Genomic DNA, 243,793 nt, shown 5'->3' with positions numbered 1-243,793 from the left:
TTCACTGGGTGGGGGTGGAGGGTTCTCCTGAGGTCTGGCCCTGAGTGTCCCACTCTCTAAAGCATCTTGACTACAAGACTCTTGGGAAAACACTTCACTTCACTGGAAACCATCCCTTTTCTCCCTCCAGACAGCTCCTCAATCATACTGGGAACTCAGCAGGACTCCCAGCCACGCTTAGACAACCACATCCTGCAGACCTGGCAGAGGCAGGAGGAGTTGGGGAGGGGCTCTGGCTCCCCAGGGCCTGTGGCTGGGGATGGGTGTGGGTCATCTGTGTCCGATTATCTTTTTCTAGTCCCTTCAATGGGAGCTGCAGCAGACACAACTGTGTCAGTAACTTTGGAACATGTTAGATCAGATGCAATAATATCTCCCAACGTAGTCATTAATTAAAGAGGGAACTTCACTAATGGGCGCTTCACCTTTGCCCTGCAGTCCCTGGGTTCCATTTTACTGCCCAGTAGGGTTTAGTCTCTTTCTCATTTTCCCTATCAGAACAATGGACAGTTATTCTTTTTTAAAATAACAGTTTTGTTGAGATATGATTAATGAATGGCACAGTTTGTCCATTTAAAGTGTGCAATTCAATGGTATTTAGTATACTCAGAATTGCGCAACCATCACCACAATCAATTTTAGGACATCTGTATCACCTCACAATGAAACCCCACACCTATTAGCCCCTCCTCATTTCTCCCCAATGCCCCAGCCTTAGGCAGCCACTAATCTACTTCATTTCTCTATGGAGTTGCCTTTTATAGACATTTCATGTCAACGGAATCACACAATATGTGGTATTTTGTGACAGGCTTCTCTCTCTTAGCGGAATGTTTTCAAGGTTAATCCATGTTATAGTATGTGTCAGTACTTCATTGCTTTTTATGACTGAATAATATTCCATTGTGTAAATATACCACATTTTATTTATCCACTTATCAGTTTATGAAGCCTTGGGTTATTTCCACTTCTTGGCTATTAAGAATAATGCTGCTATAAATATCCATGCACAAATCTTTTGTGCACATGTTTTTTCATTTCTCTTGGGTATATACCTAGGAGTGGAATTGCTGGGTCATATGATAGCTCTATGTTTAATCTTTTGAAGAACTGCCAAAATGTTTTCTCAAGTGGCTGCACTATTATACAGCCCCACGAGCAGTGTATAAAGGTTTAATTTCTCCACATCCTTGCCAACGTTTTTATCTGTCGTTTGTATTACAGCCATCTTAATAGGTATGAAGTGATACCTCATGTGGTTTTGATTTGCATTTCTCTGATGGCTCAAAGGTGGTGAGCATATTTTCTAGTGCTTATTGGCCATTTGTATATCTTTGGAGAAATGTCTATTCAGGTCTTTTGCCCTTTTTAAAAAAAAATAATATATCTTTATTGATTTCAGAGAAAGGAAGGGAGAGGGAGGGATAGAAACATCAATGATGAGAGAGTCATTGATTGGCCGCCTCCTGCACTCCCCTGCTGGGGATCGAGCCCGCAACCTGGGCATGCACCCCAACTGGGAATCGAACCTCCATCTCCTGGATCCTAGGTTGATGCTCAATGGCTGAGCCACGCCCGGCTGGGCCTTTGCCCATTTTTTAATCGGGTTGTTTGTTCTGCTGTTGAGTTGGGAGAGTTCTTTATATAGTCTAGATACAAATCTCTTATCAGATATATGACTTGCAAATATTTTCTTCCATTCTGTGAGTTGTCTTTTCACTTTATCGATGGTACCCTTTGAAACACAGACATTTAAAAACTTTTTGATGAAGTCCAATTTTTCTGTTTTTGTTCTTAATTGTTTTGCTTTATTGTCATATCTGTGAAATCATCGCCTAGTCCAAGGTCATGGAGATTTAATCCTTTTTTTATTCTAGGCATTTTAGAGTTTTAGCTCTTGCTTTTAGATCTTTGACCCATGTTTAGTTAATGTTTATATGTGGTGTGAATTAGAGGTCCAACTTCATTCATTTGCATGTGGATATCCAGTTGTCCCAGAACCATTTGTTGAAAGGACTATTCTTTCCCCATAGAATTATCTTGACACCCTTGTTGACAGTCAATTTACTGTAAGCGTGAAGGCTTCTTTTTTGGACTCTCAAATCTATTCCATCGCTCTATATGTTCGTCTTTGTGCCAGTACCAGTAGTTATCTTTTAATCCTGGTTGCTCTCTTCCTTCCTCCTGGAGGAGCCCCTGGTTGGCTGATCACTTGTTAACAACTTAGTCTTGGAAAGAGGATATGGCCAGAGAAAGAAGGGAAGGAAGCCAGTTCTTCACTATGTCTCTCTTGTGTTGCTCTCACTTCTCCAAGAGTGGGATCCGCAGCGTGGAGGTGTTGTCAGCGATGCCTTCGTTCATTTATTGCAACACATTGTGTGGTTTATGTGTACCTAATGAACTGGTTCTATAGATTATGTTACCTAGAGTCAAATAAACTAAATTTGCTGAGCCTTTCTGTGAAGGCCAGAAGCTGTCGGTGATACTCTAAATATTAAAACACACATGCACACGATAAAGATGTTATCTGACCATGATTGAGAGTGTAACTAATGCCCTTCCTATAGAAACATGCTATGGAGGGGGCATTTTGGAAACAGATCTTTAAATATTTCATAGTTACGTGGTTTGTTGCCAAAAAACGTAAGTGTGCACCTACAAAAAACTCTGATAGCTGCACACTTTCAAAACTCGGAAATCAAAATTTCTAACCCATTTAGCGTTAGAAGAAAATGTTTCAGGGGATTTTTGAACCCATCTGTTAGTTTAGAAAAACAACTGGTTGAGCTCAGGAAAAAAATGGATATGCACTAACTGCATTGCAAAAACAGCAGCACCCTTGCAGAATTACCAACTAAGGCTGAAAAAGTAATTCCATTACATTATACAGCAAAAGGACACTATCAATTGCCAACGTGGAGCTAGAGCGGATAGCATTTCTCAAGCTCATCTGGCCATGGACCATTTGGAGGGGTGAGTGTTCCAAAGAAACCTTCTCTGAACATTGCTGTATGATGACTGAGAGCACAAACCTGCTGTCACACAGAGCTGCGTTTAACTGCCAGCCTCGTCACACCCTAGGAGGGCATTACTAAATCTTTTTAAGCTTCTACTTCCTTACCTGTAAAATAGAGCTAGCGCTGTCCACCTCAAATGCTCCTATGAACTTTAAATATGATATTGTATGTAAGTGTATAGCATAGTGCCTGACTTCTCCGAAGCACTTCTTGAAAGGAAGCTTCTAGTGTTGTCACCTATGGCAGTTGTTTAGAGACCTGTCTTATCTTTCGTATCTACACTTCTCCAGGGCAAGGACTGAAACTTCTGTAAGTCCCATCTAACACTTAGCTGCAATTCATGAGTGGATAATAAAATTAATGACAGAAGCAGGATTCTCTGAAGCTAAGGAGGGGGAGATTTAGCCCTGGCCAGGTAGCTCAGTTGGTTAGAGTGTTGTCCTGATAGGCCAAGGTTGTGGGTTCGATCCAGGTCAGGAAACATATAAGAATCAGCCAATGAATGCATAAATAAGTGGAACAACAAATTGATGTTTTTCTCTCTCTCTCTAAAAAAAGTATCAATTAAAAAAAAAAAGAGTGGGAGATTAAATATATCACTTAAGACAGAAGGGAAAACGTTAATTTCTCAGCTGTTTGCAAATCACCTTTTAATGACTAGACCAGAACATTCACATAGGATGAGTCCTCACAGCAGCTTTCGTTACCTAGGCGGTTGATAACAATTAGCCAGTAATTAATTGTTTCCAGCTGCTCCTCTTGGATTAATCGTTCAAAACAAATAGGCAAGATGACGATGCGTGTCTTAAAGGCCGGGGAAGCAGGGACTGGAGCGGCCAGGGCAAGTTCAGCCCCGAGAGAATAAGCTAGGCTTCCTCCCACCCCAGCTTTGACACATACTTGACAAATAAAATTGTAACATATTTGAGTGATTTGATATACATATACATTGTGAAATGATTGCCACAACCAAGTGAATGAACAAATCCATCACCTCAGTTACTTTTATTTGGTGAGAATGCTTAAGATCTACTCTCTTAGCAAATTTCAAGTATATAATACAATATTATTAACTGCAGTCACGGTGCTGCACATTAGATCCTCCCAACTCACTCATTTTGCAACTGAAAATTTGTAAGAGTGCCCGGCCAGGCGTGGCTCAGCGGTTGAGCGTTGACCTAGGATCCAGGAGATCGGGGTTCGATTCCCGGTCAGGGCACACGCCCGGGTTGCGGGCTGGGCAGCCGATCAGTGACTCTCTCATCACTGATGTCTCTATCTCTCTCTCTCCCTCTCCTTTCCTCTCTCTGAAATCAATAAAGATATATTAAAAAAAAAAAAATTTGTAAGAGTTTGACCAACATCTCCCCACCCCACCCCTCGCCCCTGGCAGCTACCATTCTACTCTGTGTTTCTATGAGTTCAACTTTTAAGATTTCATATATCAGTGATGGATATTGTACTTGACTTTTTCTGGCTAAGGTGGGCTTTAAAGGATTAACAGAAGACAAATTACTGTATTTCAGGCCCAGGTGAAGAGAGCGAAGGCACGATAGAGCCCATTTCTATCTTCCGTTTTTCTTTGTGCCCCTTCCCCTGGTTCCTATTGCAGCGTTTTGTTATAACAGTCCTAACGATACTGCTCCTACTCATGATGACATATTTAGCAGTAACTAACCGGGTCTCACATGCCCAGTTCTGGGGTCGTATTGTATCGCGAGAAAGAACACAGCAGCCCGAAATGAAGGTGTCTCCTATGTACGCTGTTCCCTTTACAACCCACAGGAACACTTTGGAAAGTCACCTCCCCTCCATTCCTCCAGGTCTCCCTCCAGCAGCTGCTTAAACCCCTCTCTCTTTCCACTTCTGACTCTCCGCTGCAACAGGCAGGGCTGCAGTCAGCTGCGTATAACCGAGGCCTGTATGCATGTGCCTAACCAAATGGAGGTTTCATTTTCTTTTTTGCAGCCAGAACTCTGGAGATAGGCATTTCGGGGCAGGTATCCTTGCTCAGGGAAGTGTCAGGAGCCCAGCCTTTCTCTGCTTTCCATCTTTTGCCAAATGGCTCCTTCCCCTCGAGGCTTTGAATCTGTCTCCTGGGTGGGAGGCAGAAGGAAAAGCAATGACTTCAGGTTTGTGCGTGCCAGCTGAGTGTTTTTGTTTTTGTTGAATCAGGAATTTAATAGTTTTTTGGAAACTCCACCCATTAGAGGTCTGTTTATATCTCCTTGGCAGAATTGGGTCAGTTGGCCATCTTTAGCAGATAGAGAATCTGGGAGGGTAAGGATTTCTGTTTGTTTATTTATTTATTTTTTAAGTAGGAAAGGAAAGACTGCTGGCTAGACAACTGGCAGCACGTGCTGTGTTTCTCTCCACCAAAGGGCTCCTTGAACTTCCTCTATCGCGTGTAAACTCCCCTCTCCTCTTGCCTTCTCTTTCGAACCCTGCTATTTTTTTTTTCTTTCAAGGTCAAACTGGATCTTTTCTCTTTCCAGCTTTCTGGGTGTTTCTTTCCCCACCAAAGAAACACCAAGCACTGTGCCAAGTCCCTTATAAATATTATTTATTAAACTCTCTGACAGCCTATAAAGCAGGTACTTTTATTATCGACCCACTTATGGATGTGGAAAGTGAGGTTTAGAGTGGGGAGTTACCTTGCCAAGGTCACATCACTAGGAAGAAGTCATGCTGTCATTTGAACCCAGATGTCTTAGGTGGAAACTGACTCTGAGATGGAGCTTGGTTGACAGGAAGGTCACTGTGAGCTGCCTTCAGGATTAACACCTGTAGGGGAGCACAAACGCAGGACTGGCCAGAGGGAGAAGTTAACTAAGACATAGTTGCAAGAAAGGCTTCAGACAATCACACAGGGAGGTTTGGAGCTGAGAAGTCCCTTCAGAGGAGTCCCACCTTGAGACAAAGGGGCCGGGCCTTTAAGCCCTTGCAGAAGTGGGGGTTCTCTAGACTGGAAGGGGGCTCTCACGAAGAGGGGGCATGACCTTGAGTAATGCGGTTCTCTTTATCTGATGGCAGTTTCTGAGGAGGGTCTCTCAGACCGTGAGCTGCTCACACTCCTGTCCAACACTTATACTGCTTAGATCCACTTTCTTCATATAATAAATGCTGGGAACAGTTCCTACAAGATTCTGGTTGGTCTCTCCTGGGGAAACTTACAAGAGTAAAATTAGTAGGGTGAATTATAGTACTTGCCACTATCATTGGTCTTAAGACCACAATTGTTCACCTCCCTTCTTGACCCTTTCTAGAATCCCCTGACCTAAGTTAACATCTCTGCTGGTCTCAGTGGCTTTCACGGTAGGCTGACCCAAACCTACATACCTTAGAGGGTTTGAGCCCTCAGTCACCATGTCCTTTGTATTTTTATTTTTATTTTTTTTAAATATGTTTTTATTGACCTTGGAGAGAGGAATGGAGAGGGAGAGATGGAAACATCAATGATGAGAGAGTCATTGATCGGCTGCCTCCTGCACACCCCACACTGGGGGTCGAGCTTACAACTTGAGCATGTGCCCTGACTGGGAATCAAACTGAGATCTCTTGATTCCTGGGTAGATGCTCAACCACTGAGCCATGCTGGCCGGGCTAGATACTTCATTTTTTAAGCAAGGCACGTTGGGGCACTTGAACAAACCCAGAGTGTTCTGGGTGATGCGGAGTTTTAAGGCTTTTACATGCATCAGCCCAGATGCCTCATCCAAAGTGTCAGAATCCCATTTCCTTTAACTGCAGCCCTGACCTTGGCATAGCAGACTTGCCAGAGCTGAGAATTCAACCTTTTTGGAGTTCTACTACTCTTACAATTAAGTCCTGGGCCTGATCCTCAGTTTTTTCTGTCCCCACTTACATATGCTGCTAAGGAGGCGCTCTAAGCATTCTTCTTTAGCCTTTAATTGGTGAGCCATCACCCTCAACTTTTCATTGTCTTGCTTCAAAGCGTAGATTTACTCCATCAATAGCTACCCAATCCCATAGTTCTTAAGTTGCTATTTTCCCCATTTAAAAAAAATTGGCAGATAGATTGCATCTCTCAGTGCATTCTTGCACCAGTATTCCGTCCCATCCAGCCATCCATCACTGCTGCTGAAAGTTGGAACAGTTGTGCTGCTCCAGCATGCCAGAGCCTATCAGAGCTTCACCTTCGGGTCTCGCTGCCAGCTGGCCAGCAGGTGACTCAGCTCCATTGGATCAGACCACACTCCTGGGACTAATTGGTCTAATTCAGATTCTCTGGAAAAGCAACTCTGAGATGGAGATTTGCAAGCACGAAAATTTATTAGGTAACACCCTTGGGATTAACTATGTGTGGGAGAGAAAGGAATAGGACTGAGCAGAAGGAGAAGTTGAACTAAATGCAGTCACAGCAAAGGCCTCAGCTATCCCCTAGGGAGCTGATCCCTTAAGGAAGAGCCCTTTAGGGAGGCCCACCTTGAGGCTTGCATCTACCAGTCATTTGTGCATGCTCTCCTGGTGTGTGTTGTGACCTGGCTCAAGGGGAGTTGGGTAGTGGGTAGAATAAATTGCTAGAGATTATTGTGTGACCAAAACATAGAGGATGAATGAAGGAGATGCACTTAAAACTACATCAACCACTAGTAGTTCCCCTGAATGCTCCTGTGTTGGACAGTGCAGAATGGGGGAAGCTAAGATACAAATCCAGTTCTATTCTACTCTGCAGCCTGTGTCTTTCCACTAGACCAGAGGTGGTCAAACTGGTGCCCCATGGGCTAAATTCAGATGGCAAACACATTTTGTTTGGCTGCACAGTGTTTTTAAAAATGGTGAATGTGCTGCCACTATGTAAAAATTGGAAGAGTTTATATATAAATTCAGATCTCCAGTTTCTCTTCAGTAACTGGTAAGATGTAGCAACGCTGTGTCAATATTTCTGCAAGACAGTTACTGACTGGAGTTGAGTAACAGTTGCCCCTTTAAATGGAAGGATGTGCTCCTTAGTTCACCAGGGCCTCTATGCATTACCTTCTTTGGCATTTTTGGTTAGAATTCCTGCCATACTCTGCACTGCCTAATACAGTGCATGATACATGTAACAGGTGTTTGGGCACCAAATATTGGTTCAGTGGAATTGAATGAATTTAACTGAAGTTGGAATGAGGTCTAGACCTCCAAGGGTAATGAAAGGCTTGGCACTCAGGGGAGGCAAGAGGACAGCAAGTGCAGATTAGGATGAATTAAAGATGTGCTGGCTGGAGCCTGAGTAAAGCAAGAAGAGCAGAGGGCTGAGGCCTGAAGTTGGGATTTCTTACCCTAAAGTTAAGCAGAATGGGGAATCACGGGAGAAACCAGAGAGGAAGAAAGAGAAGCACGGAAGGACCTCAGCCGTGAGACACCACCGGAGTCACAAGAGCCGAGGGTTTAGGCAGCTGCATGCAGTCTAGTGAAGACGACAAAGGGAATGGACAGGCAGAAAGCCATGGGAGCAGGAGAGCAATGAGGGACTTTCAGAGGAGGGATGAGAAAAAGAAACGGCGATTGGGGATCTGGAAGTTTAGCAGGGAGAAGAGGCATTGGGATGCTCTCTGGGGGTACGAAAGAGCTTTTTCAGGGGGCCCAGTTGGGGAAGGCATAGATGAACATTCACTTAATAATATTCTTCCTTTTCTTCAGCATTGTCATAATTTCTGACATCATCTAAAAGAAATGAGCATTCATGTTGCATTTTTTAAAATATATCTTTATTGATTTCAGAGAGAGGGAGAAAGAGAGAGATAGAAATATCAATGATGAGAGAGTCGTCATTGATTGGCTGCCTCCCACCCATGACTGCAGATCAAACCCGCGACCCCAGATTGTGCCCTGACCGGGAATCAAACCTCAATGACCTGGATCCTAGGTCAATGATCAGCCGCTGAGCCATGCCTGGCTGGGCTCCTCTTGCATTTTTATTTTTTTTAAGAAATTTCATTTTCTTTTTTTTTTTCTTTTTAAAAAATATATCTTTATTGATTTCAGAGAAAGGAAAGGAGAGGGAGAGAGATAGAAACATCAATGATGAGAGAATCATCAATCGGCTGCAGCCCACAACCCGGGCATGTGCCCTGACCAGGAATCGAACCCCGATTGCGTGGATTCTAGGTCAACGCTCAACCGCTGAGCCACACTCGGCCGGGCTCCTGTTGCATTTTTAAAGAATGGCCAAAAAACTGTCCAGACCCTGTCCTCTTGTTCTAGTGCAGCAATTTTCAACTGGTGTGCCGTAAGAATTTTTAAAACATGCGGCACCTGACTGTTTAGTCAGGGGCACTGACCTCTTTTCCCTTAGATTGTCAAATAAAAAAAATGACAACAGCCATAGCCATCTGGTGTGAATGAATCAAAATCATACCTATTTTTTGTCAGACCAGAAAAAAAATATTTTTTTGGTGTGCTGCAGAATTTCAGTAATTAGTTTATGAGTGCCATGAGATGAAAAAGGTTGAAAATCGCTGAACTAGTGGAATGAAATATTACTTAATTTAATATGTATTTTGGACAATTACCAGCCAGCAGAGATTGGACACTTCTCCCCAATGGACATATCTCTGTGCACATGGGCTGTTGGCTTTGTAGATTTTTCTGCAAATTAAAACTAATTCTACTTTTACTTTGCCTTTTCACTCAGTATCCTTCTACGTGGCCTAACTGGCTACTAATTAGCGTGTGCTCAGAATGTGCAAGCTCATTTTAACATTAGCCTAAGGGTATAGAGGAAGATAAGCTTAAAAATAACTCATTCCAAAGTTCACGTGGAATACAGATAGGCCATCCATTGTCTTGGATGGAATCCTTTTCCTGGAAAACCATTGTGACCAATTCCACCTGGAATCATTTCAATTCTGGAATTAGGGGCATAGGGAACACCTTTGTTTCAGGGGAGCCACAGTCTGTTTCTATTGTCTTTGGAGTCAAACCACCTGGGTTTGCATCCTTACTCTGCCACCTACCAACTTGGTGACTTCTGGCAAATCAGGGGACCTCTTGTGGCCTAGGTGAGGTTGGTACCTGTCGGAAAGGCTCAGTGAAAGATTCAAATGACACGATGAGTGTGTCGAATGCACGTATGTTGCAGCTTTCTGAGGGCGGTGAAACTCGAATCTTTCCAGTATCAACTATGCAAAAGCGTTACTCACTTGGGTGCCTATCAGCCCAACAGAGGGAGTTTGCATTTGCACACCGCAGTCTGAGTACTTTGCCATTGGGTCTAGCATGCAAAGGTAAAAATCTCCCATCCTCTCCGGGCCTTCCTTGCTCCATACTGTTTCTCACAGTAGCTACGAAGGACCTGGAAGCCTGAGGTTGCGTGTCTTGTATTTCTGTGGGAGCGTAAAGCAGAGAGAGGTTCAGCACAGCCTCCCCAGACCAGCAGCAGAGGTCTGCACACGGGGAGAAACGTTAGCCTCAGGGCGCCCTAACTTCCAACGCGGGGAGCAATCCAAACCCGGAGGCCGGCGGGGGAGGGGGAGCCTGGTGCGGCGTCGGGGATGGAAGCGGACGCTCCGGGGTCAGCTCGGACTTGCGCCCGCGGAACCCGGAGCCGGAGTCTAGGTGAGCCCCGCGGCGCTGAGGGACGCGCGCCTCCGGGCCGGGAGGAGTTAGGTGACGTCACCTCCAGGAGGACTCGCTTTTTCATTAATGAAACCCGCCGGCGCGGGCGCATGCGCGGCAGGCCCCCCTCCCTCCCTCCCTCCGCTTCCCCCTCCCCTTTCCCAGCCGCGCTCTCAATCTCGAGCTCGCAGCTTCTCCCTCTCCCCGGGCTGTGGAAAGGATCCCACTTCCGGTGGGGTGTCATGGCGGCGTCTGGGGCTGTGATGGCTGAGGGGAGACGGCGCTAGTGGGGAGAGCGACCAAGAGGCCCCCTCCCCTCCCCGGGTCCCCCTCCCCCGCCCCCCTTCCCCCAGCCTCCTCGCCAACGCCCCCTTCCCCTCTCCCCCTCCCGGCTCGGCGCAGGCCCCCCATCCCCACCCCCGTGGGAACGTTCGGAGCCCGCTCTCCTCAGCCCCTCTCCTCGCCGCTCCCCTCACCTCAGCCCCCGCTCCCCGCCCGCTCCCCGGCCCCGGGCGCCGGCCGCCCCGTCCCTCCGCCGCCCCCCGGCCGCGGGGAGGACATGGCCGCGCACAGGCCGGTGGAATGGGTCCAGGCCGTAGTCAGCCGCTTCGACGAGCAGGTAACGGGCCCGGGCGGGCGGGCGGGCGGTGGGAGCGGGGTGGGGGTGGGGACGGCGTGGGGGAGGGGAGGACGGAGCCGCCGCCTCCCCGCCGCTGCCCTGCTCGGGGGGAAAGGAAGGGGGATAAGAAGGGGTGGCCTAGGGGGAAGTGCGGGGACTGAGGGGCACCGCCGGTAGCCGGGCTCTCCTTCCCTCCCGCCCTCCCTCCAAGTCGGGGCGTGGGGCCTGTCCCCTGGGCGCCCCTCGGACCCTCCATCCCTGTTACCCCAGCCCACCCGCTCGCTAACGAGGATGAGTGACCTGGGGGCGCTTTGTGGGGCTCTCCATCTGGATTTCATCATTCCCCCCTTACTTTTTTTTTTTTTTTTTGAACGGAGGTGGGTAACATTGAGGGGTTTCCTCTTCCCTCAGGGGACCTCCTCACTGGGGGTGAACAACTGAAGGCACCCCAAGGCCCGGCTTGTGTACCCCCAATGGAACGATAACACCCCGCCCCTCCCCCAGTTTCTTCAGCTTCCTCTCTTGGAGGGGGAAGAGTGGAAGAAAGCAGGGAAAGCACAGGTTTTCTTACTTTCTGCTCCATCCGCCTGCCCCTGGAGCTCCAAGTGCACACACACTGCACGGTTTTTGATGCCCACGCGGGCGTCCCCCCCATGTCCTCCCGAGACGAGCCTGGCTTTTTACATTGCTGCTTGCACTGGAAACCATGGCTGGCTCTCGATCCCTCCTGCTTCTGAAATATTTTTCCCGTTTTTACCCCTTCCTGGATAATTGCAGTTTCTCCCTTTATTTTTTGCCAGCGGTCCGAGGATGTGAATATTGCTTTCTTGAGTGAGCTTCTTGGGGAGTAAGGGGGGAAGGCTGAAAGGAAAGTGGGAGACTGCCGCTGAGCCACTCACTCACTGACAACAGAGAGCAAAGGCAGCTGGGATGTGGTCCTAGAGCCCATAATTCTGCTAGTGTTTTGTTATTGTGTTTAACTCTCACCTCTTGGTTGACAAGAGAACTTTCATTGAGAATATGTGTGATGGGGAAAAAAAAGTTTCATAGCTTGAGGAGGTGCCTTTTTATATCCTGAGCTTCACACAGTAAACCCTAGGGCTGATCAGAATGAATGCACACGCAGCCTTTTGTCAATGGGAATTAGTTTAACTTTGTGTTGCTGGAGGTAGTTGGGGTTGGTTTTAAAGGGATGCATTTTTTGCAGCTGCAGTTCTGCCACAGGCTTTCTGTGATGAGGGAGCTGTTTAAGATTGAGTCAGTCTGTTTTGTCATAAAACTGATTATGGAAGCTGAATGGAGAGGGGGGGAAAGTGGGCTCCACTTTTATTTGATCCATAAACATTTCCTTATAGGACTATAGTGTTTCTAACCTACCTAAAAGATATTTGGGGATAGGCAGAGGAATTGAGGAGAAATTTGAGAAGAAACTACATAGATAAAGTAGAATTACAAAGCTGTCAATGACTTGAAGGAATTGTTTCACCCATCCTCCTGCTTCCATACCAAGAAGCATCTAAACCAACTGTACTACTAATCTATCTGAGAAAGTAAAGTGTTACTGCATATATTGGATTATATTATTGACAGAGCATTAGGTTAGAAAGGACTTTCTCTGTGTAACTTTTTATCATTATTATTATTATTTTTAATATATCTTTATTGACTTCAGAGAGAGGAAGGGAGAGGGAGGGAGAGAGAGAGAGAGAAACATCAATGATAAGAGAGTCATTGATCGGCTGCCTCCTGCAGGCCCCCAGCTGGGGATCGAGCCCGCAACCCCTGCACGTGCCCTGACCGGGAATCAAACCACTATCTCCTGGATCCTGGGCCGACTTTCAACCCCTGAGCCATGCCTGGCCGGGCTCTGTAACTTTTAAAAAGGCATACAGACGAACCCCAAAGCTGAATCTTGTAGACAGCATAATCTGGATGCGAGAATTTGAAAGATTCACACCACAATTGTTCCCAATTTTTAAAAATTAAAATTTTTTTCCAATTTGTAAAGTGTATTCCTTTACCTCTTACCTGTTGATCTCTAGGCCTATGTGTCACATATGAAAAATATAATTTTCTAAATTTTAAAAGAGGAATGATTTTGATTATATGGTCAGTAATGCAATAAAATGTTTTCTTTTTTGTCCCCAGTGTTAAAAGACCTTAGGCTTTGTTGTTTGCTTTGTTATGAGTATTGTGGAATCAAACTCGCCATCATCTGTTAAAAATTAAGGACATAACAGTTTTAACCAGAAGCATTTTTTAAAAATATATTCCTTATGTTGTAATTAAGAGAAAGATACATAGGAAAGATACAGCTTTATTTCTCATATTTTTTCTTACAAGGTTAAAGCCACAGTAACTTTGAGATGCAAAAGTACAAGGGTTTTCAGTGTTCAACATAAGATACATATATGCATTAATTTATTATAGAAGTAATAAATACTTAATTCAAATTAGAGTTTACCTTGAGATGGGAAAGTGAGAAAACTCAGGCACAGAGAGGTTAAGTGACTTCCCAAGGTCACGTAGTCACATAGCTGACCTAATAACAAAAGCCTCAAAATGAAAAGTATTGAATGCTGGACAATCAGGGATATTTATAAGCATCTCCTAGGGTTAAAAATAGTAATAATCCATTAAGTATAGTTGGGAGAGAAAAGTTTACGTTTTTACTGAGGGCGAGGAAAATGCTCTGCATATAGTGAGAGTTATTTGTGTAAGAGTCTTAAATGTTTCAAGTATTTCTAAAAGCTTTACATTTTGATATATTGTATATACTTTGTTTCCTTGGGGGGGGGCAGTCAAGCTGCTTCCTTTTATTACAGGGAAGACACAGAGTATATGTTGAGCCAGTGAGCATGTGCATGTCTGTAGATGGCAATTCTGTTTATGTTTGAATTGATGTTTTGGTTGGACTTGGAATATTTGTGGTGATTAAAGCAGAAATGTACTAGCCACTGTATTATTGTATTCTGATGGGCATTGCTCAGCAACTTGGTACACTAGACCCAGTTAAAAGAAGTGGTAGTATTATTCTATCTTGACATTTTGAGCTCAAGTCCTTGCTTCCAGGTGTGTAAAATAAAATTCCTGTAACCTGCTGGAATTTAAACCTAGTATTTATGGCCTAAGTTGAACGATTTTTAACCTGTTTTAATAGCGATTACCTCCTTGATTAGGGAAATTGCAGTTGCAAAGCTGGACAGCCAGAAAGCTAAATGTATCAATTATATCAGTTATATACTTAACTTGTCTTTATGTTGTTCAATAGTAAGTTTCTAAGTTGAAATTGGCAAATTTTATGTGTGTATGTCTAAATTTTGGCTCATTAGCTGGGGTACTTAACAATTTAGAACCTTCTTAGATGCCCCACCTACTTATGCCTACCAGTCTCTATGGAGCTTTGATTCTGAAAGGGAGTAAAGGAAAACTGGTTATATGAGGGGTTATTTTTCTTTTTAAGAAATTGAAAAAAGATACCCCTGAATGATGTGTTATAAAAAGCCCCCAAAACATACAGAGAATAAACTGATTTTTTATTTGTTACAGTAGCATATTAGTTATTGTAAATTGAATGCTAATGGGAATATTCTTTGAATATGTGGTGTAAAATTCACAGTATAAAATGATTGGCAAGTGTCTTTTGAAGTTACAAGCCACATGTTAATTGGCCAAATAGATAGATTTGTAAAACTTTGAAGCTGTTTTGGATTTTTAAAAAAATCTCCTAGCCTTGTTTTTAAAGCCTGGTCTGCAGTTTATTTAAGGCCTTATAAAGTAGCTGAAAATGAATAGTCTTTTGGCAAAGGGTATTATATGGGGAATGAGAAAAAAATGCCAATTCTTTTTCTGGAACTCATCTTTTTTTAAAAAAGTTCTTCCTACTGGTCCTCAATTAGTTCTCTGTGTCCCCTCACTCCCCCACCCCCACCTTATCTAGTGTTTAATTTAGTCTTCCGCTGTGTGATCTCCTTTCTCTTCGCCTTCGAACTTACTAAGATTTCTTTTGTCTTAAACATTTGATTGGTCCTGTACCTTTCTCTCTATGGCTCAATCTTTTCCTTCCTTTTGTTGCCAGATACCTGCTGCCTCTACTGTTTATCCACCCATTTCCTTTATAACTCTCTGAAAACTAGCTTCTGCCTCTGCTTTTCTTCTGGATTGCTGTTTTTTTGAGTGATTTCTTCTGGTTTTTGCTCAAGTGTAATGCCACTGTGCTGTTCCATTACCCCTGGAAACCAGTTTCCTCTAATTCTCAAGACAATACTGTCTTGTATGTATGTTTGCAGATCTTCATATATGGATGCTCTCATTGATTCTTGGGCAGATGTGCTTTCTCTGTCATACTTTGTTGCCTGTCATTGAACTGGGGTTCCTAAATGGGGGTCTGAGTTTTGCTCTGCTTTTTCCCCGCTTCTGTCTTTCTGCTCGCCATTAACTCTCTGCGGATCCTAGATTTCCTCATCTGAGGGAAAAGAATTGTCTGGAAAATCTCTAAGGTTCTCTTTCTAGTTTAAATATTCAATGATTTTAATATTTTAACAGCGTTGCCCTGAGCTGCATCAGTCTGTTGGGAGCTGACCCCACTTAATTTACCAAGCTATTTCTTGTTATGCCTCAGCATGCACCTATGCTGTGCAGGTTGGCTCAGTCTCTTCTTCTTGTTTCTGCTTCTCAGCCTTCATTTTTACTGGCCCCTTAATGCTTTCATTGCTCCTTTGTGCTTTTCTAATAATTCCCGTCCATCCTTCGGTGTGCAGTTCAAGCTTCATTTTTTCCATGAAGTCTGCCTGGACTAAACTCACTACAATCTCACTTCTTGGTGTGCTTGTCACCTGGGGTTGTGTGGATCCACCCGGTAAGGTTTCTCCCCTCTGGAGAGCTGGTTGAACACAGCTTAGCATTGTTTTCTTTTTTCTTATCTTTTTATCAAATAGAGTGTAAACTTTCTGGAAAGCAAGAAGCCTCTGTTAGAATTCTCTTATAGTCACCCCAGTTCCCAGCATACATAGGAGCATACAGTGTGTCATTGATGGGATGTTTTTGATGCGATTCCTGGATGAAAGGTAGACTGGCTAAAATAAGTGGTAATTTTGGCTTTGTTATATTTATTAAATAACCACATTTTAATTTAGTTTTTAAAATAGCCTAAGTCTTGTAAGTTAAGTGATTTTAACTATAAGGAGGAACTTATACATATTTATATGCCCTCCCTCAGAGCTCACATGTTTTTTGAATGAAGTTTCAGATCTGATTAACTACCTTTGTGATCTTGGATTTGTCACTTAGTTTTAGTGACAAGTCTCTACATAAGGACATTTTTTACAATGGTCTGATAGTGTAATGAAAAACTTTGAAAAGTTTTAAATTATTCAAATGAGGGAGATTGACTACTCTCTGAATATTCCCCTGGTTTGTACCTTGGCAGATATGTACCTTACTTTAGCATTCACTGACAAATGCTTAGGTAACATATCATGGTAACAAGTCCTTATGTAGCATACCATGGATGTCTGTAATCTGTCTGTTTTCTTGCTTTATCATCTAATTTGTGGCATATGTGTTATAATGTAGACCTTTAAGTTTGGGAAGTGTAGTAGAAAAATGTCATAAGGTGTTCTGTGAATTGGGCCAGCATTTATTGTTATACTAGATTTTAAATATTCCTACTTAAATATTCCTTCTTTTTATTTGACTTTTTGACCAGTAGGAAATTAGATTCTAAAATCTGCTCCATTATCATTATTATTATTATTATTATATTTAGCATGGAGAATTTTGTCCTTAAAGGAAAGGTTAGTGATATAATAAGTAATCATGCCTTATTTTTGCATCTTTGTTCTTTAATTTACTCAGACTGCTAATGGGGCATTTTTGTTTTCGCCTTTCAAGTTTGGTGTCATGAAGTTCTGTATAGACTATATTGTTGCATTATAACAACATGCTTTTAAGGGTGAGCAGTGTATTAATTAAAAACCTGTTTTGCACATATGTTCTTTAGGCCTCAGCCTGTTCTTTGGGGTCTTTGAGTGTGTGTGTGTGTATATAAGATAAAAGACAAGAGGTGTAGGAAGGCTCCTTTTTTAAAGGAAGTTTAAGGAGGAGAGTTGTATAGAAGAAGTAGAAGGGGAGGTTTGTGGTCAGCTTAAACTGTTCAAAGGGTTAGAATCAATACTGAAGTAGGATATGGGCATCTTAAGCTCTTTCTTTGCAGAGGATTGACTTATATTTATAAAAGCATTGGCTGTTTCATCTGACGTTTTTTAGAATACCCCATTTTCTTGGAGGTGGAGAAAGATGAGACAAAGTTTGTTTTGACCTTGAAGAATAGAAAAGTTAAGGTGTTTTACATTGTTGTGACTGTGAATTAAGTTTAAGCTTTCAGTAATGTGTATGTTTCTGTGTCATACTATATGGTGGAACCTTCAGTAAACAGAGCACTCTCAGGTTGTGCTAAAGAAAACTTTTGACATTATGGAATATAAATAACTGGAATTGATGGTGCCCTCATTAAAGTTTCTTTAGTTGAATGCATATGTGACCACTTCAAGTGTCATATACCTGTGATATATAGTCCTGTTCTTTGGTTCTCTGAGTGTGGCTTTTGAGAGCTTCTGTTGAGACAAGAAAGCCCCAAGCTAATATGGAATCCCATCCAATTATAATGAAGAATTGGAATTATCCTCTAAAACTTTACATATTTTTACTATAAATGGTACTAATTACTTTGCAGTAGCAGTAACTTGAGGTGCAGATTTCCAGATTGCATATTTTCTTTAAACCACAGCCTGGCACTCTTTCGGGTTTGGCTTAGGGCTGTCACTACAGCCTACAAGCTGCTGCCTGCCCTTACGCATATTTTATAGCTTTGAGTGTCTTACCCCATTGAATTTCAGAGAACTTACTTAACTTTTCTTAATGAAAACCTTCCCCACTCTACTTCACATCCCCAAAACAGGGTGTTGTATCTAGTGCAAGAGGCATGAAGTTAATACATAGAGGGACTTTTAGAAATTTACTTAAAGGACTTTTATTTAACTTATCATTAATCATATTTTATACCCAGATAATGACCTTGTGGGTCATTATGGCTCATAACAGTCTCAAGTGACCCTTTTCTGTGTAATTGTTGACAGCTTTCCTTGGGTAGACTTCACAGGAGTTTGAGCATGACAAAACAGCTGTTACCACCTCAGGTTTGTAATGGCAGTATATGTCTAGTAAGAGAAAGAGCTTTTGACTCTGCAGTGTCCAAGTGTGGCCTTGGGTAAGTGAATTAACCTCTTTGAACTTTAGTTTTCTATGTCTTCATCTGTAAAATGGGGATAATTTCTGCCCTACTCACATCATGGGCTTGTTTAGTGTCTTAAGTATGAATCTTTTACGTGAAAGAAAGCTGTCAAGTTAGTCATAAAAATTTATTACCATGATTATCATCCTGTGCAGTATTTTTTCTGTTGATTATTATTATTTCTACTCTGCATGAGAAAAAATAAAACTAAAGAGGCATAATAACTTGTTCATAATCATATGACATAATTGAGTTTAAACTAGAATGTGGGTGTCATAATCCTTATGGCAGTAACTTTTCAATAAATAGAGCTTTACAAAAAAACCTAAATTTCCTGAACAGACAACACAAATATGCAAATTGAAGAATGTATTATTGATTCTTCATTTTAAAGATGAGATGAGAGTATCTGGAAATCTTTTTTGATTCGTCATGTGTTAGAAACAGAAAGGAGTTTTGAACATTATATCCTTGATTTTATTATTTATCATTCTTTTCACCTTATCAAAGCTTCTTGGGTTGTCGGAGGAAGTTGTAACATTGTCCCCCTTTTATTTAATTTTATGACGTTACATTATACTCACTGCAGATTTTTAGGTGAGGGGAGTTGAATCCTGAAGGTGAGAGAATAAAATTTGTGAGAACACCAGTAGGAGTGTACAATTATAAATATGAAATTATGTATTTATTTCATTACTTTATCTTGGCATTTCACAGTCCAGTTTTGTAAAGTTGGTTTTCATACTCTAAGCACATTCCACTTAGGATTTGATTAAATTTGAGGCAACTTATAAATTTTGGTAGTATTTGAATGCCTTATCCTGTTGGATTCCTGGGTATTTGTTTTCCGTTTCCTCTCAAATCGTTCATCTTGTCTTTTGGAATATCTTTCCAGCTCTCCCATCTTTACCCCAGTGCCTTTTATTTCTGTCTCAGATCAGGCCTGGGAAATGTTTTGTCTTTATGCTCCAGGCAGGTCTTCTTCCTTTTGGACTGAGGGGGAAAAAAGAAGCATTTGTATTTCCTGTTATGTTTCAGTTTTGGGCCTCTAATAACTAAATTTTCAGTTGGGAATGGGAGAGAGAGATTTTGTTTTGGTCAGCTGTTAGCAACAAAGATCAATGAAGACTTGTGCTGTGGTTTCTGCCCTGACACGAACTGCCTTTGCAATGTTATGTAAATTTCTTAAATTTTGAGCTGTTTCCTTATCTATAAAACAGGGAAAATAGAATCTGACAGTCCAAAACTGTTACAATTCTTAAAATGGATTGATTTTTGTTTTATTTTCTGATTGAAAAAATTAATTCCAGTCACTAATTGATTAATCAGAGACCCTTAGTTAGAAGGAATCTGAGATTATTTAAATCCACTCTGCAATAGTCCTGGTAGATTATTGTCCAACCTCTACTTGAATATTTATTTTAAAATACAGTGGCAGTTCACGTTTATTATAGAAATATGGAAATACAGCAAAATGACAAAAATAAGTAAAAGTCGTCTATAATACCATAGCTCAGATAGAACCATAGTTAAAATTTTGGTGTATGTAATTATATGTGCTCATTCTGAAATCAGACTAACTGGGTTTGAATTTTTGGGCTCAGGTTATGCCACTGCTTACTAACTCCTGGTCAAGACAACCTCTTCAAGCTTCAGTTTTTTCTCTTGAAAAATAAAGTCAGTAATAATATCTACACAGAGGTAATTGTGAGATTAAAATTAGGAAATATATGTAAAGCATGTGGCACAGTTTCTGGCACACAGAAGGAACTCAGTAAATGTTAGCTACTGTTATTAGTGTTAGGTTGTAATGAGTGGGACACATTGTTTTATAAGCTGCTCTTTTAGCATAACAGTATAATCTGAACATTTGCCCATATGATTAATTTTCTTTTATATTTAAAAAAAACTAAGGGATTCTATGTAATTTTATTTTTCCTTAATATTTTAAAAATAAATTTTGAATTGTTTTTACTGATCATCTTATTTTGCCCTCAGGGTGACTAGGGACACTACATCTCAAGGTAATCCATTCCATTAGTAGAATTGTAATTGTTAGAAACTCTTACCTTAAATTGAGCCCCATCTGTCTTATTAGATCAGTAAACATTTAAGTGTCTACTAGCTGTGGCAGATGCCAAGCATTGTGGTAAATGTTGGAGAAATAAAGACAAGACATGGTTCTTGGTCTCTAGGAGCCTAAAGTCTAGTAAGGGAGAAATTTACCAAATAAGAAAATTATGGTAAGTACAGATATATAGAGTACAATGGGGGTATGTAAGAGGAGCACTTAATTTAGACTGGGCAGTTAGAGGGAGAGAGCTTGTCAGAAAACTGAAGTCTGGGTTGAGTTGTAAATCTTGTAGGGTCTTGAATGCCATACTAAAATGTTTAAACTATCCTTTGAAGGCTTTGGGAAAATATAATTTCACTTAATGGCTTATCCTTTAGTGGGAGGGATTGAAAAATATAATAAAGGGAAATGATGGTATGAGGTACCATAGGAGGTAGAAGATAGGGATCTAAATTCAGGTGGGGGAATTAGGGACTGAGATGGTAGAGAAGGAAAGAATGGGCTTGATTCATAATAGCTGTTGGGGTAAATGAGGAAGAGTGGGCAGTTTAAGGACACTGAGCAATATTGGGCAATATTAAGGACACATCTGAATTTTTTTTTTTTTTTTTAAATATATCTTTATTGACTTCAGGGAGAGGAAAAGAGAGGGAGAGAGAGAGATAGAAACATCAATGATGAGAGAGTCATTGATTGGCTGTAGCCCACAACCCGGGCATGTGCCCTGACCGGGAATCGAACCCCAATCGCCAGGATCCTAGGTCGAAGCTCAACCGCTGAGCCATGCCCGGCCGGGCCACATCTGAATTTGAAGACCATATCTTTGTTATGGTCTTAGTCACTGGAATTTAGGAGATCAAGGAAGGTTGAGGACCAGAGGTTGGATGGGTGCTCTGACCTTGGAGTCACCTAGGTTAGGTTTGCCAGATTTAGCAAATAGAAATATAGGATTCCCTGTTAAATGTGAATTTTAGATAAACAATGAATAAATATTTAGTATGAGTATTTCCCAAATATTGCATGGGATATACTTACATTAAAAAAATTACTCATGTTTATTTGAATTCAAACTTAATTGGGAGTTCTGTATTTTATCAAGTAACACTAACCTAGATGATAACCAGATGGTGGTGGATATGAGGTAGAGGGGAAACTGAGCCAAAAGCCAAACTGTTTTGATGATGGGGGGAATATCTAGAAAGTTGGTAGGTGATTGTGACAAGGTTTGTTAGTAGCACATGAGTCATGAACCTAAGGAAGAGTGGGAAGACTAGAGAAGTGGGATTTGCCTCCTCGAGTCTTCTATTCATTGTTCCTAATTCTGTTCTCTATAACTCTTCAGAATAAGTTTGTCCTTTTACTTTAAAAATATTTAAAGACAAATCTTAAGTACTCCCTAGGTTTATTTTATTTTTTTTATTTCCTCCCCCCCCAGAAAAATATCATACATTCAACCGTTTTTTACGGGACATAATTTCAGGTCATCTCATCATTTTGGTTGTCTGCCTCCTGGTGCAGTGGTGGTCAGTACTTGGGCATACCAACCATTTTTCATTCTTTCTCTTGTTATTCTTGTTTTTGAGGGCATTATGTGAGACTTGGAAAAAAAGGCTTAAAAATGCTGAGCTTCAGGTGTACTATATTTTTGGTGTTCATCTGATTACCAGCACAGTAAAACTATCAAAGAATGTGAATTGGCATGTGTGTGCATGTTGGTTTGTTAACTTTTATTATGAAAAAATTCAAACATATACAGAAGTAGAGAGATGATTGTAAATGAATCCCCATGTACCCATTACCCGACTTCTACTCAGTTTTATTTCATCCATACTCCTACCCATTTCCTGCCCAGCACCTCTCGGTTATTATGAGGCAGTCCCAGTTACAATTTCATTTCAGCATGATTTCTTTTTTTCTTGCTCATTTTCTTTTTCTTTTTCTTTTTAAATTTCTTTTTCTTTAATTTTCCAATTACAGTTTATATTCAGCATTATTCTGTATTAGTTTCAGTTGTACAGCAAAGTGGTTAGAAAATCATGTACTTTCCAGAGTGGCCCCCCTGCTGCTTCAAGTACCCACCTGGCCCCATACATAGTTATCAGGTATTGTGACTATATTCCCTGTGCTATCATCTATGTCTCTGTGACTGTTCTGTAACTACCAATTTGTACTGCTTAATTCTTTCACCTTTTTCACCCAGCCCTCCAACCCCCCTCCCCTGATAACTGTCAGTTTGTTCTCTGTATCTGTGATTGTTTTTATTTTGTTTGTGCAATAGATTCCACATATAAGTGAAATTATATGGTGCTTGTCTTCTTTCTCTGTCTGACTTATTTCACTTAGCGTAATATCCTCTTGGTCCATCCACAGCATGACTTATTCTTAACCCATGCTGACTTTATGAGAACTGGACCCAATTAGGAATCAGAAGACTTGAGCTTGAGTCTTAATTTTCTGAAAGAAGGAGGAGGAGGAGTTAACCTGGGCAAGTCCAGCTCCCTGAGCCCTAGATTCTGAATATTTTGAAGAGTTTGTGTGTGGATTGGGAGGGGACAGAATGCTACCTGCTTTTTTTCACAGGTCCCTGTGTGAATCAAATACATGAGGTAGTATATATGAAGGCACTTTGTAAACTCTAAACTTAAAGCGAAATTTCATCATTGTTAGTAGATTCTCCTTCTATAAATGGCTGAAGGTCTTGTGCATAATATGTTGACATTAAATTAAGTCCATAGTCCTGAAATCACCTTTCCCCTTGACCTAACCCTGTGTTTTGACAATTGGGGCAATAGTTTATCATGCCCAGTGTGGCACCTTTCTATTTTTCATGACTTCAGAGTTCACTGACAGCATTTCTCTTATCAACATGTCTAAATTTTCATCTGTTCCCTTGGAGTAGTTCATGTGGACTTGAATTTAGATAAAGCAGGTAGGGGCTTTAAGCTTTATCTGAGAGTCCTGATGGCTCTCAGCAGTGTTCTTTTGAAATTTGAAGATCATTTTGTTTTCTGCTAGAACAATTAGAAGTAAAATTGAATCGAGTAGTTCTGCTTTTAATCTCCTGTTGGTATTATACCATGTGTGAACTAGTGGTTTGTATCCTTCCTCCTCGTCTTGATCTTAAAATAGTTTTAAAAGCCTTTAAATATTTTTTAACATATTATCTTTAAAGTTTTAAAGTTTTGAGTTATTCTGAACTTTTAACTATTTTTATACCCTTCTATCAATTTGCCCATTGTATGTAGTGTATGTTTTTTCTCAAATGTCCTTATAAATAATGATCTCTGGGGGAGGGGAGAGGAGGAACAACTGGTACAGGCACATTAGTTTCTTTAGATATGCCAGCTTTACTAGATCGCTTTAAGACTTTTGTTAAAAGTACAGATTTCCTGGCCCCACTGAACATCTATATATTCTAGAGATATGGATAATGGGTTGTACTTTAAAAAATCTCCCCAGGTCATTTTGATATAAAGTTGGGTTTGTGAATCATTGCTGGGATACTTTAGTTTCTGAGTAGTATTTAGTAGATCACAGCACAGTCATCTATACTAGTGTGATAAGTAGGAAAAAAACTGGATGAAATTTTAAAACCATCTTTTAAAAACTAGTGGAGGGCTGTAGAAATGATGAGGACTAGATGAATTAAAATTCCAGAGATAGAAGAGCCCCTTGTTAGGTGAGAAGCAGATTGCTGACATTTGTTGATTCTGGACACAGACTAAAGAAAAAGGATGAACCAGAGATAAACTGAGTCTTACTAAAACTGCAGTATAGCTTTCACATAGTTCAATTCCTGAATGGATTGAAATAATCAGCCTCTCTCATCTCCTTTGCCTAATACAGTAAAGGGAGAGCTCTCACTGGGAAGACATATTCTGGTTTCTGAGGTTCTTTATATCACCTAGCGTACAGTGAACAATTTCCAAAAATTTGAAAAAGTGGAAAACTGTGACCCATAATCAAGAAGAGACATAAACTGTAGAAGTAGACCCACAGGTAATTGAAATTAGTAGACAAGGACATTAATATGTTAAAGGAAATATAGGAAACGATGGACAAAATGGATGAAAAATTGGAGAATATCTCTATAGAATTGGAATCTATAGAAAGGAATAAAAAACGTAACCTTGATTGCTTAAGATCTTTCATTTATATGTTAATTAGAAAAATTTGGTGTAGGACTCTAGGACCTCATTCCACCTTTTGCACTATTCTTCAGTATTCTAAAAAAAAGGTGGAAAACAGGTCAATTGAATGCATACTATTTAAATTCCATGAGAGCAAGGATTATGTGTGTCTTGTTCACTGCTTTACTCCCAGGGCTCAGTACAGTACCAGGCACATTAAAAACAAAAAATCCACAACAATAAAAATCCACAGTGTCTGAGATTAATTATTCATTGGATGGATTTAATAGCAGATTATACAGGACGGAAGTCAAGATTAAAGAATTTGTAGACAAGTCAATAGAAAATATCCAATTTGCAGCACAGGAAGGAAAAAGAATGGAAAGGGTGCAATAAAACCTAAGAGATATGTAGAACACTAAAAAGTCAAATAATGTGTAATTGGAGATGCAGAAGTACAGGAGAGAGATTAGTGTGGAAGCAGATTTTGGAGTAATAGTGTTAAAACATTTTCCAAAACTGATGAAAGACATTAACCCACAGGTTCAAGTAGTTTAGCAAAGCCCAAGTAGGATAAATACAAAGAAAAGTACACTTACACATATGCTAATTTCACTTTTGAAATTAGAGACAAAGAGAAACTGTTAAAAATCTACCAGAAGGGGAAAAAAAATAGATGTGTTACTTTCTAAGTAACAGTAACATAACTGATGACTGACTTTTGAGCACAATGGTGGAAACTGGGAAATAATGGAGATACATTTTTAAAGTGTCGAAAGGAAAAAACTGCCAAGTTAAAATTCTATTCCCAGCAGTAATATCCTTCAGAAATAAAGACATTTTTAGATAAAAGCTGAAAGACTTAATTACCAGCAGACCTGCCCTAAGAATTACCAAAGAAAGTTCTTCAGATAGAAGGGAAATGTCTCAAGGGGAAGGGCAAAACTAAAGGCAAAAATGAAGAGCACCTAATTGGGTATGAATAAATATACACTCAATATGAATAATTATACAAAAACATTTCCCTCTCCCCCCACCGCTCTTAGGAACTTTGTTGGAACTTTTTAGGAACTTTATTTTAGGAATTTCATTTTTTATTCTAGAATAATATAATTTCTACAGCTTTGTTAAGGTAACTTGCCATACAATAAACTGCACACATTTAATATGTACAGTTTGATGAGTTTTGGTATACATCACCACAATCAAGATAATGAAAGTACATCACCCCAAAAAGTTTCCTCCAGCCCCCATAATCCATTCTTACCTTCATGCCATCCCTACGAACTGTTTTGCTCAGTCTATATATCACAGTTTGTTTTTTCATTCACCTGTTGATAGATACTTGGGTTGCTCCAAGTTTTTAGCTATTACAAATAAAGCTGTTGTGAAGATTCATGTACATAACTTTGTGTGAACATATACTTTCTCTGGAGTAAGTACTATTGAAGGAGTAGAATGGCTCAGCCGTCCTATGGTGGGTATATGTTTAACTTTTTAAAAATTGGAGCTTAGGTGCATTTATTCCTTCCTGTACAAATCATTACAAAACCAAGTCTGGGGTAGTTGTTGATCCCCACCCTCTACCCCAATGTGTAATGGCTTGCTGACCTCCTCCTCTACCTGACCCCTCTCATGCCACAGCTTTTTCCAGGAAGCCTTTTAATCTTCTGTACAGGCTCTGAAAGAGCAGGGGGTAAACTCAGCTCACTAAAACCCAACAAAAGAGTGCCTGATGTGGAGTGAGGGGACAGAACCCAAGTGATACAGCTCCAAGCCCCCTAAAATTTTCTCAGGCCCAGCTGGGGGGAGATCCTTGGATGACTCCAGCAGCTGCAGACACAGGGGATGTATGAAACTCCAAATTGGGTGGGATCTCCCTTTCTAAGCCCCAGAGTCTCCTCTGACAGATGGAAAGCCTTACTGCTGGATGGCACAAAAGGGGCCTTGGCTCTTTAAGAGCCAGGCTATTGGCAGCTGGTTGGATTGGCTAAGAAAACAACTAAAAATTTGTCTTGTTGCTATCAGAGTCCCCCAAACTCTGGAAAATTTGTGCAAAAATAGCCCTCAAGTTTCCAGGAGGAGGTGGGAAAGTGAATGCTAGACCCCCAGGGAGCTCAGTCCCCCAGTGAGGAATGGTGGCTGGAGGGGTCCGGTCTTAGGGAGGACAAACCCAAGGTGGTCAGGGGAAGGTGGGGGAGAGTCTCAGACTCCACATTAGAACCTGACACAGGCAGAAGGGTGCCCAGAGAGGGGGCAAGGGCTTTGTCCAAGGCCACTCAGGGCAGAGCTAAGACCGGATTCTGTCTGCCACCTCTAGGACACCTCCCTCCCCCAACCCCACAAATGGCCCCCAATACAACCTCTCTTTCTGGCTTTGGGAAGTGAAGGAGCAACACAAAGTTCACAGCTCCTGAGGACAAGACCCCATTGTCCCAGCCAATAGGGAGTGATTTTGGGGTCCATCCTGGGGATCTGAATCAAGTCCTCATTTCCCCGGGGGAGCCAAGAACCTAGGTCTGTGCTCCTTATGCCTCCCAAGTTCTTGCAGAGGCCCCTTGTTTAACTTTTTAAGAAGCTGCCAATCATTGTTTTCCAAGTGATTATACCATTTTACAGTAGTATGTGAGAGTTCCAGTTGCTCCACATCTTTGCCAACAGTTTTTCTTTAAAAAATTTTTTATTATAGTCATCCTAGTGGGTGTGAAGTGATATATCATTATGGTTTCAATTTGCATTTCCCTAATGACTAATAATATTGAGTGTCTTTCCATGTGCTTATTTACCATCTTGAGTATTTTCTTTGGTGAAGTGTATATTCAAGTCTTTTGATCATGTTTTAAAATTGGATGTTTTTTTTTTTAACTGTTAAGTTTTGAGAATTTGTAATATATGCTGAATACTAGTCTTTTATGAGATGTGACTTGCAGATATTTTCTCCCAGTTTCTGGCTTGTCTTTTTTTCTTCTCAAAGTCTTTTGAAAGCAAATGATCTTAATTTTGCTGAAGCCCAACTTATCATTTTTTCTTTAAAAAAGGATAATGTTATTGATAGTATATCTAAAAAATCTTTATCACAAAGATTTTTCTCACGTTTTCTTCTAGAAATTTTATTTCAGGTTTTACAACTTAAATCAATCTATGACTCATTTTTAGTTAATTTTTGTACTTGGTGAGATTCCATATGTCTATTGTTTTTGCTAGTTCACAAGTCGTGATTATTATAGTTTTATAGTAAAATCTGAAATCGGGTATTATAAATTCTCCAACTTTGTTGTTCTTTCCTAAGATTGCTTTAACTAGTGTAGATCTCTTGCATATCTATGTACAGTTTAGGATTAGTTTATCAATTTCTTTAAAGCCTAGTTTGAGAGGGATTGTGGTGAACTATAGATTAGTTTTGGGAGGATTACCACTTGAACAGATATTATTTTTTAATTTCTGTTTCTGATTATTGCTAATATATAGAAATACATTGATTTTTGTTTATCGATCTTGTTTTTAGTGAGGCCATAGATTTTTTGTTGTTTGTTTTTAAGGACAATTTTGATTGTGTCTCACAGAAGTCAGCTAAACATATTTGACAGTCTAGTTCTCTGCTTGACTTCTAGAAACTAGAGTACATGCAAGAGGTCTTTCTGTTATTAGATTGTAAAAAAAAATTCAGCAGGGGTGATGCTGATTGGAACAAGAAGCAAACGGGAAGAATCAAGTCCTTTGTTGCTTCTCCAGTCTTACAGGACCTCCAGTCTTACAGGACCTGCTGCCTTACAACACCTCCAGTGTTACAGGACCTCCAGTCTTACAGTACCTTGGCAGAGCCTTAACACAGAGCCAGCTGGCTAAGGAGAAGTGTAGTTTGCACGGTAGCTCCACCACCAGAAAATGAAGTACAAAGGGATAGGTGTAGAGATGAGAGATGGTAATTTAGCAGTTGACACAGTCCACCCCTTTGGCGCTACTCAGCAGCCATACATGTCTTTATACAGATATTTGATCTACTGTACAGAAGGCAAAAACACTCTATGCTTTTGCCTAAGAAATGGAAGTCTTCTTTGTAAAAATGAAGATGTCCTTAGCCTCTTCCCAAAATGAGCCAAGGTCCAGTATTCATTGTATCCATTGCTGAGTGACATTCACATGATCCATTTCTAGGCTATGTTAATTATGCCTCAAATTCACAGTCCCATCTGAATATCCTGCTACTTAAAGACTTAGTAGTAAAGTTAGTCTTTACTAGTAAAACTTGTATGACATATTGAGAAGAGAGAAGAAATTGTTCTGTACACTCATATGAAATCTATAGTAAGCAAAGAAGAAAATATGTATAACTGCTGTAGACCTTGCTTTGGTTAACTAGTTGAGAGATTGTGGTTCATCTTTATAACTACTTTCTTCTGTTCATTCCATATTCCCTTTACTTTTACTCAGGACCTCAGCTGGTGGGGTAACCCAAACCGTCATTAGTGAAGAATATGAATCCTCAGTGGTCTTGCTTTGTTTGTTTTTTTCCATTAAATTTTACTATTACGCATGTGTAGGAGATATTTCAGATAATCCTCAGGGTACCAGACAGCACTAGTCCAGTATCTCTTAGGTAACCCATATAAATTATATCAGCTAGTCTAATGGCTTCCTTCTTTGCCCATCCATTTAGTGCAGTGGTTTTCAGCTGAGGGTAGTTTTGCCTCCCAGGGGACGGGGCAATGCCCAGAGGTATTTTTAATTTACATGACTTTGGGTAGAGGGCAACGTCCTGCAATGCACAGAACAGTCCCCAACAGCAAAGAATTATCCAGTTCAAAATATCGATAGTGCAGAAGTTGAAAATCTTGATTTAATGGCACAGAGCCAGTGTGATCGTGAAACAGTTTCAACTTCTAATTCAGTGACTGTGGTGAAATCATTCTTTCCTTGGGAACCAAGACCTTAAAACCAGCAGATATCAAAGCTGTAGGTACTGGAAGCAAAAATTATGCTAATGGGGTCCTTAGGAGTAATAAGAAGAGAAACCACTTGTATTTACACCACTTGATTCTCAGACACATGTATTCTGGCTACAGAGAAAACAATAATGTATGTTAGTCCTTGAGTCAAAGGATTTATTTGAGGATTTGGTCTCCAATGGTGCTATTACTGAGTCTTCAGCAGGCCATTCTATTATTCTATTAGACCAACTGCTTCCAGGTGATAGGGTATGTGATAAGGTCAGTGAATTCCAAGGTCCATAGCCCATTCCCGCACTTATTTTGCTGTGAAATGAGTTTTTAAACTTTGCTTGCAGGGGGACTATTGGCTTAAATATCTAATTTTATCTTATTTATGTTCTTAAATTGTCTACTTATGGACTAAAGAGCATATCCACCTCTATAATTTCATTTGCATATTAGTTTTCAGATAAATTGAAGATTAATGTATTATGTAAAGTCTATATTTTATAATATCAACTGATTTTATTTATTTATTTTTTAATATATCTTTATTGATTTCAGAGAGAGGAAAGGAGAGAGAGAGAGATAGAAACATCAATGATGAGAGAGTCATTGATCAAGCCTTGCAACCCGGGCATGTGCTCTGACCGGGAATCGAACCCCGATCGCCTGGATCCTAGGTCGACGCTCAACCACTGAGCCACTCCCAGCCGGGCTGATTTTTTTTTTTTTTTTCCTGATTGACTATAATGGAGTCATTTTGGCATAGGGAGGAAATGGTTAAAAGTAGACTATAGTATAGTGGGTCATCTCAATATGAAGTCTGCAGGACTCAAGCCTGGAAACTAAATTTCTGTTGGCTTTATCCTTTTGTGATGATTCCAAGTTTAGTTTGATTGTATTTTTCTTTTTTTAATGAATGAAATTCTTTCATTCAGTCTCATAGTAACAAATGGCCGTTAGTACATAACTAAATGGCTTGAACTAAGTTAAGTTGCAAACTAAGCACAATGACAGGTGCTTGGACTGTGTTATATGAAAAGCCTCTTCCTTCCCTGTGATGAGTTTAGGATTGTTTTAAATGTCATGCTACAATTAGCACAGAGAATCTTTGCCATTCACAAACTCTTTTCTCAGCCTCAGGAAAGAGGTAAAGCCTGGATTGGAATCTTCACTGACTGCTGACTGCTGCAGTTTTTAATTTATTAAAATTTACAAATTGTGCTAGAATATTTAATTGTTAATATGTTCTTAAAAATTTGAATCCCAGAGGTAAGCCGCGTAGACATTTAGCTGTGCCCATTTGGATTCCACTATTTGGATATCTATTTTCATTTTTAACATCAACTGTGTTATTTTCTCATAACTAGAAAAGGATGATTCAGAAATTTGATTGACGGCTTTTTAAAGAATTGTGTTAGGAAAATAATTTTCACAATTGAATGTAATTTAAATATTAGCTAAAATGATGACCTAAGGGCAAATTGTTTTGGTAGGTAAACACTGCCTTGGAGTTCTGGGGCTGCCAGTGTTACTTATGTACTTTTAAAGTTTTGAATAATTTGAAACTTACAGAAAAGTTGCAACAATAGTATAAAAGCCCTTTATATTCTTTTTTTATCCTCTCCTGAGGATATGTTTATTGATTTTAGAGGAAGAGGGAGGGAGAGAGGGAGGGAAGGAGAGAGCGTGGGGGAGAGAACCCACAACCTGGGTATGTGCCCTGGCTGGTAATTGAACCCAAAACCTTTTGGTGTATGGACGACGCTCCAACCGAGTCACCTGGCAAGGGCAGCCCCTTATATTCTTCATCCAGATTCACTAGTTATTTATATTTTGTTCCATTTGTTTTATGTTTTATTATTTGCCCTGCCTCCCTCCCTCCCTCGACAGCAAGTTGTAGGCATCATGTTCCTTTAGTCCTAAATACTTCATTGTACCTTAGAATAAGGAAGGACCTCCCTTACTTAACTACAGTACAATTATTGAAGCCAGGACATTTAATATTGATACCAGTACTGTTCTCTTTAATACATGGTCAATATTCAAAGTTCATCAATAGCACTGCCCAAATAATTCACATACTTTAAAAATCTATTTTGTTTTCTACCACCTTCCTGTGTTTTATTTCAGTAGTGATTTTTGAAGTGGCACTTTTTTTTTCTTCTTTCTCCTTTGGGTTTCCTATGTGGAAATTATCAATATTGAGCATTGTATACTCTAAGTAAATTACATACCGTGTTTCTCATGCTTAGATGTGTGTAACTTAAGTCTGAGTTGGTGTGCTAGGCTCTAGCACTTAAGCATATTTTGAGCAGACTTTTTGGAACATAATTTTATTTAAAATTTTTTTAGAAAAATATTTTTTAAATTTAAACAAATATGGCTGTATTATGTAATAGAATGCAACATTTGCATCTCTTTTTAAGATAAAACATGAGACCAAAGAAATCATTTATCTGCCAATAATTGAGAGTCAGAATCAGGCCAAATTTCCTTAAGGTAGGGAAGTATCTCTTAGATTAGGCTGGTGTAGTCTAGTCATTTGGCTGTTTAAAAAAAAAAAAAAAAAAAAGTATGAAGTTCTTGGATTAACAGTTTTAAGGAAAATCATCACAATTTAAAAATAAAGCATAGCAATTATGTTCATATGGGTGAGAGGAATGATACTATATGCAATATTTCATCAAAGTATCTCTGTCCAGCTCAATAATGGATACCTTCAGTTTAGTGTAGATCAATTTCTTTAGCTAGGTTTTTATTTCTTTTTATTTCTATTAAATTAGAAAACCATAACTTGTGATTATTGGTTGTCAAGAGTAGCAGCAAGTGTTTGGCTCTGTTTAATAGCTTTGGATATTTGTATTGAATGTAAACTAAAATATTATGGAGATATTTTTCACTGACAGCCACTTTTAATGCATTGTTAGATGCTAAATTGATGTACATTTTAAAAGCAAGAGCTGGAAGATTCAATGTACCAGCTTGAGAGAGAGTGGCAAGCAGCAAGTGACAAGATTCTTCTTTTCTCTTCCATGATTTGTTTCTCTCTCTCTATGCATATGTGTATGTTTGTATGTATATGTTAGGGAGGGAAGGAGGAAAAATATTTCGATATTTTTCTTTAGGGAGAGGATATATATATATTTTTAATTAAAAATCTAATTTGCAAAAGACTGCAGTTATAGTTGAAGCTCTCTTTGCACTCTTCCCTGATCCAGATCTCTCCTTCCTAGTGTTTACTACTATTCTGAAGTTGATTTGTACTCTTTCTGCCCTGTTTTTTATTTTTATTATATATGTATGTGTCTGTAAAATAATTACAGTTTACTCTTTTACATAAAAAGTATACTGTAAATATTCTCTACAATTGCTTTTTTAAACCTATTACATTTCTAGATTTGATCCTTGTATACATGCTCATTAGTTGATTCAGTTTAACTGCATGTATAATATTTCATTGTATAAATGTCAGTTTATCTATTTCTGCTATAGAGGAACACTTAGTTTGTTTCCAGGTGGTTATTTTTCACAGTGCTTCAGGAAGCATATATTTGCATGTATTCTCTAGTAGTTTTTATCTATGACTTACAGTGTGTTTAAAACTTAGACATGCAAAAATACATAAAACATGTTTGTACAGTTTATAGTTTAAAAATAATACTATGAACACTTGTCAATCCAAATTCAGATTAAGAAGTAAAATGTTACCAGCTACTTGGAAACCCCTGTATGGTCCAGATCACATTCCTTTTCTCCCCCCCCCCCCACCACATTTCTTTTTTTCTTTTTTTTTTAAATATATCTTTATTGATTTCAGAGAGAGGAAAGGAGAGGGAGAGAGAGAGATAGACACATCAATGATGAGAGAGTCATTGATCAAGCCCGCAACCCGGGCATGTGCCCTGACCGGGAATCAAACCCCGATCGCCTGGATCCTAGGTTGACGCTCAACCGCTGAGCCACGCCCGGCCGGGCCCCCCACCACATTTCTTATTATTCCCCTACCACTATCCTGAATTGTATTAAAGAATTATCTTGCTTTTCTTCACAGTATCTCTCCCTAAAAATGTTTTGTTTGCCTGTTTTTGATCTTTACATAATGGAATTATACTGTAAATATTTTTCTGATTTATTCTGTAAGCATTGGTTTTTTTTGGTGTCATTCAGTGTTGTATGTAGTTTATTCAAATTTACTGTTATAGAGTATTTCATTATATAAATATACTACAGTTTTATTTATCCATGCTATCAATGATGGACAGTTGGACTATTTCTAGTTTTTTGCTATTATTAATAATGCTGCTTGTGAACATTGTTATACGTGTCTCTTGTGCATGTGCAGGACTTTAGAGTATATATCCTGGAGAAGGCGGTGGCTATGGGCTTTTTCAGCTTTATTAGGTAATGCCAGGTTGTTTTGTTTTTTAAAGTGATCGTACCAGTTGACAGTCCCACCAGCAATGTATGTATACGTGTTTCTATTGCTCTTTGTCCTTGCCAATGTTTGGTATTGTCTGTTTTTTTAATTTTTAGCTACCTGATGGGTAAGAAATGGTATATCATTGTAATCTGAATCTGTATTTCCTTGGCTACCAATGAGGTTCAGCTTTTTTTCAGATATTCATGAACTGTTTCTGATTCTGTGAAATATCTATATATATATATATATATCTACATATTTCTCTCTCTCTCTCTCTCTATGTATTTGCTCATTTTTCTGTTTGGCTTGTTTGAATTTTCCTGATTGATTCATAATTTTGATATGGTTTATGTTAGTTGTTGATATTTGCATGTGTTGCAAATGTTCTTTCCAGTTTGGATAGGATTTTTTTACTTATGTATGTTTTAGTGACTGAAGTTCTTAATTTTAATGTTGCTGAATTTATCAAAATTTTATGATTTGGGGGTTTTTATTTTTATTTTTGGTGTGTGTCATTTCCTTCCTTGATGTCATTAAGCTATTTCCCTATTCTAAAAGTATTTTTTTAAGCTTTCACTTTTACACTGAAGTCTTTAATGCACATGGACTTTCTTTTGTGTAAGGATCCACTTTTATTTTTGTCCATGTGATAACAAGTAACTGATTGTCCCAGCCTGTTCATTGAGTAGCCCATTCTTCTCCCTGTGACCTGCAGTGCTTGCTCAGTTGAAAATTAAGTTTCTTTATATTCATGGGATTAGTTTCTGGGCTCTATATTTTGCTATCTGTCCTGGTCTCAGTAACCCACTGGATTATTTATCCTAATTATTATAGCTTTTAGTAAGTCATAATATCAAGTATGGTAAATCCCCCAACCTTTTTTTCAAGAAAAGTCATAGTAGTACTTTTTCATCTTGGTTTTAGAGTCAGCTTTTGATTTTCATGAAAAATGGTGGTGGGATTTTGAATGGTATTGCATTGAGTCTTTGGATCAAGTTGGGGAGAACGGATATCATTTTGATACTGAGGCTTCCTGTTTCAAAATAAAATAAAGCTTTCTATTTTAACTTTTAAAAGTTCATTTCAATTACATTTTATAATTTTCTCATTATATAAATTATCCATAAAATGTCAGATTTTTTCTTAGAATTCTTTGTTGTTCTTCGTACTTGGTATTTTTTAAATTGCATTTTCTGATTGTTTTTGTATAGAAATGTAACTTTTGTTTTTGTATCCAGCAGCTCATCACTTTTCTGACGTATCTCTAGATTCTTTTGGATTTTCTGTATTGCTCTTCTATCATCTGTAAATAGTTGCAGTTTCATTTCTTAATTTTCCATCTCTATAGCTTTTTTCTTTTTCTCTATGAACCCACTGAGGTTTTTCAGTATTGAATAGGAGTAGTGGTGGTGGCCATCTGTGTTTTGTTTTTTATCTTAAAAGGAAAGATTTTATTATTTCACTATTAAATATGGTATTGTAAATATTTAAAAATAAATATTCTTATTAAATTAAGGAAGCTTACTTCTAGATGGCTAATTTTAAAAATTCTTAAATGGATGTTGAGTGTTATTAAATGTTTACTCAGCTTCCTTTGAGGTGATTGTATAATTTTTCTTTCTTTGGTCTGTTTATACTGTTTATCATTGTTTTCTGATTTCTAGTAATGAAATTAACCTTTTATTCCTGGGGCTGTTCTTGGTTGGAATGTATATTTATTTATTTAAATTGAATTTATTGGGGTTACATTGGTTAATAAAATTATTAGGTTTAATGTGTGCGATTCTATAATACATTATCTGTATATTGGATTGTGTGTTCACCACCCCAAGTCATGTCTCTTTCCATCACCATTTATCCCTCCTTTACTCTCTTCTGTATCCCCCCACCTCTCCCCTTTCCTCTGGTAATCACCCTACTGTTGTCTATCTCTCTGAGGTTATTATTTATTTTGCTTAATCCCTTTACCTTTTCACCCATACCTCCAACCCCCTTCTTTCTACCAGCTGTCAGTCTGTTTTCTGTACCTATGAGTTTCTGGGAAATTTCTTATATTAATTCTTTGGTATTTCCTTTTTCTTTAATTTCTTTTTTTCTCCTTTTTCACATATTGGAATTGATTGATCATGTAATTTTAGAAACTTTTTTCTCTCATAGTGTTTTCTTTTGTTTTTTTCCTGGAGAGGGTCTTGACTTTATCTTACAACTCTTTAATGTTTTATTTCATCTGTCTGTGGAGAGTTAACATTGCAGGCCTGAGACTGTTACCCTCAGAAAGTTCTGCTTGCAAGGTTGTCTCTTGGCTGGTGTCTGGGAGCTTGGATTTTGGAAGGGTTCTTAGCATACCTTGATAAGAATGGTTCTCTGTGCTTAAATTGTGCCAATATGATTTATGCTGAACACCTGATTTCCATCTGGGTGCCTGGAACTTTGGTATGTGTTAGACAGAGGGCACCCCCAATAAAAACCCTGAGCACCGAGTCTCCAGTGAACTTACCTGGTAGACAATATTTCACATGCGTTGTCATAACTCATTGCTGGAGGAATTTAGCATGTCCAGTCTTACTTTACTGGGAGAAGGCTCTTGGAAGCTTGTATCTTGTTTCCTCTGGAACTTGCACCTTTTCCTTTTGCTGATTTTGCTTTGTATCCTTTTGTTGTAGTAACGCATAGCTATGAATGTGACTATATGTTGGGTCCTGTGGGTCCTTCTAGCAAACCACTGAACCTGGGAGTGGTCTTGGGGAGTCTGACACACTGTCATATTTAACTTTCTGTATGTTCTTTACTGTTCTTTATTCTCACTTGCTCTCTCTTTTTAAAATAGCATTCTTTAAAATTTTTCCTAATGTCTTTCAGGATGTATATAATTATGTGAGTGTGAAGTTTTGTCCCCGTTGATGCCTGCATTGTCTTTTTTTTTCTTTCTCAAAATTCATGTGTGTATGTATTTCCTTGGTTCCCTTTCTTTCATGTTGACAAGCCTTCCTTATGCCTGGTGATTCTGGGCTGTCTGATCTCACTTGAAATATTTTCTCTTAAGTGTGAGAGAATTGGAAGCTTATGTACATGAACTTTACTGTAGGGGAGTTTGTGATGAGGCAGTTTTATTGTTGAAAGCCCTTCAAATGCAGGTCTGGTCTTTGGGCATTGTTTCAAGTTTGTAAGATACAGATGAAGAAAGTAGTTGCTTGATTTTTCCTCTGAAATCACCAAACTATCTATAGACCATGTTGATAGACTAGCAGAAACCACACTGCATTAGATAATAAAGATGTTGTTATTAAAGGAGATAGAGTCAGTGTAACACACTGCAGTCATGCACCACATGGCGACATTTTGTTCAGCATCAAACCACATATACAACAGTGGTCCTGTAATATAATGGAACAAGATGTCATGTAAGAAATAGAAGAATATATGGCTCAGGAGAAATTTTTTTCCCCTCTAATGGGAGCAGTGTCTGTGAGGCTTGGCAATAGATTCTCACCGCACCTCAATTTTGAGTGCACAGAATAGTGACTTGTTTCAGCACAGAGGGTTCTAACCACCCCCACCCCAATCTAGCTTGATGGTCTTCAGAGTATATTACTGTAAATTCTTTGTTGAGAACCTAAGTTCCTGTACAAGGACACAGCTCCACAAGAGCTACCTTAACAAGTATTAAGTGCCACTGCCACTTGAGTAAAAGCTTTCTGTGGTAATGTGGACCCAGCCTGTCCCTGTACTTTGGAAGTATTTTCAGGTTGTAATGATGTAAGGCATAGATAAAGATAAGTGTTATTTCTTCCATCAAATCAATGCTAGAGAGAACCCTTTTTGCCAGATAGTGTCAGTGGAACCAAAAACAAAATTCCAAAGTCAAAATACTGAACTCCAACAGATCCATAGATACAGAGAACAAGCTGATGGTTACCAGCGGGCGGTTGGGGGGGGGAGGGGAGGGTGGTTAGGGGAAAATATTTGCATTAAAATAGCAGGAAATGTGACAATATCCATAATAGTTTTAAAAAGGTATTGAGTCCTCAGTTCTATACCCTCTCCATGTTAAACACCCTCTTTTTTTTTTTTAAATGAATACCACAAAGTTCCTTAATCTGACCACTGCGCCAGCATACAGCAGCCAAAACCACAGTGCCATGAGAATCCCCTATGTTCCTTTATCTTTCCATCTTGGTTTCTTATTCCTACTGATCCTCAGGCCACCTTTTACTCCCTCCTGACAGTCACAATGATGCTTATTTATGCCTTGCCTAGCCAGCTTCTCCTCAATATTTCCAATCAGTGCAGTCCGGATCCCTGTTCGTGGAGCAGCACTGACAGCTTCGATGTTATAGACAGGAAGCAGGGGGAGAACTTGTGGGACAGTGTTTATAAAGTCAACAGTAGTGAACAGTAATGCCCTAGACCTTCACATTCACTCACTACTAACTCACTGACTCACCCAGAGCAACTTCCAGTTCTGTAAGCTCCATTCATAGTAAGTGCCCTGTATAGGTCTACCATTTTTATCTTTTATACTGTATTTTTCCTGTATCTTTTCTATGTTTAGTTATGTTTAGATACACAAATACTAACCATTGTGTTACCAAGACCTACAGTATTTAGTACAGTAACTGGCTGCACAGGTTTGTAGCCTAGGAGCAATACCATATAGCCTAGGTGTGTGGTAGGCCATGCCATCTAGGTTTGTGCAAGTGCACTCTACGATGTTCGCACAACGATGAAATTGCCTAATGATGCATTTCTCAGAAGGTAGCCCTGTTGTTAAGTGATACAAGACTGTAGTTCATTCTTTTGTTTAGCAAGCACTTATTAATTGCCTTTTAAGACTTAACCACAGGGGATAAAACAGGTTACAAGAAAGATACCTTCTCTACTCCCATGGAACTTGCATTCTTGCATGAGTGATGAATATTAAACTTATCATCTGGTTATTTAATTACAGTTCTTTTAAGGACCATATAGTAGAAATCAAGGAGGTTCACAGGGCATGTATGGGATACCTGTTCTAGGGTTCAAGAATGGCATCTCTGAAAATAGAATCAGAGAATGAGAATCGCACCTCAATACATGAATTAGAGTGGAAGAATGAGAGGAGAGTGGCAGAGAAGGAGGCCGAGATTAATCCGAATAATCATAATTGAAAGATTAAATGAGGTGTAGCATGTGGTTAGTGCCTGGTACTTGTGCTCAATAAGTGTTAACTAGTAGTTTATTTACAGGAATGTTGTATTGGATGATCAGATGGAGTACCTCTAGGATTTAATTTGTAAAAATAAAAGTTTTGGGTCAACTGTACGCTGAAAAATATATCTGTAGAATCATTTATCACCAAAAAAAATTCCTTGTAGTATAGAAATTTTGGTGTTTGAAAAGTATTGCTAGGGCAGAGATCATTCTTCTTCACAGTTACATCTGCAGCACCCAGCATAGTGCCTAACACAGAGAATGTTCTCAGTCTTTAAACAAAACAAAACAAAACAAAACTGGAAATGGTACTAGAATTTCTGGGTAGCATAAAGGCTAGGAAGGATATGTGATTTCAGATACATGAAATACTTTTCTTTTTTTTCTTCTAAGGCACTTGTTTGGTGGTGTTTTTTTCACTAGAATTATAAATGGTCTTCTGATTAGATTTAAATATTATCTTTTATGCAACCTGTAGCCAGCAGGGATCTGTTGGGACAAAGTCTTATTTTTCTTGTGGGGGGGTCTGTGATTGGTGTCCTCTAGCCTTTCAGCCCTTCAGCTCACACTGTACTAGTTATCTATTGCAGCAAAACAAATTACCTCAAAAATTAGCAGTTTAAACAACTGACATTTATTATCTCACAGTTTCTGTGGGTCAGGAAATGTGAGAGTGGCTTAGCTGGGTACCTCTGGTTCAGGGTTCTCTCTTGAGGTTACAGTCAAACTGTTGGCTGGGGTTGTAGGCCTCTGAAAGCTCGACTGGAGGAAGGATGCGCTTGTAAGTTCACTTGCCTGATTGTTGGCATGAGGCCTTAGTTCCTTGCCATGTGGACCTCTCCAAAGGCCACCTGAGTATCCTTAAAACATGGTTCTTGGCTTTCTCTAGAGCAGATGATGGGGGGGGGGGGAGAGAAAGAGAGAGAGAGAGAGAGAGATTGAGATTGGAGGAGGGGCCCAGCCAGGTGTGGCTCAGCGGTTGAGTGTTGACCTGGGATCCAGGAGATCGAGGTTCGATTCCCGGTCAGGGCACATGCCCGGTTACAGGCTTGATCAATGACTCTCTCATCATTGATGTTTCTATCTCTCTCTCCCTCTCCTTTCCTCTTTCTGAAATCAATAAAGATATATTTAAAAAAAAAAAAAAGAGAGATTGGAGGAGGGGGTGGAGAGGAGACTAGGCAGTCGAACATGAAAGCCTCCGCCTTTGATAACCTAATCTTGGAAGAGATACGTCATCACTTCTGTGGTGTTCTACTAGTTAGAGTACCAACCCTGTTAAAATATGGGAAGTGTGAATATCAGGTGCTGTGCTCTTTTCATTTTATCCTGTCAGGTTGCACAGTTTAGATTGTCCCATTACCAGTGATCCTAACTTTGATCACTTAATTAAGATGGTGAGACAAGCTTCTCCATTGTGAAGTTACTCCCTTTCCCTTGTACACACACACACTCTGTATGGGGGTTCTTAGACACTAAGTATTCCATTCTTATCAGGCTTTCAGTTTATTTATTAATTTCTGTGAGTACAGACTAAAGGCTTTCTTTATTTATTGAATATTTTATCATTTGTTTTCAGGTTCAGATTATTCTAGATTTAGCCAGTGAGAGCCCCTTCAGCCTGGCTTCTGTATCCTTTTTATGTCTTTACCATTCTTTGAGTATTTCCCTTCTTCCTGGATGAACAAAATATTCCAGGCTTTGCACAACTTTCCTTGTGTCAGGGCTGGAATTAGCTATTTTTCTAAAGAGGCCTGGTTCTTTTTATTGGAGAATGGTATTTAGAAACCAAGATCTGGGGGCTAGGTGCACTCATTAATACTGAGTTGTCTTTGTTTCTAAGTCCTCTTAGTGGACAGAACTAAAGAATGTGTGTATTCATATTCATCTGTTTGTGTGTACATATTTATATCAATATTTAGTTTTATATGTCTACATTGAAAACTGTATGTTTATGCCATCTCTAATTTTAGTTCAACACCAGAGGGGTCTTTGTAATTTTCCCCCTTCTTTATTTGTAACATCTTTCCTTAGCAGTAGGAAACCTGGCTCTTGTTATTCTTAATATATTTACTTATTTGATCAGTCCCCTTTTATGTAACCAACCTGTCATCACATGTTGTTTCCCTATCACCACCTACTCCTAAGCACAGATGCCCTACTCACTCTGCTTGAGCTCCAGCAACCCTTGCTGTCCCTCAGCCCCCACCCCCAACCCTACTGGTTGTCCTTACCTTGCTCAGACTCATATACCTTCCCCTGTGCTGTCTCCCTCTGTGAACATCCTCCTCACCCTGCTCAGACTCTGTGCTAGAACATCCCCCTTCCCACCATGCAGAAGCCCAACACAGTCCAGCACCCCTTGCTGGGTCCCACTCTTGTCTTTTCGTCCCACTTTTACTTTGACACCTTCCCTATCCCATTTGGGCTCTGACATCCTATGTGGCCTGCTCTCCCATGCAGATGCCTTTCTCACCTGCTTGGATTCTAATATCCTGTGCCTGACTTTGCTCTCTATGGGAGTCTCTCCTTACCCCGTTCATGTTCTGACATTCTTTGCTGGGCTCCCTTCCACATGCAGGTTCCCTCTTCACCTTCCTCATGCTCCATTTCATCCAGGTGAATGCCTTACTCACCCTGCTCATATCCTACATCCCATTTCTATCCCACTCCCCACCCCCCCCAAATGTCTACGTTGCTCTGCCCCTCCTAATGGCTTTTGTATTGAATTATTACACTGAAGGGAAGGGAGGTAAGGGGAAAAGGAAGAGCCAGCCTTTTTTATGGATCCAAGTTCATGTTTGACGGAAACACATCTTCCTCTTCCTTGGAGAATCTGGCAAGGACATATGGGAATCTGCTTTTGGAGCTTTGTTAGTGGTTGGGACTACTTGGTATAAAAAGGTTCTTTATTTTTGAGTCAGGGGCTTCTATGTATGAAAAAACTTGAGTAATCTATAAGTTCAGAATAATAAGATGGGAAGAAACTAAGGCAGGAAGTGTTTAGGAAGGATGATATTGGAATTTACTTATTGGCAAAACTGGTTTGGCTCCATGTTAATCTCCTTGTCCCCAAATACCTTTAAAGCATTTATATTAAAAACCCAGTTATTTAACATCTGTTTTTTGAGCTCAGTATTAAATTTCAGAGTGTTACCACACTGTTTTCCTAACTCAAGTCATTCATGTATCAGTTTAGCCATATCCTGTATCGTTTACTTAGCTTTAACAACTTTAAGTTCTTTTGCCTTTTTCACTTAGGCTTATCAAAGGAATAATATCTTTGTAATCATAGGTTTGATATGCTAATTTTATTTTTTAAATCACATGTTAAAATGAATGTAAAACTTAAAATTTTTGAAGTCTATTAGATGTTGTATAAAGTCATAATACATACCAGTGTTGCAGTGTTCACCTTGGGAAATGTGTTAATATAACTAGTATAAATATTTGATACCTTCTCCTGATTTATGTTTTTATTTGGTGTCTACAGCTGATGTGTCTTTTTTTCCTAGTTTGATTTTTCCCCCCTAGGTGCTTTTCCCTGCAGGTATGATTTTTTTCTTAGCTTTCTCTCTCATTAGCTGGAAATTTATATTAAGAGAATTTAATGTCATCCCCACCCCCATCATGGTCTGAAGGACCTTTTAGAAACTGGTTAAAATGTACACAGAGAAAAGATTTTAGCCTGTGACCTTTTGAAGAATTTTCTGAGTGCAACTAGAAACAAATTATCCATTGTTCACAGTGCTTTGCTTAATGTTATGCCTTCTCTTGCTAAATCCTCCTATTTGTTGAAATCTTGTATCTTAAGTAGCTAACAGCTTGTTAATACAGATCTTCATTAAAAGGTGATTTTTTTTTTTTAATGTAGTTTCGATCCTCTACATTTCTGCCATAATATCCAAAGATTTATGTATGGTAGCATGAAATGTTTAAAAAAGAGCTTAATTTACTTTCCCTCTCATTTGGGAGAGTAGTGCATGCCAATTGAAAATAAGAGGAATGCATAAAAGTAAAGAAAAAGAAAAAATACCTCAGGCTTCTCAAATACAATTACCCTATTTTTTAAAAATTATTTTGTCCCTTTTATTATTTTATTCTTTTTAAAAAATACCCACTCTAGACTTAGTCATTTCCTTATGTGTTATGTTTTCTAATAGTACTTAATTTTATTTTGGAAAAATGTAGTTACAAAAATGGTCTAATTTTATTTTGTATTTTTAAAATTATTAGTAAAATGAGCATATTTTCATGTATTTACTGACCACGCTCATCTTCTGTGAATTGCTCTATATTTCTTCAACAGTTTTTCCATTGAATAGTATGATTAATATATAATACAACTTTATGTATTAGTTATGTAAACCTTTTGGCTGCTAGTTTTTGCACATTCTTTTTTTAAAGGTTTTTTTGTTTTGTTTTTTAATTGACTTTTAGAGAGGAAGGTGGGGCGGAGAGAGAGAGACATCAGTCGGCTGCCTCCTGTGTACCCAAGGATCAAGCCTGCAACGTGGGCATGTGCCCTGACTGGAAATCAAATCCAAGACCTTTCAGTGCACAGGATGGCACTCAGCCAACTGAGCCTCACCTGTCAGGGCTGTGCATTCTTTTATTTTCTGTTACTTGTCTTTTTCTTTGTCAGTGCTGTAAGTGTCCTCCCGCCTCCTTTTTTAAAGAATTTAAACATTTTTATGTAGGCAAATAATATCTGTTTTTTTTCTTTATGGTTCTGCATTTTATCTTGTTAGGAAAACCTGCCTTACCTTGGTATTATAGTATTTTTCCTAATAGTTTTGTGGCTTTGTTTTTTTCACAGTAGCTTCCCTCCCCCCCCCCCCCCACGCACATACATTTTAAAATTTGGTATAAGTTGTTTTTCCAGATGGATAGCCAGTTCATCTGGTAATGTTTTATTGACATATCCATTCATTTACCACTGATTTGAAATACTGCCTTTATTACATTAATGTCTATGTACATACTAATAACTGCTTTATGTCTTTAATTAGTTTTTGCTTATTATGTACTGGTTTTGTTATAAGAGTTCAGTAGAATGTTTCAGTACCTGATAATGCAAATCTTCTCTTGTTCTTGTTTTTCAAAAATTTCTTGGGCATTCTCACAGACTTATTTTTAGTGAACTTCAAAATCAGCTTGCCATTTTAAATAGTCCCCTCCCCATCTTCCAAATCTATTATAACATCTCACAATTTCTCCTCTACTCCTACTAGCCTAACTTAAGCTACCATTTTCTTTTGCCTAAACTATCTTCTAATATACAGCAGCAAGAAAGCTCTTGTTAAAAACATAAGTCAGTTCTTGTTACTTCTTATTTACATCCCTTCAGTATTTTCTTCTCTCTCTCTTTTTTAAAAAAAATATATCTTTATTGATTTCAGAGAGAGGAAGGGAGAGGGAGGGAGAGAGAGAGATAGAAACATCAATGATTAGAGAGAGTCATTGATCGACTTCTTCCTGCACTCCCTTGACTGGGGATCAAGCCCACAACCCGGGAATCGAACCATGATCTCCTGGATCCTAGGTCTATACTCAATTGCTGAACCACCCCAGCCAGGCTCTTTTCTTCTCTTTTGTTTATCTATTACTGCATAACAAACTACTCCAAAGCTTAAAACAACCTGTTTGTTTTGCTTTCAATTTTGCAAGTCAGAACTTCACGACAAGTTCAGCTGGGTAAGTTACATGCTGTTGGGTGGGATGACTGGGCTGGAGAATCCCTCCCTTCCAATGACTCCTTCAGTCACATGTCTGATACCTCAGTGCCTTTTGCCTTTTTCTGTACATGGCATGTCATTCTTCAGAATCTCTGTGTGGACTGGGCTTTTCACAGCATGGTCTCAAAGTAATCACACTTTTTACACAGTAGCTGGCTTCCAGGAGGAGGGAAAGAAAAACGGCCAAACCAATTAAGGGCTGTTCCTGCCACAGTGTCTCTTCTGCCTTATTTTATTGGTCAGAAAACAGTCACAGACCTGCCTAGATGCAGACAAACAAACAAAAAAACTTATTGCAGGAGAGCATGTGGGATGACAGATACTGTGACCACATTTGGAAAATATAACCTGCCACATCGTCAGACTCGGAGTATATTCAAAGCTCTTAAAATGGCCCATCAGGCTTTCCATGATCTCACTCACCTCTGCTTTTCACTCTGACCTTATTGCCTATGTTTTCTTCTTTTGTTACCTTTGCTTTAGCCACAGTGGCCTTTTTGCTGGGCTTTGAATATGCCACACTCCTTCCAACATCAGATCTATTTTACCCTGCCACGTCTGCCATGAGTGCTTGCTCTTCTGCAGATCGTTGCATGGGTCTTCCCATTCTCTTACTTGATTTAGGTCTCTGCTCAAACATCACGTCTCCAGAAAGCTTTTCCTGACCACCTTCTCTGATAAAGTCTTGGTCACTTACTACCTACTCTCTGCATAGATTTTTGTGCTGCTTATGGGAGCCTGGGGGCCCTAAATACATGCCTGGCTTCTGAACAAGTTGAGAAATAAAAGAGTGACAACAGACGGAGGCCAAAACATATATAAAATAAATAAATAAAAATTTTACTGATCATTGTGGTGTTGGAGACCCAAATAAGCCTATTAACTGCATCTCAGAATTAGGCAGACTTACCCATCCAATCCCAGCTAGTGTTGCTCACTCTCCTCTGCAGTGGTAGGCCAACTCTTGGCATGTTGACATAGAGGAAAATTCTTGTACTCTGTAGCAAGCCTCTTCCCAAGTAAAGAAGGGTAGAGCAGAGTTGTGCATGCTCAGTTATTTGTCTCATTTTTTATCTGTCTGACTGACTAAAGTGGGATAAAAGGAAGGGAATAAAGGAAGTGAAAAACAGGATGGATGGCAGCACTATTTACTAAAAGAGAAAACATGGTAGGAAGATTATAAATTAAATTTTAGGAACACACTGAGTTTGAAGTGCTTATAAGATACCCATGTGGAGATACCAAATAGGCATTTGGATAACACATTTGAAGATACAGATTTGGTAGTTGTTTTAGTTTCCTAACTGTTATAAACATAGTGGCTTAAAAAAACCCACCAAATTATCATCTCACAGTTTTTGTGAGTTAAGCAAGGATCTGGGCATTGGTTAGCTGGGTTCTCTACTCAGGCTCTTACCAACCTGAACTCCGGGTGTTGGTTGGGGCTGTGAGTTTATCTGAAGCTTGAGGTCCACCCAAGCTCACTGGTTGGTAGAATTTAGATTCTTACAGTTGCAGAACTAAGGCCCTCAGCTTAGAGAGGCCACTTGCTGTTTCCTGCCATGTGGCCTTCCCCACAGTAAGATAGTTTGCTTCTTCAAGACCAACAGAAAACATTTTTGCTGCTTTAAATATCTTTTATGATTCAGCTGGTTTGGACAGGCTCATCCAAGATAATCTTCCATTTGATTAACTCAGATTCAACTGATTAGGGACCTTAACTGCGTCTATGAAGTCCCTTTTGCCATAAAATAGGGCGTGTGTGTGTGTGTGTGTGTGTGTGTGTGTGTGTGTATGTATGGGGAGAGAGAGAGGGAGGAAGATTGATTGATTCATTGATTATAAGGACTTGAGTTACGTTATGGAGGCTGAGAAATCCCATTATCTGGCATCTGCAAGCTGTAGGCCCAGGAAGGTCAGTGATGTAATTCAGTTTAAGAACTTGGGGAGCTGATAGTGTAGATTCCAATCTGGGTCTGAAGACCTGAGAACCTGGATTGTCCAGGGCAGAAGGTCAGTGTCCCAGCTCAGCCAGGTGGAAGGGGCTATTTCTTACTTCCTCTGCCTTTTTGTTGTATTCAGGTCCTCAATGGATTGGATGATGCCCACCCACAGTGGGGGGTGGCAAACTGCCTTACCAGGTGCATCTATTCAAATGCTAATATAATCCAGAAACACCCTCATAGACACCCTTGGAAATAATGAACAACGTTTAGCCAAAAATACCTGTGAACTTTGTGATCCAATCAAATTTACACATAAAATTAACCATCACAGAGGGATTTGGGGAGATTTACAAGCTACATTATAGCCACTGCTGACTTCTAAAATCCCCCCTTTTTGATCTTTCAGATTTTTCCTCCTTCATAACCTTTATAATTAACATTATGTAATTCTGTAGTGTTTGTTCAGCCCCCCTTAAATGCTTCCCCTCTTTTCTTTAGTATATCTTTACTATCAAATTAGTCACCTATTATTAACTGACCAAGCAGACTTGGGTATGCTACTCAGTCTTTTTTTACCTTTAGTTGCACCATTTAGAAATAAAGTTGGACTGAGTTTTGTTTTTTCACAGAGGAACCTCAGTGTTCTCGATTAGCATTAGCAGGATCTAATAAACAGTAAATATGTTCATGGAGCTTTCAATACAGAATGCTACTCTTCAACAGAGTAGACCTGAACTTCTTGGTAATGCAACGTAACTCATTCTTAGGTGAATGTAAATGCGGTCCCCTTAAAGGATATACTTTTTCTTGAGATTTATCTGTTTGTTGTGCCTTTACTCCCTCAACTGTGAACCTGAGAGTGGTTATCTTATCTGAGTCAGCCTTACTCTGTTTATTCCAGGTTATACAGTTTGTTCTCATTTTTTAACAATCTGCAGTTGTTTGCCATTGTTGACTAGAGGTATGGGGCATAGATTATTTTTTGTCTCATTCTGTTAATGCTTGAATTCAGTATATAAGGGAAAGAATTGTGTGCATTTTATTGCATACATTTTCTGAAATAATTTTTAAGCTACAAGGAAATAGCTCTATTTCTGTAAGTCATCATTCTTTCTTATATAGAGCTGGGTAAGGATTTAATTTTGTAGATAGAGATTTATGATTTCCAGAAAGAGAGCTGCAAAAATTGAAATCTCCAAAGAATTTTAGATTTACTATAATTGCTATTATATATAGAAAATTGGAGCTTGAGATACTAATGTAGGTAACTGGTTGATAAAATTTTCCTAAAATCTCGTGATTTTCATTGAGGAATAGAGTTCTTTTCAGTCATTTTCAAGTGTAAGCTAACATGTATTTTCTTTTTTTTCTCTTTTTTTTAGCTTCCAATAAAAACAGGACAGCAGAACACGCATACCAAAGTCAGTACCGAACACAACAAGGAATGTCTTATCAATATTTCCAAATACAAGTTTTCTTTGGTTATAAGCGGCCTCACTACTATCTTAAAGAATGTTAACAATATGGTGAGTAATTGGATTACTTTTCCTTTGGGGAGTTTACTTTGGTTTGTTTTTGATTTAAAAATTTGGAGGAGCATATTTTGAAGTATGGAAAGCCATTTTTTTGTAAACATTTTATTTTGTGGATAAGCACAAGTAACCTTTTAATTTTCATTTTAGTTTTTGATTCTTTGTCTTAGATACTTCTCTTATCTGTGACTTTCCTTTCCATTATTTTTCTGGAATTAGGCTTTCATGTAGATTTTACGTCATATGTGAATTGACCATAGTAATCTATTTTAATATTCTCCTCATCTTCTTACTTGAATATTTACATATCAAAATGTCCCAGTCCTAAGTAGATGACAAATAAAATTTGACCTTATAGTCCTAAAATGTGAGATTGCTTTTATGAAAATATTGTTTTATTTCCTTTACCCTGTAGCTTGTGACAGATTCTACAGTAGTTAGAGCACCCGTTTTTGAAGTGTCCTCAAATACCACTTTTCTGAAGCTACTCCATTGTCAAAAGCTTATAATTGCTGCTTTCCCCTCCATTTTATAAAATCTGTTTACATTTCCTAAACTTCAAGGTACTCCAGCTGTTTTCTTTCTGTACCTTTGAACGTATTTTTCCTGTGTCTCAGGTGATTCCTTCCACTCTGTCAATTCCTATGTAAAATTTCCTTCATATTCAATTCAGATCAGCTGATCTGGATATTTCTTGACTAAATTAAAATTGCTCTGATTGTCTTTAGTACTTATAACCACAATTTGTACTGTTTGTTTTGAACTATGAAACTGACTTCTGGTTGTAGATTGTGAAAATCACTCATATTTTTATAGTCACATCATCTTTGGTGTGCGTGGATTTGTTTGTTTTTAAAAAAGCTAATTAGACAATACTTGAAACTTACAAAATTGATAAAATGGAGGTGTGAAAAATCATTTACCTTACCAAAAAATTTTCTCTTTATGGAAGAAAAGATTTTCTGAAAAACTGGGAGCTTTTAATAAATATGTAAAGTGATTTACAAAAATACATTTAAGATTTTGTGGAGCTCTTCTGTTGCAGTGTGTGGGGCACAGTGATAGAATTTTACTTATATAATAAGTGGCCATGCTCCCATTTAGATTGAAAATATTTTAATATTTGGAACCTTCTTTTCAAAACAACTGCAAAACAGTATTATGATATTGACATTCATTTAGTTCTTATTGAGTAAATTGAATTGTGGAAACCATAGTCTCTTGTTGGTGAATAGTGTATGGTAAATAGTGTAGTATTCAATTTAAGAATAGTGAATGCTTAAAATTCTCTGTAATTGGTATTATAATATTTTTTTGCTGTAAGAATTTAGACCTTAATTATTTTGTGGCATCAGAGTGTGGTTAAATGCTCCATTCAAGATTCTTGTATCAAAATCCTACATATTTTTAAAATATATAAACCAATGTATCTTCTTTTACTGTTACAAGGCTAATGGCAGACTGTAATGAATGCCAGCAGTTTTGTTTGCTTGATCATTTATTTTGTGTGAGCATTAGGCTAAAATTAGAAATAATAGATTTAAATATAGTATAATCTGGGTGATAAAATGGAAGATTATTGATTTTCTTGATCCTTAGCCTCTCACTTTTCAGATGTGTGCTGATTTGTAGTGGGGAGTAATAACCAACTTTTAGTGTTCTGAATATCTTTTCTCTTAGAGAATATTTGGAGAAGCTGCTGAAAAAAATTTATATCTCTCTCAGTTGATTATATTGGATACACTGGAAAAATGTCTTGCTGGGGTAAGTCAATTTGTTCTTCAGTAGGCAAGTTTTGTGAATTTAATTTTGAGTTGATGTGATGTACCTTTAAAGTATAGGTGTGGACAAGAACAGTCATATGGACTTATTGTCTAAGACACACATATGAATTAAAATATATCTATATTTTTTTATTGATTTCAGAGACGGGGGGGGGAGAGAGAGAGAGAGAGGGAGAGAGAGAGAGGGAGAGAGAAACATCAATGATGAGTCATTGACCGGCTGCCTCCTGCACGCCCCCTGCTGGGGATTGAGCCTGTATCCCAGGCACGTGCCCTGACCCTGGAATCTAATCTCGATGTCCTGGATCATAGGTCGATGCTCAACCACTGAGCCATGCCAGCTGGGCATGCATATGAATTTTCAAAACAGCAGACTGGGTGGCATAAACAAGTTTTCAAGAGAAAATTACTTTCTCATCTTTTGTAAATTAAATAGATAGTAAGCTTACTTATAAAGTGTTCCACTTGAACCACATGTATCTCAGGTTTTTTAGAAAAGATTTTATGAAAAAAGGTCACTATTTGATTTAATTAATTTTTCAGATATTGTTAGGTCTGTGGCATTGTTTAGTTTTGAAAGAATGTGGTATGAAAGACCGAGAGTGGTCTTGTTTCCCCCGTATGAATCTGATTTTAAGATTTTACTTTTCAAATCTATATAAAAGAGAGCTTAAATATTAAAACTATTACTGATAGATCCTACCTGAAGAACACTTGTTATTTATAAATATGAACATATAAAATATCTAGATATGTAGAGGATTAGTTGAGTACAAAACAGTTCTTTCTCAGGTTTTCTCTAAATAGTTGTCTCAGTGTATTTCAACCATGACTTAATTGGAATTTTTTCAAGACTATTTCTGTTGTATAAAGCAAAGAGTTTCTATACTTCAGTAGCCTTAATTCTTCCTGGAACATGGTAGGAGTTCATACAAATAAATAAATTTACTCATTTTAAAGATCTGTCTATTCAGTATATATTAGAATTAACTTATTTCTTATATTCTGTATTCCTTTGGCACATCATTTGCTTTTATTCAGAATTACTTTTCTTCCACATATGTCACAGTTGTTGTCTACAGTAATCTTAGATGGAAGGGACTTGGCTATGAGAGAACTGATTGTGTGGTTGAGAAGAGTGGGAATGGTCAGAAGTGTTTGCGGAAGGGATAGAGTACGGAGTTGGAAAACATAATTACATTCACGTACTATGTATCCTTAGGGAAGAGAAGTATTTAAGATTATAGGCCACAAAACCTAAGCATTTTGTTTTTTGTTTTTTTCTTAAATATATCTTTATTGATTTCAGAGAGAAGAAGGGAGAGGGGGAGAGAGAGAGAGAAACATCAATGATGAGAGAGTCGTCATTGATCAGCTGCCTCCTGCACTCCCTCGACTGGGGATCGAGCCCACAACCCCTAAGCATAATGTTTTAAAACTCTTATATTGACCCATGACCATATTCCAAAATTGTGAGACAGTGTTTTTAAGTTTTTTACTTAAATTGAGGGTGAACTAGTTGTGTTTTAGCTTGGTGCTTTCTGTTAATTTGTGATATACTGCTGTTCATTTGTAAAATGGAGTAAAAGAGCAAAAGGTCTGTTAAATAGGATGGTGGCATTGTGAAGGTAGACAGTTTTTAAACTCAATCAACTCTTTGTAGTGGTCTTATTGCTTTGATTGTAAATAGCAGTGTATCAGCCACTCCCATGTTTGAATGGGGTAGGGTGGTTTATTGTCTCTTTTAGTTCTACAGCTTTTCTCTATTAATGTTTGTAATTGAGAGTTAATGGTAAATGTGTTTGGAGAGTGATATTACTGGCCCCCTAATTTGATACTCTCTGGAGATACCGTAATTGAAACACTAATAACTGTGCATGGTAAAACTTACATAATGCATAAAATATATCTTTCCTTGTTCTGCTCTACAATTGAAAATGTGTAAGATTTTTTAATTAGATTTATAATTTACAAAATAATACAGTTCACATTATTGAACAGTTGTATTTTGTTAGATTGCTATCAATGATTTTATGGTTATCTCTTGATTTTCGTTTTTAAATCAAAGTAAGTTGAAGAAGTTTGAGATGAACTGAGCCTACAAGTACATATTTACCACATAAGTAGTTGAAACAGCTAATGAAAGTGAACAAATACTTACCAATATCTTATTATGAGTAAAATTTTATAGAATTTGAGGAATCGTAAATATTTTTGTTCCTGTATCTATGACCATTATTCAAAAGATTGAAGACTTACACAATTTTCATTTGTTTATAATTGGAGTTATTTTCAACATCTGTATTGTTTGATTAGCCTGTAAATGAGAAATAGGCATTGTAACTCAAATTTTGTATTTTTTGTGATACCTGTTTATTTACTATCCATATATTTCAGTGTATTTGAATCTGAAAGCACTTGGATTGTAATTACAGAATTGAGCATAGCACATAGTTATACAAGTTTTGTTCTGTCATCATGCTTGGTATTATCAAAATTGTTATTGATATATGGATACTAAGCTATTTGGTGAAATACAGATGTGGAACAGTATATCTGCAGGATAATTTATCCATTGATTGATTTGTTAGTTGTAAAGTAGAGATTTATTTTACAAAGTAGAGATTTCGGTGTTAACAACAAAGTTATTAAAATTTGGTGTCACTTACACTGGAATCACCTGGCATTATGTACAGTATGTGATGTAATATGAACTGTACTGAATACCTAAAGTGTTTAACCTGAATGTAATCAGCCCTAGATTTAGGCTCCACCTCGTGAAAATACAGTAACTAGAATAACAAGTTGTTACACCACTAAAAAATAATCGAATCAATAATATGAACATTTTGTAAGGCAGCTGGACCATTTTTTAAAAAAGTCAGTGTTATAGAAGTAAAGATGATGTATATGGAGGGGGAGATAGATTTAGAATAAGGAGACTAAAGGAACATAACAATCATGCTGCAATCTATGGACCTTTTTTGAAGCAATGGAAGACATTTTGGGGATAGTTAGGGAAATTTGAGTACAAATTGGGTATTAGATGATACAAGGGAATTGTTTATTTTTCCTTGGCATGATGATTGATTGAAGTTATGTTGGAGAATGTCCTTATTTTTAAGAGATGCTGAAGTATGTAGGGCTGAAGCATTCTGTTTGTAACTTACTTTGAAATGGATCAACGAAAACAATGCTATTTGTAATAAGTAATATTTATCAATTTTGGTCAATCTACTTAAAGGCAGGTGTGATTGCCCATCCAGGAAGTTATTTGGATGTTGAGACAGATAACACAATGCACTCACTAAAGAATATAAGTAATGTTTATTTAGAACTCAAAATAAACTGGGAATTCCCCAGAGGGGAGGGCTTATGTAGGGATTCAGTGAACAGGCAGGAGCGGGTATGGGGGCCTAAGGAAAATGGATGGGGGACTGGACTTTTATTGTGATTAAGAGGCCAAGGATGGAACCATCCTCTTTATTAGACTAGCTGTAGATACAGCAAGCATGACAAAATATTAACAGTTACTGAATCTAGGTAGTGAGTGTATATATGGGTGCTCATTATTCGATTTCAACTCTTACATGTATTTGAAAATTTTCATAATAGAAAATGTTTACTTGTAAATTTAAGGAAGTTTTAGAATTATGTGATTATTTCTATTTTAGCAACCAAAGGACACAATGAGATTAGATGAAACAATGCTGGTCAAACAGTTGCTGCCAGAAATCTGCCATTTTCTTCACACCTGTCGTGAAGGAAACCAACATGCAGCTGAACTGCGGAATTCTGCCTCTGGGGTTTTATTTTCTCTCAGCTGCAATAACTTCAATGCAGTCTTTAGTCGCATTTCTACCAGGTTAGTGTGTAAATCTACATAGGACTGTTGTAAGTAATATACCTTTTAGAAGTTTTTCTTTAGTCTACACAAAAATTAAAAATGGACAGAAATGAGTTTGACCTGGGTTTTTGTAGAAATTTTATGCATTGATGTCTTTGAAATTTTTATTATTGTGATAGTGGTATATACAATTAAATGAGTTCTATTATAAAATCGAAAGTCTGAATTTTAGGAAATATCACCCATGACCAGATTTTTTTGTTTTAAACACTAGGTATGAATTTTTGGCTTTTAAACATATTATTTCTTTAAATGAATTTAACCAACTATGTAGAATAATTGATAAGAGCAGTCAGAATTCTAATGATCTCACAGCTCTGCTCTTTATCACAAGATCCTCAGCTATAAAACAAACCCCAAAAACAAAAAATCCCAGAAATATGGAAGCACAAGGAAGTGAATAATTGCCAAGCAGAAATCTCCAGAAAGTGGACTGTGTTTTAAGTATACAAACTGCAAAAACTCCCTATTTGTTGAGCATTTACAGTATATGCTGCGTTGTTCTATCCTCAGTATCTTTGAAATGTGCGTGATACTTCCCCCATTTTACAGGTAAGCACACTAATACTTGAAGTTATCAAGGCCATTTGCCAAAATGGAAGACCCAAAATTTCTAAGACAGACTGGCTTCAGAGTCTGTTAGTTTTATTATACCAGGTTTGCTGCTTCCCTCTACTTCTGTTTTAGCCACATTTTGATGACATTTCTTTTGTAATATGTACTGCTGTGCTTTAAAATTGTATGATAAGTATAATTTAAGCTTTTATTGATGATTAAAAGTCGTCATGTGATCACCAGTTGTGATATCCTGCAAATAGAGGAATTGGTATAGATGGTGCTAAATGGAATAGAATTGCAACTGACAGTAGCCAATAACTTGCTTTCAGGCATATGATTTGCCTTTTTCATGCAAGGGGCGTCAAATGGACCCTTAATTATGACCCAGTAGGAAGTGTAGCATGAATCACTTAGTGATTCAGTGAGTCAAAGAATAATACTGAATAGAGAAAATAATCCTCTTTGCTGTTGGTACCTGTGTCTTTAGACTTGCCTGTGTTGTATGAACAGTGGACTTCTATCATCCAGATTTGTTTATTCTCCTGTAGTTTTTCAATAGGTGTGAATGAGAACATGCATCATAATTTGAGAATTTGTGCTGTGGTATTTTGGGGGAATTGGCTAACTTCAAAAATATGCAGTGAAAAATATGCAGAAATGAAAAAATGGCATTTCTATCATCATGACGCTAGGCATTAATATTCTTTAACTGCTCATCAGAATTCCTGGTGCAAAGAAAATTAAAATTGTATTTAATGGTGCAATATGATTGATAATGTTTGGTAATGTTTGTACAGTATACAGTGTCTTTATAAAGTCCTTTGAGTGATAGCATTTCATATTCTGAGGAATGATACACTGGTTGAAGCAGCAAGGTAATAAACACCGAGGGAGTAGGAAGGCAAAAATTATAAAAAACAAAAAACAAAACAAAACCCCTTCTTTGTTTAGGTGGCTACTAGACCTACCTTACTATTCGAAATCATCTTACATTGAAGGTAGAAAATGATCAAAAGGATACAATGTTTTTTAGTCTGTCCAAACGTGAGCTGTTAATAAAACAGCAAAAATACAGGTCTTTTGCACTGATGTAAAAATTCACTTAAACCTAAATAAAAGAGGTTAATGTTTTCTTCCTTTTTGCACTAACAACCACAGATGTCAGTTTTTCAAAAGATGGTATTGCTAATCTATTGAATTGTGCTTTCTAATGAGGCATACTCATTATTTTAATTAATATAAAAATGTAAGCAGTAGGATGGAATTACTAGTTTTTATATCTGCAGAGAGAGATATGGTGAAAAGCACAAATACTGCATGATCTTATTTATAATATTAAATTGTAACCATTTTAGTTTAAAACTGACATTAATCATCACATTAAACCTTCAGTTGCTAAAAACGAAATCAATCCTATTTCTTCTTTTTCAAGTTCTTTCATTCGCGTTAGCCTACAGATGCATAGCTAATGTTAACATTACGCACTTACATGAAAGCTTTTCATATCATCCTGGCATCAGCTTAGCAGTTCATCACACTGGAAAGGAGAAGGTCCTCAATACTGAGTAACATGCTAAAAATTCCACAGCTGATGCAAAGAGCCCAGAGGTATGGAATGTGACTCCTCAGGAAACACAAATAAATTTGAAAAGCTGATTCTTGTGGTTGTCAAAAATGGAAGAAGAGTTTAACTCCTTTTATAATCAGTTATTTCTATAAGGAAGGGGGTGTTTTGTGAAGTTTAAACATCATTTCTGAAGCAGAGAAGTCAAGTAAAGAGTAGTTTGAGCAGAAGAAATGAAGTGGAAACCCCATCACTAAGACATCTAGAAAGACCAGGTGAACTGAGCAGCAGAAAGATATTTAAAATGTATAGTACTAAAGCAAAGGACAGAAATATCAAAAGCTAGCTAATGTTAATCCTAAAAGAGAAACGTCAGTTCACAGGTAGAACAGTCAAATACAACACATTTTCATAATGTTGATTCATCTATTGTATATAAGATACAAAATCAATCTTCAGAAAAAACTGCCATTCTAGATACTTGCATATTTTAAGTCACCTAATGCTATGACAGGAATGACATAAGATAACTCCGTTTTAATTAAACCATCATAATATTTTAGGTGAGTGGTCATCAGTTTCTATTTCTGGCACAAGCTAAATGAAATAGCAAATGCAGTTGTCTGAAACACATTTTTTCATAGATCCCATTACTGAGCATTCTGTCCCCTGAAAGCTAAAGATACTGGCTTATTCTGGAGATACTTCTATTCTGGAAACAGTGAACTAGATTCAGGAAATACACAAAAGTTGTCTATTTTTACATTTGCCAATGCAGCAAAATCCTATAAAACAAAGCCTTTGGTGACTAGAAAATTTCTAGAGTTTTCAAAGATGGCACAAAGCAGACGGGACAGAGCACATGGCATGAGATTTCATTATGCTTCACAGAACATCATGCAATTTAAAACTTATGAATTGTTTATTTCTGGAATTTTCATTTAATATTTTTGGACTTGGATAACTGAAACCCCAGAAAGTGAAACCGCTGATAAGGGGGGATTTACTATACCACTCATGTTTCTGAAGTCTGTCTAGTTTATGCAAATAGATGTTAATATTTATGTTTATTTTACTTATAATTTGAAGTTTCAATTTAAAAAACTTTTTATTATAGAACAAAATTTAAAATACACATAGCAGAGAGAAGAGTATTTTAAACACCCATGTATCTCTCACGGTGTTTCAGTAGTTACCAGCATTTTGTGATTTAAAAAAAATTTTGTATACAACATAGTGATTTGATAAACATAATGGAGTTTACTGGATTATCATCATTTCTTTTATCATATCCCCTAAATTACCTTTCTTTAGATTTTCATAAGAAATATTTATTCTCATTTTTTGGGGTGACAGAAATCTGTTGAATTCAGAATTTTTCACTATTCCTAAGATTTACATTGATAATTACTTTTGGTTTTTACTTTCCAGGTTACAGGAATTGACCGTTTGTTCAGAGGACAATGTTGATGTTCATGATATAGAATTGTTACAGTATATCAATGTGGATTGTGCAAAACTAAAACGACTCCTGAAGGGTAAGTGTAAATGTATGATATATTTGAAATTAATCACTGTGGGTGAAAAACCAGTATTTTGAATGTACTAGTTGTGTTGAGCTAGAAAATCAAAGTGAATTTTATAATGCAAATGTCCCTGCAAAATGGACAATAATTGTTGAACTTACAGTTAAATAATTTTTGAACGTTTGAAAACCATACAATTCTTTTTTTCCTAGATACAGATCTTGATAGTGAACCTATTGATGATAGGTGTATAGGTGGTTTGTCCCGGAACTCATGAAGATAATTATATTGCTTTATGGTCTGTATTGCTCCAGATCCTCTTAGGTCACTCAGGCTCTCTGTGGCTTGCTGTGATAATACTGTCAGACAGATATAGTAGGAGACAAGCAGATGGCTACAAGACAGGATCTCCTAACTCCTCCATAACAGTGTATTAAGGCTTTTCAGTTATTCTTAAGGCAGATTGCAAGCTCCTCCATTATTTCACAGCAGCTGGCCATGAAGTCCCTCCATCTGGGATTGGATGATGATGAGTGATAATGCCATGCTGCTGGTAGAGGTCCAAAAGGTTTGGGACTCTATATTGTGACAGTTCCCTTCTGGTGCAGAAAACGATATGGCTGGAATACTGTAGCTCTTTAGTTCTTCTGTTATCTTTTTGGATATTTCTTCTAATATCTTTAAATTTACAAACCTGGAAGAGCACATAAACCAAGAAACTGAGAACAATTCACTCGTGACAGGGTAGCAATGATATCTGAATTGGAGTCTGTTCCTCTTCAATAGACTCTTCCTCTGATGAGTCAAACTCACTTGTTTGCAGTGAACTAGGCGGCTTCATTGCTGGCCACTCCACATCGTGGCCGGCCATGTATACTTTGTGTTGAGGTTTGTTTTTAGTGGACATAGCCAGTGAGTTTTTGGTTTATATTAATTATCTTTGTCTTTACATTCCTTCCAAATAATAGTGGAACAAAAGGTTTTGTTTGTTTTGTTTTTTACTAGTAGCTCTGAACTGTATTTGTTTTAACTAATTAATCTAGAGTTAATTAAAAAATTTTTTCCTCCCCAGAAACAGCATTTAAATTTAAAGCCCTAAAGAAGATTGCACAGTTAGCAGTTATAAATAGCCTGGAAAAAGTAAGTCATAACCTCTTTGGCATTAACATTTTGTTAAGTTTTAGCTATAAATGTTGCTGAGTTTATGATTTTGAATAAAAAAGTCACGGCTTAAATAATAATTTTACATTAAATTTTAGGAAGATGCATTGTAATATTTTAATGAAGGAAATTAGAAGTTTGTGACATAATTGGAGCTGTGTGACATTTTATTTACTATGTTGAGAAAATATCCCTGCTTTCATATAAAAGCATATGTTTTATTATTTGTAGGCGTTTTGGAACTGGGTAGAAAATTATCCAGATGAATTTACAAAGCTGTACCAGATTCCACAGACTGATATGGCTGGTAAGGATAAGATTGGGTTTTTTGTCTTTTAAACTCTTACTTATGAGGTAAAAACCTATCACTTTTCTAGTTATTTTTTTGTTATTAAGGTGCTTTTACATCTCGTCAACTGATCAAATAGGAAATACTATTTTTCTCTTATATTTCTAAATTACCTTCAACCCTTTTCCTTTTCCTTGAGCAAATAGATAAATACATTTGAAATGAAGCTCTAATTTTTAATTAGAGTTGTGAATGGGATATTCGATGGCACTTTATTGTAGAAAAATACTTTATTGTGCTCGAGACTTTATTTTGTATTTAGAGAGATGTGTATAAAGTAGAGGTATCCTTACCTAGAATTCTCCAGACGCAGCTGGTAGGCAGAGAATACAGGTTCCTGAAGCTGTCCAGCCTTTGTTTCTTGGGTACATCAGACTTCACTTCAGACCTTGCACATTGAGACAACACAAGTTTGGCCATTCTAAACTGTGGATTTTTCTAGAATGGATCAAGATAGCTCTTCTAATACGTAGACATTATAACATTGCTTGTCTGCTTACCTGAATGAATTTGTTTAATTATTTAAGTGAACTTCCAAGTTTATATTGTAAAAATGTGGCCTTTGGACTTTTGGATAACGCCAGTTTTTAATTTAATGCCAGAGATTTTCTTCTCATTTAATAAAATCATTTGATATTTATATCTTTCACATAGAGTGTGCAGAAAAACTGTTTGACTTGGTGGATGGTTTTGCTGAAAGCACCAAACGTAAAGCAGCAGTTTGGCCACTACAAATCATTCTTCTTATCTTGTGTCCAGAAATAATCCAGGATATATCCAGGGAAGTGGTTGATGAAAACAACATGAATAAGGTGAGGGGGGCAAAATTATTTCCGTATGTCCACATGTGAAGCAGTATATTTTACTCAAGGTGTGTATTACTGCAGGCTTAGCATTTTGTAAGCACAGTATTTCAGGGGACCATTTCTAATTGTAATCATTTTAGGTCTCTGTGTTCACTGGCCTTAGCAGAGACATACCTGTACATAAATTTATTTGGAGGGAAAATAAGTGATACCACTCATTAACTAAAGATTTAAAATAATCCCTAGTTTCATTCTTTTACCAGGGACTAAATGATACTTCTCTCAGTGGTAAGCATAGTTTCTCTTGTAGTCACTGCAAGGGTTGCCCTACCAGGACTAGTCACTTTTGTAGTATATTTGCATATACTTAGGTATGTATTTACTTGGTGCTAATGAAATCATCTAGTAACTCACTTTAGGTACTTTAAAATAGTTTTCACAGCATTTTATTAGGAAGGCAGGATACCACATATGCCATCTATAGTGAAATTGGCACTGTAACAACTGGTAATTCTAAGGGTCACTATAATCTTTAAAGAATAAGACATGGGTATTAATCTTATTGTTTTATTTGAATTTATGCAGTTTGTTTTGCTAATACGTTTTTTTTTTTCTTTTTCCATTTTGGGAGAAATACTCTTAGCTGACTAAACGTGAAATAGGCTCCTGCATGACTTGTCTTAGGTGATGTTCAGAATCAGCTGAATGATTCAGTACTTTATAGAAATATTGGACAGAGAATTTATACATTGTTGGGTAAATAAATGAGCTTTATAACCCTTGAGTATCTGTGATGCTGTGGTACTCCATTTAAGTCTATATCCCAACTTTCCCGTTGTGAGGACACCATTTTTCATGTTAGATTGTTTCGGAGCCCTTCAAAATAGTAAAATTTTTTTGTTTGTTTATTGGGAAAATAGGCATAGGTAAAGCTAATATACATTTAGTAGTACTTAAGTGAAATTATATTTTAATAATTACAACTATATTTTTCCAAATGCTTATTGGTCATTTGCGTTGTTTTCTATGAATTTCTCATTTTCCATTGAATTGTTTGTCTTCTGTTGATTTGTAGGGTGTGCATGTACAATTTTTACTTGGTTTCTTTTTGTAAACTTTGTGGGTTTTTGTTTTGTTTTTGCTATTTAAATATTTAAAATGTGTATGTAGTCAACTCAATCTTGCACTTTTTCTTTTTTTTGGTCTCCTAGCTTTTTTGGTCAGACTTCTCCTGAAGATTTTATTTATTCGTTTTATTGAGATACAATTTACATCCCATAAAATTTACCCTTTTAAATTGGACAAGTCAGTGATTTTTAGCATAGTCACAAAGTCATGCAACGATCACCATATCTAATTTCAGAACATTTTCGTCACCCCAAAGGGAAACCTCCTACCCACTAGCAAGTTACTCTGTAGTCCTACTTCACCCCAGCCTCTGGCAACCACGGATCTAGGTTCTTTCTCTATGGATTTGCCTGTTCTGGCCATTTTATGTAAATAGAATCATATAATATGTAACCTTCCCCAGATTTTTGGAATAGACTTTTATATTTTTTTCTAGTACTTTTCTAGGTTACAAAGTTTAGATTTTTAAGTCTTTCTGGATTTTAAACAGTATTATTTATTTTTTATGTATTCTCACTCTTCTGTGGTTGCATTCCTTATGAGCTAACCAGTGTTAATGGTTGATATGTATTCTTCCATTCATATCTACTTGTTTATACGAACATTCATATAAAAATGTACATACATATATAGAGTGGTGGTTGATATCTCCCTCCTATTTTCTATTCCCTCTTTTATTTATCTTTGCTCTTAATCTGTATTATTTTCTTCCTTTTGCTAGCTTTGGTTTTCTTTTGCTCTTTTTCTAGTTCTTTAAGGTATATAGCTAAGTTATTGATTTGAGAGCTTTCGTCCTGTTAAATGTGAGAGTTTCCAACTATAAATTCTTAGCACTGCTATCTTTGTATCCCGTAAGTTTTATAGTATATTGTGTTTTCACTTTGATTTGTCTTAAGCTATTTTCTAATTTCCTTTGTGATTTTTTCCCCTTTAACTAATGGTGTTTAATTTTCAGTCATTTATGAATTTTCTAGTTTTCTTTCTGCTGTTGGGATTTCTAGTTTCATTTCATTGTGATCAAAAAAGATATTAAGATATTTTGTATGATTTCAGTCTTTTAAAATTTATTAAGACTTGTTTTGTTGCCTAACATATGGCCTGTCCTGGAGGTTGTTCCACGTGTACTTGAGAAGAAAGTATATTCTGTTGTTTAATGAGCTTAGCTCCTGACATGTTATATTTGAGAACACATGTAAGTGGAGATATGCAGTTTCATTTAGGAGAAAAGCAAAAGGGAGAAATTTGTTAGTGCAAAGAGGGCTAGAGATCACAAGAAGGGATAACTTCTTTTGAGGAGCAGAATTTAGAGCAGTAAGTCAGCCTTAGGTATATTCTTAGTTAGAAGACTCAAGGTTGAATGTAGCCTGGAGTTGTAGGTAAGGATGAACAGTTTGACATAGACCATAACCAAGACAATATAACATTTAAAAATTAAAGATACTATAAAAAAAGAGAACATGATCAGCTGAATTCAGGATTGAGACGTCAACTACCTTGTTTTGGAAGGACTGTTTCTTATGTTTCTTTAATAATTCAACAAAGAACGTGAAGAACAGATTCTGTGTTTTTGGCCTTGAGGAATATTTAAAAGACAACTCCTTTAATTAAGATATCAAATTATGAATTTTTAGAAGACAGTTTTTAGAGGCTGATAATTTGCTACTGTATTAGATAAATCTGAAATCGGAGAAACTTCATATATTTTTGCTGCATTTGAATTCTGTAGAAGTTGTTTCTGGACAGTCTACGAAAAGCACTTGCGGGCCACGGAGGAAGCAGGCAGCTGACTGAAAGTGCCGCAGTTGCCTGTGTCAAGCTGTGTAAAGCAAGTACCTACATCAATTGGGAAGATAACTCTGTCATTTTCCTACTAGTTCAGTCCATGGTGGTTGATCTTAAGGTAACATGCTTATTATTTCTTTTAAAAAAATTAAATGGGAAGTAAACTTCAAGTATAAGTATTAAACTAAATCAGTGTCAGAGATCATTGCTAACACTAAAGTTCTGAGTCTTCTTTGATAATGAGTTTATATGACCTGCTGTTGTTGTTACTTGTTCCGCAGACTAAATAAAGTGGTGTAGAATATGAAAAAAAACACACAATCAGATTTCTTAAATTAGCATAAGTATTCTTACTTGGTTTTAAAATAATATATAAATTAGGACCTGAAAGAAATTGTATATGATGTTGTAAGAATTTTATCAGACTGATGAACCACGATGTTAGTGCTTTGTGCTGCTTCTGGCAACTGAATGCTACTGCCATTTATGTGGGTGATGTGTTGATATTACTAAATATTAGTAAGAGGAATACTGCATGACTGTTTAAAGGCTTTTGTTTTCTATTGGGATTTTCATAGAACCTGCTCTTTAATCCAAGTAAACCATTCTCAAGAGGCAGCCAGCCTGCAGATGTGGATCTGATGATTGACTGCCTTGTTTCTTGCTTTCGTATAAGCCCTCACAACAACCAACACTTTAAGGTGAGAGCATTGGTTTTTATCCAGTTATATTTACTGATGCTGTTGATCCTTTATAAATGTGAAAAGACTAGAAAGATGAATAGATTATACTTCTATTGGTATTGCTCAATATTATATATCAGTGTTAACTTCAAGACCCTAAAACTTTATTCTGTTTTTTAAAACTTTCTTTTCGTTTTTCCTTTTGTCCTCATTTATGTTACTGAATATTTTTCTCACGGAAATAAGCTCCTGTTTTGTTCTCCTCTGTAGATCTGCCTGGCTCAGAATTCCCCTTCTACATTTCACTATGTGCTGGTAAATTCACTCCATCGAATCATCACCAATGTAAGTCCAAAAGGTATTGCTAAATTACTTAAAATTTTTTTTTTTCTTTTTTAAAAAATTTCTTTTTAAGAAAGATACTCTTCATTTACAGAAGGTTCTGAATTTATATGTATGATATAGAAAGGTTTCTCACAGGTGGTTATTTATAGCTAGTAACTTATATACAATTGTATTTTTCATATTCAGTCTTGACCTGAGGGCCCTTATTGAGGAAGGTGGAGTTAATAGGATCCTTTGGAAAGATTGAAACTAAAACATTTTATTTGGATCCGAAGTCCTTGAGAATAGTTCCACTGAAAAATATATAACTTAACATTTTCATCCCAAAACTTGTCACATACTATTTTAATATTTTTAGTTTTCCCCCAGCATGTGATATGTTCTCACTTGTCACCTTACCATTTAAGTTAAAAGTAGTAGTTAATTTATGTTGTAGCCCAGTACGGCACATTTAAAAGATGGTGAGACCATATTTGATTGTACTTGTAGTCTTCCTTAAACAAAGGAGATATTAACATACTTAAATAGAGTTGTTCACATGTTACAAAACCATATCAGACAAAATAAGCAAACTCATTAAAAAGTACTTATAAAACCTTCAACTATGATATGAGAACATTCAATAGAAAGATATTGAAACCTTATCAGATTTGAACCATTGATTTAAAAAATTCTGTTCTGATTATGAACAGTCATCTTTCGAAGGTTCTCAAGTGTTACTTACCATAGCTCTACTTTTACCCCATTTATAGATCCTCACACTTACATAAGTTGGTTAACTTTTCCCATTTTCCTCCCTTAAAAAAGACTTTAATCATTAATGATTTAGGTGTATTTGTTCTCTTTATTATCAAATTCCATTTTAAGAGTGTGTCTTTGGTGAGTTAAAAACACCTCCCCATCTTCATTTACCTTGGATGTGTTGAATTAAAAGTCTACCCATATCATCTTTTATCCATTTCTGCAGGAGAAAAATAACTGTTAATAAAGCTTTTTAGTGACACATTAAATTTTTCTCAGTAGCATGCTGGTAGCATTTTGGGCAGGATAGTTCTTTGTGGTGCAGGACTGGTTTGTGTGTTGCAGGATGTTTAGCATCCCTTCCGTTTGTGCCACTTCCCTCTCCCCACACCCAGACATTATGAACAACTAAAATTGCCTGAGGCAGTGATTCCTCCCTCAGTTGAGTATCAGTGAGTTAAATTATAAGTAGAAGTAACATCAAATACAGTTTGTTCCAAAAGGAAAAGCTTAACGAATCTGATTGCAGATAAGGTATGTTTGTATTAAAAACTTAAAATTTTTTGCTTTTATCAATGTAATGAGGTAGTACATTGTACCCTCAAGGTTTACTTTCAAGGCCATTAAAAAAAATGATCTCACCCCTCAAGTTTATGTGTAATTCAAAAATAAAATATTATTTCCTTTTCCCCCCTTAGGCTTATAATACTAAAAACATTCCATTTACTAGAGTGGATGGCTTTACATAAATGCTTAAAACTTGTATTTAATAAACCCAAGTATATACTTTTTTGATACTTTGTGGCTAGTTACTTTAATTGTAAAATATTTTTGTCTACAATTGACTATATAGAGCACTTTCAAGCATGGACTTGGCACTGCTGTAAGTGGCTGAGCTGCTCCGTTGTGGGTTTACAGCATGCCTGGAGTGTACTTCCTGCATGCCTCAGTGTATACGGTCAAGTGGTTGTGCATCCCCCTCTCCTCTGACGAGTGCTGCATGTGTGAAGGTGGAGTGTGTCTGTATCAGAAGTCACATCAATATGAAATCTATTTTTATAAAGAAAAATCTGTATTGACTAAGTTTTAAAATACTAAGCATCAGTAACCTTGAGGTGAATAGCTTGAAAGGAGTATAAATTTGAGTCTTTAAAATATCTTTTAGAGTTATACCTTTGATAAGGATACTTTATAGATTGATAAATTATTTCTTGTTGAGGTTTCCCCCCTCTTTGGTGTGAGGCTAATAGATACTGAGTCTTAAGTACTTTCTGACTGAAAAGGACTGTTTATTAAGTAAATAGGTACATTTATGGAATTGATTATTACAGAATCTCATTGAAGACAGGTATTATAAAAATACTTTGTCTTGACATCACATGAAATTTTTCTTAAGACATTTGGACTCCTAATCTTAAATTCATTTTAGTGTAAGATTTCCTTTTAAATGATTGATGGTTCAATACACTTCATAAGTTTTCTTCTTCACACATGGTTCTTTAGCCAATTTATAGATTTTTAAAAAAAAATTACCACTTTCTCAAATAAAATAAAAGTTTTGCTTATGTGTTTTTGAGAGTTTATTTAGAAGTAGTAATGGTATGTGCAGTTTTGTTTTTGCTTCCGTGAAACATGTTCATACTCAGTTCATAAGTACAGTGTTTAGGTCTGAAATATTCCACTGTTTCTTCTTAAGAAATCTGAAAGTCTATTCACTATTTGAATTTTATTATAATGTAAGCTTTCATCAGTTTCAAAAATGGTACTCATCGTACTTTCACCTTTTTTATTATGGCATGTCATAAGAGATGAATTGTAGTTTCAAAATCTATGTTAAGTTCTTACTGTTTTTAGGCTTTTGTAGGCAAAAATTGGATATGTTATTATAACTGGGAAATTAAAGACATAATATGCGTATATATGAACCAGACGTCTTAGTCATCAGTGAAATATGCTATAGCTGGTGTAGTACCTAGTATTCTGATTTTTTATGTGTGGCAATTTATTATAGTTTACTATGGATAGTTCACATATTGAGAATGAGATGGTCTCTTTCAACTAAGAGGTTTTGGTTGAAGAAATTATTTTCAAGACATTAGAAAATTTATTTAAATTATCTCTTGGGGAATTGCCACATAGTTTAATCAGATTGTGAAAGTAATGCCATTTGTTTGGCAATAAACTTAGTGTTTTCAAAGAAAAAAAAGAATGTCAACATACTTAGTAACTGCTCAAAACACAAAAATTTTTTACCAACTACATGATATCTAGTTTTTAGTGCCTATTTTATTTGAAAGTGAATCTTTAACTTTTACTTTAAAATGAATTTATAATATGAAAAGTAGCAATTATGAAAATCACCAAATCTTTAAGTTAAAATCAAGTTGTTTTTATAGGGTGTGCCTGGTAGTACAGTACAATTTCAGCAGCTACCAAATGACACTAATTGGGAAGAATAGATGCAGCCCTATGTTCACTGCAGTGTTATTTACAATAGCCAAGATCGGAAACAGCCCAAGTGCCCATCAGTAGATAAGTGGATAAAAAAGCTTTGGTACATTTACATAATGGAATACTGCTTGACCATAAAAAAGAAGGAAATCTTACCTTTTTCGACAGCAAGCGTGGACCTGGAGAATATTATGCAAAGTGAAATAAGCCAGTCAGAGAAAGACAAATACCATATGATCTCACATGTGGACTCTAATAAACAGACTAATTAATAAAATAGAACATAAGCATAGATACATGGAACAGACTGACAGCAGTCATGGGGGGAGTGTTGAGGGCTGGGTGAAAAAGTAAAGGGATTAAGGAAAAAAAATATATATATATATATATCACACACATAGACACAGACAATTTAGATAGCCAGAGGGAAAGGGGACCTAGGCGGGGAGGTGGGAGAGGGCAAAGGGGGATAAATGGAGACAAAGAGACTGCACTTTGGGCTTGGGTGCACGTTGCAGTATGCAGATGATGTTTTGGTGAATAGTATACTTGCAACCTGTATGGTTTTGTTAATGTCACCCCGATAAACTCAATTTTTAAATAAGATGTAATAATTAAGTAGGATGTTACAAGAGATGCATATCTCTTTAATCAGTTTCTGACAAGATATTATGGTATCAGTCAAGTGAGGAGGACCCTTATCTCAATGCATTTTGTGATTATTCAGCCTTTTTTATTTTAAGCTGATTAATACAAGCCTTGTTATTAGTAAATATATGGAAATCATGCTGTACTGATTGTGTGGACAAGTCAGATGATCACGTTGACCAAAGTTTAAAGAATTCTTTATATAACCAAACTAAAAGTCACTTGTTAGAAATCAGCTTAAATATACTAAGAGTTGAAGGAAAAGCAGAAACAACCATATTATTCCCCAAAGTATTTCTTCCCTCACAGCTTTTGAGTCCCTTCCCTTCCTCACTGCAGTTCAGCATTCAGGTTCTGTACTGTAAATTGGTTGTGTAATTTACTATCTAGTAAACAGAGGTTGTAATTCAGAGTTTTGGGTTAAAGTAATATAGCTTGATGCTACTGAAAATATTCTGAGAATTATGGATGAAGAAATTAAACGTTGAAAGTTTAACTAGCTTAGCTTTGAATAAGAAGGAACCTGTAAATAGGATGTGAAGCCATTAAATCCCCATTACCTACTACTTCAATTGTTCTTTCAGGTGTTTTCTATAGCAGGGATATTATAAATTGGAAGCATTCACACACACACACACACACACACACACACACACACATATATTCTATATATATAATATTTTTAATCTTTGCCTGAGGATATGCTTATTGATTTTAGAGAGAGGAAATGGGGGAAGGAGAGGGAGGGAGGGAGGGAGAGAGAGAGAGAAACATCGATACAAGAGAGAACATCGATTGGTTGCCTTCTGTGTGCACCCTGACCGGAAATCGAACCTGCAACCTTTCGGTGTATGGGACAGTGCTCCAACCAACTGAGCCACAATGGCGAGGGCAGAAGCCTTATTTTAAGTCATCCCATTCCTTGCATATTCTCTATATGTTGTGAAAATTCATCCAGTCATTTTTGTGTTAATTGATACACAAACTTTATAGTTTTAGTGATTTTCATAACTTTAATTTTTCATAATATAGCAATTAATTAATTTTAACATAAAACTTAGATACACTTGCAAATACAATAGGCATTAAAAACGAGAATCAAAGCTAAATGGGTTAAACTGAAATATAAACATATTTACATAAAATAATGGCCTTTTAAAATACTTAGTTATGATCAGTTTGTCTTTGTGGTGATCATTAGTCTTTTCATGTATTGTGCCATCGTTTCATATCAGTTTAAGATTATGGGTTTACTAAAAGCTTTATCTCATTTACTAATTTTATGTTGTAATTATCGTTGTTTGTAGGCATATAAGTGATTGTTTTCCACATATTTCTTCAACATTGTGTTGAACCACTAATCTCTTTTAAAGCTTTGATAATCACATTCTTACCTGAGAAAATACTTTATATGCATTTGTTTCTGAAATGTGTAAAACATTAAATTTATAGAAGAAGATTGGGTGCAGATTTAGCTCTCTAAGACTCTGTTTTTCAAATTCACTAACTTATCAGTAAGAAGAGATAGTCTATATACTCATGCTCATAAGGCAGACAATTTGTCTCATTTTTATTATCATATTTTAAAATAGATGTATGGTTCACATTAAATATATTATTAGAAGATATTGGAAATCCTGCTGTGTGTTTGCATGGTCTTAGAAAGTTTCTCGCAAAAGGATAAAACATAAACTACAATAATAACGAGAACATATAACTCATGCAAATTTGTACTTTTCCTTTCTTTTGTCCAGTCTGCATTGGATTGGTGGCCTAAGATTGATGCCGTATATTGTCACTCAGTTGAACTTCGAAATATGTTTGGTGAAACACTTCATAAAGCAGTGCAGGGCTGCGGAGCACACCCAGCAATACGAATGGCACCTGTAAGATTAATCATGACTTTTGAATCCCACCTTCTTCCTATTGCATTTTCAATGTCTTTATCCCATTCCTGCTGTTTTGATTATTTTAGAAAATCAAATGTGTCCCTCCTTTTCTGTAAGTATTGTGGTATGTCTTATACTGTAATATTGTTGCAATACTAGTTTATGAGTTGGCTTCCCACTATTTCAGTGAGTTGAACTTATTTTTCGTGGAGAAACTTTTTCACAAAATACTGTTAATGTCACTTTTTTAAAAAAATTATCTTTATAGTTGACAGTATTACAGATTTCCCCCCTTTTTTGCCATTGATCCCTGCCACCCTGCCTCCCCCCCTCCCCCCCGGCCTTCATCACACTGTTTGTGTCCATGGGTTATACATATATGCATATAAGTTCTTTGATTAATCTCTCCTCACCCACTCCCCCACCCCCACCTTCCCACTGAGATTCCTCAGTCTGTTCCATGCTTCTGTGTCTCTGGACCTGTTTTGTTCCTTAGTCTATTTTGTTTGTTAGATTCCACATATGAGTGAGATCATGTAAAACTGAATCAGGAGGAATCAGAAAACCCGAATAGGCCAATAACAACTGATGAAATCAAAGCAGCAATAAAAAAAACTCCAATTTAACTTTTTAACTTTTTCCATTAACTTTTCCTTATGAATCAAGATATTTTGATTAGCTCATCTTTTGGGGATGAGTAGGAAAAGCTGACTTCTGGGTTAGAGTGAATGTTCCTACTAATGCACAGTTTACCATTGGATGCTGAATATTACACATAGAAAATAAGAAATAAAATTTAAAAATTTTATTTAAAATAAAAAGAATCCAGCAAACATGCTTTGAGCATTTAAAAAACAATAGGCACTTTGATACTGAAGTTTGTGCTTAAACTTAATAAAACTGACTTTTCAAATTAGGTATTCTAACAAATTGGTACTCTTGATAAGGAATTTTAAAACTCATGTGGAACCCATTTAAACAGACAATTAATTATAGGATCATAGAAGTCATATATTGCTATTTATGTATAGCAAGAGTATTATACATGGCAACTCTTGACATTGATTGGTGGTGCTTTGTCTTCTGCTTCTTATTTTCTGTTCTTATTGGCTGCTGTCGCTCACATGATCAGATGCCAACCAGTCACTGTTTTGCATGGCAGTGGGCTTCTGTGGCTGTAAGTATGACCCATTGTAACTACCTCAGAAAAGTCCTTGGTTTCCTTGACTTTTCTGTGCTTAGTTACCGTCATAGTCACATCATGTCATTTCAAATGAAAATGTAGCATGTTTTTACCTACTGGTTTTATCTGGTAAATTATCCGCTCCACACTTAGAAGATAATTTAAACAGCTTCCTCTCTGGCATGCTTCTCTTTTTCCAAGTTCCCTTCGTAAAATATGTAGTTGTAGTTCACTCTCATCCAGTTGTCAGTAATTGTTGCAGAGGATTTTTAATCTTAGATGTTCAAATAGAGAAGTTTGCTATGCCATATGTTTTAGAAATATTGAGCCAAAAAAATTATAACCAAAAGAGCATGATAGTAATGTGTGTGCTTATTTTTTAATCCTCACCTAAGGATATGTTTCTGTTGATTTTTAGAGAGAGAGGAAGGGGGAGAGAGAGAAACATTGATGCGAGAGAGAGAGAGAGAAAGAGAGAAACAGACAATAGATTGCCTCCATTATGCTCCCTGACCAGGAATTGAACTCGTAACCCAGGTATGTACCCTGACCAGAATCAAACCTTTCGGTGTATGGGACAATGCTCTAACCAACTGAGCCACCCGGCCAGGGCCACAATGATGTTTTATTAAATAAGATGCAAATTTATTTTTAGTTCACTTTTTGTAATACCAAGTACTTAATTTTTAAAGAAATTGATATTTTAATCCAAGCATAAGGTAAACATCAATAATGGCTACTTAAATATTATTTAACTAGACATCATTTAAAAAATTTTTAGAAAATGATTTGCAATTTTAAAAAATTATTTACTGACCTACTTATTCATTTTGGATATATTCTGGGAAGTTATAACTTTATTTAACTTTTTGTTTTAAGTTTTCTATCTATTCTGGTAGAAAACTAATGGCCTCCAATACTAGAAATTGGTGAAAAGTTAATATTCACTCCCAGTTTAACTTTAATACCCAGTTTATCAGCTGTCTGTGATTTAATATTTTGTGCATGAAGACTGAAAGAAAATGAAGATAAATTATTCTTTTGAACAAAGACAGCATTTTATTGATAGCCTGAAAATGTTTCCTACATTTAGAAGTTATTTTACTTTTTAACCCTAGTTACTAGCTGATTCTAGGAACTACATACTACAGTGTTTATAATTATTTCTTAAATCCATAGTAGATCTCTTTTGGTCCAAGGACACCCATGATAAGAATTTAGTTTTTACTTCTAATTAGTCTCTGAAATTATCAGTATACATTTGATTTTCAAAATCATTCTTAAGTTGTTTATATTCATGTATTTATATATGTATGAAATTTTGTATGTATATATATTTGTACATTATGGCTAAAAGACAGTTTTCTGGATGATATTTTTACCAGCAAAAATAATTAGCAAATTTGATATGAAATAATTTTTTAGAATAAAAACAGTTTAGAATTTGGATGACCTTTAAGGTGTATCTTACTTCTCTTAAACCTGCTAAGAACAGTCAGACAACAGATACGGAAGTAGTGAGCTCCCAGTAGCTTCCAGGCACAGTGTTAATTCTAGGGAAGCATGATGAACTAAACTGACAAAGCAATTGTCCTCACAGTGATGCCAGTCTTGTAGCTTTTGCTTGAAAACTTAAAATGAAGAGCTCACTACAGGTGTTAAAGTCTGGAAGCAGGTGAATATACACAATAAATGGTTTAGAGATAATACGTTACACCAGGATTTCTTAACCTCAACACAATTGATGTTTTGGAATGGATAACTGTGTCGTAGGGGACTGTCCTGTGCGATATTGGTGCTAACAGCACCTCCACCCCTCACCCCACCAGTCATGAAAACCAAAAATGTCTCCAGACATTTCCAGATATTCTCGGGGGGACAAAATCACTCCAGTTGAAAACCACTGTATTACATGGTATGTTCAGTGGGTTGTCCTCATTTACATTGCCTCAGGCTTTGATAAACCTGAGCGCCTTCAGCTTGCTGTAGAAGTAGTGGTCGAGGAGTTCAGTTTGTGAAAAGGTAAAATACCTGTGTTTCTAGGCTTTATAACCACCTGTGTATTGGAGATAGATACATTTCTTGTTGGAAAGAACTATTTGAAAGTTTTTCTTCAACCAACATAGACTTATGTCCCTGTCACTCTCAGCCATTACTGATCCCCCCTCTCTCTTATTGGAGCTCTGTAGAACTGATTCCTGTACTCCTAAGGGTGGTTTTTATTTTTATATCATTTTAGCATTGGAAGGGATTTTATTATTTCAGCTTTCTTTAAAAGAATGCACATGTGTGTGTGTTTTGTTTGATCTGGTTTTACAGCTACGGAAACTGAGGCACAAATATTATTAAATGAATGACAAATAGTCATATGGTTAGTCAACATTCAGTTGAATAGTCAACATTCAGTCCAGTGTCTATCTGGTTGTCCAGCTGTCTTTCCTCATAGTGTGTTAGCTTGATGAAGCAGGAGTTTTATTTGGCTTGTTCAGCACTGGGTTCCTGGCCCCTTAGACAGTATCTGGCACATAGTAGGCATTTAGTACGTGTTTGTTGAATGAGTGAATGAATTTATCTGACCTGTTTTCAAAACCTTTCTCCATCTGGTTTTCTTCTCTTCTGGAAATAATTCAACCTAATCCTTTTTATTTTTCAATTAAAATGGCATGTTAAGATCTGATTTTATTGTTCCAGATGTGGTGTAATAATTGATGAAATCTGTTCACCTGCTGTATCTCATACCATGTTTCTACTAAACAGTCTAAATTTGCATTATCTTAGGTTGAACTTTCAATCATTTATACTCTTTAGCCTTTTTCCTATGTATATTGAGCCACAGCTTCTCCATTTTGTACTTTTTGTAGTACTTGTTAAAATTTGAAATACTTGTCTTAGCACTAATCATTTACTGTTTTAAAACTAAGATAGTCTGTTAATAATAGGTGTATGAATTTTCACAAATATGTATAATTTCTGCACATTTTGCTTCTTAAAGAAGATCTTGGTTCAGCAAATGCTTATTACATTCCTGTAGTTTAGTCATGGTCTTAAGTAAGTTAACAAATGGTTTGGGTTCTTACTAGACACCTGAATACTTTGATTCATGATTTTTTCCCGGGCATGACTGCGTCTCTTTTTTGGCCAAAATGCACACACTAACTTGGATTCCTACTAATATCTGCAGTGTGGAAGATCAATTAAAAAATTAATGAATGGGTTATTTTTCTTACATTCCTATATAAGAAATATATTTCTTCTTTAGCAAGTTGTTCCTTGCTATATAATCCGTGAATGGTCATTAATTAAAAGATGCTGGATATTCCATTTATTTGTGTATGTGCTCATGTAAAGGCATACATGTCAAAACAGATTATTTTTGTACCCTTTTAAAGTTAAAGGGGAAATGTTTGATAAGAACAGAGAGAAAGGTAGTATTGGATCCAGAATATAATTGTTGGATTTTTGGTTGAATAACATCTATAATTACAGTACCAGCCCAGGATCCACTGTAGTATCTCTGTAATTGAAAGACACTTTCCATGAATTAATCTTTCTCAAAGAGTTCTTTCTCTGTTTTATCATTGTTCTTCCTGTAAAATACACATATTTTGTAATTTGAGAGGGATGGGATGCCATTGAAGGAAAAAGCAAACTTATAATTAAACTATTAAATACAGCGGTTGTCTGTAGAGCATATCTTATCAATTCTAGGAAGCACTTTTTTTGAGTTTTTAACATCTTTGAAATTGAGAGTGCATCTTATTTGTTTGGTGTCTGACGGTTTTTTATTCCTTGTACATACAATAATGATGCATCTTACAGTTGATAATGTCATAGATTCTATGACATATTTGTGTTTATCTGTGTAGGATAAATGTTTGTTAAATGCACTGCTCAATGTATTTTGAGAGTTATATAGACTCGATATTTTATCCCCAATGTTTTCACATTTTGGAAATTGTTTTTTACATAGGAGTCAAACTGATATTAAAGCTTTTAGTACCTTAATATATTTTCTCTTAAATTTTATTACATAGATTATGTAAGAATAATTAAAATGGTACGAAAATTATAGTCACTTGGGTTTTTAAGCTGAATAACATTAACCTTATACTTACTATTGAATGTTTCTACTAATACCACAATTTGGTGGTATAAAATCATCTTAATTTTTTCAAAGGTTTTTTAATAATTTATTTTTAAAAGTTGGATAGTTATTATCATGAACAATGCCTGATTCTTACAAGATGATGTCATGTTTTTGCTTTTAGAGTCTTACATTTAAAGAAAAAGTAACAAGCCTTAAATTTAAAGAAAAACCTACAGACCTGGAGACACGAAGCTATAAGTATCTTCTCTTGTCCATGGTGAAACTAATTCATGCAGATCCAAAGCTCTTGCTTTGTGTAAGTATTTTTATGAAACACCTTGTAATTGTTACACTAACTTAGTTTGGTTTAACTGAAATGCCAAGACCTTGTATATTATTGTTAGTTAAAGATCACTTATAGCCAAGCTGGTATGGCATAGTGATTGAGTCTTGACCCAGGCACCAAGAGGTCACCGGTTTGATTCCTGGTCAGGGCACTTGCCCAGGTTGTGAGCTCGATCCCCAGCAGGGGGTGTGCAGGAGGCAGCAGATTGATGTTGATGTTTCTCTCTCATCAATGTTCTCTCCCTCTCCTTCTCCCTTCCTCTCTCTAATAAAAACATTAAAAAACACACCACAAGATCACTTACTGATCCTTTCTGATCATGCTTGAAGACATCACTAAGGAAACTAACTTATAGAGAATATTAATATAATTAGATCAGATTTTTTTTCTTTATTTTGCTTATAATTAATCTGCTTAGGTAAGCTCTTCTGTCCTTACCCGGTTACCAGGGTGTATCTTATTCAGGCTTTACCCTGGGGGGGTGAAGGTTGTGAAGCAGATGGTAAATCAGAATGCTTCTACATCTGTGTGCTGGTTTCTTAAAGCCTCCAGTTGCTGTTGCCAAACCATTTAGCTGTTCTGTCCTCCTCTCTTTCTGTCGTCAGCCTTTTGTCATCACTCACTTTGCCTACAAATTCTGTGTTGGAAGGAAGAGATGAAAATGGGTGTGGTTAGCACTCAATTATTGTCATAATTCTGCTCTTACAGCCTCAGATGGTGTTAGATTCTAGAGAGCATCAGTCTGGTACACAAAATAATGAGGAACTAACAGATGTAAATGAATGATAGTTATATGAAGTGATTAAAAGCATGGACTCTGGAGACAGACTGATTTGGGTGACTTAACCTCTCTCTGTGCTTTAGTTTTCTCATATGAAATGTTATAGATTGAGATTGAACATGTTACGTTTTTTGAAACAATGTATAATAAATGCATAATAAGCACAAATAAATGTTAGCTATTATTACTATTAATAGAATATTTAACATTAACATTAATATTATTAATGCCCCAACTGTAACAGTAATATATTGTGAAGTTCATAGGATAACATGTTTAACTTTGTGGAGTTTCTCCAGTCTCTGAAGAGCAGCATCCAGAAAGATTTCTTATTGCCTTGTTCAGCAGTAGGCCTTATAAGTGCTAAGGTACATTCAATTTTGATGGCATATTTTTCAAATTATTGTACTATAGGAGTTTATAACTTGATATCCATAGTTTCAAGAGTTCTATGAACTCCCTGAATTTAAAAAAAGGGTATATTGAGTATTTTTTCCTGGAGAGAATCAAGAAAAGAGAGGGAGACAGAATTCCTCAGAGGCTTAGTGACCCCCAAAGAAGGCTTGTGATATTCTGAACTCTTTGAAAAGTCCATCCAAATTTGGAAGTGTAGAAGAATAAATTGTTAGAACTTTGGCATAGAAAAATTTCATAAGAACTATCAGCAAGACTAAAACTAATGAAGCACCCTTTATTTTTTTATGTACCACAAGTTATTTTATCATGCATATAATATATTAGCACCATTCTGTCTGTATGGCTGTAATTCAGGATCAAAGAAGGCACCAAAGTCACTGGTGCCTTATGTGTTAAATATTTTATTGTTGAAGGAACAAGAATTTAAACAAAAATTGCAGTTTTCCAAATTTGGAATTTAGCAAGCACAAAAGGGCCATTTAGAATTGAAACTATTTTCTTTGCTGCCATCTAGTGGTTAAACAACTTTTCTCAGCGTAACCAAAGGTAAATTAAAATAGTGATTCATTGATTATTTTATATTTTACATATAAAAATTCTAAACAGGAGAAATGTATAAATAACTATTAAATGATATTAATCATGGTATTTTTAAAGTAATGCAGTTTTATTGTCTTCCATCTCTACCATCTCTATTCTAATCCATATTAATCTCATTTTTTTCATGCCTCCTAATTGCCCACCTTGCATCATCTCCTACTTCCCTCTAATCATTTTTCTGCACAAAAGTTATGGTGATCTCTTTAAAAAGCAAATCTTATAAGGCCCCTACCCAGCTTAAAATCTTTTACTTTGAAATTGCTCTTTGGATAACGATCAAACTCTAAGTAGACTTACAAGGTCATTGCAAAATCTGACTCCCACCTACCACTTCTAGCATTATATTTTTCTTTATCTTTACTCTAGTCATGAGGACCTGTTTTTCCCTCCATTTTACCACATTCCTTCATATCTGCCCTTCCACTTGCTGTCCCCTCTGCCTACTCTATGCTTCTCTCTCCTCTTCACATAGTAATTCCTGCTAATTCTGAGCTATTATCACTGCCCTACGGAAGCCAAGCCTCCGTGACTATGCCACATTTCCCTGTTACAGGTACTCATAGCCGTGTGTATCTTCGTAGTTCTTATGTCATTTGCAGTATAACACTTGTTGATCTGATTATTTTATTGATGTTTTTCTTTCTTACCAGACTACATGTTCCAGGAGGGTAGGAAACACATCTTCTTTTTTACTTGTCATGTCTTTGGTATCAGGTTATTAATGAATGAATATACATGTTATTGGGTTATTAATGACTGAATATAATGTTAGAAAATAGGCTAACAGTTTTGAATTATAGATATACTAGAGTGAGGGCTTACCTTAATCATTATGATGGGAAAGAATCTGTAGTTAGCAAAATGCAAATATGGGCACAAGTTTCACTGGCCTCGCTTAAATGAATCATATGTTCTTTTTTTTTTTTTTTAAATGGTGGTTATTTGATTTTGTGTGTGTGTGTGTGTGTTTGTTGTGTGTTTTTTATTTCAGAAGGAGGGAGGAGAGAGAGATAGAAACATCAATGATGAGAGAGTCATTGATCAGCTGCCTCCTGCACGCCCCCTACTGGGGATGGATCCCACAACCCAGATATGTGCCTTGACCAGGGATCGAATCACGATCTCCTGGGTCATAGGTCAATGCTCAACCGCTGAGCCACACTGGCTGGGCAAACACATGTTCTTGAAGTGTAACTAGATGCTTCCAAGTTTCAGGAAACTTTTTAGTCTCTTTAGGTAGGCATTCACATTTATAAATGCCGCCAGTTTGCTTTTTGTATTACACAGTGTTTTTCCACAATGAAAAAGACTGAGATATGGGTATCTGGAGGTGTGGAGTCTAGCCCTGCATGGATTTGGGTAGGTGCATTGTACTGGACAGGAGGGCTTCCCAGGATGATTGTGCAGCCCTCATCTAAGATGCGTGTTCTTTGCCTTGGATCACAATCATTTATAAGATCAAAACCAGCAAGTTCCAAACCAGATGTATATTATTTAGTCATTGTAGTGTTGCTAAAAAAAAAAATTATATTAGTGATATGATTTCTTATGAAAAGCTAATACCTCCTTTTTTCTTTTAATTAGGATTTTTTGCTGGACATTATTTACATTAATGAATAAGTATAGATGTAGGTAGACTAAGAGGTTCCTAACAAAAGCAGTTTTGATTTATTTAAAACTCCACAATTACTATTTTTATAGAGATATAATTAATTCATATATCACAAAATTTGCCATTTAAAAGTGTACAATTCACTGTTTTTTAAACAATGTATACAAGGCTGTGTAGCTATCACCACTATGTAACTCTAAAACATTTTCATCACCCCCAGAGGAAGCCTGGTGCCCATTAGCAGTCACTCTATATTCCTTCCTCCCTTAAGCTCCTGTCAAATGATTTTTTTTTTTAATCGAGGACTGTTTTTGCAGAATCCAAGGAAACAGGGGCCTGAAACCCAAGGCAGTACAGCGGAATTAATTACAGGACTTGTCCAACTGGTCCCTCAGTCACACATGCCAGAGATTGCTCAGGAAGCGATGGAGGTAAGGGAGAAATGATTTCTAGGCTCTTGATGGAAAGGCTGTAACTATGTACATTCCTGATGTTTCTTTGGTATATGGTTTCTGTGAGTGATAGATGTAATTTGGACATCTGCCAGAGATATGTCATTTCTGGAAATGGTATGTTTTTGTCTATGCACCGTTTTATGAACTCCATGGAGAAAGAAGGGGTTTACTTACTTTGTATCACACACAGCAATACATGCACACTCTTATGCTTAATACAAAACTCAGAATTTTCTAATTGTAGTTGACTTTTTGAATTTTAAAATATGTATTGACTTTTAAATCCAGATACAATTCATGTACCATAAGGTTTACTATTTTAAAGTGTGCAATTCAGTGGGTTTTAGTATGTTCACAATGTTGTGCAACCATCTCCACTATCTAATCTTTATTCCCCTGTCACTCTAGCCACTGGCAACCCCCAATCTATATTCTGCCTTTTATAGATTTGCTCATTCTAGATATTTCACATAAGTAGGATCATACCGTACATGGCCTTTTGTGTCTGACTTTTCAAGGTTCATCCATATTTTAGCATGAATCACTGCTTCATTATTCTTTATTGCCAGAGATTTTATTGTATGAATATATCACATTTTTTTCCATCTATTCTTCAGTTGGTGGATATTTGGGATTGTTTCTACTTTTTGGCTATTATGAATAATGCTGCTATGAAAATAGGTGTAAAAGTTGTTGTGTGGATACATCTCTTAAATGTATAGCTAGGAGTGGAATTGCTGGGTCATATGGTAAGTGTTTAACTTTTTAGTAACTGCCAAAATATTTTTTAAAGTGACTGCATCCTTTTATATTCCCACCAGCAATGTAGGAGAGTTCTAGTATCTCCTTGCCAATACTTGTTACTGTCGTCTTTATTATAGCCATCCTAGTGGGTGTGAATACAACTGACTTTAAAAAAATTTTTTTATATTGATTACTTGATAAATATGGTTTTATTTAATCAATTTTATTGATGTATGATTTACATAAAATAAAATCATAAGATTCAGAATATTTCACCCGAGAAAGTTCCCCTTGTCTTTTGTAGTCAGGGCCCCCACTCCCTGTCCCAGAGACCACTGGTCTGATTTCTATCACTATAGATTAGTTTTGTCAGTTCTAGAAGTTCATGTGAATGGAATCTTAGACTATACATTCCCTTTTGCATGGCTTCTTTCACTCAACAAGTTCTTGAGATTTATTCATTTTGTTGCATGTGTTCCTTTTTTTTAAATTATTGATAAGCATTCCACTGATGATTATACCAGTTTCCTCACTTGTTAATGGCCACTTAGGTGAATATATCCATCACTACTGAAAGTTATCTTGTGCTCCTTTTTGTTCCCTCAGGTGCCTCCTGCTTGCTCCTCCTGTAACCATTGATCTTTCTGTTATTATAGATTAGTTTGCATTTTATATATATGGAATTATAAAGAACACACTTTTTTCCCCTAGTCTTTTTTAACTCAGCAAGATTATCATGACATTCATCTATGTGGCATGTATCACTAGTTCATTCCTTTTTTTAAAATGTCATTCCTTTTTATTGCTGTGTAGTGTTCCATCGTGTGATTGCACCACAGTTTGTTTATCCATGCTGATGGACATTTGTGTTGTTTCTAGTTTTTGGCTATTACAGATAAAGATTCTAGGACCATGTATGTACAAATCTATGTGTGTACATGTAATTTCATTTCTCTTGGGTAAATACCTAAGAGTGTGAAAATCTTACTGTGTGGTCTTTGTAAGAGACACAGCTTAAATATAAGGACACTGGAAGGCAGACAGTACAAGGATAGAAAAATATGCTATACACACTAATCCAAGAAAACTGGAGTAATATGTAGATACAGAGTTTAAAGCAAGAAGCATTACTGGAGATAAAGAGGGACATCTCATCATTACAGAGGGGTCTAATCCATCTCAAAGTAAAACTCTATATGAACCTGTTACCAAAGCTTCAAAATATATAGAGTAAATGGAGAGGGAGAGAAATCTAGTTATAGTGGGATACCTGAGAGTACTTTTCACAATATCTGATAGAATAAACAGGCAAAACAATGAGAAGGGATAGAAGATTTGAACAACACAATTATCATATATGACCTGTTCGACATGTATAGAGCAATACACTCAACAAATACACTTTCTTTTTAAGTACACATGGAACATTCAGTATATTCTGAGCATGAAGTCTCAGCAAATTCTAAAGGATTGAAATAATTCAGAATTATTTTTGTGACTACTATAAAATTAATCTAGAAATCAATAAAAAGTTTTACCTAATATCAAATGACTACTGTGTTTTCATTCATACTCTGTACTAATGTACTCTGCAAATTAGTACAACCATCATTAAAAATTGCTTTGCAATATCTACAAAAGCTAAACATAGGACCTAACAATTTCACTCAACAGGTATCCAACAGAAATGCATATCATGTATCAACAGTAGAATAGATTAATAATTTTGGTTATATTCATTCTATCAATTACAACAGTGAAGAAAGAAGGAGCTACTGCTAAGTACAAATAATGGATGAATCTCACAGACATAATGTTCAGAGAAAACAGCCAAACACAAAAGAGATCATGCTGTACAATTCCCTTTAAATAAATAAGAAACAGGCAAAAGTAATCTATGGTGATAGAAGTAAGAAAGTAGCTACCTTTGTCAAGGGCTAATGACTGGAAGGGAATGTGAAAAAGGCTTCTGGGCATTGATAATGTTGATCTAGGTACTGGTTACATGAATATATACATTTGTGAAAATTTATTGTACTGTATACTTAAGATTTGCTACTTTATTGTTCATACTGTACACTTCATTTTACCAAAAGTGTTTCAGCACTCATTGCTTATATTTGTGTACATTACTATTGGTCCTATAAATTAGTATATTCCTTGCATTCTTTATTGAAGGTTATTTGACAGTATTTGGCAGGAGCTGTACAAATACCCTTTGTGTGTGTGTGTGTGTGTGTGTGTGTGTGTGTGTGTGTGTGCGCAAATAATTCCATTCCTGTATTTTTTAAATCCCATGAATACAATTCAGAATGAAAAAGCTATACACATATACTTACTACTCTTGTTTATAATAGGAGGCTATTAGGAGAATTTTAAATATTCACTGTGGAAAGAATGGGTTAATATTTAATGACAAGAGAATGAAATTTCAACTTGGTAAACTGTTAAACATCCATTAAAACATATTGCAGATCACCCAGCAATATGGAAAAATAGTTATGAAATGTCAAATGAGTATACTGTGTTTACAGCTTTGTTAAAATATATGTAGGAAACTAAAAAATAGAAGGGAACATGAAAAGAAAACAATTATTAAGTCAGGGAAAAGGCTGACACATTCTCTTTCAATGTTAAAAAAATATTTTGTCAAACAGTATAAGTAGAGAATTTGCCACTTAAATGTCAGTTAATTATAGTAAGTTTTTGCACAGTAGTGACAGAATCAAATGTTAATTCGTGCTGCTTTTCCTTGATATGAGTTATGTCATTTTTGAAGTCTCACAATGAATAGCAGTTTTCAGTAAATATCTAAAAGTAATTATAATAAAAGTGTTTGAGATAATACTGGTCTGGTCTTTAATCATTTATAACTTTTGGAGTTATAAAGCCAAGGTTGGACATTTACATATCTTTTCCTAATTTGAGGCAGGTTTTCAGTGCAGCTATTTGTAGTTTATGTACTTGATCTGGTCTTAAGAGAAGAAATCAGTTTTTGTTATTTGTTCCAAAGTGTTTCATTGGAATTTTAATAAAAGGGTTTAGAGTGGAGTAAAGAATTGCCAAATATGCTGACTAAGGATTGAGAGGAATGTGCAGAGCTCAACAGTGGGTCTCTGGGGGAGGCACTGTGGAATTGGAGTTAGGGTAGGGCCAGTCTGAAGGCAGAGTCTGGTTTTACTCTTTATACCTTTTTGATGGCTTTATTTCATAATAGTGTTTTTGTATGTTAGTTGTGTATTTTAAATTAATTATTTAATTCCTGTTAATGTTCCGTGAGCCAAATTCCAATTTCAATTTTGTCATTTGAAGTATTTTAGGATGAATAATCTGCTGTGAAATGCAAAGTCTATTTTGCTCTGTTCCAAAAGAATTCGTGGCAAGATAACTTTTACTTCATCCTTTGGCCTGGAAGTAAAATATTGCTGTGTGTATTAATCTTGGCAAGCTCTCCTTACTTGGGGATTAATTTTATGTTCCATAGAGTTCTTTGATACTTATTGAAATTGTTTGTACCTTAAAGCAATTTTTACATGTCTATATCGGTATTCTCATTTCAGAATGATATAAGTAAAGTGATTTATTTACATATATGTATTATTCCCTAGAGATCTGGGTTCTCAGAGTTTTTCTCTTTTGCCTTATACTGTATGTTGAGGCTACAATTAAATAGTTCGATTTAGAGTAAGTCTTCTCTCTCTTTTTGAAAATGTAGGCTCTGCTGGTTCTTCATCAGTTAGATAGCATTGACCTGTGGAACCCTGATGCTCCTGTAGAAACATTTTGGGAAATTAGGTATATGGACTTTTATTTTTTAATTCAATTTAAAATTTTACTTTGTATTTATTTTTTGTCTTTAAATATGAACTCTATAGTACTTGGTTTATTGTAAAACTTTATTCACTTATACCTTCAGAAGTTTTATGATTTTGTTTTTTATTTGACTTGAAATTATTAATTAAATTATTTCTTATTTTAACTGTGGGAACAATGTGACAGCAATGTAGAAAATACATTTTTAAAAATTGTGCTAAATTTTATTACCTTACTGTAAGTACTGTCATTTGGTGTATTCTCTTTTATTTCAGATTTCTATGTAGTTACAACTGTGTTTTAAATTGACTTTGTGCAGTTACAAGCGTAGAGTTTTAAATTTTTGTAATGTTAATAGTTTCTTTTTATAACCTATGGTCTTTCATAAGTTTTTAATAATACCAGTGTTTTTGATGAATGAATTAATAATGAACATTTGCTTAGAAGGCAGTAACATACAGAATTTTATAATTTGTTTCATAGGTTATATAAATTATTACATTTTAATGAGCACAAAGGCAATACATTTAGGTAAATTTAGCCTAGGCTTTGTCATATCTGATTGTAGAATTGGGTGCACAAAGTCACTTGGCCGCTGACTTAACCCTCCACCTAGGGCAGTGCTCTTCCGTACAGCGCAATGGGAGCCACACATGGGCTTTAAAATCTTCTAGTTGCCATATTAAAAAAGTAAAAAGAAGAAGGTAAAATTAATTTTAATATATTTTTAACCTAGTATATAACTCTAGAATGTTATTTTAACACATAATCAATATAAAGGTTATTAATGAGATATTTCACATTCTTTTTTTTCATAAAGTCTTCAAAATCTGGGGTGTCTTTCACACTTATAGCACATCTCAGTTTGGACAAGCCACATTTCAAATGCTCCAGTAGCCACATGTGGTGGCTGGCTAGTGGCTGCCATGTTGAACAGTACAGCTTCAGACTAGGGATCAGCAAACTTTTTCTCTATAGGGCTAGGTAGTAAATATGTTGGGTTTTGTGGGCTAGATAGTCTCTGTCGTTACTATTTTTCCACTGTTGGAGAGCAGCCACAGATTGCATGTAAATGAATGGGTATAGCAATGTTCCTCTAAAATTTTATTTGCAAAAGCAATTGATGGGCCGGATTTGGCCTGTAGGCAGTTATTTGTAGTATACCCAGTGCTCTAGAACTAGTCTGTGCTGTGCACGTGGTCTGTCATTTCTTCTTGAGTCCTCCGCAGGGATTAGATGCATGGATGAAATAATTAGGAGTGTTGAGAACAGGAGGTTTAGAAGTACTTGATTTTTAAAAAACACACAATCTGTAGACTTATTCCCTTTGATTATCACACTATTAACATATTGATAACAATTTCTCTAAAACAAACAAATGAAGGGAAAATAAGCTTCTCTAAACTTGTATCCGTTATGAAAGAATGTCATTTTTTCTCTACTGATTATATATGTATTAGGTTACCTATTGACAATACTGGTAACAATGAATTTTATGTTATTGCAGTTCACAAATGCTTTTTTACATCTGCAAGAAATTAACTAGCCATCAAATGCTTAGTAGCACAGAAATTCTCAAATGGTTGCGGGAAATTTTGATCTGCAGGAATAAATTTCTTCTTAAAAATAAGGTAAGCAAAACGGCATCTTTAAAAAAGGAAGACTATTTGGAATTGTAATGGGAAAAAATTAAGGAAGTGTTTGTTAGCTAGATTAGTTCTATTTCTCCTCCCTCCTTCACAAAGTTTTCAAGGGAAGTAATGGCTAACAAATCAACATTTGAAAAATTATTCTGAGGCCCTGGCTGGTGTGGATCAGTTGTTTGGAGTGTTGGCCCGTGCACCAGCAGGTCTCGGGTTCTATTCCCTGTCAGGGCACATGGCTGGTGTGTGTGGGAGGCAATGGGCCAGTGTTTCTCTCACACATCGATGTTTCTCTCCTCTCTCTCTCTCTAAAATAAGAATTATTCGGAGGCTTTGGTCTTAGAGTTGCAATCCTGATGAATTGTATTTGAGTTAAGCAGGTCTCTATGGGGCAGGCCTAAGGGGGATGGGGGCTGGTATAACCAAAGTAGGTTGAGGAGCATATTCTATCTGAGCTCTCCAGTTTATACCTAAGATTTGGATCTATGGCTGTACTAGATCAGAGAATGTTACCTGTCAAGAAGCTGAAGGGAACAGGTTGAGGGTCCTCAATCTAGGTTTATTTATTTTCCTGCCATCAAGGTTTCACCTCTTGAAAATGTCCGGAGTCTTTCCACGAGGGTCGAGTGAAGTTTGATTCTGAACTTTTGAAGCATGGTGACAAGGTTTTGAGAAGAGCATTAACTTTCTTTTAATACAAAGTTTCTATAATTAGTTAAAAATTCTGTGATGCATAGTTTTAGGAGTACCTGATTCAGTGACTTCTTATCCTCCTCTAGAGTCACAGCTATGAGAAATCCGAGACGTAACAGACTCACATGCTTTTCAGTTTACCCTGCAGCTTGTTAAATTTTCTTTGTTTAGAAATGGACTGATGGTGAATTGGGTTTATTCACGTCTGGCTTACCTTAGTGTGTTAATTCAGTAGAATCTGGCATTATTCCTAAGGTAAGGAAGAATGTTAGATTTCAGAGTTCACGCCCTTGCTTGTGGTAGAATTCTTAAGCGCGCAAGCGTTAGTAATCTAGAAATAAGTCTGTGCTACTCTGGTCAGTAAAGTCACTCTTGTGACATACTTGGCATATATACCAGTGTTGATTACTGGTCCGGGCGAACTTAGTCTCAAGAGTCAACTTCTAATTATCCTGCTGGGGCAGAGGGTAAAATGCTGTGGGAGAAAATCTTTATGTCATTTTTAGTTGACTGAGAAGTACGTATTGCTGATGTTTTACTTGTGTCTGTGTTAGATCGAGAAATGCTAACTTACATTCTAGAATCTGCTGTTTCTGATGATTTGAAGGTTGTGGAAAACAGAGGCATTTCAGAGACATTGAGTGAACGTATTTGTACTACTGGGTTTCTAGTGAATGTTCCTCAAAGTGAGAGGTGTTGTGAGGAGAGGTTTTCCAGGGTAGTCTCAAACAGGAAGACAACTCATATTAAGTGTTTATTTCTTTTGGTTATCAGTGCTTCAGAAAGGCTTACTCATTTCTTCTTTCTAGCAGGCAGATAGAAGTTCCTGTCACTTTCTATTCCTCTATGGGGTAGGATGTGATGTTCCTTCAAGTGGAAATACCAGTCAGATGTCCATGGATCATGAAGAGTTACTCCGTACCTGTACTCCTGGAGCCTCTCTCCGGAAGGGAAAGGGAAACTCATCCATGGTTAGCAGCAGCTTTTGTAGTTTTCCATATCACCATCTGTGCTCTGTTTTTTTTTTCTGAATGACCTTGAGTAAATTTCAGCTTGGTAATAGCATGGTAGAGAACTACTTAGATTCTAGTTCCATCACAGCTGTTTGTGGAGGCAAGTTCCTAACCTCTGTGACTCAGTTCCTTGGTTTTAAAATAGGGATTTACAATTCCTGCCCTGGAATTGTAAGGATTAAATGGGATCATATGTGAAACTACTTGATCGAGTATTTGACGCTTAAAAGCTATAACTGACAGCTGTAATTAAAACACTCCACAAGAAAGACCATTTAAACCCTAGAAATTTAAAAGTTGTACTAACCTTAAAAAGTACAAATTTACTGGGAGAAAAAGCATTTTGCTTCGTTATAGATAAATGTTTCTATGATTTTTGTTTGTGTGTGTGTGTGATTCCTTTTAAAAATAAATCATAGTATAAGCAAAAAATCAAGTCATTACAGAAGAGTTTCTTTTTCAGACTAAAGCTTTTTTAATCCCTGATTTTTAGTATAACAATATAACAACTAAATGATGTGGTGTTTACAATTGTCTACTTTACCTGCAGAATTTGCATTTGTTTTCTAAATGACAATGTGTCTATTTCATGCTTTGGGGACATGTAATCCAGAATCAAGTATGTCCTCCTACAGTGATATTTAGTTCTTGTTTGCACCCTCATTTCAGCCAGTACTGAATTTGCTTATTTTATGTCTTTCCTCTAGGAGGTAGGTAGAATTTCCTGTGACTTCCTCCTCCTTTGTCATTTATAATTGACTGGGAAGTGGCTTACATTTTTATGTAGGTTTATGTTGTGGGTGTTTTACTTGTGCCCATGTTAGACTTAATCTACATTTCTGGAATCTAGAATAGGATAATACTTAATTTGAAATTGGACAGATAGTAGTATTATGTTGGTCTAAGTTTCATTTCTCATTCACACAAGATATATGGGGCTTGAAAATTCCTATCATGATGAAAGGCAAAAGCTTTTGTGAGATGTTGTGTATATGTCTACATGTCTATATTTATGGTACATGGTTTGTTGCATTGTTGGGTTTTATAAATAAAATCACCTACATTGAAAATACATACCTTCCACCCCTGACTCCCAGGATAGTGCAGCAGGGTGCAGTGGAACCCCACCCATATGCCGGCAAGCCCAGACCAAACTGGAAGTGGCCCTTTACATGTTTCTGTGGAGCCCTGACACTGAAGCTGTTCTGGTTGCCATGTCCTGTTTCCGCCACCTCTGTGAGGAAGCGGATATCCGGTGTGGGGTGGATGAAGTATCTGTGCACAACTTCCTGCCCAACTATAACACATTCATGGAATTTGCCTCTGTCAGCAATATGATGTCAACAGGTAAGTATGGATAATGTTTTTTTCATTCAGTCTGCCTTGAATCACGTAATATCTGATTATGCTAGGAATTTAAGGATGTACTTACTGTATTTAAGATGACTCCTTTGCAAGTTTACAGGGCTAATTAAAAAAGCTTACCTGAAGTTCTTTTCTGTGCAGGTAAGGTGAAAATAAATATCATTTGAAATAAATTGTTAACGTCTCACTGAATTTTTAATGTGATCTACATTTGTTTAAAAACTGGCAGTATAAATTGCTGGCAGTTATAGATTATGTAATTTACTTGACCTGGATTATACACATGGTGGAGCAAAAGTAGGGTTACAGCTGTAAGTATGTGAAACACATTTTATTTTTGTATTATTATTTATTATTGTATTATTTTCCATACGGACCACCGTTAACCTATTTTTACCCCACCCTGTATAATGAACATTTAAACACATTGGCACATGTTTTGAGTAAATATAGGTGGGAATAGCTATTTTAGACTGTGGACATTTGTGGAGTCCAAGTGAAATACCTTTCCTGTGAGGGAGTTAAAGGAAGCGTTCAGCTTTATTGTTTGAAGCGTTCATTCTACTTCTCTTGCTCTGCCTTTTGGGTTGGACTTGCCAGGTTCTCCACTGGCAAGTGGGGCTCTGAGAGTGATAAGTTGATTTCCTATTGTCTTTGTTTAGGAAGAGCAGCACTTCAGAAAAGAGTGATGGCACTACTAAGGCGCATTGAGCATCCCACTGCAGGAAACACTGAGGTATGCCCTTAGCAACAGAAGCATCCCTCCCAGGGCCCCACCCTTAAAAGCCTAATGTTATGTGTATGTGACCAGGAATAGCTTTTGAAGCAAATCTAAGATATGTCCATATTACTAGTAGGATATTATATTTATGACATACACCAAGTTTGAGACCTGTTACTGATTGATTTTTAGCTCTAGGTTTAAAGTTGCTTTCAAGTGGTAATTGCCTTCATTTTAGGCTTGGGAAGATACACATGCAAAATGGGAACAAGCTACAAAACTAATCCTCAACTATCCAAAGGCCAAAATGGAAGATGGCCAGGTGAGTTTGTAAAGTTGATTTTTGTCTATTAATCAATCTGCTAAACATATAAACTTTCCTTCAGTAATCTTTCATGGGTTACTCTTAGTATAATAAGTATATAGTTGTCTTAAGACTGCTACTTAGTTGTGGTTCATTAATTCTGCTCTGTCTAGTGTGGTAGCCACTAGCTACATGTGGCTATTTAAATTTAATTAATTAAAATTAAGTACAATTAAAATTCAGTTTCTCAGTCACACAGTAGCCACATTTCAAGGGCTCAATAGCCCAGATATAAAACGTTTCCATCATTGCAGAAATATTGGACAGCACTGAGCGAGAGATGATTTGTGGTAGAGATTATTTCTTTACCCTCTTTCTTCCTGTTTCTCCATTAAGGTATTTCACAGAATTTTCAGGAAAGAGGCAACAAAGATAGATAAAAATAAATTAAAATTGAAGCAATACATTTTACTATTTTATTAAGTATTCTAATTAAGAAATCTGGTGGGCAGATGACTTGAACCCATAGGTTAAGTGAAGTTTTAAAACTTGGACATTTAATTCATCAGCTATTATCATCTGTTACCCTGGAAATTAACAGTTAACTGGTATTTGTACATATTTTGGTTATAATGGCCGTATTGCTCTCATTATTAGGTGTTTTAGAAAACCTGGTTAGTCTCCTATTGCTTTTTTCTTACCATGCTTAATTAGAACCAGAAAAAAAAGTTATGTTTTTGTGAAGCAAAATGTGTACCTAATATTATTTGGAGATGACACGTGGCTTCAGAATAAAAGCTTTTTTTCTCCCTTTGGTAACTTTTATTGAGATATAGGTCATATATTATATAATTCACCCATTTAAAATGTACAATTCAATAATTTTTAGTATAGTCACAGAGTTGTGTAACCATCACCATATTTTTTTTTTTTTTTTAATAAACCTCAAAACCTTAGCTATTATTCCCTCATTTCCCTCTTTTCTCCTTTCCTCCATGCCCCCTTTGGTTTCCCCCCGCATCCCAACCAGGCAACCATTAATCTACTCTCTGTCTCTGTAGATTTGCCTGTTCTGGACATTTCACATAAATGGAATCATACAGTATCTTTTACTTGGCATAGTGTTTGCAAAGTACATTCATGTGAATCAAAGCTTTTAAAAATAAATTGGATATTCTGGGTTGATAATATTAGTTTCTGACAAAAATATATCAGTGGCTCTTTAAAAATGTATATGGTAATATTAAGTTTGGATTTTTTTTTAACTTTATTTTTTTCATCTTTTATATAGTTTTTTCCTTTTATTTAAACATAACAAAAATCATCTATAAATCTTAAGTGACAATTCAAAATATTAGGTGGTGAACATACCTGTGCAGCCAGCACCTGCATCAAGAAATAAATTATTGCCAGCATACCAAAGCCTTCATTGTGCCTCATTCTACGTATTAACAACCCAAAGTAACCATAATCCTGACTATTATTATTTGACTGCTTTAAACTTTATATAAATGGAGTAATAGAGGTATATTCTCTTATATCTGGCTTCTTTCACTCAACATTGTGTTTGTGAGATTCATCCGCACTATTCCTTGCAGTTGTAGTAAATTCATTGTTATTGCTATATATTATTTCATTCAACAAACACTCAAAAAAAATTTTTTTGACTTTTTTTGGCATTGGATAGCTATACAAAAAATATTTAGTTATTTTGAATAGTGCTGTTACGAACATTCTTGAATGTGTCTTTAGGTGACCATCTGGATGTATTTCTGTAAGGTACATAGCAGTGGAATTGCTGGGTCATGGAGTATGCAGATGAACATATGGGGAATATAAATTGTTATAGCCACTTAAAAAAACAACTGTTCATTGGTTTCACAATTGACTTTTAAAAGACAATATTTTAAAATTAACTGCTATAATATCTATGTAAATAATGAAGTATCTAGCCATTAAAAGCTTTCTTTTTAAAGAATATGTGCCAGATGAGGCAGTTGATCCACTAACAGAGGTCTATTAGTGGTCTCCTCTACCTGCATGAACAAGCAATTTTTCTATTGTGATTGTTCAAATTACAGCCCTTTAAAGACCAAAAGTAGAAAATAAAATGTTGTGCATACTTTTTCTAATTCAATTAGGTAAAAAAATACATATTTTCAAGCACTTAAATATTCAACAAAATTAGATTGTATCAGGCCTGGGCAGAGGTAAGCTGAAAATATTAACATATAATATGATATGATATATAATACATAATATATAGTATATTCATTTAATAACTGAATTCGCTACATCAGAGAATGGAGCAACATTATCAAACAGTATAAAACAAGGGAAACCTGAAATTGTACCAGTGGAGCAACTGAAAATCAAGAAACTTGTGGTAATCCCTTGAGCCCCAATAAGAAGTATATAAATATACTTAACAACCCAAAAGTAACCATAATCCTGACTGTTCACACTAAAGAAAAAACACAAACCTAATTCTTTATGCACCACAGAAGTCTTAGACATAAAAGATCCGCCCAGATTGAAGAACAATGGCATTATCAAAATTTTTATATTTTAGCTTAAGTTTAACTTCACTTAGCTTATTTAGCTTCCTTTATATATGTAATGACAGTTCAAGAATATTTAACTGTAATTTGAAAACAGAGCAATCACCACTATGTATCCCTTGTGCACTGTTGGTGGGAATGCAAATTGGTGCAGCCACTGTATAAAGCAGTATAGAGTTACCTTAAAAAATTAAAAATGGCGCCTGGCCGGGCATGGCTTAGCAGCTGAGCATCGAGCTAGGATCCAGGCGATCTGGGTTCGATTCCGGGTCAGGGCACATGCCCAGTTGCGGGCTTGATCAATGACTCTCTCATCATTGATGTTTCTCTCTCTCCCTCTCCTTTCCTCTCTCTGAAATCAATAAAGATATATTTTTTAAAAATAAATAAATAAAAATGTCCATCAGTAGATGAGTGGATAAAAAAAGCTGTGGGACGTTTACACCGTGGAATACTACGCAGCTGTAAAGAAGAAGAATTTCGTACCCTTTGGGACAGTATGGATGGACCTGGAGAATATTATGCTAAGTGAAATAAGCCAGGCAGTGAAAGACAAATATCACATGATCTCACTTATACGTGGAATCTAAAGAACTTAATAAACTGATGAACAGAATAGATTCAATGACATGGAAGCATAGATGAGACTGATGAATGTCAGAGGGATGGAGGAGGGCGGGTGGGTGGAGGGGGAGAGAGTAACCAAAGAATTTATGTGCATATATGCACAACCCAAGGACATGGACAATGATGGGGAGAGGGACTGGGGAGGGGGAAGGAACAGGGTAGAACAGGTCATTGGGGAGAAAAAGGGACATCTGTAATATTTTAAACAATAATAAAATTAAAAATAAATAAATAATTAAAATTGAAAAAAAAATTAGAAATGGAACTGCCTTATGACCCAGGGATTCCACTTTTGGGAATCTATCTGAAGAAACCTGAAACACTAATTCAAAAGAATATATGCACCCCTATGTTTATTGTGACATTATTTACAATAGCTAAGATCTGGAAGCAGTCCAAGTGACCATCAGTAGATGAGTGGATAAAAAAGCTGTGGTACATTTACACAATGGAATACTGTGTGGCTGTAAAAAAGAAAATCTTACCCTTTGCGACTGCATGGATGGACCTGGAGATCATGATAAGTGAAATAAACCAGTCAGAGAAAGACAAGTACCATATGATTTCACTCTTGTGGAATCTGATGAACAAAATGAACTAGCAAAATAGAGATAGACTCATAGAGAACAGACTGACAGATTGGCTCTGGGTGAGGGAGTGGAGGGATTGAGCAAAAAAGAAAAAAAAACACCTCATGGACATGGACAACAGTGTGGTGATTGCTGAGGGGAGCGGTGTAGGGGGGAGGTAGAGAAGGGTAAAGGGGGGATATATGGTGATGAATGGAGACTTGACTTAGGGTGGTGAACACACAATAACAGTGTACAGATGATGTGTTGTAGAATCGTGCACCTGAAACCTGTATAATTTTGTTAACCAGTGTCACCCCAATAAATTCAATAAAAAGGAATAAGAATGATTATTCCTTTGGTTCTGTTGGAGGGGATCTAATCAAGAGTTCTAAAAAGTGCTGAAAAAAGCAAGACTGTGTGATAAAATATGAACCCTATGAGGGAAAAGGCTTTAAACCTAATGTGAAAACCACAATTACTAAAAAAATAGGTTGGTAATAGTATATTAAATGCTATGAATCTACCACACCTAGTCAATAAGAGTACACAAAATGAACTTTGACTAATGCATCAAAATTTTTAAAATTCCTATTGTTTCCTAAATTTTTAAAGGAACTTCCAATGAATCTCGTTCGAATCTCTCTATAAACCAACATACTAAGGAACAGAGAAGTTTCTCTGCTTCATTTATCAAGCCTTCAGAAAGATTAATTGTGTCATCATCTAGGACTATATCCCACAACAAAGAGTTTCCTTTCTTGCAAACATTATCCAGATTAATGTCTGTCACAAAGCATTACTGTTGAATTGATATTTATGAACTGTGAGCCCTTGACTAAGATGTTCATGGTAAATAGATACTAAATTGGGAAAATATTTTTGGAGATGAATTCATCTGAACCAGTTCCTTTTCCCACCCAGATTCTTCACCATCAAAGTCAGCCATATTCCCCCCCCCCTCAATTTTGCACTGACCTGGGAGCTGCTGCAACTGACATCATTATCACTTAGCATGTGATCATATTTGCCCACTGTGGTGGTGGAGGTAGTGATGCTATGGACCAATAAACTGCTGACAATTAAATCTATTCCCAATAGTCTCCCGAGAAATCCCCAGTGCATGTAATACAAGATTCCTGAGTTAATTGTGCTATATGAGCAGCAATCATTTCCCCTGAAATATGATGTTCTGGGTCTTCAGAGTGTGAACATTTGTATTCAATTATCTACCAATAGCATTGACTCAGTGTTAAAAACCAGGTCCTTTCCTGTTCTATTGCTTGTCCCATTTCTTTCTGATGGGCCATGGGAATTCCCTAAACAAATATTTGCTTGACTTTCTAACTTTCTGTTATGAATATCTGTATCACAACTACTTTTAGGAGGATTATGACCATGATCATCATCTGCAATTTCTTCTTTAAGGTCTCAGTGTCTTCAATGTCTTCTGACTGTACTTCACTGCCGGGGCTCCCTGCTGACTGGCTTGCATGGTTAGAATTCACCTCATTGCTAGATCCATCACTATGTCACAACCTACTGCTACCAGGACCACTATTTCCATCTTCACACAGTTGTCAGTTTCTTCAGAACTTCCTTGCAATGGATTCCAGTGTCTGAGAGTTGCTGTTGTATATGTTTGGTTCTATTAATAAGTTGCTCATCCATTTTAGTGTCACTGCCTCCACTTCTATGGTTTTCACTAAAATATCACTGCTTTGAGGATGGCTACAGGTAACCAAGGCAATGGAACTGCTCTTCTGAGCTCTTCCTCTTTCTTATTTCCAATCAGAAGATTAGCATTTAATAAAGATACAAAAGAACTCTAGATAGCTGAGCCCTAACTGCCAGTGCTGTATTCCATAATGCCTTAATTAATATCGATATCTGTTCAGTTTGAACACTTGGCTCAAGAGCTGAGACTGGATTAAGGAGGTGTCTAAATACTGGATTCAAATTCTTGATGAGTGAAGGAAATAAGTCTTGTGTGTACCAATGACAATGTTTCAACTGTGCTGCAGCCCAAATGCAGTCAGTATGCTGAGTACTCAGTTCCCTTACACTGCCAAAAATGCAGAACCACTTGTCACTGTTTGATAATCTCAGTATGTAAATTTGGTCTAAATATGTGCATTGTTGCTGCTAAGCCAATCTGTAAGTTCTTTTGCAATGGACGTTTCTGTGTCTGATACCAGTGATTAATTATTACACACATCATTGAAAGTGTGAAGTTGATTTGTTACCTGATTTAGTCCAGCCAACCTCATAGTAAAAGTAGGTGACATAAAGTACTTAGCTGCAAGATCTAGGCTTTCTTTATCAAAGCATAATGTTGTATCCAGTGGTTCTTTCACTGTGTTTCACCCTAAGTCAGCCATATTGCAAGCCACACTCTGTCTTAAGTCCTGATCAGAGAGCTTGCTGGAACACCTGATCACATAGGTCCTGAAAGGGATGGTGTGCTGCACCAAAGCAGGGATATATAGCCATATTCTAATAATAGATACAATTGTATTAAATGCATGTGCTATAAGAAATGGCAGAGTTTTTCAGGAGTTCCATATTTAAAGCAATTCTTCATAAGAGAAATGCCATTTTCCTCACAAAACAAACATATGTAAGAAAACAATGTAATGGTCCTTCTCCATCATTTATATCACAGAATACCTCAAATATATTGCTTTCTTGGGTTAATATATTCACCATAGTAGGATGAGTATTATGCTTATAAGCAACATATAAGGTAAATTGATTTGAAAAAATATTGCCATGCATAGTAAGAGTTTTTCCTTCTCATCTGTACTCCATAAATTAAAAGGATCAGAACTCTGGAGATTTCTCTTCGGTCAGATTTCGCCTCAGTGATTTTTTTCCTGTTGTTTTTTGTCTTTCTGTAAGTACAATGTCTTTCTGCATTCAGTGGTTCTACTTGAACCACTTATCTTGATACTCTTATCTTGCCATGCGGAATTACAGTGTTTCAAAGCTGGCTACAGAGCACTTGAACTTGGGCATTCACTGTTAAGTGCTCACACTACTTGGTTAAAAATCTCCAAATGCTATATTCTTTGAAGCAGCATAGGCATTGCTTGTGTGTCCAGGAATTGATATAAGCAAATACTTTGAGAATATGTTCCTTTCTGAGCTGCAGTCCATCACATAGGCTTCTGTATCTGATACTGCATCTCTGTACCACTGCCCTCAATTCCATAAGGCTCATCTTCCCTCAAGAAGTAAGACATCTTGATGTGACTAGAAATGGTGGAGTAAAAAGTTGGATTTTTAAATATAAAAATGTTCTTTTGTCATGGAAGAATTGTTGGATAAATAGTAATTTGTCAAGTCTGTCAGTCAATTTAGGATGAATTTACGTTTCCCATAAAAATTTTGTGTTTAGGCTGCCGAAAGCCTTCACAAGACCATTGTTAAGAGGCGAATGTCTCATGTGAGTGGAGGAGGATCCATAGATTTGTCTGACACCGACTCCCTACAGGAATGGATCAACATGACTGGCTTTCTCTGTGCCCTTGGCGGAGTGTGCCTGCAGCAAAGAAGCAATTCTGGCCTGGCAACCTATAGCCCACCCATGGGCCCAGTCAGTGAACGTAAGGGTTCCATGATTTCAGTGATGTCCTCAGAAGGAAATGCAGATACACCTGTCAGCAAATTTATGGATCGACTGCTGTCCTTAATGGTGTGTAACCATGAGAAAGTGGGACTTCAGATTCGGACCAATGTGAAGGATCTGGTGGGTCTAGAATTGAGTCCTGCTCTTTATCCAATGCTATTTAACAAATTGAAGAACACCATCAGCAAATTCTTTGACTCACAAGGACAGGTAAAGTGTGCCTGCTTCATTTTTTACCTTTCCCTATGAGTGCTTTGTTTGAAATAATGAAGCCTTTTTAGATTATTTAGTAAGATACTGGCATGAACATTCACTCACAGTTTTAAAAGAAATAGCCAAAAATTTCAGAAAAAGTTATCTAATGTGGACCAGTTTGCTTTTTAGGAACTCGCGTGTGTGTGGGGGTGTGTGCCTGGGGTTATGAACATCTTGGGTATGGGTATGAGTCGCTGCATGTATCTGTGTGCCTGTTTGGATATATGCCTGTGGGTGCATTTCTGCATTTATGTGGCATGTAGATCAGGCACCTTCATCTCTCTGTGGTCTGTCTACTGTGCATTGATTCCAGCTGTATTTTGTTCTTCCTATAGGTTTTATTGACTGACACCAATACTCAATTTGTAGAGCAAACCATAGCTATAATGAAGAACTTACTGGATAATCACACTGAAGGCAGCTCTGAACACTTGGGGCAAGCTAGCATTGAAACAATGATGTTAAATTTGGTCAGGTAAGCATTCTGCTGAAATGTAGCAGAAACACATTGGTATTAGTAGTTATTAGTGAAGTAATTTGCCAGCCTTTTCTTTATTGCTCCCAAATTAGGGTGTGACAATAAGGTAACCAGAAGTTATGTGTGTTCTTTTATAAATAAGATGAAAAACCTTGCAGCTTTTATAGGTTTAGTAATCTTACTTAGAGATTAAAGCATTTAGGAAATCTCTTTTGTTTGTATCTGATCATCTCTTTGAATGCTTTTATGTCTAAATAGATATGTTCGTGTGCTTGGGAATATGGTCCATGCGATTCAGATAAAAACGAAACTGTGTCAGTTAGTCGAGGTAATGATGGCAAGGAGGGATGACCTCTCATTTTGTCAGGAGATGAAATTTAGGTGAGTTCTTAAAACATCGACGTAGGGTCTTCTGAATCTTACTATGTTAAATGAAGTACAGAAAAATAGTAGGTACCTGGTTATTATGGGAAGGGGGGTGGGTAGGAGTGGAAAAGAACCATTTTAAGTGTTTTTTTTTCCTGCATGTCTTTTTAAATTTCCCAAAGCTTTGTGCCCATGGCAGCTCTCCCTTTTTCTAAAATTGTACTATCCTTGAGCTAAGAATTTGGTTCTCTTTCCAAACTGATACATAGCTAAGGGCTAACATGGAGGATCAGTATCCAAGTTACCTGTGTTTGGTCCCTTCCGTTAGATTTGTGAGAGTAATATCTCTTAGAAATTTGTCATGTTGCCTGGGTGATTTGGTACATTGTGTGCACTACTAAAAAAGGTGTATGTGTGACTTTTAAAAAATTGTTTGCTATTTTCCTTTTCTCTACCATTCTGTAGGAATAAGATGGTAGAGTACTTGACAGACTGGGTTATGGGAACCTCAAACCAAGCGGCAGATGACGACGTAAAATGTCTCACAAGGTAAAAAAGAGATTGACCTCAAGTATCAGCAGGTTTACTCTAGGCATTAGTACTACTGCTTCGCTATAGCTATTAGACATATATTTTATGTGTATTGAAATTATTTTTCTGGATATCAAGTTTTTGCATTTGAATTGTATGTATATAGTTTTTAACTGAAAGACTAAAAAAAATGTGAGAGTGTTATGTTTGGAAAGTTAGTGCTGTCTATTTAGGAAGGATAGTGTAACAGTTATTGGAAAATAAAATATATAAAGCTTTATATTATATTTATTTTATGATTAGATACATAAGTGTATTATTTGAAGAACTTAATTGTTTTGAGTCCTTTTAAAAACTAATTGATTAAGTTTGCTCTAATGATAAATACTTATTGCCACATATCAGAAAATAATTAAGCACCCATGAACTGTATAATAATGATTTACATGTATTTCTTTGGCCAGGGTTGGTTTTGTAGTGCATTCTTTTGATTTAAGGTAGTCATTTTGCCAAGATTTCTTTGTAGAAAGTTATTATCACCCTCTCCTAAACTTGAAATGTTTTTGCATTCTGGGGTCTGCATATTAACTCAAATTATTTAGGTTATCCTAATAATTTGTTTAACGAAATAGGTAGTTCCTAAAGTTTGTACCTGTTAAGAAGTTTATTTGAGGGGACCGTGGAGTGGAGGAACCTGAAAGACTTACAGTCTTTAAATATCTTTTTCTGTAGAGATTTGGACCAGGCAAGCATGGAAGCAGTAGTTTCACTCCTGGCTGGTCTTCCGCTGCAGCCTGAGGAAGGAGATGGTGTGGAATTAATGGAAGCCAAATCACAGTTATTTCTTAAGTAAATTTCAGTTATCAAAAACACAAAGCCACAAAGTCCCACACAACCAAACAAAGAAAGTGTAATCAAAATGATAAATGATTATATTTAGAACATGGCCATCATTGCTTTGGTGTTATGGTCATGGACGGCTGTCTCATAAAATACAACACATGCATGAAGCAATATGCCCTGTGACAGGAGCGGGGTAGGAAAACAACTGTGTTTTGTGGTTTTTAAAGAAAATTATCTACTCAGTGAATTTTTTTGTTGGCAATGTAACTCAGATCTCCTGTTTGGACCACTAATTTTATATACTAAATATTAAAAGTGATACACTTACATTGCATATTTTTGGTGTTTGTGCTGTGAACTATGTACTGTGCTTTGTCAGGGTAAAATCATATTCAACAGAACACACTTCATAATGAGCCACACTGGCTGATTACCCTCAACACTGGAGAGACAGAGATACTCAAGACTCACTCATGCAATACTCATGTGATTTCAGAATGCTTAGTTTTCTGGTTGATGTGGCTTTCTCTGTATAAGAGTCAGTCTTTTTATTTCTCAGGTATTTCACATTGTTTATGAACCTTTTGAATGACTGTAGTGAAGTTGAAGATGAAAATGCACAAACAGGTGGCAGGAAACGTGGCATGTCTCGGAGGCTGGCATCACTGAGGCATTGTACAGTCCTTGCAATGTCAAACTTACTCAATGCTAATGTGGACAGTGGCCTCATGCACTCCATAGGTGAGATAAATGAGAGCTTCATTTAGAAATTTAAAACTTAGAGAATTGGGATATAAGGCCAGTAAAATTATTTCAACAAGGTGATGTTAGTAAATTTGCATCTATCTGTCCATATCAGGTTTGGGTTATCACAAAGATCTCCAGACAAGAGCTACATTTATGGAAGTGCTGACAAAAATCCTCCAACAAGGCACCGAATTTGACACCCTTGCAGAAACAGTGTTGGCAGATCGGTTTGAGAGACTCGTGGAGCTGGTCACGATGATGGGTGATCAGGGAGAGCTCCCTATAGCTATGGCTCTGGCCAATGTGGTTCCTTGTTCTCAGTGGGTAAGTTCATTAAAAGTGGGAAAGAAAAGTGCCTGCTACATAGCAGATGGTTTAGAATTCATTTGTTCAGTGAATGTTAATTGAATGAATGGCTGAAACTTTAGAGCTGGAAGAGACTTCAGATACTATTTGAGTGGTTTTGAGCTGTGGAGAAGTGGTTGGAGCTTCTATTCCTCACGAGCATTCTTACCTTAAGTATGAGGATGTTGTTCCTCACACTTAAAGTAAAATTCAAACTCCTGACTTGTCCCACTGAGAAATTCCATTTAAACACTGATGAAAAGAAAATTAAAACCACCGATCTGGTCTGGTGTCTTTGTATACTAAATGGGATAATTAGTGTTAAATCTCATATTTAGTTGTAAGTAATGCAAGAACTAGGATTCAAGGCTTGTGCCTATTTACTATCTCAAATTACAACTTTTTTATAATGCATTGTACAATTTTTTAAAATTTAAGCACTCTTACTTGCATTTGAAATTCTGATGTTATGCGTTTTAAACACTGAATACATAATATGACTTTTTGACCTCTTAGTAAAAATTTTCCTAAAACCATACCACTCTTAATAATATATGCTAAAAATTTGGGAATGGATTTTGCTTTCCATGTTAAAAAGCTGTTTAGTTTATATTGTACCAAAAATGATTTCAGTTTAGTAGATTATAACTAATTAGGTAATCTGTCATTTCCTGTAGATTTATTTCTGCTTAAAAGCTGTAGGATCTTACTCCTCATACTTAAAAAGTAAAACTCAAACTCAAACTCTGACCTACAAGGCCGTACCCAGCCTGGGCCCTACTCATCTCTGACATCATCATATGGCATTTCCCTTCCTGTTCACCAAGCTTAAACCACGCTGACTATGAAGCGTGTTAGGGCTATTTGCACGCTCCAGCACTCTTGCTGCTGCCGCCCCCGCTGTCCGGAAGGCTGCTTCCCTGATCTCGTAAATGGCCAACTTCGTGTTCTTCAAGTCTCAGTTCAGGTGCACTTTCTTAGGTGTTTTCTGACCATTCAACCAAAACCACACCCATAGTCATTGTATCACATTACCTTGTTATATTTTCTTTGCAGCATTTATTCCCTATGTGACGTTAATATGTTTGTTCGAGTACTTATTCTAATTCTGCCAGAATGTGAGCTCCATGAGAGCAGAGACCTTGTCCCCTGTTCTCTCTAAATCTCGTCACAGAATGTGTGGTTAAACAGTGATTTATTATCACATCATTTTCCTTGAGTGTACCCAAAAATACTTGACCATGGGGAATCATAAGGGTTATCAACTAGGAATTAGCCGCCCACCCTCACTTTGTACATAAATCTTGCTAATCTCTTGGTTCTGGATGCACCAGGTCTATTTCCTGACTTCTTGCAAACTCTGTAGTCTTTTCATTTTTGTTGTTTCCCTGACTGGCCCATGTTCAGATTTCACTAGTTTCTCTGACCATATGAGAAGAGAGTAGAGTTCTTGTGGTCACCAAAGTCTTATTCTTGCTCACTTGTTTTCTGAGAAAATCATCTGTGTATATCAAACTAAACTCTTTGCCATCATCTTCTGTTTACTCTTTCATTTTGTCACACAGTTTAAGCAGAATCTGGATTTTTTTCCATCTTCTGTTAAAGGTTAGGCATCTCCTGTCTTTCATCAATTAGTCCTTAGAATTAACAGCTAGGTATATAGGAATATTCATCTATTATAGACATTTGTACACAAATAAATGCCAGGGAAAAAGTAATCAGTCACCATTTACCTCAGTTTAGCTTGTGGGTGTCAATTTTGGATTTGCCTTTCGGTTTCCTGGGTAAGAAAAAATGGGATTGTTCACACTAACACAATTTTGTTTTGTTCTCAGGATGAACTAGCTCGTGTTTTAGTGACTCTATTTGATTCTCGACATTTACTCTACCAACTGCTCTGGAACATGTTTTCTAAGGAAGTAGAATTGGCAGACTCCATGCAGACTCTTTTCCGAGGAAACAGCTTAGCTAGTAAAATAATGACCTTCTGTTTCAAGGTTTGTATCCATTCATCTGTTTTTGTGCAGAGGTATGCCAGACAATGATTATGTACAGAATGTACAGAGCAGAACGTCATCTTTAATGCAACGTACTTGGATCACACATAATAAATTCCTGCTTGTGTATTTCTTTAGGTATATGGTGCTACCTACCTGCAAAAACTCCTGGATCCTTTATTACGAATTGTGATCACATCATCTGATTGGCAACATGTTAGCTTTGAAGTGGATCCTACCAGGTGTGTCATTCTTTCATCTCCAGGTGCTCTTCATTTTTTCACTACCACTACAATGGTAGAGCCTTGCCCTCACAATTTCTCCTTTGATTCTTAAAATTAGTCTTTAATTATGAAAGTTACATGCAAATACATTTTTCTTAAAAACAATTACAGTTATCATTAAAGGTGTCTTTGACTAGCACTTAGAGAGATTTAGCGCTGTTACTGCTTTAACCTATTCTGTCCCTTTTCAGTGCACTTGCATATATATGTAGTTATAGAAACTATATATTGTAATGTGAGTGCTTAGTATAAATGGTTACACACTGATACATGGTTTTGCAACTTAATCTTTTTAACTGCAGGACTCTGGAGTGATGACTTGAGTGTCCCAAGCATTTATGTAATATGTAAACTAGTATATAAGTAAAAATTACTAGTTAAGAGATTGAAAACAAGTATTTATTCAGTACTTGCTTGGTAACTATACTAGTTTTTGAGGGCAGAAAGATGAGAACTTTCTTCAAGGAGTTTACAGCTATGTATAACAAGCAGTTATAAGTAGTGAGTTTCATAGGGGATGTGTTTTGAGAGTTCAGATTACGCCATTTGGGGAACTTGAGTAAAACTTTGTGGATTTGATAGCCATTGGGTGAAATTTAAACCCCATAAATAGGCAGGATTATTGTTCCTGTGTTATTGATGAAAAAAATAGAGGCCCAGAGAAGTTAAGTGTCTTGACCAAGGCCATAGTGATCAATCAGTAGTGGTAGAGCTGAAATTTAAACCTAGTAAGTCTGTCCTCTGAATTTCTGCCTTTACTCACAACACCAAGACTTCAGGGGTCATATTGAATTAGCAACACTGATTGAATGGGGGGAGTAATGGAGTACAGCAGGCAAAGGTGACATCACAGGCCACCAGATGACTTGATTGAGACAGTGATGGTGCCATTGACAACATGGGGAACACAGGGTAAGACAGAAGAGTAGGAGGACAAATCACTTAACTTTGGGCAAACTGAATTTTAGGTACTGGTGGGAGGGACACCTAGCAGTTGGAAATATCAGACTGGAGCCCGGCCTGGCATGGCTCAGCGGTTGAGTGTCGACCTAGGATCCAGGTGATCGGGGTTCGATTCCTGGTCAGGGCACTTGCCTGGGTTGCGGGCTAGGCAGCCGATCAATGACTCTCTCTCATCATTGATGTTTCTGTCTCTCTCTCTCCCTCTCCTTTCCTGTCTCTGTAATCATTAAAGATATATTTTAAATATATATATATATATCAGACTGGATGTGAAAGGCAGTTCAAAATAGGGGAAACATGAAAGGCCACAAAATATATGAAAGCATGTCTAACTTTACCAGAAGTCATGGAAATAAAAGTTAAAAACATGAGATGCCCTTTCCTACCTCTACTGTAGTGAATTTATAAGAATATAAGAATTTTTATACACAATTTTCAAAATTTCTTTCTTTATAGTTGGCTTGTTCAAGTCAAGGTGCCAGCAAAGCCCAAACATTGTGTTTAGCTGACTCTCTCTCATTCTTCTTCTAAACTTATCCTCACCCAGGGGATTTTTCCATTGCTTTACAGAAAGTGGGGTGGGGTGGGGTGGGGAGACAGAGACAGAGAGAGAGAGAGATCTGTGTGAGAGAGACTCATCGATCGGTTGCCTCCTCATGAGCCCCGATCGGGGCCACCAGAACAGGGGATTGAGCCTGCAACAGAGGTACATGCCCTTGTCTGGAATCGAACCCAGGACCCTTCAGTCCGCTAGCTGACACTCTAACCACTGATCAAAACTGTCTAGAGCTAGTTGACTATCTCTTAAGGAGTCTTTTTTAAGGAGTTTTTTGTTTGTTTTTAATTTACTTTATCCTTTTGTGTGATTGTATAGGTTAGAACAGTCGGAGATCCTTGAGGAAAACCAGCGTAAACTCCTTCAGATGACTGAAAAGTTCTTCCATGCCATCATCAGTTCCTCTTCAGAATTCCCCCCTCAGCTTCGAAGTGTGTGCCACTGTTTATACCAGGTATGCTTAAGGTTTAGAGATGACCATTATTAGTCCAAAGCTCAATAAAAAGAATGCTTCACCAAAGAGGAATTTAGGTTCTGATTGTGGATCATTGATAATAACTGAGTCAATTTGGATGAGTAATACATTAAAAATGGTTGGAATAGGATTTGAAAAAAATTAAATATTAGGAGACTGTTTGAAATATTTTAAGGAGGTTTTAAAATAATAAATTTTTCTTGTATTGAGAGCAAGTTTAAAATGCACCTGATCTGTTGGGTATAATGAATGTGGTTGAAATGAGATACATTATGCAATTTTGTTTGTTATCTTTTGCCTAAATTACTCGTAGGGTCTTTAAGGTATGAAGCAGATCTACTCCCTGCTTTTTGCATTGTGAAGCTTGATCTATAATTTTGATTTCTTCATTAATATATAACGTGTTTGTGTCAGGTTTTCCCAGGAAGTACTGATCTGTTCATTTTATGTGAAATGCTACTTATAAAATACATTGCACCATCATTTAGATCAAATTATTAGATTTTTTTAAACACTAGCACTGCAAATAATGCCTCTGCCTTCAGATGTCCATAGTCATCTCTACTTGTTGAGGAAATTAGTTCTGTGTTCTTTTGTGGCTTCCACTGTGTTTTTGAGTTGCATATGCATTCATTCCAAAGGGTAGTAATGCAGTTCCACTAAGCCTGTTTAAACTGCAATTCTGGAAGAAACATTAGTGGGTCTGGAGTTTGGAACAGGGGTGGGTATAGGGGAAAGGAATTACTCATTTACCAAAATCCATGCCTTTGTGTCTCTTTCTTTGCAGAGTCATCCCCAGCCATTTGTGCTTTATTTGGGGGCAGGGGTGTTGTTGTTTGTTTGTTTTTTAGCACAGGGTTTCAGTTGCTTAGAGACATTAGCAAGATCAGTGAAGTTACCATTTTTAAAAGCTGTTTCAGGCTGCTGTGTGTGAGCATTTCCCCCATTCCTATTTATAATGATGTATCTGTGGTATCTATAAAAAAAACTTGTCACCATGTACATAGATGGTAAAGCATACTTAGCATTAAAACTCTCAATTTATTATGACTTTTTCTGCCTTTTCAAAATAGTTCAAGGAAGCTTAGGAGAATCCCACATAATTTTTTTCAGATAGTTAAATCTCAAAATAGAGGGTAGTTTAGGTATAACATGAAATTTAATACAGTGCATAATACCTTCTCAAGTTTGGTCATTATTCAGGTTTCTCTTTAAATCTAATTCAGTAAATTTGTTTAAAAAACAAACAAGAAATGGTGAGCACATATTAAAAATAGTCTGAGTCAACTTCTTGGTAGTAACACTTTTCAGAGAGCAAATGGATTTCTAAAGTGGCAGTGGCTTTGACTTTCGCTGATTAAGAGTAAATAGGGTACTGACTACTGATTACACGGTCTAGCAGATTTCAGTAGATATTCTTCATGTAGTTGTCACCCTAAAAGAAAAAATGTTTTTTGTATCATCAGCAAACTTGGAGTTCAGTTTAAGACCATGTTTCTGATAAGGTGAAAGGAACAGGGCTTGGCACTTAGTAAGTACTTAGGTAATATTTAATGAAGGAATAAATTCCCCCATTCCTCCCACACAAGAAAACAGGATTCTTGGTAGCTTTCATAGTTAGGAAGGGAGGGAAATAGTGAAAATAATTCAGAATATAGAGCCAGGTGATAATTGATGGCTTATTAAACACTGTGTGTTGTGCTTTTTAAAGCAGTCCATAATAAAATATTGTGTATTATAATAAGCCTGAATTATCATATTAAAATTTCACATAAAGTTATTCTCTTTAAGAATACTATTTAAATGCTGTGTCAGTGAATTGTTTTGAAGTATAGGGTAAACTTATTGGAATGTAGAGTGCTATGGAGCCAAAGGTATACTATGTTATTTGTAAATAAGTTTTTTTAATAAGTGACTAATGACAGAATTTACATTTACTAGATAAAAGTAAAGATAGGAATAAAAGGTACTCTCTCACTGAATCTCCTTCCAAATGAAGTTTTCCCCTTAGCTTGCTCTTTTATTTTTATTCATCTTCCCTCTTCTGGCTTTTTCCTGTCCTTTGACTTTGGCAGTAACATAATGGTACCTTTGTACTTTTATGTTCTCCTGCGAGGAATAGTAGTCAATTGTTTTTTGTTGTTTTTTTCTTTTTCTAATAAACGTGGTTCCTGCTTTGGGACCTACTGGGAAAATTTTTAGAGCTAAGCGAGAATTGTTACTGGCTAATAAACTTCTCTGAGTTTTAGCTCTTTTTACTTGGGTTCATAGTTTTGACCAGTAAGCCTTTTCCAAATCATGCTTTAACCAGATCTCTTATTTTATGTGCTTTCTTGCTTAGTGGAGTGGGTTAAGGTTACATAAGAAGAGCCAGACAACTGTGAACAGTGTAGATTTATAATTAAGACATTTTCTTGTGTATTTCTACTTTTCTTCCTGATAGTTTTGGAATAATGAGAAAATAATTCCCAGCATAGATATTCTTAAGTTATGGTGATAGAATTCTGAGAAAGAGCTAAATATTATGATTCTGAATAGATACTATCTTTTCCCAGTAAATCGGCTTCTCCAAAGAGAAGTAGTTTACACAGATTTTTAAGGTAATAAATGATAGTTACATACCATAATTGAAAAACGTATATAAAAGTGCATTTTTGTAATATCTTTAGTTACTAGTGCTTTATTAGATAGTCTAAAGTTTGTGCCAAAGCTCCATAAGAAAAGGACGGTGTCTTCTTGTTTTACTGCTGCCTCCCGGGCCTGGAGGGTACTAGCAGGTAGATGCACAGTAACTGTTTGGGTGGATGGGTACACAGATGGGTGAGCAAATGTCAAACTGATTTTAAGCCCAGGTTGTTATGGGTTATGGTGTCGGATGTACAGAATTCTTAGGATAAAATGTCATGTATAGTGGATTAAATAATTCTTATTTGTTTTTTAAAATATTTTTAAAGTAATTGTGTGCCTAGTCTAGTTCAAGCAGGAGCCTTTTAATTTTAAAATAACTCTTTGACCTAGAAGCAACTCTGAGAGATGAAACCAATATGTCTCTGTGGGTTTTGGTATGTGTTTTTTTTCCCCCTGTGGTGGTTTTTTAAAAGACATTCTGATAAATGGTCAATTATGTAAAAAATTTGAAGTAGGCTTACAATTTTATCCTATAATTTTCTTTGCGGTTTCTTTACTTTAATATATATTAATGCTTATTTCTAGTTGAGCTGATAACATCCTTCTCCCAAATGTTGCAGAGCTTTTAACCTCCTCTGATTAGAACTATTTCAGGAAGTAGCCTGGAACAGAAAAACATGAAAAATTAAGAGTAATCTTTCTAAAAGAGAGAGGTAGATTGTTAATTCAGAATCTCTAAAGTGAATTTTTCCATTATGTTTAGTCAGATGTTTATTTTTTAATCAGTAGACTTTAAATTAAATTCCAGCTATTGAAAAAAGAACTTTAAGTCAATTGAAGGATACACAGAGAAGTATTTATATATCAAGAAAAAAATCATGTGGACACATAGAAGTGTTTTTATTGTGTGACCTATTTGTAATCAACATTTTATATAAAATTTATCAAAAGCTAGGAATTAACTGAAATGTAAATATTAAATATCCTCAAATCCACTTGGGGAGAGCTCTTCTGTGATTTATAGCCAGAAATAGTAGATATGATTATTTCAACATTTCTTGCTGTTTACTTAGTGCTTTGGCTTAAAAATGTATTAAAAATTGAAATCCAGAAATAAAATTTGTCCCTCTAAATTCAGTTGATTTCTAATTTTTTGTTGATTCCATTTGTGTTACATTGATCATGTAATTTTATGTACAAGCCAACATTGTTTTTGTTGCTGTATGTAGTTGGTGCTGTGACTTGTTTGTGCTCATCTCTGTTCTGTAGGCAACTTGCCACTCCCTACTGAATAAAGCTACAGTAAAAGAAAAAAAGGAAAACAAAAAATCAGTAAGTTTGGAGAACTTTTTATTAGCTGTTTCTTTCAAAGCAAAACAAAAATCTTTTGCTGTTTGTTAAGAACATCTTCACTTCAGCCTATTTGACCTTCACTGTAAAATCATTCTACTAATTCTGGCACAAAATAGCTTTCATTTCAATTAACCCTGGAATTAAGTTACATTGAAACATTCTCTGTGTTCCTTTGGTTTGATTTATCCCAAAGGCATTTGTTGCATTGGATATCTCTGGTCTAATTTTATTATTGTTATTTTTTAAAATTATACATGAATGCAAAAGAAACTTAATTTCAAGGCCTTAGGAAATGCTGACTCTCTTCATTCTTGCTTCTTGTTTGCAGGTAATGCGAGTGGTTTTTTTTCCTAGAGATGAAAGTGTTTCTTAATTGATAGAAGCACATGAAGGGAAAGTATCACTTTCTAAATTTACCTAAAAGTTGCTAAATTTTATTTTTTACTTTTTACATTTTTATCTAGATCACCCCAGCCAGAATTTAGATATTTATTCTTAGATTATAAAAATCCTAATGGCAAACCCACTTTTACCTTAGAGAAAATCATTATTAAACTATTGGGACTGAGAACATAATATTTCTGAAATTAAGGAAAACTCAGTAAGTCCACATTGGTATAGAAATACTTCATTTTGCAAACATGATATGAATATACTGCCTGTTTCTAAGAGCTTGCCCTAATAGGAAGAAAATTAGGGTAGTCAAGATAATTTTCTTCCCATGAGTGGAATTTGTGCAAAATATAACATGCATTTATTTTAAATTTGTCATTATCTGTCAGAATGACTTACCCTTATCCAGCAAGCACTGTCTTTGTACATATAATCTAAATGATTTTAGAGAAAGAGGTAAAGAAAACCTTTACGACTCATGTAGGTAGTTAGCTTAAAAGGCATAATTTAGAATAGAGTATACATCTGGTTTCATCTTTCATTCCTTGTCTAAGCTTTACATATAATAAATTTCTGTTTTAAATTCAGAACTCAATTAAAAGGTGGAGACATAGGCTTTTATATCCATTCAATATTTACTTTTTGAGTATGTTAAGTAAAATTGATCAGCTGTGAGCAAATGAATTGGATTGGATGGCCAAACTTGCTTAATAAAAACATTTCCTTCTAATGCTTTTGCCTTCTAATTCTCAGCATACATGGGTTTAACATAATGTACACCATCACTGTTGAAATTAATTTACTGTTTCTAACACTCTCGTTCAGTGTTTTACTAATGCCATTGTGTAGTGTATCACATAAATTAAAATTCAGGCTTTCTGTGTTTCTCTAGAGCATGTTTTCTAGCCTTCCTAACATTGCTTTATTTTTAAGATTTGTCTAAAATTGTTTCTTGAAATGTTGTTTTTTCCTACTAGTGTTATTTTCAAATTTTTTTTTTTAAGTTTCTGAGTGACTCTTAAGTTTTGGAATGTATTTCTCAGCACAGGTGATATGAGGTCCTCATGGGAACAAAGGGAATATAATTGGTAATTTGAGATATTTTAGAATGTGTTTCAAAGTATGAAGACAGTATAGTCATTATAAATTTAAAATGCTGATTTATGCAATTATGGCTTAATAGAATCTAATGATCTTTTAAAAGCAAGCTAACTTTCTTTTGGGGTATGTGTATCATGGATAGGAATATGTAAAATACATAGAGAAAGTTCTGGCTTCTGATACATAGCTGTGTAGTCATGTTATAGATAATTCTGTTTATTAAACTGAAATATATAATGTATAATTAGATCTCCTTTGAGAAGTTAATTGTTTACCTAACCTAGGTAATTAAGTATGTAGGGATATCGATCCTCTTGCTGATGTATAGTTTATGACTGCATTTATTTAGTTCAGTTTTTACTTACGGGAATAGACCTGACATTTGGCTGGTAACTGGTTTCAGCATACAGACTGGCCCAACTCTGACCTTTATGCAGAATGTCTTTTGGATCCAAATTAGATTTTTACAGATTAAAAAAACCAAACACTTGAGTATATGTATATTATGAGGCAAAACTACATTGGTGTTAATTAGTGGTGAAAGAAAAGGAAGTATTTATTGACATTTATTACATTTTATCAGGTTTTAGTTCTCAAATATAGTGATACTATCATCAGTGAAATACGTATTAGGTGATACATGAAACAATGTGTGTTCCTGATGTGTGGATTCTCTGAGTTCTGAAATGAATTATTTTTGAAGATGTGGAAGATAGCGAAGGTGTAGTACTTTAGTGTATTCTCCCTTTGGTAAATAATTCACTTAAATTTTCATTAAATTCTGAGTCTGAGTAATATTAAGTATAAATCAGGTATAAATGTGAGTCATATGTTAAAACTTTTTTGTCCTAGAGAAAACCAGTAAATAGCTACTTTCAAAATGTATTTAAAAAGAACTCTTCATGTGCATGTAAGTTACTGATTTTTATAAGATACTTTATAGCAGGTTAGTATTTTATAAATTAACTGGTTATTTGGAAACCAAACTCTACCTTTCAGCTTTTAAAAACCATTTCAGGGTTTGAATGTATTAATATATGCTAATACATATTTTTTTTAAATCAAACAACCTATTTGAAGTTAAATATGAAGTTTTTAATACTCTTCCTTTTTGCTAACTCACTCCTTAAAGGCTTTAAAATTTTGTAGGTTTGCTGATATATTTCTTCTGTTTTAAGATTAAATTTTGGGAGTTCTAAAAGAGCCCCTCAGTAGCAGTGGTGGTCTAGGAACATTCTGAAACTGTATGAAGAACCCTTTCTGTGAGGTATATATTCATTTTTCTGTTCCTATTCCTCCAACGGTTAAACACCGTACTAGAGTGTAAAAGCACTCGAGTATTCTTACTTCTACTTCTAAAACTGTATTCATCTAAAAATAACTCTAAAACAGTACTTAAGTTTGAAAACCACTCTACTAGTGCTGCTATATTTAGCTGCGTTCACCAGCTTCCCCTTATTTAAGTGTAAGGTGGTTCTTCATGCAGTGTCACTCCAAGTACTGTAACACAAGGAAAGCTTTCTGAGCTCTATCATAAAGGAAGGTGAGAATATACTGTAACTCACCTCTTACGAAGATTTTCTTTGGCTAAAAAAAAAATCACTTTCTAAAGTCTTATTTCTACTAATTCCCTATCAGATATGATAGAAAATTATTTTGAGATTTTAGGCAGTGAATTAAGAACACATTTAAAATGTATACCACATGGAACATTAGAGGGAACAGAATGAAATGAAATTGTCCTTAAGCTTTCCAGAGTTAGTCTGGATTTAGTGAGCCATGTGATTTCATGAGCAGATGTATTACTTCATTGAGGCATTGTGACGAAAACTAGAGTTATGTGAGATTCTGCACATAAGTCCCATTTCTCATTTTTCACCAGTATCCTTTGACATGTAGGCTCATCCCTGAAATCCCAGAATACTGAGTGGAGTGCTGTGGCTTCACCATTATAGTTACCACTGCTTTAAGCAGCAGCTGGCCATACGAAGCACAAAACGTTGTAGAAATTAAAATGTTATATAAGTGTTCTTTTAAAATAAATGTGTTTGTATCATCTGTCAAAAATGTAAATTTCAAAATCATTTTCATGTTCAAGCAGGAAGCATTAGGATGCGATGGGAGCTGAGACAGTTTCATAACTTTCTTCATCTAATCCAATCTGTTACTTTACCTTCAAAGTAGAATGTTTTATAAAGAGAGAAATAAATTCATTTCAAATATTGGGCTCACATTATTTTTCAGTGTGGGCAGCCATTTCTTGAATCCTTTTTAATGTATATATTTGACAGAATTATAAATTGAGGTTACACATAGGGGTTCTTTTTTCTGTTGCTGGGATCCTTTTTTCTTTTAGGTCCCAAGATACATGGTTTAAATAATAGGTAGGTCATTATATTATAAAGCATTCTGATGAAGAAAGGAACTGGCAATAATGTTACTTGTAAGTAAGTTTTTTCTCTTGATAGGAGTCTAAGAAAACTAAGTTTTGTTTTGTACATGGAAAGCATTTTGCTCAAGAAATTTAATTGTACCTGGTATACAACAAAACGTAAGTATTTACTGTTAGGCATTAGATGTTTAAGGGATGTGCTGTTGAAAACTTAGCTACATCTTAAGAGTTGACCATACTCTCGTGTCTATTAATCTTTGTGAAAATTTGGTCTGCTTTTGTTACTCATCAAACCTGCAGTATAAACAATAAAATTAAGATCTTTTTTCAGGTCTCTTCTACACAACTCGTTCATGAGATTTTTCTTTTTTCTTAGATATCTTTATTGTGCCTTAAAATTATGGAAGGCAAGAATTGAAGATGAAATTTATTTACTGATGTTTTGGGAGTAGGAAAAAATAGAAATGTGTTGTTCACAAGGATTGGTTTAGTCAGAGCTTTTGTGCAAAGATTGACTTTCAAGTTCTTTCTTCCCTATTCCTTGTTTTAATTCAAACCACATGTTCAATTCTCAACTCCTTGTTTTTAGGTGGTTAGCCAGCGTTTCCCTCAGAACAGCATCGGTGCAGTAGGAAGTGCCATGTTCCTCAGATTTATCAATCCTGCCATTGTCTCACCATATGAAGCAGGGATTTTAGATAAAAAGCCACCACCTAGAATCGAAAGGGGCTTGAAGTTAATGTCAAAGGTGAAGAATTATTTTGATGATCTGTTTTAAATTTCTCTTTCAATTAAAATTTTAGAGTTTCATGTTCACTGTATTTCCTCTTGAGTTTGTTTGAAATGCCCAATAGTTTTCACTTACATGCGTTTGTTTTATTTTTGTCTGTATCACAAAGGAATTCATTAGACTGATAGCTGGGTCTTACTATCAAGAGAAAATATTTTAGAAAATGCCTTCTTAAAATAGTTTTCCATGTCATCATACTGGAAATTCTGAAATGGAGACCAAAATGTGTACTGTATGATTTTTTTTGTTAAAAAATACATCAAGAAAAATTTTTTTAAATATATCTTTATAGATTTCAGAGAGAGGAAGGGAAGCGGGAGAGAGAGAGAGTCATTGACCAGCTGCCTCCTGCACGCCCCCAACGGGATCGAGCCCGCAACCCGGGCATGTGCCCTGACCGGGAATCGAACCACAATCTCCTGAATCATAGGTCGATGTTCAACCACTGAGCCACTCCAGCCGGGCTAAAATTTTTTAATATGTATTTTATAAAGGTAAATATTTCTGTGCATATATAATAATTATGTTTGGGAAAGAATAGAAACAACTCCTAGCATTGATAGAATGAGGATAATTTATTTTACCCACCAGTAGAAATTATATCAATGAGAAAATTCATGTTTTTTAATGAATATACAAATGTTTAGACTTCATACAATAAATAATCTGATTCTTCATTACCTTGTTTCATTGTTTAGATACTTCAGAGTATTGCCAATCATGTTCTCTTCACAAAAGAAGAGCACATGCGGCCTTTTAATGATTTTGTGAAAAGCAACTTTGATGCAGCACGAAGGTAAGTGCCTGCCACTTAATTGATTGCTTTCTTTGAATCAGATATTTTCAACTTCAGTCCATATACTTGTGGAGGTTTTTTCTTTTCCCTCTCTAGGTCAAGAACATAGTTAATCTTATTTTGCTATAAAAGACAGTGATGAAGTAAATGCATATTTTTTATAATTTGGTAGTGATTTCCATATGTCAAAACCTGGAGGAATATTTGACATATGACTAAAATAAAAGACTTAAGGGTACTACATTATGGAGCAGAGGAAGAAGAAAAAGATTCCTTTTACTAAAGATAATGCATAACAATGTAAAATCACAATTTTTTTGATGTTAGAATATTTTTGATACTTTAGGTTGGAAGTGTGTCTGAACTAAAATATTATTATTGCAGCCAAGTAATGCAGATGTATATACTTTTATTCATGAGTAACTGGACAACCTTTGAACATTTATGATTTTAGAGAACTTGAGATCTTTTAGGTTTCCATCACTAAGTAGTTGCTTTCTGTTTATTTCTGAGTTGTTGGTTTACCTGTAAACTAGGGATTGACTATCCATAGAAAGATAAGAGAGTCAAGGCTCTGATCCTGGCTGTGACCTAACAGGTGATATGATTTGGGATAGGTCTTGTGTCTTGTCTGGGTCTCCATTTCCTCATCTGTAAGTTACTGGCTTCTCTTCAAAGCCTCATCCATCTACATTTTGTTTTTGTCTGACTTCAGAGCCCACTCTAAAGCTGTAGCCAGGTATCAGAAATGGAAAACCAGATTCCTGCTTGTCCTTTCTTTTCTCGTTTAATGACAGTCACATGTGTGAATAAGCCCTCTATATTTGTAATATCAGTTATTTCATAAAGTTGCTTTATATAAATTTAATTCAAACAAATATGTGTTTGGTTTTAAAATTCTAATGATTTTGTATTTTTGAAGGTTTTTCCTTGACATAGCATCTGATTGTCCTACAAGCGATGCAGTAAATCATAGTCTTTCCTTCATCAGTGATGGCAATGTGCTTGCTTTACATCGTCTGCTCTGGAACAATCAGGAGAAAATTGGCCAGTATCTTTCCAGCAACAGGTAGGATTTCCCAGTCATGGGCATATTGAAACTTCCCAGTTTATATTAATAAAATTACTGGTCATGATTAATGCTTTTTACTTTGCATCCTCTGAGAATAAGAATATGGTTTGGAAAAAGAACTGTAGAAATGTAGACTTTTTCTAAAAATATGTAGGCAAAAGGTTAAATCATTAAATGATCAACAGGCTACAGAGGTGTTGTTGTTTTTAAATGTTAAGCTAGGAAATCACAAATTAGCCCTTTGGATGTTTTGGTTTGCAACAAGACAGAAGTTTAAATTTACTAGAAGAGTATTGGCATCTGAATCTGAAGAGCAGCATACAAAAATAGTGTAGAACATAGTACAACAGAGACCCATATCTACCACCTAGGTTTAACACTTAGTTTGCTATATTACTTCAGATCTTTATATTTTATTTCTTTGGGAGAAAAGATAATACTTCTTTCTATATAACTGACAAAATGAGGAAATTACAGGTATATATATCATAGGTATATGTAATACAGTTTTGTGTGTTTTCAAATTTTATAGACATATATTGAATATAGTCTTTTCACACAGTATTCTGTTTGATATGTCGTATTTATTTAGCTTATCTTGGTATTTCATTGAATGACTATCACAACTTATTTTTGCATTTCCTAATTGATGGATACTTAGGTTTGTTTCCTGTTTTTAATTGTTTTAAATAGTAATGTAATAAGTTATTCCATACTTGTTTCCTTGTGTGTTACCTAGATGTGTAATTGCTGCATTCTGGGGTATACACAGCCTCAACTTTACTAGATACCACCACATTGCTTTTCAAAGTGTATATGCTAATTTACACTTTGACTAGCACTATGTGATAGTACCTCTTTATACACATTCTCACTAGACTTTGGCATTAGCAGACTTCATCATTTTTGCCAATTTGATGTTTGTGAAATAGTATCTTGTTGTTTTTACATAGTTTTAAATATTTAATAGTTATTGAAAATCCTTATTTACCCTGGTTAAGCAGAAATACATATCAGGTACAACATGTCTACTTCCTAAATAATTGTTTTTCAAAATGGATTTTTTTTTTATCCTTCGAAAAAGTGGGTCAGAAGGTTATTTTTACTTACACATTGTCTGTTTAATGGTAATGGATTAAGAATACTAGGAAAAAAGACTTGTTATGTAAATTTTGTTGTTCAGGGTGTGGTCATTACTTCTAAGATGTCTCAGTGTATACTTATAACCCCTGACATCTTTTTGGTGCTATTTGCAAATCATTAGAAACCCTGAGCTGATAGTAAAAAGAAAGCAATGAACGACCATCTAAAGCAATGTTTCTGCTACGTGTGAACTGCTACTTTTTTTCTAAGTAGTTTGCTATATCTAGGGATCACAAAGCTGTTGGAAGACGACCTTTTGATAAGATGGCAACACTTCTTGCATACCTGGGTCCTCCAGAGCACAAGCCTGTTGCTGATACACACTGGTCCAGCCTTAATCTTACCAGTTCAAAGTTTGAGGAATTTATGACTAGGTAAAGTACCACCTTGATTGCTTTCTTTTTGGTTGAGGTGCAAGGTTTACTACAAGGCCAGTTGTTAGATATGCTTGTATTTTTGATAGAGGATTATCAGGAAAGATGTATCTAATCACATTGCCATGTTTGGGGATTTAACTTTTCTCTTACTCTTTATATTGTTGAAATGTGCTTTGTTTTATAATTGATTTTCTTATAAAAATAATAGTATCTTATTGAATAGTACTTTGTCATGTTGCTTTGAGGTGTTTTTGCATTAATACTTACAAGGGAGGGCGGATAACATTATTTTCATATCATAGTTAAAGAAAATACAATAATACTGTAGTAGCGATTTATGGGGCCAGGTGGGTACTTGAAGTATTGGGAGGATGACTTTGTAAAATATATGATTGTTTAACCACTATGCTGTACACCTGAAACTAATGCAGAATAATATTGAATTTAAACTGTAATTGAAATATTTAAAAAAAAAACGCTCCAAGATTCCACATCTAATTCATAGGTCCTTTGATTCTAAGTGCTGAACTCTTTATAACACCCTAACACTTTTCAGAACCCTCCTAAAAGTTAATGGTGTTTAGATTGAGTCTCAAAAAATTACTATACTTCAGTATTGCTAAAAATTTCTGTAGACATTTCTTTTGAATATCATTTAGAGGGATTTAGTTTGTAAGCTAAAAGATCCTTGTTGTTAGATATTCAGCTCTAACGTTATAGTGAAGGTAGTGCTGAATCCTTTAGTCTTTAAAGTACCTTTCATAGCACTTTACACTAAGTCCCTTAGTATGTGCTTCATAGTGACTGTGGGTTAAGTGTTTTGTTCATAGCATGTGCCAGAAGCAGAAAGAAAAAAGCAGAATCTGATATTCAGAAGTTAATTCACATTAAAGATTTGCTATAATGGGCCTTGCATTGTAAGTGCCTGTTATTAATCATATTACATTTACAGTAGTTCCCCCTTATCCACATTATAACTTTCCACAGTTTCAGTTACCTATGATCAAACACACTCTGAAAGTACTAAATGAAAAATTCCTGAAATAAACAATTCATAAGTTTTAAATTATACGTTGTTCTTAGTAGTGTGATGAAATCTCACACCTTCCTGCTCTGTCCTTCCTGGGATGTGAATCACCCCTTTGTTTAGTGTATCCATGCTGTATACACTGCCTACCTGTTAGTCAGTTAGTAGCCATCTTGGTTACCAGATCGACTGTTGTGGTCTTGCAGTGCTCATATTCAAGTAATCCTTATTTTACTTAATAATAAACACAAAGCCATTCACATAACTTTTATTATAGTATAATTTTTCTATTTTATTATTAGTTATTGTTAACCTCTTACTGTGCCTAATTTATAAATTAACTTTATTACAGGTATGTATGTATAGGAAGAAAACATAGTATATATAAGGTTTGGTATTATTTGTGCTTTCAGGCATCCACTAGGGGTCTTGGAACGTGTACCCTGGAAATAAGGGGGAGCTACTGTAGGTCAAAGTTCTGTACACATGATTCCAATTCTTTGATATTGTTAAAAATGTACGCATATATAACAGTCTCCTTTCTAGCCTAATGTTTATGTTTAGCTCTATAATATTTTTCTCAGTGTAACAGATATTTATTCCTATTAATTAAAGGAATATTTTCCACACAAAACTTCCATATTACTTTATTGAAAATTACATAATACAAAAATGTAAAACTTTTAAAATTTCTTTTTTTAAAAAAAACATGTCTTTATTGATTTCAAAGAGAGGAAAGGAGGGGGAAAGAGAGAGATAGAAACATTATTGATGAGAGAGTCACTGATCGGCTGCCTAGCCCGCAACCTGGGCATGTGCCCTAACCGGGAATCGAACCCCGATCTCCTGGATCCTAGGTCGATGCTCAACCGCTGAGCTGAGCCCGACCGGGCAAAAGTATTTTTATTCAACATTTCCCAGGATGTCCTAGCCATTTTTCCATTTTTCTAAGGAAACCGCCTTATTAGCCCTTTTACCGAAGACCCTACCTTCCATTACGAAACAATCCTCTGCGTTTTGAAGACTGACTGATCTAATATGTGTAAGATACTTAGAACAGTGTCTGATGTATACATATAAAATATTTAATAAATGTTAGGTGTTATTTTTGCTGTCTTCTAAGTTCCCATTAATGTTCTTTAAGACCCATTTTTCTTTTTTAAAAATGAGGGTAGTTTTATAATTTTCTCAATTATAAAAATTAAAATTGTTAAATTATTTAAAACAAATCTAAAGAAAAGTTTTTAAAAATTCTGTCTTTTACCTCTTAGAGATAATTCCATTAACAGTTGGCAAATAGCCTCCCAGTCATTTATGCACATGTGTACCTATTGCCTTTATCAAATAATATTTAGGTTGTTTCCATTAATATTTAATAAATGTTGACCTGGTACCAGCAACATGATGGACTGAGATAATATAATTTCTCCTCCCCATTGGGCCCCCAAATAGAAGACACATAGAAATATTAGGTAAAAGAAAAAATATTTTTAAAATAAAAATTTTAAGAATACATAGCTGGAAGATAATTTCTGAGCACATTAACTAGCATACAGTCAGGACAGAGAGAGAAAGAAATGGGAAATATGAAAGAGGTTACCAGATGCAGATGATAGAATAAGAAGGTCCAGCGTGTCTAGTAGGTGTTTCAGAAATAGAACTTAGAATAGTTAAGAGGTAATATTTGAAGAGGTAACAGGTGAGAATTTTCCAAGGTTGGTGAATGACATAAATCTTCAGGTTAAAGACACATACTGAATATTGAGCAGAATAAATGAAACTTAAAATCATGCTTTTTTTTCAGAAATAAATACATATGAGAATTGAATATATGCTAAGAGTGGTATTCAGAATCAGGGAGATTAGAATGGACTATTAATACATGGTGAGGAACCATCTGAGAAAAGGCGTTCATGCCATTCATGAGAATAAACTCCCATGAAGAAGAAAATATGGGCAAAGGAAGGCCTTTTTCACTAATTCAAAATCAATAAACCTGAAAAGAAAAGGTTGATAAACTGAACTCTTAAAAATCAACCAATAAATACTCAGAAACTTCTGTCTAGAAAAAAAGTAGCATGATTAAAAATAATGCTATGGTTAATATCCCTTTCCACTAGCTTTCTTAGGATAGCCCTAGGAACCATTCTTCGTGGCTCAGAGTAATAACACTTTGAAAACTTTGGTACCTGTTGCCAAATGGCCCTTCAGAGAGGGGGAGAGAGATACACTGCCTCCCTCTCTCAATATTTTATCATTTTGCATGTTTTGTCAGTCCATTTGTAGATCTTTTTAAGTACTCAGCAGACAGTGTAAAGCCTGTGTGACGCATCCTGTTCTTTTTCCTTGCAGGCATCAAGTACACGAAAAAGAGGAGTTCAAGGCTTTGAAAACGTTAAGTATTTTCTACCAAGCCGGGACTTCCAAAGCTGGGAATCCTATATTTTATTATGTTGCACGAAGGTAAGAAATACTATGTTGTAGTTTCTTTTAACAGAATTTTTAAAAACGATAGCAAATGTAGAGAGACAGTGAGTTTGGTTTTTCCCATTTAACTTTACTAGAATTGAAAACAGATTTACATGGGAGAATATAGCTAGAAAAATAGTCATCCTGTCCCAAAATGATGCTCAGCGTATTAGCAATTGCTTTTCATACTACCTATTTTATATTGGCTTCTCTATCCTACATCAGTTTTTTTATACTACCTAAAATGGATTAATTACCAAGAGTAGAAAAGCACACAGAATCTTTTGTTTTCATTTGTATTCTGATTAAATAATATCCATGTACCTGGGCTGCAGGTTTGCTCCCTGCCCCAGCTCAGGGCGAGTGCAGGGGGCAGCTGGTCGATATGTCTCTCTCACATCGATGTTTCTCTCTCCTCCTTTCTCCCCCGCCCCCTCCCTTACTCTCTCTCTGAAAAGCAATGGAAAAAATATCCTCAGGTGAGGATTAACAACAAAAAAGTTATATCCACACACGATAATCAGGAACTTTTTTAAAAGCAGAAATGAAACTTTAAGTGTCTGTTTCTAAGTACTGTCACTAATATACTGTGTGAGACAGCATCAGTTTGATTTAGCAGAGAAGCTGTGGGAAATTTCTATAACGATGGCATAGGTGACAGCTTGGAAACGGAGTGTGCTTAGTCATGCTTTCTTCAATTAAGGCTAGTTCCTAGAAAGCTTTTCTGGAAATGCTGTGAACTCCTTCTTAACAATAGGTATGGTGCTTGCATTGCTTCCCCTTCCATTGTTTTTTCTTTCTGCTTCATTCAGCCTTTTTTTGAGAACTCATTTGTGACATTATTTGGTCAGTTTTACGTCTTCCCATTTAGCACGACATAAACTCATGGGTAATTGAATCTTGGAGACAATGCGATGTAATAGAGCAGCCACTGGCTTCGGAATCTCCAGGACTGTTTAGTCTTAGTTTTGCTATTCACTTGCTGTAGGAATTAATCTTAACTTGAGGAATTATGTCAGCAGACTTAATAGCCATGGGAGGCAAAAGCTTGGCAGTGTGTAGAAAACAAATGGAGGTTGAGAAATAATGGGAAAAGAGTGAAGAAAGGAAGGTGGAAGATGGGAAACGCACTGAATCAGATAATTCAAATAGCCAAGAAGTCCCAAGAACTGGGATGTTAGGGTGTCAGGAAAGTATAGAAACTTGCATTTATCCTTAGCTTTTCTCTCTGACAACTCTGAGTAATGTCTCTTCACCATCCCATGAGAATCATCTCTCCAGCTTTATCTTAGTTGCTGTTTCTAAATTGCCTAAGGTAACTTTTTTTTACAAAATGTTTATAAATGTTTTACAATATTTATATTCTAACCCTAACGTTTAATACAATCAGTGTATTTTGACTTTCACTTATTTGGCCAAGTAATGAAAAGTGCAATATTGGTGGGAGAGGTAGATAGATGTGTGTCCTCCACACCCGTTAAATTCTTACTAGTTTGTAAGTAGCAGAGATTTCTTGGAAACCTCAAAGGAGGGTAATTTCTTCAGGATCAGATACCATAAGATTGTCTGCGATGATCTGGAAAGACCAAATGAAAGTAAAGTGGGCCTGATGCATATACCCTCTGGGATTTCCAGGAACCTATATAATATGGTGTCTTGAGAGTGCTGAGGATTCCCAGCTCTACTGCTTATTAGCTGCATAATCTTAGACAAGTTAATTTTTCTGAGTCTGTTTCTTCATATGTTTAAAAAAAATGGGGGGAAGGTGCTTATAAAAACGATGCTCTTTACCTCTCCTATGAAGTATTTTGTGACCTATAAAATTCTATACAGAGTATGTTTGAGATTTTCTTTTATTTTTTTACTTTTTGTTTATTTTTCTATATGACTCTGCTGTGAATCTTAGATTTTAATCCTTTCAGTTTATTACTTAGACTTACTAGAGCTCTTCCTGGCCTACATTTTCACTTGGTGTGAAGCCTTAGCTCCAGGACAGAAGAGTACACAGTGGCTCAGAGCAGAGAGCCCAGTTCTTCCACTGTACAAGTCCAGGAGAGAGCGAGGGCCTTATCTCTATACAGCTAACTTTGTCAAAGAACACTTGGGTTTGACTTCTCTTTTGATAGGAAATGTTTCTGGAGGAAATAAATGTTACTGAGGTAATAAAGGAGTTATTAACTGGGGCTGAAGCTGAAAGGATACATAAAGAGGAAAGTCATGCTGCAGAGTAGTGTGTGTGTGTGTGCACATGCAATACGTATAGACTGAGAAATGTGTGAAAAGTATACACATTAAACTACCCTTTGTTAGTTCATGTCTTCTGAGCTGTGAGTTTCATTCTCACAGATAGTTCGCAGACATTTCAGACTTATAATGTCCAAAACGTAATTCAGTGTATGTTCAAATCAGCTTCTTCACACCATATTTTCTTTCTCAATAGCATGGCCATTTCTTCCCATTCTTTGAAACCCCAATCATTTAAAATTCTTCCCTCTTTTATCTTTCTCATTCTCAGTTGCTGAGTTTTGATTTTAGGATGAGATCTTGACACATCAATGAAGTTGTTTTGGTTAGGCCTTTGTTATTGCAAAGAAGTTATTCTCTCAAGAAGGTAGGCCTCCAAGAAGACATGAAGTAAAGTTGATCCTGCCCAGGTGTAGACAGTACTGGCTGTCTGTTATGCCCTTTGACTCTCTCTTGGCTTCATGTTCAACTCTGCCTCATGATTTTCCTCTTTATGTATCCTTTCAGCTTCAGCCCCAGTTAACTTCTTTATTACCTCAGTACTGCACACTTCAAATTCCAGAAAGGGACTGTGACTCAGCTAAAAAAAAGTCTTTGGCAAAACATTTAATGCTAGGTTTTGGCCAGCCAGTAGATTTCTGGCTATCTTTAAGTCAGCAACATGCTCCTAGCCCAGCAGCCTTGTGATCAGGAGTTGTCCTTAGGTATGTGTTTCAAATTTTTTTTTTTAAGTTGGATCTGAATGGTTTAATGTTAATTTTAGGTACCTTGCAGATATATTTTGAAACCATTTTTCCCCACTCTCATCATGGAGACTCTCATATTAGCTTTTACCTGTACTAATGCAGCATTATCCTCCTATTCCTAATCCCCAGATAACTACTTTCAGTTCATGTTAACATTGCTTTTGGAGGAGGTTCCCAGTACAAAACTAATTTTGTCTCTTTCAGTGTGTTAAGTAGCACCATTGACTCCCCATATAAAGCCCAGGTTCTGTTATCAGGCATGCAAGGAAAGGGCTCCTTAATTTTGACCTTATTTAATTTCTTATCTTTTCTTGCTATTTGCTCTTATATACTTATGCTCCTGCCCAGTAGTAGTTTAAGTGCCATAAATACAAGGACAATTGTTGCAGTGTTGTTTATAGTGTGTGTGTGTGTGTGTGTGTGTGTGTGTGTGTTTCTCAAAACGGAAATTGTTGAATAAATGATAGGTCTCTATTATGGAGTAATATACAATGTGTTAAAGTTTATTTTGCTTGTTACAAGTGACAAAAACAGAATTCGAACTTGTATAAGCCAAAAGGAATATCAGTTGGCACATGAGACTACATGGAGAGCTTAGAGCAGTGTCATCTGGAGAACACCTCTCTTCTCTGTCTCTTGACTCTACTTTCTTTGTGTTGATTTTATTCCGAAGCTATGGCCAGCAGTGGTTTGTGTTCTCCCAGCTTAACAACCCCAGTGGAAAAATACCTGTTTCCCAGTAGTTATAGCAAAAGTACTGGTCTTATTGGCTGGCTTAAGTCACATGTTAATTCCTGAGGCAATCACTATGGGGGGGCAGGAATTTCATGGTTGTCTAGGCATGAATTATGTGCCCATTACTGGAGCTCAGTGGTGAAACCAGCCCTACTCAAGTTGCACGAACTGAAAAGAGGATTATGGGGACAGGGTTTCCCAAGGGAAAGCTGGACTGCCCATACCAGGATGAGGAAGAATGGACTCTGAGCTGGGAAAAGTAACAGAAGTCCTCTAATGCCGCTTGTAAAGACCTAGAAGGATGATTCTGACACTTATCGTACAAAGTAGCGTAGTGTGTGTGTGTAATACCTATAGACTGAGAAATGTGTGAAAGTATACACATTAAACTGCTCACATTGTTTATCTTCGGGGAGTCTGGTTGGAGAAGGTAGAGGACCAATTTTAATATTTCTGTTATATATCTCTATACTGTTAGACTTGTTGCCAAGAGCACATATTGTTTTGTAAGAATAATTAAAAATATAAAACTTGCCCGGCCAGGCGTGGCTCAGCGGTTGAACATCAACCTAGGATCCAGGCGATCGGGCTTTGATTCCCGGTCAGGGCACATGCCCGGGTTGCGGGCTAGGCAACCGATCAATGACTCTCTCATCATTGATGTTTCTATCTCTCTCTCTCCCTCCTTTACTCTCTCTGAAATCAATAAAGATATTAAAATATATATATATGTATATGTGTGTGTGTGATATACATATATATATATATATATATATATAAACTTAAACGTTACATTGAAGAGTTTTCCTCTTGAATATTGAAATACCTGGCAATTGCTTTTTGGGTGGTTCTAGTTATAATAATAGCTAACATTTACTGAGTGCCCTCTCTGCATCAGATAAACTGTGCATATTATATAATTTTTCATTTACCCCTTACAACAACCTTCTGAGGTGTTGTTAGTAACAGTGATTGACATGTGTATAAACTGAAACCTAGAGCAGTTGTTAGTGATTCCCAAACAGAATGCCTGGAGAATTCAAACAAGCCAGCCCTACTTTGGGCTGCCAAGTCAAAATATCAGGGGTAGAGCCTAATCTATATATTTAACAGGGACCCCAAGTATGATCCATTTGTAGTCAACTGATTACCGAAGTTTGTTTGGGAATCCCACTGGTTTGTGTATTTAACTCATGGGAGCACAACTAGTAAAGAATCAGAGTTGGGTTTTAAACCTGAATAACTTCGCCATCAATAGCATGGTTATTATCACTGTTAAAATTCTATACTAGGTTTTGGGGTTAGATTAACCTTTGTAGAACAGCATGAAAATCTCACCAATAGAGAAGAATTCTGAATTCTAGACATCTGATTTACAAATGACTTTTTGAAATACAAATACAAAACAAAGGTTTACTCAAAGCAAGAGAATCTTTTCATTGGAGCAGCTGAATTAATGCATTACAAAGGTTAGCAGAATAGGCATCTTTTTTTAGTGTAACAACATATTACTATTAAACATCCATGAAATATGGTGACACAGGTGTATTGTTTCATAGAGCGCTGTAGTTTCTACTTACTAGATTCGTACTTTTTGTCTATTTAATAAAAAAATGATCTAAGAAAAATACACATCACTCCTCATCCCCCATTCTCTTATCCCTCTCCCTCACACCCAGAAGCATACTTTGTTTAAACACCAACATAACTTCTTCTCTTATCCCTTTAATGTAAAAATCTGATTTTCAATTCCATTTTGCAAGCATTGGTATTTTGTGCTTTTTAAAAAAGCATTTATAAAGAAGGAAACCATATTAAGGTAATAATTAGGCTTACACAATTATAATTTGCAAACAACCAAATTAAAGTAGGATAATGATAATTTCCTAGAAGTTGAAATAAATTTGATTTTCTTAGTGTGCTTGTTGTCATTCAGCAAGTGATAAAGAACTGAGCTAGGAATGCAGACAGTTCGAGTCCACTTCAGCTTCATTGCACACAAAACAGCAAAAATATTATGTAGAAAAGAAAATGAATGTTGTCCTTTCGATTCAGTGTGGTGCTACCACTATTCATGGTGGTGGGTATCTTTGGGATCACTGCTGTTTTCAGAGTTGTCCTGTGCTTTGAAGTTGTCTTGGAATTCGGGTTTGTCTCAGAATTCGGGCTCGCCTTGGGTTTTGAGGGCATTTGAAAATTTGTATTTGTCTTGGAAGTTGGGATTGCCGTCATAGAGAATGTTGTAAAACTTGTAGTTGCCCTAAAACTTGTAGTTGCCGTAGAACTTGTAGTTGCCAATAGAAATTTTTGGCTTTCTGTCTCCATAATGTTCCCAGCAGACAGAAGGCAAAGGCTGATGAGTGATAACTTGAACATCATTTTTCTGTTTCAAAATATTTATAGAAATTTAAGATTTGGATCACAAACAAATTTAAGAAGTAGCTTTGTTAAAAGGGGAGAAAAATGAAGGAATCTTCTTTCCAGAACTGGGAAAATGCCAGTATTTTGGTTCATAGTTTTTAAGATAGAAGGAAATTTAGAAGTAATAAAAATCAACCCTTCATTTGGGGTCAACCCCTACAAATGGGCTCAGATAAAAAAGCATAACTTGCCTGACTCAGAATGCGTATCTAAAAATGATCATAACTAGAACCTTAATCTGAGTCTTAGTCCAGTGTATTTTAAATGTGGACTGTGAAGGCATAGTATAGACATACACCAAAAGTTTAATAGTAAACCATTTTTAAATTAAGGCTAATTTCCTTTTAGCCTATATTCAATCTAATGGCTTGCCATATTTAAGATAATGCAGCAAGCCCATGTTGAACATATTTAACTTTTTTTTAATTTAAAGCTCAAATTTTAATTTTAGAAATCTGATATATACTAATTACTAATATGTAATTGAGAAAATTTCAATCTAATATTACCTTTTAATGTTTTTTCCTTGAAGATTAAGAATTCAGGCTTTCTCCAGTGTCCTTTGTGGAATCTAATTTCTTACTCACTGTGTGCTTTTTAAATATAATTAGAGAGGAAGTCACATGTTCTAAACTTGACCTGCCATTTGCTCTTTGGAAATATCCTATTGAGTGTTTTCCTAACAACTGGTATAAACAGATGGACTTTGGCAGAGATCAAGGAATTCAAGTAGTCTTTCTAATGTCTACTTGCTTATTTAAAGAACCCAATGAATGCCACTGTTAGTTCTCTAATCCATGTGTACATTATTGAATTTTTTCACCGGATCGACTCTAAATAGAAAAATATATACTATTTTGCTTTCTGTGATTATCATAAGTTAAAATCAAGTAAGTATATTACAGATAGATGTCTGTGTTGTTGTTTTTTCCCTAAAGCATTTTGTATATATGTTTATTGGGTAGTTTCTGGCTATGGTTATTTTGAAGTAGTAATATAGCATTCCGGGAATTTAATTTCTAGTAAATAATTAAAGTAACATTAGAAAAGGTTAAATTTTATTCATATAAAACTAAGTTAAAAGGATTGCTTATGAAAGTGACACTTTCATACTGAGTTTACAAAAGATTGTTTTACTACATTAAACCACCAGCATTAAAGCTCTTTAAGTAAACTCTTTAAAGGAATTTCATCTTTGATTACACCTTTTCCTTGGTAACTAGTGTACAGGGAAGTTGGGTTGTATTATGCTAATGTTTTCATCACATTGGCCAGCACTCTTTAAAAATTGCCAGCTGTGAACAATGGGGTTGACATACAAGGAAATTGCTACACAAGTGGCAGAAGTGCAAGTCAGTATATATTCCTCACTTGTTTTACTTTGCTATGAAGTTGTTTTTTTCTCCTAAGTAAACACAACTAATGCTAGCTAAATCCTGTTTATAAAGTACATATATAAAACCTCACTTAACTGGAAGTTAGCGTGATCATACCTGAGAAGTAAACATTAAAAGCTTCTTAGCAGCCAGAGCAGATATTATAAATCAGAGTACTGAGATAATGCACAGGTAACTCTTTGTTAATGCTTCATACACCACAATTTCAACTTATTTAAAATTCAATATTTTCCCCTTCCTATTCTGTTACCTAGATAAATTCTCATAATCTCTTTCTCTGTTAACGGCGTCATTACCTAGCCAAATGGCTCTCCAACCTTGGCTTTCTCCTTATCTTCTTTTTCTTATTGATTTTAGCTGCACAGGTCTCTTGATGATAATTAAGTAAAATTTAAAGTTCTGAACTCTCCAGTACTCAAATTGCTCCCAAACAAAAGTCATTTGCCATTATTCAGACCTTTAATACCTTCTACCTCTGTATCTTTGTGCAATCTTCCCCACCTGCCCAAAGTACTTCCTTGTTCAAAGTTCTGTTTTTCGTTCAGGGCCTAACTCTGATGGCAGCATCTTTGGTATGAGCCTTTCCTGATTCTGTTCTTCACATCAGTCATTTTAGGACTTCATACTTTTAGAGTACTTATCAGTGAATTCTCTTGGCTCCCTTTCTGCAGGGTCACTATGGGCTGATCGCATCCCTCCATGGGGATAGTTTTTGGGCAGCAACCCTCTCCTGTCTGGTTTCTGGTAGCTGCTCCCTGCCCGCACTTCTTCAGGTCTAGTGTCTCACTATCTCTTGCAGTTTCCCTAAACCCTTCCCTCTCCTTTATACATATTCGGTACTATCACAATTTGAGTGCGCTACCTATTTCCTGCTGGAACCTTAGCTAGAATCTTAGCTAGAATCTTTTTAACCACTCTTTAAAAATGTAAGAACCATTCTTAACTTGTAGGCCATACAAACACAGACCACCAGAAGCATGTGGGCAGGATATTGCCAGTGGAGCATAGTTTTCTGACCTCTGGTCTAGGCTATTGCAACAACTTTCTAATTGGATTCTTTGTCTATAGTATTTTGCAGCATCTCCATCTTCCACGTTATTGCCAGAATGATCTCTAAAATATGACCATGTCACTTCCAGATAAAACCTTTTATGTGTTCCTGTTAGCTAAGTTTTCATATTTAAGGCATTCATATATCATCTGTGGATTTCTGCCATTGCTATATAACATCTATACCATTATTTCCTCACTATGATTGACTTTTTCTCTTAAAGGAAAATTTATATTATAAATAAAAAATCATTATTAATTGCTATAACTAGAAAAACCAGTAAATGGAAGATAATAGTACAAAGAAATACAGAAATTATAAATGCCTATTTTCTATTATATAAGTGACCACACTTCAAAATACCACAGGCTTATTAGATAAAGCCTTTGTTCCTTAGCATCTTATACAAGTCTCTTCATAATCCTTTATGCTGTTCACATTAGTTGCAAGATTGCTAAACTAAAGCAGAAGATTGAAAGCCATTTTGGTAAGGGGCTAGTTGCTGGCCTTATTTTGGAAATCTAATGATGCTACCATCATTGATGTAGTTCCAAGTAAGCCTTATATGCTTTCTGGGCTGTTCTCAGAAAAGTGTGTTCAGGATACATTGCTGAGGGTAGCATCAAGCAGTTGTCAAAAAGACTGTAGGAGCTGGGAAGGCCACAAAATCTGCCCAGAAAGCTCAGAATGCCAAATGACCATTCTGTATATTACCTTCATTAAAACCATTTGTCTCGAAAGTTTTAAATAATAGACTAGTCATCACAGTGTGTAGAACATTTTATATAAATTTTTTATTGATTGATTTTGGAGGGAAGGGGAGAGAGAGAAACATCAATTTGTTGCTCCACCCATTTATGCATTCACTGGTTGACTCTTGCATGTGTCCTGACCCTCAACCTTGGTGCATCAGGACAAGCTCCAACCATCTGAGCTACCAAGCCAGGGCAGTGTATAGAGCATTTTAGAAGGGTGCTCCAGACTTTATATTATATATCTTACCTTTGTTTTAGCAACACTGACCACCTCACCATTGCCCTACTCTGCCATCCCCTGGCATCCTGGCATGACTCTATGCTTTTTGCATGGACTTCCCATCAGCTTTGGATCCCCTTCCTTTAACCTACGGCAAACTCCTAGTAACCTGACTCTGACTTCTCTAGGCAAGCTAATAAAAGTAACAGCTTATTGAGATATAACTTGAGTATTATAAAACTCACCCCTTTAAAGTATACAATTCAGGGGTTTTTAGTACATTCACAGAGTTGTGCAGTCATCACCACTATAATTGTAAACATTTCATCACCCTCAATAGAAACCCCTCACCCATTAGCAGTGATTCCCCATTACTCCTTCCCCTAGTCGCTGGCAACCACTAATCTACTCTTGTCTCTTTGGATTTGCCTCTTCTGGACATTTCATATAAATGGAGTTGTACAATATGTGCTCTTTTATGACTGGCTTCTTATACTTTACATAATGTTTTCAAGGTTCATGAATATTGTAGCATCGGTAGTTTATTCCTTTTTATAGCTAAATAATCCTCCATTGTATAGATAAATCACATTTTAAAAATCCATTCATCTGTTAATGGATATTGTTTCCATTTTGGGACTGTTCTGAATAATGCTACATGTATGTGTTTTTGTGTGTACAGCTGATGTCGAAGTAATAGAAATGGTAAATAGATGTGGCTGTGTGCCAGTTACTCTTAATCTGTACATGCCTCAGATGCAACAGTGGTTGCTGAGGCTTCGGTTGGCAAACAAAAGCCTTCCTGGTGGTTATTGTGGTATATGGCATCCTTGTTTTCCCATACTGATGTTTTGGTTTTTTTTCTGTCTCAATGAAAAGCCATTACATTTTAGTTTCTTTTCTTTTGAGGCAAGCATTTGACAGGCATTTGAACTCCCTCAGCTTTCCACAGTGTTCAGTTTGTTTAATCTGTGACCGTGGGCAACAAAATAACACAAAGTAAAAAGCTACATTTCCTGGTTTTGAGTATTTCATCAGACTTATCTGATACTTGGCTTTGAGATATCTATGTGAAGTATTCAGATATCTAATTTTTTACTGATAATTTATATTTCTCATGGGATGACTAAATAACAAACCTTGTAAACTAGCTATATGAAGTATCACTAAAGAGGGCAGATACATAGGAATTATGTACCAGTTTGGATTCAGTCATTTCCATTTCTGATCTTGTTAATTACCTAAGAATCTCTTAAACAAGGGCTAGCAGTACTCTTTAGACTTTTAATGTAACACAATGCTTAAATTATATACATAATTTAATCTATTCTTTAAAATATCCATATGGTACACTTGTTTTTAGCTATGTAGATTTTTACCAGAGGACACATTTAATTACTTGCCCAAGATAATAACACAGGTGACAAAAACCTTATCTCATGCTCTTTCTGTTAAACCACAATGTGCTTTAAATACATTTGGAATTGTTTTGATCTGAAAAGAATTACATAGTTTTGCTGTTTCTATTGTGTTTATGTATGTTTAATTTCTGTGCTTTGAGCTTATCAATAATTTCCAACAAATTCAGAGTGTCAGGCCACAGTTTATAGAAGAGATAAATGGGTGTACTGAGTGCGTCTCAAAGGTTCCTAAACATGTTTAACAGTTGGGGCTGCTGAACCCAAATGGCATTTCTTAGAAATTGAGCTACTTAAAAACCTCACTTTGTACCACAGTTTTTCAAAGTGTGAAGCAAACTAATCTGCTTAACACATTATTAACACACTCAGGTGGCATTTGTTTCTGTTTCCCTGACTCATTCCTTGTGCAGTCTACTTGTACTAAATTGTTCACGGGTATTAGAATTAACTTTTCTCTGGAAATCGTTCCAAAGGTAACTCCCCACTGCCCAGAACTAATTTCTTATATGACAAGTACCAACCTAGCCAAATCCTCCTTCATTCTTAACTTTTCTTTGATCTCAGTTTTCTCTGGACTATGAAGCTATGATTTTGACCTAATGAAAGAAACTTAGACTCTAGAATAAGACTTGGAGGTTTGACTTAGTCTACCTTAAACCACAGGTCATTGTTAGCCTACCAGACACATCTTCGATCTGTATTAATTCTTTTATTTATAAATTCAGATCAAGATGGTCAAAAAGACTAAACTTCTAGGAGAAAGAGAGATCTAAACTGAAATCAAAAGAATGAATAAGGCCCTGGCTGGTGTGGCTCTGTTGGCTGAGCGTCTTCCCCTGCACCCAAGGGCCCCCTGTTCCATTCCTGGTCCAGGGTACTTGCCCAGGTTTCGGTGTTGATCTCAGAAGGGGGCATGTTTCTCACATCCATGTTTCTTTCCCCCTCCCCCCCTCCCTCCCTCCCTTCCTCTCTCTCTAAAATCAATAAAAACATGGTTAAAAAAAAAAGGATGAGTAAGGGTTTTCCAGGGGAAGAAGAGAGAAGGGAGTGAACCAAAGAGGACATGCGTCATCTGTGAAAGCCTGGTGGCAAGAGCTGTAGATTAGAGGGACAAAAGACATTTAGTTTGAACTGAACAGTGAGGAAGCAGGAAAATTTTAAGATGATACTGTAAAGGGAATCAAGGCTTGATCATATAGCAAGCCATATTGAGTTTGCATTTTATTCTGAGACATGGAAAATTATTGAAGGTTTTTTGTTTGTGTTTGTTTTTGTTTGTTTGTTTTGTTTTTTTAAGGAGAAAAGAGTGTGTCTGGTTAGATGGGGAACAATCCTGACAGCAGTGACTATGTAGAGCTAAAGTAAGCTATTGCTTCCAAGAGTTCTGATAGTGCTTTTCTATCTGTTACTTCATGAGACCCTGTAGTTTCTTGACTACTACTAATACCTATTCACAGTTCCTTTTGCATCTTCTCATTTTCTTGTTTTCCTACTCTGCCTTAAATCCCTTGGACAGCTGTTCCAGTGGTTCTTTTCTTAAATCTCTTACATCTTTCAAGGAAAAGACAGGGACTAAAACATACTTGGTACACAGTATTAGCATTTTGGTATATTTCTCTTTTGTTGTTTTTATACATAGTTCCATAAGGATGTATGTTTATGTCCTATAACATTTGCTTATCTTTATAGTATTTGCATTTCAAACTTTAAAAAACTCTTTATAAATATTTTTATTGGACACAGAATGTTTTTGTCAGTGGATCGTCATTTACTTAACCGATTTCCTAATGGTAGATATTTAGCATTGTTTCTTTTTTCCTTGCTCTTAGAAAGAATGCCATGATTTACTAGAATTTACTATATTAAAGGTTAAAATATTTTAGGATTTTTTATCATTGCTGGGTTGCACCCTCCCCTTCATAGCTGGTATATTAAGTTAAGAATGTGCAGATGATGACCTGCTGAATGAGGGGGAACAAGCCACCCACACAGGATCAGCAGGTAGCTACCCCAGCATCCTAGTTCCCACTTTGGGGAAGTGAAAACCCTAGGGTCTTTTTGATTTGTGGGCTCAGTTTCAATACACTCATACAGAGGAAATAAAGTCACAAGATTTATGACTTTAAAATCTCAGAAGCAATCAGCCGGATGAAGAGCAGCCCTCTGTCTCCGGTCACTAGATGGGCAGGGTAGCAAGCACTAGATGGGCAGGGTGGTGGTCACTAACTCTTTGGAAAATCATCTCTAAGTGTTTATTTTAAAAGGTGTATCAGGAAAAGCAAAGTGGGAGCTTCTGATGGGAATTCTGAACTCAGTCCTTATTTAAATGTCCAGACTCTGTGTGTATGCAGGGTTGTCACACCATGAAATGCCTAGGCCGCAACTCAGAATAGCTGTTTTCTTATCACAATTCCCAACTGCTACCCAAAAGAGTTGTACCTGTATGTGATGTGGCTATTTATTTGGTCTTCCCCAGCATTGATTTTTATTTTATTTAAAAAAAAAAAGTTTTTTAAAATTGCTTGCCGATTTCATAATGAGAATGGTATCACTTTTTTGAAAATTTCTCAATTATTATGTGGCTGGCTACAATCCCATATATTTATCAAGCACCATGCTTCCGATCTTTTAAATATACTGTTTGTGTCCTTTGCCCACTTCTGTTGGGAATCTAAATATTTTTCTTATTTTTATGAGCTTTGATTAGCAATCTCCTTTATTCTCTTTGAACATTTTTATCAGGCTCATTGTTTCAGCATAAAGAAATTGGAGAGTTTTGTATAGACAGGTCTATCGATGATTTCTTTGTGATTCTTTTTATAATTAAAAAAACACCCAGAGATTTATAAATATTTTTAAATCCTTCTGTTGGTTTTAAGATTTACTTTTTTAATGTTATCTTTTTTAGTTCGCTATATAGGTGTAGCACATGGAGTGAGTGTTAAAGTGGACTGTTTTCCAATATTCCCAGCATTGTTTATTGAATCTTTCCCTTCATCTTTGATTTGTGATTTTTTTCCTTCTAAAGTTAGCACTGTTGGAGTGCTTACTCTGTATAAGCACTGTTGTGTACCACTAAGCACTTTACATGTATTATCTCATTTTTCCTCACAACAACCCTATGAGGAAATGGAGTTGCCAAGAATTCTTATGTGTACTATGCTCTAATTGTGCTCTCATTTCTATATTGGGTTATCTTCCTTTCTGTTCTTATGCTAGTACCATTCTGTCTTAATTTTTACAGCTGGTATGTTTCCTCTCAAGAAAGGCTAAGGTACCTTTACTCTTTCTTCCTTTTTCTGTTCTTGCCTGTTTATTTTTCCAGATGAACGTGTTTCATGTTATGTTTCCAAAAGAATCTCGTTAGAATATTTGTCAGAGTTAGCTTCATCCGTAAGTTCACTGGAAATAATCACATCTTTATAATACGAGTTCAGGTGTACCTCCTGTACTTAGCCTTGGTGCCTGCTGCGGTCCAGGTGCCAAATAAATATTTATTGAGTGAAAAAAAATAAATGAATGGAGTTTGTACCTCTCATTACTGTTTTTTCCCTTTTCCCCATTTGGTCCTACACATTTCATGTGAATGTTACATTTATTTTGGTGTATTGTTCCTGTCATGAATGATATCTTTTTCCTGAATTTTCTAATTATTTGTTGCTAGCACATGAGAAAACCTTTAATGTTTCCACATATATTTTGTTATTTACTTAAAGATATTCTAAAGGCATTCCTGAGGAATCCTTCAGATAGACAATTACTTCCTCTGTTAATGATCATTTTGTTTCTTATTTTTCTGTAATTTTATCTGTTGTTTCTGTTTCTGGAATTTCCCAGTGATGTTAAAAAGATTTATTATAAAGGGTATTGGTGCTTGATTCTGATTTTAATAGAAATATAACTTTACTTTTAAGCATGATGTTTATAAATACATGGTATCATTCCTTATCCAGTTCTTAAAACGTACTCCAAAGGAATAATCTTATAAAAGATTTTAGATGCTTGTGTTAGGTGTCAGTTAAAGGAATTTGTATTGCTTCAGAGCATTGTTGTGGAAGATTATTGAATAGCACATATCTGTTACCCTTTAAGTTAGCTGTAGTAGACACCCTCTCATTCTGTTGCAATACCTGCATGTTTCTCTGACTTTCACCTGGGTCCCTATTCCACTAATACCTAAACCTGAATCCTAGAGGGTGGAGGAGTAGGACTGAAGCAAACACACTCTCATTCTCTTGCTCTAAGGGCGTAGGTAGAGCTGGGTGCTGACTGGGCTTGGACATCACAAGTAATAGTAATAACCCTAACAGCAGCAACATTACTGCATATAGAATGTGGGGAGCCAAGACAGTGATTTTGCTTTATGTGAATTATGCCATTTAATCCTCAGAATAAAACCACTGTGAATAAGTCCTGCTAGCCCTTTGTATAGACAGGGAAGCTGTGATGTAGAGCAGTGGCAACTTGTCCAGGGTTATAGAGCTGAGAAGTGGCAGAGGTGGGATTGAGGCCTAGGACCTTTGACACCAGTGCACACACTACTCACTACTGGGTTCCTTATGCATTTGCTTTTGTGTTTGTGCTATTTGAATCCTCTTGACTGGTGAGAAATAAGTTACTTGTAAAATAGAAGCCTTAGGGTTGGATGGGTGGATATCTTTCTTTTTTTTAATCCTTACCCAAGGATATGTTTTTATTGATTTTAGAGAGAGGAAGGGAGAGGGAGACGGAGAGGGAGAGAGAGAGACATCAATCGGTTGCCTCCCCTGACCAGGGAACAAACCCACAGCCCAAGTATGTGCCCTGACCAGGAATCAAACTGATGACCTTTTGGGGTATGGGACGACACTCCAACCAGCTGAGCCACACTGGCCATGGCTGAATGTGTATCTTATGAGCTTGAGAGATAGATGCTGAGGACTAATGCATTTTGAAATATTTATGGAGCCCGTAATCCAGTAGTTGTTGTCTTAGTGGCAAACAATGAGCTGACCTCCATTAATAAGGGCACAATTTCTTAAAAGGAAGTATTATCTAATTACTTTAAGGCTAGATAATACTTCTTTCTAAGGACTTAGAGTCTGTATAGTTGACCTATGTCGTACTTGTAAATTTACTCAGTTTTTCATCTGTGTTAGTAAGATTAATGTGACCCATAGGTGCTGATAATGCTGTAATTCGTAATTTCACTTTCATGTCACTTCCCCCATATTTCTAAGGTATTTCTAAGTATTTCTGTGACAACATTGAATTTTTGGCACCTTCAGAATGAAAGACATTACCTCTGAGAAACCTTTTGTGAAACTCAGTATATGTGTTTTTTAAAACAAGATGCTAGTGTGTGATAGAGTAGAAAAAATCTAAGCAGTTAGCCTCTGTTATCGATGGTGCAGATACTAGATCAGTGATTGGGAGGAAATGGAAACAGCTTGCCCAATTGGAAAAGTAGTGCATTTTAAAACCATTTAGGGGGCTATTTCAAATAACCCCTTTTCTTCATGGTGAAATTCCCTGACATAGTCAGCCAGTTAGGTTTGCTGGAGCAGAAAAATGTTCAAGAGCCACTGTTCTAGTCAGCATAGGAGAGGAATTGCTGTATTGAAGCTTAACAGTAATTTTTCCATAAGCCTGGTGCTTAAAAAGAAAAAGGAAAAGGAGCACATTAGGAGATGTTACTTCCCTCCCCCCTCCCTCCCTTCTCCCCCTTCCCTCCCTCCCTCCCCCCCTTTCTTTTTCTCTAAATAGAAATGTTCCCAACCCTGGAAAGTAGTCTATCTTAATTTTAAAATTTCTTCAGAAGGAGCATAAAAATTTCTTTCTGTTCTCTTTTCCCAGCTAGGAATGCTTGAAATAGATTCTTCCTTATGTCTCACAAATTAAACACCTCGTTTGTGGCTCACCCATTTCAATTATACTGTCTTACATTTTAATCTAGCTTTGTTTCAGAGCTTCTTTTTTCTGACTCTTAGCTATTACTTATGTTTGTCTCTAATTCATAAGGTGGCTTACTTTTATATTTATAGAAAATTCTTGATTTTCTTCTAGTTGGAGTCCTAGTGCAATTTGATTTGGAGTGTTAAGATATGTTCCATGCCCAGCCTAGTCCTATTGTCTGTTCTATTGGTTCATCATCTGGTTGTAGCACCAAATGAATCCCATCTATTTTTTCTTTCCTCCTTTCCTTTTACTCTCCCTCCCTCCCTTAGTACTGCCCATGTTTGTTAGACCCCCATGGTTTTACCCTGAAACTAATCTTATTTTTAATTTAGGTAAGTCAGGTTCTAATTTCTGATGTGCAAAAGATAAATTTTTCTCTCCTGCACATGAAGACTTTTCATTTTGTAAATATTTAAACTTCCATTAATAAATGGTTTGTTAAATATGCACTAAAACTGTTCCTTTACATGACTTTAAACCCAAACTTTTTGTGTTGTTAATACTTTTCTTAAATGCAAAAAGCAAAACCATTAAACTTTCCTTATTAAAATGCAAAGCCTAGTGTCTTCTAGCTTTTTGAAGAGCTTTTGTCAATTATATAATCTGTAAAATAGCCAAGAGTTCCTCAGAAGCAGGACATCATTTAGATTTAAAACAATTATGGCTTGTGTGTAAAATAATGATGTGGCGTAATCATTCATGGGGTGGCAACCACAGTTTTATTTTAGTGGCAAAATCCTTGGATACCTCCAACATTTCATTTACCACAAAGACTTTATCAAGGTGCCGTTCCCTAGGACAAAAATGATTAGGTCATTTTGAGTCTACTGTGTAGATGAAGTTTGTGTGACTAGAAAGCCAAATGACACGGTTATGAGCATAGACCATTTATTTTTCCCCCAGATGTTTGACAGTGTAAACATACATAAAATACATATTAAAGTTTAGATGCTTTATATTTTGTGCAATAATTTGAAGCCTTAAAAAGAAAGCATTTCATTAAAAAAAGAAATTCATTAGTTTTACTTAAGACAGTAAAATAGCAGCAAGTACCAAGACATTGTGCAGTTCTTTTATTTAAGACAAGTTACTTCATTTACATCAGAGTCAGAAAAGTAACACTGGCTTTCTTGAATACTTAATATAGCTTTAATCACTGGTTAGATAGGGGCATATTTTCCCAACTATACATCAGGGAGGAGTTCTTTCATTAGTTTCAGAAAACGCAGACCCTCAGACTGCCAGCATGACCACAATATTGAGCATTAAGAGAAACGAAGCATTTGCTTTCCAAGCACTTGCCCCAGAAGGTAAGCGAGTCTTTACATTTGTAGTGGTCTCTTCCCTCCGCAAGTTAAGGGTTGTGCTTTGTTGAGGCATTTCAGAGAAATTATTGGGCATGCCACTAGTAATACTTAGGGTCATGGGTGTTGGGGATGATTTTGTTGAGCTAGTGAGGCTTGTGTTTGTAACCATTCCATCTTGGAGATGAATAGTTAGAGTTGCAGCTGCTGCTTCATGTGAATCAGTCATTTCTGTGGATGTATCTTCTGGGTAGGGCACAAAAGCCTTGTCAGTACTAGTCAAGGTGGTGTCTTTGCTTAGAGTGGCGCCAAACGTTGTTTCCTTTGTTCGATATTGTTTGGGTATTTTGGTCACTTTGGATTGAGTTACCATACTCAAAGAGTTAATGGTGTCCACTGTCTGCATGCCACTTACAGTGAATAAGCTTGAGGTAAATCCAGAAGGTGTGGGGTATATGTTATGTTCCTTCAAAGATGATATTTGGCTAGAACAAGGAGTTCCTATCACATGGGCTTTTGTTTGCATCATCCACTTCAGTAAGTAAGTAATGTTTTGTTTGTGGTCACATGACCACCTGTTATTGTAAAGGGTTATCTCTTTCAACTGAAAGAGTTGCTCAAAAGCTTGATCTGGAATGAATGTAAATTTGTTGTTGTGCAGGTAAAGATGTGTAAGGTTTGTCAGGCTTATTAATGTTCCTGGAAGGATTTGTGTCAAGGAATTGTTAGACAGGTCCACGATATGTAGTTTGGATGGCATGTTGGTTGGAACTGTCCAAAGTTTGTTACTACTCAGGTTGAGAACCTCAAGACTTCTTAGTGTATTTTTAATGAGAACAACCTTTTCCAGCATATTCTTAGAAACATCCAAATATTTAAGGTTCCACTGATAAGCAGTATCAGATTTGTCAAGCAGTTTAATGTTGTTGTTAGCAGCAGACATATTCCAGAGGGACCGAGGTAACTGAGCAGGGAGGCTTTCAAGCCTGTTGTTTGAAATGTCCAGGGTCCTCAGATTGGTGTATTGGGTTAACTGGTTATGCAGATCAGTAAAGTGGTTATAAGACAGATTTAAATGGATAATATTCTCTTGCAGTCCAGAAGGTAATGTACTCAAGTTTCTGCCTGAACAGTCCACATGCCTGTGCCTTTCTGTGCATATACATTGGAGAGGACAAATGCACAAAATACCCGGTGTGAGAGACAGAAGGATGAACAGGCTGGGAGACATTTTCAGTATCTGATATTCCATCAAAGCCTAGAAACAAACAGATACACCCTTCTTTTAATATGCTAATACAATTAGGCATCTGCATGGGTCAGTTAGCATTAAGCAAAATTTTCAATAAACCTCATTGTTGTTGAGTCCTTTTATAATTGTTCCAGTGGTTAAACTAACAAAGCTCCCCTTCATTTATAGTCCAAATGCTTAATCCTTCAATTGGGGCTGTGTGGAGAGACTCTCCCCTACTCTCTCCTGCATTTTCTCCTGCATTTTCTCCCTTCTTTCATAGTCTTTCTTATTTCTCGTCCCAGAGCCTTAATATTTTAAAATGGCATTCTCTGCAAATAAAGAGTTGAAATCTTAAGCCATTACTGCTTTTGGTAATATTCTTTTTACTCAGAAGGGAAAAAATGGCTGTCGTGTGCCTTTTTCCCCTGATCTCTGCAGTAAAGTAATAGTCAATGTGTGTGGGGGATGAGATTTTACTTAGATATTAAAGCAATATTAGAAATTCATCTTTGTGTTTTCAGGATAAATATATCCTTGCAAAGCATTTTAAGGCACTTGCAAAATCCAAACCAACATCATACCTTCAGACCTCACGTTTTATAAAGTGATTTTTTCCTGCATATCTCAGTGCCGATTCTAAAAGAAAACAATGTGTATATTTACAGAGTGAATGAATATTGAAAAGAAATTCCTTCACTGACACTGCAGCAAATTTCTGGTGCATGCACTTGCTATTGAATATATATTCAATCCTAACACTGACTTTTTCTTAAAGAAAAAGAAAAAAAATTTCGAGGTTGATCTTTTACTGATTTAAATAACATCTTACCATAGTGTCGTCTTCAGCATCAGCATCTCATTTTCTCCGGGAAACTTAAGCTTAAAGGTCGCCTTGTTCTGGAGAGTCAGAACCGCTTCTGGCTGAGGGCTGTGCTTGCCTGCTCAGCTGCATTGTGTTGCTGTGAGCTGAAGCTCTGCAACCACCTGATCAGCACCACATAGGAGGACTGCAGAGCTGTCATTGGTGCTGACTCAAATTTATTGCAAGAGGTGCACACGCAACAAAATGGACCAAAAAAATATTTTTTTCTAAATTTATAGCATTAAGCATACCTATATAGTTCAGATTTGCTATAGGATGGAATGCCTCATGCATGTTAGACCTAGCCCTCACTCATTTCTGAGTGTTTGTCTGAGCTCAGGTTCCACATTTTAACATTTCCCTTGTGAAGAATTTGTGGTTCTTTTTAATGCCTCTACTCTTCATTCTTTTTACATGTTGAAAAATGTTGAAAATGAATTTGATCTTCCCTGCAGATGGTTTTCTACAATATTAGTTTTAACTATTTTTAACTCCTGCTGTTTTATGTTGTCGTGTCACTTTTAAAATAACATAATACAATCTATTTAATTTTTATGTACTCCCCCAACATGATGCTTATTATGTATAATTGCTTTTAAATTTATCAGCCACTTAAGTGTTCATCTCTCTTTTGGGGAAGTAAGAAGTACTTAAATATTAAAAATATTAAATATTAATATTAAATATTAAATATTGTCTTTCTGATATAACGAACGGATCATTTTCCCAGGCTACACACAAGCAAAGATGCATTTTTAAATGAGCATCTTATGCTTTTATATCAGTTCATGTGGTAAAATAAATGTGTCTTATTTTATGACCTTTGGGTTAAAGATTCTTTTTCTTTATGAAACTTTGTTTGATGAGTGATTATGAGTATTGTTTTCTACAGAGGCATCTTTGATACTGTATGAATGGCCATTGATTTGATTTTATGTTTTATAAACAATGGCATCAATTTCAGGTGATTTCTTCAGACTGTTTTACATCTTATCTTCTGAGAGAGCCATTTATACTTTTAAAATCATGTGAAATAATGTAAAAGGGAAAGCTTTGGCCATGAGTTTAATAAAATGAGACCAGATTTATGATAGTTTATGCTCCACTCTTCAGTGGACTGATTGTACATAATTTGTTAAAACTTGTCTAATTTCCAGAGTAGTCAGTTTACCTTAGAAGAGAAAGCAAATAAAGTTAATGGCATGTTCATTACAAATTGATACCATTTAAAAACCAGCAATTATTAACATATTGCATTTAAGGAAAATCTCTTTATGCCTAGTTACTAAATCCTCTGTTTTTCTCTAAATTATATTTGCCATTATTTTACCCCAATTAGAACTTAAATTTAGTATTAAAATTTGAAGTTTATTTTCTTAGAAAGCAAACCATAATCTAGGAGTCATCTTTTGTATAAAATTAATGTTCCTCGAAAAGTATCTACATTTTCAAAGTCTGCAGTGTTAGAAGTTTATTATTGATTAGATACTTTATTCCCACTTCACTTGGAGGGTTCAGCCTTGGACTCTTAATAAGATTCTTTCTATGGATTTCAGAAACCAGTCATCAATCTTAGGGCTTAAAAGTAATGTATTAAAAATACTCCATTCAGCAATATTGTAGAAATAGAGGATGTTTTGACATTTAGATTTCTTCTGTTTCAGCTCTTATCCACTGTTATACTTCAAGGGATATGACTGAGAGTCAATTTACCAAACACTTAAGTCTCTCCTTTTAATTTTAGGAAGTCTCATGTGAAAGTAGAATTATCCAGTTCCATTATACTTACCAGTACTTTTGTTCGAAAGAAAGAACATGTTATTTCATTAACTAATGGATTCAAATGAATTTGGGTTTAGGCTGTATCAAGGTTAGACTCCACTACATATAATAATATAATTCCAATAATAGTGTCAGCGTTTTTCATTTCTGAGTTTGGGGACATACCACATTGGTGCTTCTTATTCAAAGATTATTGTAAAATTCTCAAAAAGAAAAAGAGGGAACATTTTAATATATTTGAATTGTAACAAACTGTCCTTATCTTATGCTTTTAGAAATTCTCATGAAATAAAATAATAGCATATTACTATTACTCCAGAAATAATTTTTATTGATTTAACTGTTTGTTACAACTTATTTTAGATATTATTAAGACACATTACATTTTAGATAAGTCTGTCAAGTCCAGAATTACAGCTATTTAGGCAACTATTATATTCTAGACTAAGTAGTAAATTCATTTACATATTCTTTTGTGAAACACACTGTCCTGGGATATACTACCCCAGCATTGTGCAAGGTATAATAAATTACCTGCCAGGAAACAACTATCCTATGTTAATCAACAGTTTGGAAACTCAGTCAATTTATCTTTATTTCTTAAGTTGCTAACATTTCTTGTGCTTATTTGAGACTAAAAGTATTATATTCTCTACTTTTGGTAATATAGTTGGCTCTTCAGACTGAATTTTCTGCTAAAAACAGCCAAGAGTGCTGAATAAAGTATTTTAAAAGCATGGAAGAACTGACAAGATAGAAATTACCAGATCAAAATTCAAGTCCCTTCTCCTACCTCCTCACCCCTTTTCTCTCCATGTTGCCAAAACTCGTTGATTTGTTCTCTAGAACATCCCTCATCTGGATTTATCTGTTTGCTTCCTTGTGAAGATTTAATTTGTTTCTCTATCCCCCATATTTCCTATAAATGGCCCCTAACAGCATTAACATAATTGTTTATTTGTATCATCCTGTAATAGTTTCAAAATAATACCAGTATTGCTGCAGACAATTAGATTACAAACTACTGAATAAAGTTTAAGATTTCTTGGCAGCTCTGTTTGTTCTTAGAATATTTCACCAAGGATGTACAGTCAATTCTGTGTTCTAATGCAACATGAAATAATTGTTTTCTCTACATTTTTATATCATCAACTTTATGTAAAGTTAGGTTCATTTGTTTCAGTTAGTTATCAGTTTTTAGGAATGGCTTAAGTCAAAGCTATACAACAAGGTATATTCAGAGAGAACTTGCTTCTGTGTCCCATCCCTATCTCTTCCTCCTCTTGGTGACCATTTTTGGTTGTTTCTTATCAGTATTTCTTTAAAATATGTATGTATTATATGTTCTTATCCCCTGATATAAAAGGTTGCATACTAAATATATTGTTACACATCTTGCTTTTATTTATTTTTTTAGTAATATATCTGGAGGATCACTCCACTTCAGTATGTAGGTATCCTTCTCATTCGTTTTATGAAGCATGGCACTGCCTTTGGGAGTAAGCCATGGTTTATTCAACCAAGCCCTTATTGATGGGTATGTGGGTTGTTTCCAGACTTTTGCTGTTATAAATAATGCTGCAGTGAATACCCTTGCACCTAAGTAATTTCATATTTTTCCCAGTGAACCTTTGAAAAAGATTCTAGAAATGGGATTGCTGTGTGAAAAGGTAAATGCATTTAGAATTTTTCTGGTTATTACCAATTCCTCTGTATAGACTATACCATTTTGCAGTCCCACCAGCAATGTATCAGGGTGTCTAGTTCTATAGAGCCTTGCCATGGACTTTGTTGTGGAACTTTGGATTTATGTCAATAAAGGCAATAGTATCTCAGTGTAATTTTAAATTCATCTCTCTTAGTATGAGGAAGGTTATATATCTTTATATATTTTTTAAGGACTATTTACATTTTTCTTCTGTGACTGTCTTTTATATGTTTTGCACATTTTTTTATTGTGTTGTGAGTCTTTCCCAGCCCTTTCTGTATTTAGGAGTTTTTTGTTTTGTTCCGTTTTTAACTTTAGAGATAGTAGTAGCCCTTTGACTTAAGTTGTGATCTTTTTTCAGCTTGCCATTTGCCTTTTGACTTTATTATGGTGACTTTTTGTATGTTTGTTTTTGCCACTTAAAAGTTTTATATAATTGAATTTTTCTTTTCTTTTTATTGCTTCTGGATTTTGAGTTTCAGCTAGGAATGTTTTTCTCACGTCCAGGTTATAAAGGGATTTACTCACATTTTCACCTATTACTTATGTAATTTCATTTTTTCTGTTTAGATTGCTGGTTTATTTGGTGTTTATTGCAATGTAGTATGACGTATAGATCCAGTTTTATTTTTCCCAAAATATATATTCAATTGTCCCCACTGATTTGAGATTGGAGTCCGTTTTTGGGCTTTCCATCTGTTCCATTGATCTGTTTGTCCAGTCATACACCAGTACCACAGTGTTTTAATTGTAGGTGCCCAAATATTTTCCTACTTTACTTTTTGATCAGAACTAGGTAATAACAATAATTACAGGTCACCCTTATCTAATTAATTGTATCCCCACCACCAACACCAAATAGAATACATGTTTAATATATGTTTGTTCAGTGCATGAAGTAGGCACTCTTTGGTTTTATATTAGTGAAAAGAGTGCTGAACAAGGAGTCAGGGAACACACTCAGCTTTTATACCACGTCTGAGCAAGTCACTTACTCTCTGGGCCTGTTTTCTGATCAGTTAAGTAAAAGGAGTTGAACTAGATGATCATCAGGGTTGTTTCTGAATCTAGTTAATGCTGATCTGGTAAGAAAGAGCACCACTGGTATATGGTATGTAGTTCAGTCTGCTTTTAATTACCCTGTGCCTTGCCATTTTGCCATATTCATGAAATAAGCCTTCTCTTCTGGATCCTAGTCCTTTAACCTTTTCTGTACGTTTTTCTTTGTTCCAACATTTTCTTCTCTCTTTTATTTCTTTTATTAGCTTGCATTTCTTTCTGCTGATTAAGCAAGAATTGCCACTCTTTGGCTGCTCAGCTTCCACTGACCTCAGTAGGGAAAAATTGCATGCAGTAAATGGGAATTATTTTCCCCCCTGGCAGAGAATTTCTTAAAAAACAGCAAAACAAAAACCAGCTGCTAACAGTAGTCTGTTTTATTGTACAAAGAACAGGAGGAAAAAAGCTGCCCTTAGTGTTTGAAGAAATCAGACAACACTATGACCAGATCATCAGTTTTTATTTTATTTATGAGACTTGGTATTTCCTTATATTTCCCAATACCCATCCTTCACGGGGTCAGGAAGGAAGGTGATGAAAAGGAAGAGCAAAAGTGTGGAAAGAGCCTGTTAGGTAACAGTCTCATATATAAAATTAGAAAGATTATGATGATTTAAGGCAAGTTAAAGTCAACCAATATAAAAACATGTTTTATTTACCATAAGTAGAATTCTTAAAGTTCAAAAGAATAATGGGAAATTCTTAAACTTCTGATTGCTGCTGGCTAAATTAACCCTAAAAGTTCAAAGTTTGAAAAACACATGAAAGAAACTTTTTAATGCGAAAGACAGAGGAGAACAAATGTAGTATGACAATAAACAACATGCTTATTCAGGAAAAATAAACAACTCAAGGAAGTGTTTCTGCAGATAAAAAGTTTTAATGATCAGTATGGGATGGCTTAAAAGATTTAAAGAGAAACATCATATGTAAAATTTCAGTGTACAAAAGCCTGCTAGTTTTTATTAAAGATGGAACTTGGTTTTTTTAACACCATGCTACAATAAATACTATATTTTGTTCAGAAAAGTCCCAGAACTATGAGAGTTTCTAACATTAAGCTACCAATAAGGCCACCACACTTCATTCTAAGTGACTGTTTCCCCCAGGAGTTAGGGTGAGGGTAAGGAGAAAGAATATGTGCTTGTTGGGCAAAGGAGCGTGTCTGCAGGCACAGGCTGACATCTCCACAGGTGCAGGCCAGTGAACACTCTCCCCATTGACCTTGACAAAGATTGGGCTCATCCCTACTCTGATAACTCAGATTTATCACTTGTCAAAGTAATGGATAAAAGAAGAAATTATGCATAAGAAACGTGGTTACAGAGTTTAAATGTATAGTGCTTAAATGTAAAGTATGAACTTAATGAAAGTTGAGAACCATTTGAATTTCAATACAATCTGTTTTTCTTGGGAAAGTCATCCAAGTTTGAAATGAAGCCATAGGTGTTTTTGTGATGGTTTTTTTCTTTGTAAGATTTTGTTTTGTTTGGGTTCTTAAGGTATATAAAGAGGCTGTTTCCAAATTTGTGCTCCCCCAATAAGACAGGAAAATGTCTGCGTTTTATGGTGCATGCTCATATTTTTTTCAGAGTAACTGTCCCCCACCTCCAAATTTGATATTTTAGTATGTTTGCTTTACTACTTCCAATGAGAGCTAAAAGGAAATTTCTCCATTTTTAAACATGCATTTTAATCACTCATCCCCATGAACTTAGAATATTTATTTTAATACTGTAGGTATTAATTTAAAATGTAGAGTTTTGTTTAAAACTTGGAGTATATATTTAATTTTTCATTCCCTCCACTTCAAACTCTGAATTGGAAAAATAAAATTTTATTTATTCAAGGTAACTTGGTACACAGCTTTTCAGGAGAAAAAAAAATCTATTGGGTGACACTAAGTATACATAGGTTGTTTGTTTCCAAAATGGTTAAGTTATTGACACATATATACCATCCACATATGTAAAATATACTCTACATTAAAATTAGATGCTATAGCCAGTAAATAGAGCACTGTTATATATATTTTAAAAATAAGGAACCTTGCACATGGACTTTGAGCAGATTTCAGGTAGTTCCTGGATAAAGGTAAAAATTAGTTACGAGTTGCCATTTAATATATTTCATTACATGAAGAAAAACAAAAGATAGAGAGTGCTTTGAAAAGCATGGAAAATCAGCTAAAACACAAGCTGTAATATTTATAACAGTTCTTCAGGTGGGGGTGGCAGGGATTCATTGACATCTTGATCAGAGTTAGGAAGAATAGAGAACTCCTGACATTGGATCTCATTGGTGGAATCTTGCAGGATTTTCATCAAATCTCCTTGTGGCAGTGTCAAGTTAGGTGAGTCAAGGGGAGGTGGAAGTGACTCTTTGTTCTCAGAATTATGATCTTCACAGACTTGATTGAGACAGTCTGTAGATGGTGGGAGACTGGTGGAATCATTTGGAAGAGGAGATACAGTTGTCATTGTGGGTTTGTCAGATTGGTTACTCTCCTGTCCTTCCAAATCAAGAAGGGGAGGAGGAGGTGGAGGCAGATCTGCATCATCTGAAGAAGAAACAGCAGTGCCAATTGTTGATCCATCAGCACTATCCTCATATGTACCATTTCCTTGATCTTTTATTTTCTCTGTTTTGGGGTTGGAATCGTCAATGTTTTCGCTTGATTCAAACAACTTAATTTCTAAATCATCTGCTAAAGGTGTGCTTTTGCCTGGTTTCCAGGCCATAAGTGAAATAATTGATGTACGTTTTGTGGATATTTCATTTTCTCTGATGTTATCCAAACACATATCAGGAGTTTCACCATCAGCAAATGGAGACCTGCCTGCCCAATTTTGATCATTTGAAACTGGTTTTCTCACGCACTTACATAGTACAATCATGATTATAGCTATCAACATAGAAATCAGAATTATACCAACTAATATGGCAGCTATTGAATTAGATTTGCTTTTATGTGGGCTTTGTGTGTTACTGACATCTTCTGGGACGAATCCTGGTGTAATCCTAGGTAAACTTTTGACAGCTGGTGTTGGTTGTATGGACAGATTTTGAATAGTCGGTGGTACTGATTTTTTAGAAGAGGTGTGGACAGTTGATGGTTGTTGAGTGGATCTATAGACAAATCGTGGCGGTTGTCTGGTAGAAGCGTGGGCAGATGTATGTAGTTGTCTCCCAGAGGTGAACACAGGATGTACTGTTTGTTGGGAGGAGGTGTTGGCCGTTGGTGTTAGTTGTCTGGTGATGTTATAGGCAAGTGGTTGTCCAGCAGAAGTATATGCTGTTGGGTTTCCAGAGGAGGCATGGGCAACTGTTGTTGGTTGTCCAGCAGCAACTTTGGCAGTTGGTATTGGTTGTCCAGAAGAAACATTCTTGAGTTGTGTTGGTTGACTCAGAGAATTCACTGTGTTTTGAGAATTCGCCGAGACATATGGCATTGCAGATTTAAATAAAGTAGGCTGTGTTTGCTTCTCTATTGCAATTGCTTTTGTCACTGAGAAAAATGTATTGTTCAGGTGTCCACAAAACAAAATTAAGATGAAATATTTGGGATCCATTTCACAATGTTTCCTTTTTACCATTGGTTTTATAATGGGGGGAAAAAAGAAAAAAGAAAGACGATTAGGTCTCATTTGATGCCTGGCATAAAGTAGATAGGTACCTGATGAGTGTTTATTATTCCTAATTTAGACTTGATACACTAAAGGCTAGTGTAAACAACTCTTGAATATACTCTAACTTATCATACAACATTTGGACCTTATAAGCACTGTTTTCTCTTAATTCTTTCATAAGATCTGTACTTGGCCTTGCTGCCCCTCCAACTTTATTACATAACAGTTCTTCATTTCGCAGTCATATTTCTCAAACACATAGGCTCTACATGCCAGTTCCATGTACTTTGTATTGTATTTTTTCTCTTTGTGCGATTTGAAATATATTGATCCTGCTGCCTTGAAGGACACCAGAAACCACCTATCATTTCCTCCAAAGATCTTTTCTTTCTCTCTCTCCTTTCTCCTCTCTTGACCGTATTTGACACTAGTGACTATTCCTTTACTGCTATTCAAAGAGCTCTTTGTAATAGTCTCCCTTTCATGCTAATCTCCCTCACTCCTTTTTTCCTCTTGCCTCCTAAATGTTGGGACTTGATATTCAGTCATGTTATCTACTTCCCTTTAATTCTGAATCTGTAGTAAGATTTCCACACTCTCCTTTATGCCAAAGCTCCCAAACCTGTACACCCAGCCCAAATCTCCTTAATTCTAGTTCCATTTGTGTGACTTCTTGGTGGACAGTTCCATGTATACATCCCACTATCAGCAAATTCAGTATTTAAGACAATTCTTCCTCATCTGAAAACTGACTCCTCTCCCAACTTCTCTATTTTTAGCGGTACTTCCTGTGTATATTTCTTATGCACAGAGTCTGTCGTATGAGTAACCTTTGCAGCATCATCAGTGTTTAAGACTATATCTTTATGTTAGGACCTCATATTTCTAAAGGGTTCAGTTCAACTCAGAGTCCACAGCTCAAAATCCTAAAGTGAGCTTTGAATCTGGATGGTCTTACCCAATTGGTCAAGTAGTCGTGCTGCTGCTTTCATTCATTTATTGATAAACATCATCTTTGTATCAGGCCCTGTTCTAGGTTTAGAAGATAGGGGGAGAGAAAAAAAGATTCTAGTTGTAGAAACAAGTAATAAATAATTTTAATAATTTGATGAATTTTCTCATAAAGATATGCAGGAGATACACAGAGGAACCAATCTAGCCTGGGAGGGCTTTTAGGGAAAATTTCTCAGAGAAGTAAAACTTGAACTGAATCTTGAAAAGTCTGTAATTAAGCAAATAAAATATTCCAGCCAAGGCAACAACATACAGACTTGGAAAAAGAAGGTGTTTATAAGTTTGGCAGCTAGGGCTTTTTGTGAGATGTGGTAACTGCTCAAATTTGAAGAGTTGGTTTAGTTCCACTTCTGTCACATAACTTCCTATCTAACCAGGAGAACTAGTCAGTTAATCTCTCCTGTTCTCAATTGCCTTAGCTCTAAAGTGAGGAATTATACTAAGACAGTTTTCAGCTCTGTGTATAATATCCTGGTTCGCACATCATTAAACACAGTGGTAACTGTTCAGTTATTTTTTAACCTCAGGAAAAGAAAAATCTTGGTGTGCTAGATCCCAGTGTATATGACTAGAAACTACGGTTTTTTCTATGATTCGTAGGCCAATCTGAGAGGGATTTGATTTTCTGTACAAGGTACAATAAAAGTTGAAGAGGAACTCCCTCAACTTTTGCCAACGAATAGGTTTCAGTGTATTTGAGTAGTTTTCGTTGCTTACTCCTCTACTACTTGGTACACAATGATTACAAATTACCCTATTTTCATAGGGGGGAAAAACATGATTTTTTTTCCTGTACAGCCTCTTTATTTTCTCTCTAATACTTCAAGCCTAAGTTTTAAAATATTTCTTCTTTAAACTCTTCTGCACACTGCTGATGAATTAATCTTCTTAAAAGCAAGTATGATGAGGTTACGTCTCCCTTGCTTGAGAGTTCCCCATTGCTGTCAACATAAAAATTCTGCACCAAGTTTTCTTCCTTCTTACCAGTAGTAACTCATATCTCTTAACCGAAATGTCTCATTCAGCCAAATGCACCTCTTCCCCATCCTACCTTGTTTCCTAAACAGACACTTGTAATTATGCTGTTTTTCACCTGCTTACGGTGTTGCTTTTTTCAAACCCAACCTTACCCCCTTCTGACTTCATAACTGAACCTGTCCTCACCTTCCAGACCTCAGCTTAAATTCCCCTCTGAAACCAAGTTCTCTGTGCCTGACCACAGCCCAGAGAATTAGTCATTCCCTGAATCCCCCTAGTTCCTGTTGTCTTTATGGTTCCTTAAATAATTCTTCATGTATGAACTTCACTTACATTCTAATTTCTTAAATAATTGCATTTATTTTTTATTACCTAACTTTTCACGTTTCCTTTTTATTCTCCTCACTCCCTCAAACAAGATTAAAGAACTCTGAGGAAGGCAGAAAGAAACAGCAAAATACTTAGTACAGCACACAGTGTGCTCCAGATATCTCAGGTGTTTTACATACTTTATTTCATTTAACTTTTAAGTGACTGTGGAAGATGGAAGAATCCTTGATTTACAGATAAAGAGATAAATTCAAATGTGTTGAGCAGTTTGTCCAATGTTATATCATTATTGGTGGCAGACCGGCAATTTGTACCCAAGATCATCTGATTTCAAAGCACACTCTCTTTCTGCTACCCTAAACTGAATTATGTTTTTATGTATTGATTCTTTTACAACAGGGTGCCATGTATGTTAGGAGCCCAGTTTCCTTCCATTTTACTTTTTCACCATTTATTAATACTACTACCAGAATGTAAGAGAAAGTGAGATCCAAGTTATTAAATTCTGCATTTTATCCATTTAACAAAAGGTTTAATAGTCAAAAAATTAGAAACTTTTGGCATAAATATGGGGATTTGAATCACCTCTAGAGGATTATCCTTTATGCAGTTTCTACCTGTTGTTTTTACAGATTTCCATCCCACCTGCCAAGAATAGGCCTCATCAACAAGTGCTATTCTTCAAAGTTTCCCTTTAGTTTTAAAAAATGCCATTTGAAGCAACAGAAATACAGGCCAGGAATTGTCTTTAGCCAAAAACGTTTTCTCTTTTGTGACTTGGTTTAAATTTAAAAAACCCAAAAGAACCCCACCTGGTTCCTCTTTTCAGTTAGCTTAAAAAAAAAAGAAGAAAAAAAAGGGGGGGTATCAGGGAAGGAAAAGAGCCCAAACAGGGAACATAATTATAAACCCAGTTTAGTTTGTGAGATCAATTTTGATAGGTTCATGACCTCTTTTGTCAATGGAAGGTCATAGGACCTTCAGTATATGGTATTTTTCACTTAACATTTAAGCTTTACAACTATATTAAAACCAAATTCTATTTTTTACCTATGCTACCTCTTTTCCGACGATTCAATCAGTTGTCTACCCTCCCAGGGCCTGCTGCATCTGGAAGCTTGAATCTGTGATAGAATTCTATAGCAATTCAGAATAGTCCAGAAAAGAGGGAGCAGGATTTTTAAAAAGAATAAATAGTGGGTATAATAGGGAAGAAACTGACTATCTCAGAGACAGTGAGGCCAGTGTTATTACCAACGCAGAAAGCTATTTAACATATATTTTAAATATATATAAACCATGTGTACCTAAAGTACCACATTGTTTCTGCAGGAATAGAAGGTATTAAAGTGGGCAAAATGAGAAGTTGGGGGAAAGACTATAGATGAAAGAAGCAACCACAAAATGCGGCTCGCTGTCACTGTCCTGTATTTGTGGTGCAGGGAGCCAGCAGAGAATCTGTCGTGCACCCTAAATATCCTTAAGATTCCTCCCCTGCCCCACCCAGAATCATACCTAATTACGCCAAAGAACCTATGGCCCAGCCAACGTGGCTCAGTGGTAGAGCATCGACCTATGTATGATCCAGGAGATCGAGGTTCGATTCCCGGTCAGGGCACATGCCCGGGTTGCAGGCTCGATCCCCAGTAGGGGGCATACAGGAGGCAGCCGATCAATGACTCTCTCATCATTGGTGTTTCTGTCTCTCTTTCCCTTGCCCTTCCTCTCTCTGAAATCAATAAAGACATATTTAAAATTTAAAAGAAAAAGAACCTATGCACATTCTCTATAGCATTTTTCTAGTGTGCTGCTCTAGTGTACTACCATTTTCATATGGTAGTAATTTGGCCATTATTTTAGGTTGGCTCTTTGAGGTTTAAATCTGTGATTTTGGTCCTTTGCTTTTCCTGAAAATTTAAATTTTTTTTAAAAGAAGAAAAAATATATAAGCTGTTTTAACTGAGCATTTTAAAGTGCAGTTACAGTAAAGCTGGAGTCCCCATATATTAGACATATACTCATACATATAATGCATAATTACATAAAGGGTCCAGCATTTAAAATTAATGCTATTAAGTTGGACATGATAAGAAATATGTCATTGTCTTTTCAAGGAAATCAGGGAGATTTGGAGAGCATATCCTAGACAAAAAGGCAAGTGTAGGTGAGCAGTATCAAAAATAGTATCTGAGTGTTAGTTATTTTGATATGTAACAATATAGATACAATAGATTAAAATTTAGTCGTACTGTATCTACAACTAGTGAAGTTATACAACCATAAAAGGACTAAGATAGCAATTCTATTATCTTGAAGAAGAACAGAAAGGGAAATTAACCTTGCACTATGATAGGAAGTATTTGATCACCATCTTTTATCAATAATAATATCTACCATTTACTGTGGAAACTAAAGGGGATTAAAAAATAAAAATAATTAAAATCTATGGATTACATTATGTACAGGAAGTGTTTATAGAAAGCGAATCACAATCTAAAAGTAGTATTTTGGGGCTGTAAATCCAGTCATATCCTCTGGATTTTAGTTTTATTTCTAGCCCTTGGCTTTATCTGCCATGGCTATAGTTTATTTTTTTAATTATGGAACTAAGATTAGCAAACCTAGGAGAAATTTTATATTATACAGACCTAGGTGAAATTTTTTTCTCCAAGGCAAGCTCAACAGTCAATATTTTTTAATTCCATGCAACAAAATCACAAAACCTGTTATGGACATCTTTAGACTTTCAGAGTTTACATTTTAAACACTACTGTCGTTTTTAAAAATTATTTTTCGTCTTTATTTTTAAAAAATATATCTTTATTGTTGAAAGTATTAACAGATGTCCCCCTTTTTTCCCCATTGACCCTTTATACCCTGTACCCACCCCCCTGCCCCAGGCCTGACATTTTAGTTTTAAAAATAAGTTTTGAATAAAACAAAGATCAAACCAAATTGCCTATGTGAAATTTTTCTTACCTCAGCTGTTAACTTCTTTTGCAGGATGCTAAATTCTTGTTCTAACTGGACATTTTGGTGATTTGGCTAAGAAAGCAAAAGGGATGGTTCAATTTAGATTTAAAATGTCCTCTAGCAAACTGAAATGGTTTCTGTAGAAAAGGAGGAAGTTTATCAATAGTTGGTTCAGGAAGCGCAATAAGCCACAAGATGACTAAGAAATGTACTACTTTAACAACTTATTTTGAAACCCAATTTGGAGCTATATGATTTGAGCGCTTTTAATTAATGTTTGTGAGTAAACACATGAGGCTCTCTAGTAATGATTCTATAATTTAAATGTTTAGAATAGAGCCTCAGAGAGCACACTGTGTGTTCTAAGGGAGTCCTGCCAGTTGGGTTATCACCCACAGTGAGATTTCTTTTGTAGGAAGTGAATGACGAGTTCTGTTTACTTGTATGAATTTAGGCAAAGGGCTGCACTTCTGAATCACCACTTCCTCCCCTGCAGGAATATTTCTTACTGAGCTGTTATGAGGATTAAATAAGATAACATAACATGTACAAATGGCTCATACACAGTAGGTAGCAGTAAATGTTAATGCTATTTGCTCATACATAATTTAAGCAAAGCCCAGGTAAAAGTATAATTAAATTTTTTTGACCAAATACTTTGCTAAGTTATTTTTTAGTTCAGGTCCACAACCCTTTGATTATCCACCAAGTAGGTGCTTCTCTGTGGAAAAATAAATTCAGAATCATTTTTTAAATAAGTTAACTGAGTAAAGTATATTGAAAAGACTATGAGTCAGTCTGATTAAAATTTTCTTTGGCCAGGTCACCTTCTAGCCTCTTTCCTCATCTGAAAAAATGGAGATCATAATTTCTAGTTTACACATTCATTATGGGATTAAATAAACTTAAAGTGCCTAGCATAGCACGTGTTACAGTAGAAACAAACAGTATTAAACCCTGCCCTGCTTTCCCCTGGTCACTGCAGAGGAACGCAGATTATTAAGACCCAGTTCTTAACTGCAAGGGACTTATTACTTCTTAAAAAAAATTTTTTTTTGAGGGGTCCTACATAAAGCAGAATATAATCAAAATCCCATAGACTTGCCCGGCTAGGAGTGGCTCAGCAGTTGAGCATCGACCTAGGATCTAGGAGATTGCGGTTCAATTCCCGGTCAGGGCACGTGCCCGGGTTGGGGGCTCAACCCCCAGTAGGGGTGTGCAGGAGGCAGCCGATCAATGACTCTCTGATCATTGATGTTTCTATCTTTCCCTCTCCCTTCCTCTCTCTGAAATCAATAAAGATTTTTTAAAAAATAAAATAAAAATCCTATAGACTTTTGATTCACTGTTTTAAAATCCCTAAATTAATCGAGTGGATCATAATACCCAGAGCTAGAGAACAGAAGTATCTTTGTTCAAAAATAATTTTTAAAATTTGAATTCAAAACATATCTTAACCTGTCATTTTTAAACATTGCCACGTTTGGAAAGGAACTACTTCTGTTTGTTCATGAGCTGTCATTGGATGGTATCATTTTGAGGGTGCAAGTTTAATAACCAAGGTAGTGAGTAATGAATCTTAAGTATTCCTGCAGAAGAAGCTTTCTCATGTTGTGAGAAAATGTTTGACCTGTATGTTGAATATGAAAGTAATTGCCTAGTTAATTTCTTATTTTTAAAAATATACTAAATTATTTTTATTTCCTCCAAGTATTTATATGATACTTGATTTGAGGAGTGCTTTGTGTTATTACTATGTATTCCAGTACACAATCTCAAATTTTTAATTTGTACAAAACATGAGCTCTGCCCAGTTTGATTTCCAGTCTGGTCCCTTTTACCCCTCAAAAGATAGCCTCCTCCCTGTCACCATGTTTGGCATGAGTATTTTTCTCTTGCTTTCCTTTGGACTTATTGACATTTAGATTCATCTGGAATAATACAGTTATGATTTATTGTTTAGGGAATGAATATTTTTGACAAATGGTAATAAATTGATAATAAAATTGATGCTCTATTTTTTCCCCCTCATTTTAAGATGTAACGTAGATCTTTGGCGCCATGGAACTTGTAAGAAATAAATTTGACCAGGAGCAGTATCACCTAGGGAGTTATACAGAAATTACCAATACCTGGAGTTCACCCCATTCCAATTTAATCAGAAGGAGAGGGTGGGAATAAGGCATTGGCGAGTGTTAAAAACTTTTCAAGTGATTCTGGTACACAACTAGGATGAGAATCATTAACCTAAAAGAGAGAGTAAGATTGTGCTCATAGTTGGAAAAAATATATGAAATATTTTCTTAAATGGCTAGCGTACTACCCAAAATAAGTGTTCAATAAGGAATGTGATTTTTTAAAACGTGGCCTGGGGTTTAATTAGGATGCCCTGTGTCGATTTCAGTAAATAGTTGAAAAGTCTCTCAAACCAATTTTTGTAATATATTTCATTGAAGATGGAAGTCTTGACTTAAATGTAAGTCATTATTTTACTTGAATCCAGTTTGTTAAAAGGTTCAATATTTACCTGAAGTATCCTGTTTTCCAAATTAGAACACACACACACACACACACACACACCCACACACACACACCCCTTTCCTTTGCTCCTATCCCATTGATAGTAAAAAAATGAAATTGGTCACTTATTAGGCCACTTGTCATCTTTGAAGTTCAAAAATTAATCAGCTTTTGGATATTTGCTATAAATAATCCAAAAAGCAACATTTATAGAATAAAGGTTATGTTGCACTTAAACAGTAAGATATGCTTTACATTTACATGTAGTCTTCTGTTGTGGCTATAATCTCATGTGTTACAGTTGTGCTTTATTTCTTTTTTTTTTTTAATATATCTTTATTGATTTCAGAGAGAGGGCAGGAGAGGGAGAGAGAGAGAGATAGAAACATCAATGATGAGAGAGTCATTAATCAAGCCCGCAACCCGGGCATGTGCCCTGACCGGGAATCGAACCCCGATTGCCTGGATCCCAGATCGACACTCAACTGCTGAGCCACGCCCGGCCGGGCTGTGCTTTATTTCTTATTGATCTTTATATGTGTTCTCTCAGATAATAAAGTGAATGCAAATATACATAGTTTTATTCTAACAAGTCTTAATTTATTATACAAAATTAAAAGTTTTAATTAAATATTTATAGTAGAAAAACTTTCTCATGTGTGTCATGTGTAAAGTTGAAAACATCTAGCATAAAATTAGCTGTGTTGATTAAGAGTTGGTGTGGATTTTGTCACATTCCGCAAACAAGGCACCATTTCAACTCGATGCGTTAGGGATTTGACTTCTGTTAGATGTTGAAGCATATACTTGCCTCTAAGGACACACTAAAACTCTTCAAAGTTTACTTATATTCAGACAAAGATCATCTAGCTGCTGTTGCTGAACAAGAAATATTTAATTGTCCATTTATACCTCTGTTAGTTCTTTCAACTTGTCTTTAAAAACTTCCCTAAGTGTTTGGTGGTTTTATTATTTGCTTTTTAAAAATTCAGTGTCAAAACAGAAGTGCACAATAAGTAAGCAGGCATACTTCTCCCCTTCTCCCCTGCTTTATTCTAAATTGCAAGGCCTGCAATGTCAAATTTTAGACCATCAGAACAACATATTGGCATTAAATATCAAACTGACTTCGTTTTTACTTCTTAAAGTTTCCCATTGCTGCTTTGCATTTATCTTCACTAAAGCATCTGTTAGTGAGTTTTTCAGTTCCTTCTTCATCTTTTTTTTCCCTTGTAGCTGTGAGCACTCCAGCAGATTGCATCATTAGGTTGGGCCCTGTGAGCTGTTTTGCTCTTTTCCAAGTGTCTGATTCAGCAGGCCATAGACCACTGCTTGCCAGAAAATCGCCATTGCTTCTAGGCTGACGCTTGCCTGCTTGTTTTGATCGTCTGAGAGATGAGACCTTGTTTGCCAGAATCACCGTTGATAGAAGTAGAAGGGTACAGATAAGAAAAAGCACTGCAATTATAATTAAGCAAACTAGCATAGCCATTTTGTTGTTGTTTTCCTCACAGACATCTTTTTTGAAAATTTCACTGTGACCTTTGCTTGTATTTTTGGTGCTCTGTGATGTTGGGGAACTGTTCCTCGCAACAGAAGGTGTATAAAGCTCCAGCTCAGATGTAGGAGTGAAAGATACCACATGAGATGATGTTGCTATTTCAGGCATGTTTGTAGAATTACTTTTTTTATCTACTTTAGGAGTTACAGAATTTGTGTTACTGTTTTCATTTTGGTTTCTGCCTGTCTTATTGTGAATATCTGGATCCCAGACAGTAGTATTGCTAGCCCACAGTTGGGTAGAGTTTGCTTTTTTTCCAGGAGACAAAGGGAAAACTGTTGTCATCAGAAAGGCAAGGTGCAGGTAACGTCCTGTGTGTTTCATGTCCATGAGTATGCGGGTAATCTGTTGGGACAGAAATACAGTTTGAGAATTTGTGAAAGAATAATGGTTTCTTGGTTTGGTAATTTTAGTTAAAAGATAGACAGCTGATATGTTACAAGTAAGCTGCAAGCTCATGCCTAACTTTTGCCATCCCGTTTGAATTCCTTCTCAACCGATTTTTTTTCTATTAGGCTGCATCTAAAGAGACAATTTAATTTCTGTTATTCATTTAAATGAATGCCATGGTTTTATGTAGACTTCAGCTTTGAGTCAATACTTCTGCTTTACTCTTTTGATTCTTCCCTACCCCCATTTAGGGATCCTTTTTTGCAGAAACTCCCCACCTTCTAACAAATGTGTCATCAGTCTTTATAGTAAAGGAGAAATGTGGCCTTGAGCATTTTTTTTCATGTATAAAAATAAAATGCAAGTAGCTTTTTTTTTTTTGGTCTGGTCAGGAAAGGGGAAGTGTGGTAGCAACCAAAAGAAAATGGACTTCAAATAGGAATTCAGGGTGATCTTTTTTCCCTTCTTGAGTATTTATCTTGAAGCTTAGAATAAAGCTAGTAGTTAGAAATATGTCCCCAGTATTTGTGAAAGCAATTTTATAGTAGTGGTTCTCTCTTTTCTCCTCTATATCCCCTCACTGACTGGCTTTCTGAAAGTAGAGGCGAAAGACATGCCAGTTTTCTTAACCATAAAAATCTGGCATTACAAAGAAAAAGAGGCAGAGTTCTTCTCAGTAATCTCAAAAGTTCAACAAAAGTTATTGACTTCTTAAATATCATTTATGCCTAGCATTTTTTTCTATGAATATTTTGCCATAATTTTTTAAAAATACAATAAAATAGAAAGAAATAGAGCATTGGGATCATGGGGTTTTAGACTGAAGTGGGAAGTCAAGGCAGATGGTGAGCATCTCAGCATATAAAGGAAAAAGCTGGATTTCAGCTTCGACTCTGAGCTCCTTGGAAGCCAGTACAGGAAGGGGACGAGTCTGTTCACCATAGGATTGAAGACTTAAATAGCACTGGCACATCTGTTCAGGGACTGTTAACCAGGAAGATTTAGCACCGCTATTGAGCTCTCTGTTTTATAATAATATTCTAGTTTGTTGGAGCTACTTTTAAAAGACTGTTTTATTGTTAGCATTCATTTGAGGGAACTAGAAGAAAGAACTAGATTATTTTCCTTTTTTAATGCAGCTTGGATTCCTCAGGTCTAGGAGGGACCTGCAATTCTTCATTTCCCAAGCAACAGAAATGCTACTGCTAGTCATGTTTTTATGAGTCTCAAGGTTTTATAAGAAATGGTTTATAAGAAGTAGCATATAATAAATGATGCTAACTGGAAATTAACCTCTGAAATTATATCTCCTACTAATAGTAGGGAGGAAAAATCCTTTATTATGTGTTCAGGAATTAAGGTTACTTTTTGGATTATGACCTTTAATAGACAGTGAAAGATATGGTATATGGACTTCTACATAATCGTGTGCAGCTTTCATTTTTAAGTTGAATGACATAAATCTTTGCCTACTTTATGATTCTTTCACAAAGAGAAATACTTTAAATTGGGTTAGTAAGTAATTTCCATCCTTTTATGCTAGACCGGCCTTCTGCATAGATGCTAAAATAATTTAAAGTGGGTTATTGTTGTCACATTAGTCCATTAACAATGTAGTATGCATCATAGTGTTCGTACACATTTAACAGTACTTACCATGGGATAGATAATAGGCCCGCTGTTGATTGTCTTCAGCCAGATGTATTGTCATCCCCAAATAAACAAACTGTTAACAAAATGAGACTTTCTCCTACCCTTACAAAGTCCTGAGAATAGAGGACTGTCTCTACATCCCTAATTTATGCCATGGAGGCCAGGTTATGTTATCAAATTTTGTTCTGTTTCAATATATAATCATTTTCAATAAAATGTATGCCTAAGCATTAAATAATAATAAATTTATTTTTTAAACTTTTTTTTCATAACCAAACTTTCCAGTTTGCTGTAGAGTTGAAACTTAGATCCTTCTTAATCCTAATTTAAAACTCTGTTGATAGTAAATCTTTCCCATTTCTAACTTAAATTTTTCCAAATAAGACAGAAAAAAAAGCATACATTTTCCATCACTTATGATTCTACTTTGTTAGTAAGATTCTTAGATACTATTTGAAGCACTTTCTCAAACACTAATCTGTACAAAGTTATAAGTAAAAGGCATAAGAAAAGCCACATATATTACCTACCTTACAAAATGGTTGGTCAAAACCTGATTATAACCTTATTTTAATAAGCCACTTCTTTTCTTGTCTTTAAGCACAGCTTCCAAGTAGAACAGACTTGGAGAAATATGAACGTTAAAGTAAATCTGGAGCAGAAAAGGACATGTACAGCTAGCTTTCCACTTTTCAAACCAAACCACAGATGACACATTTCCTTTTCACTGCAACTAAAGCACATGTCACAGGAAAAAAAAAACAACCCAGAATCTCCAACTTGTCTAGTTGGCCACTGGTGTGACAGGAGGCTTTGTGGAGCAAATCCCCGCCTCCAAGGCAGGGAGGATTTTCCTCTTAATGTTTTTTGACCTTATGCTCATTATATATGCCTGCTGTATGCTTTCGGATGATATATTAGTATCCTTCAAAAGAAAATGAAATGGCATTTTCCCTGCAGTATGAAAATCATCTCTAAAAATTTTATTTGTATGCCAAAGACTTATTTGATAACATGAGTTTGGAGACGTGGGGTATTGGTCAGATAATAGAAACAGTGATATACATAAGCCACATCTCAAATTGTGGAACTGCAGCGATTTAAGTACGTAGGAAAGAGCTTTTGTGTGGTTTAGTGTGTGCACACACCCAGAGAGAGAAGCAATCTCCCCTCCCCCTCTCTCCCTCCCCCTCTTTTCCTCCCCCTCCCCTTTCCCCCTTCCCTCTCCCCCTTCAAATGTCCTTTCATCACCTCGTATTTGGTGTATATAAAATGGACCTCATTTTTCTCCCGTCAGTGGCTGCCCCTCATGATCTCTTTTTGTTTGTGATAGCAACATTCTTTGTAATCTCAGAGGTTTGTTCTACTGCAAGTCCTTTTAATTCCTTTCTTATAGCCCTGATCAGGTTTAGGATAAAGTTAATCCTTTCTTTATGTTCTTGGATCAGTTTCTTTTTTACTATCACTGTAGTACAGTCTTGAGCCACAGAAGGACTGACCCGCTTATACAGTGGTGGTCCCATAAGATTACATAATGGAGCTGATAGATTTCTATTGCCTAGTAGCCATGGTAACATAACAGCACAACACATTACTCACGTGTTTGTGGGGATGCTGGTGTAAACAGACCTAAAGCACTGCCAGTCATATAAAAATACAGCTCATACAATTACAATATTAGGCTGTACCATCAGGTTTGTGTAAGTGCACTCTGACATTTGCACAACGACAAAATTGCCTAACTGAATTTCTCAGAATGTATTCTTATGTCTTTAAGTGGTGTATGGCTGTGTTTTAGATCCTTATTAGGCCATGCCTAGACTACTGCAATATCTTTTTTACTAGCCCTGCCTCCTTTATATATCTTGTATATATTACTTCCTTTGATCATATCACCCCTTTCTTTAAAAAAAAAAAAAAAGTTGAATTACTCCTTAACACCTATAGCAATGATTTAGAAATGTTCATGCACATAGTTATCAGATGGGAGGGTTGTTTAAAAACAATGAAAACTGCCTGGCCCCACAGCATAGATTTATATGTACTAGTAGGTCTGGACTGGGACCAGGAAACTGCATTTTTATCAAGGACCACAGCTGATTCTCATGCTGGTGTGACACAGAACACACTCTGAAGAATACTGAGCTCCTAGGAGAAAACCTGAGCTCCTTAGTTGAACAGTTTTGGTCCCTTCACAATTTAGTTGTTATGTATTTTTCCAGCCTTATCTCTTAGAACTTTTCTATGTGAATCCTCCGTTCAAGCTAAACTAGCTGACAGTGGCCTCATACTCCTAGTTACCTATTTCTTTTCCTCTTTTCCGCTCTCCATGAGGGACTCTCTCCTGCCAGTCCCTCTTGTTGAGTTCGAAATTCCTCCTATCCACATCAGCTAGTGTGTCTTCTAAGTAGCTGTCACTGACTACCCAGTTTGTGTTGATGTCTCCCTCCTCTGAACTTAATTGCAGTATTTTTCTCTGCAGTTCTTTCATAAGTGGTTACATACTATCTCATATCTTTTCTTTGATCTTGAAATATTTTTCTTTTATTTTAAAATCATTGAACATGTCATATTTTTATCTTATTTCCTCCCAACAAGATTAAAAACTCTGAGGTGAGGATATTTATCTTAGCCTGGTTTGCAGTAGTACTACCAGGGTCATCAAGTATAGAACTTTGGGCCAAAGTTCATAGAGGTGGTCTTGACTGAAATTTTAGTACTGTGTTCTTCAGGGCTTTCTGTTGGTCCTAACTTTGGCTGTTCACATTGTTTAGCACTATTTTTAGTATAAGCAACACATGACCTAATATGGCTGGCTTATTAAAAAAATGGAACTTACTGGCTCATACAACTGAATAGTCCAGGGAGAAATTTAATCCCAGGAGAGGCTTTATCTAGGGCTCCAATGAAATTGAGTTACTTTATTTCTCTGCTCCATATCTTCCGTTTTTAGGCACGCATTCCTTTATATCTCAAGATATGAACTAACAACTCCCAGGGCTCGGTGTCCCCTTGTTTATAAGTCTCAATTCCCAGCAGTTTAAACTACAATCTCTGAATTGGACCTCTTTGGCTCTGGTTGTCCTAATTTGAGTCATATGATCATTACTGAACCATTCTGTTCACCTGGGAAGTTTGGTGGGCCTGGAGGCAACTAACCAATGTATACTGCCTTCCGCCTCGATTGACTGTGATGGACAGGTTTCTTGTTATTGTCATTGCTCAGTTTTTGAATTGGCTGGCTTATTAAAACAATGGAACTGTTTTACTTCAGCCTTACTTCTCATTGTCTAAAGAACAACTGATTTAAAAAAGGATCCAGCCCTGGCCAGGTGGCTTAGTTGGTTGGAGCATCATCCTGTGTATCTAGGTTGCGAGTTTGATCCCTGGTCAAGGCACATACAGGAGGCAACCAGGAGATGCTTCTCTCTCACATCAAAGTTTCTTCCCCCCTCTAACTCCCCTCCCCCCCAAAAATCAGTAAAAACATATCCTTGTGTAAGGATTAAAAAGCAAAAGGATCTGGACTTTGTATAATTGTTTTGTATTATTGTTTTCTCTAGAAAGTTAATCAGAAAATAAAGTAATAAAATAGATTTGTAGCATCTATATATCTATTTAGAACTCTGTTAACAATCTGTGTCCTTTTTTTTCATCTTCCTTAGGTTCAAAACTGGTCAAATCAACGGTGATTTGCTAATATACCATGTCTTGCTGACTTTAAAGCCATATTATGCAAAGCCATATGAAATTGTAGTGGACCTTACTCATACTGGGCCTAGCAACCGCTTTAAAACGGACTTTCTCTCTAAGTGGTTTGTTGTTTTTCCTGGCTTTGCTTATGACAATGTGTCTGCAGTTTATATCTATAACTGTAACTCCTGGGTCAGGGAGTACACCAAGTATCACGAGCGGCTGCTGACTGGCCTCAAAGGCAGCAAAAGGCTCATTTTCATAGACTGTCCTGGGAAACTGGCTGAGCACATAGAGCATGAACAACAGAAGCTGCCCGCTGCCACCTTGGCTTTAGAAGAGGACCTAAAGGTGTTCCACAATGCTCTCAGGCTCGCTCACAAAGACACCAAGGTTTCTATCAAAGTAAGTTTCACTCTGTATTCGGTTCGTTGCCTTTCATGACTAACCAGACTAGGTATGCTGGCCTTTCTAAGTGTCCCTGTGGTACTGGATCAGATGCAGAGTCAGTCCAGAGGGAGAGAAACTAAGCTATCTATCTCATGGAGGTCCTGTGGGTGATGCGAGGTGTGTGCACGTAGTGATACTCCAGGTTGGGTTTGAGGCAGGAGAGTGTTGTAGAGAAGGCAGTTTGCTCTACCACTCAGATGGCAGGGATGTGTGGAAAGTGGAAATTATCTAATGAGAATTCTGATTATTACATGCTTTTTGCAGAATGAGGAACATGAACCTTCAGGATAAAATCAGTAATTGTCCATACAATTGTTCTTGACCTTTTTTAAAAACAAAATTAATTTTTTTCTGATGTTTTCCATCTCTTCGAGAGCATTTATTACAATAATTCTTGAACCCATTTGAATATATAATGGTGGTAACTCTTCTGTAAATGGCGAGCATAGTATTTTGGTTGGTTGGTTGGTTGGATGGTTGGTTGGATGGTTGGTTGGTTGGTTGGTTGGTTGGTTGGTTGGTTGGTTGGTTGGTTTGGGGCCTCTTACAACTCAACACAATGGAATTTAATTCTTCACGCCATCCTCTCACCACCACTTTCCAGGTTGGCTCTACTGCTGTTCAGGTAACTTCAGCAGAGCGAACAAAAGTCCTGGGGCAGTCAGTCTTCCTCAATGATATCTATTATGCTTCGGAAATTGAAGAAATCTGCCTAGTGGATGAGAACCAGTTCACCTTAACTATTGCAAACCAGGGCACACCGCTCACCTTCATGCACCAGGAGTGTGATGCCATTGTCCAGTCTATCATCCACATCCGGACGCGCTGGGAGCTGTCGCAGCCCGATTCCATCCCCCAGCACACCAAGATTCGGCCGAAAGATGTCCCTGGGACGCTGCTCAATATTGCATTACTTAATTTAGGCAGTTCAGACCCCAGTTTACGGTAGGTTTTTTTAAAAAATTCACTTCCAACTTTATTCGGGGTTTGTTGCTTTTAAAATGAGACCACTTGATAAGCCTTTAAAGCAGCCTCTACCCTAATACTGTAAATTGGAAGGCATGCTATGTTGGTTAGCCAGCATGACCTCATCAAGTTGTGGCATATTCACATGAACTGTGGAATTCAGAATAGGGTGATTCACACTAAACCAGAATATGTTCTTTGTCCAGGAAACTTTCATCTGAAACAGACAACATAGCAGTTTTGGTTTTTTTTCCCCGAAATAAGTTTTTTATTAAGTCTACTCCTAAATTAAGTTTCCCCTTCTCTTAGTCTTCTAATTAAGTTTTCTCGTGTTCAAAAGTATATTACTATTAAGCTTCCTCACAGTTAAATTAGATTATCATTGTTTTACAAAGGAGGTCTTAATGTTCAGTAACTCAAACAATAACATTATTACATACTTTCCATCAGTGTGACTTTAACAAAATTCGTGGAAGAGATCTTAAGATAGATATAGATGTCATCTGAGAAGAGATAATTGGTTCTGTTTAGGCTTAATAATCTGAACACAAATCAGGAAAGAACATGGTCTGTGGAGTCAGTAGATTTGATTTCAATCTAGATCCATTATGTATGACTTTAGGCAAAGTACTAAAGTTCTCTGAGGTCAAGCTTCCTCATCTTTAAAATAAAGGTAACAATGTCATCCTTGTATATTTACAGATGTTTAATAAATAGTATGTGACGTAGTATAGTATAGCCCCTAGCAAATAGTTTGTGCTAAGTGAGTATTTTTTCCTCCCAACTACCCCCCCAGCCCCACCCTGTGTCTCTTTGTACTCCTTCCCTCTTTTTCCCCTCTCCATTTCATGTTAGGATAACTTTTTTTTATCCCAGGTACCTCAAGACTGTCAAGATTTTTACAGATATAAATTCTTTAGCTTCATAAAATCTTCCCTAGGATATAATATAGCCAGGTTTTATAAGTGGACCTTTTAGGATTCCAGAGCTCCCTTATTTAAAAGGAAAAAAAAAAAATATGTCAAGATTTCTTTACTTGGATGGGTCTCATGGGGCCCATGAACTCTCAGAAATTATACACACAATTTTGTGTATTCTTTGCTTTTATTATCTCAGAGGAGTCTGACACCTGCCCCAAGTTGAGGGACCCCAGTGTGGTTTGGTTTTTTTTGAGAGAGAGAGAAACATCGATTTGTTGTTCCACTTATTTATGCATTCATTGGTTGATCCTTGTATGGGCCCTGAGCGGGGATCAAACCTGCAACCTTGGCTTACTGAGAGAACGCTCTAACCAACTGAATTACCTGGCTAGGGCCAGGACCCCAGTTCCTTATAGCTGTTGAAATATACAGAGTAGTCAGTGTCAAAACACTCTAACTCAGAATTCCTAGGAGATAGTAAGAGATAAATAACCTTTATATTCTCATTTTAGGAAAATGGAGCTATATGTATGCCTTTAATTTCTTTTTTTTCTTTTTTCTTTTAAATATATCTTTATTGATTTCAGAGAGAAGGAAGGAGAGGGGGAGAGAGAGAGAGAAACATCAATGATGGAGAGAGTCATTGATCGGCTGCAGCCCGCAACCCGGGCATATGCCTTGACCGGGAATCGAACCCCAATCGCCTGGATCCCAGGTCGACGCTCAACCGCTGAGCCATGCCCGGCTGGGCTGCCTTTAATTTCTAATTCAGAGTTCCTCATCCAAGAATGCTAACTATCTTCTGCAAATTATTAGCTTGACAAATCTGTTTTCTTCTATGAAATAAAATAAGCTGACAGTTTCTGCTTTTTTCTGAAGCATGCCATGCCAGAGAAAACGCCTTCTGGCAGACTTAAACTTTGGCAACTTTTTCCTCCCTATGTGTCTATTGCATAAATATATTAGCATGGACAACAGTGGCGACTTTGGTGGGAGAGGGGGAGGAGGAAGAGGGCATAGAGGGAATAAATGGTGATGGAAAAAGTAAAATTAAATTTAAAATAAATAAATTAGCATGATGAAAGTTCAGAGGTAAGGAAAACCTGAAATTTACCGAGCAAACCATTTCTTTTGCTGTATAGGGGAGAAAATTTTAAGTTTAAAAATGGAATCTGAGTTTTTTGAGCTATCTCCTAAATTGTTCAAATATATTTTCAGACATTTATAAGGGAATTTATGATTCTAATGAAATCTGGATATATGTATATTAGGTTTTTTTTGTTTTTGTTTTTAGTGGTTATGTGGAAGGAATTCATGGAAGGGAAAATAGAGGGGACCTTAATTATACATAAAAATATTTTGACCGCCCAGCCAGGCATGGCTCGGCGGTTGAGCTTCAACCTGGGATCCAGGCGATAGGGGTTCAATCCCTGGTCAGAGCACATGCCCGGGTTGCGGGCTCGATCAGTGACTCTCTCATCATTGATGTTTCTATCTCTTTCTCTCCCTCTCCTTTCCTCTCTCTGAAATCAATAAAGATATATTTTAAATATATATATATTTTTTGACCACCAGTTTTAATATAAATTGTAGGAAATTCAGTAGATGCTGATTAAAGATTTTAACATTTTAGAATGATGAGGGGCCACCTCATTTCTCTTCTTATGATCCCATTATAATTGGATCTAGTGGGAGGAGGGACCACAATTTGAGTTTCAGCTTCACTGAATATGAAATACATCTTACTCTTTCTGTCGATCCACCTTAGGACCATAAATCACTCATATTTTATGTCCCAGTGAGATGTCTTTTATTCACCTTTCTTAGGAACCTCAGAGTGCTCTTCCAGTTATGTCAAGACTCTCCCTTTTAAAAAATGCCTAAGTGACCAAGGGGTATTTTGGTTTTACCATAGAATCATAACAACTCTAATTGATCATAAAATTTAAAAATAGTTGATTATGCTTTGTAATGGAGCCATAAGTTGTATGTTATGAAAAAAAATTGGAATTATAAAAAAAAAAAAGTTTTAAAATAACTTCATTTGTGTTTTCTCCTAGGTCAGCTGCCTATAATCTGCTGTGTGCCTTAACTTGTACCTTTAACTTAAAAATCGAGGGTCAGTTACTAGAGACATCAGGTTTATGTATCCCTGCCAACAATACCCTCTTTATTGTCTCCATTAGTAAGACATTGGCAGCCAATGAGCCACACCTCACCTTAGAATTTTTGGAAGAGTGTATTTCTGGATTTAGCAAATCTAGTAAGTAGTGATAATTTTCTTAAATACATTAACAATGATTCTACAAAAATTCAAAGAAAACTCTTTCATTTCATAATTTACCAGTGAAATCTCTAATTGATTATATTTTTACTTATTTCCTCCTTTATTTTTCATCTGTGGTACTCTGTAACTGAAGGAAATCTGAAGGAACTTTCTGCCATTCCACATTGAGAAATCCATTAAAATTCTGGCCATGAAAACAAAGTGGCAAGGGTTTGATACCTTAACGTCTCTGGACCTCTCACAAAGTATTTTTCTCACCATGTCTCAGTTTAATTAGCTTCCACATTTCTCAGCAGATTATTCCATGAGTAAAGTATCCACATTGTCTGCTTGATTTAGGAAAATATTTTCTCTTTTCTTCAGATTGACTTTCAATTGTGATTTATTATTCACGTACAGTTCCTGGAGAGTGCAGTGGCACATAATACAGGGTCCAGGGTCAGCTCCTGACTTGGCTTTAATAAGTCTCACAATTTTAACATCTGCTCTTTATATCTGTCCATCTTCATACCCTATTGTAGTATAAATGCTGCTCTTCTCACAGCTTACTTCCTGACATTTTTCCCCCCTTTCTCCATAATATGTAAAACCTGTTTTTCTGCATTCAAAAAGATTGCTTGATTTTTCTATGTTAGACAATTGAAAGCTTTGACAGTTCATCAAGATCAGGTCACTATATTTTTTTATAATAATGAATATAGGAATATAACCCCCAAAAGAAAATGTGTAAGACTAACAACACAAGAAAAGTATAAAGCTTTATTGAGAAATATTAGTACATACAGAGATTTGAGTGAACAAGCACACTGTATTCCTGAATGGATCATTCTTCCCAGATTATTACAAATTCAATGCAATCCAGTTAAAATTCTATGAGATTTGAGGATTAGGAATAACGTAGAATTTTAAATGATTATAAATTTCACTTGAAAGTACAAAAATAGCTCAGAAAATATTGAAAGGAAAGAAAGCCAAGGGAGACTTGCTATTACAGACACCTGAACACATTATAAGCGCACAATAATTAAAGACAGGTATTCAGGAATCAGCAAGCAGATCCGTTTGAGAGAAGCAGACTGATAAAGAAGCATCACAGTCTAATGGGGGAATGATGAAACCATTTAAGAAATGAGGTTGGGAAATTAATTAAGTTGGGTCTTCATCTTCACCACAAACCACAAGACAACAAAATGTGTTCTAACTATACATAAGAATTGAACACAAAAACTGGAACCAGTAGAAGAAGAGGAGGAAGAATATTTCATTGCTTTCCGGGTAAGGATGGATGAAACAAAAAAGTGATAGATGGAAACAGTGAACAAGTTTTACTACATAAAACTTGAAAACACCTCTACTTCAAAAATAAAAGTAAAAGACAAATTTAAAAACTAGGAAATATACTTGCAGCAAATATGAGAAAAGATTACTATCTTTAATCATGAAGAGTTCTCATAGATTAATAAGAAAAATGGATCAACAGTAACATGCAATCATGCTAAAAATATATATTACGTTCCCAAATAAAATCAAAGAAATGTAAACTGAAAAAAATAGTAAGATAACTTCCAACTATCAAATCGGCAAAGAGTTTTTTGAAAACATCAGTGCTGATGATCTGTGGAGTTGTGAACAGGGGCAATTTTTCTAGAAAGCAGTTTGGACACACATATCAAGAGCCTTAAGATCCTCTAAGCCTCATAATTGTGCTTTTTAGAATTTATCCTAAGAAATTAATGTTCAGTGTTTATCATAGCATTATTTTTATTTAGATTTTTTTCAAATGAGGTATATCTTATCAGTCAAGTGTTCAGATCTTAAGTGAACAGCTTGATGAGTTTTTACTTGTGAAGACATCACAAAACCATCTCCCAAATCAAGATACAGAACATTTACAGCATCCAGAAGGCTCCTCTCAGCACCATCCCCTCACCAAGAGTAACCAGTATTATGACCTTTATTGCCATAGGTTTATTTTGCCTACTTTGGAATTCATACATTATTTATAATAGCAAAAAATTAGAACACTTTAAAAATCAAATAATAAAGAACTGATTAAATTGTTGTATCTCCAGGTAATGGAATAATATGAAGCTATAAAAAATGTTTTTAGTACAGAATTTCAGTTTGAGAAGATGAAAAAGTTCTGGAGATGGGTGGTGGTGATGGGTGCACAACAGTGTGAATGTACTTAATGCCCCTGAACTGTACACTTAAAAATGGTAAATTTTATGTTGTGTGTATTTATGACAATAAAAAACTATTTGGGGGATTCTAGGTGAAGTATATAAAGGAATTTTTATATTATTTTTATATCTTTTCATGATGTTTTTGGAGGGTTTTGTGGGGGTTTTTTGTTTTGGGGTTTTTTTGGTTAATCCTCACCTGAGGATATTTTTTTCAGGGATTTTGCGGGGAGAGAGAGAAAGAAAGAGAAAGATATCAGTTGGTTGCCTCCTGCATGCACAGGGATTGAACCTGCAACCCAGGGATGTACCCTTGACTGGGAATCAAACCCAAGACCCTCTGTTTTGGGCTGACTCTCTGAACCACACCAGCCAGGACTAGAGAAGTTTTAATCTCAGTATGTTTAGTGAAAAAAATATTCAGAACATACTGCATATATAGTATAATCCTAATTCTTGTGGAGGAGTTGTATATATAATGTACATTATCTCAACATAGATTTGAAAGCCTGAGGAAAGTTGAGGTGATACACCAATATATTAATACTGGTTTCATTTTTTTGGTGATGCTTTCCTTTTACCAAACTTTATATGATTACTACATATTCCTTTACAATTAGAACAAAACTTAATAAGTTTTTATTTTTAACTAGAAGAGAAATGATTAAAAGGGGAAAAGTGAGATAAAACTTCTCAAAATAGGCTTACTGGCTTTTAAAATTATTTTGTTCAAGGCTTGTTCTTTTTCTTCACCTCTGTCTTCAGTAACATATTGCCAAATCTGTTTTCTTCAGGCCTAATTCTGGGTAAGGTCTTTACCTTTTACCAGCCCTCCCCATCCTTTATTTTAAAATAATTTGAAATAATTTAAAATAATTGTTGATGTACTTTTCATTGACCATCTATGCTTATTGCATATTCCCCCTGCCAGGTATTGAATTGAAACACCTTTGTTTGGAATACATGACTCCATGGCTCTCAAATCTAGTTCGTTTTTGTAAGCACAATGATGATGCCAAACGACAGCGAGTTACTGCTATTCTTGATAAGCTGATAACAATGACCATAAATGAGAAACAGATGTACCCGTCCATCCAAGCAAAAATATGGGGGAGCCTTGGGCAGGTATTGAATTTGCTTAAATATTTACCTAGTACCTCCTTTGTGCAGATATTTGTCTGGTACCCATTTTATGCAAAGCACTGTGCTAGGCACTAGGGAGACAGCTGTAGTAAAGACAGCCCACTCTATCAGAAAGCATACAGACACCCACCTAATTCTTGATCTACTTCAAAATTGTAAATGTCTAATGTATGTCTCAGAGCCAAAGAAAAACAAGTTATTTTAGCACTCTACTCCATGGCATAATTCTATAGAATGTAACTATGAAAATCTGATGCCGCTTCTAGTAAGTAGTGCTTTATGATGTACTCAAGTAGCGTACATACCATGAATGTCAGTAAATGTTTGTTGATAATGTTATTTGGGACACCTACTTTTATTTATAGTTCTATCATAGAACACAAATATTAAAATACAGAATATAATGTAACATTGTATTTTTCAACTGTCAAGAATTATGCACATCATTTCTTCAAAGTAATTGCTTAAGGAAGCAATACCCCTGCTCAAACAATGCTGCAAATCCTCCAAATAATCTTAAATGGCGTTGGAGCCAGTTCTGTAGCCCTACAAAACATCTCAGTACTTAATGTTGTTTCCTATATTTTAAAATAATTATATTGATCATACATTGTCTTAGAAGAGAACAGAGATACTTTGCAAATGAATAAAAATAGAGAGATTTAAAATTTTTAAATTCTAGTTTATTAATCTCTGAAGGAATTGAGTGAATATCTTCATCCTTTTCTGGATATTTTATGATAAATTCTATTTACTGACAGGTCTCTAAATAAAACCTGCTATTTTGGAGGCCTCTGGTAAAAGGGACTTTTCATGTTGGGGCTGTTCCTTGAAGTATTTTTAAATTAAAAATTAAGTTGATAGAGCAGCTAAAAAATAGTATTTCCCCTTTTCCACTAGATTACAGATCTCCTTGATGTTGTACTAGACAGTTTCATCAAAACCAGTGCAACAGGTGGCTTGGGATCAATAAAAGCTGAGGTGATGGCAGACACTGCTGTAGCTCTGGCTTCTGGAAACGTGAAATTGGTTTCAAGCAAGGTAATCACTTTGCCTTTTGTACTATGGCATAGTGTATTTCTTTTTATCATCAAGAGGTTTTTCATTTGTAACTAGTTAAACTGAAAGTTTTTAATGATAAAACTTTTTTAGCCCCCGTTTTAAAAATTCTGCTTCCTTACAGGTTATTGGAAGGATGTGCAAAATAATTGACAAGACATGCTTATCTCCAACTCCTACTTTGGAACAGCATCTTATGTGGGACGATATTGCTATTCTAGCGCGCTACATGCTGATGCTGTCCTTCAACAACTCCCTGGACGTAGCAGCTCACCTCCCCTACCTCTTCCATGTGGTCACTTTCTTAGTGGCCACAGGGCCACTCTCCCTTAGAGCTTCCACACATGGATTGGTCATTAATATCATTCACTCTCTGTGTACTTGCACACAGCTTCATTTTAGTGGTAAGTTCCAGGACGGTAATTTGTGTTTCATCAGCTCCTGTCCCCATTTTATATCACGTGATTGACATAGATTTTCCTGTTGTTTATTAGGGTACCTTAACACAAAGCTGCTAATTCAAAAAACACAAATTGCTTTGTGCCATATCAAGCTATAGCAAAGATTTTTGTGCTTATTTGTCATGTAGACTCTTGTAATTGCCACACAAGCTAATGACTTAGTACCAATGGACAGTGTTGTGTTGCTGGCACAAATTAGTAGATTCATTGGCACTAAAGCAATGGGCATTAAGATCATGTATCTAGAGGGTTGGTTTAGGGAGCATGATATGTAATTCTAACATGATACTCAGATTTTCTAAATTCAGAATGAAACATGGCACTTCAGAATTTAAAAGTTAATATCTTTAAAGTCTTTTCTTGTCCTTTTTCCTTTTACAGAAGAGACCAAGCAAGTTTTGAGACTCAGTTTGACAGAGTTTTCCTTACCCAAGTTTTACTTGCTGTTTGGCATCAGCAAAGTCAAGTCTGCTGCTGTCATCGCCTTCCGCTCCAGTTACCGGGACAGGTCATTCTCTCCTGGCTCCTATGAGAGGGAGACTTTCGCTTTGACATCCTTGGAAACAGTCACAGAGGCCTTGTTGGAGATCATGGAGGTATATAAGCCAAAATGATAAGGGACCAAGGTCACTTTTTTAAGCCACTAAGACTATATAGAAGAAATATTGGCTTGTTCTGTTTTGCACTTAATGCTTAAATAAAAAGACTTCCATGGAATATGTTTATTGGTAACATTTATGTTATTTAATGACATTATAGTAAATGTTTCTAAAAAACAGTTATGTGCATAAATATATTCAGAGTATCCTTTCTTTTAGGCATGTATGAGAGATATTCCAACATGCAAGTGGTTGGACCAGTGGACAGAACTAGCTCAAAGGTATGTCCCAAATTAAATATAGGTTGTAAAAGTATGTGTTTTTTTTTAAATATAGATAATACTGCATAATCAATATTTTAATTAAAAGTTTTCATAAGCCCTCTGAATCTTTTAATTGCAGATTTGCATTTCAGTATAATCCTTCCCTTCAGCCAAGAGCTCTTGTTGTCTTTGGCTGCATCAGCAAACGAGTATCTCATGGGCAGATAAAGCAGATTATCCGTATTCTCAGCAAGGTACCTCTCCCGCCCTCTTCCTTAGTATTTGTGGTTCCCAAGTTGTAAAGCAAATCTTGCATTTTTCTAAAGGAGACTACATTTGAATTTAATAAGATGTGTTGTATGTTGCTTATTGAAGTGAAGAAACCTTCTCCAAAAAAGAAAATGAGTATTGTCTCTTTTGCTAAGAAGGTACTCTTAATAATTTATCAGTTTTCAAAAACTTTATGGTAAAACTATAATCTTAAATAAAATTATCTAATTTGTCATAACTAATAATGCCTGACTTCTTATATTAGTGTATAATATAGAAATATTTAAAACTGAAAACCAAATGTGCATTGAGCTAGCTACCAAGATCACTGTAGCACTGGAAATAATTCTATCATTTATTAAATAAGAAATTGTTCCTGAACTGATTCTGAGATTCACTTTAGGAGTTAATGTTCTATTTCAATGCAAGTAAAATAAAGAATTCTGTTTCCCTAAAAGGCACTTGAGAGTTGCTTAAAAGGACCTGATACTTACAACAGTCAAGTTCTGATAGAAGCTACAGTAATAGCACTAACCAAATTACAACCACTTCTTAACAAGGTAATTACTGTATAGAAAATGAGTACATTCATTTTGGGTTCTGGTGTTAAATCTTATTTTCTTTCAGAGAGTCCAGAAAATAGGTGGCTTGGGAAGAAGTTATAAAGAAAAAGCTGTAGTTAAAGTAGTTATTTGAAATATTTACATTAGAGGAAGAATAAGTATGGAGAATATGTTCTCAAATGCTTGGTTTTTGTCTCATCAGTGCTAAAGGAAAAATAGGTCCATATATTCTTAATTCTTTCATCCAGCAAGTATTGATAGAGCATCTGCTATGTGCCAAGTACTGTTTTAGGTGCTAGAGATAGAGTGCTGAACAAAGCCAATAAAGTTCCCCGCCTTCATGGAACTTACATTCTGGGGTGAGTGGGAGTGCAGGGTGGTTAGATAATAAACAAAGTGAGCTAAATACATAGTATGTTAGTTTGTGGTTTTATTGTGGAGAAATGTAAAGCTGCATGAAGTACACCTGATCATCAAAAGAGTTTGAGTCCTAAGTGAAGATGATATTTAAAAGGAATAAAATGATGCGGCCACTGTTTTAGGATGGTTTGAGCTTTGTTTTGTATTACAGTGTGTTTAGAATGAGACCGACATGTGGTTCATGTTACTGACCTGAACGTGTCTCTTTGGCCAGGACTCCCCTTTGCACAAAGCCCTCTTTTGGGTAGCTGTGGCTGTGCTGCAGCTCGACGAGGTCAACTTGTATTCAGCAGGCACTGCACTTCTTGAACAAAACCTGCACACCTTAGACAGTCTCCGGATATTCAACGACAAGGTAAGGAAACTTTCTATTGGGATTCCTAGATTATTCACATTTAGAACTCCTCTTATTATTATTATTATTATTATTATTATTATCCTTTTAAAATCGGAAGAGGTCCCTAACTTAAATATGAATTTCTATAATGCAACTTATTGTGAGCATAGTTCCTTACCAGCTCATTAAAAGTATTTAAACTTTACTTCATACTTTCTGTATAAAAATACCAGCAAACAGTACTTGCCCAGTACAAGTAAACAGAATAGGGATCAGTAATGCTGACTAGTGATAGCTACCGTGCCAGGCCCTGTGCTAAGCACCGTACATTCATTATTTCTAATTTTTATAACCCTAGGGTAAAGGTTAACATTCTCCACCCCATTTCACATATAATTAAAATTTGCTAAGAGAGTAAAAATGGAATGTTCTCACCAAAAAGGGGAAGGGGTTGTGAATATGTGAGATGATGCGTGTGTTCAGTGCTGCTCTAAATATGTCACTACATATATTTTATATACTCATGCTTTTGTTTTTTGAGGTAGAAATCTAGACAGACCTGAGCATGACCCCTAAACACCTTTAGTTATTTGCTTTCAAAATCTTTATGCATAAGGAAATCACTGGGGTTCTTTTAAAAAAAATTAAAAAGGCAAATTCCTGGGGCTTTACCACCTTCCATGATTCAGAGATGGGACCCAGTACTTACCAACTCTAAACAAGCACTCTCAGTGACTTTAAAGTGAACCACACTTCAGAAAACACTATTAAAATCTTAATCATCCTGGGCAAGTTGCATAGCGTTTTGGAGTTTCAATTTCCTCATTTGCCCACCAGGGTGAGTAGTTTTTGTCTGTTATCTGCAGAACCTAGAACTATGCCTGGCATATCAAAACCACACAGTAAGCCTTTCACAAGTAAAAGAATGGGTAAATGCATAAATCTGTAAAAGGGAGCTAATAACCTTATTGCATAGGATTGCATTAAGGTTTCAACATAATCATAATAATACACCTGACATTATTGTATACTATAGGCACTCAGTAAATACGAATTTTCTGTCGCTGTGGTACACAGAATGCCAGGTACACAAAAAGACCACACAATGGCAACCTTATTTAAAGCAACAGTAATTATAATTTTTTAAAAGTCACCAGGATGTAAATTGACATGTACTTTGCATTTCACCTTTCATCATATTATTATTTATATGATTGCCTTTCTTGCACTAATTAATTTGTAGTACCTTAAGTGTTCTTCTGTGGCTTTTAATAGTCATCTGAAAATGATTTCTCTCAACTTGAAAGGATTACTTTCCTGTTATAGCTGTTGAACCAGTAAGTGGTCCTTTAAGGAAAGTTCCTATGTAAACCCACCACCCATCTCATGCTTGTCTTTAATAGAGTCCAGAGGAAGTGTTTATGGCAATTCGGAATCCTCTGGAATGGCACTGCAAGCAAATGGATCATTTTGTTGGACTCAATTTCAACTCAAACTTTAACTTTGCACTGGTTGGACACCTCTTAAAAGGTACAGGGCTTGTGTCAGAATATTTTTATGAAATGGTGTCAAGTATCCAAAAGTACTTTAAATAATTAATTGCTTGAAATAATTTGGCTCATGTGTCTTATGGTAAATGCAGATTTTATCTGATTCATTGAATTATGTTTTATTTAATATGTATTTTTACCAGAGCCTAATTTCCACGTCAAATACCAGATTTCTTTAAAAAAGCAAGAGTTGATTTTTATAAAATTCCTAAGTACTAAACCTTCTAATATCTATATTATTAGTTAACACTACTTACATACCTTTTTGAATATCAAACTAAGGCAGACTGTAAATAAATAAATATTATTTTAGTAACTTATGTTAGGAAATGTTATCTTAGTGATTTGGTCACAGGATTTCTTCAACTTGTTTCTTATTTATTGTTGATCAGCCCCATTATTATATCACCTTTTGGGTACTCCACCCTCACCCCTCCAAATTTCTGTGTTTGCTTATAACAGTGATCTCCAGCAATTCTCAGAGCCAGCTCATCCGCCCCCCCCCCCAGTCTAGCTTTACTCCCCACTGCTGACTTCACTGCAAGTTAGCTTTATTAACACGGTACAGTCGTGGCCAGAGATGGCAGTTAACAGGGACAGCATATGGTGGTGAGTCAGAGGCAAGAGCAGTGGAAAGGAAGGACTGGAACACAGAGCTGGCATAAACTGTGATCTTAAGCAGCACTAGGTTTGGCCACAATAGAGACTCAAGGTCGAGCTTTAGCTTTAGTCTGTAGTTTTATATCAATTTAAATGATTTTAGGCTTGAGGGGAGGAATCCTGAGGGTTCACTCGGTTTTTACCTAATATAATATATACACCCACAACTGTGAATGCATGTATAGGCAAAAGTATGTTTACAGCTGTGAGCATGCAAAACAGAGTTTATTCTTGTATTATTATTTATTAATTATTGTGTTATTTTCCATATGAACAACTGTAAACCTACTTTGCCCCACCCTGTATTTGATTTCACCACTGCAAAAAAATACAGCTTTAATCTCTAAGGCAAATAGGGGTTGCTCAAAAGATACTACATTTACTACAGGACCCCAAGAAGAGGGATCGCAGCGGGGCCAAGGTGCTTCTTATTCTGCACTTCTAAAAGAATGCCAGCTAGTTCCAGTCTGCAAGCCCCTTTGTACAAATGGAGTAGCATTAATGATTAAACACTGTCTGAAAATCGAGCTTACCCTCCAATCAACCCTTTTTTTTGGGCCCTGAGAGCATATATTTCCTATGTCATTGGGATTTTTTTCTTTAAGTTAAAAAAAAAAAGAATTTTTAAGTACTAGAACCCTGTTTTCAAAAGGTGTCTTAAAATGAGCATAGGTTTTTTTTAAAAAATCTCTGCTGTTTAGGGAATGGAAGACCTAAAACACCATCATCTTTCCTAATTTTCCTCTCCCTGAGGTACCTTAGAAACATTATTCTGTTCTACACAACTTGGTATTTAATCCTACGTGTAATTAACTAACTCCTCACAGATGTATGGTTTGTTCCCCCAACGGCTATTCTCGAAAGGCAGGAGTTAACCGTATACCTCCTGTCCTTTCAGAGTTGCTAGTCACAGAATAAGAACTCAGCAAATACTTGTTGAAAGAATGAATTACCTTCTTGTTTGTTTTTATTTTTTATAGGGTACAGACATCCTTCACCTGCCATTGTTGCAAGAACAGTCAGAATTTTGCATACGCTACTAACTCTGGTTAACAAACATAGAAATTGTGACAAATTCGAGGTGAATACACAGAGTGTGGCTTACTTAGCAGGTAAAAACACAAAATAGACAAAATTAATCTTACCACATCTATCTAAAGACCTTCAAAAAGCTACAAATACCTATGGGTCGGTCCTTCAGCTAGTTGCTTGGCAGGGTGAAAAGTTCAGAGTCCTGTCCATGGTGGTGGTTAAAATTTTGAAAGTTTTGCCAAAACATTTTTTGTTATAAAAGAATTTGCATTAAAATCTGAAATGTGCTCCCTTTATCATCTTTGATTCAAGATATTATGCGGCTCCCTGCTGTCTGTCTGAAAATCTGAACTCCTTAGCCGAGCATTCTGGGCCCATGAGCAGCCCTCCCGATTCTGTCCTTTCTCCTAACTTCATAGGCCTCATTTTTTTATTCTCTCCAAATGGATGGGCTATTTTAAGGTAATAGATTTGCCATCTCCTAGAAGTGCCTTTCTGCCTCTTTACTGTTTATTCCTGATGCCATTTGTTTTACTTAGAATGTCTGTTCATCCCCATCTTTGCATTAGACCTTCCTTATTTGCTCTTACCTGATTTCTCTACTCAGCAGTACTTAGCACTTACGTATAATACAGTTCTTTGGCATAGTCATTTGATGGAAGGTGATGGTTCCCAGTTTAGCAGACTTCAGTTTGTGGCAACTTTTTTGTTTGAATTATTTGACCTTGAGCAAATAACATCTCAGAGAAGTGGACCTCGTAGTACCAGCTTTGCCTCCTTTTTGTGTTTGTTGAGATCAAATGTACATTAGAGGACTTGAAGTATAAGATGCTTATTAAGTTTCTTTGTATATTTCATGTTTATGTACAAGCTTCCAAAACAGACTGTAAGTCTATCCTCGGTGTTTTATATCCTTAAACCTCTCAGTTTCCAGGGCTCTTTATATGCAGTTGAATAGCTATTATCCTTTTCAGGAGGTTGTAAGAAGTGTGTCCTGTTTTAAGTCAACTGCTGGTTTGTTAAAATTTCTAATCTGCCTTTTTTTTTCTCTTAGCTTTACTCACAGTGTCTGAGGAGGTTCGAAGTCGCTGTAGCCTAAAACACAGAAAGTCTCTTCTTCTTACTGATATCTCAATGGAAAATGTTCCTATGGATACATATCCCATTCATCACAGTGACCCTAGCTACAGGTAAATAGACTTCTCCCACAATTACACAATTATAGTCAGGTTTCAGTTTAATGTGCTAATGGAGGCATGCAGTAGAAAAACCCAGAAGGGAGTATAGAGGTAATCTAGGAAGATTATGTAAGTCAGAACTCATTTTATAAATCTCTTGCATTTTATGTGGGTTAGTAGTAGGAGAATTATCCTTCTAACCTCATTGTGCTAATGTTAACATTAGTTTGCCTTTTTTTAAGCACAAACCAGTTGAACAATGAAAATAAGTGATCTTAAAAGTATTAGGTTACAGGAAAGGGCCTAGGAAAAAAAACTAGCATGAAATATAAGCAACATTACATGCTTAATGAAAAAAACTAAGCTATACAGATTTGTAAAAGAAATATACACGCCAACACACTTATTGTATTATATCACATAAAAGTTATTTAAAAGTTTTTTATAACATAGATTTAGATGATGAGATAATATAATTATGTCTACTGTATATGTGGTTTAGAGGTAGTATATTTTTCTCTATAACAGAGAAATTACCGAAATGTCATCATTTGGAGATTTTTCTATATTTTCAATTAATCTAAAGTATCTTTGTTTGGGGGCATGTTATAGTCAACAAATATATTCAGGAAAGTAATCTTCTATTTGTAGAGCTTATGTCATTCAGTTTATCCATCCCACTCTTTCATAAAAAGCCCCAGTAATTTCCCACTGAGGCTTTAACAATCTGTGCAAAGCTTCCAGCCGTACTTGGTCTTTGACACTTGTTCTTCAGTCATTCTGAAGATTCTGTCTCTTTGAGATGTGCTCTTTGGAGAAAGTAAGTGTGTGTGTGTTCCCTTGTCAAGGTACAAATTAAGTTGTTTTTCTTGGTTTTTGAACTAAACATTTAGACTTGAGTTTCCCCTGATTTAAAAATCAGTGTAGTACAATTTTATTGAGCATTCAGTGAGTACCTACTATGTATAAGACACCATGGCAAGAAAGCGGATTCTTTCTGGAGATACATTAAGAATTTGTACCTTAACACCCTTTAATTCACAATTTTAAAATTACTTGATGGCTGTCATAGTGCAGCCAGTTGGGAGGGCAACCAGTGGTTATATTCTTCACCATGTTGATTAATTCTTCTCAATTGTTTAAATCTCAGGACACTGAAGGAGAATCAGCCATGGTCCTCTCCCAAAGGTTCTGAAGGGTACCTTGCAGCCACTTACCCAACTGTGGGCCAGACCAGTCCCCGAGCCAGGAAATCCATGAGCTTGGACATGGGGCAGCCTTCTCAGGCCAACACAAAGAAGTTGCTTGGTTAGTGTCTCGAAATTATGAAGAATCTTTTTAGAATTATTTTTTAAATGCTCAGATTCTTTCCCTCTTGGAGAATTATTTGAAGCTGTTCAAGATTATCAAAATTTCCTACTTTTGATGTAGCAAAGTTTTTGATGCCAGTTATAAGAGAGTTTGATAGATCAGTTAAGCCATATCAGTTAAGATGAGGAATGAGAATGAGATCTTAAAACAGTTGTTTTTTTATTCTTAGACTAAATACTGTGGCTGTCCTTGTTTTGTTCAGCCTTGACCAGGCAGCAGGGAAATGGGAGTAGGAAAGACATTAGCCACTCACAAGAAAGGAAGAGTCTGGCTGCACTCAAATGCAGGGCCTTTAACAATATAGTTCCTAAAGTTATCATCTGAGAACACAGTACATCAATATGGTATGAAGATGTAATAGTACTGTTTGCCATCTTTTCTTTAAAAAGATAAAAAGGTAAGATTTTTGAATACTGTGTTTTTCGATTGCTGTGAAATATGATCTTGGCAGTTAAGATTGCTCAGTTACATCAACATTTGTCAATGAGAAGTTCCCCTAACGTGCTGTGAGACCCTTTCCTGTTTCCACAGCTGAAAGTGGATAATGAGAGAGCTCACTGAGTCCGCCTCACCATCGAGGAGAAGTGGGTGGGCTCACACACAACTTTGGCTAAAGTTCATTTTTACCGAAGTCCACTAGGATCCATTTTTCAGGCACCAACACTGAGGATGGCTCAGTGGGTTTCAGTTATCCATGCACGTACATTTTTAAGCATCTTTAGGTATTGGAAAAATTTGTGTTCATAAGGAGATCAGTGAACAAACAATGAAGTGTGAAATAAATAACCTGCCTGTAAATCATGAAAGAAATTGAAACCGGGAATAGTAATCACTGTTGCTAGTCACAGGGCTGTTAGCTTTTGTTTGAGTTCCTTTCTACTTTGCTATAAGTAATCTTCTAGGAGTTTCCTGGTTACTTTGTGTTTTATAATTCTGGATTTTCATACCAAGGAAGATGTAAATGAAAAACTGATTTCAGAGAAAATGCAATATTGATTTCATTCAGCTCATGTTCTGGATGAAAAAGTAGGGTCTCTGCTCTGAAGAGCTCATAGTTCGGTGACTAAGACTTATAATCAGCCAATAACAACATCCCAGGTACCATGAAAGTAATATGTCTTGTGAGGATCTGGGGAAAATAGGAAAAGCTGCAGAGAGGAGGTAATGTTTGAACTGGGTCTTGAAGATTTAATATATTCTTACCAGGCAGACATAAGACAAGGAAGGAATGCATTCAAGAGAAGGGGAATGACCTGAATAAAGAAGAGGCAGGGAAAGCAATTGGGTAGCAAATTAAGCTAGAGAAGGATTAGAACTAAGTTGTGGGAGACTATAGCTTTGTCATGTATACAGCAGGGATCTTTAATTAGGGGAAGGGACATCACCAAATTTTATTTTTTTATGATCGTTTTTTGGCTACAATGTGGAGAAATAGGAAAATATTTTTGGCAAAGGGACAAGTTAAGAGATTGATACAGCAATCCAAACAAAAAATGATGTAGGCTGCGCTAAGGCAGGAGCAGTGAGAGAATGGAAAAGGAATCAGGTTTGGGGTAGATTTCTCAAGTAGAACAGACAAGACTTAGTGCAAGTTCCAAATAATTTAAGTTCAATACTTTTACTTTAAATAAGAGAAAAGTATTTAACATGAGTGTAATACAGGATCAGAGAAACTCGAAGGCAAATGGGAGGTGGTACTATTTGCTATTTGTGAAGCATCTCGCAGTGTATCTATTACTTAGTACTTTCGGGCATGCAGATCTTTTTTTTTCAAAGCTTGAAGAATTAAAATCAAACTTTGAACTCACCTATTTTTGGAAATTCTTCATGTTACTATCTAATTCTTGGCACCAGCAGAATTTCTTAAATTGAAAAATGGCTGTTCAGACATATCTTTGCTACAGAGCAGTGCATACCCTGTATTTATTTATTATCAAATATTGTACTTGTAGGTGGTGTTTGGTTTACCTCCAGAGTAGTGAATGTAATCTCAGTTTAACTTGGAGCAATAAAGGTATATCCTGCCCTGAAACAGAAAGCTATGGGGCCAGAATTCCTTGAGAAGATGGAGAATAAAGGAAAGAAACCCTACCCCAGTGATATGTTTGAGCTTTCTTTGGGTACTTAGTGAAAATGTAAACACTTTATGTCCAAACATTTTCTGTTGAGTATAATCCTAATTACAGACACTGTGGTTAATGAACTTCCATATTCTGTAATTTTTGTTTATAGGAACAAGGAAAAGTTTTGATCACTTGATATCAGACACAAAGGCTCCTAAAAGGCAAGAAATGGAATCAGGGATCACAACACCCCCCAAAATGAGGAGAGTGGCAGAAACTGATTATGAAATGGGTGAGAAACAAAGTTAATAATTAATCTAGATCTTTGAAAATCAGGTGGAAGAGTACATTAAAGCCGTATTTGCTTTCCAGCCATTTCTTAGAATCTTTAGGATGAAATGTAGAAACATTTGGTATTTCAAAAAATAAGCCATATAGTTCTTAAAATGACCTTTATCCTGAAACCTGTGTAAAAAGTAATCATATATATGATCCACAGTTAGTCAAAACTGTCGTGTAGGTGAAGAGTAATTCTGCATGATATTTATGTTGGTATTTTAAGCTAAAAAGCTATTGAATCTTAGAAGTAACTTTAAAATATATTAGGTGAAGTGGTATCTAGTGTGTATATTTGATTATTACAGCTGATCTTGTTAATACATATCTTACTGCAGAAACTCAAAGGATTTCCTCCTCACAGCAGCACCCGCACTTACGTAAAGTTTCAGTGTCAGAATCTAATGTGCTCTTGGATGAAGAAGTACTTACTGACCCAAAGACCCAAGCACTTCTCCTTACTGTTCTGGTAAGGTTCTTCTCTTGAGAGTTCCTCCCCCCTCAAGTTTGGTTCCAGTCTCCTCTTAGGAGGTACTCAGATATTGAAAACATGAAAGAAAGGCTGTCTTCTGCTTCTCAAAATTGATAACAATTCAGCCACAGAATATAATGCGTTCTGTGTACTTGTTCTCGTCTCCGCAGGCTACACTGGTGAAGTACACCACGGATGAGTTTGATCAGCGAATTCTCTATGAATACTTAGCAGAAGCCAGTGTTGTTTTCCCCAAAGTTTTTCCTGTCGTGTAAGTATTCTTTTTGTGTTTAATTTTTATGTCTGTCTTGAAATCAGGTGCTTCATAAAAGCTTAGGGGAAGTACCACCCAATACTGTTCACTGGTTGTGGAGAGGGGAACGGAACGTAAGGTAGTGAAACAGTGATTTTAGCGTAGGCGGTGGTTTAATGGAAGCCAAGACTAGTTTGGGTAGAATACATTAGAAGGAGAAATTTCTTATCCGGTTGATTTTCTTAAGTGGTTCATCATGATGAGCACCGTTCACTTCATCACTTAGGAGGAACCATTAGACTACTATGTTTAAATCGGCATACCTGTTTCATTTTCTTTTTCAGTAGAACTTTTCTATTTATCTACAGCTAAATGGGAACAAAACCAACCTCCTCTTTGGGAGATGAATTTGATTCTCTCTTAAGGGTGAAAATCATTAGCCTCGAAGTGTTCTCACAGAAGCAGGGGAAATTCTGTTCCTGATATAGGCCTTCTATGGAGCATCATTATTTTCTTATTTTTCTTAAATCTCACTTAAAATTTTCAGAATTTTAAATAGTTGGCTCTTGGTTATTTTTAATGGACAATAGCTTGATTAGAAAGAGTTAATTTTCTCTTAAATTTGAATTGGATCATATATCCCACCCCCTCCAAACTAATTTTGCTTGCTTTATTTGATCTGATTCAGCATTTATTAAACACTAATTAATATTAAACTTAGTTTAACTTTCTGGGTCCATATCAACAGTCAGCAGAAGGAAATGACCCTAAAGCATGCTCGGTGGCAGACAGAAGCCACCTTGTCTTGAGCAAACAGTCACCATATACAGATGGTTAAGCCTGGTTATATGACAGCACTAGTTGGTTGGTTGTAGCATATTTTCCCTGATCACCAAACACAACAGCAACAAAGCAAACACACAAATTCATTATAGAAAATTAGGAAAAGCCAGAAAGTAAAAAGCACTCCTTTCCCTTCGTTTTTATCACATGGTTCTGGGAAATATATAATATGTTTTTCAGTATATATTTTCATTTAATTTTTCTTTAAAATGTTCCTCTGTTGACTTTTGTTTTTAGGCACAATTTGTTGGATTCTAAGATCAACACCCTGTTGTCATTGTGCCAAGATCCAAACTTATTAAATCCAATTCATGGAATCGTGCAGAGCGTGGTGTACCACGAAGAATCCCCACCACAGTACCAAACTTCCTACCTGCAAAGTAAATACACGCTCCGGGAGGAGGATGGTCGATGCCGCGCTGACGTTGCACTGTTCTAGAACGCGCTGCCAAGTGCTTTCAGAGGGGTGGTCTTGCTTTCGCTCCTCTCTCCACATGCCATTTCCTGGCTCTTTTAATTTTATATTCAATAAATACCTGGTTGACAACTTTTAAAATTAAAATGTGGTTTTATACTGAGTTTAAGTGAGTTTTAGTATACTTTGACACATTCTAAAAATGTGTTTTCAATGTGGGATATGTTTTCTATATCGTCAGCTATGTAACTTAATTTCTGTTAAGATTAAAAGAGTGTTGTGCTTTATTATAAGAGTAACATTCTATTTGTTGCAGGTTTTGGTTTTAATGGCTTGTGGAGGTTTGCAGGACCCTTTTCAAAGGTAAGAAAAAAATATTTTTCTCTATTGACAAAACGAGTATTTATTCACATTAGTGTGCCTGCTTTGAAGAACACACATAATATGCTGAAAACCAGAATAATGGTTCACAGTGAACGCATATGTTATCTTCACAAAAGGTTCCACCACAAATTCTTCCTAAGAGGCAGCACCTTTAATATGTTTATATATTCGTTTTTATAGAAAACAACTCAGATCCGTTTCTGCTGGACTTTTCAGAAGGGTGTGCTGCACCTCTGTAACCCTTCCTGCCCTCGGCCCCTCGCCATTTGCTGATCCTCGTGCACACACTTAGGGATCTTGTAATTAGGAAGGAGCATTATCTGTGGTTAAAATCTACCTCATGACCTGAAACTAATGTTATATCTCAATTAAAGCTCAATAGTTTAAAAATTACATAATGAAAAAAAAATCTACCTCATGTAAACATTTTCCTCCCACCCGCTGGAGTAGATTTATTCTCCCGGCATCTATCCTCGTCGGCTCCCATTCGGTTTGCTCTGTGATCGGCACGCATTGATAGAGTGCTAGATAAACGGGTGTTCAATTGTTTTCTCTCTATATCGTCTCTCTCCAAATTGATCAAGGTTCCTTGAAGGCAGGATGTCTGTTTCTTCCCCCCACAGTTCCTAGTGCAGTGTTGCAGATATAGGGGTGCTAAATCAGTGTGAATTACCTAAACCTTGTACCAAGTTTAAGAACTGGGAATTTAATTTATGTTGTTTAGTTGTCACTGAATATCTCATGCTGTGTAAAGGCTATCGTTCAAAAAATGGGCCTGAAATCACAGAAATAACTATATCACACAGGAATTTTTGTAGTTTGATTACAAGTAACCCTCTGAGCCCTTCACAGTGAATCTCTAAATGGCAGCGGAATGATGATGCTCTGCCTATTTTCTCTGTTTTGGAAAATTGACTAGACAGTGTTCCCAATAATTGTGTTGTCTCAGGATTAATTCGGTCTCTGTCTGTGCATGGCTTTCAGTAATTGCCGGTTCATCTGGAATCTGAAAGTATAAGCCAAGTAACATTCCCAGTTGTGAGTCCCATGTAGTCTATAAATATTACTCCACCCCCTTTTTCAAATGAAGAAAAAATAATAAATTAAGCCCAAAACAAAAACTGAATTAATAATTTTTTGGCTTCAAAGGGGATTAAAAAAAAAGAATGGAGCTAAAATAATTTCCTATTTTCCATTACAGCAAACACAAATCCCAGACTATGCTGAGCTTATTGTTAAGTTTCTTGATGCCTTGATTGACACGTATTTGCCTGGAATTGATGAAGAAACCAGTGAGGAGTCCCTCCTGACACCCACATCTCCTTATCCTCCTGCAGTGCAGAGCCAGCTTAGTATCACTGCTAACCTTAACCTTTCTAATTCCATGACCTCACTTGCAACTTCCCAGCATTCCCCAGGTCAGTAAATGTCATCTTTATATAAATCTGAACGATACTATTAATATACCAACATTAGGAATTCCCTTGTTATCAGTTTAAGCAGTTTTTGCTCCTTTTTTCATGAGATTCATTTTACATTTCTTCTTTACCTTGTAGCTGACTGGAATTTTGTTATTCTATAAAGCTTTCTACTTTCAAACAGTTACACAGAAGACAGTGAAATGTTTAGAGTGTTCACAGAATGTTCCAGGGTTGATAAGAATTTGGGCAGGAAGAGCAACCCAAGGCACATTACCCTGTAAGCAAACAGAATTATAATTCCCTTACTAGATATACTAACCTTGCCCTAAGGGTTTCTGTGTCTCTGACACAGCATACTGTATGTATCCAAAAACACACAAAGTATCGTAGTACCCACTTCCCTGCCTCCAGCAACAACTCAACCATCTAGAGACCAGCCTGAAAATGTAGGAGTAAATAAACAACCAGACAGAAAAGCCATCTCAAGGAAATGACATCTTAAAGCCCATAAGCAGATTCCTTACTGCAGAGTCACTCTTAGGTCCAAGAGGGAAAAGCATGTCAATTCAGCATGTGGCAAAGGAGGGGATACACTGAGAAATAATAGCTAATAGCTCGGTGGAGCAGAGATAAACAAGATGGCAGACCTGGCAGGCCTACAGAATTCTGGGCTCACTCAGCGTCAGAGTGAATGGTCTCATAGTGCTCTGGTTGCCCTGGAGGTGTTACTGATTATTGAACTGATGCTGTTGTGTGTTGTGTTGACAGTGGGTAACAAAGGAAAGCTTCTGTTATGGCTATGTTTTCTATTCAGAAAGATACCTTTCTAAAATGTTTTTTTTAAAAGGTTTTGTGTCTAAAGTTCCATTATTAGAAAAGTTACTATACATAGTTCTTTTAAATGTAGCATGGACTTTCTTTTAAAAAACTAAATGATGTATTATAACTATTTTGTGATGTTCAAGATCCATAAATAGAATCCCTGGGTTATAATCCCAGTTTTGGATGAACATTTAAACATATATAGCTCTGAAGACCTTGGCAAATATCTAGTTCATATTATTAACCATTATATTAAATAACTATATCTATTAAGCATTGGTCAGCAAAAAAACAAATTATTTGATCTAGCATTATCAATCATCCCACTGTGCCTTATCAGGTTCTACACCATCCCTCCCCCAGCCCCCAGCAGGAAATAAAAGAAACCTGGCCAGCTTCTTTCCCCCGTATAACCATGTTCATTTGCCCTCTGTCACTTATTCCCTAGGACAGTGTTTCTCCAAGTGTGGTCCTAGACCAGCAGCATCAGCATCATTTGGGAGCTTGTTAGAAATGCAAATGCCAGAGTCCCACCCCAGACCTCCTGCACAAGAAACTACAAGGTGGGGCCCAGCCAGCAGTCTGTGGTGTAATAAACACCCGGGTGACTCATGCTCATGGAAGCACTGCCCTAGGATTTGCCAGTATCTTGCCTCATAATCGGCAATTCAGCTGTTAAAACAAGGGCAAACCCTAACCTTTACTTTCTCCTGGATATTGCAGCCTCTGAATTATTCTCCTCACCATTGCCCCCATCCTTTAAAATCTTAGCATTTTGGAGCCGGGGGTACTGTAGGGCTAGGCTCAGTGCTGTGTGCAATGAGGAGATTGGGGTTTAGAAGAGCTGAGCTAATTGATCTGTTACACAGTTCTTACCTAGAACCAGGCCAGTGTTCTTCCTGCCACATTCATTGCTTTATGTAGCTGTGGCGTGTCTCTCATCTTCTTCCTGCTCATTCCTTTCCCTTTTTTCTTTCATTTATTTGTTTATTGCTGTCTCATTACCTCCATCTGCCTTATTGTAAGTCCACCACTCCTTTTCTTCTGCAGAGCTCTCTATTTTCTGGGTTATTTGTTTATAATGTTGATCACAATGAGAAAATTCATAGACTCTGCCTATATTGGTTCTCTTGTTTTTAAAGTTTGGTTCATTTTGAGCTAACTTTTGCCTCTTTGACTACTAAAGTGGCATTAAACTTGTCAAAATGATTAGTTGGGTTTTTACTTAACTTTTTTTTGATCCCAGATTAGTTGCTAGGGGGACTTCTGACCACTTTTGCCCACTAATGGAGACAATAAAGTCATCAGGCTGAGAATAAAGGTACAAGTGCAGGTTCCCCTGCTAGTTGATTAATCGCTTATGTTCTGTATTGGTTGGATATTAGCCATATAATTTGCTTTTAAAAAAAATAGTCCCACTCTGCAACCTCTTATTTAGAATTGTTTATAGAAACCAGAGACTAGCTATATGGTTTTGGTTACAGTTTTAAACCAATGATGTCACCTCCAGTAGTTCTCCAGAGATGGCTGTGTGAATAGACTGCTACGCCCTAGAAACCTCTGACTAGTCTCAGAAGAAACTGAAGCTGTAAAATTAATAGAATTAATGAAGTAGAATCATCGTAGTTAGCATTTCCAGTCTGAATTGTAAATTGTGTGTCCTTTGGTTTGCCAGATTATTTTACTGCATGTTTTTGGAGAAAAGGTTTATCTTTTCAGTTGTGACTTTACTGTCCCACAAAACCCATTTTTACCTCTAAATTGTGGGCTCATCCTCTCCATGCAAGGATCCTGATTTATCTCTAAATCAGGTATCTGCGGTACCTAATTGTTGTGTTTTTGTTACTTGCTCTCATGGAATGCCTCTTATAAGAGTTAATAGTTGTTCATAGTTAGGTATACTGCTTTATATTGTTAGCTTCATGTAATCTGACATCCTTACCTCCTCATGGAGCTGAGTTTGCTGGTATCAATGGGTGAAAAGAAGTGATGAATCTTAGTCAGATTCCTAACCTAGTCCAGCATTTCAACTTTGCAGAGCAAAATATTTCCCTATCTCCACTCTCATCAGCCAAGTCCTATCGGAAATACTTAAAGAAGCTCTGTGTGGTTTGTTATCAAATACCCAACATCAGCCTGTGCCATCTACTGAGCATCAAGCAGGTGAATGCTCTGCGGCCCTCTGTGAAAAAGTGAAGTTGCTGATCTGCACAGCTCAGCCCTTTGCTGCAAACCTTCTATGTTAAGGCAAGACTCTGCTGTCTAGATCTGCGGTGCTTAGCAGGATCTGCCACTATACTGTATTTTCTTGTGGTTTCCAACATTCTCTGCTGTCATATCAGCTAGGTCAGAAATTCATGAACTTCCTCCCCCCAAGCATTAAACCTTAAGTAAAAATGTGGGTGGTGATTCATCCGTTACCAGCTTTTGAGGAAGTGGTCACTTAAAATAAAGCAGTTGTCTCTGAAAATACATTCTTCTGGACAGATTATCATAGCCCACCTGTCTAGCCCCTTAGTACAAGGAGGATTGTTTTACAAATCCATATTTAAAATGCATAACTGTCTTCTGGCTCCCTCCCTAGTAGAAATCGAACTTGGCATCAGTGGAACCAGTGAACTATATTCAGAGTTCAGTGCATTTGAATTTGTGTCAACTGTGGTCCTTTTAGCCAAATGGACATAAAACTTTGCCTCTTCAGATTTTCCCAACTGCCACTAGAAAAATCCTGAAGGGAACCCTAACATTTACTCTGTGACTGTTTCAAATTTGACATCGTGATCCATTATTAGGCCTAGTGCAGCTGCACTGGACCTGAACCAAAGGGCCAGGGTTAAAACTAGAAAATAAGCCCTATTTACCCAAAAATGCTGCATGTGGGGCTTTCTTTTGTTTAAGGCCAAGACATGAATGGTTCTAGGTAATGAGCAATGAAGCCTTTATTTAAAGCCATATTTTGAGTACTTTATGCCCATTTCAAGTGCAGTCTCCCTGCAACCTCTTTAGATATTAAACAGCAAGTGTACCAGAAATAAAAATTGAAATGGAATTATGTGGACTTAGTATTCATTAAAAAGAAATTATATAGATCCATTTCCAATACGAAATTTAATTTATATTCTACCAAGGTCTCCTAATATTTTTCATACTGTAACTTAATTCAGTAAACATTTGAACACCTATTTTGTAGGTGTATACTAGGCACCCTGGGACACTTAAAAGGGAAGGAGACCCTGGTCACTAAAGACCTGACAGTTTTTTCCCATCGACCTCAGTATTCTCAGTATTGGGTTTGGAGCTAAAGTTATTTCCTTCTGGTCATAAATTCTGCCTGTACACAGGTTCTTTGATTTTAAGTACAAGAGTAAGCCTGCAGTACTCTGTAGAAGATAACCAAAATTCCAGGTGTTTACCCTACACATACTCATTGCGTACTACATACAAGGGACCCTGTTAAACCCAAGGGAGTGCGGGAGCTAATAGGACCTGATACCTGCCCTCAAGTAGATTTTAGAACAGTAAGTGGTCAAGTATACACAGGTAACTATTTTCACTTTTGTGGTACTTGTCATGCTGTCCCTTGTACTGTAAAGTATTCTAATAGTTTAGAGGGGTATTTGTTTAGAAAAAATGGGTAATAATTATGACAAAAGTTTTCTATTTTTTACCTCAAAAAATATGAGGCTTGTATTATAATTTAAAAAAAAAAAAAAAGCCTGTGATCTATTAAGTGTTTTTTACTAGGAAAAAAAATGTTTAATTTTTTCCATTGATCAGCTTATTTTACTGTTAGTAAATGAACATGCATTTTTTGGAGCAAAGACCTATTTAGTCGAGTTTTATTTTAAATTAACTTCTTTCGCTTTGTTTTGGGGCTATGTCTAGGCCTGTCAGTTATACACTCACTTTGCTTCTGTAGTGCAGGCCTCCCTCTTGGGAAGCTGGGTGGATCAGCTAGCAGTTAAAGCGTTCCTAGACCAACAGTGCTGATGGCTATGTGCAGTGATAGTTCATCAAAACCATTTCCTTAAATGTACAGGCACACCACATTTATTGTGCTTCGCTTTATTGCGCTTCATGAATATTGCACTTTTTACAAATTGAAGCTACTCCACCAGCAAAAAGATTACAGCTTGCTTTATCGTGGTGGTCTGGAACCAAACCTGAAATATCTCCGAGGTATGCCTGGAGCCTTAGCTCTGAGTCTGTTCAGTAACACTCCTGATACGTTTACCAAGTTTAAAATGTCTCACTCTTAGAAGAAACTTATTTTGAGACTACTTAAAAACTTCTGAAATGATTCGAATGTTTTAGGGAACTGCTTATGGCATCCCCAGACCTTTATCTGGTTGGCTGGTTGGTTTGTTTGTTATTATTGCCCTGTATTTAAGGGGGGGGGGGGGATTTTTAAACTGACCAATTGGTTGGTGTAATTTCTGCAAATTTTTAAATTTTATTTTACTTTTTTACTTAAACTAAAATGCTTAATTGTAATACAGGTGGCAAAAACACATCTGTCCGTAAAATTGGAAGTTCTACCATTGATTTACAGAGTGTAATATTTAGAAAAGTAATGGTTAGGGTTCAAAAATTAAAACCAGATTCCTTAAAACCGGGGAACATAATTATCCAGTATCTAATCGCATTTCACCCTTTTTTAAAGTCTATGGCCATCACTCACTTCTTTTTTCTTCATTCTGTGTCTGTGAAGCTTCCCTGCCTTGCTCTAAATCAGCAGTTTTCATGCAGCTGTTTCCTCATCAAGGTACTCTTTCCTTTCATCATCTTTGCACGAAACTCTGCTTTCCCTGCGCTTGTCCTGGGCACATGGCATGAGACCTCATTCAGCAGGCCCTGTAAGCACAGCCTGGCTTAGCACCTGGGGCACTCGTAAAGCCACTGCTTTAAGTTCTGGGTGCTTCCTGGCACTACAGGACCCCATATCCCATCTGGTCAAGGAGACTGAAGACAAGGAGCTGCTTCTACTCCCCTGAGCCTGGACTAACACAGGCAGGTTAGCAAGAGACTCAGGAGAGTTCATAGAGAAAGAAGGCTGTGTGGTTTGAAGAGTTTTTAGCTTAGGAAGTATTTGTTTTTCCCAAATATAAAACCAATCCCAGTGTTTCCTTATAAATTAAAGCTGGCTGTCCACTTATCACCTATGTTTTTAAAAAACGAATATGGTCATTAGTTAGCTCTAAGTACTAAAAGAAGGGAAAATGTGATGCACTTATGTCTAATTTATAAAAGATTCCTTTTCTTTCTTTTACTCTTCTATAATTATTGTGTAGAAAGATTAGATCTAATAGAAAAGGAAGTGTTAGCAATTGATAAAAATCTATTAAATTGCTTTCTAAATGATTATAGTTACTATTTTGTATATCTAGCTCAAAATACAAGTATTTCCAAATATATATTTAACATGTGTCTATGAATGTATTTACTATAGCATAAGAAACCATAGTTGTCTTCTAAGAAGATTCATTATTTTTTGTGCTTATTTACATTAGCTTCAGTAATTTTACAAATTATAGTATAAAATTCAAGTTCTATGCATTTGTTCTAAAATTCCTTTCAGTACATCACTTGGTCTTTGTTACTTCAGGTATTAAGAGAATCTTAATTTGTATAGTAATTATTTTATCTATGTGCAGAAAGTCTTCACATAGGTTATCTTACCTGGTTCTTCTAACGACCCTCTGAAATAGGCATACCTGCTGCACCCTTCATGGCCAGGTTAAGAACTACAACCAGTGAGAGACCTGATCCAGCCAAGACTCAAGCCTGGGTCATCTGGCATGTTTGCCTCATTGTAGATGTAACCAATGAGCCTTCTGACATGTTTGCCTTTTCATGCATGTAGTGAGACTTTCGAACAGGTTTGCACTATTAAATATGTTATAAACTAAGTGGTGCAGAGTCGTAACCTACTGGTGGTGTTGCGCAGGTGGTGGGAGATTGAGTTTTATTAGGCTTTCACTTTTGTTGTATAACTTCTCATAAATCACCTAACCTGTTTTCCCTCAGCTTCTCAAGAACTAAAAGGGATCCAGTCCTATTTATTATGTCATGAAAATATTAGGTTCTAATTTGGGAAATGATTTTGGTGTTTTAAAAAACAAGTGAATTTTTTTAAATAAAATATTTTAATTATTTGTCAGGCTGGATCTGTATCCCTAGTTGTCAAAATAAACAAACTGTGATACCTGCCTTCAAGGAACTCATGTTCAAGTAGAGGAAATGGACATGTAACTTAAACAACTATAATGTAACCTAATAATTTTTCCCATTTACTCAATTCACTAAATTTTGGCCCAAAACACCTTTTATTTAATAAGCACTCAAGCATAGTGCTTATTAATACCCTGCTATAGAGAACTCCCAGCTTCTTTGCCCTGCATGTTTGTCACTGGCTGCATGTGACCACAGCATATCTGTGGGGGAATTCAATCTAGCAAATCAAGACAACACAAGTCTTTACCTTTATTCCACTTGGTTCACCTCAAGGATTTTTGCTTTTGTGCCCATCAAGGGTCAGAAGGGAGAGCCAGTGCGTGGGGCGGGGCATAAGAGAGACTGATGCAGAGCCTCAGGGAGGCCTCGAGAAGCAGTGCAGCACCGAGGGTTGCCCACTAGTTTAAAATACAGCAGGTACCAGTGCAGGGTGGATCCTATCTCCACTAGAGCAGTCTAGCTGACAATCTGAGAGTTTTTCCTATAGAACGTTGAGACCAAATCCTTCACCATCTTCTAGAGAGGTTTCTAGATTCAGTTTTAGAGGGTAAAACAAAAGAATGCTGCCAAAATTCTCCACAGTGGGGATAGTGCTTAGAAACCTGAATGCCCTAACCAAATACCATGATCATTCTATCATACAACTTGGCTTTTTCCAGATGCTATATTTTGGTATAACACATTTTTTCTTTTATTGTTTTCTTGAAGATGACCCTCCAATATCTTTATCGTCTCTCCTTTGACCCTCAGTGTGAAACGTTGCTGTGTTCACGACTCAGTCACAGCGCGTTAACTGTGTGACCTGTAGAGCTGGGTCACTGAGTAGGAAGAAAACATGCAAAGACAATCAAATTGAGATGAAAGTTGAATTTCAGAGTAGATGTAGGATCTCAACTTCTCACATAGCATTGAAGCTTTGGGAGTGAGTGATACTGTAACATTCTTAATTATAAGGAACACATGCTCATTAGGGGAAAAAAGAGAAAATTCAGAGAAATAAAAGAAAAAGGTCACCCCCGGTTCCACCACTCTAAGATAATCACTGTTAACATGTCGGTGCATCTCTTTCCAGTTTCTCCTCTTTACATAGTTGAGGTCATAATATGTGTAAAATTTTATGGCTTGCTTTTTACCCTTAAAATGTAACAGGAGATAAATAAGGCTTTTAAATTTTTTATTTAGAGGTATGAAGGTTATTTGCCTAACAAAACAGAAACTGGAATATTCTTAGTATTTCTTTGAAGTCACCTTCACCCTCATGACTTAATCTACGTAACTACAGTTTATATCATTTTAATTCTTAATATCATTGTGCCGGCCCTTGTCCTCAGACAGCAGCATTCCCACCCTGCAGTATGATGACTGCCTGCCCCCAGAGTGAGCCACAGTAGCAGTGGCAGGGCTGCCCCAGAGGTGGTCACACACAGACCCCAGGGCAGCAGGCTGTGGACAGAGAGCCACAGGTCCTCCTCAAAACAAAATGAATCTTGATCTTTTCCCTTCTGGGTGCTTTCATTCTAGTAGAGGAAATAAGACATACACAGGTTGTGATAGCATGGGCAGAATGTAGTAAATATAAATGCCACATAAAATCAGGAAGGGGAAAAGGAGAGGGAAAGTAGTTCTGGCAGGAGACAGAAGAATGCATCAGGAAGGAAACAGATGAGAAAAAATACGGGTTGGATTTTATCTTGTAGAGATAGGCAAGGCAATTAAAGGAGCCTGTACAAACAAGCTCAAGGCACGTTCAAAAGATGATGGGCAGCCTTCTTTCAATCTTGTTGGGTTTTTTTTAAATAGCTCTGTAGAAGATGTAAATAAATACGCAGAAGAGAATAAAACTCATCCAGAATTCTGTTACCCAAAGAAAAGTTTTGTGAACACTGTGGTGTGTTTCCTTCCATTCATCTTTCTACCATGTGGTTAGATTAGATTAGAACAGATTCGAAGGTGCTGGTTCACTGTGCTCAGCTCCTGGAAGAGGGTTGCTGACATTTGTAACTCATGAACAAACACTGACAAATGCCCACGTTCCTTTGATAAGTTCAAGACGGCAGACCTCTACTGAGCCTGTCTAAGTCAGGCCACGTGCCTGTAGATGCCTTTCATTCGAAGTGAATTCAAGGCTGCATTCAAATGAAGGGCTTGTGGCTCCTAGAAGGCGCTCACTGCAAATCTGTTTCCTGTTCATGAGCCAACAAATAGAGTGTGTGTGGGGGGGTGGGTTCTACATAAATTTTCTAAAACAAAGTTTTAGACTTGAAATGCTACTTTTTGTCCAGAAATGCTACTTTTTGTCCAAAAATGTAAAATTTTCCATTCTCAGATTTAATGTTTAAGATTCAAATGGTACAGATAAGAATAAAGTAAAAATTACCTGAAATAACACCATCCAGAGATAACATATTTTGGCAAGTGTTTTCCCAGCCTTTTTTATCCCCTACTCTTAAATTATGGTCATCTTTCTGTATTAGTAAATATCAATCAGTACTTTACATTTTTTTAAAGCAATCTTTTTTTATTATTATTACTGATTTGAGAGAGGGGAAGGGAGAGAGAGGAAAAAAAACACATTGATTTGTTCTCCCACTTATTTATGCATTCATTGGTTGATTCTTGTATGTGCCCTGATCCAGGATCGAACCCAAAACCTTGGTGTATCAAAACAGCACTCCAACTGACTGAGCTACCCAGCCAGGGCCAGTACTTTACATTTTGATACAAATTGCTAACATGCTCTCCGACTATTTGCTTTCCTACCAGTAGTTAAGCTAAATGTGGGCATAACCAGTCTAATTATTTTGGTAAATTTTATTGAAGTATAACAGAAAAGTACACAGATCACAAATTTATAACCTAATGAACTTTTAAGAAGTAAACACACTTAAAAATCCAGCATCCAGATCAAGAAACATTACCAGCACCCAGGAAGCCACCCTCATGCCCTCTTTCAGCCACCACTTCCCCTGAGTAACCACTGTCTAATCTGTAATCTTTGCTGACCTGAAGAGCAAGCAATATGTTGTTTCTGCTCTGGTCACTACTTAGATTATTTATAAAATTCATGGTAGGGCCCAGTTTGGGAGGTTTAATCTCCATGAGAGAAATGAGTGGCATCTGTTTCAGGTGCAGAACATGAGATGATGGGCCACAGCTGAAAAGAGAAAGCAAAGATTCTACAGTGTGACCTTTGTGATGTGTTATTTTATCAGTAAATATTTGAGTTCCTTTGGCACTACGATTAAAAAATAAAAAGCTCTGCCTTTTTTTGAAATCACAAATTTCAGTATCTTCTGCAACTGGAGAGTACATATTTTGTGTGTAAACAGCAGGAAGGCTGTGTGGCGAGAAGCTGACCTCTGCTGAAAGCTGCTGGTATCACTTGGAGGAAGGAGCTCTTGTATTCCCCGCTGGCCTCTCCTTCAGCTCAAGCCTGCCTGCCCCTAGCAGCTTCTTGTGGATTTTGGGGGTTTTTTTCTTACGCTGTTTTTCTGCTGTAGTAGCAAAAGTGCTTACCAAAGTGTGAGGCTTTCTGTGTGACAGGGTCTTCGTAAATGTCCTAGCAGCTGGCCATTGAAATAAAATATGCAAAAACAATTCTCCCAGGTCGTGGCTTGTATACAAGTCATGAGATCCAGTCCTGGAGCTTGACACCAGAGAGGCGTAACTGGCTGCTCTGTTTCTCTCCAGGAATTGACAAGGAGAACGTCGAACTCTCGCCCAGCACCGGGCACTGTAATAGTGGACGGACTCGCCATGGATCCGCAAGCCAAGTGCAGAAGCAGAGAAGCGCTGGCAGTTTCAAACGGAATAGCATTAAGAAGATCGTGTGAAGCTTTCTTTGTTTCCTTTTTCAAACAGACCTGACGTGCGCGGGCCCCTCACTAGTGACCCTCACACCGTGCCGCGCTGCGACGCCGCACCTCCTGTTATGAAGAGCCCACCGTGTGCGTGTTGCCGGATGATCAACTCTTGGAAGCATTGCCTAAATTTAATGCTGCTTTTCCTTTAACTTTTTTTCTCTCCTACCTTTGGTGTGTCTGGTTTAAGCAAGTGTTCAGAACAACTTCAGAGACGGTGGGAGGTCAGGACACTTGACCTGAGAACATCCCAGCGTGAGAGAGGTGGGTTCTTGAATACGCTACTACTGGCCGCTATGAAAGCCATTTGCACAGAGCTCCGCCGTCTATGTTTCCCCTTCATTGTACAGAGTAAAGCGTTAGTCTATGTACACACTTCAGGGTAGAAGTTTATGGGAGAAATAATATAACCCCAGTATATTTAACCTGACTTTTAGCTGTGGACTTTTTTTTACCTTATAAAACTGAAGGAGCCATAAAGGTCAGGCCTCAGTGACTTCACACCGTAAGCCACAGGCGAGGTACTTTGGGGGTGAAGGGATTTACTATTTTGTAGTGGGTTCTTAAGAAATACTAACACTTCAGTATTAGCAATAATTACAGGAAAATAAGTGTAACCACATATATCTTAACATTACTGATTAAAGCGATGGGTTCTGAGGCCTTATCCAAACTCAGTCATCCAAACTAGTTTCTTTTCTTTTCCAGCTGATTATCTTTTAATCTTTAAATATGCTAAAAGTTGTTGTTTTTTGTTTTGTAAGCCAAAACTATACTAAGTATAGTAATTATACATTTTTCCACTCCTCCTCTTCTTTCCTGAATAATTCTGAGCAGGGTAATCGGTGAACAAAGTGTTGAAAATTGTTCCGAGAAGGTAACTTTTATAGATGTTTGCATTAGCTCCATGGCAAGATGGAATGGTACGTGACTCTCTGAGTAGCTATTGCCTTTACTTTGTTTAATAATTTCCCCAGAAAGAGGGAGTATGGTGTATATTAACAAAAATGTCTTTGATAAAACATAGTTTAAATGTCTTCTATTCTTCCCCCTTCCCTCCTAAAGAATCAGGAGTCTTTTTAGCGAAACATTTGGGTTGTATATGATAGAACTGCATTTAATCACTGTGAAAAGACTAGTCAGTCTGCATTAGTGTGACAATAGGGGACTGGAAAAGGTGCTGCTATACCGAATTGGATGGATTACAGTGGCGTGGGGCTTTCCATAGTAATGCAGATCCAGAGTCTTTGGGGTACCTGCAGTATGCACAACAATTTGACTTCAATGAACATGTAGTATCTGTATGTTCCAACTTGGGACTAAACCATATTTATTACAAAAACATTATCCCCCCAAGTCCCAGGTTCCTTTTACATGTTAAGATGTAATGGCTTTGGGAGGGGAAGGAAACCTAGGGGAGGGGGAGTTACCTGTAGTGCTGTTTCATTAGTGGATTTCAGTAAATTAAATTCCACAGCTAAATCAATAAATAATGGTACATGTAAGTGTTCTAACTTTAATAATATAACACATTTCACATTTATCCACACAGTAACAATGTAATATGTTAATGTAAATAAAATTGCTTTTGATATTCAGAAATAACAAGAATTTAATCTTTTTAATTTGTTTACAGTCCTGGGAAAAGTAAGAACCATTTGCCAAAATAAAAGGAAAAAACCTTAGTATTAATAGGTATTTTGACATCGAATTATTGGAAGATATTCAAGACAGGTGCAATTAACTAAACTTTTGTTTTTAACTGTTGTAGAGGCTGCAATAATAACAGAGCAACTAAGACTATAAAGAAGCTAAGACTAGAACTGAGTTTAGAAAGAGATCGTTAACTCAGTGCCAAGGATGCCAAGCTGCTTGCCGTTCAGGTCTTGGCTCCCACACAGCCCAGGGCTTCTGGGGTCGGTCTCACACCTCAGCTCCTGGAATAAAGTGATGTGAGCCTTGCGTCACTTGGGTTTCCCGTTTTTCCTCTGTTGGCTGGTTTGGTGCACATGACAGCAAGTGCTGTTATGCTATTTTGCTTCTCCCAACAAGATAGATTAACTTCCAAAGGTTTACTGTTAAAAATACTTATCTTTCCATAAATGAGTTTTCCAAGGCATGATATTTCTTAAATTTATTCACTTCCCTCTAGTGTAATGAATGGAATGAATTCACTTGAAGTACCTCATGAACTGATCAGCGTTGCACAAATCAAAATTGAGCCACCTTTGACCTACAAAAACACTTTTGACCAGTACTTCCTGAGAATTTGAAAACTTACCAAGGTTTAAAATTTCCCTTGTTTAAGGAACTTCTGACTTTCGAGGAGAGCCTAGCTTTCCAAATAGCTAAAATGAACATAAGTCTCTCCCTGGTATGCCCCGCTGAGAGATGAAGTACCTCCTCAGGCCCCATACCTGTAATCTGCACGAGAAATTCTCAAGTTCAGACCAAGTTGCCCATTTTGCGAAATCCGATGCAAGTTCTATAAAGAACACTGTAGGTCATGTGGTTTTGGTTTGGGGATGTTTCCCCTGGCTTTTTAAAGAGGAAAACATTAACTCATCACATATTTGTTGTGCAGAACCTACCTGTTTTACCACCGCTCCAGCCCCAGGAGTGTGCCCTTGTTTGCCAACACGGAGGCCCCTTCGCTAGCTCCGGGGCGGAGCAGCGAGCGCTGTCCTTGGTCCACTCAGCGCTGCTCACTCCTGGGCGCCGGCCCCGTGCAGTCCTGAGCCCGGGCCTGGGACACCGCGGTGAGGGGCAGCCTCCACCCACGGAACCGATGTTCTAGGGGAGGCAGAATGGAAGCCAGCCCCGCCCTGCTTGGTGGCTTTTAGTGTTTTTCAGTTTTGTTTGGGGTTTTTGTTTCTTGGTTTTGTTTTTACATTCCCCCCTCATCCCCCGGCATAATGAGGCATGTCCATGTCTTAGTCAATGTTATGCAATGGACTTCTACAAAAATTCACTTAGTGTCAGCCACACAATTTTTTTTAATGCAGTATATTCACCTGTAAATAGTTTGTGTAAAATTTGACAGAAAAGTATATTTACTACACTGTAAATACATGTGATGATATATTGTATTATTTTGCTTTTTTGTAAAGCAGTTAGTTGCTGTACATGGATAACAAACAAAAATTTGATGATTCTCGTGTTAGTATTGTTAACTTTTTCCTGCGACTGCGTTACATCATTTAAAGAAAATGCTGTGTATTGTAAACTTACATTGTGTATGATAACTTCCCCCCTTTCCACCGGACCTAACGCGGCAGCTCCCTCGTCTGCACCCTTGTTAATACTGTAAGCAGCCTTTTGCCAGCAGAGAAGTACTGCCTGACAGAAAGTGTAGAAACCTATTTCAGACATTGTTGTTCCCACCCTGTTTTCCTCCTCGTGTATGTACCCCTGTCCCCCCCCTTTTTTAAGTAAAATGTAAATTCAGTCTGCTAAGATGTGGAGAGTTGTTTAATTTCTTCACCTGCATCAGCTCTGTGTTCTCACCCCCCCCCCCACACACACACACACACACACACCTCACTAATCTCTTGAAACTTTAAGGCTATTTCCTTTCTTCGAAGGATGTCTTGGGTTCTCCTCCACCCTGCCGTGGATTTCTGTTTCCAGAACCTCTCGTGACTAAAGGGAAAATAAGTAATTTTGGTGACACGTGCAGGGGAAGAAAAAGTTTTCCTCTAGCCTGTTAGGGTTCCTGGCTGGGTGTGAAAATTAAACTGACAAAGATTAACAGGAGAAAAGCAAAGTTGTTTAATAAAAGTTGTATGTGACATGAGGAAATGAAAACCTAAAGAAACAGTTAAAGCTGAGTGTTTCTGTGCTGAGTTTGAAACTGGACACAGTGGTTCCAGGTTGCCTGTTACTACTTGAGCCAATTAAGCAGACAAGGTTGAATCATATATGAATGTTTATTCCAATAAGGCTGGCAAAATAGGAGAGCAGAGGGGTTAATCCACATAAAATCTGCTCTAACCCACCCCCCATAAGCTAGTTCCTTATATTGGGTAGGACGAGGATTACGTGGGAAAGTGGGCAAAAGGAATGGGTATAATGGTTTACAGGTTACAGGAAATTCAGTCTGGGAGTTGCAAAAGGATGGGGCACCTCAAGGTGGAGGGGTCGTGGGCTGGGTGTTTGCACAATGGTAGGGTGCCTCTGGGACTCCCTTGTTTCAGGAGCAAGGTTGTTACTCTTTCCATGATGATAGGCAGTTAAGGAAAATGGATCACATTCTGAATGTCCCAGGGCATACAACTCCCAGCCAGGTTAGAAAGTGCTTTTTCTAATTAGAACAGAACAGTCACAGTTAACAACTTGATCAATATTTCTTATAACTATAGCAAACAATCATAGTCAACAGAACATATTAATATTTCTGCCCCCAACAGGTTGTGCAGAAACATGCCACGTCATAGAGTATGAGCTAAGTGTAAACCGGGGGAACTGAGCAAGGCCTGGTTGTTCCTTGTCTTGTCTTTGGCGATACGAATGTTCCTTTCTTCTGGGCATAGGGAGGGTGCCACTCACAGGAGGGTCTTATGTCCTGTTTCAGGGGAAAGGTCAGGGTGACCTTCCTGCATCAGCCATTTTTTCAGACTCCAGCTTAAAATATTCAGTATACCAAGGTTTCATATTTTGGGGGTTTGTGTCCTGAACCCCATCAAATGCTTCTTAGGGCCCTCCAAACTGAGGGTGACTCTATTCTCTGGGATAAGCTGCCTCTACTTCTTTTAAAAGGAACAGTCATTCAGAAAAACCAGAACACCTTAAGATTGATACATTGGGGGGGGGGGGGGGTCTGAAAACACAATTCTCTCCAACTCTTCAGCTCCCCCTACAGAATCTCCCATGACACTTCATGCGCAAACACCACTTTCCCTGTCAGCAACTGCTTTGAGTTTTACTGTCTTGTTTACCCCTGCTGTGGAGAGAAAAATCTAGCCTAGACCCTGTGGGCAGGACAGCTGACCGTCAGGAGGGTGACAGTGCCTGGCATTAGACAAAGGGCTAAAAAAACCACCAAACAGACACCTGCAGTTGAGAGGCCAGCACTGGTCTGTCTGTGGGAAGGCTGAGCAAGCAGGTACCTCACCTGGAAGGATGGCTAGTACTCTTTGGCCCCATCCCACACCTCCAAGGCAAAGGCAAACTCTAGGGCTGGGGTCCTAGGGGAGAGAGAGATTGAAACTTGGGTGATTTTCCTGGAAACCCAGGTTTAAAGAGTCCCAGAGTAGAGAATCCCAAGCACTGCAAATAGCTGTTTTTTCCCTTGTGGCCTGTGGCATCAGAGTCAAAAGTAGGGAAGTCTTTGGGCTAAGGACCCTCCATCGATAGCTCCTTGAGGACGTGGATCATATCATTTATCGTTTATGGGGGTCCTGTGCCCATGTTTTGCCTTCTGGGGCACCCTCTGGCTAGTCTGGGGATTGTGAACTACCTGGCTAGAGAAGTTAATTCCCATGGAGAGCTGGGGAGGAGCAGGAGGTGCTGAAGGAATAGCAAAAATGTAACCTACAACCAAGTGGTAGCATCACAGTGTTCACCTTTTCTAGGAAGTAGCCCATCACCCCCCACCCCCAAGGCAAGCCCCTAAGGGTGGCAGGTGTCTTAGGGCATTTCCCGTCGCCCCAGTTCTCCCTCAGTCTCTATCAGGAAGACGTCTTAACCTGCTCACTGGCAGGCTTGGTGACTGAGGATTTGGGTCTTCAAAAATGACCAGCAACTTTGTCCTGCAGGAGATATGTCTGTTTAGCAGTTGAAAATAAGGCTGTGGGATCTTGACTGCATAAGGAGGTCGCTGAGGCTGGGGACGACCTGGCCCAGAGAGCGCGGGCAGCAGAGACGTGTCTGGGCAGAAAGCAGCACATCAGGAAGGAGGGCGGCTTGTTCTGTTCTTACTTTCCCTCCTTGTTTTGTCCCACTTTGGGGACCACACCCTAATATTCTTCATTTAAAAACTCCATAGACATGCCTTACTCCCAGACTGGCAAAAGTCAGGGGACTCTAGCTTTGAGTCTGGCCCAAAGTCAAAGTGGGCTGAGAAATCGACGGGGGGGGATGCTCTCTTGCCAACTTGGTCATTCGTAGATGGGAGGCAGAAAGGAATTAAGTGATCTACGCCTTGAGCAAAAACACGACCGCCACCACCCATACTCATATCTGGGATTCTACACAAAAAATTTTTATTAACAAAATACTGAGTCTTGAGTTAGCAGCATTTAATCGTTCATCCAGCACACATGTATCAGGCCCCTCGTTTTCACGAATGAGCCCCGCAGGCTGCATGGTGGGCCTTGCTCCTGGTCCCGTAGCAGCTTCTCATTACAATGCTGTGTGGTCATCACCGTTCCTATCTTCCAGGTTACACTCTGGGCCTCCAGATGCGGGACCTGTGCCTGTTCAAGGTGCTCAGTACACGGTTGCTGATGAACAATTAAGGCTGGATGTCATCAAGGAACTAAATAAACAGCTCTAATGGAAGAGACCCCATTCACAGTAGCAGCCCCATGCAATATCCCAATACACGTTTTACCATTTGGGGCCCATCTCCCTGGGCCACCCAGCTGAAGGAGGACCTTAGGCTCTTGGCAACTTCACCTCTGCTTCCTTCTTCCTTGGGGAGACCCTTGCTCCGGCCTCTCGCTCCTAGCTCCCTCCTACTGAGGCCTGCTGCCTGCCAGGCACTGCGCCAAGGGCTTCCTCACATCAGCTCTGTGGTCTCCGAGGGCCCCATGCGGTGCTGCTATAATTACCTCTGTTTTAAGGTGAAGGAAATGAGGCATGGAGGTGTCATGTGATTTGTCCAAGGGAAGGAGCAGCAGGTAGGGAGGGCATCACTGAGCATCATGAAAATAGGAGAGTCCACAAGAGCAGAACGGAGTGGGGGGGAGGGGGCAACTCACTCAGGGAGGGCTTCTTGGAGGAGGTAGCTATGGGGGTGGGGGAAGGGAGGACATTCCAGGCAGAAGGAACTGCATGTGCGTGGCGAGCTGGGCACGTCATTGAGCAACTCCATGTGGAGTCATTGTCTTGGAACCGAGGCCCATGCCACACACAGCTCCTGGGAGACAGTAAGTGCTCACCAGGTGTGTAACAGAGTGTGGCAGATTGTGTTACTGTGCTGCGGTGTCCTACAGAATAGAGGACACTGGCAGGGATCTGGCTGCAAAGGGCCTGCCTGCTTGCTGCCCATGCTGAAGACGTAGTAGTTCTTCTTTCCGACAGCAGGGGGCAGCAGAGAAGGCTGGAAGCGTGGGAAGGCCAGATCCGAATGGACTTCAGAGACTGCTTCCCAAACCGTAAGGAACCTGGAGGTAAATGCTGGTGCCTGGCCAAAAGCCACTTTTAGGAGCCATTTCTGCACCTGAAGAAAGGATCTGGAGCCCAGTTGGGTAGCATAAGTAAGATACTGGCATTCTCCTTGGGATCCTGGAAGGGACATTAGCAATCAGTTTGTCCTGCTCCCTTCTGAGGGTCAGAAAATGTTCTGTTGGGCACTTGTGAGTAAAATCTCTGGCTTCCCCACACCCCTCCCAATGAGGAAGGACAAGGTCTCAAGATGCCCTGCTCACCCTGGATACACCCCAGCCCCGCCAGGGTCCTGGGCACCCCCAGCAGCACTGGCTGCGTATGCAGGGGAGCTCTGCTGGCCAAGTGTATTTCAGGACAAGTGAGAAGGTAAATGGGTTCACACCACCTTTTCCTCTCCAGATGATAATTATTCGTGGTTTAAAAAGGAAAAAAAAAAAAAAATAGCAGGTTGTGAGCAGCAAGAAACTGTGACTCCTGCCCCGGTTCCAGACAACATGGGTGATAAAGTCAAGGCCCATGGATGAAAATCAGAAATGTTTCCCCTGATTAGCCTGGTTCTAAACTTCTCTGTGATGACACAGTAAAGCCACCATGTGCCAGGCATGGCATGAGGCACGGTACATTCATTTGCTTATGAAAATCCTGTAGGACCTCTGCAAGGTAGGCACTACTATCCCCACTTTACAGACAGGAAAACTGAGGCCCAGAGACAGTCACTTGTCCAGAGTCATAGGGCTAAATGGGCAGCAGACTTTGGTGCCCAGCTCAGCTGTTTGGGATTCCAAAGCCTGGCTCTTAATAACCTTTCGTAACTTCCACATAATATTTATCCCACATGTATTGGCTTCCTGTAGCTGCTGTAACAAACTACCACAAACTTGCTGGCTTAAAACAGCAAATATTCTCTCACAGTTCTAGAGGCCAGAAGTCTTCAGGAGAGGTGCTTTCCCTGGCCTCTCCCAGCTTCTGGGGCTGCCAGCATGCCCTGGCTTCTGGCTGCGTCCCTCTGATCTCTGCCTCTATGGCCACATTGCCTCCAATTCTGTGTAAAATCGGCCTCTGCCTCCCTCTTATGAGGATTCCTGTGACAGCATTTACAGCCCACTCAACTCACCCAAGATAATCTCCTCATCTCTGGATCTTTAACATAATCACATTTGCAAAGACTTTTTCCAATAAAGTAACATTTACAGGTCCTGTGCATTAGGATGTGGGTACTGTTTGGGGGGCCATCTCTCTGCCCACCACACCATATTTGCCCATTCCTTCTAGGATGCATCTCTTCACAGACCTTAATTGTGTATTGGGCATTGTGCTCAGAGCCAGGAGCTAGAACATCAAAAGAAAAATGACACAGTCATCCCTGCCCTCTGGGACCTTTCGGTCACTGTGTGACCTTTCATACCTACTTTCCAGATGCTCTTCATAAATAGCAGGAGTAAGGGATGTCAGGACAGTCACAATAGCTGGAACTCAATATGTGTGGCCCTGTTCTGACATTTACATATATCGAGTCACCTGAGGGAAGGCTTCCTATAGGAGGTGTCACTTCCACCGAATCTGGAAGGACAGGAGTTGGCCAGAGGAAGTGGGATGAGGGAGGGGGTGGGAGTGAGAAGGTACCGGAGGCGGGAGGGAGCTGGGATGCTCCCAGATAGGAGTGAGGAGTGACAGGAAACCAGAGAGGCCTAAGCCAGCAGATGGGTTCTCAGCAGGGGATCCACCTGACCACATTCACTCTTCTCCCTAGAGAATGAGCCAGAATCCCAGCTGCTCCCTCCATGCCTATTTCCCAGATGTGCCAGCTGAGGCTGCTGCAGCTGTTGGAGATCACATGGAGGAAGAGGAGGGGAGGGAGGCTCCCCACTTTCTTGCTCACCTCTCCCCTAAACGGGCCTCTTGCCTCCTTGAAGCAACCCTGTCCACCCCCGGGTTCCCAGCCTGCAGCCGGGCCCTGGTGCGGGTGCTCTCTCGCTGCATCTGCTGGGGCTGCATTTTGAGCTCTCAGATCAAGGAGTTGGGAGCCCTGGGGATCTGGACCCCGTCCACCCCTAACCACCTGGGAACCTTGGATATTGCACCATCTCAAAGGGTCCTTCTAAGTGCTGAGCAGGCCCTTCTGGACTCCCAGCGCCCGGGCCCTCGGCCAGATCACATTATGTCATGACTGCCCAGCTATCAGCTCAGCAAGAACAGGGTCTGTGGCTGCTCTCCTTTCTCTGTCCCCCAGGCACTCAGCAAAAACAATGTGACAACCGGGAGAGAGTGCCTGCGATTCGCCCTGCTGGCCCCACAGCACAGTGGTGAGCAACAGAACCAGCCCCAAGCCCACATCTCGTGGGGGAGATAGGCGGCCATCAAACCATCACGCAGCAGAGACACAACAGCAGAGAGGAACCTGGGCAGGAGGGGCAGGCAGGGCTCCCCTGAGGAGGGGACTTTTGAATTTGATGTGAGCCTGTCTTTTGGGAGAACCGTAAATCTGGTGTGGGCTCTGGGCCAGGTTCACCCAGCATTCGTTCACACGCAGGCCTGAGGCGCCCACCTCTGCCAGCCAAGGGGGTGAGGTCTCCCAGCTCCCCTGGGCCCCCGTTTGGGAGGATTTGAGAGCCAATTCGGCAGCTCCCGATAGGGGCTAGCCCCAGCTCCCGCCCAGCTCCTTGATGTGTTGAGCCTCTTGGGTGGGAGAAAATAGGCATGAGCTGACTGGAAAGCATTTGTGCGGGTGGGCTCAATGGAGGCTTGTTTTTGGTTGGGGGAGGAGAGGAGAGCCAGGCCAGGCCCGGCAGGGCCCCCAGTGTCACCACGGCCTGGAGCCTGCCGCCAGTCCTTAGTGCTGAGATTCCATCCCGGGCTCCAAGCTTGGGCATCCAGGACTCCCAGGGAGAGGTGAAGGTGGGACCCTCCCTAAGGTGCTGGGTGGCCTTGGGCCCTGCAACAGGCAAGCCTAGCGAAAGTCCCTAGCGTTTCCCTTTCCTGCCTGCCCCCGTCTTCTCTCCACCTTCCCTGTCCCGGGGTCTGCGCTCCTCCTCTGCCCCCTTCCCCAGCCCAGAGCTGGGAGTGCTGCTGGGGAGGCCTGCGTGGCCCTAGCCTTGGAGACTGTCCTTTGCAGGGCGGCACAGGGAAGGCTGAGAGCGGGGAGTCTGGATGCATCCCGACCTAGACTGGACGGGAGTCCCGGCCCTGCCTCGCGCGCTGTGCGGCCCAGGGAGGCAGTTCAGCCTCTCTGGGTCTCACCTTCCTCGCTGACACGCTCACAACCAAGACGCTGCTGCACGAAGCACCTAGGACAGGGCGCAGGGCTGGGTTGGCCACGCGGAGGGACATGAGGTGGGGAGAGGCCTCGGACTCCAGCGCGGGGTCCCGGGCTCCGGCCTCTAGGAGGGAGGCGGGGCCTCGGGCAGCTCCGACCGCCGGACGCTTGTCACGCCCCCACCCTGCGGGTGTTCCAGGCGGGGAGACGCCCTCGGTTCGCCGAGGGAAACTGAGTCAGCAGAGGCGGCGGCGGCGCGGGGCGCGGCGCGGCCCCTTTTGTCTGCAGCCTCCGCGCCGCCGCCGCCCGCCCCCGCGCCCGCCCCCGCGCCCGCCCCGAGCGGCGGGGCCGCGGCGCCGCGCCTGACACGGCCGCCCCGGGCGGAGGGAGGCTGCGCGGCGCAGACCCACGCGGGCGGCCGGCGGCCCCGGCGGGCGCGCGGCGATGGCGGCGGCGCGGCGCGGGCGGCGGCGGGCGCGGGGCGCGGGCTAGCTGCGGGCGCCCGGATGGCGGGCGGCGCGGGCTGGGCGGGCGCCCCCGCGGCTCTGCTGCGCTCGGTGCGCCGCCTGCGCCAGGTGTTCGAGGTGTGCGGCCGCGACCCCGACGGCTTCCTGCGCGTGGAGCGCGTCGCGGCGCTCGGCCTGCGCTTCGGCCAGGGCGAGGAGGTAAGGGGGCCGCGCCCGCGCCCCAGCCCCCCCGCCGCCTCGGAGCCCCTCCCCCGCCCCTCCCCAGCCTCCCGCCTTCCTCCGGCCCGAGCCGGCGGCTCCACCCCGGGGGCCTCCAGCCCGGCCACCTCCCGCCCCCCACCCGAGCTGAGGGCCCCCTGCCCTGTCGGACCCTCGCTCTCCACCCTCGGCGCGGGGGCTGGAGCGTCACGCGTCACGCCCAGGGTGGCCTCTCCGCCCAGATTCCCTGCGCCTCAGCGCCAGCCCCTCTGTCCGGTCTGTCCTGTTTGGGGGCAGGAGCGGTCCGAGCCCGGCCTCCGGACCCCCGCCCCTCCCCGCTGCGGTGACTGAGGCGCAGGGGTCCGTGTGCGCGGATCCCGGGGCGCGGGGGGAGGCGTGCGCCCGGCTGGGCCTGGCGGGGGGAGGACGGCGAGGGCGCCCTGCAGCCCGGCTCCTGGACTGCGCCCCTGCGCGGAACACGGGCGGCGTCTGCCTGCGGCCCCCCTGGATCCTGGGCCCTTGCACCTGCTTGGTAACCCCCGTTCGGGCTCCGATGGGCAGGCCTGGCTGGCAGCTGGCTGTGTCGGTTGCGGCAGGCCTGCCGGAGCCAGCCTTGGGGAGCGGCGGCTGAGCAGTTTCCTAGGGTGGGCCCGCGTCTGTTTGGGGAAAGCGGGAGTTATGTTGGTTGTTGTCAGGGCTGAAATCAGAGGGTGGGTGCTGCCAGTGGGGTGGGCAGGGAAGTGTCAATAAATGCCCTATAGATCTGTGTCCTCTCAAGCCTTGGGCACAGGGACTGGTGACTGTGTCTGGGGGGGGAGGGGCAAGGCACCCACCTGGCAGGTGACATCCCCACCCGCCTGCTACTGTGCACTCTGAAGTGGTCAGGGGACAGAAGCCCTGAGTAGCGAGTTTCCAAGGCCCCTAAGACCTCCGACTGCACATGGGGAGCATGGGGCCACGGGCCTCAAATGGGCACCAGCTGGCTTTCTGACCCTGGGACACTGGCCTAGCATTCCAGAACATGGGAGAAGCCAGGGCATGGCTAGACTGGATCCATGCCTCCCTGCCTCCTGCACGTGGGGTGAGAGATAATCACCTCCCCCTGGCGCCTGGGCATGGCCTGGACCTGGGAGTCCCCAGGAGCAGTAGGTGGAAGAAGATGAAGCAGGTGCCAAGCTTGAGAACTCAGGTGCCCATCCCAGGCCGATCACTACTGCAGTTCCTTTGGAGCCCACCGAGTCTCCCTGCAGACCATGGCCCACCCTCCTCCTCTTCCAGGCTTTGCTCAGGGGCATTTCCTTGCAGCCACCATGATCCTTGTCCTTCCACAAAGGCCAGCCGAGCCCCTGCCCTCCCCTGGGGCGGTCCAAGCAGCCCCCTGGCACGGGGAGAGCCCTGACTCCCCCGCAGGACACTGACTGCAGGGTAGAAGCTGGCTGGAACCTGGAGTGCCGCAGAGCCTCGGCGGTGAGAGAGGCCTCCCAGCAGTCTCTGGCAGGCTACGTGGGCTCAGCCCGGAGACCCCTGCACCCCACCACCTTATCCCCCAGCTGGACAGCTCCTGTTGTTAAAATCTTCTCCCTCATACACTCTAGAGCCAAACCTGCTTGTCACTTAGTCATCGAGATTCTGCACTGGGACTCACATGGGTCTCTCTTCTTCTACGTGGCAGCCTTTAAATATTTGAAAACAGCGCTCCTGCTCCCTTCACTCCTTCCCACCCATCTTCCCTTCTCCAGGACAAATACCCCCTGTTCCTGAAGCCCCAAGACATCCCCATATGACCCGACAGGGGCCAAACCTCTGGCTTCTCGCCCCGAAGCTACTATTCACTAATTGTGTGACTCAGTTTTCCTATTTATAATAAGGAGGGGCTGGATCAGGAGACCCCGCAGGACCGTTTCAGCCCCAACACTCACACACGCAGATGGCTCAGGGTAAGGCTGCCTTTTGAATGGTGCACCGCACTTTCCACTCATATTAAGTCCCTGGCCACCGAAACCCCCAGGGATCTTCCTTAGAAACCTCTGCCAAGCCGAGATTCTCTCCATCCTGGAGGAGGGTCAGCGATTGCTTTCTATTTAGAGCATAATCTTACATCCTTGCAGAAGCAGTTTATAAGCACTGTAGAAAATTAGAAATGTGGACAAGCAAAAATAAAAATGTTATGTTCCCACCTCCCAGGGAGCCCCACTGTGCCACCTTGGTCATGTGCTTCCAGAGCTGTTTGTATGCTTATATGTGGATTTTCTCTATAAAATGAGATCATGCTGTGCATACTGCTTTGTAGCCTGTCCCCTCCTCCCCCCCAGTAAATGATTAGTATTTTTCTGCTTCAATAAATTCCCGTCTCATTTAGTATGCAGACTTTATTCAGATTTCGTATTTGGCCCCAAAATGTCCATTTTTTCTGTTTTATTGACATCAATTTTCTCTCCAGAATTGTGCAACTGTGCAGTGCCTCCAGCTGTTGTGCAACTGTGCAGTGCCTCCAGCTGTTGTGTACTCAAATGCAATTCTTTTTTTCTTTTGTTTTAATAACCTGACTGTTGAAGACATCAGACCTGTTGTCTGTGTCAATAATTTCTTGAATCTAAACCTGTTACTTGGCCCTATTCCAACTAAGTTTCATCTTGTTCATTTCATTCCATGTAACAGACACGAGCAAATATCACATCCTACCTCGGTCACTCTTATGTGCCACGCTGCCTGCAGGTTGGGGAGGCTGGGCTTTCCGGCGGAATTTGCGAGGCTGACTGTAAACTCAGGGCAGGACCACGGACAGGGCCCGGCAGGGGTGGGTCTGCTCTCGCTGGATCATTGGCTGAGACCCATAGAAATACATTTTGCACCCTGACTCATTGCACACCGACTCCACATATGCATCATAAAATAGGACTGTCATTTCTCCACAGGCAGGCGTCCTTTCAAAAAGCTATGTACTCAACAGTTTCTATTTAATTTGTTTAAAAACCAGCTAGAGCCCTAGCCAGTTTGCTCAGTGGTTAGAGTGTCGGCCCGCAGACTGAAGGGTCTCTGGTTAATTCAGGTCAAGGACACGTACCTCAGTTGCAGGCTCAATCCCCCACCGGGGCCCGGGGCGCATGCGGGAGGCGACCAATCGATGCGTCTCTTTTACATGGATGTTTCTCTCTCTCTCTCCCCCCCTTCCACTCTCTCTGAAAAGCAATGGGAAAAAAATCCTCAGATGAGGATTCAAACAGACAGACAAACCACAAAAAGCCAGGTAGAGAACTTGATTTCCCAGCCCACCAGTGCTCCAGGCTGGACAACTACCATCCTTTAGACATGGGGCTGAATGAATGCCAGTTATCCACCTTTTACTAACTACCTCCCAAAAGCCAGGGATAGCAGAATCAAATGCTTTGCAAAAGTCAAAGTATACTAGGTTTCAAGTATAAAATAAACATTCATGAGGCCATACGATATAAATAAATGATTCAATGAATGAATGAATAAATACTAGGAAACTCTCCTGTGCAGAAGAAATTCAAATAATTTCTGTAGATAATTCTTCGTCAAGGAGGCGGAGCATAAGTTCCCACCCCTTACGTGTCCCCTGGGATGGTGACTCCCTCCTACAGAGCACAGTGTGGAGAGAGGGGAAGAGTAACTTTCCTGTGGAGAAGCCGAGAAGCACTCCTAAACCAGGGGTCACGGTCAACAACAGTAATGAGTCAGGTAGATGTGATGTGATGAGAATGACACTTTATGATCTTCCAAAACCATCACCCCAGTCTAGTCATGAGAAAGACATTAGACAAATCCCAACTGAGGGACATTCTACAAAACATCCGATTAGTATTCCTCAGACCTGTCAAGGTCGTCAGAGCCAAGGAAAGTCCGAGAAACTCCCACAGTCCAGTGGAGCCTTGGGAGACATGGCAACTAACTAAGGTGGCATCCTGGACGGGATCCTGGAACAAGGGGAAGATGTTAGGTAAAAACTAAGGAAGTCTGAGTAGAGAATGGACTTTAGTTAATAATAAGGCTATTATTATATCCGATATCCCCCTAATTTACTGACTTAGGAATCACAGCAGGAAAGAGAAGATGATGAAATTTGATGGAAACGATTAATGTGCAGGACACAAAGCTTGGCCTTTTAAAGAACATAAGGATGGTGGGAGGAACACCTCTGTCCCAATCCCGGACGCCTATAATACAGTGAGAGCAGGACCACTATGACAGGCACATACAATGATGGCCCAGGGCCCTGAACCCATGTTGACCCCTGATGTCTTGTTTTTTCCTAGCCTCTCTACTCATCCACAAAATGGGGTGATAATAGTCCTTGTTCCATAGGGTTCTCGTGGGGCCGGAACAAGTTAAGACATGTCAAGTGCTTAGTCCAGTATCTGTACATAGTAGGTGCACTGCCAGGATTGCTGCTACTGTTGTTATTATTATTTTCTGAACACTCACAAAGCATCATTGAGAGGCTGTTCTGAGCTGGGGGGTCCCTGGGGGTTGAGGTCAAGGCCTGGGACCAGTCTCTGGTGTTCTGAACCCACCCACCTCATCCAGCCTGGTCTCCCAGCCCCTCTCGCACCCTTCCAGCAGTCTGGGAATGGGAGACATTGAAAGCAGCGGATATCTTGGGTCACATTCCCTATTACATAGTCTCCCTTTTCCAGTATGAAGACTGTCCTTCTACTAGAGAAGTGGAAACAAGGGTGGTGAGTGGTGTCTTTGTCATCCGTTAGCACAGCACCATCTCCCCTGAGCAGTGGGCTTGTCCTTCCTGCTGGGAATGAGTCCACTCCAGCACCCCAAAGGAGTTGTGAATTATTTGGGGGAAGTAGCTCGGCTTTAGCCACCCTCGGACTGGTCTGTAATTTCCCCCTTCTCTGCAGCTGCCCCTGGATGTGGCCAGAGGCACTGGAACACTTTGCCTCCTTGTTCATATTAAGCAGGAGATGAAATAAAGGCCCCATCTGGGCTCCCTTAGTCCCTCGTCCCCTCTGGACAAACAGCTGCCACAAGGAGATGCTGGTGCCGCCCGGCTTCCGCCTGGGATCTGCACTGGCAAAGGGGCTGGGGCTCTAGGATGGGCTGGGACTGACCAGGAGCCAGCCCTGGGGCTGGGGTCCACCTATGAGATTCCTGGGCTCCCAGGGGCAGGATAACCATGAACGAAAGCTGGGTTCTGCCCACAGGGAGGGGGCTTGGGTGCTGAGGGAGAAGTAACCATGTCCCGACGCCTGTGGCTGGAGCTTGGGAAGAGGGAGGGACAGGAGGAGAGGCTCGAGGAGGCAGGGCCAGGTCCGGGAAGGTTCGGCTGTTCTCTGTGGACAGTGGAAAGATCCAGGCCACAAGGTTAGCTGTGTGTGCTGGACCCGGGAGGAGACTGTGACGCATGGTCAGAAAGAAAGAGGGTTCTGACTGGGGCAGTAGCAGGGATACAGAATCGATGGGCCCGGGAGGCCTGCAGAGCCCCAAGAGGTCATCCTGAATTGTAGAATTTAAGGCTTTCTCAGAGAACAGGCCCCCTCTGTGTCCCACCCTGATGGGGACCTGGTACAGACAACAGAGCTGGCAAAACAGAAGGAAGGCCCGGATCCTGTGAGCCTCGCAGGAAGGGTGGGTGCCTGTGGCCTGTGAGCAGAGAGCAGGGCAGGAGTGGGCCCAGAGAGACACGTTTCCTGTGTTTCCGCCCACTTGGGTGCAACCCTCTGCTCCTGAGGCTGGAGGTCACCATGAAAGCGGGGACCGAGGCTGCGGTCCCTCGGGAGTAGGAGTGAGCACAGGGCACCAAGCTCTGGGCACAGGGTAGGGGGCAAGCCCCAGATGGGACACCAGCACCCTGGGGCCTCTGGTGTGCCTGCACCCCAGTTTGGCTGTGCTGGGAGGAGGCGCGTATGAAGAAAGCACAGAGCCTGGTCCATCTCATTGGACATTCCTGACCCAGCTGAAATCCATGTGATAAAATCTCTCTGGGTTATAGCTCTGTTCCCAAGACACTGGGTTCTAGAGGAGCAGGAAGCTCCGAGCTGGGGAGGTAGGTGTGGTCTGTGCCTCCCTTGGTCGGTTCTGCATCAGGCCTTTCAAATAGCCAGAGGCCCTCAGGTGGGGTTTTAGCAGGTAGAGAATCTCAAAGCATTAACTGAGCTCCCTTGGGTGCTGGGCTTTCACCCTTTTATAGGTGGATGCGGAAGGGTCAGAGTCAACAGGATGGGCAGGCAGAATGGCTTTCAGATCTGGGCCTGACTCTGAGGCCCAGGAACCGTCCCCAGCTCCAAGAAGAGAACCGGGATGCTGACTGCCCATCTGCCAGCCCCTCAGTCTGGGCACTGCCCCTTTATCTTTCCTGCACCGAGTAAGAACTGGTTGGAGCCATAATTAATTGCTTGAACATGCTGCCGACATGACTGCTAGCCCCCTCCAGGGTATCCTGATTGGAGCCACCCCCCAATTAGAGTTGCACTCTTTGCACCCTTCTGTCACTCACTGTCTCCCCCTCTCCCGGCATCTTCTAATCCTTGGAGGCTCCCCTAGGAGCCATAGCCTAAAGCACCAACTCCTTGCAAACTGCCACCCTGGGGTCACTGCTTAGGGATCTATTATCCATCGCTGCATGCTCTTGGGGACAAAGGGAGCAAAGCAGCTCTGGATCCAGAAGTTTGTATACCAGTGATCCAAGAGGAGAGTGGGCCTCCTGGTAGCCACAGCCCAAACTATAGCTGTAAGGATTTCTAAATTCCCTTTAGACCTAAGACTTTGAGTCTAACCCACATCTCGCATGCCACGGCACAGAACTCAGAAGATGGCCAACTTCCTCCAAAAGGATTTATTGACTGTTCATGGGCTTATAGGGGCCGCTGTCCCCAGGGAGATCCCAGTCTAAAGCCAATGCCTGGACAGGGTAGACAGAAGGCTGATTTACACCAAAAGAAACACTGAAAGGGGAATAGAGGCCCATTCAGTGCTTATGGTGCTCTAGAACAGCCCTGCCACGAGATGGGGACTCCCTGCCACCCAAGGCAAAGCCATTCCCCCTGGACAAGGCTCTGGCTGAATTCTCTTTCACACAGTGAGCTAAGGTCTGGTCTCTCTTGAACACCCGTCTGCTGCTCATTCTTTCCTCTCCCCATCCATCCAGCCTCCTGCCTGCCCATTCGGCACTGCATCCGCTTATACACACACTTACCCACCTGTCTGTCCATTCATCATCCTCGCCGTTCAAACATCTACCTGCTCATCCATCCGTCCATCTCGCCGTCCACCTAGCCAGTCAGCCTGTCCATCCACCAGTCAGCTCATTCACTGACCCACCTACTCAGCCCTTCATTACCCACCCACCCATTTCTTCATCCACCTGCTCACCCTGTTACCGGCCTCCCGAGCTTACCCATCTATCCATCCGCCACCCAGCATTTATTATTTACCACTCACAAGGCCTAAGCACAGATCCAGGGATGGGGACTGGCATTTTCAGGGAGTGACAGGTGGCTCCATGTGGTCAGGCGAAGGAAGGGCAGGAGGGTGAGAGCTTAGGCTGGGACGGGAGTCAGATGGTAACCTTATGGAGGGCTCAGGAGCTGGGACTGTGTGACTGGCTCAGATGAGTTTGGAACGGGCAGCAAGACCCCAGCACATAACTTGCCCTCGTTGGAGTTAGCTGTCCTTAATGATTGCTCACTTCCCACATAGGCCATTGGGTCTGGTAAGGCGAGGGCCTTACTGGAAGACGTGAGAGCCCAGATGATTTAAAAGGTGCTTACTATGATGAATGGACTTCAGTTTCCTTATCTGTAAAATGGAGACCGTAGCCCTTATGTGTTTGAGGACTGGAGAGAAAATACAAAGACCTAGCACAGTGCCTGCGGCGTCGTTTCTTCTGCCTGCCTTCTCCAGGACCGTGTTGGAGGCCTGCTGTTGTCAGCCCGCGGAGTGCACTCTGACACCTTTCTGCTGCCTGGCACTTCACCAGGCACGGGCCTCCTTGCCCAATGGCCAGTCGTGACTTTCTGTGGACAGAGGGGATGGGGGGATGATTTGTGCTGGCTGCCTTCATATGTCTTACTCCCTTTCATCCTCTCGACAACCCTGAAGACCCAAGAGGTGTCCAGGGGCCCACAGTGAGTGGAGGAGCTGGAGCACGAACCCAGGCCTCTCTGGTTCTAAAGCTGCCTCCTTAGTTGCCTGCAGTTGGGGGTCCCAGGTTCTTCAAGGGTCAGGAGAGGGGGGAAATGATCAGATCTCAGTTTCAGAAATCTGACACTGGAGAAACCTCCAAATCCGAGGCTTCATTTGACTTTCTGTATCTGGGGTGGTCTGGCTTCAAGGTGGGAGCAGCCCCTAGCAGGAACCTCAATTAGGAGTAGGTTGTAATCTGCAGGGTGGGCGGGCTGGGGGCACTGCCAGGAGCCTGGATGGGCCCTGCAGGCGGGGCTGCGAGGCACTCTGCCCCCCCACATCCCACCCCACCCCGAAGATGGCTGCTGTGGAAGGCGACAGGTGCCAGCAGGAGCTGAGGTTTTAGAGCAGGGAGGCTGCCTGCCCTGCGCCCTGAATTATGCATCGCCACCACTTCCTGTTCAGAGGTGATTGAAGAGCCCCGGAGGCAAGTTCTCTGGCTGCTCCTGTGTCCTTCCCTGAGCCTCCGCAGTCCTGGAGGCGCAAAGGGCAGGGCAGGGGCTGGGCTCTCAAACCGGCCCCTCCGCCCGCACCCCACCCTGTCCACGTCCTCCAGGCTTCTCCGCCTCCTTGAACCAAGATGCAGGCTCTTCCCAGCCACGGAGGCCCTGTGGCCCCAGCTGGCGACCCCTTCTTGCTCCCAGACCCCTCCATCTCCCTCCAGCGTCTCAGTTCAGGCCAGGCAGGCTTTAACGCTCTCTCTGTGCCCTAGAGGAGTGGTTGGGAGCCGGGGTCCTGGCATCAGGCGCACCTGGTTTGAGACCCGGCTCTGCCACTTTTAAGCTGCGTGACTCTGAGAAGTTCCTTAATCTCTCTGTGCCTCAGTCTCCTCATCTGTAAAGCGAGGATATTAGCAACATGTGTTGAGCCTGTAACACCACCTGTGACACACACTAAGTGCTGTAAATATTTATTAATGAGACTGTTAGCACCAGCTCTAGGTTTTGTGGGAGAGCTGTCCATTTTTATGCTTTTACAGATCCTTTTGAGCCCTGCTCTGGGTCACGTGTGGTGCTAGAGGACACACAGGTGACTAGGACAGGATTCCTCCCCTGAGGGAGCGCGCTACTGTGGGAGGGGGCTACGAAGGTGGAAATCTTGGTTGCCACCTGTGACAAGGGCAGGGCTGGAGGCCTGTCCAGGTGCAGTTGGGGTGTGAAGACAGAGTCACACGGAAAATGGGAAAGCTTTCCATAGGTGATGCTGGGCCTGGTCCTGAACAGGGTCCCCCAGGGCAGAAGGAAGGACAGCCAGGAGAAGAGAGACCTCAGGAGGGAGCACAGATGAGAGGGGCAGGGGACTGAGGTGGGAGGCCATTGTCCCAGTCCAGGGGCGAACAAAAAGTTCCAAATGTTGTTGATTTATAAATTTAAATGACTTTATAGGACAAGAAAAGTAACTAGTGCTAAATTGTAGTATTTCTATACCTTAAAATCCACATCCTGTTCTTGGTGGTGACCCTCCTGTGGTTGTGACCAGTGCATAAGAGACGTTTCGGTCCCTTCCCACCTAATGATAGTTCCCGTGTCTGAATCCCAGATAGAGCCATGTCACTCTGCTTAATCCTGGTGCCAGCACTGACCCTCCCACCAGCCACCTGCAGTGTCTGCAGTGTTCTGTTCTGCCCGCACAGCTCTGAGCCTGGCCCACCCGTAGGAACCTGGGCTGGCTGGTCAACCCCTGCTTCCCAGCAGCCTGAGCTGGTGTGGGCTGGGCAGGGCCCAAAGGGAGAGTGGACATGGTGGGGACTTGAAGGAAGAGTCCTGGGCACCTCCAAGCCTCTGCCTGCACTCCATCTGGGCTGGGCTGCCCCCTGGGTCCCCAGCCTGCCTGGGTTCTGTCCCCAGCCCAGCTGCAAGCCAGAGGACTGACCTTTGGTGTGGGCTTTTTAAAACTCTTGACCCACAGTGGGCACTACCAGTAGACACCTGCTGCCACATCCTAGACCCTGAGTGGGCGGAATCAAGAGCCTGCTTGGCCACTCATCTGGCCAGAGGCATATGGGCTTCTGGCCACCCTTTCTGGGGCCATCCAGTGGTCCGTTAGTTTCTCCCTCTATCTGTCCCCTCCCCTTTCCCTTCGCTGTTTCCAACCTACCTTGTCCCAAAGCAGACCCTGCCCAGGGTTTGAGGGCACCCGTATCACGATGCCCTGTCTCCCTATCAACACTAGGTACACAAGTTCATTTTAAACTTGCTTACATTTTCATTTTTAATTGCTAATGAGACTTTGCATTTTTCACATTGCTGTTTATTCTCGGAATCTTTTTCTGCATAAACTGTCGTATCCATCTCTGGAACATTTATCAAGGGCAATTTTTATTTTCATCTTTATATTTTAAGTCAGTTCTTTTTATTTTTTCAGTAGTTTTTCATTTTTTCTTGCTCTGCTACTTTCCTTTTTATGTTTGGTTACATTTATTACTCAAACATTTCCCTACATGTGACTATTCTATTCAAGTATCTCATACCTGCCTTATTTCTGATTATATTTATCATTTTTTTAGCAGTTAGAAACTTAGTTCCTCATCCCTAGCAAGAATAAATATGCTATTTTGTTCACAACCCCCAATCTATAAAAATGTTTAAGTTTTGCCTATTTAGAATTTATTATGAAGTTCATCCAACATTCAGTTCTGTTAATCATTTGACTTTATTTCTATACTAGAACTGAATCCCATTAGTTTTTTTTTCTCTCTTTGTTTTGAAAATGTTCAAACAGAAAAGTTAGAAAAAGACTGTGATGAGCGCCTGGATACTCTTCACAGTTTCGCTGTTAACTTTTTACCTCATTGGATTTTTCTCTCACTCTGTCTGATTATCTGTCACCTATTTCATGGAAGCATTTTAAGTAGTGAAGACATCTTGACGTTTCCCCCGTTAACACTCGAGAGGGTAAGACCCAGGACGGTCTCCAGCTTAAACAAGTGCCCCCATCACACCTGAGACCTGATACTAATTCAATAACATCATCTAGTATTCAGGCCACAAATTTCTCCAGTTGTCCTCAAAATGTCCTTCCTCTCTCCTTCTTGTTTTGATCCGGAATCCAGTCAGGGCTCCCCTGTTGCATCTGGTTTGTCACATGCCTGTTTCAGCTCCTGGAAATTAAAACAATCTCTGATTTTCTTTTTTGCTTCCACAACGTTGCCGTTTTCCACCAAGTCCCAGCCGGCTGTCCTGCAGGCCGCCCCGTAATCGAGGTCTGTCTGATTGTTTCCTCGCATCTTTGGCAAGGGCAGGTGGCGGTGTGCACTGCTCAGGGCGTCGCGTAGGAGTCGTGTGATGTCATTTCGTCCCTTTACTGGTGATGCCGAGTTCGGTTAAGATCGCGTCTGCTTGAGCTCTTCCAACGTAATGGGCCTTTTTCCTCCTTATAATTAATAAGTGATCTGTGGGGTGGTATTTGAGACAGTGCAAATATTTGTTTCTCCGCTAGCTTTGCACTCAGTGGTTTTAGCATGCTCCTTGCCTGCAAAAATTACATTGGTGGTTGCAAAGTGGTGATTTTTCTATCATTTTTTTTCTAGAGATTGTTCTGTAAAGATCTTTCCTTTACCCCTTTTCTGAGCATCATTATGGACTCACAGATTCTTTTCAGTGTGCTATCATCCATTACCATCATTCTTCTTGATGCGCAAAGATTTGTTTTGTTTTGTTTTGTTTTTAAAGCCACATTAGAAAACTGATCATTGTTCCTTGGTGTAATATATTTTAAAATTGTGACAAATCGACCGCTATTACCTTTTTTAAAAGCTTTCTGATATTAGTCACCATTTATAGATTTTTAAAAGGTATGTAACACATTTTCAAGGTCTTTAATTATATTGCATTAAGTTTATTAAATTAGGGAGTATTGCTTTTTATATATTAGTTCTGATAGAAGCAAAATATTAACATTAAAAATAAATGTCTTACAATTGGGTTAAATTAATGTTTAATGTTTAATGTGTTTTGTTACTACTGAGGATGAAATACTTTTTTTCCATTGATTTTTTTCTTTTCCTAGCTGCATGTCACTAGCATATAGGAATGCAATTGATTTTTGTAAATGTATCTCGTTTCTCACCACTGGTATGAACTAATTTATTACATCCAGTAATTTCTGATTGGTTTCTTTGGATTTTCAAAGTAAGCAGTCATGTCCTCTTCAAAAAGTAATAATTTTATTATGCCTTCTTTTCCTGTCTTTGTGAGTCTAATTTCTTTTCCTTCTGAGATGGGACTCAGCAGCATTTTGAGAACCTGATGGCACAGGGGCATGCTGGAGACATTGTCATAGCTTAGCAGGGCTCGGGACCGAGGTGTGCTGGACGCTGGTCACGCGGCCCAGCTGCGAGTTAAGGGAAACGGGCTGGGTAGGTGCCTGGGCCGAAGGGGCCCTGGGTGGTCTCACGGTGTCCCAAAGGCAGTGTGAGTCCTGGGGGGCCGAGGCTGGTGCTGCTATGGGGGGGTCTGACGCAGAGGGAAGGGACTAGCAAGAGGCAGTCAGGCGTCCGCCTGTGGACCCTCCGGAGGCACGGCCGGGGGACGGCCGGGCTGAAACCCTCTGAGCACAGGGGCCGCAGAGGTGGTCTCGGCAGCCCAAGCGGCCGGTGCGCCGAGGGTGCCCCCTGCCCTCTGCTCTGGCCTTGGGCTAGTTGATAGAGCCAGTGGGTATAAGGCTCGGGGGCTGGCGGAGGCGGGACCCCACCAATGCTCCCTTATTACTTTGTAAGTGGAGCGACTGCTGCCTACCACCATTCGTGTCATATCGGTACCTGGGTTTAGATTTATCACCTTTGGCATGTTAATAAAGACCACCCCCTCCCCACCCCATTTTCTCTTGTTAAAGTTTTATTCGAGACCAGACAGTAAACTACCAAATATCTCCCCAACATCTATTAAATATTTTAACGATGTTTGCTATTTTCCCAGTCGATACAAAGAATTATGCTGGGAGGGGGCTCTCTCCGAGTGGCCAGGCCTGGTCAGGTGCCGTCCCCGGACGCTGGCCCCCGGCACCGTGCTGGGTGGCCTCCTCCTTCCACTCCGCACTCGCCACACCCCTCTGAAGACAGCGCTACTGCACCCCCGTCACAGATGAGGCCTTCATCCAGGGGCATTATTTTTCTGGACTCTCTGTAGTTCTAGAAACATTTAGAAGAGGAAGTGTGGCACTGGTTATAGACTGCTGCTGGTGTCCCCGCTGCTGCACCCGTGTGGGCCCAGGTTGTTGACGAGGGTGGAGGAACACGTGGGCACCTGCCCTGTGACCAGCACCGCGTCTGCCGCTGCAAGTACCAGAGTAAATTGGAAAGGTGCTATCGCACAGCAGGAAGGAGTGCAGGCTCTGGAAGTTTGAGCTCTGGCTCCATCGCTTCCTACCAAGTCCTAGATCCCCCTGTGCCTGTCTCCTCATCGGTAAAGGTGGGGTAGTCACAGAAACTACGTCGTGGGCTTGCGAAGTGTAGATGGATTAACACGTGTAAAGCTCTCAGGATAATGCCTGGCTCAGAGTAACTGCTCGTAAGTGCTGCTGGTGATTGTTTCATCGTCATCATCATCATTATCATCATCATCGCTATTATAGCGAGGAGGCTGGCAGGGACCCATCACCCCCCTGGAGCGACTGTGACTGCTGCAGGCTGAGTCGGCCCGGAGGGAGTGATGACCACGCCCCTCTGTTTCCACTGCAGTTGCTGCTGCTGCTGGAGCATTTCCCCCCACAGTCACCTAACCACCCTCTTGCCAGCCTCAGAGGGCATGTGCCAGACTCAAAGGCCAAAGTCCCCAGGGCCCTGGGTCAGGACCAGCCCACAGTCCCATGTGTAGTCACCCACCACTCAATTGGGATTTCCCTCCCAGGTCTCATCACCAGATTCTCCAGGCGAGGCTTTGAAAGTGCAGGTTCCAGGTCCACACTGGCGGCGACTTGGCAGAACTGTGTTGGGATGATCAGGGTGGGAATCTCCCTGCCCCTCTCTGCCCGGAGGTCGCAAAGGCTTGCAGCTTGCTGGCCGCCCTCCTCACAAGGAGACCCCTCCAAGTCCTGGGCCTTGGCTTCCTGGTCTAGAAATGAAGCCAGGCGCCCCCCCTCCAGGGGCTGGCTTGAGGGTAGGTGAGCTGCCGCAGCCCCCGTGCCCCTGGTGCCTTACAGGGGCCCTCCTCACCACCCTAGGCCTCTAATCCACTTTCTTGGGGTGACGCACAAATTATAAATGAGGGTGTGAATCACGTGTGAGGCCTCTTGCTCCCTTTTTTTTACAGCTGTGCTGTCTGGAAAAGGAATTTGCCTTTGCAAAGGGCTCCCTCAGATGGATGGCCTGGAACTGATCCCCTCCCCCACGGGCCCTGAGGAATTTCCTGGGTGCTTTGCATGGGGCCCACTCGCCACTGGGAGTGAGCGGCTCCTTCACCAGGAGGAGGGACAAGTGCAGCAGAGAGGAAGCTGGGATGAGAAAGCTCGAGATATGGCAGCCCCTCGTGCCCATTACCCCCCCACCGCTCAGGGTCAGGGGCTCTAGGAGGGCTGGCCAGCCTCTCCTGCACTCCACAAGCTGCCAGGGGAGCCCAGGGAGATCCCCCCAGGAATCTCCCCCCGCAGGCCGGTGCAGGCTGTGCTGGGAGCTGCACCCCAGGAGCTGCCGGGCATGGGGGTGGGTGAGTGAACCACCTGCACGTTGTTTATTTTTTGCCAAGAGCTCTCACATCCATGATCTCCTTCGGTCCCCGCAGGAATAGTATGAAGTGAATGTACTGCTGGCTCCATTTCACAGGCCAAAATACTGAGGCTCAGAGAGGTCGGGGTTTGTCCAGGGTCTCTCATGGCACCATTGTTGTGAGGCAGCTTTCCTCCTCTCCCCGAGTTAGAAATTCCTAATTCTAAATTCCCAGCACTTGAAGGCTTTCTCCCCACCACCTTCTGTCCTGTTGAAAACAGCAACATCGAATTTCTGGCTGGAGCCACCATATTTTGCTGTTTCAAGTATCTAAATCTCAGTTCACTGGGAAACTGAGATGCTCAAGTTAACTTCATTTTGAGGGCTGGTGGGAAGGCATTTCTGGTTGAGGTTAGCTGAAGAGTCAGGATGTCGAGGAGGGCAGCCTGGGGCTGAGGCCTGGGGTAGTAGTGGGGTGATTAGAACCAGAGCTGGGCCAGTTTGCAGGACAGGGGGGTGGGGTGAGTGGGAGAGGCGGGGTCCAGGGACCACAGCCTGGAAGGAGCACTGACGAGGGGCTGTGTTCCCAATTCCCGTAGGCCAGCACTGCCCTTTGATGAGCAGACAGTCCCATTTGACATTGAATAATAGGCCCACTCTCCCATGGTGTCCTGAGCACTGTGCCTCCCCCAAAAGCAATGTGCCAGGACAAGTGCCCCTCCACCTTGCAAAGTGAGCTCCTGGCCTCCATGGCCAGGAAACCTCCCCCAGAGGCAGGAAGCTTTGGCTTTTACCCACCTTCATTAGAAAGGATTAATCCACCTGTCCCTAGGCCCACCCCCAACCTTCAGTGCTGGCCCCCAGCGTTCCAGGTGGAGTGTACAGGTGGGACTCCCTCTTGGACCCCTGTTTCAAAGTCCTGGAAGGGTCCTTAGCGGTCACTCAGACCCTCACTGCTCCCAGTGTGGTCCAGGGACCAGCAGCATTGGCGTCTCCCAGGAGCTGGTCTCCGAGCCCTCGGTTTCCTCTGGACTCCCACTGCCAGGGTTTTGACTGGCACCTTCTAGGGTTATGGTGCATTGTGGTGGACTCGGTCTTATTGAACCTCACAATGATAGGAGTAATTTTAAAGAATAAAAAAGAGCTTTATTGTTTTATTCCCCTGAGTTTGAAAATGATCCAGTACAGCCCTAACTGGTTTGGCTCAGTGGTTAGAGCATCAGCCAGCAGACTGAAGGGTCCTGGGTTCGATTCCAGCCAAGGGCACGTACCTCAGTTGCAGGCTCGATCCCCGGCCCCGGTCAGGGCACATGCAGGAGGCAACTAATCAATATTTCTCCCCTTTCCACTCTCTCTGAAAATCAATGGAAAAAATGTCCTCAGGTGAGGTTAAAAAAAAAGAAAGAAAAGATCCAGTACATTTTTAAAAATTCAACCAATTAACAAATGTAGAAAGAAGAGGTAAAAGGACTGGCCAGGCCATCCCAGGATACAGAAATAACCTGTTAGCAGCTTCGTCACGAGCTTCTGGGCATGGGCTGCCTATTAAAGAAAAGGGGAAAAAAGCACTAATTTATCTAGAGCTTGCTCTGTGCCAGGTTCCAGGTTTTGATGTCTTTCTTTTTAAATCCTAACACTCGACGAGGCAGATGTTATTGCTCAGAGAAGGTGAGTCAGTCACTCTTGGTCACACAGCTGGTAGTGGAGGAGGTAGGATTCGAGCCCAGCTCTGTCTGCTTCCAGAGCCTGGGAGTGACGTAACACTGCCCACGTGGCTGTATCAACAGTCACCTACGCGCTCTTATGCTGTTCCCTAAGCTATTTTTACTTCACTCAAAAATATGGCAGGGCATCTGTCCCTTCCCTGGGAGCTTCGTTGGAGCTGTGTCCCCACAGGGCAGAGTCTGGCTGAGGAGCTGAGGAAACATTTCCTGAAGGAATGGACGGATGGACAGATGGATGCCCAGGCCAGTCCACTTCAGAGACCACCTAGGCTTCCCAGACTTCTGTCCCTTTCATTAATACTCAGACACCAAACAAAGCCCTCTTGGGTGGCCTCAGGAATTCTGGTCAGCAGCAGCTAAGGCTGTGAATGAGGGACCCACTTGGTGACACTGGGACACAAGAGGGTCACATAACAGAAGGCATTTCCAGCCTGGGAGGTGGTGGCCTGGGTACTGTGGGCCTGGCCACGCTGGCCGCAGGGCCCTCACTGTTGAGCGTTGAGCATCTTAACCCAGGAAGCCGCCCTCCCACCACTCCCTGTCACCCCTGCGCTCTGAGGAGCTGTCCTTCATCAGTTAGGGTGCCCCAGCTCCAGAACCAGGAACCAATGCAAAATGGCTTAGATGCTGAGGAAAACGGATTCTTTCCACAATACGCCGGCTCAAGGTAGGGCAGCTCCAGGGCTGGTTCCTTCAGGGGCTCAGAGGCACCATCCGGGACCCAACCACCTTCCTTGGCTCCCCCGTGTAGGCCCAAGATAGTGTCCACTTTCCAGGAGGGCAAGGAGAGCCGGGAGCACTTTCTGTGGATGCACCCGACCCCCCCCCCCAATTATCAAAGAGAACCCCTTCCAGAAGCCTCCTGCAGATGTTTGCTCACTTCTCATTGATCAGAAAGGTATAACATGCTTTTGCCTAAACCAGTCACTGGCAAGGGGCATGAGCCCACCCAGCTGGCTTGGTCCAATCAGGACTCATGCCCTAAGCCTGAGGTGCCCAAAGGCACCTGGTCACACAGGAGGCGGGCATCTCAGCCACATCAGGGTTGCCCGGTGGAAGGAGGAGAGGGAGGGGCAGCTTAGCGGGGGCCAGCGGATCTGTGTATGCCACTTGGAGCTTCAGTCCCTGCCGTTATTTCTTGACTTTATAGAAGGGAACTAAAAGGGTGAGAGAGGTTGAGTAACTCCCAGGATCACACTTCACAGTCCCTAAGCCGTATATTTACCTGTCTCTAGTAAAGCCATGTTGGATGGCGACATCTGCCTCCCCTCCCTTTATCTCCGTCTATTTTTCTACCCTGGTTTTCTTTTCTTCCTACCCTAACCCCATGCCCACCCCAGACACCCCTGGGAAAACAGTACCTTCAATATTAATGTCTCTAACACCCTCATTTTCCAAATGGGAAAACTGAGGCCTGGAGAGGGGAAAGGCCTCCCTAAGACCACTCAGTAAGGTCATTGATGGCCTGGGACTGGACCGAGGGCCGGGGAAGCACAGCATCCCTGAGACCGCAAAGGGGCTTGGCACCCACCCCGCTCTATCACTTCAACCCGCGCTGGACAGCCCTGCAGCCTCCCTGCCAGCTGGTTGGCCTCTGCCTGCTCCCGCCACAGTGGAGGCTCACCCTCGTGTCCCTCTGTATGTGCCTTTGCACGGGATATTTCCATGGCTCTCTGCAGGCTGTGATGTCCTTTACTCAGCCAGTGTCATAGGCCTCACCGTCGTCCTGTGAGCTGGTCGGGATGCACGGTAGATCTGGCAGCTGGGGCCCAGAGAGGTGGCGTGAGTTGCCCGAGGTCACACTGTGAGGGGTACTGAAGCCCAGGCAGAGCCAGGCTTGTGGGCACGTGACCTGTGCACTCACACAGGGGATGCTCTGTGGCCCCATCTGGAATTCTGAGTAGTTTTTGAACAAGGGCCCAGCATTTCCATTTTCTACCAGTCTCCACGAATTACGAAGCTGACCCTGAGCCCTGGGGCTTGCGACTCCTCAGGGTGTTTTCTACAACATCACACTTTTCCCCACCCACCTGGGGTCCACTCAGGGTGAGTCTGACTGATTCCATGGGACAGCCCTTCACAGGGGAGAGCGGGCTTCTGGAGTGTGGGCTGGTGGGCCTGGGCCCAGGGCGCAGGGACCGGCAGGACCCACTCAGGAACCCTTGTCTCCAGCTGGTTTTGCTGCAGCTCTTGCCTGACTCCCCTCCCCTCCCACAACCATTGGGAGGCCAGTGGCTGCCTCCCCCTCCACCTCTGCACCCTTTGTCCCTGGGCTGGGGGTGGGAGCTCCAGAATACAGGCCCCATTGTGTGTCCTGACGTCAGGCAGCTGGGCTGCCTGGGAAGGGCAATGAAGAAGCAGCTCAGAGGCCGAGGGCCGGGCAGGAGCCCCCGGGGGTGGCGGGAGGAGGGGCCCACCCAAGGGTGGGGTTTGCCTGCCGTGCCACGGCAGGTGGGAGGAGGCCAGGCGCTGCCTTCGGGTCTTTGGCCGCAAGGTGGGAATGCCCAGCTCTCCCACAGGCCTGCTGGGAGGGCTGGAGGGAGCTCTCCACCTCTGAGCCATGGGGATTGTGGTCTTTAGTGCTGTTACCAAGTTCTGCCGTCCAGGCCTTCAGGAACGGGTGCAGCCAGCTCAGCAGGCCCCCGAGCCCTTTCCTTAGACCCTGTCCTCTCTCCCTGGCCTCACACCCTGACGACACCCCCTTTCTACTCGTCTTCCCTGCCCTAACCCAAGCCCGTCTGGCACTCCTTTTGCAGGTGTAGAAAATCTCAAGTGCCCGGGGAAGCCCGGTTACTGCCCAGGGTAGCAGGACTTGCCACTCAGATGTGCCAGGGTCCAGCAGGTGAAGCAGCAGGTGGGACGGGTGGGGCACTTGGGGCTGGGGGTTTCTGTGGTGAGCTGGGGAGCAGAGCGCACGCCTGTCTGAAGGGCCTACTGCCACTCAGCTTTGGCCCATGGGAGCCATGGGGGACTATGGGCCCAGTGTTGCCAACTATTCATGTTTGTGTGTGCAGTTTCTTTGATTTAAAAACATTTTAGCTTTACAGATAGTAAAATTCACGTGTGGGGGGAGGGGCGTATGATTCCACAAGCTGTTGTTTTTTTAAGATTTTTTTAATTGACTTTCAGAGAGATAGGAAGGGAGAGGGAGAGAGAGAGGATGTTGAATCGCCTGCCTCCTGCAGGCCCCCTAACGGGGATCGAGTCCAAAACCCTGACTGGGAATCTAACCAGCAACCTTTCGGTGCACAGGATGAAACCCAACCAATAAGCCACACCAGCCAGGGCTCCATTAATTTTAACATTTGCTTAGATTCCTTTAACCACCACCACCATCAGGGTACAGAACAGTTCACCCCCAGATCCCTCATGCTTCCCCTTTGTGTTCAAACTCTCCCCCTGTCCTTACCCTTGGCAGCCACTGATCTGTCCCCTGTCCTTACAGTTTGCCTTGGCACATCGTTTGACATTTGAGACTGGCCCCCTTCACTCGGCATAATGCTTTTGAGATTCATTCATCTTGTTGCGTATCAGTAGCTTGTTCCTTTGTATCGCAGGGCAGTTTGCTTATCTGTTCACCTGTCGGGGACATTTGGGATCATGTACAAAGCTGTTACAGACATTTGTGAACAGCATTTCTGCGCGGACGTAAATTTTCATTTCTCCAGGGTAAGCGAATTCTATCCCGAGTTTGCTGGAGTTTTTATCATGAGTTGGTGTTGAATTTTGTCCATTGCTTTGTCTGCATCTGTTGAGAGGATCATGTGGTTTTTATTTAGTCATCTTTAGGTCACGGCAATTGATTTTCAAACATTGAGCCGGTCTTGGTGGGTAAATCCCACTTGGTCTTGGCCATGTTGTATTTTTCATATATATAATCTATATTTATTCTAATATTTTCTTGAGGATCGTTGTGTGTGCTTATGAGGGATCTTGGTCTGTAGTTTTCTTATACTGCTTTTGTCTGGGTTCAGTATCAGGGTGATACTACATTAAATGAGTTGAGAAGTGTTCTCCCTCCCCCCTAATTCTGTTTTCTGGAACGGATTGTATAGAATTTATATATATCTTTCTTAAATGTTTGGTGAAACTATTTGGGCCTGAATTTTCCTGTTTTGGAAAGATTTAAACTGTGAACTTGATTTCTTTAATAGCTAGGGCACAGTACAGATTACCTCTTTCTTCTTGCGTGAACTTCGGTGGGTTTTCTTATTGAATTTACTGGAGTGACATTGGTTAATAAAATTATATAGGTTTCAGGGGTACAATCCTATAATATATCACGTGTACATTGTATTGTGTGTTCACCACCCCAAGTCAAGTCTCCTTCCATCTCCATTAATCCCCCCCTGACCCTCTTCTACTTCCCCCCACCCCCCTTCCCTCTGGTAATTGTCATTCTGTTGCCTGTGTCTACAGGTTTGTGGGTTTTTTTGTTTAAATCCTTACCTGAGGATATTTTTTCCATTGCTTTACAGAGAGAGTGGAAGCGATGGAGAGAGAGAGAAACATCAATGTGAGAGACACACTGATTGGTTGCCTCCTACACGCCCCGGCCCGACCAGGCCAGGGATCGGCCTGCGACCGAGGTGCGACGTGCCCTTTGCCGGAATCGAACCCGGGACCCTTCAGTCCACGGACTGATGCTCTAACCACTGAGCAAAACCAGCTAGGGCTACAAGTTTGTGTTTTTATTTTTGCTTAATCCCTTCACCTTTTTCACCCAGCCTCACAAACCCCCTCCCCTCTAACAGCTCAGTCTGTTTCTGTATCTATGAGTCTGTTTCCGTTTTGTTTGTTAGTTTATTTTGTTCACTATATTCCACATATAAGTGAGATCATATGGTATTTGTCTTTCTGTAACCGGCTTATTTCACTTAGCGTCATACTCTCCAGGCTCACCCATGCCGTTGCAAAAGATAAGATTTCCTTCTTTCTTATGGCCGGGTAGTGGCCCATGGTGTAAATGCACCACAGCTATTTTACCCACTCATCTCCTGCTGGGCACTTGGGCTGTTTCCAGATCTTGGTTATTGTAAATAACACTGCAATGAACACAGGGGAGCATATATTCTTCAGAATCAGTGTTTCGGGTTTCTTCAGATATATTCCCAGAAGTGGAATTGCTGGGTCGTAAGGTAGCTCCGTTTTTAATTTTTTGACATAACTCCACACTGCTTTCCACAGTGGCCGCACCAGTCTGCATTCCCACCAACAGTGCTCAGGGTTCCCTTCTCCCCACATCCTCGCAAACACTCGGTTGTTGATTTATTGATGACAGCCATTCTTACAGGTATGAGATGATATCTCATTGGGGTTTTAGTTTGCATTTCTCTGATGATTAGTGACATTGAGCATTTGAATTTTGGTGGTTTGTGTCTTTCAAAGAATTGATCCATTTCATCTGAGTTGTAGAAATTATGATCACAAAGGTGTTTATAGTGTTCCTTTATGAACCCTGAATAACTGAGCCTTTCTGAACCTCAGTTTCCTCACCTGTACAATGGGAATGAAAAAAGTATCTACTTCTGAGGTGGCTGTGACGATTCAATGAATTCATAAGCATAGAGTGCTTAGGATGGCCCTGCACAAAGGAAGAGGTACCGAGCTCTCGAGTGATTAGTAATATGACGGCTAACGTTTATCAGGCACTTCACCTACAGGCGGAGCCAGCTTATCTCCCTTGTTCAGATGAGGCTGCTGAGACCTCAGAGAGGCAAATGGCCTGCCTGAGTCCATCTGGCTTGCAGATCTCAAAATTAGGGAGGCGTGGGCGGCTGGCACAGGCTCGGGGAGGATCTGGCTGGCGATCAGGAGAGCGCAGCCGCAATGACGTGAGGGACATTGGCTGGCCTGAGCTGGGAGAGAGGTGACCCGGGGGAATAAGCAGGGAAGGACTCAGCCTGAGGAGACAGGCAACAGAAATAGAAGGGGAAGCCTGGTAATTGAGTGGCCCAGAAAAGGAAAGATCAATATTTTACTGCGGGTGGAACAACCAGGTTCTCTGGCAGCCAGCCGCCGGCCCAGCTGTGTGCGCCTCGGCGACAGCAGCTGCTCGCAGTCCCCTGAGGCCCAGGGAATCACCGCTCCTGGCCTGGGAGCCAAGCGCAGCCGAGCGTAGTGCCGGGGCTGCCAGGGAGGCCCCAGCCCTGTGGCCCCTTCACCACGGAGACCACGTGCTGCTGGGTATTTGCTGAACTCGCTGTGTGACCTTGAGCAAGCCCTCCGCTCCCTGCTCCCTGGGACTTAGCCGCCCTGTCTATAAAATGAAGGGCTGGGTCAGCTGAACGGTGCACGGGCAAAAGGTTATCTAGTCCAGGAAGGCTGAGGTTCTTGGTGACCAGGGTGAGGGGTTTTAGCCGTAGAAGTAAAGCTCCGTCAATACACAGGTGACGGGGAATTGAAAGGACACTGGGGTGCATGATTGGATAATAGCGGGATGGGCCTAACTAGGTGGAAGTGGGGGAGAAACATTTAATGGAGGTACAAATGGAGACCTGAAGGATGAATAGATGTCAGATGGTGAATGGGGAGGATAAGCACTGAATTATAGAGAACAACATGTGCAAAGGCCCTGAGGCAGAAAAGAGCTTGGTTTGCTTGGGAAGTTGACCGATGGCCAGTGTGGCTGGAATGCCATGAGTGACAGAAAGAGTGGGAGGAGATAGGGCTGAAGAGGCCAGGTTAGATAGGGCCTTGCAGGCCATGTGACAGAGTTGGATATTATCCTAAGTGTAGTGGACAGTTGCTCGATTTTCAGCAGAGGAGTAGATGACACGATCAATTGGAGTGGAGAATGAGTTGGAGGGGGCTGGAAGTGGAAGAGGGTAGATGAATTAGGGGATCCGCATAGTCAGGGAGGGAGAGGGTGGTGGCTGTGACCAGGTGGGATCCCAGGGCAATGTGGAAAGGAGCGTAGCTTTGGGACATGGCATTGGGTGTGGATTGGATGCGGGGGCAGGGAGCAGTCCCCATGATGCTGACATGATTATTTCTCCCTGTAGAGTAGGCAAAGGGGAATTTGACCAAGGGTTTCTCAGAACTACAAATTATTATTATTATTATTATTATTTTATTTTTATTTTTTAAAATATATCTTTATTGATTTCAGAGAGAGGAAAGGAGAGGGAGAGAGAGATAGAAACATCAATGATGAGAGAGTCATTGATCAGCTGCAGCCCGCAACCCGGGCATGTGCCCTGGCCGGGAATCGAACCCTGATCGCCTGGATCCTAGGTCAACGCTCAACCGCTGAGCCACGCCCGGCTGGGCACTACAAATTATTTTTAAAAGTGGTTAAACTATGTGTTAAAAGTGGGAAATGGCAGGGTTTTATCTTCTTTTCTAGAGTTTCTGCAGTGAGTTTATATTGTTTTTGTATGAAAAAACCATGAAGTTAGAAAATCCGAGCATTTGCTTTCCATGTGCCCGTCTTCATAGGAGGGACTTGGAGACAAAAGCTCCTCAGACAAACCATGTTCTGAGCCCTGCTGCGCTGGTGCTGCTCGCGCCACCTGTCAACCTCGGGACACTAGAACGGCCCCACTGAGGGCCAATGCCTGGGGCTGGGGCTGACCCCAGGTTGCGGGTAAAGGGCTAGGAGGGGCCTCAGGCAGCCCCTGGGTCAGTTGACCAGCCCTCCCTTCATCCCAGCCTCCTGGCCAGCCTGCCAGCCTCACCCCAGGTCCATGAACCCTCCGGGGAGTCTCTGGGGGCCTCACACTTCCACTTCTTTCTTCTAACAGGTGGAGAAACTTGTGAAATATTTGGATCCCAACGACCTGGGGAGAATCAACTTCAAGGACTTTTGCCGGGGGGTGTTCGCCATGAAAGGTGAGGTCTTCTGGAGGAGAGGGTCCCACCCAGCTGGGGACATGACTCGGGTTTCAGCTCAGATTCCTCCCTATGGGGGTCCTAGGAGCCCAGGATGGTTCCAGAAGTGGGTTCTTCCCCTGGCTCAAAATTCCTGTGGAGTTTCCCAGGACATGGGACTTTTAGTTTTAAAACCAGGGCAGAGCTGGGCACCTATCTCCCTCTGTCCGTCCTAACTTTCCTTCATTTGTTTCCTACCCTTTCTCTTTTTCTAAACTCCCTCATTTCTTCTTTCCTCCCTGCCCCTCCCCTTTAATGGGGCAACATAAAATCCCTCTCTTTTTCCCCCAATTCAAAGGCCAGTGAGAGACCCCAGAAAGATGGTCTCAGAATGTGACAACTCTTAAACCTGTTACTACTGCCTAGAGAAAGTAAGCCTAAGTCGCCAGCAGGTGGACTAGCCAAGGCTGTGAAAAGAATGCAGTTTACTTCTAGAAGTCCTGAGGCCTCCCTGGTATCCACATTTCCCTGTCTGTGTGCATCATGTCAGGGTGAATCCTTATCTGTGAGGTAACCCCAAGTTCTGGGAGGGTGGGAAGCACGAATTACCGCCATGGAGGTGAGGAGCAAAAGGAAGTGAGCCAAGATGTTGAGGGGACTGCACATAGCAGGGCCCCAGTAAAGGATTCTGAATGGAGTTGTTTGACCCTGTGGGTCCATCACTACCTGCCCCTGTCATGTGCCCATGCCAGGCACTTTGCAGGTTTGACCTCTTTTGTCCGATATGATTTGGGGACACTTGCTCAGGGACCAAGGAGGACAGCCACCTGTCTAACTGAGTCAGCAGGAGGTAGAGCCATCCTGAGGGTGGCCCTCTCCTAGACATCTGGAGACTGCAGGGCTGCAGAGGGCCTCAGGCTCAGGGTAATTGTGTGTTTGGAGTCCCTGCTGGCCAGGCAGGGAGTGTTGTCTTACAACCCTTCCTCCAGGAAGGCCTCCTTGATTCCCATTGCCTCCAGCTTGCCCTTTGCATTTGGGAGTCTCCTCTCTGTGTGTTCCCTGTTGGCATTAGTCCCAGAGGAAACACAGCTGGAGGGTAAGGACCTGTCTCAGCTCCCTCCGCAGAGCCCTGGTGTTGTCTCCACAGCCTGGGTGTTCCACCTCTGTATCTGAATGATCAGCTGGTCTCCTGGAAACTCGGGCTGTCTGCCTTCCCACGGTCCTTCCTACCCAAGGCCTGTTCATAAGAAGCAAAGCTGCCATGCCAGGCTGAGGCGCTGACCCTCTGCTGTCTCTCTGTCTGTATGCAGGCTGTGAGGAGCTGCTGAAGGACGTGCTGTCCATGGAGAGTGTAGGGACCCTGCCCTGCGCCCCGGAGATCCCAGACTGTGTGGAGCAGGTAAGAGCTGGGCAGCCTCTGCCCTGCCTCACTCAGGAGGAGTGGTGGCACCTCTGCAGCCCACTTTGCCCTTCTTGGTCTTCTTGCCTTGGCTTCACCCTTTTAATGTCTGGGTGGCTCAGAGCCTCCTCTGAGGACCCTTTGGCTTCAAAGTCAAGAAATCATTTTTGGAACCAGAGCAGTGAAGCCCCTTGGGAAGCCATGGCAGAGAAGGTAGGGGCTGAGGATCCTCATGGAGCACCTTTACTGTCCCTCTGTGGTGCCAAGGAAGCTTTGGCTAGAAATGAATGATAAAGATTTTTTCCAGGGTCTTTAGGGATTGCAAACTGGAAATATTACCAGGCAATACCCAGAAGTGTTCTAGAGAACAAGAAAAGCTGAGCATTTATACAGTAAAACTGCATTCTTGAAAAGAATTAGTCCTGCATTCTTGCCTCGGGCTTGGTCCGAGATGTAATCCTCTGGGTGACTGGTGGTCCAGATAAGGGGTGTCAGAAGATCTGGATACAGGAACGTTCTTTCCTTAGTCCTTCGGGGGTAATCAGAGGGTTATCTGGAAGGTTAATGTATATACAGGCATTGATGCAGGACTGGAAAGTTCAAAAGTTTAAGTTCCAGGCTAATTCAAGCAAGAACAGAGTCATTTCCTCGTTTCTCAATCTACTCCATTTTCGTAATTTAGCAGCTTGACTATAGTGATTTCATTTTATGTCTTCACTCTTTTCCTCATTATTATTATCAGTTTATTATAAAGGACAAAACTGAGTAACAGCCAATGGGAGATTTGCATAGGGCCAGGTATAGGGTGGGCGTGGGGGTTAGTACCGATTCGTGCCTGCTCTAGGGGCACCACCTTCCCGGCACAGCCACGTGCTCCCCAGCCTGGAAGCTCTCCGAATCTTGAATTTTGTTGCACAAGAGCTTTTATAACCTAATCTACAGCGAAAGGGTTGGCCTGTTTTTAAAGCAATATTGTTTTTCCAGAATGCAAAATCTGGAGGTTATAGTCAAATTTCAGCCACCCCAGTACTCTCCTCATTTCCTCTCTCTCAGGACTTTGCAGCATATAGGTTTTCATTTCTTTGGGTATAAGCCCAAACCCCTCCTGGGTGAACTCTTTTCTACCCTCCTGTGGGTCTGGCCCTTACAGGTGGCTGGAGCCCAGCAAGATGGCAAGTGATCGCCGCGCACAGTAGGCAGGCTTGTTCGTGAGCACCCAGTCAGGCAGCCTGGCTGACCTGGGTTCTGTTCCTCACTGTAGGCTCCTGTGTGCTGGCCGGGGATTTGGTGGGGGGAGGCAGTTCAAAGGCCAGCCTGCTGCACCAGCAGGTGCCTGTGGTGATGGATCCTGAAGGCCGAGAGGCCCCAGGCCCCATGATGTGAATGGATCCCCTCCTGCCTTAGGCTCCTAAAAGGTTTGGCTCTGGGTTCTATTTGGCTAAAGGCCAGGAGGGGCGAGACCACAGCTCCTCCTGTCTGTGGGGAGCGGAGGGGGCCAGCCTGGGACAGGCCCTAATCCCATAGGCCAAGTCCTCAGCGCCTTGCTGTGTCCCAGCTGTCCCCTAGGGGTCAGCTTAAGACTGATGACAGCCCGGATCACTACTTTGGCTTCCCAGACACCACTAGGGGACAAAAATATGAGGAGTGGTTTGGGGACCATGCAGGGATGACACATGATGGAACAGCAGCAGCACACCCCCTGCCTGTCCTGCCCTTAGGATGGGGCAGGGGATCACCACTGGATGAGGGTCATAGTTAAAACAGGAAAATGCACTTCACACCCAGCACAGTGGCTGGCGGTGAGATGTTGCCAGTACTTAAGAGTGTCCCCCAAAAATGTATATATACACTTTAACAGCTGATAGCTCAATTTTGAAAATGAACTGTATTTTAATAAACACTGCCTTTATGATTATTCAGAGTAGGTGAATACATTTCTTAAGGACACCTTATATTTGTTGCACAAGCAGATGGATGAATCTCACATGTGGAAGACCAACTCTGCCAGGGAGGGATGGGCAGGTTTTCTCCTACCTGGGAGCAGTTGGGGGACCCCCCACAAAGGATATAAAAATTACACTCTGGCCCAGCTGGCATGGCTCAGCAGTTGAGCATCAACCTATGATCCAGGAGATCGGGGTTTGATTCCTGGTCAGGGATATGTGCAAGTTTGGGGCTCAATCCCCAGTGCAGGGCTTGCAGGAGGCAGCCGATCAATGACTCTCTCATCGTTGATGTTTCTATCTCTCTCTCTCCCTCTCCTTTCCTCTCTCTGAAATCAATAAAGACATATTTTTAAAAAATAAAATAACAAAAATTACACTCTCCTTCAGTGAGTCCAGGGGCTTAGAAAGGAGCTGGAAGAGAGGTGACCGGTGGCTCTGACTCTACACTTTAGTGCATGTCTGAATCCCTCAGGGGCTTCCCCAAATGCAACCCCTGACTCAGTAGGTCTAGGGTCAGCCTCCGTCTGCATCTCCTGCAGGATCCTAGGTGGTGACCCTGCTGGTCAGGGATCACACAGCAGAGCCATCAGTGACTGTGGGTCCTGCCCCAGCCCTCCCTATAAATGCCACAGGAAGATGTGGAGAGAGCTTGAGGGTCCTTTTGTGGCCTCCTTCCCCCTCCTCCCACCCTCACCAGCAAGTGTTGTTTCTAGCAGTGACTGTCACCTCCCCATGTGTGAAGCCTGCTAGGTCTCTGTCTCCACATTTCTACTATGGTGACAGACAGCAGAATCTCTGCCAGGAGCTGTGTTCAGCTGCCTGCTTCTATCTCTGCTATTTTCCCTCCACATGCCTTTCAGCCTTTGGTTGAGGCAGACACTTGGGGATGTTGTGCCTTTGACGTCAGGCCCAGCTGCCCCCTTTCCCCCAATGCATGAGGGAACAGCTGACCCTGCTGGGAACTGACGTTGCCATCCAAACCTGGAGGCTGAGGGCTTTCCAAGCTTTGGTTTAGGGAGTAGGCTGACATACAGGCATGCCTGACCGGCCCTAGAGGCAAAGGGTTAATTTAAACATGGGGAGAGCATGAGCTTTGGGGTGAGAGGGTCCTGGATTTGAATCCTGGCCCTGTCACTTACTAGTGTGGCCACCTTTTGCAAATTACTTAACCTCCCTGAGCCTCACTTTCTTTAAATGGAGGCTATAACTGGTGTCCTCCTCTCAAGGTTATTGTAAGAATTAGAAATGAGAAGGCCTGGAAAGCACTCAGTACAGTGCCTAGAAAACGCTGGAATCTCTCAGATCACAATGCATAGATTGTGAGACTTACCACATAGATTGAATGCATACCTTTTGCCCCGGAGTTGCTGACAAGGTGCTGTGGCCCAGGCCTCCTGCCACACCCGCATAACCCACCTGCTGCTCCTGCACAGCTAGGAGATTCAGCCCCTGGGGCATTCCCAGAATTGGGCCCACCCCGATGGCCGGCCATTCTCCAGGGTAGGGAGGGCTGAGGACGTGGAGTACCTGCTGAGCCTCAGGGGCAATGCTCAAATGTCTTATTAGAGATAAACAGCTGTTCCCACCCCATCGTGGCTGCATTCCTGACCATTCCTGGGAGTAACGTGCGAAACAGCACGGCTCTGATTATTGAGCTGGAACCCTCTGTTGGGGACCCAGGCCAGTTGTCCCTTCCCCCCAAGCCTCTGATGATGAGCATGGCACGCGTGGGCAGGAAGAGCAATGGTGCCTCGGCTCCCCAGCTTTGTACGCGCTCGCTGTGTCTAGCTGGACAGAGAGGGGACACTGTTGAACAGCCACCTTTACTGCCCCCAGCCTGGTCTTGTTCCGTGTGACTTGGAGCATTCTTGCTGTCCCCAAGGGAATTTTCAATCCAAGCTAAAAGGACCCCTGAAACTTTTCGGAGGCCAGCCCCCAAGTGGAGGCGTATCAGGGGGACCTCCGTGTGCTGATGCTGGAGGCAGCCACACCTCGGTCCCGGACGGACAGGCAGAAACTCAGATGGATGGTGATCTGGAGAAAGTCGTCCCAGGGACATAGATGGTGATAGGGGAGAAAGTTGTCCTGGGGACAGGCTAACCGCACTGGTTTAGATTTTCCCTCCCTGATACCAAGTTCCATGTCACAAAGCAGTGTTTTCTTTTACCTTCTTGCAAAACCTTCTCCACGGAGGCCCATTTTGTCTTTATTTCCCTGCCTCAGGGTAAGGCAGCACTAAGCAGAATAGTTCAGCTTCCTTCAAATTGCTGCTGGAAATCTTATCCGATTTGCCGTCTTCTTGTACATTTTGGTCAGATACATTCTTTTGGGGATTTTTGCATCATAAAAAAGGTCCTTCCTGGTGAGATGATGTCCTTTCTCATCAGATAAGAACTGTAGCATAACCACTCCTTGCTTCATCTTTGTCTTGGTCGTTAGAAAACTTAGTGCCAAAGGCAAATCGACAGATTTCAATTTAGTTATCTACCTCCTTTATCTGAATGGTTTATTTTCATTTTAATAGTTCAACTGTGAATGTCTTATTGTAAATAATTTCACAGATGTCAACAACAACAGAACCGAGTTTGGATCATAAGGAGGTGCTGTCCCAAGGCGGGGAAGGAGCCCTCGCCGGTTTGGCTCAGGGTTAGAGCGGCTGACTGTGGACTGAAGGGTCCCAGGGTTCTGAAGGGTCCCGGGGTTCTGAAGGGTCCCGGGGTTCTGAAGGGTCCCGGGGTTCTGAAGGGCCCCGGGGTTCTGAAGGGTCCTGGGGTTCGATTCCAAGGCAGGGACCACTGCAAGAGGGAGAGAGCTCTGCTGGCCTGGGAAGATCTTGAAGCTTCTCGGGTTAGGCTAACGGGCTTTTCTTTGCAGGGAAGAACAAACGAGGCTGGGAAGAGCTGTGTGGGGAAGTGGGATGACCTGGTGGCTTGGTCCATGGAGTGGGCCAGAGGAGATTTTACTCCAAGGCCAGCCTATGCTCAGAGAGCTGCTAAGAGGGGGCTGAATGCTGGCTCAGGCAAGGATCGCAGACCTGAGGGAACAGGAAAAGCTTAATCGCAGTTTGATTGACAAGCACTTTGTTCTGGTAGGTGGTAGGGACCAGCAGTTCAAGGCAAAAAGTGGGAATTTGGAGGGTGGGAAGTGTTGGTTCCTGACCGCGCCCTTCCTGCTGCCTGGACCTTCTCTCTCAATTTCTCTCTTCCTCCGCCTGTGCCCTCTCTCTCTCTCTGTCTTTTTTTTGTCTCTCTCTATGTGTCTCTTTCTGACTCTCTTTGCCCATGTCTCTGATTCCATCACTGTCCCTGTCTATTCCATCTTTCTCCCTTCCTCTCTCCCCCGCCCCATCTCTCCATCTCTCTCTGGCCTTCTGATATCTCTAGTCCTTCCAGTTGGACCCAGGTCTCAGCAGGAGTCAGACACAGGGCGGGGGGCGGGGGGGGCAGATGGAATGTCAGCCACAGACAGGTACTTTACTTGTCAGATCTCTAATCACTACCCCACTCCCATCCCGTCTACTTAGACTAATCCTGCCAGGTAGGTACTATTATACCCATTTTACTGATGAGAGAGCTGAGGCTCAAGACAGCAATTAAGTCGCTTGCCCAAGGTCTCAGGACTACAGTGTGGGAGCCAAGACTTTAATCTGCCCCTGCCTGATGCCAGATAGCTTTAATAGCCAGCTCTGTCCACTTTTCCTGAGGCTTTTCAGGTTTCCTGGCCTCTCCCCACTTCCCTTACCCCAGCAGCCTGGGAGAAAGGACCAGGACTCGTTTACCCTGAAGGGTTTTCATAGCTTCAGAGACAAGTTATCAGAGCATCTGCATTGCTAGAGGACAATCTTTTACCCAGAGGAACGAAACTAAGTATTTCAGGAGCTGTGTGAGTCCTGGACTGGGCATGGAAGCAGAATTCCCCTGGCCCATCCCTACCAGGTTTTGGAACCCTGAACATGGGCAGTGACCTGGACATAGACGGCCCCAAAACCAAAGCCTTTGGTCAGGTGGAGGAGGCAGGTGGCACAGAGTCCCCAATGTGGGGCTGTGTGGGTGGTCAAAAGGTGTTCCTCAGGAAGGGGGTCCTCAGAAAAGGAGCCTGGGAAATGCATCAAGGAGAGACGAGCCAGCTGCTGGGCTGCAGGCCTTCTGCGGCACCTCCAGGCCTCCAGGGAGAGGCGGAGGAAGCATAACAGTTGTCCTTGCCCTTGGGACCCTCCAGGCACCAGCATCTTTGTTATGGAAAAGCGAAACCCACTGGTTCTGGGGCAGCTCAGGGTGCGGTGTGAAACCTATTTGAGACAGAGCTGCCCTGTCTGCCTCAGAGGAAGCAGAATGTGGCTCTGTGATAACAGTGTGGGGTCTGGTCAACAGCTGTCACACAGGGACCAGAAGGATGTGGCTGCCCACAGCCCTGAGTGAGTCTTGTCCCTTGTCTACCAGCCAGGGTCACTGTGCTCCACCCTTCGAGGGCACTATTCTTCTTCTTTTCAATCCTCACCCAAGGATTTTATTTTTTTTTATTGATTTTAGAAGAAGGGGGTGGGAAAGAGAGAAACATCAATCAGGTGCTTCCGTATGCTCCCCAACTGGGCATGAATCCCGTGACCCTTCAGGGCACAGGTGATGCTCCAACCGAGCCACACCGGCCAGGGTAGGGGCACTATTCTTATCATAACCCATGGGAACGGCACCTCTGGGAGTGTGCAGAGCACAACCTGTGCAACCAAGCATGACAGTCCTTGTCCCAGCCCTTATCATTGTTGTCTGACTTTTGCAAGAGCCTCTCTGTTGACTTCCTGTCCAATCTGCCACCTGTGGTATCTCCTGCAGCAGCCATCCTGTGGGTCAAGTCTGCAGGCCTGCCCTCCTCCAGGTCCCTCCTCCCCTTAGCCAGCTGCCAGGGCTGTCTGCAGGTTCCCTGCAGCTGTGCAGGGCCCTGGGAGTGGAGTCCTGCCTCCGAGATGGAGGTGTCACAAGGTCTTGGGCACATCACTTACCCTCTGTGGGGCCAGTGTCCTCACCTGTAAAATGAGGGTAAAATGCTTACCCATCAGGTTATAGTTTTCTTTATGACTAGATACCGAGCTTTAGGAGTTCGGACACTGCCTCTTATTCCATCTGTCCCCCAGTGTCCTGGAGGGTGTTTAAGTAAGTGAGTGCAGGTCACTTTGACAGAGGCCTTTCTGTAGCTTGGCTGGTTCCCCCAGGATTTCCCCAGCACTGCCTGCCTTCCTGCTTCTAGGCCTCTGCCTGTGTTCTCTCTCCTGGCATTCCCCTCTGCTCCATCTGCAGCACTAATCACTCTGGGGACAGCTCACCTGCCACCCCAGAGCCTTTCCCACCCTCTCTCCCCACCGGAAGCATCTTCCTCCTTCCGCAAGGACCCCTCCCCCATGGCCCCATACCTCTGCCTGACTGGGAGGGTGACTAGTGTCCCTGTGGGGCATCCCCATTGTTCTCTACGAGGCATGGGGAGGTGAGGGGTTGTCACTTTACTGCAACCTCTTGGGGTCCCCAGAGCCTTCAGGGTGCTCAGGACAGGTGGACACAGGTCCCCCGTGAGGCCTCGGGGGTAAAGGAGAGCCTGGGCATTCGTTAGGATGTGCTGGACACTGACAGGGCGACAGCCCTGGGAGCGCAGGCGCCTGGAAATATTGCTAGTTTGCATCTGTCTTCTGGCAGAGAACCATTAATTTCTTGGACCTCTTCATTTTCTCCCACCTTCCATGGCTCACGGTAGCAGGTGGCTTTTTCTCTGGGGCTGTTTTTTCACAGAAACAAAATTGTGAGTTTTTAAGAAATCATTTTGCAGGAGTTATCACATGTGACTAATAAGAACAACATTGCTGTGAACTGTGTCTCTGTCACGTACAGAGTCCCCTCCCACCCACAGCCCCCACCCATGACCACCCATACACATAGCCCTTTCATGCATGGCCCCCCACCAACACCCTCTACAGACCCCCACAGCCCATGGACCCCCATCATCCACGGACCCTCCCTTGGAACCCAACCCACTGCCCCCCACCCCTCACAGCCCCACAGCAGCACCTGTCTGATAATTACCTAAGGCCTTTTGCCACCCACCGAGGGCCAGGCACACAGGCAT

The 243,793-nt window shown here is 39.3% G+C and overlaps 4 protein-coding genes and 1 pseudogene across 10 annotated transcripts; 1 reads left to right on the top strand and 4 right to left on the bottom strand.

The window, feature by feature from the left end:
* The first annotated feature begins 10,755 nt into the window (after positions 1–10,755).
* On the top strand, positions 10,756–202,208 carry NF1 (neurofibromin 1). 4 transcript variants are annotated; one of them, XM_081161368.1, is made up of 59 exons: positions 10,756–11,199; positions 48,305–48,448; positions 50,135–50,218; positions 53,913–54,103; positions 57,699–57,805; positions 58,866–58,933; positions 59,186–59,261; positions 59,958–60,115; positions 62,964–63,137; positions 63,598–63,720; positions 63,973–64,047; positions 69,642–69,773; positions 75,228–75,362; positions 79,120–79,233; positions 83,717–83,796; positions 85,322–85,445; positions 86,960–87,121; positions 88,261–88,510; positions 89,191–89,264; positions 89,488–89,571; positions 96,711–97,151; positions 97,532–97,671; positions 97,933–98,055; positions 98,506–98,589; positions 99,304–99,420; positions 99,974–100,155; positions 100,274–100,485; positions 102,342–102,503; positions 102,642–102,745; positions 104,625–104,760; positions 108,679–108,741; positions 113,238–113,396; positions 114,137–114,234; positions 115,157–115,303; positions 116,677–116,823; positions 120,206–120,316; positions 163,912–164,344; positions 164,994–165,334; positions 168,336–168,538; positions 171,677–171,870; positions 172,789–172,929; positions 173,072–173,351; positions 173,790–174,004; positions 174,227–174,288; positions 174,410–174,524; positions 174,999–175,100; positions 175,738–175,878; positions 177,264–177,390; positions 179,051–179,182; positions 180,157–180,292; positions 181,431–181,588; positions 183,884–184,006; positions 184,389–184,519; positions 184,693–184,793; positions 185,856–185,998; positions 186,350–186,396; positions 187,619–187,835; positions 194,369–194,539; positions 198,585–198,668. In XM_081161368.1, exons 1-58 carry the CDS (start codon positions 11,140–11,142, stop codon positions 194,521–194,523), a joined length of 8,538 nt encoding a protein of 2,845 aa, XP_081017494.1. In that variant the 5' UTR covers positions 10,756–11,139; the 3' UTR covers positions 194,524–194,539; positions 198,585–198,668. The 4 variants fall into 4 exon arrangements, with proteins under 4 accessions (XP_081017494.1, XP_081017495.1, XP_081017497.1 ...); XM_081161369.1 differs by lacking the exon at positions 194,369–194,539 and having other exon boundaries at positions 198,585–202,208; XM_081161371.1 differs by lacking the exon at positions 86,960–87,121 and having other exon boundaries at positions 10,804–11,199.
* Positions 57,839–58,634, bottom strand: LOC308568741 (cyclin-dependent kinase inhibitor 3 pseudogene; annotated as a pseudogene). The gene is made up of 3 exons: positions 58,607–58,634; positions 57,989–58,487; positions 57,839–57,886 (listed from the first exon to the last, which is right to left on the bottom strand). The product of its transcript is annotated as a cyclin-dependent kinase inhibitor 3 pseudogene (transcript).
* On the bottom strand, positions 137,951–140,973 carry OMG (oligodendrocyte myelin glycoprotein). Of its 2 annotated transcripts, XM_081161959.1 has the most exons (2): positions 140,617–140,973; positions 137,951–139,811 (listed from the first exon to the last, which is right to left on the bottom strand). In XM_081161959.1, the coding sequence occupies exons 1-2, from the start codon at positions 140,617–140,619 to the stop codon at positions 138,483–138,485; spliced, it is 1,332 nt and encodes a 443-aa protein (XP_081018085.1). In that variant the 5' UTR covers positions 140,620–140,973; the 3' UTR covers positions 137,951–138,482. The 2 variants fall into 2 exon arrangements, with proteins under 2 accessions (XP_081018085.1, XP_081018084.1); XM_081161958.1 differs by lacking the exon at positions 140,617–140,973 and having other exon boundaries at positions 138,129–140,552.
* Positions 145,647–154,230, bottom strand: EVI2B (ecotropic viral integration site 2B). Of its 2 annotated transcripts, none has more exons than XM_081161365.1 (2): positions 154,129–154,230; positions 145,647–148,783 (listed from the first exon to the last, which is right to left on the bottom strand). In XM_081161365.1, the coding sequence occupies exon 2, from the start codon at positions 148,768–148,770 to the stop codon at positions 147,406–147,408; it is 1,365 nt and encodes a 454-aa protein (XP_081017491.1). In that variant the 5' UTR covers positions 148,771–148,783; positions 154,129–154,230; the 3' UTR covers positions 145,647–147,405. The 2 variants fall into 2 exon arrangements, with proteins under 2 accessions (XP_081017491.1, XP_081017492.1); XM_081161366.1 differs by lacking the exon at positions 154,129–154,230 and adding an exon at positions 149,786–149,851.
* On the bottom strand, positions 157,234–160,867 carry EVI2A (ecotropic viral integration site 2A). The gene is made up of 2 exons (XM_081162525.1): positions 160,777–160,867; positions 157,234–158,548 (listed from the first exon to the last, which is right to left on the bottom strand). Exon 2 carries the CDS (start codon positions 158,531–158,533, stop codon positions 157,778–157,780), a length of 756 nt encoding a protein of 251 aa, XP_081018651.1. The 5' UTR covers positions 158,534–158,548; positions 160,777–160,867; the 3' UTR covers positions 157,234–157,777.
* Positions 202,209–243,793: the final 41,585 nt, after the last annotated feature.

Source organism: Miniopterus schreibersii, assembly GCF_964146895.1.
Source record: "Miniopterus schreibersii genome assembly, chromosome: 16".
NCBI lineage: Eukaryota > Metazoa > Chordata > Mammalia > Chiroptera > Miniopteridae > Miniopterus > Miniopterus schreibersii.
This window is presented reverse-complemented; position numbering and strand designations above follow the sequence as displayed.

Excerpts from the sequence above, each read along its gene's own strand:
- NF1 (XM_081161368.1), top strand. The coding sequence starts at position 11,140 with ATGGCCGCGCACAGGCCGGTGGAATGGGTCCAGGCCGTAGTCAGCCGC. Across the intron at positions 58,934-59,185 it reads TTATAAATAGCCTGGAAAAA|GCGTTTTGGAACTGGGTAGA; the intron begins GTAAGTCATAAC and ends TATTATTTGTAG. Across the intron at positions 172,930-173,071 it reads TGAAATTGGTTTCAAGCAAG|GTTATTGGAAGGATGTGCAA; the intron begins GTAATCACTTTG and ends GCTTCCTTACAG.
- EVI2B (XM_081161365.1), bottom strand. The coding sequence starts at position 148,770 with ATGGATCCCAAATATTTCATCTTAATTTTGTTTTGTGGACACCTGAAC.
- EVI2A (XM_081162525.1), bottom strand. The coding sequence starts at position 158,533 with ATGGACATGAAACACACAGGACGTTACCTGCACCTTGCCTTTCTGATG.